General features: G+C 41.1%; 6 protein-coding genes across 16 annotated transcripts; 3 read left to right on the top strand and 3 right to left on the bottom strand.

Moving 5' to 3' along the window:
• The first annotated feature begins 270 nt into the window (after nt 1-270).
• Nucleotides 271-8,117, top strand: LOC133510881 (double-stranded RNA-specific editase B2-like). The gene is made up of 10 exons (XM_061839329.1): nt 271-329; nt 675-1,085; nt 1,335-1,696; nt 2,252-2,348; nt 2,430-2,598; nt 3,221-3,384; nt 4,171-4,330; nt 4,959-5,140; nt 6,902-7,083; nt 7,570-8,117. Exons 2-10 carry the CDS (start codon nt 746-748, stop codon nt 7,756-7,758), a joined length of 1,845 nt encoding a protein of 614 aa, XP_061695313.1. The 5' UTR covers nt 271-329; nt 675-745; the 3' UTR covers nt 7,759-8,117.
• An 852-nt stretch (nt 8,118-8,969) lies between these two features.
• Nucleotides 8,970-33,646, bottom strand: LOC133511137 (WD repeat-containing protein 37-like). Of its 3 annotated transcripts, none has more exons than XM_061839796.1 (14): nt 33,473-33,646; nt 31,929-32,143; nt 27,928-28,024; nt 27,170-27,265; nt 27,036-27,100; nt 16,640-16,775; nt 15,755-15,826; nt 15,628-15,672; nt 15,312-15,388; nt 14,468-14,705; nt 14,218-14,359; nt 13,878-14,012; nt 13,017-13,131; nt 8,970-11,367 (listed from the first exon to the last, which is right to left on the bottom strand). In XM_061839796.1, the coding sequence occupies exons 2-14, from the start codon at nt 32,100-32,102 to the stop codon at nt 11,236-11,238; spliced, it is 1,524 nt and encodes a 507-aa protein (XP_061695780.1). In that variant the 5' UTR covers nt 32,103-32,143; nt 33,473-33,646; the 3' UTR covers nt 8,970-11,235. The 3 variants fall into 3 exon arrangements, with proteins under 3 accessions (XP_061695780.1, XP_061695781.1, XP_061695782.1); XM_061839797.1 differs by having other exon boundaries at nt 14,468-14,702; nt 33,473-33,642; XM_061839798.1 differs by lacking the exon at nt 8,970-11,367 and adding an exon at nt 11,384-12,363 and having other exon boundaries at nt 33,473-33,642.
• A 2,355-nt stretch (nt 33,647-36,001) lies between these two features.
• gtpbp4 (GTP binding protein 4) lies at nt 36,002-50,867 on the bottom strand. The gene is made up of 17 exons (XM_061840122.1): nt 50,716-50,867; nt 49,239-49,409; nt 49,053-49,156; nt 48,845-48,981; nt 48,010-48,110; nt 47,844-47,936; nt 45,316-45,507; nt 45,155-45,220; nt 44,752-44,841; nt 44,021-44,131; nt 43,879-43,956; nt 42,186-42,237; nt 42,006-42,106; nt 38,265-38,462; nt 37,869-37,934; nt 37,581-37,727; nt 36,002-36,532 (listed from the first exon to the last, which is right to left on the bottom strand). The coding sequence occupies exons 1-17, from the start codon at nt 50,761-50,763 to the stop codon at nt 36,380-36,382; spliced, it is 1,908 nt and encodes a 635-aa protein (XP_061696106.1). The 5' UTR covers nt 50,764-50,867; the 3' UTR covers nt 36,002-36,379.
• A 2,346-nt stretch (nt 50,868-53,213) lies between these two features.
• Nucleotides 53,214-102,155, top strand: larp4b (La ribonucleoprotein 4B). Its single transcript, XM_061838932.1, has 17 exons — nt 53,214-53,992; nt 62,458-62,601; nt 73,701-73,854; nt 76,454-76,633; nt 77,940-78,018; nt 78,262-78,398; nt 80,295-80,398; nt 81,346-81,456; nt 85,752-85,805; nt 85,971-86,180; nt 88,824-88,927; nt 89,024-89,281; nt 91,060-91,084; nt 91,169-91,348; nt 93,659-93,852; nt 95,322-95,433; nt 97,150-102,155. Exons 2-17 carry the CDS (start codon nt 62,521-62,523, stop codon nt 97,459-97,461), a joined length of 2,295 nt encoding a protein of 764 aa, XP_061694916.1. The 5' UTR covers nt 53,214-53,992; nt 62,458-62,520; the 3' UTR covers nt 97,462-102,155.
• Nucleotides 102,156-105,386: 3,231 nt separating this feature from the next.
• On the top strand, nt 105,387-193,548 carry dip2cb (disco-interacting protein 2 homolog Cb). 3 transcript variants are annotated; one of them, XM_061840123.1, is made up of 37 exons: nt 105,387-105,556; nt 155,467-155,538; nt 156,661-156,771; nt 157,195-157,320; nt 159,350-159,673; nt 163,567-163,725; nt 165,665-165,784; nt 166,565-166,762; nt 170,517-170,608; nt 171,263-171,373; nt 171,469-171,592; nt 172,529-172,638; nt 173,828-173,930; nt 174,019-174,083; nt 174,472-174,565; nt 175,011-175,130; nt 176,239-176,353; nt 177,090-177,229; nt 178,864-179,000; nt 182,130-182,338; nt 182,772-182,886; nt 182,951-183,152; nt 184,327-184,427; nt 184,527-184,625; nt 184,921-185,044; nt 185,147-185,268; nt 186,034-186,145; nt 186,239-186,348; nt 187,088-187,218; nt 187,600-187,768; nt 187,890-188,060; nt 188,613-188,674; nt 188,756-188,813; nt 189,408-189,482; nt 190,315-190,489; nt 190,749-190,872; nt 191,065-193,548. In XM_061840123.1, exons 1-37 carry the CDS (start codon nt 105,475-105,477, stop codon nt 191,315-191,317), a joined length of 4,815 nt encoding a protein of 1,604 aa, XP_061696107.1. In that variant the 5' UTR covers nt 105,387-105,474; the 3' UTR covers nt 191,318-193,548. The 3 variants fall into 3 exon arrangements, with proteins under 3 accessions (XP_061696107.1, XP_061696108.1, XP_061696109.1); XM_061840124.1 differs by having other exon boundaries at nt 184,545-184,625; XM_061840125.1 differs by lacking the exon at nt 105,387-105,556 and adding an exon at nt 142,624-142,701.
• A 2,989-nt stretch (nt 193,549-196,537) lies between these two features.
• On the bottom strand, nt 196,538-246,405 carry zmynd11 (zinc finger, MYND-type containing 11). 7 transcript variants are annotated; one of them, XM_061840131.1, is made up of 16 exons: nt 246,004-246,405; nt 240,153-240,288; nt 231,604-231,763; nt 227,213-227,236; nt 218,315-218,476; nt 218,158-218,235; nt 217,192-217,284; nt 217,006-217,108; nt 215,613-215,668; nt 215,469-215,546; nt 213,335-213,453; nt 211,814-212,204; nt 208,359-208,430; nt 207,216-207,497; nt 205,805-205,990; nt 196,538-204,400 (listed from the first exon to the last, which is right to left on the bottom strand). In XM_061840131.1, the coding sequence occupies exons 2-16, from the start codon at nt 240,281-240,283 to the stop codon at nt 204,278-204,280; spliced, it is 2,058 nt and encodes a 685-aa protein (XP_061696115.1). In that variant the 5' UTR covers nt 240,284-240,288; nt 246,004-246,405; the 3' UTR covers nt 196,538-204,277. The 7 variants fall into 7 exon arrangements, with proteins under 7 accessions (XP_061696115.1, XP_061696116.1, XP_061696110.1 ...); XM_061840132.1 differs by having other exon boundaries at nt 217,021-217,108; nt 246,004-246,404; XM_061840126.1 differs by having other exon boundaries at nt 218,315-218,527; nt 246,004-246,404.
• Between the last annotated feature and the right edge of the window lie 7,088 nt (nt 246,406-253,493).

The raw sequence follows: 253,493 nt of genomic DNA on the forward strand, positions 1-253,493 counted from the left end.
GACAGTACAGAGGAAACCTTTATTCGGTCCGAGGTCTGAGATCAGGTAGACAGTCCAAACAATTCGTAGTACCAGTACGAATGGGCTTACGAGGGTGGTCAATGAACAGGCGTGGGTCGGTGCACGGAGGTCAGAAGTCGAGAAAGCAGGAGTGCGGGAACGAGGCTTGAAGAGCAATATCTAGCGGAGTATCTGTCGTCCCCCGGGTCCTATATGTACTGGGTCTAATCAAAGGTCATGAGGCGCAGGTGTGCACCTACAGATTAGCTGGCCACGCCCAGCCCTGGCTGGAATCCAGGAGCATGACACCGTCCTTCTTTCCTTCCATTGTAATCTCTTCACTGGTCGTCTTCTTAATGCCTCCCCTCCCTCCTTCCTATTTCCTACAGTCGCTGTCTCCTTCCCTCTCTTCTTCCTTACCATTTACTTCAATTGCTGTCTCCTTCCTATTCTTTCCTTTCCTTTCTTCCCATCTTTTCATCAGGTAATACAGTGATATTTTCTGTCTGTTAATTAACCAAGAAGGCTAGAACAAATTGCTTGGGCAAATGGTAACTCACTTTTTAGCTTGCACGACAAAGCAAAAAAGTTGACCCTGTAAGACTGGATGAAACTGTAAAGTTTGGGCATTCGTTAGACAAGGTAGCCGAGTAACGTAAGAATTGTGTCGTCAGGTTCAAGGAGCATTGGAGTGAAGGACGTTGAGGACCGAGGACTCAGAGTGTCCGAGAGGAAGTACCCACAAATGGGGCACCCGATGTGGAAGAGAGCAGCCTGGTTGCTCTCTCGGAAGAAGAACTCAGTGGTCCGGCTGAATGAGCTGCGACCGGGTCTTCGCTACGACACGGTGTCGCAGACCGGCCCGCCACATGCCCCCGTGTTTGCGGTGGCCGTGGATGTGAACGACCTCCACTTCGAGGGTAGGGGAAACACGAAAAAACAAGCCAAGATGAGGGCGGCTGAGCTGGCTCTCAAGTCCTTCGTCCAGTTCCCCGAAGCAGGCTTGGAGGGTGTCGGGACCGTCGAGGATGATTTCACAAATGATCATCTGGATCAGTCAGAAATGTTCTGCGCAGGGCACACAGGTGGCAAAAGTATATACACCATCATACATCCATGTTATATAAACCACTGCATTCAGTAGTTTTTCATAAAGTATTCCTTCGTTTATCACGAGATGACATTCCAGAAACGCTGCAATCATTTCATAAATCCACCTCCTCTCCAGTCTCTGACCAAAGACATCCCATCACTAGTTTGCACCAGATGCGCACCATTCACAATGGCCAGGGTCAAGGTCTTCTGTCTCTGATTCGTTGCTGTTCCTCGGGCAGAAGGTGAAAAGTGGACATGCGTCTTAAAGAAGGAGCTCTTGTCCTGGAGCCGCAGTCCATGCAGTCCAGGGGGAGCAATCAGCACCTGGCTTTTAAGGAGACTTGGTCCGGTGGGGGTGCTTGGTGAACTGCGACCGGGTCTGCGCTACTTTTGCCTGACTGAGCGACTTCACGGCCGGCCCGATAGGCGTTTCATCGCAGCAGTCCGGGTAGAGGGACGGATATTCGAAGGCTGCGGCCCTAGTAAAAGAGCTGCCGAGGCCCGGGCGGCAGCCGCCGTTCTGAGCTCTCTCTACGACATTGGTGTGGGCCCCGAGAGGAAGGTGATGGCCCTCCAGGGGGACAAACAGCAACTACCTCAGGTGAGATTTACACACATCTTCTGATTGCTCTCAAAGGGAAGATTAGTAGATTGTATGTCAGCACTCGTCCCCTAAAGTGGACCTCAAGTAGGAGTACAATTGTGGGCTTCTTTCCTCCTGCTTTCTTCTCTTTCCGTCTGTTGTTCCATCCTATCTCCTTCCCTTTCAGTCTTCCTCTGAATCTCTCTCCCTTCTTGACTTCCTTCCCTCCCTGCCTCCATCTTTGCTGTAGGCATTAATGTTTGGTATAAAAATGGAGGAAGACCTGAACGATTTTAAAAAAGGAGCTATCAATCAGAAGGTGTGACGTATTAGCGCAAGTCAGCACGAGCGATCATCATAACGAACATTTTAGCAACGGTGGCGGATGGGCAGCCGACCAAGACTGTGAAAACGCCATAATCCCGAAGATAATTGTTCAACACGTTGGTTATGCATGACCTTGTGTCACCGTCACCACCAAAAACTCATTAATTCATTCATTAGTGTAATAATTCACATTAAAAAATATTTTTTTATTTTTGAGGAATTTGCTAACCCTTTGTCTTCATTTAGTTTTTTGCAGAGTCCATCGTCCATCTTGTGAGACAAAAATATGAGCAGTTAATGGACCAAACTCCACACAACATGGCTGCTTTCATCATGACAAGAGGTTGTCGTGATTGAGAAAAAAAATTAAAGGCAGTAAAAGGATATCATAACTTATCACACAACTGAATAATTTTGCTTCTAGGGTTTGAGGCGAACACAGCAGAGGTGGTTTCCATGGCAACGGGGACCAAGTGTTTGGACTGGGACGGCGGTTGTCATGACGACAGTGTGTTGCGTGACTGTCATGCCGAGGTTGTGTGCAGGAGGGCGTTGTTGCGCTTCTTATACACTCAGATGGAGATGCTCCGATGGTAATAAGTCAAACCCAAGAGTTAAATTACAAGTAGGACTAAAGACTTCATCCAAGATTAATAATTAATTCTGCGACCCTTGTGAGGATAATCGGCTCAGAAAATGGATGGATGGATGGATGGATGGATGGACGGACGGACGGACGGACGGTTGGATGGATGGATGTTTCCCCCTAGGCTGGAATTCGGTATTACAACAACAGAAAGCGTCGACAGTCTCTTGTTTCTGGTGACTCTACAACAGCAGCAACGTTAACAATTAACGTCTCACAAAAATAAAATCCAATAACTGTTGCCGAGTGTTTAAAACAATTTGAAGCTGGAGAGATTACTGGAAAAATTTATGGAAGGTACACGAACTGATGATGTGGAGGATTCCCTCAAAAGAAGACGCCAAGACGCATAACAGAAGTAAACCATAACGGAATGTGACTGTGTGTCTATACACAATGTCATATTGTAGATTTCAAGTTTTACTTTAATTAAAAGACGTAAATCAAATGTTTATGGGCCGCCGATGAGACAGACATGAGTGAGAAAGACACACACACACAGTTTCATTTATGATATATGCATAAATGTAAATCCAAGACTAAATCTAATGGTACAAACTTTCTCAAAGTCCTCCAGACGAGACTGTTGCGAGCTCGGAGTCCATCTTTGAACCGGCGACTGGTCGCCGGGGGGTCTTCAGACTGCGAGACCACATTGGATTCCACATGTTTGTCACCTCGTCTCCGTGTGGAGATGCTAGACTCAACTGCCCATACGAAAACTACGCCTCACGTGAGCCCTTCACCTAGGCTTTACTAAATCAAAGACTCAGTCTTAACAAGAACAAATTTCATATTTTGGAGTCGGAGCAGCCTAAGCAAATCTACGACTACAGTAGTCCATATTTAAGAGTAGTTTAGTTCAATTTGAAATGACTGTACCTAATTGATACTAAATCCAATGGAAGGCCAAGAGTAGTGTAAATCTAGGACTTGTCTAGATCTAAGAGGAGACCAAGATTCAGTCAAAAGGTCCATTATTTAAGTCTCGGATTAGTCTAAATCCAAGACTAAATGTGAAAGTAATCTAAATCCACGACTAATCTCAGTCTAGTAGTCTAAATGCAAGACTAAATCTCTACCAGTAAATCTAAAACCAGTCTAATCCCAGTAACACCACTAGTCGAATACCAGTAAAGCCTAAATCCAAGGCTACTTGAGGTCAAAAAAGTAATTTAAGTAAATCTTGGTTTAGTCTAATTCCAACACCAAGTATAAAGTAATTTAAATGCAAGACTAGTCTAATAGTCTGAATCCAAGACTACAGTAAATCTCATAATTATACCAGTAAATCTAAAACTATTTTAAATATCACAGTGGTCTAAATTCAACACTAAAATTTAATCCAAAAATAATTTACAGAAATCTTGGATTTGTCTAAATCCAGGACTAAAACTAAAAAAAGGATTAAAACAAAACTAGTCCAATTATGTAAATGACTAATTCCAAGAGTAATCATGTCTAACGAGCAGTCTAAATCTAAGACGAAGTGATCTTGTGCATGCTTGTGTGTCGTTAGCCCCCATGATGATGCACGAGTTGCGCTGTGGCCTCAGGACCAAGGTGGGGGGCGGACAGGGGTCTTTACCCATCACAGCTCGACCAGCCAATCAGAAGACAGCGGGAGTGTCGTCGAGTAAACCCCAAGTCAGCATGTCCTGCACGGACAAAATAGCAAAGTAAGTCACACGCGCTGGTTGCTCATCAGTGGTTGTTTCAAGTCTTGAATACAATTAGACTAGAAACAAGACTTGGAATTTGACTACGTACAGTAAACCTACACTGACGGTGATTACGCTGTTGTCTCGGATGTAAAATACTCTTAAATTTACTCAAGATGGTCTTAGTCTTGGATTTGGACGAGTCTTGAGATTTACCAATACTATCTGAGACTTTGTCTTGGGCTATTCTTGGACTCTCTGAGACTGAGTCTTTAACTTGGGAGTGAACTGGTCTCGATTTGAACTATTCTTTGATGAATGTTGGATTTGACTACTGTACTCTTAGTCTTGGATTTAAATGAATATTGCAATATACAGGATACTCGTAGACTCAGTTCGACTAGTCTGACTGGTGTAGTCTTTCACTTACAACTACTCTTCATTTGACACTTTCCTGTGATCTTACAGCTTCTTACATTACTTACATAGACTTCATTCAACTACTCGTGAACTTAGTCTTGGACATAGATGAACTAGTCTTAAAGCTACATAGATACCTTAGCCTTAGCCTTTAAAAATCATGCATTTCGTGACAGTGGCCCATTAAAGTTCTTCTTAATCCTCATTAACTGTGTGTGTTCAACAGGTGGTGCGCCGTGGGCCTTCAGGGAGCGCTATTGTCTCACCTGATAGAGCCTGTGTACCTTTACAGCTTGACGGTGGCGACATTGAGCCACACCGGCCACCTCCAACGCGTCCTGACTCGCCGTCTCGCACCCAATAAACGCCACGCCGCACCCTACCGACGAAAGCTGCCACTACTCGCATGTATGCACTTTGACCTATGTGTCTGTCAGTCTGTTGCTCCGTATGAATCTCTGAGTCCGACGTGTGGTATACACCAGCTCCTTCTCATTTTTTGCCGCTTAATGATTGAACAAAAGTCTGCTAACTTACCGGAAGTGGAAATTAGTGTACAGCGTGCCCTTGTCCATTTGCAGTTCATCTTTCGCAAACCCGCATATACGCAAATTTTGCTTTCTGAGTTTTTTTTTTTTTTTTAATTGTCCTATATTTTCACAACAATAGACATAGTAGACATGGACCCTTACAATGTGATTACGTACAGAATGAGTTACAAATGTTGTGTGACGTGTCACGTGTAGCCAGGTCATTACTGACGATGTGGTACACATTCACGGTGTCACATCGAAACTAAAATGATCACACCACACCAAGCAGAATAGCATAACTAGCAAACAATAAAACAAACAAAAGGATGACTCGTGAAAAAATTGACACAAAACATGGACTTTAAATGCTATTTACATGCTCCCAGGATGTTTTGCGGCACTAAGGACCACCTTAATACTACATTTCACTGCACTCATTTTCTTCATTCATCAAGTTCTCAAAGTATTCTTTCCATCCATTTAGCACACTACTGGCACCAGTCAACACATTTCCATCTCTATCCTTAAGCACCCTTACCTGCTGCACATTTTCCCATCTCTATTCCTCTCTCCGGCCAACCTGGAGAGATCCTTTTGTCCTTCTTCCGTATGCAACCTGCTGTGCATGTCGTCATATGCCTCTTCTTTGGCCTTCGCCACCTCTACCTTTGCCCCACGTCGCATCTCAATGTATTCCTTTCGCCTCTCATCAGTCCTCTCTGTGTATGACTTCCTGTATTTCGGGGTTCCGCCTACAAGTCTCCTTCTCCCCTTTCCTACCAAATAACACACCAAGTACTCTCCCGCCCGTCTCTCATAGTGGGCAGAGAGAGAAAATGCAAATTAAGTGTTTAGTATACATATATATATATATATAGGAGGCCCTGTAGCTCAGTGGTTAGAGCACTGGTTTGATAAACCAGGGGTTGTGGGTTCGTATCCCACTGGGGCCTCCACTCCCTGAGAAGGGTTGCGTCAGGAAGGGCATCCGGCGTAAAAATTGTGCCAAACATATGTGCGTTCATCTGAGATGACACGCTGTGGCGACCCCGAAAGGGACAAGCCGAAAGAAACTTACTTACTTACAGTATACAAACATATGGAGAAGTGAAGTTTCACCTCACACGTGACATGAAATTTGGTTGACATGTATAATCACAAGGCGGCACGGTGGCGCAGCTGGTAAAGCGCTGCCCTCACTGTTCTGAGGTCCCGGGTTCAATCCAGGGCCCGCCTGTGTGGAGTTTGCATGTTCTCCCCGTACCTGCGTGGGTTTTCTTCGAGCACTCCAGTTTCCTCCCAACGTGATTGGTTGATTGTAGATTAAATTGCCCCGAGGTGTGATTGTGAGAGAGGCTGTTTGTCCCTATTTGCCCTGCGATTGGCTGGCAATCAGTTCAGGGTGTACCCTGCCTCCTGCCCATTGACAGCTGGGATAGGGTCCAGCACTCCCCGCGACCCTCGGGAGGATAAGCGGCAAAGAAAATGGATGGATGTATATCACAAATAGACTCACAAAATATGTCAGATTGTCATGCTGGAAAACGCAAAAACCAAAAAATTGCTTCCTTTTGTGAAGATTTGCCGAATCCAAAGTTTATGAACTAAGATTCCACAATAAATAAAAATGTTGCAGGTTTAAGCATGAAGGAATGTCACGCTGGTGGGAATCCATCTCGTGTCAGCATAAACTGGAGCAGCGGTGAGAGCGACACAGAGGAGCTCAGCACCTCATCGGGGTTGTGTAGCCCCTGCGGGACTCCGTCCAGACTCAGCGGCCGTCGTTTCTTCGCCCACTGGCAGCGTCTGCACAGGCGGGTGAGTAGAGCGGGTGGTGACATCTTCTTCAGTTCCAAGACAAACAGAAAATAATGCGTGAATTGAGCTTCTACTGTGGTTCTCTGGACCAATAAGAGTGGAACTGGACATTTCCTAGGGCACTCTCCAATTTTTAAGCTTTTGGTCAACTAAGCTGTATCTTGAAAATATCAAAGATGAAATGCAAAGATACCTATTTCTCTTATTTCATCCTTCACCCAATGACAATATAAGAATTGTTACAAAGTAAGGAGGGAGGCTTTAATTTGTTGCAACCGAAGACTGAACTTTATAATCCACCAAATAAAAATTTCCTCTATGATAATAACAGAAGGCAGTAACTGCTCCCTTATCTGCTATGCTCTTTGAGGCCTAAATATGTATTAAAAAAGATAAATAGGACTGAGCTGTACTATTTTGTGCACATTTAGAGGGACCCCTTGCACTCCACTTTAACAATTAATTCCCTAATGCCTTGTCCTTCAGTTCAACGAGTGGATGCCAGAGGATATGCTGAGGACGCACATCGCTTGGAAGCAGGCGGCCGGTCCATACCAAAAGGCCGTGCGGCAGTTCGGCGATACCCTACGGGATGCGGGGCTCGGGGTGTGGCCCAGGAAACTTGCGCAAAGCTCTCATAGCGACGACGGCGGTATAATATGTACATCAATATAAAAACAAGTAAAAGCCTCATTTACTTACAACTGGAAACTTTTGGGTTCAAATCTGGGTACCGGCCTTCGTGTGTGGAGTTTATGTATCAATACAATCTTGATAGGGTTACATTGGATTACATTCATGAAATAAACAAGCCATAATTTATTCAGGAATTTATAAAGTTACATCGTACACCATAGCACCAAACTCACGACCTCCTGCAGATCAAATTACCCCATCCCTATAGGAAACATTAAATACTGTATTTAGCCATCAATACCTCGTCAAAACTCATACATCTGACCAATCTAGATTATGCACCATTTCTGAGGAAAAAAAAAAAAAAATTAACTGCTGTAAGACGCTGGAATAACTTGCCAATATCATTACTGGGAAGAATACCTACACTAAAAATAAAAATCTCATCTCAAACAAACTAAATTAAATGGTAAATGGTTTCAAACATTGGATTCAGCTGTAATAAAAAGCTCCTATCAGCTTCGCCACATATATGTTTGGCACATTTTTTTATGCCAGATGCCCTTCCTGACACAACACTTCTCAAGGAGTGAAGGCCCCAGTGGGATACGAACCCACAACCCCTGGTTTACCAAACCAGTGCTCTAACCACTGAGCTACGAGGCCTCTGGACACAGGTGTAATAAATTTTGTTAAAAAAAAAATATAAAGAAAAATCAAATGTCTATCCACACTTCAGTAAAGCAAATAGGAGGGAGGCCTAAATGCTCCCAACAAACAGCAAACCAATTACAATATCTCATCAAATAGTTCAAATTAGATCTGAAAAGGTGTGTCAGAGCAAGACGACTGATATACTTGACTCAGTTACACTAGTCCTGTCAGGGGGTCAGAAGTTTGTGGAAGGAGACCCAAAACGTTGGACCCAAAATATGCAGTTCAAAGGAAATGCTACTTGATACTAAGGAAATGTATTGAAACTTTTGACCTTGAAGAAAATAATCTATATTGATAATCTAATAATCTCGGAAATTCTCATTATTGTGGCATTTAACAAAATCAAAATTTTGGTGATCCTGACTGACCTGAAACAGGTTTCAGTCTGATTTGACTCCAAGACAGTGAGACAAAATTTTTTGTTTTGTTTCGCAGTCGACGTAAACTTCTGTCTTCAACTGTCTATAGATCAAGAAATGTTTTGTGTTTATTAGTGTCCAGCAGGTGAACACAGAAAAGAAATGACACGTCAGTCAACTTAGTTTTTATTTTGCTTGACGTGTAACGGTTACATCGTTACAATGATGACAAAACTGCACCAGATGGAAACGTTTTTCTCACTTTGTTATGCTCAGATTCACATATAACCAGGGAGATCTTCTTTTTGAAGTAAAAGACTGCTAGAGAGAAAATAAGTCTACAAAGTGACAATTATGACATGAAACAAGATAGTTGCATGTTCCCTAATCTGTGTATTATTACTTATTAATATTGAATAACAGCATATCGATAATAAACCAGAGCATCCAATTTAACCGACCGGTTGACAGTAAACAGCTATTCATTTTTTTGTGTGTGGATTCTTTCAAGTATTGATTAGCAAGGACAAATAGCGATTTGGAATTAAGGTGGCAAATAAACATCCATCCATTCTTTCACTTATCACAAGGGTTGGAGGTGTGGTGGCGCTTATCCCATCTTACTTTGGGAGTGAGGCGGGATATACCCTAAACTGGTCGCAAGCCAATCGCAGAGCACATCGGAACAACCATTGCACCTGTGAGCAATTCACTCATTTTCCAAGACACTTGTCCTCACGAGGGTCATGGAAGTGCTGGAGCCTATTCCAGCTATCAACGGGCAGGAGGTGGGGTACACACTGAACTGGTTGTCAGCCAATCGCAGGGCACATGGAGACTGACAACAGTCGCACTCCAAATCACACCTAAAGGCATTTTACAGTTCCCAATTTTTTTGGGGGGGGATGTGGGAGGAAACCGGAATACCCAGAGAAAACTCACTGTTACGATGAGAACATGCAAACTCCACACAAGTGAGGCTGGATTTGAAACCACAACCTCTGAACTGTGAGGCAGATGTGCACCAGTCGCAATCGCATTGCCGGTGGCTTATGATATTATTATAGATATGGCAAACTAAAAATTGACAAGACAAATTATTAAATTGGGCGGGTCACTGATGGTGTCATGGTGCATTCGCTTGGCTTTAGTCCCAGCATGGGTTCGATTCACACTCAACGAATGGACACGTAAGTGGTTGTTTGTGCCCTGCGAGTGACTGGCGACCAGTTCAGGGTGTCGTTTAACCTTCGACCGAAGTCAGTGGGATTGGCTCCAGCGACCCAGAACCGGCTCAGCAGTGTTGAGAATCCAATAAAATACCATTCCACTTTTATTTAAGGATCTGGTTTCCAATTATTCATGGATTTTTTTTTGACGGGTGAATAAATGAAATCAATAATTAAAATATTAGGAATCGTATTTTCATGAAAAAGTGACACTGAAAATCACTATTTAATTCCAAATATGATAACTTACCACCTAATTATTTGAAGGATTTATTGATGATTTAATTCTGGCACTTTTTAGTCCTCCATGAAAGACGAGTTGCGCTCACTTAAGTAAAACTATGAAAACGTTTTATACACTTCTCGGGAAGTTTGCCTTCACAAGGCAAAAAGTGTGTGATGTCTAAAAAAAAAAAAAAAAAAAAAAAAACAATACCAGTACACAGACAAAATGAATGTTTTCGAAACCAAAGAATATTCAAATCTTGGGCGAAATTCAACGAAATTGTTACTTCTCACCAATAGGGGGTAGCACAACAGCTACTAATAGAAACTTGGCAATGTGAAATATTGTCACGTTTTCTCAGATGTTCCTAATGAAGTGAAGCTCAAGCTGCAATTGGCACCTGGCGAACGTACAGATCTCTGGCCACAACTTTAGTTATGTCTGCTAAAAATAAATACCTAAATGTTGAAGATTTAGTAGGATTTAACTTTTTTTTTCCCGGCAAAGTGACATTATTCTAAGTGTATGTACCTTGGTGAAAATATTTTAGGGGTTCCAAACACAGTCGACATGAAATTTGGCGGGCATGTTCATCATAATAGAACACAAAAAATTATTCTCAGGAACACATACCTGGAAACCATTTCGCATTTAGTGGTGCCCCATGAAAGGAAAAAAAAAGAAATTTATCATATGGTGTTGTTCATAGTGTTGTGAGACTTGTGCATTGGAGTGTGTTGTGCTTGTTTTTTCATCAATGGGGCATTGTTTTGAAGGACAAACATACGTGTGTGTACACACACACACACACACACACACACACCACACACAGACTTCAGTGTAGGTCAGCATCATTTCTCGCTCGTGAAGCTGAGCTGTTGTACGTTTGATAGACATACGAAAACTCCAGTGACGTGTTGGCAACAAAAGCCCTGCGAGACTTGGTGGGTGGTGGTCAGTCGGCCAGAATTGGCGGCGTCGGGGGTCACTTCTCCTGCAGTAGGGCGGGGATGTTGATGTTCCAGCCAATGGCCTGGCGGTCGAAGCCGCACGTAAACAGGTTGCACGATGTGTTGTCCTCACTCCATGCTGAGCAACACACCATACGGCGGTGGCCCTTGAAAACCAACACACACACAAACAGACAGTATAGAAGCAATTCTGAATTTAGGGATTGCGTTCATTCGTAAAACCATATCATACAACAAATGCAGCGCTGCACTTAATGAAAAGCAAAAAGAAGAAGAGACGGTACCCAACTAAGCGCCAGCAAGAGTTCCCACAAAGCAGAGAGCATATATATGGGTATGAGATTGAGGGATATAACACTGACCAGTGACCAGGGTCAGAGATTTGAATCCCACCTCTGACTGTCCACTGTGTTCCTGGGAAAGACACTGAATCCCAAAATTTTTCTTCAGTTTTATGCTCAACTTCAACTAACATTTGTCCGCTTGAAACAGGCATTTTATTTGGAGCGAGGGATTCTTCTTTTCCTTATTGTCAAAGCGATTATATATATTTTAAGAGGTTTCTTTTAATAAATTTATATGGGCTTCAATAATTAGTGTGGTGTAGTTGGTTTTAATGTATTTATGTGTGGGAGACTATACGGGTAATTATTTTTGTGTCATCAGTTTGAGGTTGAAAGCCCATAGGTCCAGTTCATATAAAAAAAATGAAAATAAAATAAAAATACTAATACTGGGCTGTCTCCACTTGGTCATTTTGGGGAATTTTAACCAATTTAAAGTGGCGAGTATAGCTTGAGAACAAATTTATGAATATTTTTAAAACCTCAAAATGTTTAACAAGTGTTATAAAACCACGCCTCTTTGCTCAGTCACGCAGAATAGATATTGCCTATTGTTGGGTTGCAGTCGCGTGATAATCGCCGCCATTTCAACAGACAAGCTAGGCGTTGCAGACGACATCATCGTGGCACCGTCCACAGACCCATGTGTAAGCGGCGAGGGGCGGATGTTTTCTGCATACTTTAATTCACTCGATGATGTCGCCAAAGCTTGATATGTACAGAAGATCAAATTCTGTGAAGATATTGATCCGTATACTCTCCACGACAGCGTACTTTCAAAGGATCTGAAAGACTTCCCTGAAATAGAATATTCGGACAGAAGAAATACACATGGTTAACGCTTACAAAATGATCAGAACAGACTTTCAAATAACCATTTGCCTTGTGTACTCGAGCTTCGTTCAGATCTGCACAGCGTATATTTGCAAGCCACTTTAGTTCTTGTTTTTTTCGATAACTCCATTGTATCTTCTCCTTCATGCAATCTAATCTTTGGAACACGGAAAAAAAATGCTTCCCAATGTCTCTGTTTCTGCAATTTCCACATCCGCAGATGCAACAAAAATCTGGCATGATGACGATGGACAGCTGACTGTCTGCAACAATGGCAGTCAAGAACCCGGGTGAACAAGCGTGACGTCACGTGCAACCCAGCCATAGTGAATATCTGGATGTTATTTAAGACAGAAAAATTTGTGAGGTTAGATACATTTAAGTGGAGTTGTTTTGATAAAATTCTCGCTGTGATGCTTCATTGCAAAAGGAACCTCATGACTCGTTTGCGAGCTGATAAATATTCCCAAAATACATGGAGGGTTAGTCATCTTATTGTTTTATTTATCGCATCACTCATAGCTCCAAGGCCTTTGAAAAAGAGTTACGGAAGAGGAGTTTGCTTCTGAGAACAATTAAAGCCTTTATATATTTTCACAACTGTCAATCGTTCTGACCTGTCGGTTGCTGCGCGGCAGTCTCGCCAAGCGCACGCCGGACATGTCGAACAGTCGCACTTGACGATTGTCGTGAGGGAGAGCGATGATCCTCTGACTCACTGACACGCTGATCCTACACACACCACAACAAATGACATACAGTGGGTGTATCTGGAACAATAACTTTACCAGTTAGATGCAGAGTAAATGTCTTTTGCAGAGCCAATCAACAATGACATTGAACCAGCAAATTATGACATGAAAGCCGAAGTCGCCGATCATTATAAGATACTAATCATCGGCTGATATCACTCAAACCGATCAGATCATATAAAGTCTAATTGTGATACCTTCACCTCTGCTCTGTGGAAGGAAGTTGGCAAAACATTTTGTCTAATAATGCTAATAACTAATCAGGAGACGCTTCATCATGCAATAAGCCTATTAAATTGTCAATTTTGATCATTGTTATTGTGAATAATTCACTAATCGTGGCAGCCCTACATGCTAACACGTTTTAGAATGTGTGTGTGTTTCTTTCGGCTTGTCCCTTTCGGGGTCGCCACAGCGTGTCATCACAGATGAACGCATATATATGTTTGGCACAATTTTTACGCCGGATGCCCTTCCTGACACAACGCTTCTCAGGGAGTGGAGGCCCCAGTGGGATACGAACCCACAACCCCTGGTTTACCAAACCAGTGCTCTAACCACTGAGCTACGGGGCATCTAAATGCTAACACGTTTTTAGAATGTTGGAGGAAAAACCCAGGTAAGCACTGGGAGAACATGATTGATGAGGCAAATGTGTTAGCCACTGGTTCACCATGTTGCCTGCTACATCATCAAAATCATAAGGGAACTTTTGTGAGGTTCTACCTGTTAACAGCTGAGTCCGTACGTATGGTGGCTATGGGTGAGCGCATGTTCTTCAGGTCCCACACTTTGACAGTACGGTCGTCGCTGCCCGACACCACGTTGTCACCCACTGTGAACACGGCCGACGTCACCGTGCTGTAATGAGGAGAGAAGTTGCCGAGTCGTACAAGATCCAAGCAATAAAGTAAATGCTCATTGTCAATGGACCTCATTCGTTAACGATGTATATATATATATATATATATATATATATATATATATATATAACTGTATCATGAAATACACCTTGACAAGGTTTTGCAAAAAACTGGCTTTTGTGTGTGTATGTGTGTGTACTGACTCTGTGTGTCCCTGGAAGACGTTAACTGAGTGGATGGACGGGTCTCGGAAGTCCCACAGCCTGAAGGTTGTGTCTCTGGAAGAGGTGACAACCAGTCGCTGGGTGGGGTGAGTGCAGCAGTGTGTCAGTTCTTGGTCGTGACCTGCGCACAGACATGACTCTAGAATTCATTGACTCAGTTGTTGTCATTTATTAAATTATCATGTCAACCTGTCGATTTCAAACAGATTAAGTGGCCCAACGGTCATACCGGTGAGTGAGTGCACCAGCTCTGACGTCTCAACGTCGTAGAGGTTGGCAGCTCGATCCCAGGATGCCGTCACCACTTGCTTCCCGCCCACCAGCCAGTCGGCAGCGATCACGACCCCCTGGTGGCTGCGTAGCGTGGTACTTGCAATGCGCACAGAGGGGCACTCGTTAGGCCCGTCCAAATCAGTGTCCACGTCGTCCTTGTCGGAGAAGTCCACATCATCCTCACAGGGTGGCTGCTGAAAAATTCATGTTGAGATGAGGTGACGAACTCTGGTTGGTTGTTTGACAGGTTACATCCTTTGAAAACTAGTTGCACTAACAAAGATTTTTTTCACTGGAGATTTGTGTTTTAAGCTTTCTTGCTTCCATTGATTTTTTTTTGTAAAATGAGAAAAACTGCCATTAATTTAATGTTATTTTTTGGAAAAATTGTAAGTTATCTCTCACAGAACGACTTGGGGCATTGTTAAACGTGTTAGAATTTGGGTCATCATGCACACATAAATGAATGTTGTACTCCTTATTAAAAATGCTAATGTTGCTTGTAGTCCAAAATAGCCATCTATGATTGTTTCAACATGAGGAAAAAAAATACTTTGTGAAAAATAAAATTTAAAAAATTGTAAAATATAAACAAATACAGTTTTACATTTTAATTGCATGAAGCAGTATTCTGCTCAATTGTAAATGTTACACAGTACATTGTGAATATTGCATTGAACCTTGAATTGAATAAAATCAGGAGACGAATTGATCAGAAAATATCGGGCCGAAAAATCGCAGTTAGATTGGTTCTAAAATGGTTGAGCCCAAGTGGAAAGCCAAAGGACATTTAGGCTTACAGTGACATCGGCAACGGGCTGCGGCGTGGGCAGTTGCACCAGGAATCTCCACACGTGAGCTGTCTGATCTCCAGAGGCTGAAGAGTTTTCGAAACATCAAATCGATTCATCGTTAGATTAGAGATTAAATGCGCTTTCCTTAAGAATGTCTACTGTCTAAGTCAACTTCAATACACCATGATTACTACTACTACTACTACTACTACTACTGCAAGAGACGTTTATAAACCATATTTCTGCTTTCATGGAAATTTGTGGCTATTTCAAGCATATTGTATGTCTACTTGATGTCATTTACATCAGGAGTAGTGGTTACCAGTTAGCGCCATCTGCTCAGTGGGGTGAAACTTGATGGAGTTGACTGAGGAGAAGCAAAAAAAGAAACAAGTTCATGGGTCATCTCTTCGAAGTCCACATTTGAGGAGAGATGACTAAACTCTTACCTGATCCTTGGTGGCCCAGATACTTGAGCAGACATTTGCCTGTGTCAATGCTCCACAACATGGCCGTGTGGTCTAACGCAAAACAAATGAGATCACCACTTGGATCACATGATTTTGTTTTTTAAAAAAAATACATTCATCTATCTATACATAAAAAAAACAAAGCTGGTCTACTTGGGATATTCCCCTTTCATTACAGTAGAGTGGTGGCTATAGGTACATGTTTAAGTCATCCATCCACCATTTTCTAAGCCGCTTATCCTCACGAGGCTCACGGTAATGTTTAATTCATTCCATGACTATTTTCATAACTCATAACATCTCAAATCCTGTTTGGTATTAATAGTAATACATAGAAACTTTCCACAAAAACAAAAATAGATTAAAAAAAAAAAATAATGAAGAAAAGTAGCACACCATATTGTTGTACTTTATTAAATCAAACAGTAATGACATAACTAAATGTAATGTAAAGAACTAAAAGAAAATTTTATGCTTTTCTTTTTAGCTTCAATTCATTGAACATTGTGGTGCTCCTTTCTGATGTGTGCACCTTGGCCACTGTAGTATAATTCAGATATACAGCTAAAGATGGAGACATCACAGCTCATCAGTAAGATGAGGCCTACATCATTCGTCACAGAAGATAAAGTATATGCCCTTTTGGAGCATTTGGGTTATTATTTTGAATGAGTTTTTGCGGAAATTCTCCTATTTCCCCTTTTGACTAAAGGAAAAAAAAAAAATCAAACTTGGGAAAACAAATCTCTAATTATAGCAGAGCGTCATAAAAACATAGGCATCCTTCAATTTAGATTGTGTCAAAATGAACAAAAAAATGCTGACAAAAGCAATAGAACAAGGTAAAGAGAGGGTGCTCAGGACCTGCAGATGCGGTCCCAAGTACGGTGGGTTGGTTCCGTGTCACACTCAGGTCCCAGATGCCGTCTCGGTGGCCCACATACTCTCTGAGCAGCTGGCATACAGCTCTGGATGTGGTGGCTTTGAAACTGGACACTATCTGGGAGAGAGACAGATAGTTAACTACAAAAAGACAGATAGTTTTGCAGGGTTCCTACACAGTTCCACACACACAATCCTGGACTGCTCGTAACGATTAGACTTAATTTGTCAAATGTAGAACTTTGTCAACGCTGTAATATAGTGGAACCTCAATTTTCGTATGGACTAATTTTTACATAATTTGTTTTTTGACCATTTTGTTTTCTAAATTTTGTTCTGGTTTTATCACATTTTTGGGGTTTTCATTATAAAAAGTGTGACTTGTGAATTTAAACAATTACTTATTAACCTGTACAGGGTTTAATGTCTTATTTTATTATGAGTTATCATTTAAGATTACTTGATCTAACTAAAGGGATTTCTAAATGTGTTTTTGGGCATGCGGGCTCCTATCTTCAACCCCACCCGACTTTGCATGTTCAATGCATGCCTGCGTGGGCTTTTTTCCGGGTACTCCGGTTTCCTCCCACATGTCGTAAAAATGCAATTCAAGACTAAATTGCCCGTAGGTGTGAATCTTGGTATGAATGGTTCTTTTGTTAGCTGAGCTCTGTTGACAAAAGACGACAAAGTTACAAGTGACAGATTCAATAGAACTTGTAGAATCGCTCGCCTCCTCGGTTTCTTCAATATCCCATTCATAGTCTTCAATAAAGGTAAAACTGCTGTTATGGGTTAATTTATCCACTTCATTTCACACTATGGTCTATGTAAAACTATAGTTATCTATAAAAATCAATATTTTATTCATATTTTAAGGTGTCTGCAACAGATTAATTGAATTTATATTATGTCCTATAGGAAATATTGTTTTGCGTAAATTCCATGAAATTGCATTAATTAATTCTCTCTTTTTTGGTTGCGTTTCTAACAGCAATACTGCTTCTAGTAATTAGATGGTAATTACTTTTGTTCTTCCTTTTTGTCCAATCAGATTTCGGCCTCCGTATTTGGTGGGCTCAAGGTCTTCACAATCAGGTACCCAATGTAATGTCAACTCTATTAGCAATTGGACTGTTTTTTTTTTAACCAACCAGATTTCAAATTCGCCTGAGTGTGACATGACTGGTTGGTCAGAAAAAAGCCAGGTTGGACTAGCACGTTTAATAATAAATAATACGAACACACACTGATTGAAATGTCATGTAAAAAGTATTTTTCCTTGGTCCAGATATGTGTCGACTTATGTAGGAAGCCTGTGAGGAGGAAGTGGAAGAGTGGGAGTGAGGATCAGTAATTAGCGGGGAACTTGCAGAATCAAGGCTAAAGAAGCAACAGCGGCAATATTTTCTGCATTAATAATTCCAAGGTTAATAAGAAACCAAATGATGAATGCATATGTGCCTTCAAAAACAACATTTAACATAAAAAACAAAAGATGAACTGAAATGGACTTGAATGAACAAAGCACTTATTGACGCAGCAAGATTACTGAGAGGGCCCAAAAAAAAAAAAAAAAATTAAATTTGAAGTCACACTTGTGTCTTGTCAATTAGCAATCGGTGTCAGGCATGCCAATATTGCATTATTATTATTATTATTATTATTATTATTGACTACTTGAGCTGATTACTTTAAAGGTGGGAATCATACAAACTGGATTCTGGGCTGGTTTTGGACACAGGCCACTAAATAAGTTCCAACTGGAAAAAAGTGTGCAAAGATCATAAACGAACAAATGCACACACACGGAATTACAAGCTCACACTATTACAGATTCTTTTACTCACACATTGACGCACACACATTCACACAATTCATTTGCATATGCACACATGCTCTCACGCATACAAAAACACACATAAATTCACTCAGTCATACACACATAAATGCAGAATCTCACACATGTACACTTACAAACACAAACACACGCAAATGTGCGCGCACACACTCACTAACATACGTGAAGTGTGAGTATGATTGTTGAGTTGTGGCTGCTGGATGGAGGTGAGGTAAACCAATGAACGTGGAGCGACTTGTGTTTCCTTGTCACACGTTAACAATAAGGATGATTATGATGTGTTACGATGTACCAAAGCAGCAAGTTGCTAATGAAAAAAAAGGGATACCCGCACAAACAGTACAATGTGACGTACGAGTATGGTTTTATGGTGTTTGAACTAAAGGCAAGAATGTTTGGTGGAAGACGAAGACATGTGCCTCACTAATATAAACATGGTATTCCTATTGTGTATGTGTAATATGAATTAGATAAAATTCATCAATTTTCAAGTGCATAAGATATCCATGTTACCTAATACCGCCCTCTGTTGTCGACTGAAATTTAAATCTCAGGCGCCCTCACAAATGTCTTGTGAGAAAACCGAATTAGTATTCGGATGTGGTGCTGAAAATCTTATGGATGATTATTTTTGGGGGATACGACAGGGCTTTAGAGTCTGACTAATATAGTTGAATATACTCTCTAATTTCAGGATGGTCTTTTAAAAAAAAAAAAAAAAAAAGGGGGGAGCGGGGTCTACCAGTATCCCCAGGCATTTGAGAAAGAAAGAAAATCTTTGCAATTTTAAAGAAAACCCATAAAACCTATTTGAACTCCAAACCAATCAAAGATAGTAAAGTGCAGTGCGGGACCCTCAGAGGAAGCCCATCCTCTCTCTGATTAGCCGTGTACGTGCCTGTGTGTGTGGTTTTAAAATGTGGCCAATAGCGTACGCAAAGCTAAGTTTGAATTTGATCACGAGCCAGGAGCTGCACAGTGACACAAAATTGACCAGCATAAATTTAAATAATGCCAAAGCCTAATGCCACCACGACTAAGAAGGAACAAATGGTTAGTGCATCTGCCTCACAGTAAATCCCACCCCCACTTGTATGGAGTTTGGCATGTGGAGAACATCATCTGCGTGGAATTTCTCCAGGTACTCCAGTTTCCTCCCACATTACAAATGCTGCCTTGCGAAAGTATTCAGCTCTCTTGAACTTTTCAACCTTCCGCCACATTTGAGGCTTGAAACATAAAATTACATTTTTTTGTCAAGAATCAACAACAAGTGGGACACAATCGTGAAGTGGAACAAAATTTATTGGGTATTTGAAACTTTTTTAACAAATAAAAACCTGAAAAGTGGGACATGCAATATTATTCAGCCCCCTTCCATTAATACTTTGTAGAGCCACCTTTTGCTGCAATTACAGCTGCAAGTCGCTTGGGGTATGTCTCTATCAGTTTTGCATATCGAGAGACTGAAATTCGTGCCCATTCTTCCTTGCAAAACAGCTCAAGCTCAGTGAGATTGACTGGAGAGCGTTTGTGACCAGAAGTCTTCTGCCCACAGATTCTCGATTGGATTCAGGTCTGGACTTTGACTTGGCCATTCTAACATCAGGATACATTTATTTGTGAATGTTGTAGATTTGGCTTTATGTTTTGGATCATTCTCCTGAAATCATGAACTAAATCTAATTCCCAGTCTCAGGTCTTTTGGAGACTCCAACAGGTTTTCTTCCAGAATGGTCCTGTATTTGGCTCTATTCATCTTCTCATCAATTTGAACCATCTTCCCTGTCCCTGCTGAAGAAAAGCAGGCCCAAACCATGAGGCTGCCACCAGCATGTTTGACAGTGGGGATGGTGTCTTCAGGGTGATAAGCTGTGTTGCTTTTACACCAAACAAATCGTTTTACATTGTGGCCAGAAAGTTTGATTATGGTTTCATCTGACCACACCACCTTCTTTCACATGTTTGGTGTGTCTCCCAGGTGGCTTGTGGCAAACTTTAAACGAGACTTTTTATGGATATCTTTGAGAACTGGCTTTCTTTTTGCCACTCTTCCATAAAGGCCAGATTTGTGCAGTGTATGAGTGATTGTTGTCCTGTGGACAGAATCTCCCACCTCAGTTGTAGATCTCTGCAGTTCATCCAGAGTGATCATGGGCCTCTTGCCTGCATCTCTGATCAATCTTGTCCGTGTTCGAGGTGAAAGTTCACAGGGACAGTGGGTCTTGGTAGATTTGGAGTGGTCTGATACTCCTTCCATTTCAATATGATTACTTGCACAGTGCTCCTTGAGATGTTTAAAGCTTGGGAAATCTTTTTGTATTCAAATTCAGCTTTAAACTTCTCCTCAACAGTATCTCAGACCTTCCCGGTGTGTTCCTTGGTCTTCATGATGCTCTCTGCACTTTAAACAGAATCCTGAAACTATCACAGAGCAGGTGCATTTATACAGAGACATGATTACACACAGGTGGATTCTATTTATCATCATCAGGCAACATTGGATCATTCAGAGATCCTCACTGAACTTCTGGAGTGAGTTTGCTGCACTGAAAGTAAAGGGAGCGAATAATATTGCACGCCTCACTTTTCAGCTTTTTATTTGTTAAAAAAGTATAAAATATCCAATAAATTTTGTTCCACTTCACGATTGTTTCCACTCGTTGTTGATTCTTGACAAAAAAAAAATGAAATTTTATATCTTTAGGTTTGAAGCCTGAAATGTGTAAAACTTTTGAAAAGTTCAAGGGGGCCAAATACTTTCACAAGGCACTGTATATGCATGGTAGGTTGAATAAAGTTTCAAAATTGCCCGCAGGTGTGAATGTGAGTCCGAATGGTTGTCTGTTTATGTGTGCCTTGCAATTGGCTGGGGACCAGTTGAGCCCCCGTCTCTCACACGAAAAATAGCTTGAATAGGTTCCAACAGAAGCGCAACCCAAGTGAGAATAAGCGGTACAGAAAATGAATGGATGGATCATTATGAATGTACATTACCTTTAGTAACCGCTTCATGTTTATGAAACACTCTAAACTACAGTGAAGCAAATAACTATTTGAACACCTCTCCATATTTCAAGTTCTTCCACTTGGAAATCATGGGGGGGTCTGAAATTTTCATCGTAGGTGCATGTCCACTGGGAGAGACATAATCTAAAAAGAAAAATCCAGAAATCCCAATATATGATTTTTCAACGATGTATTTGTCTGATACAGCTGCAAATAAGTATATCTCTAGATCAGACAGGTTTCTGGGCTGTCGCTGAGAAACACAACGTTTCAGCTCCCTCCAAAGATTTTATATTGGGTTTAGGTGTGGAGACTGGCTAGGCAACACCAGAACCTTGATATGATTCTTACGGAGCCACTCCTTGATTTGCCTGGCTTTGTGCTTCGGGTCACTGTCATTTTAAAAGACCCAGCCAGGACCCATCTTCAATGGTTTGACTGAGGGAAAGAGGTTGTTCCCCAAAATCTCACAACACGTGGCTGCAGTCATCCTCTCCTTAATACAGTGCAGTCGTCCTGTCCGATGTGTAGCGAAACACCCCCAAAGCATGATGCTACCACCCCCATGCTTCACAGTAGGGATGGTGTTCTTGGGATGGAACTCATCATTCGTCTTCCACCAAACACGGATAGTGGAATTATGACCAAAAAGTTCCATTTTGGTCTCATCTGACCACAAAACTTTCTCCCATGACTCCTCTATATCATCCAAATGGTCATTGGCAAACTTAAGACAGGCCTTGACATGTGCTGGTTTAAGCAGGGGAACCTTCCGTGCCATGCATGATTTAAAACCATGACGGCTTAGTGCTTTACCAACAGTCACCTCGGAAACGGTGGTCCAAGCTCTTTTCAGATCATTGACCAAGTCCTGTCGTGTAGTCTTGGGCTGATTCCTCACCTTTCTAAGGATCATTAAGACCCCACGAGGTGATGCCTTGCATGGGGCTTCACTCCGATTGAGAATGACCGTCAAGTTTAGCTTCTTCCTTTTTCTAATGATTGCTCCAACAGTGGACCTTTTTTCACCAAGCTGCTTGGCAATTTCTTTGTAGCCCTTTCCAGCCATGTGGAGTTGTACAACTCTGTCTCTGGTGTCTTTGGACAGGTCTTTGGTCTTGGCCATGTTACAAGTTTGAGTCTTACTGATTGTATGGGATGGACAGGTGTCTTTATGGAGCTAACGACCTCACACAGGTGCATCTGATTCAGAATAATACATGGAGAGGAGATGGATTTTTAAAGGCGGACTAACAGGTCTTTGAGGGGCAGAATTCAAGCTGATAGACAGGTGTTCAAATATTTATTTGCAGCTGTATCACACAAGTCGTTAAAAAAAAAAAATCATACATCGTGATTTCTGGATTTTTCTTTTTAGAATATCTCTCGCAGTTGACATGCACCTATGATGAAAATTTCAGAATTTCTAACTGGGAGAACTTGCAATATAGTAGGGTGTTCAAATACTCATTTTTTTCACTGTACATATACACTACCGCATATATACAACTACATATATGTACTTTATTGCACCCTTTTCTGGAATGCATGTGTGTATTCTGTTTTCTGTTCTACAATGTGCACTCGCTGTATATCACATTTTAGAATACAATACCAACATGACAAGCAACAACTTAACGTGTTGATTAGTGAAATAAGACCATTAATGATTAATAATAAATATAAATTCAAGTCCTACATTTGAATGACCAAGCCTCTGGGGGAGGGTGAGTGGATCCCCCTGCTGGGCTGTTCATGCATCGCGGGACATGAGGGGTGGGGGGGTGGATTGGTGGGACGGGGTTGTGGGTGTTGGATTTGGGGGAACAAACGGACAAGTTACCCATGAGTCTCCACCCCACAACTCCCAGCCGCTTACACTGAAGTTGCGGGCGCCACCAATGATGGGAGCGTGGCAAGAGTTTGAACGCGGCTTCGAGCAGAGAAAGCCACACAAAAAACAACAACAAAACAGTTGTGCTCTTCAGTGTCACCAATTTTTTCTGACTTAACATGACATTTGGTAGACATACTTCTCTCAACAATTTTTGAAAAATTCAGCCCCCGAATACAGTTTGACTTAACACCATGAAACCTAGTCTATCATAAGTAGACCGACCCACAAAAAAAAAAGTCTCAAGAAACCAGAACTGAAGTCAAGATAAAGGAAGACTGCTGTGGTTCAAATCAGCCATTTTAGCCACCATGTGGTGCCTTGAGATAGTTTGATTAATTCTTTGACCACGTTTGTAACTTAAATCATATGTATCGCAAATTAGTGTTCCCTTGTGAAATGATTGCAAAGTGGTGACAAGTAGTGATGGGTTCCGTAACACCCATGTGCCAAAGCATGCGTCGAGCTCACGGAGCAATCCTTGCGTCGGTGCGCATACTGCTTCATCACAACCACATGACCAATGCATAAACTGCTTCGATTCGACAAAAACATGCAAAATTATGTTTATAAGGAAGTGTATTTGTCAACAGGATGCAACTGCTGAAAAAAAATCTAAATACTGGGAGTTCTCGGGTTGAGAGGGTCTGGACCAAAAACAGTTCGACTTTACAATGCTCCAGTCTTAACCTATGATAACCTTTAACGCCTTCATAAAACTCGTATTCTTCAGCGTCTTCGTGGGACCCTTCAGAATAATGTTCATCCCTCGAATTATCGGAAAATTCCTCGGTGTTCTTACAGTGTATTCCTACGGGATCCATGTTGTTGTCACAACGTCCTAGGTCACACCCCTGATAGGCTGTTTCCGCGACGTTTCCGTCCTTTATCGGCGGATACAGCCTAGTGCGATCATTTGTTGCAGATAATAATAATAAAGATAATCAAAAAATAAAAATGTTGCCTTCATAACGGATTTAAGATTCGTATGATATTAAATATAAAAGGTGCATTGGGGTCCTGACAGACACTTTAATTTAAAAAAAAAAAAAACCTGTGAAGCACTGAAGCCGCAAAAAGTGAAGTGTGAAGTAGTGAGGGAACCCTTTACTGTACACATTGGGAGAGTCGGCTTTCAGAGGATAAAGAATAAATCTTGGAGAATTGATATAGTGTCTGTCGACATGGGTTGCTTCAGTGTCCATCTGTCCATCCATCCATCCATCCATCCATCCATCCTCTATACCACTTATACTCACTAGTGTCACTGCTGAGCTGGAGCCTATCCCAGCCGAATATCGGCGAGAAGTAAAGTACTTATACCCTGAACTGGTCACCAGCAAAGTTCTACTCTAACACAGATAGGCAACCATTCGTACATACATTTACACATACAGGCAATTTAAAAGTCCTCAAATATCATTTGCTTTAAACGTCATAACATAGGTACATGAATACTATTCGTTAGCCTGTCTATAGAGCTCCTGCACCTACGTCATAAAATCATGTGATTCTTGTTTACGTCGCTATACTGCTGGTCAAACAAAGCATTGTTGAAAGTAAATTCCGTTGAGACGAAACGAAAATTTGTCTGATGCCACGACACCCAGAGTTTTGTCCGATACCGTTAAACATTTAGAAGGTGATAATAAATTAAGGTATGTGGAAAATTAAGAGACACTTGGCATAGAGGATCCATATTTAATACCAAAGTCGATGTTTTCGCCGCTAAGAAATTTGACCGTTAATTCGTTTCCTTCTCTTGGACAACTGGATATACACGTGTATCTGGTGAATAAGTCGTCGAGATTTACAAAGAAGATTTTGAAAGCGTATAAGAGTCTGGATGTATACAAATTCTTCCTTGTTGGATCTGTTCTCTTCTTCTTCTTTTTCTTTCGGCATGTCCCGTTAGGGGTCGCCACAGCGTGTCATCTTTTTCCATCTAAGCCTGTCTCGTACACCCTCCTCTCCACTGTCCTCATGTCCTCCCTCACAACATCCATCACCCTTTTCTTTGGTCTTCCTCTCGCTCTTTTGCCTGGCAGCTCCATCCTCAGCACCCTTCTACAATATACTCACTCTCTCGCCTCTGAACATGTCCAAACCATCGAAGTCTGCTCTCTTTCACCTTGTCTCCAAAACATCCAACTTTGGCTGTCCCTCTAATGAGCTCATTTCTAATCCTATCCAACCTGTTCACACCAAGCGAGAATCTCAGCATCTTTATTTCTCCTACCTGCAGTTCTGCTTTCTGTTTCTTCGGAGCCACCGTCTCTAATCAGGAATAAATCCCACAGTGATAGACCCACTCATATTTTTTCAACAGAATTCCCAATATTTAAATCAATGACCGCTGGTTTTACACAAACTCGCATCCATTACCTAAAAAAAATTAAGGCAGGGAATCGTCTCCGCCATACACGGAAGCGTATTGCTGCCACACATTAACCTCCGTAAACCTCTCTGTGACAGACGGTTTATTCCCTCCATCCATCCATTAAATTTTCTTCACCACTTATCCTCACGAGCGTCGCAGGGAGTGCTGGAGCCTATCCCAGCTGCCAACGGGCAGGAGGCGGGGTACACCCTGAACTGGTTGCCAGCCAATCGCAGGGCACATTGAGACAAACAGCCACACTCACAATCACACCGAGGGGCAATTTAGAGTGTCCAGTTAATGTTACATGTTTTTGGAATGTGGGAGGATACCGGAGTGCCCCGGAGAAAACCAACGCAGACACGGGGAGAACATGCAAACTCCACAGAGGCGGGTCCGGGATTGAACCAGGGACGTCAGAACTGCGAGGCCAAACCCTTTACCAGCTGAACCACCGTGCCGCCAGACGATTTGTTACTTTTTTAAATACGCATCGTTCTCAAATGAGTCAACTTGGCATTATAAATACTTCTTGATACTTTGAGATTGAGAATAATTCCTACCTGAAGTGAAATGATCGCTACACAGGCATGTGTATTTCGTTGGGCACCATCCATCTCGTTTAATTGCTGAAGTGCATCAATCTTTTCTGGTCTTTTCAGATGGTATTCTATGGAATGATATCTTTGAAGAACTATCACGTCTCTTGTGACAACCAATAGCACAACAGGTCTCGGGCAATTTGAAATATCTGCTTCAGTTCAACGACTCTCGCACTGCCAAGCAGCTTTGTTTGACCGGCAATATGGCACCGTAAAAACGGTGACGTCACGTGCACGATCTCTGGCGTGTTATCTCATTCTGTGTTAGCATTAAGCTAAAGGTTGTAAAAGCTAAGCATTGTCATTGTTTCAAATGAAAAGCATCCAATTCATTTGTTTTATGTTTACTTTGGGAGTAGACTTCAGATGGAAGTGGCATCAAACAGCTTGAAGCCCATCTAAAAAAAAAGTCATGTCGGGTCACTTGTATCTCAAGACACCACAGCATTTCCCATTTTGTGCGGGTAGAGCATGGCAACAACTGTTGAAGACTCCCATAAAATAGTCATCTCCGCTAAATCCAAACTTAACCAAACATCTTGTGACAATCACTCCTAAGAGAGATTCATCAGTACCACCTACTGGCTTCAAGACTTCTGATGAAAGACACAAAAGTGAAAACAAAACACTACCTTGCTGGTGGAGGCCTTGTAGGTGGTCTTTAGCTTCTGGGACAGCTGACTGGTGCTGTGGCTCGCTGTGTAGACCACATAGCACCATAAAAACAAATCAAACTGTGAAAAATGAAGATTTTGTTGTGACTCACTTTTTGTTTTCAATGCTCCTTTGGTCAAGTCTGCCCCCTCCACTGTCTGTCCATCAGCTGGCAAGCGTTCATTCAATGTGTCAATCTCTCGCCGAACTGTTGATCAAATGACATCCGTTCAACACCTAGTTCAACGTGTTCTGCAATATCAAAAAAATCCTAATAGACCTAAAGAGGCTCGTGATCGCTTACAGATATCACAAGATGGCAGAAAATCATGTTTTTTTTTAATTATACAAGGCTATAGCTTGACTAAATGTAGCTCCTCCAATCACTACAACAAAGTTTGTTGGCATCAAGATCCCGCAAGATCCAAAACAAAACTTTTATTTTAGACATGGGATAGACTACAGCACTCCCGTGACCGTAGTGTGGAAATGCCTATGATTCAGCAAATGTTTTTAACAATAATGGCCAGGTTTCCAAAAGAAAATTGGCAAATTTCACTGGATTGTCAAAACAAAGTGGAGGTTTGTGGGGGGGTTGTTTCTTTGTGTTTTTTAAGAAACCAATCATCAGGAAGAACGACGACATACAAATCATTTGCCATGCGCTCGCAAGCACAATCCAGTTACCAAACAACCCCCCGCCTGCCCCATTAATTTGGGCTTCAGAGGCTTAGTGAGGTACATTCAAATCTTGCGAGCAGTTTTAAAAAAGAAAATTCCCGTTGAGGAGTGAGGTAACAATATGTTATTTGGACACAATATTAAAAAAAAGAGGAGTTATGTTTAATATCATGACTTAATCGTGCTTACGTTCAAGGTTTTCAATGTAAAGGTTCTCAAACTCCCTCTCGATTTGAGTGAACAGATCTACCAGGTTGCTCCTCAGAGACAATGGAAGCTTGGAGTCCTGCAAAATATACACACACACACACGCACATGTACGCACACAAGAACAAGAGATTATATGGACCAAAGAAGCAAAAATATACTGAAGTGTCTTTGGAAATTCAGCTGGCAGCATGGACAAATATACGGACATCATTACATCTGAAATCAGTTTCTGTGAATAGGTATGTGGCCCAACAGTCATTTCGCACATTCAATAACAACAAGCCATGGGTCACTGCTAAACTTGTGCGACTGCGTCAAGCTATAGAGGTTGCATATTGTAGTATGCATAGGGCCCTATATAATTGCACCAGAAACCAGCTGACTAAAGAAATTTAACATTGCAAAGAGGAAGTATGCGGCAAAGCTGGAATTATGAATTCATGTATCATTCATCCTTTCTCTGAAAGACAAATGTCTTCACTATACTTATACAAAGGAATTTACCTTGCTATTCCAATACTTTTGGAGGGGACAGTATTCTCCTTTTTACCAGAAAGTTCTCGATGAGAATGTTCATCTATCAGTCTGTGACCGTAAGCACAAGCATGCTTTTGCAGCAGGACAATAATGCAAAACAAAGCATCAAGTCAACTTTTGAATGGCCTGAAATTCCTCAAAATGTAATGTTTTTTTTCTAAATACATTAAATACGTTTGAAGTGCTGAAAAAATGTGCAGTTTAAGATTCTTTGAGATGTTCCAAAGTTTTCAGATTTTGTGTGTGGGCTAAAAATGATCAAAGCGACATCAAGAGGTTTGGGCATATGCTTCCAGTTCCTCACTATATAAACACCTAGGACCCTTATTCAATGCAGAGGCCATTTGGCAGAATTTCCACTTCTTCATTCATAACAGACCCAGTTCTACCAGTATAGTGTCCAGTTAGCCATCATAGTATGCCCACAACTCAAAACATCCCTTAAGTGCTAACATGTCTCTGCCATCTTGTTACACGTGTTGTGTTGCAAGGCAGCAGCAAACTGCACAGAATCGGCCACCCCACGGCCCAACATCAGTCCAGCAGTGGTCAGAGTACAGAGTGAATGTCCATGATCAACCACTCTCCTTGACAGAGGGACATGTCAGCCAGTTGCATCACGGGCGAGGAGGATGAGGAAGAAGAAAATATACAGTATATGACTGTGGCCACCAAAAGTTGCACTGTGCCATGGATTATCCCCCACCTCATCATCGTCTCGCAAACCGTCGCAGCTGACAAGTCCTTCTGTTTACTAACAGCTCACTGAATTTGGAGAGAAACAAAGAAGCAGATCGACTCTGTGCAGCCTGTAATATATTGTGTGCTGTAGATCACTCCTCTCTCACACCGCATGCAGCCAGAAGGGCAACAAATCTGCAAAACAAGTACTTGATTGACAGCTGAAGGTAAGATTTTCAAAGCACCCCCAAACATACAGTGTCTGGAAATTAAAAAATTTGATATTTGTCAGATATTTTTTTTTTAATCCAGTCATCCATTTCATTACTCTTTTCTGTGGTGTATTGAATTTAAAACACATTTTTGGGTCTGTTTTGGGGAACATTAAAACAGAAAAACACAAAATGAATGTTTGGAGTGGCTGAGTTAAAGTCCAGACTTGAATTCGATTTAAATGGTGTGGCATGACCTCCAAACTGAAGCTTGAAACACTCCAGTAATGCTGAACTAAAAAGAAGAAAGGATTGTGAGTGATGCTGACTCACGGACTGGCTCCAGATGAATGTCTCTGGCTTTGTTACGTGCTACTTGCCAATCAGTCATGAACTTTGTCATCTTTTTCAAAATCATGACACACTTTTTACTACTTAATGCAACATATACTCTCTGTATACGGTACATATACAGTACACACGTAATTAAAGTGTGAGGTTCCAAAACTAAACTTTTTGAATTTACATTTTTCTCAGTCATAAATGACGTGGCAAGCCAAGAGTCTGCTAATCTTTCTTTACCTTCTACCCAAAAGCTCTTCTGAACTCAAATCCTACCTGATACAACGCTCCCTTCTACTAATCTCTGTTCATTATTACATCAATGTAGAAGCTTGAAGCTGGTGAGACCTAACACATCCACCCATTGGAAAACATACTTGACAAATACATTCATTGATGGTTGTAAACTGCTGGATACCAGTTGATGAATTTTAATGTGGAGAGCAGTGAATGAGTTAAAAAAAGTTTCAGAAGGTGAGGAAAAATGAAACTAAATGTACAGGGCACCACCACAGCTATGTTATGCCTAACATACTAGACAGTACTCAAAATACTCATGATAATGATGATAATTATAAAAAGAACAATAGGACTACATTTCTTCACAATAAACTAATTCTACAGGATATCACCACAGCTATAGAGTACTATGCCTAACATAATACTCAAAAGATTCATGATTTTAATAATAACTATTTAATGACATTGGGAATTTAAACTATGTATTCAAACTCACCTCTGTTCTGGCCAAACATTCAAGATTATCACACGACTGGAACCAACAAAGTAAAAAGTCAAGATATGATTGATGAGGTTGACAAAATGACAAGTCAAGACACGATTGATGATCTTAACAAAAATATAAATAAATAAAAGTAAAGAGATGATCGACGAAGCCATGATGTTTGCGTACAAAAAGTCATCTTGAACCTTTTCTTTTGTGTCAGCAGTGCGTCATTTTTTACTGAACAGTCCATACAGCTGCTTGAGTCAGCCAAGTGAACCATGACACTAATATCCATCCATCCACCATTTTCTAAGTCGCTTATCCTCACGAGGGTTGCGGGACTGCTGGAGCCAATCCCAGCTATCATCGGTCAGTAGGCAAGGTACACCGTGAACTGGTTGCCAGCCAATCGGAGGGCACATGGAGACAGACAACAGTCGCACTCACAATCACATCTAGGGGCAATTTGGAGTCTCCAAATTAATGCATGTTTTTGCGATGTGGGAGGAATCAGTAAAACAAAAACAATCATACTAATCACTGACTAAAACAATTGGTGGGTAGATTGTGCCATTACAACATTGATTTAAAAAAAATCTCAAAGATAACTAGGAAAAATGGGGACTTTTTTGTTAAATCCCTGATTTATTATTCCTCAACAGAATCTAAGAAATTGCACAATATTTTCATTTATTGTTTCAGTAAAACAAAAATGTATCACGTTAACTGGACAGTTAAAACAATTTGTGAGTCAATTGTGCCATTACAAAATTCATGAAAATAATATATGTAACGTACGAAGAAAAAGTCTGTTGTTGCTTCGGCTTGCAGGCGCAAGCATTAAAAGTGTATGGTAAATGGCTTACACTCTCTTTAGATGTCTTATGAGCAACACGTCAGTCTTATGACACTGTCATATTTTAACATGTGCATCATATTTGATTTTGAAAAAAGAAAAAAATTAAAAATAGTCTATGAATGCTGAAAACCTGGAATTGATTGAATTGTTGAAAAGTGGTATGAGATTTGTAATGGTTTAAAACGGTCAAGAAATGGAGGAGGAGATCAGTTTTACTTACTTTTTACTATGAACATTTGGAAACTTTAAAGGTGGAAGGAGGAGGTAAATGTGTAGAATGTTCCATAATTTGAGAATTTTACTATGGAAATTTTGGGAACGTGACACCAACATGTCTTGAGCTGAACACTGTGAATAGGTAAAATGTGCCTGAATTTGGGAATTTTCTTCTTCTTGTTCTCCTTTCGGCTTGTCCCGTTAGGCGTCGCCGCATTGTGTCATCTTAGATTGACGCATATTTGCGATTTAGAAAATATTTAAAACAATTTGAGGATTTTATTGGAAATTTTGAGCAATTTTAAGTTGGAAAGAGTGGAATTTTAGGAATGTGGAATATCCCCCAAAATTTATTTGTGACCCATGTTTTTCAAACAAAGGGAAAAAAAGGGAAAAAAGTGTTAACCTGTGTGTCCAGCTGCATGTCTCTCTGCAGGAAGCCGGCTCGTTCCTGTTCTGTGCTGTTGGTCCTACGTATGGACAGACTGTGAGACTTCCTTTTCTGCTTGGCCTGTCGGACCGCACTGGTGCCACCGCCTCCGCTGCCACCAATGCTGCCACTCCCGCTCTCCACAGGCATCTCTCCTACTTCTGGAATAACTTACCGGCACAGTGTGAAACCTTGAAGACAAGACAGAAATGTCCAAAATATTAGCCATTGAGTTGCAGTCAAAGGCGCTCAGAATGCTTCAACAAGCTTGGAGATTTTGGACAGGCAACCCTGAACTGAGCCAAGCACTGAACCCAATGGAACACCTTTGGGTTGATTCCGAGTAGTTGAGCCAGGCCTTCTCATGCAACATCAGTGTGTCACCTCACAAATATATTTCTGGAAGAATGGGCAAAAATTCCCATAAACTACTAAAACTTCTCACCACAAAAGTTGAAACTCTTATGGCTGTAAAAGGTAGACGGGCATCATATTAAACCATATGGATTTAGAATGGAGTATCACCAAAAATCTTATCAGTCAAGTCAGCATGTAGCAAAAAAATTTATAGAGACTGTCATGAGGCAAAGCAATGTGATTGTTTTAAAAAAATATTGTGGCAACCCCGGAAGGGACAAGCCGAAAGAAACAACAACAACATTGGAAAAAAAATAATAAATTCAGCCAAACAATGGCTCATGTTTTCATAAACCTGCAAGCCAAGACGCTCTAATCTCAAGGCACAGCTGTACAGTGAACTCAACATATTCGTGATTCGACCTTCGCAAATTCTCCTACTCATGGATTTTTTTTAAACCTCCACCCAACCATCCTCTGTACTGAACTCATCCATGATGGTTTGGTTTTGGACAAAACCAAATTATTACTCTGGTGCCATCTTGTGGCATCTTCGTGCAAAGCATCCATGCTGAGGTGAGTCCAAGACCGTTACTTGGACAAAAGCAGTGCTTTGTTACCTTCTTGTAACATCAATGCCAAGGAACAATGTTGAAGTGCGTGGATTTATTTATTTATTTAATTTGTAGAAATGTAGTGATTCGTCACTATTCAGTGCCAACTGTAGGTAATCAGATTAATTATATTTTTGGATGGGCTTTTTTTGTACAAATAGCACCGATCACTACCACAATCAGTAAAAAAAAAATAAATAAATAATCCAACTAAAGCAAAATCCGTTTGGTTGAAAATAAATACCATTGATGAGACATTTGTCACGTTTAGTTTTTCCGAAATATGACTTGTCTGTCAAACGAGCTGCTGCTGCCACTTGGCAGGTGAAGCCAACGACACAGAAACACTCGAAACCTGAAGAAGGAATTATGATGTAGTAATACACATAAAAGGAGGATATTGTCAAATTTACGAGACAAATTCGTGACCAAAAAAAGATAATTAAGTACAACGGCTCGAGCAAGCACACCGAACGTTATCCCTAGCTATCCATTATGCTAACAGGCTAACGGTAGCGTGAAGGCGTCCAAACGCGGCTGAGGACTTACCACAAAGACTACAAATGAAGCGACGTACTCCGGACCAACACGGGGAATGACAGCCAAGCCAACATTTTGCCAGGCGAGCGTTTGTTTTGTGCAGGGGGAAAAAAGAAGGTGTCCTGACACTTGACGGACACCTCTACGTGATGGACCAAGAGCCTTTTCCGGTACAAGGGCTTTTCGGAATAAAACACGAGACGTTGTTAAACCATACCGCCTTGAGTAAAACTGGAATTTTAGCCTTTTCTTGTGCACAGACACGCGCTCATAATGTTAATAGTTGATTTAAGTTGTTTTGTATACACATTGAAGTCTTACTTACAAATCGGCGTATTGACAGCCTTCACTTGACGGCAAATTAGAGAGAAAATAGTATTTTTTCCATCAGAAAATCTGAAAGATGAGGTGCCGTGATTCAGCGAAACTGCCGATAACAAAACATGAGACCGTAATGTTAAACAAAACAGTCTTCAAAAAACATGGTATTTTAGTGCTTTTGAGTACAAATGTTGACTTGAGAGATTTCGTAAATGATAATTCGGCGGACTGGAACCCCCCCCCCCCCTTTCCCCCTTTCGGCTTGTCTCGTTAGGGGTCCCCAGAGCGTCTCATTGTTTTTCATGGAAGCCTACCTCCTGTATTCTCCTCTCTTAACACCAACTGCCCTTATGTGTTCCTTCACGACATCCATCAACCTTCTCTTTTGTTTTCCTCTCACTCTTTTTACCTGGCAGCTCCATCCTCATTATTCTTTCACCAATATAGTCAGTTTCTTTCCTCTGGAGGTGTCCAAACCATTAAAGTCTGCTCTCTATCTTTGTCTCCAAAATATCTAACCTTGGCTGTCCTCCTGATGAGCTGTGCTGAGATTAGCCTCGACTCCCCTTTCCAATAACTTCAGCGTGTAGCTCAAAAACTTTATTCCTCTATATTTTCCACTGCTCTTGCACATCTTCTTTTCTTCTTTAATGCCCAACCTGGCATGTATGTTATCATATGCCTCTTGTTTTGCCTTTGCCAACTCGACCTTTAACCTACAATGCATCTCAATGGATTCCTTTCACCTCTCCTTGGTCCTCTGTGTTCTATCTCTCTTTAGCAAACCTTTTTCCTTGGATTTCCTGTGCTGTGAGCTTCCACCACCAAGTCTCCTTCTCTCCTTTCCTCCCAGAAGACACATCAAGTACTCTCCTTCCTGTCTCTTTGATCACCTTCGCTGTTGTAGTCCAGTCTTTCGGGAGCTCCTCCTGTCCACCGAGAGTCTCTCTCACCTCTTTCCGAAAGGCTGCACAACATTCTTCCTTTCTCAGCTTCAACTACATAGTTCTATGCTCCACCTTTGTCTTCTTAATCTTTTTACCCACTACCAGAGTGATCCTACACACCACCATTTTACACTGTCAAATTACACTCTCCTCTACCACTACCTTACTGTTAGTAACCGCCTTCAGATTATTTCATCTGGACAAGATATAATCCACCTGCGTGCTTTAACCTCTGCTCTTGTAGGTCACTATGTTCCTGCCTCTCCTGGAAAGAAAGAGTTCACTACTGCCATTTCCATCCTTTTTGCAAAGTCCACCAAAGTTCCTTTCCTGGACAAATCACATACAGTACTACGTTACACTCTCAATTTCAAATTTCAGCTTCATCACTCGATCTGATACTCTTTTCACCTCCAACACATTCTTAGCCAGCTCTTCCTTTAAAATAACCCCTACTCCATTTCTCTTCCCATCTATTCCATGATAAAACTTAATTGAATTTTTTATAATTAACTAAATGTCTAACCTTACTACATTTCCACATGATCTTCTGGATACACACTATATCAACCAACTCCTGAAATGTTTCCGTCTTAGTCCAAATATACAAAGTCCAATCATTCCATTCTAGGCTCTGAGCTTTCCTCTTCTCTTTCTGCCAGAGAACCCACTTTCCACTTCTCCATCGTCAACCCACAGTAGCCGAATTTCCACAGGCGCCCTCCGTGTTAACGGTGCTAGGGGCAGACGTTGTTGACCAGGGGCACGACCAATCCTGTATGGAATTCTTTAGATGAACACGCGTATTTGTCAAAGGTTTAAGTCAGATGCCCTTAATGACGCATCCTGCTTTCTTTAACTAGTCTTGGGACCAGTCTACCGTTTGCACTGGCTTGTGACCCCCACAAGGGTGGAATACTGGATCATTTTTAAGTATTGCAGCATAAAAATGTAACAAGGTTGTTACTTAACCAAACTACATCAGGGGAAAAAAAGTGCCTCTCAGCACAGACTACCAATTAACAAGACATTTTATTTGATTGCGTATAGTGAAGGCAGAGCCTTTTCCTGTTTTTGTGAGAAGTGTTAAGAGGTGGATTTGGTCAAAAACCCTTGGTCCCAAACTCACCACTGCTGACAATTTGGTATATTGAAAACCCATAATTGATGTAGAATTATAAAGCAAAATACAGAGTAGCATACTCCACTCTATTTAAAAATGTGATGCAAATTTCATTTGTAAATGCTACATGCAAAAAGTAAGACTCAGTGGGAATGACGTGTTTATTTGCAATCATCTTTAGCCAACATGAACAAAACATCCATCCATTTTCTGAGCCACTTGTAGAATATATCCTCACATAAAATCAAAGAATTTGATTGCATGCAGGGACAAAATCTCACAACCCTCCCCATCAACTTTCCTTTTTTTGAGCCGCTTATCCTCACAATGAGTTATTAAAATACTGGACACTAGTGTTCCCGTATTAAAAAAAAAAAAAAAAAAAAAAAAAGGAAATGACCATTTGATGATTTGGGTATTGTGTAGAATAAAAGTACAAAGTGTAGAGGTCCACACAGAAGTCTCCTCCCAAAAAGAAAAGAGGAAGATGTCACAAGAGTCCAGAGAGAGAGTTTCTCTTCCTGTTCATCTTCGGTCGGTGGGTCCTGACTTCCTCTTTCCCGCAAGCAGGTGTTTGGGTTTCAGGTCAAACACGTGTCGGTCCGACTCACCCTTCTTGCCCAGACGGTTCATGCCCTTCTGGGAGTTCTTCATCATCTTCTTGGCCTTCTTCACCATCTGACACACAAAGAAATAGTTGACAAAACGCCAATAGAAAAGCTGATATGGTGAGTTAGGGGGAAGGTTTGAATTGGCCAATGAAACACCATGAATATGTGGGGGTTCACTGTACAGCTAATTTGAGCCTTGCATATATATATATATATATATATATATATATATATATAATGAACTCAAAATTTAGCTTGAAATGTTACTCCTGTATAATCACATTTGGCAGAAATATGATTGAAAATAAACCGTCCTTTAACATTTTTTTAAGTGGTCCCATGTTCAATGTTCCACCACCAAGCTCAAAACTTGGATGAATGGATATGCGATTCATGTGCTCTGGCTTCACTGAAAAACCCAATACACTTTTATAGTGTTATTTTACTACGCAAAATAGTAATCCATATTTTACCAAAAAAAAAAAAAAAAAGAATGTTGAGAATTTAGAAGAGTTTATGCATCATTTAATGCTTCAATTCATTGTGCTGCTCTGTCTGGAGTGGCTGCCTTGGCCACCAGGGGACAGCCTCAGTCATACAGATGAAGTGTCACCAGATCTCTGATTGAAAAAAAGTCCCAAGAAATTGGTGACTTTTCACAGATGATAAAGGATATGTGCCCATGTATATTGTGAACTTCAAACGGGAGTGGTAACAAATAAAACAGCACAAAACATCACCACTAAAAAAAACCCTCAAATCGGTCACTCCTATCTCAAGGAAACCACTGTAAGCTATGTCTATTGAAAAAAATCTATTTAATAGAAAATTGCTTGGGTTAAATATTAGTATTTGTTAAAAGGTAACTGATTAATACTTCTCTAATAAATTAGACTGCGGTTTTATCATCATTTTAGGCACATTTGGTATGTGAAAATTCACTTTATTTTTGTTCACATGTATTATGAAAATGTACATAGATTTTATTTTTTGTACTATAGAAAAAAAATCTGTGTGATTGTGCGATTTTCATTTGTTCACCTTTGTTTTTATAACATTGTTATGATACAGATAGACATCACTTTGGTTATTTTAATTACTATGTGAAATCGTACTTTTGTATCTCGTAATCCTGATTGATCTCGAGGAGGACGAGAGGCGCTCTGGCTGCGCGTCTTGGAAGCTGGTGGCACCACAGAAGCCTCACGCTTTCGTTTCCTGGTGACGCTGCGGGAGCGACGGGCCTGCTCTGCGTAGTGACTCTGTGAGCACGCACACAGAGACAGAGAGAGACAGAGAGACAGATAGAGAGAGAGAGAGACAGAGACAGAGAGAGAGAGAGAGATTATACAAACATTGCCCAGTCATACTCACGTCACCTGTATAAGGATGCTAATACTCACGTTGTTTTTGTCACTCATGTCCAGGCCAAGGTCGCTCATCTCCTTCTCCAATGTCTTCCTTTCAACCTGCGTGCCACAGGCAACATGTAATTACAATGTATTTGTATAATGGGTGTGACAAAAAAACAATTTGAATTGGAAAGTAATTTTTGATTTAAAATAAACTTTGTCCACACATTTTGAGAATTAATATTTGAGAAATATTCCTTTTTTTTTTTTAATCGGTGAAAAATTATTATCCTATGAATGACTAAAAATAAATGCCATTTCAAATACTAATTTCTTAATTAAATTCTGTGGGGTATGTCTTTACTGTTATCGATCAAATTATATGAAAATGACCCATATAATGGGCCCAACTGTACGACGAGCGAATGAAAATTTCCAGATTTGTACCTTGGCAGCAGTCCTGGGCATGCGCGGCCCATGCACGTCTTTCTCTTTGGACTCCAAGATCATGAGGTGTTTCTTCTCGCGGATCTGCTTGGCCATGAGACGGATCTCCTGCATCTCCTCATCTTCACTCTCGTCGTCAGAGTCATATTCGCCGGCACGCTCCTTTAGCTCCTCCTCCCTCTCCAGGTCTTCTAGTTTCTGCAGCACAACACACCCAGACAATGTCAACGTGTACATACTCAAAGTAATTTGCCCAACAAATTTATTAAATCCCATGTTGACAAAAGTCCGTAAGTAATTTGTAAACAGGAGAGGTTTGAATCGTAAATTGTATGTGTGTTGTTCTCCCACAAACGTCTAAAGTATTTACTGTCAAGTCTATCAATTGACTATATACATATAAGAAACAAATGCAAATTCCTTGTGAGTTTTGACATACTTGGCAAATAAAGATAATTGATTCTAACGGGTATTATAAAACTTCACTCATTTGTTTACAATCAAACCTCACCTGGCAGCAAACCGTGCCATGCACACTGTAATCACAATATTACAATTTTAGCCTCCTTGTGCAGTCACACTGGTTAGCGGGGACTTCAAACGCTCCTCTTCTTTACTGACATTACTTGATTGTTCTTAATATTACAATACAAATACTATATTTCCATTTTTATTTACGCTTTATGTTCCATCTTATGACAGCACTTTATTACAGCTGTGATTGGTGTAAAAGTGTGCTACAAAAAAAGATGGCTTGACTTGAGATCCATCTCAAACTAGAGACAAGCTTTCTGTCAGGGAAGAGCTAAGATTTGCCTGGGCTGTAAGTGGAAGGTTGAAGTTTTTGCTGCATATGCGTGTACATGTGCACTTTAGCTCCATTTTTTCATTGGTAAGCCATTTATTTTGAAATCTAATGAAAGATTAATTTGAAATGAAATGAACATAGTGGCACATTTATGCTTTTAAACCATGAATTTAAACAATTCTAAAAATTTTTCGGGGGCATCAGTTTCTCAAATTAAAGCTAAGTTCGTAGCTCCTGTGAATAGTTCACCCCAATTGAAGTCATAAGGCTGATTTAAAGGGGCCCTGTCATGAAATTGATGATTTTTAGTATGTTGTGAAAAAACGGCAGCCGACTTGGACCCATGCATTTTTTCCACACCACAAAACGTGATTTTGATGTATGCAGCTTTTTGTAACTGTCATGAAAATCCTCTCGAGGGATTTGTTTTTGAGAAGAAACAGGAATGATGTAAAGGACAGAAGCGCCCACAAGTGGACTCATTTGTTTCCATTAGTTTTACATCCGGGAAGGTAGCGCGTTGTTCCTTCATGTTAGCCAAAATGCTGGCTCGTTGCATTGCTGGACATTGCTTGAACACTCGGGAGAATGGATTTAGCCTTCATATGTTTGCAAGCGATCTGGTTCGTCGTGAAAAATGGATTGCAGGGGTGCAGAGGACGAGAGCTTCGTGGGTTCCAAATTACAGGTAGGTGTGTATACAGCTACTAAAAAAAATAGTCTCTCATAACGTAACAAAAGACCCGCGTACGAAATGTGTTGATGTGCCCATTGGACGGCGTTGGGCTGCTGCGTGGCTAAGCTAGCGAAGGCTGCGCTTCAGCCTCACGGACGGCGGCGGCTCTGAAGAACGCAGCTGACACTGCCTCACTCAGCCGCGTGCGTGCAGTAAAGCGCCCTGGTTAAATGGTGTTGTTCATCGCGTACTGCGGCGTATATGAACAACCCCCTAAAGCAGCACGGCTCGGCTCCATTATATGCCACCACAGCGCCGAAAATGAGCCACACCTGCTGAGGGGCCACGTTCGCTGGTCAGGGCTTTGGCGAAGGCTGCTCGTCGGGCTTGCGAACAGTGGCTACTCTGAAGAACGCAGCTGACAACGCAGTAAAGCCCGGCTCAACGGTGTTGTTAATTGCGTACTGCGGCGGCAATGAACAACCCCCTAAAGCAGCACGGCTCGGCGATAAATCACCTCAGTGCCGAAAATGAGCCACACCGGCCGGCTGCAATGAGCTGCGATGGTTCATCTCCGCCGCGGAAGTGGATTGGACGGCGAGGCGGTTTGGCCGTGATCGCATATCATCTGAATATAGCTCGAAACAATAGTGTAATATTGCCCCGGTAACGTCACTCGGTTGTGTGGTGTTCTCCTTTTCAAAAAGAGCTTCCGTGTCAGAAAGGGCGTGTTTGTCTCCCATAGTAGGGTGCACCGCATGTTTTCATTGGAGTATGTCCAAGTGACGTGTACAGACAGAGGATGCAGTGACCACTCAGATGTCATAGAATGACACTTCTGCAAGTTTGCGCATGGATGACGCGCTATCCGCTCACATTTATTTTTTTTTCCGTATAGACATTGAAGTAAATGTTATGTATTTTTCATTACAATATCTATTTTAGAATGTTTATAGGGATGACACTTGACCTTTAAGGGCTATATTAGCTATGGATACGCATATTGTATGTCTCCTGTAAGTTTAGGGATCTGCACCAAACTTTGGGAGTATGCAAGAACCAAGGCTAGTACAGTGTACAACTTTTAAAAAAGTATGACTATTTCCACTCATGAGTGACCGACACGCACAGATCTGCACACTAACGGATAAACTGGAATTTGGTGGCTTGGTGATAGAGGGCTGGCTCCATGAGGGGAAATGCTATAAAATCATCATGGGCAGGGATATGGTTAAATTAGCAAGTGGTGGCCCTGGACAGGTAAATATCTCAAATTTCTGGTGGGACTTGTGGGAGTCACAGAGTCTTTGCAAGTCTCCTACTAGCAGACTGCAGATTATATTAGGAACCATTTACACTGTTGGTCGCAATTGACAGGCTCTTGATGATAGCAGCAACAAAGATGATAACTGAACTGCTATCGATGTAACATTCACTCTCTCAGTGTTAGAATAAAAGGCCCATTTCTTTTCACTTAAAGATAAGGCTCTAGTTTACAGGTGTTAAAGTCAAGGCCCGGGGGCCAGGTCTGGCCCGCCACATAATTTTATGTGGCCTACAAAGGCAAATCCTCTGTCTACCTCCATGATTCTTGTTCAAATCTGGACCAAAACTTCAAACTGTCGTATGATAAATGATAACATTGAGATATTGCAAGCATTTTTGTGTTACCAAATATCAAAAGTAGCTGAAAAACCCATTACCGTTGTTTGGTTTTGTGATGAAACAAGAAAAACATCTGAAAGACCTTATCAATTTGCTTGTAATTGGTCAATATGAATTTAGACTACCCAAAATAAAAATTACAAATCTAAAAAAATATATAAAAATGTAAAAAATTCACCCCCCCCAAAAATGAACAGCGAAGTCTACTTTTCCATTTGAAGGTACGATTTGTTGTTGCTTAAAAAAAGAAAATAAAATAAAACAAAATAAAAAATAACGGTAGGGTTGGAAAAGTCTCCAAATATCATGAGCAACAAGGTGGTTAAGTTGTCAAACAGAAAAAGGCCATCATAGGCGAGGGTAGGAACATAAATCACTTCATCACATAGGTCCAAGTTCTGTCTCTGGTCATCAGGGTAATGAAAACGGTACTCTGCATTTGCATGCGACAGAATCTGCCCCCCCCTTAACTCAAGTAATTTTGAGAAGAGACAATTTTTATTTTGCTGTAATTCTTTATACTTTGTGGATTTGGACAGTGAGCTTTTATCCAGACACCTGGGAACTTTACATCGTAATGTTTGCGACAGACCTTCATAATGGCGGGGTCGATGTAGTCGGCGATGTTGTGGCCTTCCCACACCTCAGGGATCTTGTCATGCTTCTCGTTGTCATTCATCAGATCCCAGTATTCTGAGAAAGAGACCAGGTGGTGCTTGTTAGGATGGCCCTGTGACTGATGAGAATAACTCTACGTGATGAACATGCTCACTCTGAAGGTCCAGCACATAGTCGTCTCCCATCTCCATCTCAAGGTCTTTTTCCTGGAAAACAAACTGCTCAGTCAGACAAGAAAAAAATGCCTTTGTATAATTTTCTACAAAAAAAGGTCATTTTTAAAGCGCTAATCATTTTCATGTCAAAGAAAAGCGTTAAGAGTGCCTCCTGAAATTTCCGATGGCGACCTGTCACACAAATTCCACCAGTCCTCATGAATCACTTTTTTCCAGTAGCCAAGTTTTCTGTGGATTGGACTAACCATCTGAGGCTCCTGATGGTTTCACCAATAACAACATTCCCTTGTGCAAACATAAAATACTATGACAGTTTTGGATATAGAAAAGGTGTACCTGAGGTAGTACTCCAAAAATAAAGCATGTTTTGTTTCCATTCATCTATCCATTTTCTTTCACTTAGAGAGTTGGGTTGCGGGGACAGCAGGTAAAGCAGAGAAGCTGAAACTTCCCTCTTTCCAGCCCCTTCTGGGTGAGATCCTGGGACAATCCCAGACAGCCAGGAGATGCAGTCTCTCCAGCATGTCCTGAGTCGTCCTCAGCACAAATTCCCGGCGGGACATGCCAGGAACATTTCATCAGGGAAAGGGTCCGAAGGAATCCCGGATGACCGAGCTTGTTACTCTATCTCACAGGGAGAGACCAGACACCCTGCGGAGCCCGCTAGTTTTGGCCGTTTGTATCCACAATCTTGTTCATTTGGTCTTGACCCAAACCTTGTGATCATCGGTGAAGATGGAACGATCAATAAATTGAGAGTATCGCCTTTTGGCTCAGGTCCAGTACCACCATAGACTGATACAGAGTTTGTGTTGCTGCAGATGTTGCACCAATCTGCCTGTCTATCTCCCGCTCCATTCTTCGGTCACTTGTGACTGTGACCGTGAGATACTTGAACTACCCCAGTCTGTGGAGAAGGTTTTCCATCATTTTCAGCCCAATGGTGCAGGCCCAACCACTTGGTGCTGGCCATAGAGACCCACCACCAGGCTTGGCTCCAAAGGGAGGGGGCACTGGTAACCCACATCTGGGTGAGGGAAAATGGCATGCATTTTTTTGGTGTTGTCTTTGAAGGTCTTTTGAACATGCTTAGCCTTGTCTGTCACTGAGGACCTGCTTGACCCGGGTGACCCTTTCAGGGGTATTAAGGTTCTAACAACTTAGCTACTAGGATCACTGGGAGGCACAAACCTCTCCATCATGATGATCTGATGGTTCAAGGAGGGGATTATTTTGTTTTCCAAAAGTAAGAAATATGACGTTTAAATTTTTTTTAGGCCATTTTCACTCTTTCCTGCGGAGACATAGCAACAAGGCACTTCAAAATGTACATTTTATGAAAATTATGTAAAATACTGCCATTGAATTTAGGTATTTTAGCCTCCAACAATAAAAAGAGGATGAAATCCTGGAGGAAGTGAATTATTTCTGTAGAAGATGGAGTAAAGGTTTTAAGGAAACCATTGCACCAGAGGAAGAACAATTTTATGAAAGACAGAAGCCGTGACAAAATGTCAATCATTTGGATGAGTGAAGTGACACTAAAAACGACAAACGTCAAATTCAATACTCAAAGAAACTTGCTAAAATAAAAATCTGTGGGGTGGAATCATGAATTCTCCAACTACATTCTCCAACTGCATTTTGTGGCAGGCAGTTTAAAGAACCTACCAACTTGCGTTTGGGAGCGTCCACTTCCATGGCTTTTCTGCGCAACAATGCCCGCTCAGGAATGAACGGAGGTCTCTCCTGCAAGAACAAATTTGAGTAGATTGCGCCACAGACTCCACTTTCTGATGGTTAGTTGTTCAACCTTGTCGTCTCTCTTGGCAGGCATGGCCAGATGCAGCCGGTTGAGGACATCGTGGACCTTCTTGCCCCTCATCTTGTTGTCCACACGCTGGGCCAAAAGCCGGTCACAGGCCTGCAATCCACACAACCACCACCACAAACTTAATGGACATGACGAGAGATGGGAATCAAAAACCGGTTCCTGCTGAGAACGAGTTCTCAATTTAATGATTCCTTGGAACCTTTTCTCAAATTACCAATAGGTTCTCATCTACGTTGGAAGGGGAGAATCACGTAATTGCATATGTTTCACAACATATGCAATATAGAAACCATCTAACATTCTTGCAGTACTTGGTCAACATGTGGTATTACTAAGCTCTATCACTGACCATTTTAAGTAAGCAGACCAAAAGGAGGAGAAATTTAAGAAACTAAAAACCAGGGTTGGCACTGGGTAATGAAAACTCCTAGCCAATGTGGCTGAAAAGTTTAAAAGATTCCTAGCCACACATTAGCAACAACTTAACGTGTTTATGTGGCTAAACCATTACCCAAACTTAGCTAGTCCTCGTCACTAGGAACTAAATCCATTAGCTTTTATGGTAGGGGCCCAATTAAAACTACATAGTCATAAATCAGGACGAGGGCTTAACGGTTTGGGAACATACTCTTAATTGCGAGTTTTTTGTGTGTTTCTTTTGAACATTTTTTTTTCTGACAACAAAAAACAATCATCTCACGATTTCTCACCTCATTCTTGACCTGGATGACACCCTCATCAGTGAGTGTGCTGGTCTCGATGACAGGGATGCCGTCTGCAGACAAGTCTGCAAACATTTTCTGAACAAACACATGGGCAGCATTAGTGCCTTACATAAGCTAACTAAAAAATACAAATAAAAATTAAGACCTTTAAACTTCGCTCATTTTAAATTACCGCTCATCTATCAACAGATGACCAGGAGAACAGTGTTGTTAAAGGTGAACCCTCTCTACAAACACTCTCCCTCTCTAAAAACAAAAACTTAAGAAAATAAATTTGAAAAAAAACATCAATTAGGACGCTTTCTGAATTTTCAAGGACCTCAGAAAAAAAAAAAAAAAAAAAATCACAATTTATTGATTAAAATTTAGCATTACCTAATCAACATACCTGATTCTCCTCAGAGAGTTCACTGATCTTCTTTACGTCACATTTGTTGGCCACCACAATCAGTGGCTGTGAATAGGGAGCGTAGAAACGTTAAACCAGGAAGTGGTAACAAATGACAAAACAAAAATTACACATACACACACACACAAAATGGCCTCGACCTTGTTAGCGAACAGCGGACGGATGTTGTTGAAGAGTTCCAGCTGCTGGGGTAGAGTGTGCCCACACTGCTCCGACACATCCATGACGTACAGCACGGCCGCTCGCAGATGGGCCAGAGCCGTGATGGCCTGCATCTCGATGGTGTTGCGTTCTTCCAGAGGGTGGTCCAAGATCCCAGGTGTATCCACCACCTTCGGAACGTGTATGATAATACGAACTTGTAGAAATGATTCTTACCAATAATTAACAGCATGATAAACCCAATGCAGGAAGGGTTCGGCCTGTCACGATAACATATGCTGATATAAACTTAAGTGAATAAATTACAATGGTTGTGTTTTTGACGTATTGTAAATATTTGACAGCCAATAAAGTTAATGGGTAAAAAAACGACAGCACAATGGGAGAGACAAGGCAGCTGAGACAGCACTTAATGCACGGCTCGACTGGTAAATTGAGAGCTTCGCCTTTCGACTTAGCTCCACCCATATCTTTACCACAACGGACCGATACAAAGTCCATATCACTGCAGACGCTGCATGGATCAGTCTGTCGATATTCCGCTCCATTCTTCCCTCACTCGTGAAAAAGACCCCAAGATATGGAGTCCTCCATTTGGGGGAGGATCTCATCCCAAACCCGGAGAGGGCACGCCACCCTTTTCCAACTGAGGACCGTGGTCTCAGATTTGGAGGTGCTGATTCTCATCCCAACCGCTTCACACTCGGCAGTGAACTGCTCCAGTGAGAGCTGGAGATCACGGCTTGAAGAAGCCAACAGAACCACATCATCTGGTTCAGAGATGTGATGCTGAGGCCAACAAACCGGACACACTCTCCACCTCGGCTGCGCCTAGAGATTCTGTCCGTAAAAGTTAAGAACAAAATCGGTCACAAAGGGCAGCCTTGCCAGAGTCCAACTCTCACTGGAAATGGGTCCAACTCATTGCCGGCAATGCGGACCAAACTCTGTCAGCAGTCATACAGGGAGCTTGTTATGGCATACTCCCGAAGAACCCCCCACAAGACACCCCGAGGGAGACGGTCGAATGCTTTCTCCAAGTCCACAAAACAGTTTTAGACTGGTTGGGCGATGCACCCTCAAGGCCCCTGCCGAGGGTGTAGAGCTGGTCCACTGTTCCACGGACAGGACGAAAACCACATTGCTCCTCCTGATTCAGACATTCGACTTCCCGCCGGACTCTCCTCTCCAGCACCCCTTAATATACCTTACCAGAGAGGCTGAGGAGTGTGATCCCACTATACAGTAGTTGGAACCCTCCGGTCCCTCATCCACCCCTGGGCTCTGCCACCAAGGAGCTTTTTAACCACCTTGGTGACCTCAACCCCAGAGACAGAAGAGCCCGCTTCAGAGCACCCAGCCTCAGCTTCCTTGTGGGAAGGCGTGTTGGTGGAATTGAGGAGATCTTTGAAGTATTCTCCTCACACTCTCACAACATCCAGTCATAAATAGATGAACATATAAATGATCTATTGTATATATTTTTTTAACAATTAAGTACAACAGTATGTAGCGTAAATGGGCATTTAAATAGACTCATTGATCCATCTTGTGATCGGCTCGGTTTTCGTTTTTTCAAACTCCCTGATTGATAATTACCCCCAAAAATCCTGATCGTGTAAAGCCTATTTATTTTTTAAATTCCTTGACTACATCATTTGTCAAAATTATCCCATTTCTTAATTAATACAAATAAATAAAATAAAGTATTTTAAGCTATTTTTTCCTTTAGCATTCAACTGCTTTCACTGACGTTTTAGATTTATGTTGTGGTATGATTTTAGGCGGCAGAGTGACTCAGCGGAAAAGCGTTGGCCTCACAGTTCTGAGGTCCCAGGTACAATCCCGGATTCGCCTGTGTGGAGTTTCCATGTTTTCCCCGAGCCTGCGTGGCTTTTCTTCGGGCACTCCGGTTTCCTCCCACATCCCAAAAACACCCAATATTAATTTGACACTCTAAATTGCCCCTAGGTGTGATTGTGAGTGCGGCTCTTTGTCTCTATGTGACCTGTGATTGGCTGGCAACCAGTTCAGGCTGTACCCTGCCTCCTGCCCGTTGACAGCTGGAACTCCCTGCGAACTTTGTGAGGATAAGTGGCAAAGAAAATGGATGGATGGATGGTATAATTTCAATTACATTATCGAGGCAAAGAAGCAAACCTAAATTGTGTGTAAAATGCGTTAACACACACACACACAAATTATATAATACAGCATGATAATACAGGCATCACGTGATTTATTTTTTTTTTAGAAAAAAAGAATGGGCTAATTGCTTTTTTACATTGCTTTTCAAGATTAACTTTATAATTTGAATTAAAAATAAAGAATTGAAGTTTTTTTCCCCCCTTTCATTACATGGCATGAAATTTTAGATTTACTGTATGTTGTGGTATCATTTCAATACCATTATCAAGGTATTTATATTAGGTGGTGTACCCAAAGCAATGGCCAAAGCATGTCGTGTTGTGTTGCATATAACGAAGGTTGTGCTGGTGTCCCTCACCTGCCAGCGCAGGTATCTGTAATCCATGTGACCCACAAACAGCGATTTGGTGGTGAAGGCATAGGGCTGCACGTCAACATCAGCTCGCGTCACCTGAAGATGGAGTCTCAATTTATTATTGTGTCTACATTTTGCTTGGACACAACAAAATGAAGATGAAACTCACCTTGTTGATGAAACTGGACTTGCCCACATTGGGATACCCACACAACAATAGCGTCCTGGTGTTTGGGTCAATGGTGGGCAAACGGGACAGATGTTGACGTACTTTTAAAATGAGACAGGGAAAAAAAATTGTAAAAGGGGGAAGGCATTTGAGTAGGGGAAGGAGAAAAAAAAAAGTGCATGCGCAATAAGATGATGCAAAAAGGGAAGGTCTGGACTGGATCAAAGTCCATTTCACATAAATGACAATTAAATGCATCTTAGTAGTAATAAAATAACAGAAGGGGGGAAAACTATTATTCAACCAATAATCAATGGGATAGTTAATAGTTCCATTTCTAAAAAGACTCAAATGTGACAGCTCTGTCACCGAGCAAGATTTATGACTTAAATGATGACCTGGTTGAAATTTGGTGGGGACTAAACCATTGAACCCCCCTCTCCCCCCCCCCCAATAACTAGGGACTTCCTTGAGACTTGAAGGTTACAATTTAAGACTTGCTTGACACTTGCTCATATGTGACTAACTCCAACCATGACAACATCCTGATACAGTTACGTAGGCAGTGCTGCTTGTCTTCAATAGTAGTTATGATAGTTACTGATAAATACAGTATAACCTATGTAGGGAGTTAAGATGAAGTGGCAAATAATATGACCAAGAGAAGCCTACCTTTGGATCCAAAACATTTAGAAAAGGTACCAGGCTGGAAAATGACTAGAAAATTAAATTTGTTTAAAAAAAAAAAAAAAAAAAAGAAAGAAAGAAAGAAAAAAAACTGACACTCCATTTAATGTCGAGTCACTCAACTCGAAGTTGATTCTCATTGTGCTACCTTGTTCCAGATACTCCAGACTGGACTTCTGACGCTTCAAGATGGTGCACATGCGACCCAGAGCGGCTCGCTTCAGCTGCTTGCATCGATAAAGAGAATCTCCATACTTCATCAGGCGCACATAGTCTTTGGCTACACTAAAAGAAATAGACAAAAATATTTAGCTACAATATTCTTGTTTTAGCAAGTTCTACAACAACAAACATACTTGTCAATCAAATTCTTGGCAATGTTGATCTGACCCAAAGCCAGCTTGTAATGGTCCTTGTCATAAAGTACGTTCATCAGGTCAGCATAGAAGGGATGGATGTCCTGCAGCAAAGAACAAATCCAACTTATTTTCGGCACCTTTTTTTTCCTCTCCATTCTTGTTACCAGCATATGTGTAACTCACATCAAGTTTGGGAAAGTCCGTGAGGATCTGTGTGAGGCGGTCATGGTAGTTTTGCTGCGTGAACTTCACCTTGCGCATATAAAAGTGTCGAATGCGGTGGATCTGATAATGCTTGTGAATCACCGTGGGCGTTTTCCGTTGTGTTTTGGATAAAGTGATGTCAATGAAATCCTGTCAGGAAAGGAAACGGAGAACACAATTTATTACTATACTAATACTATACTATACTATAAGATTTTTCAGTGATCAAAACCCAAGTATTTTTTTTTCTGAATTTTTACTTCTATACCCAATAGATCTGTACTTTGTACTCCTACTTTGTACAAAAAAAGTCATTACCTTGTTGAGATGAGAAATGATGAGAAAGTGAAATGCTTTAAAAAAAATGTAACATTGAAATTTGTATTTGCTGTGGAAAGTTATTAAAACAGTTACCAGTAGGAGTCAAAAATAATTTTTGCTTTGGTAGTCAAGTACACTTCAGTGCCTGTAGTTTTTTTGTACTTTGACAAGAGTTTAATAAGAACTACTTATATCAGTCTTTTTGCAATATCTGTACTTCCACTTGAGTACAGAGCGCGAGTACATTTGTCACATTTCTTAAACTAGGAAACAAAACTAATTTCCTCGCCAATATACATCCTTCCACACCGAAGTGTTAAATTACAAAAAAAAAAAAAAAACCTCACTCCTTGGAATAAAAAAAAATATTTATTACAACCACGTCAACACATTTGGATTTATTGCAACAAATTCAATGGTGGAAAGCAATATTTTGTTAATCTACATAAGCAAACATCGAAGTATTCATGAACAATTATTTATTTTCCTGATTCCGTTTTACTTATGTACATATGGTAACAACTACACTTTCTACTAACGTTCTCCCCTGATGGCAACGGAAAACAGGACAAATAATTTAAGAAAAAAAACGTGAAAATTTTGTTTTTGATTGTACAGTTATGAAATGGATTAGATATGTTTTTGTACTTTTTGTAGTCAAGTACATTTCAGTGCCTGTACTTCAAAAAAAACATACAAATGTACAGGAGCTGTCAATCGCCTCGTCACTGTCACGTTTTAATCACTGTCATCCACAGTAAAGAGCTCAAGACACACATTATTCCTCCGTGAACACCAATTGTATAGCAACAAATTGGATTCAAGAAGCATTCTAATGATTCTGTGCCTGCTTAATAAGCAATAAAAATAGTCATGATTGATTAAAGTCACCAACATCAAAAGTCTTCAAGAACCCAAAATTTCCTATTCGAATGATACAGGAGGTGAAATAGTCTACAAACCTATGTTATTAATTATCATTCACCCGTTATATATTTAACTCGTGTTGAACCTTGACGTGTCTACACGTGTTTGGCACCTTAGGTGCCAATGGGTTATATCTCTCGATCTTCCTGAGTTTAAGCGAGTAAAACGCGAACGGCTCAACATGCTTATATCGTCAGAGGTCATTTACCTTAGCGGTGGGAACCACCATGATCTTCTTGAAATTATACATTGCCATTTTGTCAGGACACGTTGTGGTCCTCAGCCAGCACAGCTGAAAAGGGAAGCAAAGCAACTATGCTAGCTAGCTAGCTAACTAGCTAGTTCCCGTCGAAACCGGAAATGGCGCACGGAATTTAAACCCACGCGTCGCCCCCTGTAGTCAAATGTTCACACTGCATGATTATAACGGCACATAGATGCTTTTCAATTTATGTGTAAAACAGAGGTTTTTCTTTCTGAAGGCCGCAAAAATCATTGGATCTCAGATTTATGTTGGGCTAAATGCGCTTTACATAATTCAGTAAAAAACCTACACGCACAAACAAAACAAATCACTTTTATAGCAATTAGGGAGTAAAGTACTGTACAGAAATACTGAATGATTCTGTTCAAAGTATGTTAATAGTAAGTAACTTTGGTGTCATCTTATAGACTTGCATAAAAGTTTTAATGTATCGGACCTCTGCTGTACTTAAAACTGGAGTTTACTATTTAAAAAAAACAACAAAAAACGCTTTTTGCCAAATAGGTTGAAACTGTCTCCATGACTCGCCAGTAGGATATTATTAAAATGATCTTTTAAAAATGTCTCCGTCCCTGGCCATCATTATGTGTCTCTCATTCATATTAATTAGTGTTTTATAACTTGTCACAAGAACAGCCAATCAGATTTCCGCCAGTGGATTTATGGGTTTCTGACAGGCAGGACACAGCACGTGAGGCCGGGGGTCACCACCTTAACCACACATAAAATTAGCATGGGGGCGTCCCCAAGGAAGCTGGAGTTTTGCTGACAGAAATCAGAAACATCCTTCGCCACAATTGTGCCTCACGATATCCAATCGCCCAATGTCTACGCTTCCTGAGGAACCACGCCCTGGCACAGGAGCTGTTGAGGCAGTTCTGTACAGCAGTCGTTTAATTGGTTCTGTTTATCCATCACAATCTGGTCTGGTTCTGCCACAAAGGAGGACCAAAATAAAACTTCAACAGACAGTTAAGACTGCTGAAAAAAATTTCGGTACCCTCTTAAGGACTTACACACCGCGTGACCAGTCTTTGTCCACAATTTTGCAGGTCAAGATCAGGAGAATAAGCTAAAGTTGATACAGAAAGAGTAATAGTAATAATAATAATCATGTTCATTTCATTTTTTTTCTTCATATACTGTAACCCTAGTCACTTAAAATTAGTTATGTGAGAACATTTCTCCTTAGATCTGGTACGATTACAGCTAAGAACCTGACCCGTACAGAGAAACTCTGAATGTGGTTTCAAAAACATGACACGATGACTAAATACCTGTCAGAATTTGACTTTTTGATGGCCACTTTCTCATTGTTTTGTGGGGATGATCCCAGCCCTAATTCAAGCAACTCTCACCACCTCTGAAGACGAGTTGAAATTAAAATGAGACCGTTTCAGTAAACTGATCCGGAATCACAGAGCGCTTGACTCAGTTGAGCTCAAACAGTGTTAGCATTGCCGAAATTTTGCCTCAAGGGTGTCAAGGTTATCATGCTGGATCTCAGTACAAGCCTACATTTCTGACATGTATGTACATTTAATATAACACAAAGGCAACATTCAATCAATATCCAATGTTAGACATTTATTTTCCAAATCTGTGTTACTAAATAGTATTTCACTAAAGTTAAAAAAAAAATAGAAAGGCGGAAAATGGAGAGACACTGGAGGAAGAGTATGAAAAGTGTTTTCTAACATTGCTAAGCATTAAGGTACCTTCAACAAAGTGTTCAATGCGCTTTTTACTACCAGATTTAGAAATTCAATAACTTTCACTGGAAATGCAAACTAACTGGTGTCTAGCCTTGAGGCTAATGGTAATAATAAAACCAAGGCTCCAAGCCATATTCTTATGTAAATTACCGCCCCCCCCCCCACACACCTTCCTTCAAAAAGGTGGAAAACCTCAATTGCTGTGTTGCTGTTGTTTTTATTGATATGGCAGGTAAACATCTTGAATTTTGAAAACGATCATTTAGACTCGACTTGTTTTCATTAGTGTTTTAGCCTTTGTATTTTTAAATCGCTCTGTGTATCACCCCACACCCCCTTGACATTATGAGCTGGGGGGCGGGGGGCATTACATTGTAGGGGGCCCATAACCGTGTACTACCGCTCTGCTCGCGGCACGAATTTATATTAATGTGTACCGATGAATGAAGATAAATCCTACTCAAAAGTCAGCAATATATTATTTGTTATGATCCGCGGAACGAACGGGCAGCCAATCAGCACGATCAATGATGCAAAGGCCACGCCCGTCGCAGATTGATCACGAGTGGGTCCGCGTGCGCAGCCTGCGAAAGTAACCAATCAGAGTGGACCGCTGAGACCTGCAGCTAATGAGCGCCAGGCAGCTGGAAAGGGGAGGGGCGAGAGCGCGAGCCCTCCGTGACAGCTGCGGGTTCCGGACTGTGTCAGAGAAGAGCGAAAATGGAAGGACACACACTCTTCACTTCCCATTTAACCTAATGTGTGTTGTCGCTAACATTGAGTCAAAAGTTAATCTTATTTCAGCATATCCTTGATAATATATTTATTTTACTTGCTATGAAATTTTGAGTCGGAAAAATGCTATTTTAGCCAGTGGATGACTCGGGCCCTTTTAGTGTAGAGTTGTCATCTTTACGACGTAGACAATCTTTGTATGAAACACGAAAGAGAAAGGAAACGGGTGACTTCTCCATTCCGAAAACCTCTCTCATAGCTTGAATAACGAGCGCCTGGTTAGCCGGAAGCTTTGACACATTTTTTTCCCGATTTTGAAGGATAGCTTTGATCATTCCTCACAACGTAGTAGCTGCTGCCGCCCGTGTGGTGGGGATTTTCTTCGCATAAAATTGTACAGGCCCAAGATATATCGAGCACGGCTGCACTAAGTTGGTTAGCTAGCTAGCCAGCCATCAAGCTCCCCTTTGCTAACTAGCCTGTAGTGCTGGTTGGCAAGACCTCACTTTTTTGGGGGGCGGATAAATCTGCTGGACTTGTTGAGTGGGTTGTTAATACTCGTTTAAAGGATCGAGAAGTCTGCCTGGGGAGCCTCGGTCCACTGTGACGGTTATTTCCAGCTAGCGTGCTGGGTACAGTACCTGCGTCGTATTTAGTCCTGGACGCCGAGGTTAGGCCTCAATCCAAACCCCGACGTCGCCTGCCTACCGTTGCCGGGACTCTTATTTTCTCTTTTTTTTTGTGGATTGCCGGACAGCGAGATTTGACAGGTGGGTGGCAAGCTATTTATTCTCTTTAAGTGAACTGTGAACTAAGGTGAATTTTGGTGGGTTGTCAAAAAAGCTTTGTGGTTGGAAAGTCGGGTGAAGTTAGCTAGATGGGGGTTTAGGGACGCGGAATCACGCCAAAATCACGTCGGAGGTCGCCATCTTCCATTGGAACCGCTCGCTCAACTTTAAAATCCGACGATAGTTAATTTAAATCAGTTGGTGTTTTGTTGAAACGTGGCCCCATGTCCCAGTGACGCGTACCATGGTTTTTCTCATGTGATCAAAACACGTTATGCTCCGTCACGTTATGCTCCCACCTGCAATCCTGATACTGGGAATCTCCGTTTACAGCGAGGAATACGTTCCTCACCCAGACCGGTTTCATTAAAAGCCGGAATCTATAAAGACAAAAAAAAGTTTGACTGTAAAGTTTAACCTTCACTCACTTAAAACTAGGGCCGTTCAAGACCACCTTTGCCAGATTGATACAGTACAAGTATTAAATCGGGAGTACTCTCCTTTGAATAGGTTTACAATGACGTCACCACAGTCCCAAGACTCCATTTGACCAATCGGATAAATTAACGATAGAAAAAAAAACTACACGGTTCACCTATCACCTGTGTTCTGTGACTTCTATGACACACAAGATGGCGTAATTGGAAACTTATCCATACGTACACCAACTACCATACCACCAGTACTCAATATTGCACAAAAATGTCAATTAAAACAATCACAATTTCTAACACTAACACTACTGCAAGGTGGATTTAATGTTAGATTGTTATTAGATTAGGATTTTAGGGGCAGATCTGCAAGTTTAAAAAACAATATCCGTTAACAAGATCAAGCAATGTCTTGCTAAGTAACAGAATCTCATAACACACTAAAACAAAAATGTTACAAAAAGTAGATGCATAGTAATTACTGTAAGTACTTGCCATCTAATAGAATAGGATTTATTGTAGTGTAAGAGAAGCCTGTCACTATGCCTCACTGTCATAAATAGAGGAACAAAGATGATTTCTTGTTGGGAATCAATGAAATAGAAAATGAATACTTTTGAAGATACTCTGTATACATTACACAGAAAACAAGTCATTTAAACAGACACATTACCCCATCTTGTGATTGAATTGGTGATTGGTTATCTTTTTTTTTTTTTTAACTCAATCGCCTGATCTTCCACCAAAATCCTGATTGTGTAAAGCCTATACTGTACACCAGGGTTTTTCAACCACTGTGCTATGGCACACTACTGTGTAGTGTTTGGTGTGCCATGAGAAATCAACAAATTTCACCAAATTGGAGAAAATGAATCCGCAAATAATGTGTAGTCGCCGACTGTCCAATAGTAGGCAAAGTAATCTTGTAATACGCTTATATATTAGTTGGTGGCAACAGTTAGTTTATTAATTTGGTGAGTGATGCGTCAGGTTGTGGTGCTAGTCACATTGTTGCTAGCGAAGCTATACAGTGACAGTCTTAATCTTTTCCGAATCAAGTTTGTGCCGTTTTACTGAAGTTTATAGGTGATTTTTGACCACATTTTGTCAATAAACAGTCTCAAAAAGCAAGTTTCTTCCAACAAACCAAAAAACTAAAACAAAAAAACCCAAATCATTGTTACCTTAAAACTCAGTTAACAAAAAAGTACATTAAACCATTATATTGTACAGTGCCCTGGAAAAAGAATTGGCCTCCTTCTTGAATTCTTGTTTCCCCACTTTGTTTCAGATCAGAATATCCAACCAATATAACCCAAGTAAACTTAAAATTCAGTTTTTAATTGGTTTCAGTTATTAAAGGGGAAAAAAGTATTCAGTTACCAGTACCTGGCCTTGTATGAAAAAGTAATGGCACCTTAAATCTTATAAATGGTTAGGAACATCCTCAGCAGTAACAACTGAAATCAACCCTTTTCTATAACCTTTATTGAGTCATTCACATATCTGTGGAGAGAGATTTTGGCCCACTTTTCCTTGCAGAGTTGTTTGACTTTAGAAAAAGGGGTTTTCATGCCTGAACGGTATTTTCAATCAAATTTCAATCCGGTTGAAGTCTGGACTTTTACCAGTCCAGGAATGGGCAAAATATGACCCACAGGCCACATCACGACGGTCTACCAAAGATTGGTACAGGATCACCCAAAAGATATCAAAATCACGACTACATTCATTTGACCTTGTCCTGTAATCATACAGGAAAATCAGTTGCCAGGAGTTGACGAGACCAGGAAAAAATACTTCCACTGCTTCTGCTGCAAAAAAGTAACGATACTTTTACTCCATTACGATGATCTAAATGTCGCTCAGTACTTTTATTGATTGCATATTTACTGTATCAACTATTTCATGCAAGACTACAATTTCGACTTCCGCATTGGGGATTCTTTGCTCCAATCCAATTGAATTGAGTGTGACGTTTAAATATAGTTGGCCAATCGACACAAGAAAATCACATGACCACACACAACTTCATCTATTGGGCCTCCCGGTCATGGGAATAAAACTAGATATGCCACCCCATCTGATCAACTATTTCATGCGACTCTATGACATTGACTTCTGCATTGGGAGTTGTTTGCCCCAATGTAATTGAATTGCTAGTGACTTTTAAGTCTAGTTCACCAAATGACATAAGAGAATCACATGACCACGCACATCTATTGCGCCTTCCGGGCATGGGTAGTAATACTAGATGAGCCATCCCATCTTCCGTAATTTCCGGCCTCCAGAGTGCACCGGATTATAAACCTGACCCAGTACATTTGTAAAGGAATTACCATTTGGTACATACATACGCTGCACCTGTGTGAAAGCCGCAAGTGCCCACATTGAAACACGAGATATTTACAAAGAAAGACAGTAAACAGAGTTTTCAAAGTTTTAATACCTTACCTTATCTTAACATAGCAACAACACAGCGGCAACAGGGCTGGTTTAAAAAAAAAAAAGAAAAAAAACAGTTGCGGCAGCTACATGGTTGCAACATGGTAGCACAGCATTAACAGAGCTGGTTAAAACAAAAACCAAACATACCTAAATCACAAACGCGGCAGAAACACGCCAGTGTAGCGGTAACGCTAGCGAGGACTAACAGGGCCAGTAAAAAAAACAAATCCCGGTAAAAATCACTGAGACGCAGCAGCAACACGCAAGCACAGCGCTAACAGGGCCGGTTAACAAAAAAAAAAAACATACTGGTAAAAATCACAGACACAGCAGAGACACGCTAGCACAGCGCTAATAGAGCCGGTTTAGGAAAAAAAAAAAGTAAGTCACTTCCTTGGCACATATATTCCAGTGGTCTCACGCTTACCTCTTCCGCTCGAGTGCCCCTTTGGGGCCGTTAGAAAAAAATGCACAAATTAGCCGCATCAGCGCATCGGCCGCAGGATTGAAAGCGTGTGGAAAAAAAGTTGCTGCTTCTAGGCCGGAAATTACAGTAATCATCCTGCCTAAATGACCACCATTTTGGAAAGATCATGGTTACCATGAAGGCAATGGTGTGCTACTCATGTTTACATTCAAGTGGACAAAAACAGCTTTCATGTAATATTTGTGTGGCACTGTCTGCCCAAATATAAATATTTCAGCTCATTAATAACACTGTGGAGTAAATTGTAACTACTGTAACTCATGCATGGATGATATTAATTCATATTTGACTTTTACTGAGACACCATGGAGTCAATACTACAGCCCAAATACTAGAAATAGTTGTTTTGGTAAAATATGGTACCTCAAATTATTTCCTGAATGCCAGAATATTATAATAACTTAGTTCGAAGTAAGATGTGTGCAGAACATACAGTAAGATTGCAATGACTTTAAACAGTTTGGGTTAACCCAGATGATATCACGTATTTGGAAGCTTCTGATAGGATTGACAACATTTTAGTTTATCTGAGATACACCTGTAACACTGCTTCTTTGTGCAACATAATGAGAGCGTCAAAATAAATTAGGAAGAAAATTGGTGACTTGCACAAGTCTGCTTCATACTTTGCTGCAATTTCCACATGACTGAAGGTGCCACATTAACGGAAGACTTTGCCTGAATTTCATATCTTCAATAAACCCTCCAATGTTAAGTAATATTATTATTATTACATATGTTTTGGACATTAATTGAAAATAAATAACATATTTGAAATCCAAGCAAAATCTGGAAAATTTCAGACCCCTCCATGATTTCTAAGTGGGAGAACGTGCAATATAGCAGGGTGTTAAAATATTTATTTTTTTCACTGTGAGTAAATTGATATGTAACACGTCTTCGTCCAAACAAACAACTTCATATCTGTTATCTAGTATCTATGTTATGCAGACATGTTGACCAAGTTCATTCCGATACGCTCCATTTTTTTTTTTTAATTCGTTTTCAAACTCACAACAACGCTGGCATGGTGCCACAGTTGGCATTAGGTTACAAAGAGAACACAAACACCAGTCTTTCGAAACGAGCCTGTCTGGAACATCTCCTAGGTCCATGTTATTTGATTGTTGTGTTCCTCTGTCAGCATCACGCTCCCTCTCCAACAGGTCAAGTTCCACTTGTGTGTATTCTGGCTCAAATGCATAGGCTTCAAGATTATACATTGTTAGTTTTGTTTTGTTTGCTCCATGGTGGGAGTCGTAATAAGACAATGCATCGACTCGGTGTTATTCTCACTTTACTGGCTCTTAGCACACTACACTTCTCGGCTCCTATTTACAACTGTGTGTATTCTGGCTCCAACACATAGGATTGAACATTGTACATTATGCTGTTTTTGTTTTGTGTGTTTGTAATTATTTTTCACAAAAATCGACCACAAAATGCCAGATAGTGGACGTTCTGTGTTTGGTGAAATGTATCCACGAGCAATGTGGGGTCAGAACAGGAAGCACTGCAGGCGTGGCAAATGCTGATTGGCTGTCAGTTTTCCAGCCGGGCTCATTGGAATGTTTGAGCGAGAGAGGAGTTTCGATAATACTTTTCCAATTTAGAGATGTTTCTTGGTGATATTTGTGGCTAACTCTGGCATTAAAAGAAACACTGAACCATCATCTACTGACTTTTAATATGTGCTCCCATTCCTATTAGTCTCGACAAAGTCTTCCTTAAATCATGTTGAAACAATTACAGCCCCTTCCAAAGTATTCGAATGGCAAGGTAAATTCCTTTGTTTTTGTTGTATACTGAAGACGTATACCGGCATTTAATAGAAGACCTATTATTTTGTTCTGTCAGTCACAATGCCTCACTGGCACAAATAGTTGAACAAATACATTTTTGAGAAATATATATTTGTGGAGCAATTACACAAGTATATGCAGTAAATGAACAGGTCATTTAAATAGATGACCAAGGTCCATCTCCTCCAACTTGTGATCTAATCTGTGATCCGCTATAGTTTTTTTTTTTTTTTAGACTCGCTGACCGGTGATAGTCTTGATCATGTAAAGCTTAATATTTTTTAAAGATGACAGAACAACAATCCTAATTATTTCTATATGGTAATGATTTAATTCATGAAGATGCTTTTATGAAATGCTTGACTGTTGAATTTCATTTAAATAAATGTATTGTCTGGTCCATTTTTTTTCCTGAAAAGAATTGTACACATCGTACAAATTCTGCCTTATTAATAGAGCATGAAACTGATTTCTAATTTACTCAATAAAAGTAGGACTGAGAATTTCAAAACAAGTGCAAGTTCATTAAAAATTCCGTGTTCAAATAAATTGCCTAAATTCAGAATAATTCTTTTTAAAAAATTACAAAATATAATTCTCGTTAGCTCACACATAATACTTATTTTACCCACATTTTGATCACGTGGCTAGAGTGCTTTGTAAAAATTTTATATACATACAAGGGTTTTCCAGAATTTTGTGGTCAACTTTGTAATCGCATAATCATAATAATTTACATTTGTGCACATTATACACAAGAAATTACGGTAGTTTATATAAACTTCTGGTTTCAACTGTACACTGTAAATCCCCCCTCCAAAAAAAAAATAAACTCATAACACGTATGAATCAATCGATAAGTATATCAATTATTTGAATCAAAATATTGTAGTATGGGGCAGCTCACTTGATAAGGGCAGATCAATACTGTCCGCCCACACCTCCTCATCTAGGGACCTACTTGCTGACCAACATCTTCCAGGTGTAACGTAGGTCCTATTAACTATGATAGTCCACCTGTTATGTTATGAAGGCTCAGAGCTTGATTTATTTCATTTTATTTTTTTTAAGGCGGACAAGCAGTAGGCTATTACAAAGGCAGGCCGTTTATTTCATAACACACAATTTTTCACATGAGTGGAACGACTGTCTTACTAATGACATATAATGAAAACCAGTCAGGAAGGGCATCCGGTGTAAAACTACCTAACAAATATGCGTGCATCTGAGATGACACACTGTGGCAACCCCTAACGGGACAAGCCGAAAGGAAAAGAAGAAGCTAGTATGAGTATGCTATATGGGAATAAAAATCTTATGGGTTGACGGTATTGCCAGGTTAGCATTGCAAATGGGAATCTCTTCTGTTCTCTTACCTGGTTAAATAAATTACAGGTGCATCAATCAATCATTAAATTAATCCACAGCCGCTGCTCGCACCAACAACAGGAGGGGTCTGACTCGTATAACGACAACGAGAAGGCCACACTCATAGGACAGCACTCATAAAAGTAACTTTTTTTTCCCCACTGCTAACATGCAGTACTGTGTAAAACTAGGTTTGACACCAAGAGTGTCAAACAAATTTTTGTCATGGGCCACATTGCAGTTACGGTTTCCCTCAGAGGGCCATTATGACTGTGAAACCATAGAAATCTTAATTCTCCTCATTGTATTCACACACAATTTATGAACTAATTTTGGAATCAGAAATCAAGTGTAATGTTTTTTTTTTCCAACCATTGTTCATGTTTGGTAACAAAAATGCTTATCTCAATGTTATGTTATTCGACAGTTTGATATTTTGGCACAGATTTTCACATGAATCATCTTTGCCATTGTAATGAGTGTATCTGGTGATGTTTGATTTGACAAGGTAAAGCCCAGTTTTGTAAAAGACTGGAGTTCAGGGTGTAGTCCACCTTTCGCCTAAAGTTAGCTTGTATATGCTTCGTTACACCCGCGACCCTTGTGAGGATAAGCGGCCTGGAAAATGCATGGATGTATTAATAGGATCTGGCGGAATTTATTGAAGTGAACTCATAGTTCAATCATCATAGTACAAATTTTGTTTTGTGGTCCATCTGAGGCACTGCAAAAAATTCCCACACCACCAAAGTTTCTTTTCACTGATAGCCCCCCAAACCCCCCCCCCCCACAAAAAAAAAAATTACGATTTCCTACATTTCAGAACTAGGGTTGGTTGGTAGTTTTTTACAAAATGTTTTTACTGTGTGTCCAGCACATGGTGCCACCATTTTTTTGTCAGTGGTCATTAATTCAGGCTCTCTTTCGCATCGGAATTAAAATTCATGATACCGTCTTGCATTGCGAAACACCGGATTATTAGCTGATGATAAATAAACTTGATTTTGCCACAAATGAGGCAGACGTTGGACCCAAATGTAGGAAACCGAGACATAAGCGTGGCTTTTACGAAGGTTTATTGCCGGGCAGAGGTCATACACAGGAAGGCAGTCCAACAGGTTGACGCTATAAAAATCACAAGGCAAAATTGACTTTGTCCCAAAAAAAATGTGAAACAATGTCAAAAATCGAACATGGCAAAACATGAAAACGTAACTTTACTTGATATGGCTCAGTCATGTTATGACATGGGACGAGGCAGACACTTGTGAACACATGCTTATACACACAATGATCTGGGAACAAGTTGCATGAAAAACAAGACTTAAATACACAATGTAATCAGGGCGCTTCCTCGTGCAGCAGCGATAAGCCGATATGCAAAAATTCTAATCATCGGTTCGGTGTGAAGTCTAGTTTCTGCCCCAAAAACTCACCACAGAGAAGTAACCTGTTCTTAACTGTTTAAATAATAGTAAAGACACTACATAAGAACCAATTATTGAAACGTATCATGAATATACTGGGCTGGTTCAGGCCCACCACTCAGGCTAGTTGGTAATGATTGTGCTCGTTTAAGTATTAGCTGCCTGTAGAGGTCAACTGTCGTGTATGTCGATTGGTTGAAATGTTTGATTGATTGATAAGATAATTGTCTTATCTGTTTTGGACAGCTGGAATCCCACCAAACGGTCACTGTGCTTCTTTTCACGTACTCATTGAAATCAATGTGAGCACAAAGCCATATTGACTCACAGGGGATGTATCAATTGTGCAGTGATCTTTATTTTTACAGATTTTGTTTTCGTATCACCAAGCGATGACCAATCTTTGCCTTGATTTATTTATTTATTTTTAATTTTATTTTATTTTATTTTTTTTTTTAATATATTGTTTTTATTTCTGTTGCAGTGTGCCATAGCATCATCGGTGCCACACACACTTCTCCCTGAGGAGCCAAGAAGCAGACGGCTCATGACTTCTGATCAGGACACGAAGGTTGTCGCTGAACCACAGGTGCAGCAAGTACAAGAGGCCAAGGACAACGCTCATTTGGTATGTCCTAGTTTGTCAGCCGTCAGTTCACATTAGAGGTGAAATATAGTCATCCCTCACCATATCGCGGTTCACTTATTATGAATTTTTTAGATTTTACTTATATATTTTATCATCATAGATTTTGTGGCGGTCATTTTTGCATTAGACTTACTGAAACTGACAGGGCAATAAGGGTGAGCTAGATGAAACTGCAAAAGATGGAGACTATCAAAAGTTTGATCATTTCACACTTAGTTCATATGCAACTTGGTGACAGAACTGCACCCCGTGGTCAAGTAAACAGCATTAACTAATTTACTACTCCTATTTGGAACTAATTGTAATCCCTCCACAGGTGGTCAAGGATTGGCACGTCCATGCACAGTCAATCGTATTATTGAAGGAAAAAAAAAAAAGTTTAACAAGCACTTTCATATGCTAGCTGCAGCGGCTACATCTAATGATCACTCAAAGGCCTCACCTTTTTAACCCACACATTCAAAGTCACAGGTACAAGTGTAGAACAAAAGGATGGGAAGCCCAAGTGGATAATAATACCTGCGCCTCACATGCATGCATTTTGGTATTATATGAATGGAGCTTTAAAATATACCGTAATTTCCGGCCCGTAAGTCGCAACTTTTTTTACACGCTTTCAACGCTGCGGCTTATGCGGTGATGTGGCTAATTTCTGCATTTTTTCTAATGGCCGTAAGGGGGCACTCGAGCGGAAAAGGTAAGCGTGAAATCGGTGGAATATATGTGCCGAGGAAAGGACTTTTACCGGCCGTGTTAGCGCTGCACTAGCCTGTTGCTACTGTGTTACTGCCGTGTCTTGGTGATTTTTACCAGTATGCATTTTTTTTCAACTGGCGCTGTTAGTGCTGTTCTACCATGTTGCTACTGTGTAACTGCCGTGGCTGTTTTTTTTTTTTTTTTTTTTTTTTTTTTTTAACAGCCCAGTTTGTGCTACAGTGTTGTTGCTATGTTCAGCTAAGCTAGGGTATTAAAACTTTGAAAACTCTTTCTGTGTACCGTCTTTCTATGTAAATATCTCGTGTTTCAACGTGGGTTTCAATGTGGGCATTTGCAGCTTTTACACAAGTGCGGCTTATGTATGGACAAATTGATGTTTCCTATCCAAATGCACTGGGTGAGCCTTATAATCAGGTGCGCTCTGTTGGCCGGAAATTACAGTATATAAATTTAAAATCAGTGTTCTTGTTTTGCCATATATGATTCCAACACTTTTACTGCTGTTTTAGACTTTTTCCATGGTATTGTTTCAGTATGGACTAGGGGGGCACATTTATCAGTATGATGTTGTGGGGAGAAGATTACATAACACTGCTTGGTCTGGGGTTGACCTCTCCGTGTCTGGTAGCTTACTCTGCACCAATTATCTTTAAATTAACTTTAACATGAATGATCGCTCATTCTTGTAAATAAGTTTCTTTCGGCTTGTCCCTTTCGGGGTCATCAGCATGTCATCGCAGATGAACGCACATATATGTTTGGCACAATTTTTACGACGGATGGATGCCCTTCCTTACGCAACCCTTCTCAGAGAGTGGAGGCCCCAGTGGGATACGAACCCACAACCCCTGGTTTGCCAATCTTGTGTTGTTTAAAAAAATGATTTGAATGCTCGTATGATTTGAATATCATTGTACAGTCACTGTGATTTGATGGGTGCTATCGCACTCGCAAATCTACACAGTCCAGCATGAAAAATCATGCTTGTAAAATTTACGAGTAGAAATACGTAGGCATTCTCAGCACACATGAGAACCAATCCAGCCACTGAACCTCAGCCTGACTCTTATTTTATATTTCACTTTTTTATTATTTATTTTAATTATTATTATTTTTTTAACACGGAAGCACACGGTCTCATGCTAGTTTACCTGACTTCTCCCCCCTTCGGCTCTTAAAGGGGTACACTCATAATTACAAACACTGTCCACCCACTCATTCTGGGCAACGTAGAGCAAAGAGAGTTAGATATGCAGGCTTGTGTTTACTCTCGATAATATTGGTAAAAGTAAAAACACAAGTGAAAAGAAGTGCTGTTGCTTTAATGAATGTCGGGGTATGTGAGTAATAGAAGAAAAAGTGGTGAAACTGGACAAGATTTTCTCTTTTTTTTTTTTAAGTAAAAAGTAGAAAGTACAGGATGAAATGGTGTATAATGTTAAAATTCCACCTTGGCACAGCCTGATTGAGGCTGTAAGCACAGATAATACAGTGCACAAAAAGCTAATTCTGTATTTTAAATATAGGAGGCAACATAACATTAACATTAAAACTGTTTGGGAGCATCATTCAGGTTTTAACATGCATTGCTAAAGATATTCTCCAAGCAATAATTCAGTTTTACACCAAGAAAAACAGACAGGGATATCATTGTGGGTTAAAAAAAATTAAAGTTGCATGCAACCCTTCAAATTTATACTTTATAGTTGGCTTGGTTTAGTTAGCAGTGTATTTTTTTGTTTGTTGACATTTTCATTGTGAGTTTGCAAAAACACAAAATTGTTCTTTGAAATTTTCTGATGGGAATGTAAATGCTGCAATCTGAATCTTTGAATGAGCCATGTAACCTCAATGGATGACACTGATCTGACCACAGTGCATATGTCTGTTGCTCACAGTGGTCAATCTGAGTCGCTCGTGGGCTTAGTGTGTTTGCTCAGATGCGTAAAAAAAAAAATTAGAGGGAACATTGGTCTTGACATTAATTCACATGTTTATTTCATAAACGTTAACTAAACAAGCCTGCTCCTAAACAATCAGTATTCACCCGGAAACAGGAAATGCAAGTTAACTGTACTGAGCATGTTCGGAAATGATGCCAAAAGCACATGTTCCAAGCTGCTTCACGTACTGCAAGCGCATTTACATCAAAAGTCATTGACATCATGAGCCATGTCAAAGGAATATAAATTACACTGAAAACATTTCTGGGATATAACACAGGTAAGGTTTCAGTATCTAACTATAATATGAGATTTAGATTTACTTTGACTTGATCTAAATTCTTACATTAGACTAGTCTGTCCATATATCTAAATGCGAACGGTCATTTTCTCCCATGGTACCGCGCTATCTTGAAGTTGAAAACGTTTCCCCTCTCCATGCTTTAGGAAGCTATAGATCGTTTCCTGCTCGCTTTCATCAATGGATTGACAATAGATAACGTCGTAAATTACGCTAGATTATAACAATACATCAAAATGAAATAAAATTATTTGATATGAATACTTAGTTTTGAAATTGAATGTCTAGTGACCTCTTAAAAAATTTCTGTCTCAGTACAATGTCAATAAATTATGATTATGGTATTAGGTAACAACTCCATATTTGGGTATAACAACTCAGTCAGTTATTGGGGATGACTGACCGCATTCGTATATTTTTCAAATGTGAGTGACTGTTGGTATATTTATTGCACAAAAACTAGGTACACCGTTTCCCCTAGATTGAAAATGTACTTATGGTAGAACAGGGTGGCGCCATGGTGTTGGATAAGCGCATTCCAATTCTATTCAAACAAAGGTTTATGAACAATGCTCATGTATTGCACATTATTTTCCTTTCTGCTTGTTCCGTTTGGGGTCGTTGCAGCGCGTCATCTTTTTCGATGTAGACCTATCTCCTGGATCTTTCGCTCAAACACCAACTGCACTCATGTCTTCCCTAACAACATCCGTCAACCTTCTCTTTGGTCTTCCTCTCACTCTTTTCCCTGGCAGGCCCATCCTCAACAGCGTTCTACTAACGTGGTCATTCTTTTGCTTCTGGACATGTTCAAACCATTGAAGTCTGCTCTCTCGAACCTTGTCTCCAAAAATTTATCTTTGGCTGTCCTTCTAATGAGCTCATTTCTAAACCTATCCAACCTGCTCACTCAGCGAGAGAACCTCGACAACTTTGTTTCTGCCACCTCCAGCTCTGCTTCCTGTTCTTTCTTCAGTGCTAGAGTATTGAATCCAAACATCATGGCTGGCCTCACCACTGTTTTCTAAACTTTACCCTTCATCCTAGCAAAAACTCTTCTGTCTCATAACAAACCAGACACCGTCCACCAGATGTTCCGACCTGCTTGGACCAGTTTCTTAACTTCCTTACCACACTCACCAATGCTCTGGATTGTTGACCCCAAGTATTTTACTTGTCCACCCTCTCTATCTTTTCTCCCTGGAACCTCACTCTTCCCTCTCCTGCACTCTCATTCACACACATACATTGTTTTACTTTGTCTAATCTTCACTCCTCTCTTTACTCGTGCATGCCTCCATCTTTCAAATTTATTTTTTCCTCATACAGCTATACAATTTCTAGTTATCTATTCAATACAAAGTTGACAATTTCTGTCAGAGCAATGGATCTTTCTCTTCTTTGAAAAAACAAATCTCTGAGGCCTTTCTATTTAGAAAGGAATGATTCAGGGGCAGGTCCATCTATACTAATCGTCATATATGCAGCAAGGTGCTCTTCTTGAAGTCTGTTTTTCAGGTCAGTTTTGATCTGAATGAGGAAAAAAAACGTAAGATTCTAGGTGTAAAATACCACAAGAAAATTAAGTGACATTATTCTCACTGGGGTCTCTACTCCCCAAGATGGGTTGCGTCAAGAAGGCCATCTGGCGTAAAAACTGTGCCAAATAAATATGAGCGTTAATCTCAGATGGCACGCTGTGGCGACCCCTAACGGGACGAGCCGAAAGAAACATACTATTCACATTGTGCTCTTTTAAAATATGGTGTGAATTTTTTAGTCTGTCTGTACAATACTGCAAAGTCTTGCTCACAATTTACACTTGACACTTGGATACTCAGGGGTGCAGCATCCAGTTGAACCAGGCTGGGCTAGATGTCTGTCCACTAACTATATTCACTGGCCAAGTTTTCTATCATTGCTCCCGGGCTGACCAGGATTGATTTGAAGTTGACAGAATTTAAAAAAAAAAAAACATCATGAAATCTTGATTTACAGAGAAATTCTCCCTGGAAATTTCGAGATTTGTGTGATTTGGAAAAAATGAATACAACACAAAAAAAAACCCTCAAATACTTTATGTAAAAGAATTGAGTAGAACCTTGAGTGCTTCTGAGGACACATTCCATGAATGACATCCACTCTTGGACAACTTTGGCATCCTGTCCTGGGTGAAATTTACTTGTGAGCGTCGGCAGTGAGCAACGTTTCGGCAGCATCCAACGTTGGTTTCTCAGAGCTTCCCAATGTTAAATAAGATCCAGATTTTGTTCCAGAAATCACGAAATGTTGGCTTTTTAAGGCCGAAACACAAGTTGTTCCGAATATTGGGGGAGGATGATCCAGCATTTGATATTACCAGGACGTCTACATTGAAGAGGTGCCTGGTGCAAGCTATTATATAATGCCTAATTGATTTAATCAATGATTTCCAAGTTTCCCAGATCAGTCCCGACATTTTGTTGGGGATATCAAAGATTCCTCCATGTAATGTGTCTTATCAATGACAACTCTCTGACAGAACACCTTGGCATCTACCAATAGGCTTGCATCTTGTGACGGCTGCGTTGCCTCCCGTAATTACCACTGTCAACATACTTGGTTGCTGTTGTCAAAAATGTATTTAAAGGCACAAACTAATGAAGCTTCAGACCTTGTCAAACTCATGGCTCACGGGCCAAATGTGGCCTGGCATTCTGTTTTATGTGGCCTGCATGGGCTTGAAATGTCTTAATAGGAATCCTGCCAAGTATGTCAAAAACAAGGAATTTGTGTCGGTAGTTGGAGCTACTCTAGTCTGACAGCAAACACTCAGTTGAAAGAGAATACTTTTGAGACATAAGGACATTGCAAGAATAGTCACGGGGTAATAAAAGATTGTTAGTAATATGGTAATGCCAGTACCCCCCCCCTTTTTTTTTTTTTTTTTTGACATTGATGCAAAAAGATCCAGAGTTCTCTAGCAATTAGAGCAGTTTGAATGCCTAAGAGAGCAATAGCCCAGTGCAGTGACCATTGTGCAAAGGGCCCCAAGACTTTAAGAAATGCATTCAGTTGAAGCTTATGGTCTTTTGTTTTCGGGGGTGACCGCCAGGGGTCGTCGTTTTGGCGTGGTGGATGTTTGCACTTGCATTGTGGAACGGGTTGTTGAGTTTTTCCTCTTTCAGTCATCGGTGCTTGTGTTTGGTTTTGGGGACTGGAGTTGCCGCTGGGGACTGCCGGTGTAGGGGTGTGCCTGGCCATTTACCGTGTAGCTTGTCTTGGTGTGGGCATGGATGTGTTGGGTGGTTTTGAGACCCAGGTTCAGTCCCAGCTCTCCCTGTGTGGAGTTTGCGTGTTCTCCCCATACCTACATGGGTTTTCTCCGGGCACTCCGGGTTCCTCCCACATCCCAAAAAAATGCGACATTAATTGGACACTCTAAATTGCCCCTAGGTACGATTGTGAGTGCGGTTGTTTGTCTCAACATGTCCTGCGATTGGCTGGCAACCAGTTCAGGTTGTACCTTGGCTCCAGCCTGTTGACAGCTGGGATAGGCTTTAGCACTCCCCTAGACTCTTGTGAGGATAAGCGGCTAAGAAAATGGATGAATAAGGCGCACCGTGTTTTTTGGGTGCAGGTATGGTAGCTCTCACGAGAGACAGTGGTGCAATTGTCCCCTTATTTTTGTAAGCAGAAGGACAAGCTTGTACTTTTTTTCCCCACTACAAGCAAGTCACCAGTCAACACGCCATCCTCATTCACAGTGTCACACCAAACCAAAATTATTACACCACAGCAAACAGCACGGTACATGGTACCCTATTTAGAAAGGCACCGGGAGCAAAACTGAGTTCGGTTGTACTTTCATGCATTATTGAAGTATCTAACAATGTAAACAGTGAGTTCAGTTGTACTTTGACGTATTTAACAATGTACGTACATTTTTGTTTTGATTAGTCTTCATCCACAAATCCATCAAAGTCCTTATCTTCTGTATCCAAAATGAATAGCTGGGCAAGTTCTCCGTCAAACACGCCAGGTTCTTTCTCGTCATTGTCATTTACGTTGCCGTGCGGCTCCTCAGATATGATCCGGCTTTTCAAACAACAGTGGAAGCAGGCACATTGAGCCCAAGCATCCACAACCCTTTAACAAATTGTGGCATATCTTGCCCGGCGCTGCCCCTCAGTCTTAATAAAGCTGTATTTGCCATTTGTCATCCGCCACTCTCAACTTCACTTTGTACACCCTGTTTACACCAATGTCCAGCGAATGAAGTTGCTTTGTCAAGCCTCCCAGAATAATAGCAAGCTCCAAGTTCATTTACTGTGCTTCTTTTATCAAAGCAGGTGTTTGTTCTTTGTTTTTTGATCATTAATTGACCCCTCCATAGAAATTGCGTCATCCGCGTCGCTGACCAATCAGAGGCCAGAGATCTGCATAGGTAACACGAAAATAGGAAACTGTCAATGACGAATTCGTCTTTGGGTTATAATATATTATGTGGCTTCTCGGTCTTCCTCTGACTCCGGAAATATCTCGCGCTAATATTGATGGTTTCTCCATCGATATGCATGGAAACACCATTGAAATACCCCTCGCTGAAATACTTGAAGCCCTGCTGTCTGCTCTTCAACGATATTTCACTGTTAGCTAAGAATGCGAGTGAAAAATCAGCTGGTAAATCGGACAATTTCGCTCTCGTATTTTCTTCCTGCGAGGCCATTTTTGCTTATTGTTTGTCTGAGGTTAGCAAGCGTGGGGTGACGTAACTTCAGGAGGCGTGGTTAAGTGCCTCTACGGAGGGGTCAATTCATTGCTCGAGTTGCTCTTCCAACTCGGGCCACCTTGCCTTGTTTCTGCTGAAACTCAGCTTTGTCTGGACTTGGTAAAGCTCAATTTCCTGCTTCCTCAATTTTAGCACCATGGATTCGTTGATCTTGAATTCTATTGCTGCTGCTGCATTCTCATGCTTCTCCGCATTTTAAACTGTGCTTCGCAAGCGTGTCTCTTCATTCGTCCTTACCCAAAACAATGTTGTTTAGCACAAAACACATACTGGCGTTATATACATATCTCAGTCACTCACATTTGACGAGTGCCATAACGCCTGCGCATGTGGCCAATATGTCGAGCGCATGCACAAAAAGGTATGTTCTAGCAAGCTGGCCTCCTATTTACAGCAGTCGCGGCGATGCGCACTTGCACCTAGGAGGAATCGCTTACTTCCACATTATCAGGCAAGAAACATATGTGAATTTTTGTTTTATTTATTTATTTCACGTATTCACCGTTATGCCTCTGATATTATCAGCTGGAAAACTTGTGGGACAACTACCACCCACCCATCTATTCCATGTCTGTACAAGTCACATAGAACAGTAACACAGGAATAAGGAGGAAGAACATTGATTTTTGACCAGTCACTCACATTTGACGCGCCCACGCCTCCGTGCTCGCAAATCTGCACAGTCGAGCACGAAAAATCACGCGCGTAAAATTTATGAGTAGAAGAAAATAGATATTGAAAGACGTCGCTTATTTTGTGTAGTCTTTAGGGTTAGGGTATTATTATTATTAATTTACGTGTTCATTTCATAAACGTTAACTAAAGAAGCCAGCTCCAAAACAACCAATATTTACAGGGAAACAGGAAATGCAAGCTCAGTACAGAAGTTAGGCCGAAAGTGCATGTTCAGAGCTGCTTCACGTACTGCGAGCGCATTTATGTTGAAAGTCATCAACATTATGATGAGCCATGTCAAAGGAAACTCCGTTACACCAGGGGTGCTCATTGCGTTGATCGCGACACAGTGTGGGCGTGCTGGAGCCCATCCCAGCTGTCAATGGGCAGGAGCTAGGGTACACCCTTAACTGGTTTCCAGACAATTGCAGGGCACATGGAGACAAACAGCCGAACTCACAATCACACCTAGGGGCAATTCAGAGTGTCCAATTAATGTTGCATGTTTTTGGGATGTGGGCGGAAACCGGATGTCCCCGGAGTAAACCCACGCAGGCATGGGGAGAAAATGTAAAATCCATAAAGGTGGGTCAGGGATTGAACTCAGGACCTCAGAACTGTGAGGCCAACGCTTTACCACCTGCTCCTCCGTGCCACCTTTTTTAAAATTAAGTTAATTATTTCACGTACAACACTCCATATTGGTAGAGGGGAAAAAATTTTAAAAAGAAAAACATCATAGACCTATAACAGGGATGAGAATTTTTCGCGGAATTCCGAGTTTTTTCAGCTGAAAATGTCATTGTTGTGAAACGTGTAGATTCGTTGTGAAAATGGGGGGTAATGGCATGACGCGGGGGGAGGCTGTGATCAAGACCAGCCAGCAGCATCTATTGGCAACGCTCGTTGTGAAATTAGTCACAGCTGTGATAGTGGAAAACGGCATAGCTACCTGTGTTATGGCATTGCTATCTGTATTAAATTTGGTGTTTCTAATAACGCCAACATTACGATTTCCATTTTGGCGGTATTTCATCTGTATTTTCACTCTGATGTTAACATTTCTGAGAGAAGCATTCTGTTTACTACGGCATACATATAACTTATAGACGTACATACACATATGTTATCAAGCGGTCTGCACGTTTTCCAGTATGGCGAAAGTCTTGGAGCGAAAAGATGAAGATCATGCCCCCGGATCCCCTGAGTTCTCGCATTTGTATTTTCAGGAATTTTCACCAAAGTCCACTTTCATCTCTATTCATAAGTGTAAGAATATATCTCCGCTCAATTGACAAAACTCCAGTTTGATTACTGTGAAAACTGGTTGACAGCACAGGACATTGTTCATTTCTTGACCAATTCCAGTTTCAAGTTTCATATCCCACATTTTGGTTCCGCAAAATTTTTGTATAATTTTTCTATATTCACATTCAATTTCCATAGAAATTCTCGTTCTTGGGTTACAATTTGATGTCATAGCCTGAACCATTTTGAAATATCATGGTTTACATTTTAACTATTTTATCGTAGCTCACAGGTGTGCAAATGGACCCCAATCCCAAAGCACATGTTTTGTTTACTTCCCTTGAAGAGCATTCAATGCCACTAAAGTGAGTACTCTAATATTGTCACAAGATCACAGCCTCCCATCGGATGACAATAAGTCATCCAGACCCTCGGTGAGCATGCACCCATCTCTTCCGAAAATGCGCCTGTTTATGCCTCCCATTTTGTTAAAGGTCAAGCAGCGTCAACAGTGTGCTGCCTGGCCATTGTTTCCGCGGCAGCCGGCTGGGATGGGACAGTGTTACAGTTTCAAGATTTATCATTTAAATGCTCATTTGCTTTTCACTTGTCAAATCTACTTGACTGCTTTAATTGGAGACCAAACAATGTGTCGCAGTGACTACTTGTCCCCCAAGCAATAACCGCCATGAATGGTCCGCTTTCTGTTTGTGTAGGTATGCGACTGAGTGTATTAGTTTCAGACAGTTTCATTTTATGGCTGTCAAGCTGAAAATAACGTGACAAGATTTCCCCAAAATTATAATCTGTCAAAATTCAAAGTCTGGTTGGAATGGCCACTTCAATCTGCGTATGCAATGCAGCAAAAATCTTGAAAAATATGTTTGGGTTCCTGAGAAATTGAGCTTTTCATTTTGCAGTATTTTCCATGATTTTGCAGCATCTTGCGACAAAAATTCACACTTTTATCATTGGCCGTGCTGAATTTATTTTTATGAAGCTAAATTTAAGTCTCTCTGCATGCTGTTTGGCTAATGTTTGGCCAGTTCACAATCAGATCCTGAGTCAGCAACAACAAACCCTATCTTTCTCTGACCCCACCCCCAACCCCCCCATATCACTCACAATGGCCAGCCACGTCTATCAAAGACACAGATGCTACTGTTGAAGACTTCCCGAAGCAAATAAAAATATCAGCACCTCACATATTTTGTATTGGCATGATGCAAAAACATTATGCAATTACTTGAATAATCCACAGGATGATCACTATTATAGTTCCAAATATAAAATGCACGATTGCCCCAACCTTAAAAGCATCTACAAGCTTTGTTTTGCTCTCTGTTTGTGTGTATGTATGTTTTCTTTTATATCCAATAGCCATGGCACAGCTTCTGAGTCTCATTTTGTATTCCACTCACAGGAATCCGCAAAGGTTTCGGACCTCAACCCCAATGCGAAAGCATGGGCCAATCACATGTTTAGCCTGGACCCTAGTGGTGGTGCTGACAACTGCACTGCAGCCCTGCAGCCATGGAAGGATGGCTGTGAGACCTCAGCCCAGCATGGCCCACAAGGTTGGCATACCGTTACCTTGGGTTATGCTATTATTTTTTACTTATTTTTTCATTGTGATGCAACATTGTTATCCCTTACATACTGTTTTTAGGCAAATCAAAAGCCTTTAATGTCATCATGTGACTGTGTATACAATGAAATAATGAGCGCTTTCCATAAGGTGCTTGTGAGAATGAAATAGAATAAAAATAGAACATCTTAGCTATGAGGTAAAATGACAAATAAAATATGTACGAGCAATACACATTTTATGTGAAAAGAACTTAAAAATAGATAGATAAATGCATATGGTGTATTTTACAGTCTTATACTCCTTGTCCAGGCCTTGGTAAGATTATTAAAACCAAGAAAAACAAACAAAAGTGCAGTTGCATAATTTTACATTACTGTTTAGTGGTTTTAAGTTCAAGGAGTTGAAAAAGCTGTTTTTGAGTCTGCTTTTCTGTGTTTTGTGAGATCTGTAATGCCTGCCAGAGGGCAGCAGGTTAAACAGGTGGTGACCAGGATGGGAAGAGTCCTAAACCAAGTTTGTAGCTCCCGTGTAATAGCGGGTGTTGGCAATGTCCTCTAGGGAGGGCAGAGAGCAGCCAGACATCTTCTGAGCACTGTTGATCATTCTTTGCAGAAGTTTCCTTTCCGCTGTTGTACATCCAGCATACCACACTGTGGTGCAGTATGTGAGGATGCTCTCCATGGTGGTTCTCTAGAAAGCCAGAAGCAGCTTAGCTTCCAGGTTGTTATTCCTGAACACTCTCAGTAATTGACCTCTCCGTACAGGGCACTTAACCACGCCTCCTGAAGTTACGTCACCCCACGCTTGCTAACCTCAGACAAACAATTAACAAAAATGGTGGCGCAGGAAGAAAAGACGAGAGCGAAATTGTCCGATTTACCAGCTGATTTTTCACTCGCATTCTTACCGAATGGTGAAATATTGTTGAAGAGCAGACAGCAGGGCTTCAAGTATTTCAGCGAGGGGTATTTCAATGGTATTTCCATGCATATCGATGGAGAAACCATCGATATTAGCGCGAGATCTTTCCGGAGTCAGAGGAAGACCGAGAAGCCACATAATATATTATAACCCAAAGACGAATTCGTCATTGACAGTTTCCTATTTTCGTGTTACCTATAACACTTGTGTGCAGAATCTGTATGTGTATCTGTATAGCAGTTTGTGAACCGCCGCATGAAGGAAAAGAAGAAGGTGAGGCTTGATTTATGAGTTGTTTCTCTCATTTTCTTTGTGTAACGTCACACGCTCCCCTTAATAATTATTCTTGAATTAGTGCCGAACCTCCGTAAGTCCCGACTGAGTACGACAATCACTACTTTAGTGTCCTCAAACATCCTTCCTTCAGTCTTGGTGTCTCGGTGCATGTCGAAGGCTTTTAGGACTCGGTAGTCCGGTTTAGCTTAGCTTGCTAGCCGGCAACAAAGAGACACGTTTGTGCAGTCAGGTCCTTGCAAAGTATCACTCAACACAGATCAAGTGTCTCAATCATTCACACGTAGCTATGTTATGCAAGCGAAGAACTGCTAATTCATTTATAGGAGACATGTATTGAAAATCAAATATAGGGCATACCTTCGTGCAAACATATCTGTTCCGGTTGATTTTAGATGGATTCAATTGATCATGCGATCTTCCACAAAGTTTGAGCCATCGAAGACATTTTTCGTACTCGGTCTTCCAGGTGGCTCAGTGCAGTGTGGAGAGCTATGGCGATAGCATCCTTGGTGGACCGATTTCCTCTGTAGGAAAACTGGTAGGGGCCAAAAGAGGGAGGGAGCGAACCCCTTATGTGATGTGTAACTAACCTCTCAAAACACATCATGATCACTGGTGTGAGTTCAACAGGCCTGTAATCATTTTGACTGTCAATAGCTGTTTTTGGGAGGATGGGAATGATTGTTGCAGATTTCAGGCAATAAAGAATGGTTCAGAATGTGTTCAGCAAATAAAATACCCTAAATGTCAATATCTCACCAAGTTTCAGGTCTTCTGCAAAAGTGTGCCTGTAGAATGATAAATAAAAAATTTAAAATAATCTTTTTATCCATCTACTAAATTTGTGTATGCTGAATCTGTTCCGGTTAAAATTTGATCTGTGACTATAAGTGCGACCCATGAGTTAGTTGTAAGTCGTGTCAACTGGTGAAAAGGGAAAAAATGGCTTTTTTTTTTTTTATATTCGACTGAAAAGGGATAAAAGAATACATACTACGACAAGATGCTGGCAGTTGTATTTTGATGTATTGTCCATGCACAGTTGGACAGTAGCTTACTTACCGTAAATCACGGATACATGTTGCCATCGCCCCCAAGACGATAATCACTGTGGAATGAGGCATTTGAAATGCAAAGACCTGCCTAACCCGAATATACTGCTGAGAATAAATTAAAAAGACACTTGTATAAGAGAAGCAGCACAGACTATGCAAATAACGTTGTCCTTGGGCACTTTTTTCCCCCCAATGTCTTCATGTAGTCCTTTAAAGAAACATCGCCCCCCCTTTTTTTTTTTTTTTTTGCCCAAATTGTTCAGACTTAATTTTACTTCTTTAGATTGTTGACCAACTTTTTTTGCATTTGAGGCTATGAAGCCAGTCAAGAGGACAAGCCTTTCAAGGAGCCTCTACTAACTGACCCCGATGAGCCTCCACCACTCCCAGTAATGTTGGCCCAGTCTCCCGCCTCTGCCACGCCTGTCGAACTGGAGCACTCGGAGCCAGCCTACCCAGAATTTCCAGAGCCGGGGCCGCCTCCTCCAACAGGTAGGGGAGTGATTCAAAAAATGAGAAATTGACAATAATATGAAACCTTACCATTTAAAATGAAAAAAATTGAGGTATGAACAAGCTTCACATATGCCACGGTGAAACAAAATTGTGCAGTTTAGGTGTTGTAAATGCTATGGCGTTGGCAAAGAGAGCCACAAGTGCCATTCCATTTTCTACAATTAATTGAAAGGGACAGGCATTCAAACACGTACAAAATTAGATCACTCGCAAGCATCTACTTTAGGCCACAACTTGGGTAGCCCAACAATCGTTACACTGCTTTGTTACACTGAACTGTCGCTCGCTACTTTTATCAATCATAGCTTGACTATTTCATGTGCAAGACTATGACTTTGATTTCCGCAACAGACGGTGCTGAGTGATGTCTTTTCTGGACAGAATCTCTAGGCGCAGCCAAAATGTAGAGTGTGTCCAGTTTAGTGGCCTCAGCATCGCATCTCTGCTCTTTGCAGATGATGTGGTTCTGTTGGCTTCATCAAGGAGTGATCTCCAACGCTCACTGGAGCAGTTCACAGCCGAGTGTGAAGCAGCCTCATCACCTCCAAATCTGAGACCATGGTTCTCGGTCGGAAAAGGGTGGCGTGCCCTCTCCAGGTCAGGGATGAGATCGTACCCAAAGTGGACGAGTTCAAGTATTTTGGGGTCTTGTTCACGAGTGAGGGAAGAATGGAGCGAGAAATCGGCAGGCGGATCTGTGCAGCGTCTGCAGTGATGCGGACTTTGTATCGGCCATTGTGGTAAAGAGGGAGCTAAGTCGAAAGGCGAAGTTCTCAATTTACCAGTCGATCTATGTTCCTACCATCACCTATGGACACGAGCTGTGGATCGTGACCGAAACAACAAGATCCCGGATACAAGCGGCCGAAATGCGCGAAATCCGCGGTGTGAGATAGGGTGAGAAGCTCTGTCATCCAGGAGGGGCTCAATGTCGAGCCATTGCTCCTCCGCATTGAGAGGAGCTCGATGAAGTGGCTGGGACATCTGATCAGGATGCCTCGCAAACACCTCCCTGGTGAGGTGTTCTGGGCATGTCCCACCAGAAAGAGACCTTGGGGACAATCCAGGACACACTGGAGAGACTATGTCTCACAGCTGGCCTGGGAATGCCTCAGGATCCCTCCGTAAAACCTGGAAGAAGTGGCTGGGGAAAGGGAAGCCCGGTAATCCTTGCTGAACCTACTTCCCTCGCGACCCGATCCGGAGAAGCGGTAGAAAATGAATGGATGGAAGATGGAAAAGGGACCAATAGCCAGGAATAACTGTTATTTTTCTGTCACAGTCAGTGATCCCCAACCTGAGTCTCCACAGGAAAGTTTGAGGGAGAACCTGAAGAAAACCCTTGAATTCTATCTTTCCCGGTAAGTCTTTCTGATGCATTTTCTACCAAATTTTTCTCGTGTACATTTTCTTTCTAATTTGCATCAGTCTTCATTTGTGACTCATTTTGCAATATAATTCCTCATACTACTCGTACTAGTTCATTTTCTCAACTAATTTTGGACAATTTGGACTTTCACCACCAGATGTCATTCTTGTCCATCACTGTTCATCCCTTACCACAAAGTGTGACCTAGCATGTGGGCCTTCTCTTTATCCCTCAGGGAGAACCTGGCCAGTGACATTTACCTCATCTCCCAAATGGACAGTGACCAGTATGTGCCAATCGCTACGGTGGCCAACTTGGATCACATCAAAAAGCTCAGCACAGACATGGAGCTCATCGTGGACATTTTACGCTGTGAGTGTAATGCATATACAGTATGCCGTAAAAGAGATCAGAATCTGCTTTGTTGGTCAAGTGTGTAAAAACACAAGTAATTTTTCTCCGGCAGTCGGTATGACAAAAGGTATGACAATAGCATACCAATTTATTAACATAAATATTGCATAAAGTAACTGGTGTGCATGCCATCAGGGCCAGTGTGGGTCATGGAATGAGATATTCCCTTGCAGTTACAGTGCCTTGTGAACGTTTTCGGACCCCCTGAACTTTTCAACCTTTTGCCACATTTCAGACTTTAAACATAAAGATATAAAATTTTTATTTTTTGTCAATCAACAACAAGTGGGACGCAATTGTGAAGTGGAACAAAATATATTGTATATTTTTTGCTTTTTTTAACAAATGAAAAGCTGAAAAGTGGGGCATGCAATATTATTTAGACCCTTTACTTTCAGTCCAGCAAACTCACTCCAGAGATTCAGTGAGGATCTCTGAATGATCCAGTGTTGACTGATGATAAATAGAATCCACCTGTATGTAATCAAGTCTTTGTGTAAATGCACCTGCTCTGGGATAGTCTCGGGGTTCTGTATAAAGTGCAGAGAGCATCAAGAAGACCAAGGAACACACCAGGCAGGTCAGAGATACTGTTGTGGAGAATTTTCAAGCCGGATTTGGATACAAAAAGATTTCCCAAGCTTTAAACATCTCAAGGAGTACTGTGCAAGTCATATTGAAATGGAAGGAGTATCAGACCACTCCAAATCTACCAAGACCCACTGTCCCTGTGAACTTTCACCTCGAACACGGACAAGATTGATCAGAGATGCAGGCAAGAGGCCCATGATCACTCTGGATGAACTGCAGAGATCTTCAGCTGAGGTGGGAGAGTCTGTCCATAAATCAGTCGTACATTGCACAAATCTGGCCTTTATGGAAGAGTGGCAAGAAGAAAGCCAGTTCTCAAAGATATCCATAAAAAGTCTTGTTTAAAGTTTGCCACCTGGGAGACGCACCAACCGTGGAAGAAGGTGCTCTGGTCAGATGAAACCAAAATCCAACTTTTTGGCCACAATGCAAAACGATATGTTTGGTGTAAAAGCAACACAGCTCATCACCCTGAACACACCATCCCCACTGTCAAACACAATTGTGTCAGTCTCATAGTTTGGGCCTGCTATTCTTCAGCAGGGACAGGGAAGATGGTTCAAATTGATGGGAAGAAGAATGGAGCCAAATACAGGACCATTGTGGAAGAAAACCTGTTGGAGTCTGCAAAAGACCTGAGACTGGGACGGGGATTTATCTTCCAACAGGACAATGATCCAAAAAATAAATCCAAATCTACAATGGAATGGTTCACAAATAAAAGTATCCAGGTGTTAGAATGGCCAAGTCAAAGTCCAGACCTGAATCCAATTGAGAATCTGTGGGCAGAGCTGAAGACTGCTGTTCACAAACGCTCTCCATCCAACCTCACTGAGCTCGAGCTGTTTTGCGAGGAAGAATGAATGCCCTGAAATGTGGCAAAAGGTCTAAAAGTTCAAGGGGGCCGAATACTTTCACAAAACACTGTAGTTGTTGCCAAAGGTTTTGCAAAAAAAAAAAAAAAAATGCTAATATCATGTTGGGGGTTACTCTCGCTTTAGTTTTCGGTGTAGATTTTTTAAAACTTCCCATTTATTTAAAAAAAAAAAAAAAAAAAAAAAGCAAATTGTGATCACTTGGAATTGGACAATATGGGGGGGGAAAAAAAAAAAAAAAATATATATATATATATATATATATATATATTTTTTTTTTTGCCAGATAACCCAGCCCTACCTCAGTCACACATCTACGCATGTATATCCACACACCTGCTTCAATTTGACATCATATCATACATTTGTTTCTTCCCCTTTCTTCCAGCTCTGCCTTTGGTCCAGGTAGATGAGAAAGGGGAGAAGGTGCGACCCAATCAGAACCGCTGCATTGTGATCCTCAGAGAGGTTCCCGAGAGCACCCCCATTGATGTGAGTTGACCTGCATGTAGTTTTTCCAGACAGAATTCCTGTTTATCAACCAATTATGCTGCTCGTCAGTACTACTTCAGGATATTAACATGTACTGTGCACAATGTTTTACATCCCTGATCACCTTGCCTCCCAGCGTTTTTCTTTTTTAGTATCAATGTCTGAAAATAGTGTTAGTGTAACTCTCATATGAAATCAAACTTGTGCTTTTAAGATTTTATGATGAGAGAAAATCTGGGTGGCCAGACTTGTTTACCACAAGATCTACATTTCAAGCATCCAGCCTTTCGTGATGTACCGACAGGGGGAGGGGTGCATCGTCGCAACTGCCGTGGAGAAAAAAAGAGACCGTAAATAGGGGGCCAGTACACATCAACATATTTCGTACGAGGATCTTTTGTTACATTATGAGAGACCGATTACGTGGTCCACCCCAAACTATTATTTTTTTTTAGTAACTGTATAAACACCTACGTGTTATTTGGAACCCACGAAGCTCTCGTCCTCTGCAACCGTGTAATCCATTTTTCACAACGAACTGGCTCTCTTGCAAACTTATGAAGGCTAAATCCATTCTCCCGAATGTTCAAGCAATGTCCAGCAATGCAATGAGCCCGGCATTTTGGCTAACGCGAAGGAACAACGTGCTACCTACCCGGAGGTAAAACTAATGGAAACAAATGAGTCAACTTGGGGGCACCGCTCTCCTTTACGTCACTTCCTGCTTCTTCTTGAAAGCCAGAGGATTTTCATGCCGGGAGTTACAAAAAGCTGTATACGTCAAAATCATGTTTTGTGGTGAAAAAACGCATGGGCCCATATTGGCTGTTATTTCATTAATAACATACTAAAAATCATCAATTTCATGACAGGAGCCCTTTAACGAGGACATTTTTGTTGCAAATGTAAGCAAAACTGTGAAACCAAAAATCTTTTTTATTCCACAGGAGGTGGAGGCCCTTTTTAGAGGAGACAGCCTACCCAAGTTCATCAACTGTGAATTTGCCTACAACGACAACTGGTTCATCACATTTGAGTCAGAAGCAGATGCACAACAGGTAGAACAATGTTGTGTTTATTGATGACCATTTTCTGAAGAGTTCCTTAACCTGATCGTTTACACAATTGTTTTTTAATGCAATGATTGTTTCTCAATGCAGTGCTGCCAGAGGGCTGGAAGGTCACAAATATTCAGTGTTGGTTTTCGGCCATTTACCTTTCTTGCCACTGACCTGCGGAGATACTCTGAATCTTTTGACGATATTATGGACCGTAGATGATGAAATCCCTAGATTCCTTTAATTGTATATTGAGAAATTTTGTTCTTAAACCAGACCTGCCAAATGTTACGGAACATCTGTATTTTTTTCAGAAATCACTAAATTTGGACTCATTATGGCTTTATCACTGATTTGTCCGGATGTTGTGGGTGGGGCTTGGCGTGGGTTGCTACTCTGCCTCCATGGTAGCAAATGAGCTACACTTGATACCTTGTTAACAAGTTTCACGAGGAGAGAACAAGCAGTGAATAAGAGAAGGCATCAAAGGCATGGTAATTGCTAAGGAATCTAAATACAAACAGTGATTTGGTGATAGAGTACACTTGTCACATAGATCATGCTACGTAGTTTTCCCAGAGTAACTTTGAACAACAAAGTTACAGGCTTAACAGGGGAACCATGTATTTTAAGAGAGAGAAATACAAAAAGAAACTACATCACAAACTATATTGATTTTTTTTCAGTTCATTGAGGGAAATACTCTGACTCCCTGTCAAACCCTTACTTAGCACCCTTTGTCGGCAAGTACACAGGTAGTACTTGGTGTAGAACCCCTTGTTGGCCATTATAGAGGTCAGATGTTTCTTGTTTGCACATATATCAAGAGGAATTTTGTGCCACTCCTCTTTGTAAATCCTCTCCAAAACTTTTAAGTTTCAGAGGCTGTCCCTTGGCAACTTGAGGCAACTGTTGCAACCTCCTTCCTTAGATTTTATTTGGGATTTTCCCACAACACAATTTAAGTTTCTGTCTGATAGGAGTGACTTGTCACCCGGCATTTCGGAGTACAAGACCCCATCCATATTTCCTTTGAAGGGGTCAAGTTGCCCTGTTCTCCCTGGAGAGAAATGCTATGAAACCATCATGCTTCACGTCCATGCTTGATGGTGGGTACGGTATTCCTGAAGTCTGAACTCATTTTCTACAAAATCTGAAAGTTATTCCAAACAGGTCGATTTTGGTCTCATCCGACCACATCACCTTCTCCAAATCATTCTCAGAATCAGTCACGTGTTCAATTGCCAAATTTAAGACAATCCCGTACATGTGCCCTCTTGTGCAGGGGTACCTCAGAGGCGTTTTGGGATTGTAATCCATTACAATGGCGTGGGTTACTAATGTTTTTCATGGTGACTGTGGGCCCAGCTCCCTTGAAATCATTAACGACCTTCTCTGTAGTTCTGGGCTGATGCCTCATTCTTCTTGTGATCATTGATACACCAAGCGGTGAAATCCCAAGAGGAGCTCCAGACCGAGGGAAATTGACAGTCGTTTTACGTTTCTTCCATTTTCCAGTTATCAAACCAACAGTTTTCTCCTTGCTATTGGCGATGGCGTTTCCCTAATGTCTTTAGAAATTTCCTTGTTCTTTCCATGATGGAGAGGTTCGTGTCCGATTGATTTTGTGGACAGGCGTCTTCATAAAAACAACAAGTTAACAGGTGTTTCATACAGCTATTGAGTTTAGATTACGAGTAATTTCTCATTGTGACGACTAGTCTGTGGGAGAATTCTTTCTTGTTGGTAGGGTATCAGATATTGATCTTATAAATTATTTTTGCGATTTTCAATTCAACATTTTCTCTTTTGGTCGAAAAATATGCTAACCATTACAATTATCTTCATTTCTTTATCAATAGGTTCATTTCTTTGTCAGTAGGTTAACTTTCAGAGTTATCAAGTAATTTCCTCAACTGGACCCGTTTTGAGTTCCCCCCCCATTACTTGCATATCTTCCCAGACAAAGATATCAGCAAAATGTTTCTGTATCTGTCCAACGCACAACTGTGGTGCATGCATAGGACTTGCAAGCAGTAGATTGTGTGCACCGGATATCTTGTGCTGGAAAGTCTACAACTCATTGGAAATTACTATGTCCACACAAAAATGTTACAACTGTGCATCATCCATCACACGGCATTTTTAATAACTTCAGGATTTATTTGGTAGACGAAGGATTAAATGAGTTTCTTGAAGGCTTCTTTGTATTTTACATGTGAAAAATCTTTTCATTCCTCTCCCCTTTTACCCTGGAATAGAAATCATAAGGTATATGAATACTGAAATCTATTCTCAATTTATTCACAAATGTACTTTACTCTGTGAAATCTGGGCTTGCTTAGTTGCACACAAAGCTGAGGAAAGGAGCTACTTTGTAACTATTGAAAATGCTCCATCTCAACAAATGGCAATGACCTATGGGGTCCCTCAAGGGTCCGTACTTGGACCCTTGCTGTTCAGCCTGTATTTGCTACCGTTGGGTAAAATTTTTCAAAACTTTAATTTTGACTATGATAGCTATGCAGATGACAGTTCTATTTCGCAGTGTCTCCAGATGAGTGCAGTTCAATTGAGGTGTTCTGCCACTGTCTGAAGTAGTAAATAACTGGATGAGCCAAAATTTTCTTCAACTAAACCACGACAAACCTGAGACAATTGTTTTTGGCAATAAAGAAAAGAGAATTGCCGTTAGTAAACCCCTGGACTCATTATCTTTTAAAACCAAAGACCAAGATCGAAACCTTGTTGTTTTGATCGATTCCAACCTGACTTTCAACAGGCATATCAAATTAATCACAAAAACTGCCTTTTACCATCTGAACATATCTAGACTGAAGGCTTGTATGTCTGAAGCAGACCAGGAAAACTCATCCATGCTGTTACTGTATCTCAAATAGACTTGACTATTGTAATGATCTTCTGACTGGCCTCGCCAAAAAGCAAAAAACAGCTACAGCTCATTCAGAATGCTGTAGCTCGGCTTTTGATCAAAACAAAAAGGTCAGAGCGTATAACTCCAATTCTACAGTCCTTGCACTGGCTTCCATTCAGCTTTAGAATAGATTTTAAAGTTCTGCTACTGGTCTATACATCACTAAATGGTTTAGGTCCTTAATACATGAAAAAATGCTTACGGAATACAAATCAGTAGATCTCTGAGATCGACTGACTCCGGTCAAATAGTGAAGTGCAGAGTCCAAGGCAAACATGGTGAAGCAGCTTTTAGCTGTTATGCTGCACACAAATGGAATAAGTTGCCAACAGAGGTGACATTAGCCCCAAGTGTGGAAGTTTTTAAATCCAGGTTGAAAAGTTTTTTTCCATCATGCTTTTTAGACTATTCCCAATTGTAATATTTTTTGCATTGTACGCTTTTTATTTTTATTTTTTTAATAATCTCATTTTTATTTTTTCCTGTTTTAAATGTTTTATTTTGTATTCAAATCATTGAATCGTGTACGGCACATTGAGTTACCTTGTATCCAATTTGCACAAAATAAATTTGCTTTGCTTTGCTTTAATATACTGTATTTGCAAAGAGCCAACATATTGTTGTATAATTAGCTATGCTGGTTTATTGTACTTTTGCCATCTACCGGAAGAGCGTTTCATTCTTATTCCTGTCACTAAATATAACAAGGGATGGGTCAGCAAAGATATATTTCTGATTAGTAAAAATGATTTAAATAATTAAAAGTAAAGATGACTTTCTTAACAGTCGAATAATACCGGATTGAAATCCGTCACTACCAAACAGCTATAAACCGAACCAAGTATTTTGTGAGCAATTCCAACCCTAGTCTGAAGTGCCTAGTAGTGCCTTGTGACAGAAGTCAGCCAATATGTTTTTCGAAATTTGAGGTGTTAGATGTTTTGTTTTATTTTTCCCTTTGCCTCGAGAGCAAAAATATAACATATGAGCATTCTATGGTGACAGCAAACTCAACTCTGCACTTCACAAATAGCCACTGGTTAAGATTAAAATTTTGCCCAACGCAGGGACACAGGGAGACAGAATGGATTGAAGTGAAGGATCATCATGATGCACACACTGTTGAATTCTTTACCTTCAATTTAATGTTATTTAAACAAATAAATTAAATAAAATGTTATGGAGTACTATCTTTCTAATTAAACATTTAAACGTGGAAGGGCTTAGTGGCATTTCCATTCATATCATTGGGAAAAGATGATTTAAGATGTTTTGAGTTCCCAGCATAGCCACAAAATGCGTTCATCTTGTAACACAGAACTGTGAATTTAAAATGACAAAACCATTTTTTTTGTTGAAGGCATATCAGTACCTCCGTGAAGAGGTGAAAACCTTTCAAGGGAAGCCTATCAAAGTAAGTTATGTTAAGCATATATTCACTGTATATTCTTCAGCTCTAAAATCAAGATTCCTTTAAAAAAAACAACGTAAATTATAAATGTAAATATGTCAACAATTACACCTATATCTGTACATATAAATGGTACTAGATTGTGATGGTGTGTTTGTTGTTGCGCAGGCAAGAATAAAGGCGAAGGCAATCGCTCTGAACACTTTCATGCCAAAGAATGGTTACCGGCCAATGGAGGTGAATCCGTACGCCCAGCAACGCTATACAACGTCCTACTACATCCCGCCTGTGTACAGCCCGCAGCAGCAGTTCCCTCTGTACAGCCTCATTACGCCCCAGGCCTGGTCGGCCACACACAGCTTCATTGACCCCGCACTGGTAAGAAAGCACCGCAGTGTGGAGACAGCATTTGATTTGAACAAGATTGGAAAAATATCTTGAGCTCATTTGTGTCGCTGTTTGCGTTAAGAGCATCGAATCATCCCCTTGAAGCCTTTCAACAAGTCAGTATTTGTACTACTTCGCACTTAACTTTTTGCGGCTTCAGTGACCCCCCTCCCTCTCGCAAAAAAAAAAAAAAAGCGTGAAAAAATACAGCCATATTGGTGTATTGTGGGAAGACTCATTGATACAAGGTGCATGATTGGTCCACGGTGCAACATCGTGTGTGGATTTATCCCGTGAGCTGATTGGGTGTGCATCATCGAAGCCTCACCCAGCAACTTCCGTTCTACCCTCTCTTTTGTCCTTCCCTTTTGACCTTTTTGTCTACGCTGTTGACTGTGTGACAACCTCGCGTGTTCACAATGGTGCCGAAGCACTGTGCTGATGCGAAAGGTTCCCCCGAAGCACCCAAAAGGAAGAGGAAGACGATGATAATCAGCAAAAAAGTAAAACTTTTGGATATGATCAACGACTGCAGAAATTACACTTTCTGTGGCGCGCCATAGTGCGCTACATAAAGAAGGATGTGGCATCCGTAAAACCACTTCAATAACTTTTAATAAGGTAGTGAAACATGCGGCTGTGGAATAAGAGGATTGTTGGAATGGAAGGTGCGTTAGCTTCATGGATAGCGGATTGCAGAAAAAAGGCGGTAAGTTTGGACATCAACATGATCAGGACAAAGATGATTTATGATCAAATCCTGCCCACTGACGATGATGAAAAGGCTGAAGAAAGTGCTGACTAACCTCAAGCCAACACTAGTTCTGGAAGGAGAAATTTACCCCCTCAAGGACGAAGGTTGGTTTGAAAAATTTCAAAAGCTTACGGCCTCTGTATAGTAAGGTTTCCTCCGCCAACGACAATGATCCTCGCCGTTATGTAGAGGAAGAATTTGCTCAAGACATTGACGACATTATGGTACGAGCTGTCAAGGTTAGCAATTGTGTTGGCAGGGTTATGTCCTGGTACAGGGGAATTTTAAAGCAGAAGGGGAAAAAAATAACTCACCATATTTTTCTCAAAGATAAAAACCTCAATTACACCGTCAGCACCTCCAGCAGAGGATTCTCCAAGTGAGGATTACATACATACTGCAATAAAAATGTTACTGTGCAGCACAAGGTTTTCAGAAATGAAGATTTAACGAGACATTTGTACAGTTGAAAATTGTTGTCTCAAATATGCAAAGTATAAATATATACTGTACTGTTGACATATTTAAAACATTTTGGTACCCAGATACACACACACAAAAAAAAATCTAATCTCAAATTTTAAAAACTCAGCTATGTACACCGCCAGCGCCTCCAGCAGAAGATTGAGTTAGGAATGTGAATTACGTACTGCAATAAAAATGCTACTGTGGAGCACAAGGTTTTATAGACTAGACACTTGCACTGTTGTCATTTTTTTCTCAAGTATGCAAGGTATAAATACTGTACTGTTGACATATTTTAAACATTCTGGTACCTACATACGACTACCAGTGGCTCCAGCAGAAATTCTCGGAGTGATGAATGGTAACTATATAATACAATATGTTCTAGAATTTATATTTGTTATAAATTTATAATACTGTATATATTTATAAGGTTTTATAACCAGACACCTCTTTTGTCTCAAATATGCCAATTACAAATACCGTTTGCATATTTTAAACGTTCTGGTACCCACATAAATTTACATGCCCCCCTTCTTTGTGGTTTTTCACTTTTTGTGCATGATTTTGGTCCCAATTAACCGCGAAAAACAAGGGATTACTGTATCACTGTTCCAAGCAGCTGATCTAGTGAAGTTTTCTTGATGCTGAGTTCCAGTGAGTTTGATCTTTGTGTGGTTTGTCAAGAACAGAGTCGCTTTCGAGAAACTCGCCATGCTTGGCATCAATTATATAATGCATATCATTGTGACAGCCATAAGGCGCTTCTCAAACTGGCACAGAACTGCCGTCGAGTACAGAAAAACTGCTTTTTAGGCGGCAATTTGCAACACTGCTTCAGTGTCATATGCTGAGCCAAGGGTCAATGTCTTCTATTCAAAACACCAATGGATGCAATTTTTCTGTTGCAACAAGTCTGCACTGAATCGCTGCCTATAAATTGTTAGTTGGTGTCGAGTTCATTTACATTCAGTGTTCGTGTGTGCATTTGAGTTAAGCATGTTAGTGTGTGCGTTCGTTTGCGTGTCATTTTAAGATTGTGTACGTGTTTGTATGTGTGTGTAATCATGTTAGTGTGTGTTTGCATGATTGCATGTATTTGTGTTGCATGCGTGTTAGTGTATGGGTGTGTGTGTACAGTACAGATTGCATGTGCTAGAAATGGTGTGTGTGAGTTTGTTAGAATGTATGTATTTGTGTGAGCGCATTTGCGTGTGTTGGAGTTAGAGTATGTACATTAAGTATACGCTGTGTGTGTGTTGTGTGTGTGTGTGTGTGTTGTGTGTGTGTGTGTGTGTGTGTGTGTGTGTCCATTAGAGAGTGTGTATCTTTGAGGTTGTTGTCTGCATACATTAGTGTCCATGGGTACGGACTGTCTGGGTTTAAGTTACTGATGATTATCTTTGTTTTATCAGGTTGCTCCATTTCACAACAACCAGTTCATTAATGGATTCACATCGGCCAGTTTTAAACCAACGACCACCCCCCTTAATGTCAGACACCACTCACCCAGGACCAGGTTGGTGCTTCACCACTTTGACATTACCCACCAACTCACTGTAAAACAGACAAAGTGATGTGGAAGAAAGAAACCTGAACTGTTTGTCACCTGCAGGGGTCACAGCAAGCTCCACTTGAGGGCGACCTTACCGGCCGGAGACCGCTCTGGGCTTCTGGACAGCCCCGGTCTCTTCCCCAGTGACAGAATGAACGGCGTCCGCAGCAGTCCTCCCACGCGCTTTCCTGTCAGCCAGCCCAGAACCAGGTTACCCTCTGCCGCTCCCGCCTTTCCCCGCCGGGAGACAGTGGGCACAGGCCGAGTGACCGACTTCACCGCCACAGACTATTCTTCCCTGGGAATGGGCAGAGGAAGGTACAAGACTGTCATTTACTTATGTAGGCTACTACATTTTGATCTTAATAAGAAACGTTATTCTCTTCATCTGTACCGCCAGAGCATATTCAATGGCAAAAAATAAATTTCAAAGTAATTTCATACTTTAGAGCCATAACTGCAATACCGTGATACAATGAAGACTGCAATAGATTTTGTCATGGTTATAATTAGGCCAGTATAAAACTCTGAAAATCTGAATAATTTTGAGTAACTCATCTGAATCTGTGAATTTAACCCCATTATCTTTGTTCTTATTGAAGTTGGTTGGCAGGAGCTGTAAGAAAACCATATTAATAATCTAAATAGCTAAATTATCAATTCCCATATGTAATTGTCAGCAATTGAAACTTTGTGTACAATTTTAACAAACTGTAATTAAATTAGGGAGAATGCTAAAAAAAAAAAAAATTGGGATTGATTTAATTAAAATGTATCTGAATGTACCCGAATAATACTGAACTGTACTTAGGCAATAATTCTCTCACTTACCACTAAGGGGAGCCACCATACTGTTTTCAAGTGCTGCTATGGGTTGTTTTCACTGACGTCATATTTTTTGCCGAATTACCCCTACACCACTGCGCGCCGTCATTTAACCTCTCTACCTAACGCGTCCCATTGTGGAAGTCTCCGGAATGCTCTCCGTTACTCTTTGTGTTTTGTGTTTCACGGGCGTCTCGGGACTCAAGTACATAAGAGAGGACTTGCTAACATCAGAGAGCCTTCTTCTGGCTTTTTTTCGACAACTCTCGCCAATTCGCTGAAGCGTTTTCTCCTCAAAGCCTCACGATCCAGTACACAATTCCGGCTGCGTAAGCAGGGACATCGTCTAATGCTTCCGACAAAAGACTTTGGACGTTCTGCGGCTCTGTGCTTCATGGAGACTTGGCTTTGTGGACGATTGCCTGATGCTGCTTTCACGGTGCCTGGTCTCAACCTTCATTGTGCTCATGTGTCGCCGAGCTAACAAGTTTAATCGATACGCTTTTCAGAAGGCCAACATTACAATTAAGATCCGTTTTTGTTAGTCACTTGAAAGATTCGAGAATTTTGTGAAATACTGGATTTGTTTATTCTTTTGTCTTTCTGCCATTGTCATTAAATTTTATACAAACATTTCGCTTTGCTTGTGGTAAACTAATATACAGCTATTACTTTTTGGAAAAAAAAAAAAAAGAAATACATGGAGTTTGCCTCAATATTAAAAAAATTAATATTCCACCGCTTTCATTTTCCGTGATAGCATACAGGTAAGTGCCCATATATATATTTTTATATTTTTTATATTTATTATAGTTGGGTTGTTGTAGCTAACGAAAATTGCTTCAGTGTGTGCTGAGCTTTGTTACATCCGTGCACCGTTCCTCGTTGACATAAAAGCATTGCCTTTCATTTTCAGTGTTAGCATACAGGTAAGTGCTCCTCCTTCGTGATTTCTGTCACATAGAGTAAAAGATCAAGGGCACAATACTGCGCTTTTGTGACACAGTCCTGAGTCCCATGATGTGTGTATGCCAGGTAGCCTAGTAGTCAGTCTGGACTTGATGTGCTAGCGGTCGCATCTTCAATAAATGCAGTTAGAAACATAATGTCGTCCCCCTTCCGTATATATGAGTAACGGACCTCAGGGATCGAAAATAGCTGCCTGTTCGAGGTAGCACAACGGGTGACGTCACGTGAAAACAACCCATTGACCATTTAAACTTGTAAAAATACAAGTGTTCCTTTTCTGAAATGAAAAATATTTCTTCCAGGAAAAAGAGGGATGAAAAGTTTACAGTAAGTCCTTTTCAATTTTTTTGAGCTATGTTTTATAATTGGATTGACTATCTTCAATACCAAGTGACTTGTGTGTGTCATAAGCGCGTGACACCTCAATCGCCTCCGCCACCTCCTCCACCCAAACCTCCGTCTCCGAGCTTCGAGTTGGGCCTGTCCAGCTTTCCTCCTTTACCCGGAGCTACCGGGCATCTGAAGACAGAGGACACCTTTGACACCCGGCTGGCCAGCGGTGTCATCGCATCGCCGCCTGTGAAGGAAAGAGTATGCCTCACTCAACCTGCCCTGACTTTTCTTATGCAAATATGATTTATTATCAGTTGTGCTATTTTGACAAGTGCTGCAATGCTGTGAATCAACGTAACATTATTTTTCTTCTTCTGCTCTTTTGACTGACTGCCCATGCACAGTAGTACAGTCGGCACTTGCTGATCTATGGCTCACAGAGCCCCTGAGATGATAATCTCCGCGGAACAAAGTGTGCAATGAGGAGGAACTACATGGATATAAATGACGGACTGCGATATTAACTCGCTGGTTTAGTTGAAGCATATGTTGCCAGCCAGTATGGATGCGATGCATTTTAAGGCATCAAGACTGACTTAAAACAGACCAGGGCTATGATGCGTTGAGAACTCCTGGTTAAAGGAAGCCCTTTTTAACTAAAGAAGCGTTTTGCAAAAAAAAAAAAAAAAAACACTTTATCCAGGGGGATAAAGTAATTGTTAAAACGCGCAACGTTTCTGGTGATGAGAAATATGTGCCACCAAAAATGTCCACCAGGACTTAATCAAAGGGCTATAGAAAGTTTTGAGATAATTAATTGGGTTTTTCCATTTGTGAAACAGTGGATTGTCTTTATTTCTGATTCAGTGCTTTGTGACTATTCAGTCCCGTTGAGCATTTCAACCTTTTGCCAGATTTCAGGCTTCAAACAAAGATATACAATTCAAATTTTTTATAAAAAATCAACAAGTGGGACACAATCGTGAAGTGGAATGAAATTTATCAGATATTTTATACTTTTTTAAAAAAAATTAAAAGTGGGGAGTGCAATATTATTCAGCCCCTTTATTTTCAGTGCAGCAAACTCACCCCAGAGGTTCAGTGAGGATCTCTGAATGATCCAATGTTGACTGATGATGAATAGAGTCCACCTGTGTGTAATCAAGTTTAAAGTGCAGAGAGCATCAAGAAGACCAAGGAACACCAGGCGGGTCAGAGATACTGTTGTGGAGAAGTTTAAAGCCGGATTTGGACACAAAAACATTTCCCAAGCTTTAAACATCTCAAGGAGCACTAAGCAAGCAATCATTGAAATGGAAGGAGTATCAAATCACTGCAAATCTACCAAGACCTGGGCATCCCTGTGAACTTACACCTCGAACAAGAAGACTGATCAGAGAAGCAGCCAAGAGGCCCATGTTCACTCTGTATGAACTGCAGAGCTCTGCAGCTGAGATGGGAGAGTCTGTCCATAGGACAAAAATCGGTCGTACACTGCACAAGTTTGGCCTTTATGGAAGAATGCCAAGAAGAAAGCCGTTTCTCAAAAGATATCCATAAAAAGTCTCATTTAAAGTTTGCCACAAGCCACCTGGGAGACACACCAAACATGTGGGAGAAGGTGCTCTGGTTCAGACGAAACCAAAATTGAGCATTTTGGCCACAACGCAAAAGGATATGTTTGGCATAAAAGCAACGCAGCTCATCACCCAGAACACATCATCCCCACTGTCAAACATGGTGGTGGCAGCCTCGTGGTTTGGGGCTGCTTTTCTTCAGCAGGGACAGGGTAGATGGTTCAAATGGTTGGGAAGATGAATGGAAGAAAACCTCTTGGAGTCTGCCAAAGACCCGAGACTGGGACGGAGATTTATCTTTCAACAGGACAATGATCCAAAACATAAAGTAAAATCTACAATGGAATGGTTCCCAAATAAACGTATCCAGGTGTTAGAATAGCCAAGTCAAAGTCCAGACCTGAATCCAATCGAAAATCTGTGGGCAAAGCTGAAGGCTGCTGTTCACAAACAATGCATCCAACCTCACTAAACTCGAGCTGTTTTGCAAAGAAGGGGCAAGAATTTCAGTCTCTTGATGTGCAAAACTGATAGAGACATACCCCAAGCGACTTACAGCTGTAATTGCAGCAAAAGGTGGCGCTACAAAGTATTAATGCAAGGGGGCCGATTAATACTGCACACTCCACTTTTCAGGTTTTTATTTGTTAAAAAGTTGAAAATATCCAATAAATTTCGTACCACTTCACGTTTGTGTCCCACTTTTGATTCTTGATGAAAACATTTCAATTTATCTTTGTTTGAAGCCTCAAATGTGGCAAAAGGTTAAAGTTCAAGGGGGCCGAATACAGTCACAAAGCACTGTAAGGACAAGGAGTACTTATTCAATTGCATTTCGCTACTCATTCATTACTATCCATGTGATAGCGATTGCAAATTTAGATGGCGAGTCCCAGCTCTCTAACCAGTCACTCTAGGAATTTGTGGACTTTTGTAGTGTGATTGTTGCAGCCCAAGAGCTGTAATAATTTTATGTGAATGTATTGCACAGAATGTGACTGTCGACTCCAGTCCTGGAGGAGCCCACTCCTCGATTGGATCCAAAGAGCATCTTCGGACTCCCTCTTCCTCCTCCTCGTCCTCCTCTCTGATGCCCATGAGCCTCATAACTTCATCTACCCCTGCCCCAGCCTCCACCTGGAGCCCCACAGTGTGCCCGCCACTACCTCCCTCAATTCCAGCAGCGTAAGAACCATAACTTGCTCTTCCTTAAAGGAGAAATCCAGTGCTTTGCATAAACGGTGTATCCCATAGGTCATGTAATATGTACCTTATTTTGACAATGTGATGCTAAATCCTCTCTCATTTAATAGTGTTTGGAGACGATTTTTGTCGACAATTACAAATTTTCAGCGGCGCGGCCATTTTAGCAAGTCACATGATGTACGTGGGCGTATGTGACGTGTACTGTGCTGTTCCAAACACTCGATTACATGGGACACCATTATTCCTAGTGCCGATTTATCCTCATTTGATGAAGAAATAGCAGTATCTGTTGATCGGGAAGACTGAGGAATACTTTCATTTGGATTTGAACCTGTGGCTGTAATGTTGAATATTTGGATGGTTCTTCGGCCGCCTGGAAGATCGGCTCGTGGCCAGTCGCCACCCGCTTCATTAGCTCCGAAACTCTGCTTGCAGCCGCAGCTCTCAGACTCCGCGTCATTCCCGTCCAAAGAACCATCCACGGCTGCCGGCCCGGAGCTCCTGGGAGCCTTTGTTTACACATTTATGTCACGCGTAGGCCTCAGAGTAGTCAGACTCAGCGTCATTCTGCCCGAAGAACTATCTGTATATTCAACATTAATTACAGCCACAGGTTCAAATCTGTATGGAAGTATTCCTCCGTCTTCCCGATCAACCGATACTCCCATTTCTTCATCAGGTGAGGATAAATCCGAGAAATCAGCGCTGGACATAATGATGTCCCATGTAATCCAGCGTTTGGATCGGCACGGTACATGTCGCATACGCCCACGTAGATCATGTGACTCGCGAAAATGGCAGTGCCTCTGAAAATTCATAATTGTTGATAAAAATCTTCTCAAAACACTATTAAATGAGAGAGGATTTAACATCACGTTGTCAAAATAGGGTACATATTATATGACCAATTGGATACACTGTTAATGCACTGGATTTCCCCTTTAAAAATGTACTTTCATGATGCTCATTAGCAGTGGTGGCAAGTAAGAATTTACAAATATTTCCTTCCACTGCTTAAGCGTGTTAAGTTTATCAATGTACTAACATTGCAAAGTTAATAAGAGGAAAGTAGTTTATTATTATTATTATTATTATATATATATATATATATATATTATAAGTCATCTCGTAGGTTTTCTGTTTTCTGTCAGGAAGTTGTCATGGCTCTGTGCAAGCCAGACTCAATCATTCATGTCTTTTTGACCCCTGATTTGTGCATTGGTGCACAGTAAAGTTGTAACAAGAAGGTGCGATCCTCAAACCTTTCCCATAAAGTTGTAAGCAGTGAATTCTCCAAAATTCCCTGCATAATTACTACTTTGACAGGGTTGAGTGGTCTTAAAAATTTTAAGAAATTGTAGCGTGTTACAACCCAGTTCTAGTCATTTATTGTGATGGATGTTATTCATCTCATTTGTGTAAGATAATTTCCTGGTGCTTCATTATAGCGAAGCCCGGGTGTTGGAGGTGAAGCCCAAGGAGGTGCAGCTATGTGTGGAGCGAGTTCCCGGTACTCTGTCAACCGCCAGCAAGTCAGTGCAAGTCAACGGCGCTGCAACGGTGAGTGTACATTTGAGAGTATAGTGCCACCTCGAAATATTAGTTTAATTTGTTCAGGGCCTATGCTCTCAACTCAAAACACTATATCCAATCATCTTTCATCAATGACATGAAAAGCCATTAATCTGTTCCAGCCTCCTCGTCCTATCCATTTTCTGTGCCGCTTTTCCTTACCCATGGTCACAGGTGTCCTATAGCCTATCCTGCCTCTCTTTGGGTGAACTGATCGCCAGCCAATCACAGGACATATATAAACAACCATTTACACTCATTCCCACTGGCAAGAAATTTAGTGTCTCCAATTAACCTACCATTCCTTTTTTTGTTGGATCTGAGAGGAAACTACCCAGACAAAACCTACACTGGCACTGGGGAAACATGCAATCCCCACTCAGGCAAGGATGGATTTTTAAACCTGGGTCTTTAGAATTTTGAGGCAGAGGTGCTAACCAGTCACCCACTGTGTCAAGCAGCATTTGTTTTTTTAAGTAAGGAAAGATGGCACTCTCTAATAGTTTATTACAACTGTAATTAAATAAATAAAATGTTAAGAATTAAACATAGAGATGGGTATCTTCCACATTTGAACCAATTCTGGGTACCTGGGAATTGATGCCGTTAACATTTTTCTGTACTTTTGTGTTTTTGGAAACAAATAATTTGTTCAATAATAAATTCTCAAAAATGTTACATTTGCTTAACGATATGAGTAAAACAAAAAACACCCAAAGTTTAGAATAAATGAGCATAAGAGGATCAGTACAAATAAATCTATTTTACAAATAAGAGTTCATTGTATAATTCTTATAAATACAGAATCCAAAATGCAAAGCAAACTTGGTTGAAATTAGTTTTATCAAAATTCCAACTTTTATTTCATAGTATTTAGAGATTTAGTGCTGTGAAAAAATATTTGCCCCCTTCCTTTTCTTTTTTTTTTTTTTTGCACATCTATTACACACAGGTTTCAAATCATGAAACAAATTCTAATATCACTCAGAGACACTCCAAGGAAATACAAAATGCATTTTTCAAATGACATTTCAATTACATTTTCACAGGTCAGGGCTGAATTTTTTTTCTTTTTTTTGTGCCTTAATGAATTGAATATTTATTTGAAAACTGCATTTTTTATTTCCTTGGTTTGTCTCTGCATGGTATTAAAGTTGGTATGATGATTTGAAACATAAATGATTTGTGATTTGAAAAATAAATCAAATACTACATATGGTGGTGGTATTTGACAACTCGTGATGAGCACAAGGTCCAGTAACAGATCACCACTCAGGTTCTGATCGTGGGTGCCGTTTTTCCCCAATCACGCCCTTCTAGGGCTTACTGTCACTGCCCAAGTGAGCCATGAAGTCCCCCAGCAGAACTATGGAGTCTTCAGCAGGAGTGCTCTTCAGTACTCCCGCTGAGGACTCAATAAGGTTACGGCTCAAGGAAGGGAAAGTCTGTTAATTGCCAGCAGGTATTGGTTCTCTTGAATCTTTTTTTTTTTTCTTCGAAACAATTGTTCACGAATTTTATCTGCCAAATTGCTGCTCACAGGTCAGAGGGGGGAAAAAAAAAAATCACCCTGACAGCTCGGATCTCAAACTTGAAAGTCCGGTTACGCTTACTTCAAGGCATCTTTCTAGCTTCTGTGGTCCACACAAAAGTAAACACTTCGAGTGAATGAAATTTAAAAAAAAATGTCTTGTCTGTGTTCAGGAGCAGAGGAAGCCTTCCTATGCCGAGATCTGCCAGCGGGTGAAGGAGACCCCTACACCGACACAGACAGCAGCCCTCAAGGAAGCCAAGGCTGCAGGTGCTGCCTCCGCAGTTGAGGAAAGGAAGTGCCTCGACAACTCAGGCCCGGGCGGCGAGGCGACCAAGAACAGAGAGACATGCCTCCCGTCCACCAAACTGGCCCCTGGAAGACCACCGCGGGACAACCGGAGGCTAGCTGGACGGTGGGCCTCCCCGCCGCCACACCAGGGGAAGAAGGATGCCCACCACACCCCGCCTAAGTCCCCCCTGTAGGGACACTCCTTGAGCCCTTCTCTTTTCACGCTACTCCATTGATGCGTAAACAAAACAAAATGGAAAAAAAACACATCAGGGCTACTCAATTCTTATTCTCTCTCCACATGTTCAACACGAGCAAAGAGGACGCCTTCTTTTCTTGATCAGGGCTTGCAGACAAAAAGCACTTTACTGTGCATGTAAAGCACTGTCTCATTTGTCTTAGTCTATTTATTTGATTTTCCCCAAACACTCTTCTTTTTTTAAATGATCACTTTTAGTAGTACTTTTGCTTTGTTTTGGCACAGTAGAGTTGCAAAGGCATAGAAATTTTCAGGTAAATATCCACAGGAATTTGGGAAATATACCAAATTGGAAACATTCTATGGGAATTCACTGGGAATTGAGGGTAATTTTATGGAAATATCTCATAAAAGCATAAACAAATTAGTTTTGCCATAAGTAGACAGCTATGTAAATTTCGATTTAGTCTCTTGCTTGTGACTCCAATTTGGCTCGCAACGATAGACAAAAACAAATACTAGGGTAAGTAAAAACAGGTGAATTGAGGTACTGACTGGTAAGTCTTAAGTTGGGTTGAAGTTTGCCCGTTTTCTGCAGGATAATACCTAAATCTATTTTCCCATATTAAGTTCCCTTTTAAAAGTCAACCTAGAATTTTGTCAGTTCCCAGGTTCATTCCCATTTATTTTCTTTCATTCCCATGAGAAGTTTGCAACTTAACAAATTTCTTGAATTTTGCAACTCTGCACAAGCAACACTGTCCGAGCAGTAGAAAAGCGGTGGTGATGTTTTGTGGGCATCTGGAGTGGGAACCCTCTCCTTTTTATACGCCTTCAACCCTCCGCATGCAATGTGGAATAGAGTAATATGGCCAACGCTTCGTTCTGCGGCATTATTTCGGAGCATTGCACTCTAGGATCTCCACTGGTTTGCGTGGTTAACTTGAAGTGGGCTCAACTGGAACACAAAACAGGATAGCGCCTTGGAAAATGTCATCTGGTTCAGTCAGTGTAAACTCAAAATGATCCGTTTCTGGAGGCTAGGAAGTGTGCTAGCACCATTTGGGGATGTTTGACTTCTACACTTTGACACACCAGGATAGATGGTAAGATTTTGGATAACAGTAGAGGAAGTGAGGATCATACTCAGCTGACGGCATGAACATTTTTTTGAGGGGGTGGGGGGCATGCACAATTTAGCAAGTCTCACAGCCGTGTCTTATATCACGTGAGCAGTTAGTGGCATATAAAACCATTGTGCCGATATGTATATCATTTGTGTTTTTTGTACTCTGCGACTTAAGTTGCACCCATTACAAATCTTGCTTGTGCAAGTAATGTTTAAAGCGCATGTGCGACTTACTAAATTTCATATGTGATACACCAAAGGCAACTGACTTACTATGTTCTTGGCTTTATGAAAAGCAAGGCTATAAATTAGTACATTTGTCTTGCATGAATTGAAAAGTGAGAGTGACTTACTAAGATGCATTTGCAAGATACAAAAGGCAGGTTTGTGGCTTAGTAAGTTGCACACGGGACATACAAGACGCAGGTGTGACTGGCAAGTTGTTCTTACCTTTACGAAATGAAAAATTTGGAAAGTAAGTTTGTCAGCGCGAGTGTGATTTAGTAAGCTTTGCTTGCAAAATACAAAAGGGACGTTTGCAATTTAGTAATTAGTATTTGCGAGATATGGAAGATGGAGAGGAAAGTGACACTTCACTCAAAATACAGAAGGTGTGTTTGCAACCTAACAAGTTGCTCTCAAGATGAAGAAGGCGGGTGTAATTTACAAAAATGCTCTTGTGCTACATGAAAGGTGCAGGTACAGTTTACGGAGTTGTGCTTGTCAGAGATGAAAAGCACACGCATTTGTGAGATGTGGATGTAGGTGTGGCTAACAAAATTTTATTGGCTTTATCAAAGCCACCAGTTTGATGTGTCATTGGAGGTTACAGGGGGGAAAAAAGTACCAAAGTTGCAAGCGCGATTTACTCAGTTGTGCTTGAGTTATGAAAGGCTCGCGTTACACTACCAAGTTGTACTTTTACATAATTCATTTACTAAGTGGCGCTCGTGAACTATAGAAGAAATTGTTGCGACTTCTAAGTTGCATTCGTGCTTTACAAACTGTGCAACTTACTAAGCTGCTCTGTTTTGGAAGAGCTACAAAAACAACTTATTACACAACTTAAGTTTGCTTTTGTGACTTACAAAGTGACTGTCTAGCTATGGAAGACTGACTTAAGTTATGCTGCCACATTACGAAGCGCACGGGCGCTCGAATTTTACAAAAGAGCGCTGAAGGATAAAGGGAAGACATTGTGACATACTAAGTTGTGGTTGTGCTTTACAAAAGCTGCGAGGATCACTAAGTCACATGATTTACGGAGCATGGGTGCGACTTACCAAGTTGTGCACGATTTATGAAAGGCGTGGGTGCGATTCGAATCTGGCAGGACTTAACAAGTATTGCTTGTGATTTGCGAATTTTCCGCAAGGAGATATGTGAAGATGTGGGTGCAAGCTACGAAGGACACGGATGTGACTTACGAATGTTGTGCTAGTAGTTTACGGGAGGGATGGAAAGAGAATGGAAGACATGGGCTCCACCTACCAAGTTGCACTTGCCAGATGCGATAGGCATGTGCGACAAACAAAAAAAAAACATTCATGTCGTCTCTTGGGTTCTTGAGGATCATGTGACATTTTTACGCTTTGAGACTCACATTGGCCAAGCTTTTCTGCTATGATGACCATGTTTAGTTGTTAATGTGGTGGTTGGCTGCCTGCTGTGCTTGTGAGCTAAAGTAGATGGTGCTAGATGACTTTTTTTTTTTTTTTTTTTTGATGGAAGTAGCAAAGACGTGGAGCTGAGCCGAGTCCCCACCCAATGCTTCTGGTGAGAGGAAATTGAGCGCCCTGTAGCAGCCATTTTGGCCTTGCACATGCGCTGCATGTTTGCTTCAAATGTACATAATAAGCAAGGGTGTCCAAGTCCAAACACCACAAACATTTCTTCCTTCTGCCTGAAGCATTCTGGGTAATCCCAGCAAGAGAAGGAAATGTGATTTTCCTAGCAAGAGAGGGAAATGTGATTTATCCCCACCCCTCTTTTAAAGGACTGAGATGCACTCGGATGGTTGAATTTTTTTTTTTTCTTTTTTTGTGGTTGACGACAGAAGATGCTTATTTATGAAGCTGTGCTGTTTAGTCCTTGTTTTCTTGGTTGTTTTTAAGCAAGCGAAAGCAGTAGCAGCAGGCTTCGTCTCCACGCAAAAACACGCAAAAGATTTCCATCCAGTGTTAGAGAAACTTGAATTTTATTTGAACTTGAAAAGTGACTTTGCCTTAACTTTTATACCAGACAAGCGTAGTGTATTTGTCCCTCCCCTAATGGCGAATAAAGAGAATATTTACTGACGTAAGGCAGAGTGCAAATCTATCGTCTTTTTTTTTCCGTTTGCCCTTTTTTCTATCTTACAAAAAAGAATAGTTTGCATTCAGGTTCTTTTGGCTGGGTGAAAGTGAAACCGTGTAAATGCAAACAGAGTTGATACTGTATTAAATATGCACTTTGAGGTGTGTGCTATGCTTGTACAATTGTAAATAAATTGAGAAAAAAAACATATATAAGAGGTACCTAAAAAAAAAAATCTATTAATGTTGCTAACGAGCTGGATGTAGGATTTAAACAAAGAGTTGTGCTTTTCAGAACTTTTTTCTTTCTAATTTTATGTGTGTGGAGTTTGATGAACTCTTTGTACATTTTTTTTTTTTTTGTCTTTTGTTCCATTTGGTTTCATTCCATCAACACTTGGGTGGCTTTTTTGTCTTGTTTACATGTTGATGACGCCACTAAAAAATGAGAGAAAACACTCATCAGTGCAAAAGATTACAAATTTCCTCTGTTTCATTTAGGTCTTCTTTCTGGTAAACAAAGTTTTGTGCGTGACAGGACACCTACCAAACTTGTGGATGTACTTGGCCTGGTTTAGTTTAGCGTAAAGACGGAAGTAAAAATGGTGTTAAATGTGCTTTGACAAACACTGACAATTTATTTTCCTGAGCATTGTCTCGCTAACACATTGACAAATGCAAACCCAAAAATGTTGAAGCTAAGCACATCTTCAGTACTGCACAGGTTCTGCATTCTTTACTACTGTAATCACCCCCCCCCCCCCCTTTTTTTTTTTTTTTTTTTTGTGCATCTGATGTGTACGCTGGTGAAGTTGTGACGCGTAATGCACATTTGAAGCACAGCTTAACTGGTGGATCCTTCATGTTAGCTGCCCGCTATTTGTTCATGGCTATGTTTGACTCCTGAAATGTTGATCCTGCCTCATTATTTGTTCATGTACGAACATATAAAGTTATTTTTGCTCTGGTTTTTACCGTTTCACGCGAGTCATCTTGGCGCAAGATTCTTGAAAAAAAAAACTGACCACAAAAGAGCCTAGTATGTAAATAGCCCTCCATTTCCCTGTCTCTCATCATCGCTGGGGCTGACTTCTGTCGGACTCTGAACAGGTGCACGCGTGCAAACGAACACAGCTTCCTCTGCCACAAAGATGGCCAGCAACGCTGCATTTGACTCCTCTGCCATTCATACTGCTCGCCCTCCCTGTTTGGCTCGTTTTGGGAGTGCCATTATCCAATGGTGGTTGCAACTGAGAATTTTGTTTTTCTTTTTTGTGTAAAACCTGAGGAATGCACAAGATTCAAATTGTATCTACTCACTGTGGTTACACTCATTAGCCCTAACCTACTGGCTACGCTAACGGCTGTGGACAATCGTGGACTCTGCGCCAGGGCTCGCCTAAAGACACCTTTAACCATCATTTTGTTTGTCATTTGTGCTTGTTTTTTGGTTACAAATTGACTTTTTTTTTTCTTTAGCGTGAGACTGGAATCAAACGCGTGGTTGGTTTAGAGATAATTTAAGTTACTCTTGTCTGGATGTTCAACTTGTCTCATTTGGAGGAAATAAATGTAGCTTACTGAAAATAAATATTTAGGCACTGTTGAGATGGCGTTTTTGTCTATTTACATTTATAAACTACAATTGGTATTTGTCTTAAAACATCCATGACAAGGCATTTCATTTTAGATTTTAAACAAAATGGCACCTGATTGACACATCAGTGATTTGAAAGCATTGATTCAAACATTTTGTGGTTTTGGTGTTTTTTCCCCAAAAGAGATTGAGTATAGTAAAATTAAATAAAAAAAAAAATAGACTGGGTCAGGGTTTGAGCATTACATTTGATTTCTAAAATATATGCAAAAGTTCATCTATAGATGTAAACAAGTTAGCATAAATTTATGTAGAAATAAAGTTGGTTTCAATTAAATTAAATTAATCTAATGGTTAAAATGTTATCCATATTTAAGGTTAGTTTGCTATTATAAAATTACAATATAGCAACCTATTAGAGATATTGGTGCAAAAGTTCATAAGTTGTTAAATAAAGGCCTATCAAATACAGTGGACTATCCTGCTCTGATTTTTTTTTTTTTTTATGATCTTTATTATTAAGGCATAAAAGGAATCCCAAACTACATGGCTTTTTGTGAAAAAGTAATTGCCCCAAAAATGTAGTAACTGGTTGGGGCCCCCTTAGCAGCAATAAAGCATTTGATTGTTTTTGACCATGAGCAGCCCTTTTTAGGTCATGCCACAGCATCTCAATAGGATTCAAGTTAGGACTTTTGAGTAGGCCAAGAAGTAGTCTTCATTTTGTTTTTCTTGAGCCATTCAGGGGTCGACTTATGGTGTTTTTTGGATCATTGTCCTGCTGTAGAACTCATGCTCGTTTCAGTTTGACGTCATAAAGAGATGGTCTGACATTATTCTATCAGCAGAAATTGTAGTTCTATTTATCACAGCAAGTCTTCCAGGTCCTGAAGTGGCAAAACAGCCCCAACCCATCACAGTACCGCCACCATATTTTAGTTTTTATGATGTTCTTTTTTTCCTGAAATGCAATGTTTTACACCAATTATGTTTTCCATATTTTGCTGTTTGAGATTTATTCTGTATCTGTTTTAAGTTTAAAAAAAAAAAACTATATAAAATACGATGTAAGGACAGAGTAAAAACATTTTCAGACAGTTGTGCAAATTTATTGAAAATGCAAACATTTAAACATAATAGGTACGTAAGTACTCTCACCTTTGTTGAAGTACCTCTTAGCAACAATCACAGCCTCAAGTCTTGAGTATGTCTGTATGAGCTTGGCACACCTCTTTTGGGCATTTCTCCTTTTCCCTTCTGCAGATCCTCTCAAGGTCATTGAGTTTGGATGTGCAGCATCGGAGAACCGCGATATTTAGTTCTTTCCAGAGAAGTCCTAGTTTCATCAGACCAGATAATATGGTTTCTGCTGGTCTGAGAATCCTTAATGTGCCTTTTCACAAGCTTCAAGTGGCATCCCATGCGCCTTTTAGTGTGAAGTTATTTCTGTCTGGCCACTCTATCATAAAGGCCTGATCGGTGGAGAACGTTTAATGGTTGACTTTCAGCATAGTTCTATCTCCGCAAGAGCACACTGGAGCTCTGTCTTAGTTGCTTTAGGGTTCTTGTTCACGTCTCTCCCCAAGGCAATTCTTCCCTGGTTACTCAGCTTGATCAGACACCCACATCTAGTCAGAGCTGTGGTGTCTTAGTAATGGGCAAATGATCCAGAAGCTTTGAGCTTCCTCAAGTGATTTGATACACTGTCTGAGCTTATATCAAAATACTGGTGTCACACCAAAAGTCTGATAGCAAAATGTAGAAAATGTGAAGGGGTGTGATTAGTTTTTGTTGGCACTGTACATTTAGGGGTTCCGGGAGTGCTGGAGCCTTTCCCTGCTATCATCTGGCAGGAGGCGGTACGCCCTGAAAAGGTTGCCAGCCAATCGCAGGGCACATGGAGACAGACAACAGTCATACTCATAATCACACCGAGGGGCAATTTCGAGTCTCCAATTAATGCATGTTTTTGGGATGTGGGGGGGAAACTGAAGTGCCCGGAGAAAATCCATGCAGGGACGGGGTGAACATTAAAACTCCAGACAGGCGGGGGATGGCGTTTGAACCCCAGTCCTTGGGACTGTGAGGCAGAATGATGCAACGAAAAGAAGAAAATGTGAAGTGAAGAAAAAGTCCTAATGTAAATCCCAACCATTAAAGGATGACGGGGTTAACATAAACTCACTCAGATCAAATTGGGCCCGTTTCAAGGATGGGAGCGGATAGTATGTAGCCTGCTTGCTGTATTTCTGCCACATATGGATTTGTCACTGCCACATATTCCTTTCTTCACCACCAGGTGGAGGCAGAGACTATAGATACTCTATTTCCATTAGGGCCATTTTTCCAACCGCAACCAATGAGTATTTGAATAAAATATTTAACTTTTCAGATACTTGAGTGAATCTTATTTGTTACCTAATAAATTACAATCACATTAAACTATTTTATTTTCCCTCTCTAATTGTATTGTGTTTCGTTTTTGATGTATTTGAGTGTCATTTAAATACAGTGGAGTAGATAGATTTACACTAAAGCATTTAGGGGCAAAAAAAAAAAATCCTTTTTTTGGTTTTTTAAAAAAACTGACGTGTAAGGCTAGTGGTAGTTAGCAGAGAGAATCCCGGAGAACGCAGGAGCTACCTTTCAAAATAAAATTACTCTTTTCATTTAACCTCACGTCCGGAGTCGTCGCTTTAGTGTTGGGAAAACTTTTGTTACTTTGACAGGTAGACCAACCGGAAGCACCTTGGTCACATATGATTGACTTTGACCGCTCCAAGAGCGAGAGAAGAGCAAAACCCATACCGACGGCAAGATCCAGATTCGGATCTGTTTCTTTTCTTTTCCTTTTTTTTTTTTTTTTTTTTTTTTTGGGGGGGTGGGTGGGGCGGGGGTGTCTTTTCGAGAGGATTTGACGTGGATAGGGAAAGGAAAAGGAAGAAGACGCGGAGAAAAAGGAGATTCAAGGCGGCTGACGACGGCGGAATGGCGGACAGGGACCCGTTGGTTCCGATACCCGTGGAGGTTCGGGCCAAACTGGCTGAGCTGGAGTTGGAGTTATCCGAAGGTGAGTGGCACGATTTGCGGGGTGCGATTAGGCTAACTGCTCGGCTCGGTTCTCTGTGTGGTGCGACACTTTGTGCTCAGGTGGTCCTGTCCGGAGTTGAAAGCTGTGAAAAGTTGGAAGTTGTGAGAAAGTTTTTCATTTGATAATTATTTTTATTATTATTTTGATGAAGATGTTCTCGTGCGTAGAATGCAACAACGGCAATGTCAGGACGCAGTGCTTGAATGGAGCGAAGAAAATAACTGCAAAACATCGATTGGTCTTCAAAGAAGCTTTCAAAGTCTTTCCCTCCCCATATCACGTTTCACATTTCGGCTTGATTTTAAAAATGGTACATATCAAATGGTGTTTTTCGTGGTTTTTAACTATAATCTCTGCCCCACAGAGGAAATGGAGAGAATGTCCAAAATGTCCAAAAGTTTAGGATGATTTCACACTTGAAAGAAGAAAAATGCAAAGTGCTCTGTGATGCCTGTAAAACAGTCCTGGTTTACATATTTGCATTCCTACAGTAAACATTGTCAGCTAATTTCATTAGCAAATTTTAATCCCTCCACAGGTGACAATCACATTTATTTATACACTAGCTGCATGGCCAGACAAGCAAACAATTAACAACCAGCTGCTTAAGGAACAAAACAAAACAGCCAGCTGCTTTTCTGAGCCAATGACAATGAACTCCACATTCTCATTCCATGATCTACAAGCCACTTACCAGGCTAGCCCCCACCTTTTTAAGCCATGACCATTCACAGATACTACATTTGAGAACACAGTCTGGTGACCTTGCGCAGACAAAAATAATACCTGCGCCTCACTTGCATGCTGTGAGGGGTGTCGTAATCCAATGTTTTTGATCATAATTTGGTATAATAAAACAAACTAACAAGGGGTAAGATCAGACTGGGGTCTAAATTTTCAATTTCTCACATCGATATAAAAGCAGTCCGTTTCATGTGCCGGTCCGGCACTTTTATCCATCATCACCTGGACAGCATACTGCAGCCACATGATCACAATGACAGGTGCTAATGTGTTACCAAGGAGTAACAATGAATGTTGCTGACTTAATGTCGTTTATTGACATTCCAATTGAGGTTCACTGTAAAATTAAACAGACATAACCAAATAATTTTGCCGATTGAATGTTCAAATACATCCCAGACATAGTTGCTTTATTCATTTTTGTCCACAAAAATCCCTCGCTCAGAACTAACACACAATGAATGAAAAACACCATTGATGACCTAACAAAAATTAGCATTGAACTGGTTTTACTGCTATCAATAATATAAATATGTGGTTGCTATTTTACGGAGTCTATCTGAGGGGGTTTTGGAATATAATCCCTGCGAAAAATGAGTCTACAATATTTTATTATGGCCAACATCAGCTGGCAACATCAACGTGTTTTGTTATGTTGTCAACTTAGGCCCGCTGCACACAGGAGCGAGGCAAAACGTGACTGGACAGGATAGTGGGGAAAAAATTGCAATCGCCGACTCGCACTCGATTGACCCTAGCACCTGGGCTGCCACGATTAGTCAATTACTAACGATTGCTTCGACAATCAAAATATTTGACAAACTAATAGTAATTTTTTAAGCTTTATTTTAACGTCAAAGATGGCTGAATCCTCCCACTGCTTATCTCTTCTACTGTCTGGCCATGATGCCATGTGGTGATTCGGGTCTTTCTGATGAGGCACAGTAGCGGAAATAAAGGTGGATCGTTGCATACCTGAAAGGAGTGTGGGATTCTCGCATTAGCAATGGAGCCCTGAAGTTCCAAAATATGAAGTAGGAATATAATGGAAATCCTGATCCTGACAGATCTTGCCTTTCAATGCAGCATGACTGCGGTACACGAGCGTCTATCAAGGGAGTACGTTGTGGTTAATTCAGTTTCTGACAAAGAGGAATTTTCTTCTTGGTAAACAAGCAGCTAATATTAGGGTCAAAAGCGGTAAGTTACTTAAAGGTGTAAATGTAAAGAATGAGTTCAATGATGATGATTATATTAGCTTTAGTGTACAGGTTGTATGTTTCATGTAATCATTATCATCTCTATTTTCCAAGTATGTTAAAAACACATGAGAATTTTGTCTCTGGTATTGAGCCCTTCTAGTATGACAACAGACAGCCATTTGATAGAAAATAATTTTGAGGCATAAAAACATAAAAAACCTACAGAGTGTCGCTGAGCAATGAAAGGTTACCGGTAATGTGGAAATGATGATGATCGATTTTTTACATTTTTTTTTTGTTTGTTTTTTTGCCAATTGCGCAAATGGCACAGAGACTCCAAGAAATGTAAGTAGTTTAAAGTGACTAGTAGTGGTTTAATAAGCATTAATTTTGCGTTGGTGCAGATACTTCTCAAGCACATGAGTGGCCAGTATTAGTCAACAACACATTTGCATGGAGTAGGAATGATTAGTAAGGAGGACATTAGGAAGTCAAAGTGATAAAAAATTGAAAGGGACTTGGTCCTGATGAGATCCTTTTGGAGATATGGTAGCATCAAGGAGAGGTTGTTGTGGAATTTCTGACCTTGTTGTTTAGCAAAATTCTAGTGGGTGAGCAGATGCCCGAGGAATTGAGGTAGAGTGTGCTGGTGCCCATTTTTAAGAACGAGGGTGATTTGGAGACCCGTGTGAACTATACAGGCATTAAGTTGATGAGCCACACAATGAAGTTATGGGAAACAGCACTGGAGAGTAGACTCGGGACCAAAAGTGAATATTTGTGAGCACCAGAATGGTTTCATGCTTTATTTACCATGAGTGTGTTGATGGAAAAGTATATAAAAAGGTCAGAAGGAGCTACTTTGTGTCTTTGTAAGGAAAGCCTATGACAGTACACAAAGTGGAACTGCTACTCCATGCGGAAGTCTTGAGTGGCGGTAGTATGTTAGAATAGGAAAGGACATATGAGAGTAGCATAATAGTGGTGAAGTGTGCAGTAGGTGTGACAGATGAATTTAAGGTGGAGGTGGGACTGCATTAGGGATCAGCCAGAGCTCCTTCCTATTTGCTGTGGTAATGGATAGGCTGACAGATGAGGTTAGACTGGAATCGCTTGGACCATGATATTCGCACATGACATAGTGATCTGGAGTGAAAGCAGGGAGCAGGCGGAGGAAAAAAAAAACCCTTGGTTTTGTGATATGAGTGTCCAGAAAAAAATCCTCTGACAGCTTCACCTGTTTGACCTAGTTTTGTATATTTGTATGTTTTTGTGCTTTGTCCATATTTGGCTAAGACCTCCCCCTTTCCATTGATTGGTTACCTCTGTGTAGAAGACCTACTTGTGCCAGCAGTGTTTATGTTGGGAGCGCTGGCTCATGAGCGGAGAGGTAGGTGCAGATCGTCGTGGGTGAAGTAGATAACCTTGAGAAGTTCAAGCGACCTGTTTTTAGGCTGCTGGGCAGAAAATTGTTGAAATGTGTGGATGTGTGGAAGTCACATTTTTTATTTACTCAGTTGTTTCATGTTTACTGAGGCATGGACCGCTGCATTATTTACTGGCTGAGCTTTCCCACTTTGATTTTTGACCTTATTTTGACATTTCCACACATCACAGCAGGAGAATGAGTTGCTTCTACGTGGCCTTCTAGGTCAATGCATGGGTTACTCCACATCGTAGTCCACTTCATTTTTTTATCTGTTGTTGTTGTCATTACAATATCACACACACACTCTCACAGATACACAAACATACATCGACAAACAGACAGACACAAGCACACTACTAAACATGAACACACAAGCACACTAATGCATGTACACAGAGAATAACATGGTCACACACAGGCAAAATATAGTGGCATCATTTTGTGACCAATCACCTCTATGACAACCTGCCTGCCATTTTGCCTGCTGTGTATCTTTTGTCCAAAAGGTGATGTCATCTTTGGAGCAAGCAGGAAGCACCAGTTGAAGTGTGCGTGTGTGTGTGTGTGTGTGTGTGTGTCTCATATTGTGAAAACATTATGGTGTGCGTGGGAGTATATGTGTGTTGTGTCTGTACCTGTGAGTGTTTGTATGCATATGCACGCGTGAGTGCATTAGTGAAAGTGTATGTTAGTGTTCGGGTGTGTGAGTGAGTCTTTTTGCGCATGTTTGCAGGTATGTGCATGAGTGCGAGCATGTGTGTGTTAAAACTGCCTGATATCGGGAAAAAAAATTACAAGTTGGGTACTGGAAATAATACAGAATAATATACTCATAACGTGAAAACTATCACACTTTTTTCTTTTTCTCTCTATGTATTTTTTTCCATTTTTTTTTTTTTTTAATAATAGCTTCGGTCGATAATATATTATGCTCAACAGAGCAGAAGAGGAATACTGCGATAGAGTGTTTGTGTAAAGTCTGTCTCGATTTAAAGGTCGCAGATTTTGCCAAACCCACATTTGGGATGTAATGCACTATTGGCTCGATGGGGCCTCAGTAAAGTGAGTGAAATATGAATTGAAATTGTCCACACGTTGCAGCGTTCCAGACGTTTTGCTGCCGAGAGACCTGAAATCATGTGATGTAGTCAACATACTGCTGTATACAGTACACCATGTGCCTGTATCAGACTCCAACAAAATTTATTAGACTCTCTATTTGCCCAATTTGCTATCATGGTTAATTCTCAGATCAGGCCCAGGATATTTAGTCAGGAACAACAAAACTACTTTTAGTGTGACATAATCCACTACCAATGACTTGGGCTATCATGCCAAAATAAACTAGTATATTAGAATTTTTTTTTTTTTTCCATGTGGTGTAGGGCTGCAGCTACCGAATGTTTTTACTGTTCAAGTATAGTGATACCTCTATACTTACGTACATAATGAAAAATTAAGGTTACAAAACACCTCCTTGGAAAAATATTGTATCTGGTTCTGAAGGAAAATTCAGGATACGAAATGAAAAAAAATAGGCGCTGGATTCGCAGCCCCTCATTTCCACCGAACGTAAAACATCCTATATCTTAGTGTGTGTAGCGTGATAGACCTGCTCTCCCAATGGGTATCCCTGTAGCATCTTCTAGGCATCACATTGAGTAGGAGGGACGACAATCTTTACCCAGGATGCTTTTTACTTCCCTTGGACTCTCAAGTGTCACCGAATCACATACTAGCACTTTCGGACGCTGTCCCAAGCTACTGAAAACAACCAAAATAATCCAGCCAGCCACGGGAAAGCTGGAGCCTAACCCAGCTATCTTTGAGTGAAAGGCGGACTACACCCTAAAGTGATCGCCAGTCAGTCGAAAGGCAGATATCGACACCATCGCTGAGCGGGAATTGATCCCACGCTGCCCATACAAAAGTCAGGTGTGTGTACCACTACACCGTCAGTAACTCTTTCAACCCAAATAATTTTGGGTAAAAAAAAAAAAAATTACCCAAACCTTTTGGGTAAAGAAAAAAAAAGTGTAAAAAAAAAAACCAAACAATAAGGTAAAATAATAATAAAAAAAACACCTAAAACAATTTGGTTGAATGAGTTTTTGCAGTGCTTGGAAGTGTCTGCGCCAATGTGAATCATGTGATGTTAAGAACAACCCATCAACAGCAACTTGACAGCTTCATTGTGCATTATACACGTATACTTACTTCGTTTATGTATACGTTCTCAACTGTGTTGTGTCAGCACGGGATTTGGTCGTCACCCTTGAAGCGTTTTACTGCTTCCGGCAGTTGGCCAGGCGAGAAAGATGACGAGGCGCTATGAGCTGATCAACTCCATGTGTGTATCTTCATCCCTGGAACCTTGCCTCATGCTTGGAGGCGGCACAGGAACTTTGCAAGCGTTCATGTGACATCTGGCTTATGTTTGTTGAGCTGGACACTAGAGAGTGATGGCTGTGGATTGGTGAGCTCAACAAATACAGAAGAAACATGTCACTTACGATGCATGAGGCTATGACAAGTTGGAGGAAAAAAATAAAAAGACAGAGGGAAATTAAGTTTTTAAACTTGTTGGGTGAAACAAACCTCTTAGAAATAAACAAATAAATACGTCTGTGTAAAAACATACTTTTGGGTAAAAAAATAAAGTGGGGAAAATACAGTTGGTGAAAAAAGATAACATAATTTGTGTTCAAAAATTACGTAACTAAAAAAACTAAAGTTTGGGTAAAAAGAAAACATCAAATACATTTGGGGTAAAATATGTGACAATTAGGGAAAAGGTTTGGGTTAAAAAAAAAAAAAAGTTTGAAAAAAATCACCCCAATCCATATGGTAGGAAAAACGCTTAGACATGTGTAAGACATCCTTCCATCCCTCCATTTTCTGTCCTGCTTATCGTCACGAGGATCGCGGGAGTGCTGCAGCCTATCCCAGCTGTCATCAGGCAGGAGGGAGGGTACACTCTGAACTGGTTGCCAGCCAATCGCAGGGGACATGGAGACAGACAACAGTCGTAATCACAATGACACCTAGGCACAATTAAGAGTCTCCAATTAATGTTGCATGTTTTTGGGGGAAGAAATCGGAGTGCCCGGAGAAAACCCACGCAGGCACGGAGAGAACATGCCAAGTCCACACAGGCAGAGCCGGGATTTGAACCCCAATCCTCAGAACTGTGAGCCCAACGCTCTAACTAGTTGCACCACCTTGCCTTGTGTAAGACCTAATTTGGGTTAAAATTGTTTTAAAAACAAAACAAAACAAAATAAATCTCAGGTAAGAAATGTACAAAGCAAAACATTTGCATAGGAATTGTAAATTATTTGGGTAATAATAATAATTTAGGTACAAATACAAAAAGTATGGGTAAACACAATTTTGGTTAAAATACAACAGCTGAAATAATTTGATGACAAAAATATGGGTAAGAAAAAAAGCCCCAAAAAATATTTTCCGAAATAAAGTTGGGTCAAAAACCAAATGACTTCAATGAGAGGACTGTGACACGAACCAATTGTGGAAAAAAAAAAAAAAGGTGGTTGAATATGCTTTGAGAACAACGGAAATTAGTGTATAGATGTCAGAGAACTCTACACACGCATCCAGAATTTGGAGTCACTTTGATTAGGCGGTAAGTCATTCTACCTGCCGTGCAAGTTTACATCATTTATTCTCCCTAGTGTTTAGCCTCTCCCCACCCCTCCAGGCTAACGCAAACACTGCACTGCAGACGCTGGGTGATCAAGTAAACGAACTTGGAAACGAAGGACCCAGATCCAACCCTGGTTATTCTTGGCAACTTTAACAAACAAAACTCATCCACAAACTCCTTAAATACAAGCACCACATTCACTGTACCACCTATGGAAAATAACATTTCAGATCACTGGTACACCACGCTGAAGGACTCATACCGTGATATTCCTTGTGCAGTGTTGGGCTCATCTGATCACTGTTTACTTCACCTCATACCAGAGATGTGGACAAAGGAGTCACATGATTTTAACTCAAGCTACAATTAAGTCATGAATTTGAGGAGTTTAGACATCCATCTATTTTCTCTCGCTTATCTGAGGTCGGGTCGCGGAGGCAGTAGCTTTAGCAGGGAAACCCAGATTTCCCATTCCACAGCTATTTCCTCTTGCGCTTTCAGCGGATCCTGAGGCATTCCGAGGCCAGCATGTCCTGGGTCTCATTCCGGTGAGACATGGCCGGAACACATCACAGGGGGTATTCCAGGAGGCATCCGAATCAGATGCCCCAGCCATCTCATCTGGCTCCTCTCAATGCGGAGGAACAGCGGCTCAACTGTGAGCTCCTCCCGAATGACCGAGCGTCTCACCCTATCTGTAAGGGAGAGCCCGGATGCCCTGCGAAGGAAACTTTTCGGCTGTGGGGATGGGCTCAATCCCGCCCGCCGCCCTTGTGAGGATAAGCGGTATGGAAAATGAATGAATGAATGAATGAATGAAGGAATGACTGAATGGTTCTGGTTCGTGTAGGAGCGATCCCGTAGAGATCATATAGTTTAGATTAAGAAAATTTTTGTCATGGGGCACATCTTAGTTATGGCTTCTCTCGAAGAGCTGTTATGAATGTGAACCTATATAAAGTCTTCTTCTTCTTCTTCTTTTCCTTTCGGCTTGTCCCGTTAGGGGTCGCCACAGCGTGTCATCTTTTGCCATCTTAGCCTATCTCCTGCATCTTCCTCTCGAACCCCAACTGCCCTCATGTCTTCCCTCACCACATCCATAAACCTTCTCTTTGGTCTTCCTCTCGCCCTTTTGCCTGGGAGCTCCATCCTCAGCATCCTTCTACCAATATACTCACTCTCTCGCCTCTGAACATGTCCAAACCATCGAAGTCTGCTCTCTCGAATCTTGTCTCAAAACATCCAGCTTTGGCTGTCCCTCTAATGAGCTCATTTCTAATCCTATCCAACCTGGTCACTCCGAGCGAGAACCTCAACATCTTCATTTCTGCCACCTCCAGTTCAGCTTCCTGTTGTTTCTTCAGTGCCACCGTCTCTAATCCGTACATCATGGCCGGCCTCACCACTGTTTTGTAAACTTTGCCCTTCATCCTAGCAGACACTCTTCTGTCACATAACACACCAGACACCTTTCGCCAGCTGTTCCAACCTGCTTGGACCCGTTTCTTCACTTCCTGACCACACTCTCCATTGCTCTGTATTGTTGACCCCAAGTATTTGAAGTCGTCCACCCTCGCTATCTCTTCTCCCTGTAGCCTCACTCTTCCCCCTCTACTTTTCTCATTCACGCACATATATTCTGTTTTACTTCGGCTAATCTTCATTCCTCTCCTTTCCAGTGCATGTCTCCATCTTTCCAATTGTTCCTCTGCGTGCTCCCTCTTTCACTGCATATGACAATATCATCTGCGAACATCATGGTCCAAGGGTATTCCAGTCTAACCTCATCTGTCAGCCTATCCATTACCACTGCAAACAGGAAGGGGCTCAGAGCTGATCCCTGATGCAGTCCCACCTCCACCTTAAATTCCTCTGTCACACCTAAGGCACACCTCACCATTGTTCTGCTGCCATCATACATGTCCTGTACTATTTTAACATACTTCTCTGCCACACCAGACTTACGCTTGCAGTACCACAGTTCCTCTCTTGGTACTCTGTCATAGGCTTTCTCTAGATCCACAAAGACACAATGTAGCTCCTTCTGACCTTCTCTGTACTTTTCCACGAGCATCCTCAAGGCAAATAATGCATCTGTGGTACTCTTTCTAGGCATGAAACCATACTGTTGCTCGCAGATACTTACTTCTGTCCTGAGTCTAGCCTCCACTACTCTTTCCCATAACTTCATTGTGTGGCTCATCAACTTTATTCCTCTATAGTTCCCACACCTCTGAACATCCCCTTTGTTCTTAAAAATGGGAACTAGAACACTTTTCCTCCATTCTTCAGGCATCTTTTCGCCCGCTAGTATTCTGTTGAATAAGTTGGTCAAAAACTCCACAGCCATCTCTCCAAATTGCTTCCATACCTCTACCGGTATGTCATCAGGACCAACTGCCTTTCCATTTTTCATCCTTTGTAGTGCCTTTCTGACTTCCCCCTTAGTAATCATTTCCACTTCCTGGTCCTTCACTCTTGCCTCTTCAACTCTTCCTTCTCTCTCATTTTCTTCATTCATCAACTTCTCAAAGTATTCTTTCCATCTATTTAGTACACTACCGGCACCAGTCAACACATTTCCATCTCTATCCTTAATCACCCTTACCTGCTGCACATCCTTCCCATCTCTATCCCTCTGTCTGGCCAACCTGTAGAGATCCTTTTCTCCTTCTTTCGTGTCCAACCTGGTGTACATGTCTTCATATGCCTCTTGTTTAGCCTTTGCCACCTCTACCTTTGCCCTACGTCGCATCTCGATGTACTCCTTTCGCCTCTCCTCAGTCCTCTCAGTATCCCACTTCTTCTTCGCTAATCTCTTTCCTTGTATGACTCCCTGTATTTTGGGGTTCCACCACCAAGTCTCCTTCTCCCCTTTCCTACCAGATGACACACCAAGTACTCTCCTGCCTGTCTCTCTGATCACCTTGGCTGTCGTCGTCCAGTCTTCCGGGAGCTTCGGTTGTCCATCGAGAGCCTGTCTCACCTCTTTCCGGAAGGCCGCACGACATTCTTCCTTTCTCAGCTTCCACCACATGGTTCTCTGCTCTACCTTTGTCTTCTTAATCTTCCTACCCACCACCAGAATCATCCTACATACTACCATCCTATGCTGTCGAGCTACACTCTCCCCTACCACTACTTTACAGTCAGTAACCTCCTTCAGATTACATCGTCTGCACAAAATATAATCTACCTGCGTGGTTCTACCTCCGCTCTTGTAGGTCACTATATGTTCCTCCCTCTTCTGGAAATAAGTGTTCACTACAGCCATCTCCATCCTTTTTGCAAAGTCCACCACCATCTGCCCTTCAAAGTTCCTTTCCTGGATGCCGTACTTACCCATCACTTCTTCATCGCCCCTGTTTCCTTTACCAATATGTCCATTACAATCTGCACCAATCACAACTCTCTCGCTGTCTGGGATGCTCAGAACTACTTCATCTAGTTCCTTCCAGAATTTCTCTTTCAACTCTAGGTCACATCCTACCTGTGGTGCATAGCCGCTAACCACATTATACATAACACCCTCAATTTCAAATTTTAGTCTCATCACTCGATCTGATACTCTTTTTACCTCCAAGACATTCTTAGCCAGCTCTTCCTTTAAAATAACCCCTACTCCATTTCTCTTCCCATCTACTCCGTGGTAGAATAATTTAAACCCTGCTCCCAAACTTCTAGCCTTACTACCTTTCCACCTGCTCTCTTGGATGCACAGAATATCAACCTTTCTCCTAATCATCATGTCAACCAACTCCTGTGCTTTTCCTGTCATAGTCCCAACATTCAAAGTCCCTACACTCAGTTGTAGGCTCTGTGCATTCCTCTTTTTCTTCTGACGCTGGATCCGGTTTCCTCCTCTTCTTTGAACCTATATAAAGTAATTATCACATAATTAATTATATGAGAAATTGATGTATAAATTGATGTATTTAAAACCAGCAGCCTAAAAAACATTTTTCATTTTCTTTACCAGGGTGGTTTGTGACAAAAAAGTGCTTGCAATATCAATGTTATAACAATACAATCACAATTACCAATTTTGATTTTGCTTTTATGGGCCACATAAAATGATGTTGTTGGGCAGATCTAGCCCACAGGCCACCAGTTTGACGTCAAGATGCTTGGGGATATTTTGGAAAAACAGGCCACAGTATTGTCATTGAACAATTTAAAGAAAATATTAAATTGGTTAATCAGGTTTTCTGCATGCAGGAGTTACATTATTTATAATCATATAAAAATTATAATTATTTGAATACATTATCTACCGCATATATTGACATCTACCATGACTGTTTAACACAGCTTGGGGAGGCTCTTGCACACATGCAGCCATAGTGAGGGTACAGAAAATGAATGAATGAATGAATAACAAGCAGTTGTTCAGTGGCCAATTTTGCCAGACTAAAGACGGTGCATTTTGGAGTGAGGAAAGAGGTCTGTAGAGACAGGAAAGAAACCAGCTGACAAAGGAAATAAACATCGCTAAGTGACATTTTGCAGAAAAGCTGGAAAACCAGCTGCCAAAGACTGTGTCAGTCTGGTGTCTATTCCAGTTAATAACCAACTACAAGCCACATCCCATCCAAGCAGAGAAGAATAAAGGACTGGCTGACGACTGGAACACCTTCTTAAGTAGGTCGAAAAAGGACACTTTCACACCCTACACCAAACCAGCTGCACTACTGACCACCATCACAGCTCTCTGATTTCTGCGGTGACCATCCACAAACAGGATGTGAGACGTATCTTCAAACAGCAAAAAAAATAAATAAATAAAGCGACAGGCTCAAACCTTGTGTCCCCCATCCAAGTCTGTGCGGAGCAGCTCCTTCCAGTCATCACACATGTCTTCAATAAATCACTGGAACTGTGTGAAGTACCATCCTGTTTTAAATGCTCCACCATCATTCCAGTCCCCAAGAAACCTGCAATCTCGGGTCTGAATGAATACAGGCCTGTCACCCTTAACAATTGTAGTCATCAAATGCTTTGAGTGCCTTGTGCTGGACTGCCTTAAGAGCGTCACAGGACCCCTGCTTGACAACATTCTGTTTGTTTGCTGAGCAAACAGGGTTGTTGATGACGCAACCAAAAAAGGACTGCATTTGATCTTACAGCACTTCAACAGTGCAGGAACCTAAGTGAAGATCGTGCATGCAGACTGCAGCTCTGTGTGAAACACCATTATTACTCTCCTTCAACCTTCTCCAGCTCAACATTTTGCCTGGCATCTGCCGGTGGATTTATATCTTCCTAACGGGCAGGACATCGCAGGTGAGGCTGTGATAAGCCACCTCATCCACATGTACCATCAGCACTAGGGCACCTCAAGAATCTACAATGTCTTTGCTACTCTTTTCTACACGAATGGCTCCACCTCAACACATCTGGCTGTCAATCTCCTGAAGATTTCTGCTTACACGATAGTCATTAACTTCTGTGACCAGTCTGTGCATCGACAGGGAATTGAGTGGAGCTTTGGTGTGGCCAACATAACCCGAAGTAGACGCTGAAGTAGAGATGATCATGGAAGGAAACATCCTTCACCCGAACTGCTTCTCACTCTGTCCAAATGCCCTGTGTCAACCATGAATATCATCAAGAGAATCAGTTTCTTAGGATCTGAAGTGCGAGACCAACATCAACTCCACCTAAAAAAGGTTCAGCGTCCTATGACTTCTGAGGAAGCACTGCTTGCAGTTCTAGCTGTTGAGGCAGTTCTATACAGTTGTCATTGACTCAGTCCTACATTCATCCAATACAGTCTGATTTGGTGCTACTAAAAAGATGTGAATGCCATTTATGCTAAAAAAAATGAGCATAAACTAAAATCAATGTGTCTGACAACAGAATGCTATAGATGTTGTTTCACATGGTGTTGGAAATCCACTGCATGCATTTTTTTGAAAATACTGTGTTAGAGTCCAACCCCCGCCCTCCCAAAAAGTGCTGTGACCAGCCATTTGAGGAAGAAAAAAACCCCACAATTCGAAAGCGAAAACATGAAATCCATATAATCTCTAAGCCAATTAGAGATAGTGAAAGGCTGTCCCTCTGATTGGTCATGTGGGCACAAATTAGGGCACAGGCTCCATCAATGCTAGGTTTTCTGGTAGTGTTCTGGTAGCTGCACTGTTAACACCAACAATTAACAAGTTGAGGCGTCTAAATGGAATTAGTTCCAAAGCCAAATGTCACCGCGATGATCAGGGAAACAATTAAGATTCAAACCAGATGAACACAGCCATCTTGCCAACACTAATGAGATGTGTTTAATTTCTACTAACTTGCAAACAAAGACAATACAACTTAAAACCTCAGTGACAATCCAGTCCAAATACAACCATCCATCTCTCCAGCGTTTCCTGGGTCGTCCCCGGGGTCTCTGTCTGGTGGGGTGTGCCAGGAACACCTCACCAAGAAAATTCACAGGAAGCATCGAAATCAGATGCCCCAGCCACCTCATCTGGATCCTCTCAATAAGGAGGACCAGCAGCTCTACTCTGAGCCCCTCCTGGGTGACCGAGCTTCTCATCCTCTCTCTCAGGGAGAGCCCGGACTGAAACTTTATTCAGCCGCTTGAATCCGGGAACTTGTTCTTTTGGTCATGACCCACAGCTCGATACCATAGGTGAGGGTAGGAACGTAAATCGACCGGCGAATTAAGAGCTTCCCCTTTCGACATAGCTCCTTTTTACCACAACGAACCGATACAAAGTCCGCATATCACTGCGGATGCTGCACTGATCCACATTTTGATCTTCTGCTCTATTCTTCCCTCACTCGTGAACTAGGGCCCAAGATAGTTGAACTTCTCCACTTCGGGCAGGATCTCATCCCCAACCTGGAGAGGGCACACCCCCCTTTTCTGACTGAGGACCATGGTCTCAGATCTGGAGGTGCTGATTCTCATCCAAGCCCCTTCACACTGCTGCGAACTGCTCCAATCAGAGTTGGAGATCACGGCTTGATAAAGCCAACAGGATCACATCATCTGCAAAAAGTAGAGATGCAATACTGAGGCCACCAAACCGGCCCGTGTCTATTTTGTCCATAAAAGTTATGAACAGAATCTGTGACAAAGCCTTGGCGGAGTCCAACTCTCACCGGAAAGAAGTCTGATTTACTGTCTGCAATGCTGACACCAGTTCGGGCTCCTTCCCTACCAGAGAGGTGACATTCCATTTCCCTAGAGCCAGGTTGTGTAGCAGGTGATTGGATTGCAAGGCTTTTGGCCACCGCCTAGCTCACACTGCCGTTACCATTTCGGGCTTTGCCCTGCCGAGCGTCATGGGTGCAAAATTGATTGGAAGTATATTGCCTGTATATTGCATTGTGTATAATCTGATCTGTGCCAAATGTTTTTACAAGAGTGGGTGTTCTCTCCATAGCTTTCATTTATCTAATATTTATGTTGTTCTATATTAAAATGCCAATATTCAATATATTCCTCTAGTGATATTGGCGTAATTGCATTATTATGCTGTAATATATCTATCAGTTGCATAAATAGATCTCAACATTGTTTGCCATGATATTTTTGGGGAAAACATATCCCCTATATTGACGTTAAAAAAAATTGCGAGAGCAACGGCTAACAAAAATATTGTACAAACTATAAAAAAAAATTGTTACAAATGTAAAAAAACAAAATCAGCAATATAGCAGGCCAGCAAAGCAAAGTGATTTAGTGTAACATTACTGTATTCTTTGTTCGGAAGTTGCAGGGTTTGCTTTGTTTCCAGACTTGTGTATCCTCACATAACTTCCAATGTAAAATGGTCTGTGACAATAAAATAGTTAAAAAAAAAAAAAAAGGAAAAAATTGTGAGAAAAAAGTGGGACAAAAGTTGGATCAAAAAGCAAAGCCAATTGGGGGTAAAAATCTGGACAAAAACATTTGGTTAAGAAGCAGAAATCCTTTCAGTAAAAATATGAATAAAAAAACCATTTGGTTAGAAAATGATTAAACAATGTAAATGAAACGAACTTAAAAAAAAATAGTAAAAATCGTGGGTAAAAGAACAGAAAATAACAAAGTTGCAGCTTCCCCCATCTTCCAGGTATTGGGCCGGTTGAGCGAAAAATCTTTTTTAATACCACATAAACAGAATCTGGATGTGCAAGATTGGACCTGGTGGGAAGCGGAGTGCTCGTGTGCATTAACACCACACTTTTGTCGGGACACCTGTCGGTTTACTTGGCAAACCCATAGACCAGCCTGGACCTCCCAAAGGAGGGGCTGGCCACATCCTGACGTTCACAAGTGTTGTGAAAAACCGTTGAGCTTCTGGAGTGCTACCAAACGCACTTTTGTTTCCATATGCAAACAATACTGATGACAGGTGTGCCTAGAGGAGAGTAGTTCAGGTGTCTTTGCACCCTGTTGTCTTCAGTGACATGCACACAAAAGCACTCGCGCGCACACACATTTGTGCAATCACGCATCCGCACAGGCATAAACACACACATGCACGTACCAACATAAACCAGCATGTGCGCAATCACACGCACATGCACACTTTGAACTAATGTCAGTACAAGCAGTTACAGCAATCATGCACTCTTGAGTTGCAGCAGAGATACAGTGCTCTCCATAATTATTGGCACCCCCGGTTAAGATGTGTTAAAAGCCTTAAAATAAATTCATTGTTTATTGCAGAAGAATACTGTCACACTGAAAATTTTAGGAAAATGTAACCTTCAACTCAAATGAATTGTAAGAAAATAAAAAAATCCCTGACTAAAAAATTATTTTTCATTAAATCAGCAGTTCCACAATTATTGGCACCCTTAACAATTCCCAGGAAATAAATATAATTGAAGCATTTCTCTCATTTCTACAGTAGTTTACAAAGTTTAACAGAGTATGTAGGAACATTTAATTAGTAATTCAGCATTTCCTGTTTCCCTGAAGTATAAATATGACATGACACAGAGGCCATTTCTCTTATCCACTCTTAAACATGGGAAAGACAAAGGAACACAGCATACAAGTGAGGCAGATGTGCGTCGATCTTCACTGGTCAGGCAGAGGCTACAAGAAGATTGCCACTCAACTGCAGCTGCCCATATCCACTGTAAGAGGAATAATTAAGAAATTCAAAACAACTGCAACAATGGTAAACAAGCCTGGATGAGGACCCAATTTTATTTTGCCACCATGCCAACAAGCTGTTTGGGAGGCATGCACGGAGAAAACCTTTCCTCACTCACAATCATAAACGCAAATATCTGGAGTTCACCAAGCGGTATTGGGGCTTCAACTGGGACTGTGTGCTTTGGTCAGATGAGACCAAGATTGAACTTTTTGGCAACAAACACTAAGTGGGTCTGGCGTGCCACGAAAGATGCGCATGCTGAAAAGCACCTCATACTCACTGTGAAGTATGGAGGTGGGTCAGTGATGCTGTGGGGCTGTTTCACTTCCAAAGGCCCTGGGAACCTTGTTAGGATGCATGGCATCATGAATGCTTTGAAATACGAGGACATTTTAAATCAAAATCTGTTGCCCTTTGCCCGAAAGCTGAAGATAGGTCGTCACTGGGTCTTTCAGCAAGCATATGGCTGAATCTACACAGAAATGGTTCACCAGACACAAAATCAAGCTCCTTCCATGGCCATCTCAGTCCCCAGACCTCAACCCATTGAAAACCTGTGGGGTGAGGTGAAAAGGAGAAGGACCAGGTCTCCGGATGATTTAGAGAGATTCTGCAAAGAGGAATGGCTGAAGATCTCTCTTTCTGTCTTTTCCCATCTTGTGAAACATTATAGGAGAAGATTAGGTGCTGTTTTGTTGGCAAAAGGGGGTTGTACAAAGTATTAACACCAGGGGTGCTAAAAATTATGACACACATTATTTGATATGAAATAATTATTTCTTTATGTGGGATTTTTTTCCCCACTGAATAAATGCACTTGTATTGAATGTTGGATTTTTCTTTTTTTCATGAAGGTCCCATATTATTTAGAAAAAAAATATGAGAAGCTAAAAAACACATCTCCACCAGAGGTGCCAATAATTATGGAAGGCACTTGTAGTTGTAGTTTAAGCATTTTTTTCCTGCGTTTTTGCACACATTCTACGTGGAACATCCATCGTCCACTTGCAATACAGCAGGTCTGAACTGCTTGCGGATTTGCACCATCTATTCACTTAGCAAAGGGGAAATGGGCTTTTTTTCTGCCAGAGATCCACGGATTTGCTAAGCGCTGTCCTTCACCATCCCTGTGATGACGGGGTATTAACAACGGCGCAATTGAAAACAAAGGTGGGACTAGAGAGTTGGTGGAATAACTGGGAAATATACTAACACCTTTGAATCAGCTTTTCCAAGTTTCTTCCTTGCCAACTTAACAACAGGATGCTTGAGCTCTGACTTTCAATTACCACTCACTGGTTGGATTACGGTGTAATAATGATAATGGAGGACTTGGCTTGATTGTTTCATTCCAGGACATTCCAAATTGTTCTATTGGCTCCGTCCAATGTTTGTACAATAGCTCTGATTGACTTTCCTTCTTCGCTCAGCTTCAAAATGGTTTGATTTTCTTCTATAAACAGCTCTCTGGTCTTAATGTTTGCTTGACAGGACATGCAGTTTTCACAGATGAAACCCAAAGCCAGAAACAAGCACAAACGAATGTTTAGGCAGTCAGTCAAAAAGGCAACACCTGAGCAACAAAAGACAACCAAATGGAATGTCAAGAAACGACTTTAATCAACATACACACTTACTCATTGCTACTAAGTTATCATGTTTGCAACCCTTAAGTTGTGCTCATGTGCATCATCTGTATGCTGTCCGGGTGGAGCAGAAGCGCTCGAACAGAGGATGGAATGGACTGTTTGTATAGGCGTGGTGAAATTGGGAGATTTTAAATCAGATCAGATTAGGACACCCCTATTTATATTATAGGGTATACATATTTATACTTTTATTCAATAAAGGAGTGGGTTTAGTGCCGTTATCTTTACCAGAGATGTTTTTTGCACAAGTGTCAGTACTGTTGACACCTCTGCTCTTGGAAAGCCTGGACTGATTCCAACAAAAGTTATGCCATTGGTTTTATCTCCATAATCAGGTTGGCATATCCATTGAAAAGCCATGCTTAGATGTCCCAGAGAACGGAAGCTTTGAAATAGATGCGCAATCTAATAGAGTGGGACCTCTACTTATGAAATTAATCCATCAACGAATTCTAGGACGAAGATACGGGATGTGCGTCACTGGGAAAGATTGACATCCCTCCTCGCCAATGAAGGGATGTGATGCCAAGAAGAGCCTACGTGATAGCCAATGGCCGAGTAGCTCTACCGCACCACACAAGCCAAGAGACAGGAAGTGCATCATGGCTAAAGATTGACATCCCTCCTAGCCTATGTGATGCCAGGAGATACTTCGGCGGTAGCCAATGGGAGAGCAGCTCTATCGCGCCGCTTTCAAGCCAAGATACAGTACAGGATGTTTACGTTCAGTGGAATCCAGTGTAATTTTTTTACTTTTGTATCCTGAATTTCCTCTGTAACTAGAGACACATTTTTTCCGGGGAGGCTTTTTGTAACCTGAACTTTTCGTTAGCAGAGACTTCGTACGTAGAGGTATGACAGCATCAATAGGAAGAATCCATGGCATTGAACAATCAATACGCTAGAGGCTAGCTAACCAAAGGGCCTAAATGGCGACTACATTTGGGAGGGTGTGGTTCACATAGAAGGCACAGAGAATACACTGACGACTTTGACCACCCTACATTCGCGTCACCATCGCCAAGAAGCTCATGTCTTCTGGGTCAAAGCAATTTTCAGGTAAAGAATGATGTTCATATTTTACTTCCCGTTTTCCATTTATCATTTTACAGTTGTCAAACTAGAACTGGGAGTTGAGTTGTTTCCTGTTTTTTTATTTTTTGGTGTACTTAAGAACAAAAGATGAAAAATATGGCTTAGGAAAAATTAATGGCCGCAAAATACACCAATCCACAGTAGCTAATGTGACACTTTTTGGGACCCTGATTGAATTTGTGCAGGACTTTTATTTATTTTAGAAGTTTTTTTTGGTCTTCTAAAAAGTTCTTAACAGTATACCAAAGCAACTGATTTGCATCACTCTTATTTTTACATTGTTTGTGGAGAATGTCCCCATATGTAGAAGAGCTCTTGGAATGAGGGAAAAGAAGAGCTCGAAAAAGATGAACAAAATGAGGAGGGATGGTGATGATTTTGTTGTGAAGATCGATGGAACGTTCACTTCCTGTTTATTCTTCCACCTTTTTTTCTCCTTTTCTTTTTATCTCTCATCCCTTCTTTTTTTCTCACTCTTGTCACACCTGTTTCTCCTCCCGTAAGATGGGGAAGAGAGAAATTCCCCCACTCTTATTTTTCTCTCCCTTCTTTTTCTCCCTCTAACACACTTCCTCCTGCTTCCTGTCCCGCTCTCCTTTTTCTTTCCTCTTTGCCTCCTTTTTCACACCCTCTCCTTTCTCATCCCTTCTCTTCCACTCCCCATCCTCTCTTTTTCTCCCTCCTCTTCCTTCACCTTTTCTTCTCCCTCTTCCCCCTCTTGTTTTTCTTTTTGTGTGCCTCACATTCTCCCCCATCCCTCCATTCACATGATCCTTTGTGCTGAATCTAGTGAAGGGGTGTCAAACTCCCTTTGGTCTGCGGGCCGAATACAGCTTAATTTGAGATCAAGCGGGCCGGACCAGTAAACTCACTGCAAAATTACATAGAACTAACAATAAGCCCACTTTTTTCCTTTGTATTAGTCACTAATGCTAATAATTAGTGCAAAGAATGAGTAAATTATCAAAATGTTTCTTAACAGAATTTTCCTTTTACATTATGAACAATATATTATGAACAAGAGAATAACACAAGAACATAAATAAAGTATGTGCAATTTTAACAACACTTTTACACAGTTAAACATATATTTAAGTGTGTTGTACATAAAACTAATCACAGAAATAGTAACAATGTTCCAAAAACATTTAGTACCAGCCTTGTGGAACTTAAAAACACTGTTTTTCAACATCTGGAAAGCAATTTGAACAAATGAATAACTTTCCCAGCAATTATTCGTCTTGCTTGGAATTTGCCCTTGAAACTTGACATCGTTTATCCTGCACAAGTGCATCAATATGAGGCATCATGTCCTCAGAAGCAGCCAATTTCAGAATCTCATTCAAATGCTTATGTGTGAGCTTTGAGCGCAGCTTTGTTTTATTAATATTCATTAGTGAGAAAACTTGCTCACAAAGGTAGGTTCTCCCAAACATGGACAATGTTTTAGCAGCTAGTGCTGTCAATGCGGGATAGCCTGGTAGGAGGTACTTGTAAAATGTGTCCAAGCTTACAGAGGCAAATCTGTCCTTCAGTTCTACATCACACTGCAAATCAATGATTTCAAGTTGCTTGGCAACGGGCAAATCAAAAGCTTTGACTGTGAATGGTGAGCGAAAAATTGCAAAATCTGTTTCGAGTTCGCTAAAAACCTGAAATCTTTTCTCAAACTCCATCAACAGCCCTGAAATCTTCTCTTTGTACCATTTCACATCAGAATTAAAACTTGCTTGCTGCGCAGATATCTTTTAAATAGGGAAAATAAGCAGGGTCACCGCTTGCCACCTGCGTCTCCCATAACCCGAGCTTTAAGTTGAATGCACGTATGCTGTCATAATATTGTGTTACGATTTTTTTGCGTTCCTGCAACATTTTGTTAAGAATATTCAAGTGCTCAGTGATGTCAACCATAAACGCAAGGTCCTTCAGCCACAGATGGCACTGTAATTCCTTAACAGGTTTACCCTTTTTCTCCATGAATTGTCCGATTTCATCACGTAAATCAAAGAAGCGCTTTAGCACAGCACCTGTGCTTAACCATCGTACATTCGTGTGATAAGGCACACCATGGATAATGTTACAGTCACTGAGAAAGCTGTCAAATTGACGATGATTGAGACCTCTGGCTCGGATGAAATTAACAGTTCGGACAACCACCTCCATGACGTGATCCATTCTTAGTGATTTGCTTCATAATGCCTCCCGATGCAAAATGCAATGAAATGTCCAAAAATTACCTCCCCCATTTGCGGCTTGTACTTTATCTCTGAACTTTGTCACAACACCTGCCTTTTTACCGATCATTGACGGCGCACCATCAGTAGCCAGGCTTATGGCGCGTGACCAGTCCGCTCCGACTCTGTCCAGCGCTCCAATGACGGAGCTGAAAATGTCCTCAGCTGTTGTGGTGTCGATCATCGGCACCAGCTCGAGAAACTCCTCTGTGACATTCAAAGTCTTGTCAACTCCACGAATGAATATGGCCAGTTGAGCGACGTCCGTGATATCAGTACTCTCATCAATCGCAACAGAAAATGCCACAAATGACCCCACTTTGGTTGCAGTAGAACAGAATGTAACATTGTTGGATGTTTGAATGCTTTGTGCACTCACCGTAAGAATAATCTCACAATTGAAGATGAGTAGGGATCATTTTTCATTGTTACATGTGTGAGATATAATGATGTACTGTAAATTATAATGTGAGATAAAATACTTGTAATCTATTAAGGGATAAGACACTTTAATTTCTTATTTTGTGGAGTTAGCTCTGTTACTATAGATTAATGTACCATCACAGTAGTTGCTTGCACAAATAAAATAAAATAGAAGAACATCTTAAATATGAGGTGAAGTAACTCATAAAAAAATAAAATCAAGGAACAGTTATTGCTTAAAGAACTTTAAAAAAATAGTGTATTTTTTAGTCTTATTCCCCATGTCTAGGCATTGGTAAGGTTATTACCTATATCTATTCCCCTGTTCCTGAGAAAACTAAGAAAAGCAAACAAAAAAGTGCATTTGCATAATTTTACATTACAGGTTTTAACTTCAAGGTGTTGATTGCTCTAGGAAAAAAGCTGTCTTTGAGTCTGCTTGTCTGTGTTTTGTGGGCTCTATAACGAATGCCAGAGGGCAGCAGGTTAAACAGGCGGTGACCAGAATTTAACGGAGTTAATAGCTCTGCTGTGATAGCGGGAGTTGGCAATGTCCTCAAGGCGGGGCAGAGAGCAGCTATTGATCTTCTGGGCCTCTTTGATCACTCTTTGCAGAGCTTTCCTGTCCACTGTACATCCAGCATACCACACTGTGATGCAGTATGTGAGGATGCTCTCCACGGTGGTTCTGTTGAAAGCCAGGAGCAGCTTAGCTTCCAGATTGTTATTCCTGAACACTCTCAGGAAGTGGAGTCACTGCTGGGCCTTTTTCACCACCGCCTTGGTATTTACAGTCCAGATTAATTTGCATGTGATGTAGACTCCCATACATCTGAAGGAGTGGGTCCTCTTGACACACTCCCCATTGATGAACAGTGGGACCAGGTGCATGCCGCATTTCCAGAAGTCCAGGATGATTTCCTTCGTCTTTGTGGTGTTCAGTGTGAGGTTGTTTGGAGAAAACCACTTTTTTACAACCTCGTCTCTAGGTAGACCTATTCTCCTTTTGAGATGAGCTAAATCACGGTGGTATCATCACTAAACATGATGACGTAGTTGCTGGAATGGGCTGGTATGCAGTCATATGTGTACAAAGAGTATAGGAAAGGACTCAGTACACAACCTTGAGGGGACCTGCTGCTGAGGTTGATTGAGGAAGAGGGGTATGGGCCAAGTCTGATAGACTGTGGGCGATTTGTGAGGAAGTCTTTAATCCAGCAGCAGATGGAAGGAGATAGTCCAAGGAGGTTTGTCAACCAAAATATCTTGGATGATCGTATTAAAGGCTGGGCTAAAGTCTATGAAAAACATCCTCACCAAACATTTTTCTCCAGTCGGCCCGGTGCCTATCCCCCATTTAGAGGAGGGTCCACTGTATAAAGTTTCTTTCGGCTTGTCCCTTTCGGGGTCGCCACAGCGTGTCATCTCAGATGAACGCACATATGTTTGGCACAATTTTTACGCCAGATGCCCTTCCTGACGCAACCCTTCTCAGGGAGTGGAGGCCCCAGTGGGATACGAACCCACAACCCCTGGTTTTCCAAACCAGTGCTCGAACCACCGGATATGGAGCTGTGTATATCTTTACCATTATGCAAGAAGTGTATATCATTTATATTTTTATCATCACCACCACCAATTTGTCTTTAAAAAGGATTGCATGTACTCCGAATGCCTAAAATTTTAAATCATCAATTACTTTTTAAAAATGACTTTAAGCATCCCTTTTACAGTATGGGAGATGCTAACCCATATAAAACCAAGCCGGCTTGAAAAAAAATTAGAATTTAAAAAAAAAAGTGTATTTACTATTATTGATCCGTCTACTTCTTCTTCTTCTTCTTTTCCTTTCGACTTGTCCCGTTAGGGGTCGCCACAGCGTGTCATCTTTTGCCATCTTAGCCTATCTCCTGCATCTTCCTCTCTAACCCCAACTGCCCTCATGTCTTCCCTCACCACATCCATAAACCTTCTCTTTGGTCTTCCTCTCGCCCTTTTGCCTGGGAGCTCCATCCTCAGCATCCTTCTACCAATATACTCACTCTCTCGCCTCTGAACATGTCCAAACCATCGAAGTCTGCTCTCTCGAATCTTGTCTCCAAAACATCCAGCTTTGGCTGTCCCTCTAATGAGCTCATTTCTAATCCTATCCAACCTGGTCACTCCGAGCGAGAACCTCAACATCTTCATTTCTCCCACCTCCAGTTCAGCTTCCTGTTGTTTCTTCAGTGCCACTGTCTCTAATCCGTACATCATGGCCGGCCTCACCACTGTTTTGTAAACTTTGCCCTTCATCCTAGCAGACACTCTTCTGTCACATAACACACCAGACACCTTTCGCCAGCTGTTCCAACCTGCTTGGACCCGTTTCTTCACTTCCTGACCACACTCTCCATTGCTCTGTATTGTTGACCCCAAGTATTTGAAGTCGTCGACCCTCGCTATCTCTTCTCCCTGTAGCCTCACTCTTCCCCCTCCACTTTTCTCATTCACGCACATATATTCTGTTTTACTTCGGCTAATCTTCATTCCTCTCCTTTCCAGTGCATGTCTCCATCTTTCCAATTGTTCCTCTGCATGCTCCCTGCTTTCACTGCATATGACAATATCATCTGCGAACATCATGGTCCAAGGGGATTCCAGTCTAACCTCATCTGTCAGCCTATCCATTACCACTGCAAAAAGGAAGGGGCTCAGAGCTGATCCCTGATGCAGTCCCACCTCCACCTTAAATTCCTCTGTCACACCTAAGGCACACCTCACCATGACCTTCTCTGTACTTTTCCACGAGCATCCTCAAGGCAAATAATGCATCTGTGGTACTCTTTCTAGGCATGAAACCATACTGTTGCTCGCAGATACTTACTTCTGTCCTGAGTCTAGCCTCCACTACTCTTTCCCATAACTTCATTGTGTGGCTCATCAACTTTATTCCTCTATAGTTCCCACAGCTCTGAACATCCCCTTTGTTCTTAAAAATGGGAACTAGAACACTTTTCCTCCATTCTTCAGGCATCTTTTCGCCCGCTAGTATTCTGTTGAATAAGTTGGTCAAAAACTCCACAGCCATCTCTCCAAATTGCTTCCATACCTCTACCGGTATGTCATCAGGACCAACTGCCTTTCCATTTTTCATCCTTTGTAGTGCCTTTCTGACTTCCCCCTTAGTAATCATTTCCACTTCCTGGTCCTTCACTCTTGCCTCTTCAACTCTTCCTTCTCTCTCATTTTCTTCATTCATCAACTTCTCAAAGTATTCTTTCCATCTATTTAGTACACTACCGCACCAGTCAACACATTTCCATCTCTATCCTTAATCACCCTGACCTGCTGCACATCCTTCCCATCTCTATCCCTCTGTCTGGCCAACCTGTAGAGATCCTTTTCTCCTTCTTTCGTGTCCAACCTGGTGTACATGTCTTCATATGCCTCTTGTTTAGCCTTTGCCACCTCTACCTTTGCCCTACGTCGCATCTCGATGTACTCCTTTCGCCTCTCCTCAGTCCTCTCAGTATCCCACTTCTTCTTCGCTAATCTCTTTCCTTGTATGACTCCCTGTATTTTGGGGTTCCACCACCAAGTCTCCTTCTCCCCTTTCCTACCAGATGACACACCAAGTACTCTCCTGCCTGTCTCTCTGATCACCTTGGCTGTCGTCGTCCAGTCTTCCGGGAGCTTCGGTTGTCCATCGAGAGGCTGTCTCACCTCTTTCCGGAAGGCTGCACAACATTCTTCCTTTTTCAGCTACCACCACATGGTTCTCTGCTCTACCTTTGTCTTCTTAATCTTCCTACCCACCACCAGAATCATCCTACATACTACCATCCTATGCTGTCAAGCTACACTCTCCCCTACCACTACTTTACAGTCAGTAACCTCCTTCAGATTACATCGTCTGCACAAAATATAATCTACCTGCGTGGTTCTACCTCCGCTCTTGTAGGTCACTATATGTTCCTCCCTCTTCTGGAAATAAGTGTTCACTACAGCCATCTCCATCCTTTTTGCAAAGTCCACCACCATCTGTCCCTCAAAGTTCCTTTCCTGGATGCCGTACTTACCCATCACTTCTTCATCGCCCCTGTTTCCTTTACCAACATGTCCATTACAATCTGCACCAATCACAACTCTCTCGCTGTCTGGGATGCTCAGAACTACTTCATCTAGTTCCTTCCAGAATTTCTCTTTCAACTCTAGGTCACATCCTACCTGTGGTGCATAGCCGCTAACCACATTATACATAACACCCTCAATTTCAAATTTTAGTCTCATCACTCGATCTGATACTCTTTTCACCTCCAAGACTTTCTTAGCCAGCTCTTCCTTTAAAATAACCCCTACTCCATTTCTCTTCCCATCTACTCCGTGGTAGAATAATTTAAACCCTGCTCCCAAAATTCTAGCCTTACTACCTTTCCACCTGCTCTCTTGGATGCACAGAATATCAACCTTTCTCCTAATCATCATGTCAACCAACTCCTGTGCTTTTCCTGTCATAGTCCCAACATTCAAAGTCCCTACACTCAGTTGTAGGCTCTGTGCATTCCTCTTTTTCTTCTGACGCTGGATCCGGTTTCCTCCTCTTCTTTGTCTTCGACCCACAGTAGCTGAATTTCCACCGACGCCCTGCAGGTTAGCAGTGCCGGGGGCGGGCGTTGTTAACCCGGGCCACGACCGATCCGGTATGGGATTCTTTAGATGAACGCTCATATTTGTTTGGCACAGTTTTTACGCCGGATGCCCTTCCTGACGCAACCCTCTGCATTTATCCGGGCTTGGGACCGGCCTACAGATTGCACTGGTTTGTGCCCCCATAGGGCTGCATTATTGATCCGTCTACAGTATATGAAAATAACTCACAAAGTGCAATGTATAACACAACAGCGTGTCACTGGTGTCAAATGTACACCCTGCATGGGCACGATTGGCCCATCAGGGGATCCAATTCGGCCAACGGGTATGCAGTTTTTAATTTAGTCATACAATACATACAGACTAGGGATGGATGATCTGTTTTTCTTCTTCAAACCAATAGTGATAACTCTGCTTTTGAAGACCAATAAACAAAAACTGTCATGAGCCATTGGTCCAGGGGAGGACACAAATGCATGCCTCCAAGACAAAGGCATAATGTCCACTGGGTTTTATTTCAGAAGCAGTGTCCGCACTGGGTGCAAACTCAATGAACTGGCAAATGCCCGTGACAAAAACTCCAAAGACGAATAATGACATGTCAATTAACATCCCAAATGTGCAATAGCTGTGATGAGTGCCAGAGTTGGCACCGCCCAGAGTGGGTGACCAGGCCACGCCCCTCCTGGCAGCGCTCCAGCCCTGCTCATGAAAATAACATATTCATTTTGTTTTTTAACTGTTACCTTTTTTCACACCTGGATGAAAGGAATACTCAAAAGATTTGTCCCAAATATGACATCAATATTGATACAAATTTCAAAACACAACTCATTCTAGAATCGCACTTCTTTTTTTATAGTTTGTTTTCAGTGGCTCATCAAATGGAAAATTTAGCCATAGCTACGCGCATAATAAAATTTTAATATCAAAAGGAGCGTGCATACAAATGAACACACAATCGACATAGACCTATGACTGAACATTCAGCTGTGTGAAATTGACATCAGCATTGATCACCTAGATGTACCACTGCATGGTCAGACTAAGCAGGTTTACAGGGCTAGTATCACATGTCCATGAATCAGTCTCTAACCTTATTTCCTTTTTTCCGTCTGCCACGATATGCAAGAGTGCGGCAATCACGTCGTATTTTGCTTGCAAACAAAAGCCAGTGTTCTCAACGATGATAAAGTGTTCGTAGTCAAGTGCCATCATTTTCATTGCTCGAGTGCCTGCAGTTAGCTGGGATAGGCTCCAGCATACCTGCAGCCCTATTATAAATAAGAGGTGTACAAATAGTTTTTTCGTCATCCTTGTTGAATGTTTGGAGAACATTTGCAGCAAATAAATAGCAAGTGAATTTTCTTCCTTTGAAATGGTTAAGAAATCCCACGTTAGATGTTCACTGCACCAATTGCCTCTTGGCTTAATGCACATTTATTATTGGCTCTATTTAAAAAAAAAAATAAAATAAAATAAAAAAATAAAAATGCTTGATTTCTTCATCCTGACATACTGACAGTAAAGTATGGATCTCACATCACTGGATTTTCATTTTCATTCTTGGATTTTTTTCAGAGCTATATTTAATTCGTGTTTTTGTTAAATATGATTATAATAATTCTTCAAATCAGCCCAGATAATTACTGTGCATCCCGAGTACAGTAAAGACTCTTGTTTCGAAACTCATGCTTTTGTTTTGACGTAAGCTCCGTAGAAATGGCAGTGCTGTGACTGGTGTGACGTGTCTTACGCTGGGGTAACTAAAGCATTCTGATACAAATATAATTTTTCCTTGTTATCAGTTTTTAAATTTAACCCATTCATGGGCAGGGTGGCAATTTTTTGCCTTATTGAGATAAAAGTCTCCTAACAGGCCACAATCAAGGATAGAACACTTCTTTTTCGTTTATGGTTAAGTTACATGATAACCGTAAAAAATCCCAAAAATGGGACGCTGCCCGCGAGAGGGTTCTTGTTTTTTCTTAGTAGATCGTCCTAAAAACCAGTATCAGAATCAGATTAAAACACTTAGATATAAGATATAATGCATGAAAATCATGATGTCCCAAAAATGGGACACTGCCCACGAATGGGTTAAGTACCACAGAACACATTTGCTCCCATTTACAGTGTGTCCTTGATGGGACCTCGCATACACCTGCAGCTGCACATAAACATGAATGGCGGGCGCACTGAATGGGTTGTAAAATAAAGCGTTGTTTTTTTTACCCTGACTTATGAAAGCTTGTGTATGGTTGTGTTTATCCTGGTGTGTTCTCAATAACGTTCATCAGGCAGTAATGAATTAAGTTCCGTTCATGTTAGCCCAAAACTATGAAGGTCCTTAGTGCCGCACCAGCATGATGTAAACTGACATATTGTTTTATTATTTGCTAGTTATGCTATTATGTTTGCTGTGGTGTGATCATTTTAGTTTCGATGTGACACCATGAACTTGTACAACATCGTCACTAATGACCTCCCTACACAAGCAATGTGTGGAGCAATAGCATCATAGGTTCTTCTGCTTACAGATGTGAAATGCAATTGTTCCTCGTGAGTGCCATCACGTGGTAGCTTACACACATGCTAAAACACGAGTTTGCATGTATGCTGACAGTGTAACCAGTGTGTATTAATACTGCATCCGTTACTTGTGGATTTTTATTTGCGCAGGTGTAAGGAACGTAACCCCTGTGAATAAAAGGGGAAGACTTTAATTGATTTAATGAAAAAAAACTTCCCCTCAAAAAATATGACTAATGGCTATCAGGTTAAATAAGACACAGTGAGGGGGGGGGGGGTGCACAGATATGTGAGGGTTCCACCCTACCCAATTCCAAAAATATTTGTTAGCTGCACTCCAAATAAATTTACATTGCCTTCCACTGGGCTCCTTTCCTGTCATACACAAACCGTTTATTGGAAGTGATTCTTAGTGAGAACTGCAGTAGGTAGTCGCTTATTAGAAAAATAGTCACTAGAGTGCTCCGAAATGTTTCTAAGTATGGGGAGTACATGGCTAAGTTGTCAACACTGACTGCTCTTTTGTAAAGTAGTTCCTTTCTGTTGGTATCCATGTCAGTGTTAGCAGTGCACATCAGCGAGGACAAGCTTTCAACGTCTGAAGCCACTAAAAAAAACAGACCCAAAAATTAGAATCAATTGATGAACTCACCCTTCTCCTGCCAAAATAAAAGCTTCCAAATGCTTCTTAGCCGCGTTAGTGTATGTACATCAAGAGGCTCATGTTAAGTTTGGAATTATTATTTATTATGATATAACTCTTTGATCCTCTCTGAAATAAATCTCTTCAAAAATCCTCTATAGCTTTAGTTTTGGCTCATGGGTCAAATGAGATTTATTTGGGAATTCTCTTGCATTTATGCGTGTGTGTCTGTCTGTGTGTGTGTGTGTGTTTGGACAAAAGTCATGGAACACTTATAGGAAGTGACAAAGTGTAGAAAATGTATCTCTGGACAATGTATTGGGACACACGAGAAGTGAAGAAAATGTAATTTAGGAGTGAACTGTGTGGATGAAAATGTGGATTAAAAAAAAAAAAAAACAATGTAGTCTTGGACAAAAGTATTGGGACAATCCAGAAATGACAAAAACATTGCTACACACAGGGAATGAAAATGTAATTTTAGATAAATGCATTGTGACACACAAAGCGAAAATGTGGTTTCAGGACAAAATACTTTCTACACTTGCAAGCAATGAGACAAGTCGTGGAACACACAAATGAGAAAGTGAAGAAAATGTAGGATGGGGACCAAGTCTTGGGATGTCAGTGTTTCCCAGAGGACCATTGTGGTAGCTCGCCACAAATAAATGTATCTGTGGAAAAACCTGGACCACAAATTCCAAACGAGGTGAAAAATGTGAGGAAAATGCAGTTTGCACAAAGGTATTGGGACATCAACAATACACAGCGGGGGGAAAATGTGGGGGGGGGGTTTAGTTTTGGACAAAAGTACTGGGAAATGTTCAGGAAATGACAAAGGTTTCACGGGAAACAGGAAGTGAACAAAGTGAAGATGGAATTTAGGAGCAAAAGGTATGTATGTAGTATGTTTTGTTTACTTAGCATATACAGTTGGAAGGGGTTAATTTTTCCTGCTAAACAGCTTAGTTGTCAATCCTTTGACAAAACAACAACACTCACCTGTGTCAATCCTCGTTATTGTTTGTGACGAGTTTGTTTATAGCATCAAGTTATTAGCATCATTACCATCAAGCAAGTGGATATAAAAGTCCTTCACGTTTTGTTTTGTTTTTGTTTTTTATTTTAGCAGGGTGGTTCATTTTTAGACTTGTATAACAACTTTAATGTTAAAATTAAAGATTGACACATACCCTTGCAATTACGTGCCTCCACACCACATATAGCAGTGCTGCAAGGTTATGTACATTCCACAGTGAGTTTTATTTCAGCCTTTCATTACAGACACTAACCCTAAATAATTGTGATGCATCACTCTTTCACGGTGCTAAATAGTCAAAAACAGTTCAGCAATGGGAAAAAGGGTTAAAAAAAAAGCACACAAAGTCTATTAAGGGATAACTAATCCTATTGGGGACTAATTTACACTAAGAACATAGCATTCTTACAACACCGCGTGGCATGCTGCACCATTCCCTCAATAGTAAGTTTCTTTCGGCTTGTCCCTTTCGGGGTCGCCACAGCATATCATCTCAGATGAACGCACATATATGTTTGGCACAATTTTTACGCCGGATGCCCTTCCTGACGCAACCCTTCTCAGGGAGTGGAGGCCCCAGTGGGATAGGAACCCGCAACCCCTGGTTTACCAAACCAGTGCTCTAACCACTGAGCTACGGGGCCTCCATCACCATTCCCTCAATGCTACAACATAATTCATGTTATTTTTTTTTTTAAGTTGCTGAAACAAAACGTAAGCCTAAATTGAAGATACATTTCTCCATCAAGCCTTTTCCACCCTGTGTCCCAAGATTTTTTTTTCCGGTGAGCGATCACACATGTGATTTACTGGCTAGCTAGGCTACTAATGCTAGCTCAACGAACCACAATAGGAGAGCGGAACACAGGAAGAAAACATGGCCAAAGTCAAAGATGGATGGACATTCCGTGCCACACAATGGTACATGTCTGTAACTGAACTATTTATCATGAAGAATTGGAGAATAGTGGATCCAGTCCTCCAGACAAGACGTGCCACATTGCAGAAATACAGCAAACTGGCTGTGGAAGGGTGGAGCAAGTGGACATCCTCGCTCCTCAGAACAAGACAAATCATTGTTAATGATGTGAAAGTGGTTGGACTTGGTTTTCTTCCTCGAGAAGTAGACTATTCCTCGCCAACTTCAGTAAGATACAGTATCTTTTTTTTTTTTTTTTTGCAAAACAAACTCCATCCATTGCTGCGCCTTTTTATATATGTCACGTTATGTACTTCCTTTTGGATCCAAAATCAGTGACAAAAACACAAAACATTTTTACGTTTTACTTTTGTTGTTCAATTTCTTTACCTGAATATTAATATATTCATAATTTATGGCAAGGACAGTTTCCTCAACTTATATCCCCACAGCGTAGTTTGTTTCTGAGTATATTTTTGAAACAGTAGCTATTTTGTTGGACAAAAGTGTGGTTTTTGTTTTTTTTGTTTTTAATTTTAGTTTCTGGGTTACACCACAGACCGCAAGTCTGTAATGGGGCTGGTCAATCGTGGGTGTATCCCTAGTTAAAATGCTGCTTCAAACGTATAAATGTACACAACTATTCCCCACTCTCTACAACACTGAATGTGAAGTGCCACCAAGGAAGCTGACAGTTGTTGCGTTTTGATAACAGGCAGGTTGAGAAGAGGGCTTTATTTTGGCGAGCAGTAGGCCAGTAGCCATTTTGGTAACTTCTCCTTCAGTGACTATTTTTCCAAAAAGCGAAAAACAAAACATCATAAGACTTGTCAAGTTTATGAGCGTGTTTTTCTGAAACAACACGTGATTTTTTTTTTCTTTTTTTTCACAGTTTGTCCTGATCAGACGCAGGAAGTGTTTTGTTGGTATGAAATATATGACGAGGAGACCCGGCGTTGAAAATTGTTAACAAAGAGCACACTGATCGCAAAAGTTCTCACGTGGTGTCTCGGTGGTTTCCCACAGCAACTGACGGTTGCCAAGAATATCCACTGTTTACTTGGGTGTTGCATAGTAATCATCATCATTATCATCAATGGAGGCAACTTGAGAATAAATCCAAAGAAGCTTGAAGTTTTTATCAGCAGCCATCTTGTTCCAGTACAACGTGGCATGATGCGGTTGTGGTTCAGTTCTGTTCCGGTTGCGGTCCAATTGGGCGAATGGTCTAGATCATCAGACCGAGCTGGGGTCTCTTAGCTTTAGGACATTTAATCTGCTGGACAGACTCCAAGCCAAATGGCAAACTAACCGTGTCAACGGGTCCACGACTGATTCCAGCCCACCAGTGTTGCCACAGTTACATTTTTCTAAAAAGTAATTTGATTGCCTGTTTAAAAAGTAATTTGGGTATGTGTCAATCTTTAATTTTAACATTAAAGTTGTTATACAAGTCTAAAAATGAACCACCCTGCTAAAAAAAACAAAACAAAACAAAACGTGAAGGACTTTTATATCCACTTGCTTGATGGTAATGATGCTAATAACTTGATGCTATAAACAAACTCGTCACAAACAATAACGAGGATGCATACAGGCGAGTGAACTAGTCCATTTGGTGTCATAATGACAAATTTTGTCTCTGAAAGGAGATAAAACTAAAGACTAATTGACTCAAGCAAAGCTAATTTGTGTAGTTAGCAGAGCTCATTAACAACAAGACTGTTCGTAAGATGCAGATTGTCACATGACCAAACCATGAAAACTGGTTAGTGGGCTTCACGTATGTACTATGGGTTGAAGATTTGTTTTAAACCTAAATATAACAAGAGAAATAATTTTTAAAAAAAAAGTTAAATAGACCATTTATTTATACAAATACATTAGGTTGGAATGGTGGATCAACTGGTAAAGCATTGGCCTCACAGTTTTGAGGAGCCGGGTTCAATCCCGGCCCCGCCTGTGTGGAGTTTGCATGTTCTCCCCATGCCTGTGTGAGTTTTCTCCGGGCACTCTGGTTTCCTCCCACATCCCCAAAACATGCAACATTAATTGGACACTCTAAATTGCCCCTAGGTGTGATTGTGACTGTGGCTGATTGTCTCGACGTACCCTGCGATTGGCTGGCAACCAGTTCAGGGTATACCCCGCCTCCTGCCCGTTGACAACTGGGATGGACTCCAGCACTCGTCGCGACCCTCGTGAGGATAACCGGTGAAGAATATGGATGGATGGATGATATACAGTATATGCAAACATGAACAAAGCCTAAAAATCGCCGATTGTCATCTTTGGTTACTCTTGTGACATGTTTAAAAAAAAAAAAAAAAGACATCATAGAAGTACAAAGTTCCTGTGGGGATTTGTACAGGTCCCTTACGCCAGCCAGCTCAGCTGGGAGGAAGTGTTTCGACTGGTTTTGCCAAATTTGAAAGTGCAATTGTGCAAATAACATTGAAATTGCATCAGCTTCAAATGATTGGGCATTCAGAGTTCCGACATCCTCTCCTGTTTCCATAACGTTTGGTGTATTACCAAAAACGTCAAACGCCGCAACAGATGAACTCAAGTGCACCACTGGATACCAGAGATCCAAATCAGATTCTTTTGCTCGCAAAAACAGTTGTTAAAAAAATATATTCCTTACCAAAGTAAACCGAATGTGGATTATTGCTAGCAACATGTTAAGAAAAGTATGAAAATAAAAGTAACATTTCCCTTCTGTGGGATACTTTGATTACCAACACAGAGCGTCACACGCGTGTCACATGAAAGCGCAACTTGCGTTTGTCTGCTTTTTGTCGGTTAACAGACGACAGCCGCATGACCTCCTCGGGCCTGATGAGCCGCCGTCATGTGATTGGCGCTCGCTTGAAACAGACACTTTTTGATTAGCAACAAAGGACGCTTCATTAGACACACACGCACACATATTTGCTTACACACACGCACATACACAAGTGTACGCACTCACACACAGTAACAACAAGTGGAGTTCAGGCTACAGTAAGGAAAATGGCGGCTTTCTGTTTTAGTAGGAAAGCCAAAGAATGTGTGTGTGTGTGTGTGTGTGTTGGTGTGCGGGTAGAAGTGCAAAGGCATGATTTTGTGTATTTTTGTTCTTACATTGTGTGTTTGTCGAGCAGGAATGTGCTCGCTGACGACCAGCGACAGATGCTTCACTTCAGAGCCCGCCAACATTTGTGTGTGTGTGTGGTGTGTGTGTGTGTGTGTGTGTGTGTGTGTGTGTGTGAATGCCTATGTGCACACAAGGAGTTGCAGGACATTGTGCTTAAAAGTGTATGTGTGTCCATGCGGGCACCCGCAATAAATTATGGGATGCGTGTGTATTTAAATATCTTGAGTTTGTATCTGTGTGTATGATTTTTAAATACGATTGTGTCCATGTTTGTGAATGTACACGCAAGGAATTGCAGACCCTGTTTGTGTTTAAATGTGTGCGCGCGCGCGTGTGTGTTTACAAACGTGTGTGTTTAAATGTGTGTGATTAGCAATACGTTAGCCAGGGCAATAAAAATGAGGATGATGGGTCCCTTCTTAGGTGGAAAGAAAACCAATGGGTGAAGGAAGGAGATTTTTCAGGGTGAAACGTTTCCCCGTCTTGGCAATGTATGAATGAGCAATCAACAGCACGGGTCGGGAGTGGTTATATCACGTCTCCCTCTCAGTTCTAATGCTTAGGGTTCAAATACTCCCGAGTTTTTGTGTTTCTGACCAGCCTGTGATTTGGCACTATACACCCTCACTTTATCTGTCAACCAGTCCGGGGTGTATAAAGTTCAGCACCAGATAAACCTACCTGAGCACCTTGTCGTTGGCCCTCTGGTGATTTCACACAGCAAGAATAGGAAGTAGCGTTCACTTATTCACAGGTTGTTGACACTGGAAAAGTCCCACAATGCAACACCTCGCTCATTCTTTGGACCAGTCTCTTTTTCTCTTGTTCCACAGACACGCAAGTATCCAAAAACAGAAATAAAAGACATGACATCACACAGTGCACTCCAATTTTGTGTGTGTGTCAGAGCGGAATACGGCTTTCTTTGTGCTTGTCCCACTGTTGGTGTGTACGTGTTAGTATCTATGACAACCTCCAGCATACTTGCATTACGCGTACACACAGTAGCTATTGTATGTCAGATTAAACACCAAGCGCACACACACTCCCCCATGCACAGATTTCCAAACCGGCATGTCCAATGGAGATTCTAAACTCAAACCTTTTATTCTAATTTCATCCGAACAAACTCCTAATATAAAAACTTACCACAAGACATGTGTGAGTATACTTTTTACACACACAAAACATGGTGTGTGTCTGTGCTGGATTTTCAATGTATTTCTATTTAATCTGTTTGTTAGACCCGTTTAGTCAAATTCATGAGAACCTATTGTGTGTGCGTGTGAATGCCTGACCTTTAGGCACAGTCGAGGGTCTGACAAGTGTGAGTGTCCTCAGCAGGAATGCACGACTAAATAGTAACACACACGCACACAGGTCTTGGTGTGACAGCAGTGTTGTCATGTCAATATTGAGTCACAAATTTAATGTAATAAGATATCATAATCGAATTACAAAATGTATAATTGTAATCCATTACATGACTGAGAGAAATACTTGTAAGAAATTGGTAATCAGCCCAGTTGACGGGAAAGAGGTGGGGGTTACACCCCGGAATGGTTGCTAGTCAACTGCAGATCACCTGTCGACCAACATCGCAAACATTCACAGCTAAGGACGATAGCGAGTTTTGGATTGAGCCAAAGAAGCACCTGTAGGAAATGACAATACTATGCAAACTTCTTATAGGAAGGCCGATATTCGAACACCGAACCTCACAACTGTGAAGGAGATGTGCTGACCGCTAGTGCGCCGTCCTGCTGCCAATAATGGGGCGAGTCAAGTGGAAATAATTCCGCCCCTCCTCATACACACAGGATGGCGTGTGACTCTATGAATAGAAGTGCGATGGTGTCACATTAATCTCTGTGACTGTCACGTCACATATTTCATAGTTTATCATAATAAATCATGTGTTGCAATGTTTTTATTGACACAGACTCCTATTCTGAATTTTAGACACTTAACACTGAGATTATGATTTTGTGTTGTGTGAACAGATTGTAGTAGGTAGTAGAAAGTCACTAAACCTTCCTCACAGGACTTTTCGTAGTTATGTATACGTATATCCTTTGGTCTGTTCAGTGCTTACATTACTACAGAACACAATATTGTTGTCCCAAACATGGAAAAAGGAGTAGGACCCAAATGCAGGACTTTGTGGCAGTGACATGATTTCGAGGGTGGTTTTATTCCAGGCAAAGGTCATACACGGTTAAGCAGTCCAAAAAAGCAGAAGCACAAAAACACGTGGCAAAAGGCAAGGTCCTAATACATGAAAACCAGGTCAAAAGAAGACTTGGCTATAGTGGCACAGGATCGCTGTGACGTGGTAACGAGGCAAATACTCACGAGAAGCTCGTAACTCACGCTAGTCTTATACAATAAACTGGCCAACTAAGACATGACATGATTATCCTCCTTGAAGTGCAAGTGAGTAACTGCTTCTGGGGCCAGTTGTGCACACGGCGGTGGCCTGGCCCCGCCCCTGGCGATTCTGTGGGTCTTGAAAGATCAATCAAAATGCTCCAAAAGAGACTGCAATCTGGGAAACTTTACTTTGAAAAGGGGTGGAACGAATGGGTTAAAAGCAAAAAGAGGCAAAGAAGGCCCCCAACTAAGCCCCCCTAACAGTCCTTTACTAAAAGCAGAGAATATATGCCTGTGAGTATTATCAGTTGATGTTTTTGTGTACCTTCACCTTTTTGCATTAAAGTAGTGGTTGTTTAAAGGTTTAAAATAATATAGAAAGTAAAATATATGCTAAATTCTTTTGGCCCGTCTATGGCGTTTCACATTAATTAAGCCAAGAGATTTTTATTAGAGAAGATTGTGTTTGTTTTAATTAAGAGTATCTGCAGGTGTTCATTTAACACACCACATTGCTCTTTTTCTTCATCAAAACACATAAGACAATTTTGAAACAATGTTGACCATTGATGCATACAGAGTGTTCGTTATCTTTGGACGGGTGCAATGATGCCTTGTGTTGCCAAATGAGCTCACAAAGCCCCTTTTCTCCCCAAAGCCACTTTACAGTTTGCTTGACACTGCACTCAGCGAAATATGCACTCACAAATAAACAAACAGCCTCACTTGATTTAATGTGATCAGAAATGGATGTAGTGTCATTTTGGCAGGGGTGAATTCATTGAAATAAAATGCTGAGTGTTGCTGTTTTTTTTAATATTTATATACACACACACACACACACACACACACACACATATATATATGTGTGTGTTCCCTTTTTTTTTTACTTCCTCCTGGAGGTGTTCCGATATTTTCATCACATTTCTCCCACATCCTGTAAGTATCTCAATTCTTTCATCCACATCTCTACCATTTTTCACTTTCTCTGGGTGAGCCAATTCTTTTGTTCAACTCCATTATTTCTCCACTTTATGTGGGTGTGTGTCTTTTACCAGAGTTGTCCCACACTTTTGTTTAAATTTTCTCTACTTTTCACACCCTAAAGGTGGCCCAATACGTCCAAACGTTTTCATCACAGTGTTTTCTTTGCTTGCTTTATCTCAACGCTTTACTCCACATTTATTCCATGTTTCACTTCAAATAAGTGTACCAGTACTTTTGTCACTTGTCTTAACCAATGGTTTTGTCCAAATTCCACTTTTTCTTTGTGTCACTGTCCCAATATTTTTGTCCACATTTTTGTTGTTGGTGTGTCCAAAAAAGGAAATCATGAGGAGGAGAATGGAAGGATGAAAAGAGAATTAGGAAAAGACAAAAATAGGGGTGAGGACTGCCAAAGAAAACAAGAACCAAGAAGAGTTGGGAATTTAGCTCTCACCAAATCAAAACACAGGAAACTCAAAACAAAATTAAACATTTTTTATTTCACCTAACTAAAATATAATCTCATACACATGAGAACTATATATACATATAAACATTCACTTTATAGACTAAAATCCAAAGGTAAACAAACTTTATATAGACGTTAATATACAGTATACTGAAACATATTTTATACAGGCTAAAAGATATACTTTAAGTTTCATACACGTTATGTAGTGTGCATATAAACAGGAACTTTACAGAACTAAATACAGAGAATATGCCATATGTTGTTAGACAAACAGAAGATTGGATATCGGTATCACTTAAAGTGCCACTGTCATGAAATGCATGATTTTTTTAGTATGTACAAAGGCAGCCGCACAACATGATTTTGACATACAATGGCTTTTTGTCACTCCCGTCATGAAAGTCCTCTCGAGGAATTTGTTTTCAAGAAGAAACAGGAAGTGACATTCGTAGCAGACGTGCACTCAAGCGGTCTCGTATGTTTCTACTAGTTTTACCTGCTTAAGGTTAGCTCGTTGTTTCTTCGTGTTAGCCAAAATGCCGGCTCGTTGTATTGCTGGATATTGTTCGAACACTCGGAAGGATGAATTCATTCTTCATACTTTTCAAAAAGACCCGGTTTGTTGTGAAAAATGGATTGCACGGGTGCAAAGGAAGAGAGCTTTGTGGGTTCCGAATGACAGGTTAGGTGTGTATACAGCTACTAAAAAAATACAATAGATGGGGACGTGTGGGGGGGGTTGTAATCCTTTCAGAATATAACAAAAAAATCCGCGCATGTAAATCAGGGGTGCTGAATGTGTCGATGTACCTGTTGGCGATGAGCACGGCTTCGGACAACCCCCTGCCGAAGCCGTGCCTCGTCTGCTGCGATCACGGCTTTGGTGCCGAGCTGGGGTTGCTTGTTGCGGGTTTACGGCATTGTCGTCGCTCATGGCTGAGTATGCTACTTACTGTCATACATACTGTCTGGGAGTCTGTTAGTTAGAAGTGATCTGCGTATCATCTAAATATGGCTTGAAACGATAGGGTAATATTGCCCCAGTCACTTCACTCGATTGTGAGATGTTCTCTTCTTTGAAAAGATCTTCCGTGTCCCATAGTAGGTGGCACAGCGTGTTTTCAATGGGAAATGTCGCGGTGTGGCTACCACATGGATGTCGAACGAGACTTCCGTAACGTTGCGCATGGATGATGCGCTCTCCGCTCATATTTATTTTTTCATATAGACATTGAAGTGAATAATTTTATATGTATTTTTCATTACAATATTTGTTTTAGAATGAATATAGGCATGACACTTGACTGTTAAAAACCCATATAAAAACTGGTGTGATACCATTTTTCACGATCTACAGTACTTTATTCCTTTAACATGTCATCATATTGTGTGCATGCATGTTGTGAAATTGACATATTTGCAGTAAAATAGGGGTCTGGTCCAGTCACTGTAAGTGTGTCACACTTAAATAATTCAACATACAGTATCTTCTTTGTAGACGTGAACTATGAACATTTATGGAGGCTCAGCAACACACTGGCGACACTTTTTGGGAACCTTAAACAGCACTAGTAATCTTTTTTTACAAACATGCGAAATACCTTGCATAGCCTTTAATTCGTTTCGTGAACCTTATTTGTATCACAATCAACACAATTTTCACCATTGAAATTGAGTGAAATGCCATTAATCCATTCCAACCCACCGCAGAATAAAAACAGTAAATATTGTATAAAAAAATAATAGAATCTAATGATAAGATGTATTTACTGTACATACTCAAGTATTCGTGTATTGGATATGTGCCCGTAAGTGAGGTCGCCGAGTGAGTGACACCAGGAGCTGGCTGACCCCAGTTCGGCTGCATCTGAGCATCTGGACATGAGATGTGTGAGTGTTCTCATTTTGTATTTGTTTGACAACAGACATTACACAACTATAGATGGGGTGAAATAAGGTGAAAAGGCTAAGTTGATGTGTCAGACGTGAGTTGTGAGAGACGTCTCCAAAGTGTGTTGTGTGTTTTTGCGTTAGTGTGTGGTGCCTCACTCACATTGGTTGGCATGTTGGAGACCACATTAAAGTTTGTGTGTGTGTGTGTGTTGGATGACATGTCGCCCCCACCTCTTGACTACCTGCTGTCACTACCCCAACTTCCTCTTCCTCCAGTGGAGGATCTTAACTCATTCATGCATGCGTCCCAATGCTTTTGTCCACATTTTCTTCGTGGTGGACATACGACCTGAGGTGTGTGCATAGAAACAGGAAGGTGTCAAAAGGGCAGCGAGGGTCAGGTCGCACACATCCTGCAACACACATAATATACACAAAGGCGGACACACACTAACACAAAAGATGATGACACAGACAGTATAACGGTAGCACCCCCCCCCACACACACACAATCGCATATACACACACCGATTCGCACAAATACGCACATGGACATACACACTTACACATGAACATTTACACATGAATACACACATTAATCCATCCATTTTCTGACCACAAGGGTCGCAGGAGTGCCAGCTTTCTTCGAGCAGGTGGCGGGGTACACCTGAACTGGGTGCTAGCCAATTGCAGGCCACATCTTAAAAGACGGGAGTTGCACTGGCAACCACACCTGGGGGCAATTTAGAATCTCCAAATGATGGATGTTTTTTGGATGTAGGAGGTGGGGCCAGGATTTGAACTATGGTCCTCAAAATTTGAGGCCAATGATCTAACCAGATGCTTCTCATTGAGCCCGAACTTTATCGTGGTGCAGGCGTTTGTGTGTCCCAATGATCCTAGGAGCTAAGTTCTCTGGGGCTTTACGTCCCTGCCACAGTCACCCATGGCAAATGGGTCCTAGGTGAGGGAGCAGACGAGCCAGGCCTGGAAGTGAGGCTCGAAGGTTATGTGTGGTGGCTGGGCCTGCGCCTATAGTGCTCAGCTGAGCACAGCCCGAAAGGGCAATGTGGGTCCCCCTTCCCATGGGCTCACCATTTGTGAGAAGGGCCATAGGGGTCAGGTGCAATGTGAGCTGGGAGGTGGCCGAAGGCGGGGACCTCGGTGATCCGATCCCCTGCTACAGAAACTGGCTTTAGGGATGTGGAATGTCACCTCTCTGGCAGGGAAGGAGCCCAAGCTTGTTGTGTGAGGTCGAAAAGTTCCGACTAGTTGTAGTCGGGCTCTCCTCCACACACCGCTTGCTCTCTGGTACCAGGCCTCTTCAGAGGGGTTGGAGTCTGTTCCACTCTTGAGTAGCCCACAGTAAAATTTCATTTTTGATGGGATCTTATCGGTTCTTCTGTTCCTGTATCTGCTTGCTACATTTTTTTTTTTTTTTGGTGGTGGTGATGGTGGTGGTGGTGGTGGGTGGGGGGGCAATGGAGGAGTAAACCCCTGCTGGCCCACCTCATCCGGATTCCACTTTCTTGACATAAGAAAAAAAATAAAATAAAACAAAAAGTCGACATGCAGTGGAGCTCTGAGCATCTATTTTTGGGCTTTGTATTACACACTGCAGGCTTCGGGGAGAAAGAAATCCCCACAAGACCCCCTGGGACAAATCCAGTTTGGGGAAATGCGCACACACACAGACGGGGATTTTACTCTTGTTGAGTATGTCATGAAACCTGAGCCATGTATGCCTACGATTCCTCTTTCCCTCCTCCTACTCCTCATGCTTCTCCTATTCCCTTTTTTCCTTCTACTCCTACTTTCTCTGCTTTCTTCTCATTAAGAAGTAGAAGTAGGTAAGTCATTTAGAAAAACACTTTATTTCCAAAAGAAAATTAATAAATAGCAGGAGGAGACAAAGAAAGAGGAGAAACAGGAGGAAAAGAGGAATGGAGAAGGAAAGGTGAAGAAGGAAGACAGAAGGAAGAGAATAAAAGGGGGAGTAGACCATAGAAAGTGGAGATTTACAAAAACCTTTACTAAGTTAAGGTAGAGGAGGAAAAGGAGGAGGAGAGAGAGGGATGGAAAGAAGAGAAGGAGGACTAGAATGATTGTGGAACCAGGAAGATGAAGTGAGAAAGAGGAGGAGGTAAACATTGGGGGGGTATGAGCGTGGATTGTGATAAGTGAGTTGTGAAAGGAAGGAGAAGGAATAGAAGGATGTGGATGAGGAGGAAGGAAAAGAAACGGAAGGAGGAAAATGAGAATGTGGAGATGGGGAAAATTTAACATTTTTAGGAAAAACTTTATGTGCAATTGAAAATGATAAAAGAGGGAAGAAGGAGTGAAGAAGGAAGATGAGGAGGAATGAAGAGAGCGGCTGATGTCACAAATGAGATGAAGTCAGATCGCTGTTGTCAGACGGAATCGTCGCATCTCCAAAAGCATCATGTTTGGGTACACCGTAAAGAAACGCCACCTCAAATGAGCCATGAGAAAACATTCAATTATCAGGGAGAGCACGTTTCAATATGCAAATGAGCGGCGGGCTTCAAGTGACGTCAGGGCTGAGCATCACTGCTAACATGTTACAGTTCCACTTTTTCACTTCAAATGTCAACTTGTTTCAATCGTTTCAATGTTTACTTGGCCACTTGGACAAATTGTCTGGTTAGTCTTGCTTTCAAATGACCTGAAAAACAACATCATCCAAATGCCACAACCATAATGTTTAGACACATTAGTTTCTCTCTTTCTCACTCTCTCTCTTCTCTCTCTCTCTTTCTCAGTCACTCCTGCACACATTCATACACATGTAGTGGAAACTCAATCTGTACCATCAGTTATTCAAGCAGCAGCTGTTGTGTGTGTGTATGAGTGTGCGCAGGAATTCCGGACTACATGTTTTTGTCCTGCTTTTGAGGGACGTTTCAGTGACCCAATGACTCTCTCAGTCAGTCTTGAATTAATAAGACAAAAAGTAAATTTCTTTCGGCTTGTCCCGTTAGGCGTCGCCACACCATGACATCTCAGATGAACGCTCATATTTGTTTGGCACAGTTTTTACGCCGGATGCCCTTCCTGACGCAACCCCTCTTGGGGATGAGAGGCCCCCAATAAGTTACGAACTCAGAACCCCTGGTTTACCAAAGCAATGCTCGAACAACTGAGCTATTGGGCCCTCACAAGGGTTGCGGGGAGTGCTGGAGCCTATCCCAGCTGTCAACGGGCTGGAGGCGGGGTACACCCTGAACTGGTTGACAGCCAATCGCAGGGCACATCGAAACAGAGAGCCACACTCACAATCACACCTACGCGCAATTTAGAGTCTAATTAATGTTGCATGTTTTCTGGATGTGGGAGGAAACCGGAGTGCCCGGAGAAAACCCACACAGGCATAGGGAGAACATGCAAACGCCACACAGGCGGGCCGGGATCGAACCCGGGTCCTCAGAACTGTGAGGCCAATGCTTTTACCAGTTGAACCACCGTGCTGCCTCAAGTGATGTCATAATAGCAAAATAATAACAGACCTTTGATATGTATGACTTGATGTGCTTTGTGGCAAATATATATATATATATATATCTCTCATTTTTTTTTTAACCTTATTCCTGGTTCAACTTGACCTGATGATCAAAGATGGTGCTATGTTAAAAAAAATAAAAGCATGTTTGGCAGCTGCTTTCTGAATGTACCGTCATGCCACCTGCAGAAGCAGAGTGGAATACTGTGATTATTGGGGCAACTTCTGTGCCTTCCGGAGATCAGAACATTGTGACAACAAAGCCTGACATTGTTCTCTGACATTGACTGGCAACCACTACAATGGTTGTCCTTCCCGTATGTGTCTTTGAAATTATACGTCATGTTTCACTTGCTACTAGCAGTAGCTGACATCTTCTCCCCTCTTTCCATGAACTTCTCATACAGTCAACTTGGAATTCCTATGTATAATGCTGACAATTTTGAATCAAGATTGTAGTCACATCTTTGTCGGGCAAATATTTATTACTCGTGCCACTCTACTATTTGCATATCTGTTGGTGACAAATACTGGCAACTCATGTACTTCAGAAGTGGCTGCACCATTTCCACAATTGACATTGGTATAGAGCGTTGGTTTGGTAAACCAGGTGTCGTGGGTTCATATCTCACTGGGGCCTCCACTCCCCAAGAGGGGTTGTGTCAGGAAAGCCATCCGGTGTAAAAACTGTGCCAAACAAATATTGACCGTCATCTCAGATGTCACACTGTGGCGACCCCTAACGGGACATGCCGAAAGAAACTTCTTCTGGTCACTTTAAACTGCATACATTTCTTGACGTCTCTGTGAAATTTGCACAATATTCACTCCACCATTTCATAATGCTCTAAATTGCTAGAGGACACTGCATCATTTGCACAATTGTCAAAAAATTATTGGCATTACCTCATTAGTGGTAAACTTTTATTGCTCAGTGACTGTTTTTTTTTGTCTCAAAATATTCATGGTCAATTGTTGTACTCAAGCAGCTCTAACTACCACAGAGATATTCCTTGTGTGTTTCTGACAGATTTGGCAAATAAAGACGATTCCATTTCTTTACTTGAATGCTGATAATTGCTCATATGGATCGTTCATCACCAAGGTTACCAAGCTAACCACTGCATACGTGAGACAAGTGGCCCCAGTCAATGTCAAGCCAATTAAAGCTTATATATTTTTCCATGAAGAAAAAAAAAAAGACAACCTGGTTGTCTGACTTCCTCAGTGGAGGGAAGAAAAACAAATTGGTGTGATCGATCAAAGAAAGCCAGACCTTTTATGTTCTATATTTTTTTTTAGCCGTTGTCTGTCAGCTGAGTGACGGTTAAACGGTTCCCTTGAAAAACACCTGGCGGCGTTTTGACTTGCTGACTCAGTGTTTGGATGTTGCAAACGGTTGCTGCCTTGCAGTGTGTGTGTGCGTGTGTGTGTGTGTGTGTGTGTGTGTGCGCTTGTGTACATTTGGATAGTGTATAGCAGGAATGGGTAATTGGCGGCCCACAGCCAAACTCTTGAGTGGCTTTTTAATTAATTAAAAACATACAAATGTTTCCTCTCCAATACTTTTAAGTTGAGTAGCACTGTTCGTCAGTGAACAAAGCAGAGTGAACTGCCCCATACTACAAAGTGAGCACACCGAAGAGTTTGTGGATTTTCAATGACCCGCAGGACAAAATGTTACAATTTTGATCAAGTTGATTTTTGAGGGAAAAGTAAAAAAGATGCACAAAATGAGTTCTTGGAGTTAATGTGACTGAATAGTAATTATGTAAGAGTACATACATACAGTACCTGTTTGTGGTTATTTTTCGATTGCATCAAACCCGTTGTTGTCAAAGAGTGGCACTTTTATGCCTGAATTTGAGCATGAAATATATTAAGATTCTGTTTTGTATACCGGTTACAAAAAAACCTGATATGCACATATTTTGACAATATTCAAAGTGACATTTTACGTTACGTTATGCATCCATTAGATGGAGCTGCATAAAGGCTCAATATTGATTCATATATATATATAAGGTGCAACATCATCTTTTGAGAAAATTAAAGGCTTTATGTGCGCCTTATAGTGCGGAAAATATGGCATATTAATTAGGATACACAAAATGTTTTTAAAAACCATAACATTTCAAAAGACTTGAGTGTTGAATATTTTTAAGTGCTCACAAACATTTGATAAAATATACATAAATCAACTTTTTAAGTACAGTCCTTGTCGTTTATGAACTGTCATTCTTAAAATACATGAATATGCTAAGAAAAATAGATCGCACCAGCATTTTCCACGATGTCTTCAACCTTAAAAAAAATCTCCAATCCATGAAAGATTTTCAAATAAATAAAACAATATATGTGACTTCACCGGTGGCTGTGTCGATCCTTGCGCACTTGTAAGGGGGGATTACAGTTGGTTCTAAGTGGGGGTGGTCAGCTTTATTCAATGTTTTCTTTTGCTTTAGATGCCAGTTGTACTAAGCCTGTAAGCTAGATCTACTTTGCAGTTGACGTGTTACACGTTGTCTTTTTTTTTTAAGTCTGAAATCATCCCAAAGTTTTGACATTCTCTTTCTACTGCATTCTTTCCTCCTTTCTCGCGGTTATTGCTATGTGAGTCATTCTGCGGTAAAAAAAAATCACTGAAAAATACACAACATAAAATCAAATGTGGACAATCAAAAAATCCGCCATAATGTGACAGATGTATAGTATTGTTTTTGACGCTAAGGTTCCCTGGTCCTTTTTTTTTTAGCTCCAGTACTCCATGCAAGCCTCTGTCATCTCCTCTCTTCATTTCTTTTGCCCACTTGATTCCTTCTCTTTTCACTTCTCCTCTTTCACTTCTCCTTTCTTCTATCCTCCTCCTCTCCGGGAATGTGAATCTTTTTTTTTTAACCTTCATCTTTCCATTCTGTGATGATTCCCCAGTTCTTCCGTCTCTGGCTTCCTGTCAGCATACAAACAAGAAAATCAGCTGTTTCTATTTCACCAGACGGATAGAGACATTACTCCTCCTCCTTCTCTTCTTCATCCTTCTCTTTTTTTCCTCCTCACCACGCCTTCTTTCCTTCTTGATTTTCTTGCTCTCTTTCCCATGTCTCCAGCAGCCTGACCGAATGGCTGACTCTATATGGTCATGCAAGGCTCAAAATGCACGTGCACGCATGCACACACACGCACACACACAGTGATGCAGTATTGCTCAAGTGGGTTATGTGAAAAGTGACAAATGTTTTTTGTGGTGGCCCCCCCTAGTGGACTTGTTTTTGCCATACTCCACAGGCTTGACCTCCAACGAGTTGATGATTTATAATATTTGACATCCACTAAAATATAAAAGCCTTTTGTTTGTGCCCATTTTTTGACTTTGTTGTAGAAGATGTAGAAGAACTTTTCACCTAGTTAGGCACAATTTGCAGACATCATCTAACACACTAAAACACATTTTGCATTTTGAACATAAGATTTCAAAAAGAGGGATAAGCGCCAGCAGGTTGTCCAAGACATGGTAACAGTTCAGGTGTAACTTCTAACCATCATGTCATCAACACACTCCAAAATTACAGCATACAGCACACTTAGAATCCCACCATATGGCAACCGCCATATAGGGAGAAATTATTTTATCTGAGCTATTCTAGACAATTTTGTTCAGCAGCTGATGATTGTTTGATTCTGGGCGGTTGTGTTGTAATCATGTGCGTCTCTTTTAAGACTAAAATATTTTTGGAGAAGCAGCATCCAATCAGTCCATTGAGGTCACTTACTGTGCATCTCAATGACCAACTTTCATTGTTTTCATTAAAGGTCAAGTGTCGTCAAACGGATGATTTTTTTGTATATTATTAATGAAAAACCCACAGCCAATATGGTCCCGTGTTTTTTTTTACCACAAAACATGATTTTGACGTATACAGCTTTTTGTAACTCCCACCATGAAAATCCTCTCAGGGATTTGTTTTCGAGAAGAATCAGGAAGTGACGTAAAGGACAGCGGTTTGGCCGTGATCGGATATCATCTGAATATGGCTTGAAACAAGAGTGTAATATTGCCCTGAGGGCTCGAAACAATAGTGTAATATTGCCCCGGTAACTTCACTCGGTTGTGTGGTGGTGTCCTTTTCGAAAAGAGCTTTGGTGTCAGAAGGTGCGTCGGAAAAATGCGTATATCTGTTGTTCAGCTTCCATAGTAGCAGGCACTGCCCGTTTTCAACGGCGGAAGTGACGATGACGTCAAGGACAGATGGCGCAACTTATATGGGACCACTTGGATGTCGAGGGACACTCAGTTCCGCAACTTTGTGGATAGATGACGCGCTCTCCACTCACTTTTTTTCTTCCGTAGACATTGAAGTGAATAGTGTTATGTATTTCTCATTACAATATCTATTTTAGAATGTTTATAGGATATCAGTCCCACTTTAAATTCCAATGACGGTGCCATCACAGGTCAGCGCAGACACTCAAACGTACACTCATGCAGACACTTGTGCACAGTCTGCGACTAGTTGTCATTTTCCTGATCCGAGTGCTGCTCGTCCGCCTTATGTTGGATTTGTCAAGTGGTCCATGGAAACATCTTTTTTTTTTCTCCTGCCTCGTACAAATCCTCTGAGGTTTTAAAGAATCTCTGCTTCCGCATTTTTCTATTTTATGACTCATCGACTCATTTTAATATATGTAACAAACTCATTAGATTTAGATTTATTTTCAGACTGTCGTTCTTTTTGGGATTATTGGGAAGAAATTAGGATTCTTTGCCAGTTACTACTAGAATTGCCCATGTGCAGGCTTGACCAAGCTAATTTGGTCGCCAGTCAATCTGGATTTGGTAAATTAACAGAAATTGGTCCCCAATCTATTTTTTTGCCAGACAACCTGGACTTAATTTATAAATCCGGATAGTTGCCTGTCCTATTGATCCCTGGCCAATCTGGGTAGGTGGCTAAAAAATTTGGCTTGGCCACATGTCAACCTTGACTGGTGAGCCAGTCAATCTGGATCTGGATTACAATAGTGTTGGTGTACCTAATAAAGTGGTCGGTGACTGTATATCTTTTTGATTTTGTCTCTCTTTTCCAACATGATAAATTAGTATGGCGGGAAGCCCCACCCGGGAAAAAAAGAACGCCGCTTGATTGAGTTCAGATGGAAATTGTGCTGACTCGAGCCAGCCAACGGACAACCGCTCTCTACGTCATGAGTCAGCAGCTTTTCAGGCACAGACATGTGCATACACATGACTCAGCGTTATGAATCTGTGAAATGTAATGTTTAAGATGTGCGGTTGCTCTGAAAGAATTTTAGTTTGTGTTTGGTGGTGAACTCATTTAGTGGTCTTGGAAATCCCTGCCTACCCACTTTGTGTTTTAGTTAGATCAGCAGTTAACTCCATGCCGTCGATATAAGCCCAGTTAATTTTGTTCAGATGTGTGCGTACAACAAAAACCACCAAACTACTACAAATACTTTTGGTGTCATCTTTATGTTGTCTCCTAATTGTTGCACCTGAAGAGTTTTACACGTTTTTTTTTAAGGGGGCTACTTCTGGAAGCTTTGTCTTTCAGAATAAGAGCATACTCCAGGAAGTGCTACATTGAAAGAAAAATGTTAATGTCCATCCCATTTGTTTTGGATTGATGAGAGGGGTCATTTTGTTTGATTCAACCAAATATTTGAATTAGTGTAATTGTGAAAATCTAGTTTTAATTCAGTTCATGTTTTTGTTGGGCATGGTGGCGCAACTGGCGAGTATTAGGCTCGCAGTTCTGAGGACTGGGGTTCAAATCCCACCCTCACCTGTGTGACGTTTACATGTTCTCCCCATGCCTGTATGGGTTTTCTCCGGGTGCTCCGGTTTCCTCCCAAATACCCAAAACATGCAACATTAATTGGACACTCTAAATTGCCCTTAGGTGTGATTGTGAGTGCGACTGTTGTCTGTCTCCATGTGCCCGGCAATTAGCTGGCAACCAGTTCAGGGTGTACCCTGCCTCCTGCCCGTTGTCAGCTGGGACAGGCTCCAGCACTCCCGCGACCCTTGTGAGGATGAGTGGCTCCAAAAATAGATGGATGACTGGATGGATGTTTTTGTTGTTTTGAAATAAAAAGACATTTTGTTTTGAATATGACAGTACTATTATTACAGTTGATGAATAAACTCTCTTTATTCCTCTCCTCTCAGGTGACATCACACAAAAAGGTTACGAGAAAAAAAGATCCAAGTTGATTGGCGCATTTTTCCCACAAGGCCCAGGTAAGCAGTTTTACCCCTCACACACACTTTTTTAACTCATTAAAACACACGTAAACACATTAAAAGATAGTGTTTGAAGTATCCTTTCATGACTGTCCTCAGTCACACAGTTGACAGCATACTCCAAATAAGAAGCAAAGACACTATTTATGCCGAGCGCTGATTTCTCAGATTTATCCTCATCTGATGAAGAAATAGCAGTATCGGGTGATCGGGAAGACGGAGGAATACTTCCAAACAGATTAGAATCTGTGGCTGAAAAATAATGCTGCCGAGCGGTGAAGCCGTGAGCTGAGCTCCGCCGCTTGGCTGTAAATGACGTTGAATATTCGGATAGTTCTTCGTGTGGAATGACGCAGAGCCGTGAGCTCACTCCCTGGCCGAGCGAGCTCCTGGCTCAGCGGGGAGAGAGCTCACGGCTTGGCCGCTCGGCAGAGTGAGCTCCCGAACGAGCGAGCTCACGGCTCCGCCGCTCTGTATGGCAGTATTCGTCTGTCTTCCCTATTAACCAATACTGCTATTTCTTCATCAGATGAGGATAAATTCAAGAAATCAGCGCTGGGCATAATGATGTCCCATGTAATCGAGCGTTTGGAACGGCAAGTAACACGTCACATATGCCCATGTAGCTCATGTGCCTCGCAAAAATGGCAGCGCCCTGAAAATTCATAATTGTTGATAAAAATCTTCTCAAAACACTGTTAAATGAGAGAGGATTAACATCACATTGTCAAGATAGAGTACATATTACATGACCGATTGGATACATTGTTAATGCAAACCGCTGGATTTCCCCTTTAAGAACGGCAACATTTTCAGGTAAACCATTACTCTCATAGTTTACTAAAATAAAACAATGTAAAACGCCATAGTTGGGCTCTTGGAAATGCACATAGATGTGATGGTAGTTATGAACCTTCAAACAGCTGCTACTTTAACATACAAACAGAACATGCAACAATCCTCAGGCCCTTCATAGCACGACAATGTAAATTCAGATTTAAATAGATGAAAAGTTGGTCACGTAAAAATCTGCAATATCGCAGCGTCACGAACGATGAACCACTATATCGCGAAGGAACCCCGTAAAAATGACAAATGTGTGGTAAATTTTCTATGCAGCTCCAGACGTGTCGGGTGCTCAGGACAGGAGACCGCAGGCCACGCCGTCCTCAGCCTCCCGATATCACCGCAGACGCTTGTCTGGCTCCCGGGACGAGCGCTACCGCTCAGGTGAGGATATGACAGGACACTGACAGGGTCTTGAAATTGAACAGTTTTAAAAATTGTTTGAATTAGTCTCTGGGGAATCTGTATTGGTTGTCAATCTAGATTGATCATAAACCAATCTGGATTAGTTTAATTAACATGAATGGGCCACCAATTTACACTGATTAGTCTTCAGATGATTAGTGTTGGTCCCTGGGTTATCTGGATCGGTCAACCAGGATTGGTCACCAACATGGATTTCTTGCCAGTCAACTTGTACAGTTTTGGTCACTCGGCAATCTGGATCGTTTTTTTTTTTTTGTCACCCGTCCATCTGGATTGCAATCAATTTAGCCAGACAGTCTGTATTGGTCACTGGGTAATCTAGATTCTGATTTCAGTCAATTAACGGCTCAATTAGGGTGTGTGATGTTTTTGTGTTGTCAGACATACACAGTGAAGCGGTGCATGCAGCGTTGGCCAAACATCGCGAGAGGAAGATGGCCGTGCCCATGCCGTCCAAGCGGCGTTCCCTTGTGGTGCAGAACTCCATGGAGGCGTACACACCCCCGGGTACCAACTTTACATCGCACGAAACAGACAAAAACACACACGTTCTTTTTATGACTATTCAATCCATACCATGGGCAATATACTTATCTCCTTTGATATTATCAAGAAGTTACTTTAACAGTGTGTAAGCAAACAAAAACCTTTAGGTATTGCCACCTCGGATTGATGCTCCCTCGTACTGTCGATGTTTTTATGTTTTTCCTTCGACACTGGACTCACATACACAAGGGAAGACTTGCTAACATCACGGAGTCTACCCCGGACTTCTTCCCAACAACTTCTGCAAATCCAGTGAGTTTTTCCCCCCGAGTTACTCCCCGGAGTAACGACTGTGACAGCAGTCTGGGGTCTTTGGCATATTGAAGCAGAGGCGACATCACAGAAGGAAGTGCGCCAGGATCCAAGTGAGGCTTTGCAAAAGAGGACACAGATTGGCATTCCCGTCGATTCATGTCACGAGTCAACGCTCACTTCCCAACAAAATGGACAAGCTTTATCTTCTGATAAAGACCTGCAAAGACTTGGGACATTCTCCCGCCGTGTCCTTCACCAAGACGTGACTGTGCGAACACATTCCCAATGGAGCTGTTATGCTCCTTGGCTATGAATGGTCGTGAAATTGTCTGGCAAAACAAAAGGTGGTGGGATATGGTTCTATAATATCAATGATAAATGGTGCACGGACGTAACACAACAACGCAGACACTGCAGTCCACTTTTGGAGTGTCTTTTCTTGAACTGTAGGCCATTCTCCTCGCTGCATGACTTTGCCTCTTTCATCCTTGTAATTGTTTGTAATTCTGCCTCAACCTAGCAAGAATGGAGCATTGCTAACGCTTGCCGAACAAGTAAACGAAATTGAGAAAAAACAGACTTACCCTAAACCTAACAAGGCTAAACTCAACCACAGACTTTCCTAAATACAAGCAGCACATAGACTGTCCGACTAGGGAAATTAACGCTTTAGACCACTACTATACCACAGTAAAAAAACACATCCTGCTACTTCGCATACTTTCCTTGGGTCCTCTGATCATTGCTTAATCTAGTTAATACCTACATACAGGCAAGTACTTACTGTAAATGCGTGAAGCCTTCAGTAAAATCAGTGAATGGACCAACGAGGGAAAAATAGAACTTCAAAGCCATTCTGACCAACACTTGCACAATCGACATTGTCCAAGATTACTGCACGACTAGTCACTTTAAACTGCATACATTCCTTGAAGTCTTGACACACTGGACTATTGCTTTGTTAGGCACTCTAACTCCTCTAAATGCGAGAAGACTCTCTGCATCCTTTGCACAATTCTTATCCCCACAAGGGTCGTGGGAGTGCTGGAGCCTCTCCCAGCTATCATCGGACAGGAGGCGGGGTACACCCTGAACTGGTTGCTAACCAACTCCAGGGCACATAGAGTCACACTCACACCTCGGGGCAATTTAGAGTCTCCCAATCATGCTTGTTTTTTTGGGAAACCAGAGTGGCTGGCAAAAACCCACACAGACATGGGGAGAACAACCAAACTCCACACAGGAGTGGCCAGGATTGGAACCCCGGTCCTCAGAATTGTGAGGCCAATCTTTTACAGCTGTTCAACCGTGACGTATATACTGTGTGAGTGTGTGTGTGTGTGTGTGTGTGTGTGTGTGTGTGTGTGTGTGTGTATATATATATATATATATATATATGTTACATGCCTAAACCTGTCTGACTTCCAATGTGGTGAGATTTAGTCTCCCACATAATTGACTTCACAAAATGAGATTCACCATCCAATCTTAATCTAATCTCTAATCTCAAATCTAGGTGCAACACCACCGTCTACTGGCATCTATTTCTCATCACAGTTATGTCGGATCTTGAATATGACGAAACACTGTGTGAACTTTTTCAACTCGTTAGCCATTGAAAAACATACGTGACTAATATATTTGTCATGTTAATACACACATTCAACCATTTCTGGTTATCACCTACCTAAAATTGTTGACCGTGTTAACGATGAAAATTTGCATTCCTCCTCAGATACCTCCTCAAGTTCTGAGGGTGAGGAGAAGGATTACGAGGGAGATGGAGGTGAAGAAGAGGATGGAGGAGGAAACAATGGCGAAGGAGGAGGAGAAACGTCATCAAGCCTTGAGGGCAGCATGAACATGGAGCACTGGATCAGCCGTGCCATTCACGCCACCTCGTCTGCTACCAACACCAACTCCTCCACCGCCTCTTCGTCCTCGTCCTCTGGCAGTGGTGCAATAGCCCGTGGGCGGCTGGCTGAGGTTTTGGCTCAACACGTCCACATCTCAGCGCACCAGCACCATCTGCGCCTACATCAGCAGCACCACAAGACCGGTAAGAAGATAGTAACTGAAAATGTACTAATCTGCCTACTCCGTACGGTGCCGCACCCCAATTTGTGTCCACCCCAAAAAATTTAAACATAGTCGTTTTAACGCATCGCTAGACTGCTTCCCCAGTATCTAACTGCAGATTCTTGTGGGTATAAGTGGCATGGTTTAGATCCTATCTGGTGGACTTTTGTGGAGTTCCACAAGGGTCAATTTTAGGGCTGGTGGTTTTCTCTTTGTATTTGCCGCCCCAGCTTCCATTTTGAAAAAACACACAATTTCTTTTCATTGCCTTGCTGATGACACTCAGAATTATATACCATTCAAGCAGAAAGATGCCTTCTCCTTACACTTTTTATTATGTCTTGAAGACGTTAAACCGTGGATATTCTTTCGTTTCTTAAATTTGAATGAGTGAAGTGATGGTACTTGGTCAGAGTGTCTTTAGTAGAGTCCTCTGTGTTGACCCTTTATGAAGCCAGTTGTCTCAAATTTGTTTATCAAGCCGCACATAATTTTATTCACTTCAGGCACCTGGCCAAAGTGAAGGCTTTTTTGAACAGCACTGCTTTGAAAGAGTAACGCAAGATTTTATCACACCTCGGCTGTGCTATTGTAATACATACTTCTCACCTTGGAGTCAGCCAGTCGTTCCCAAATTTCACCTATTAGTACAAAAAGGAACTTTTAACTGTAACATAAGAGAGGGAGCTCATAACTCCTGTTCTACTCTTCTCCACTGGTAGCTTGTGCAGCAATTAATCGACAACTAATCAACAATCAAATTAATTGATAATGTGTCACAGATAAATCATTTTGATAATGAATCGTTTAGTGTAGATTTTCTCCGGGCACTCCGCTTCCCTCCCACATCCCAAAATATGAATTAATTAGAGACTCTAAATTGCCCCTAGATGTGATTGTGAGTGTGATTGTTGTCTGTCTCTATGTGCCCTGTGATTGGCTGGCAAACAGTTCAGGGTGCACCCCGCCTCCTGCCCGAGGACAGCTGGGATAGGCTCCAGCACTCCCGTGACCCTTGCATGGATAAGCAGATCAGAAAATGGAACTGTGAGGCAGACACTCTCACCAGTTTTCCACTGTGCAGCCACACAACCCCACATACTGTGTAAAGCAGTAATAATTATTTGCCAGATTTAAGTTAAATTGAATAATGTCCCGTGGCATTCTTGATGATATCTCACGGAACACTGGAGTGCAACCAGTTCAGCATAATAGTACAGTACAGTGTTTATTTCATGTCGCAGATTAGCCTTTTGCAAACTTCATGAGGTATGCAGCCCCTTACTGACCCTGCCGCAGTTGGCATTCCCCAAAGTAAAATAAATGTCTACATGAGTAAAAGTCAAATTTAATGTGTGGCTTTTAAGCTCTTGAGGGAAAATGTTAGGGTGCATGCATGCATGCTGTTCTCTTAAGGTTGTGTTCTGTTTTTTATCTATTGATGCGTACGATTGTGTCAGATGTCGGAATGTGGGCTGATGCCGTCTTCATCTTCTTGTTCTGCTTTCTTCTTCTCTCCTGCCACTTTCTCGCAATCTGGTGTCCGATCATAAACAGCGCCTAGAAGAATGTCTGCTGGTTGTGTTTGTCAAGGTTAAACATCACGTTGGTGCCTGGCTGTAGTGGTGCAGAGGAGTCTTTGTTTTAGTCCTTCAGAGTTTTCCCTGCATAGAAAACGTCGAGGCTGCTGCAGATTTTTGAGCAACCTCCAGCGCTAAAATTTCTGGCAATCATAAAAACTGTTTTTATGTGCCCAGTCTCACCAGAGTTGCTATTTTCTGTGATTTTGATTGCTCCGCCCCAGAAAAGTTCTGTAATTGATTGTGCCTTTAGAAATGAGAAGAATTCGTTTGATCATGGTTGTAACTCAAAACACTCATATCTCAAAAGTCTTTACATGTTGAAATGAATGGAAATGGCAATATGATTCAACCTCCCCTGCGCCCCTAAAAAACAGCAAATATTTTTGTAGCGTTTTTTTTTTAAATCAAAAAATAAAGCTGCCTATAATATTGTATTTTATTAAAAAATAGAGCAATGACATCGATAAGTACAATGTAAAGAGTTATGATTCTGAGGCTGGTTAAAACAGTTTGAGTATCATGAATTTTTGCTTTTTTTTCCACAGATAATGAATGCCTCTGAGTGTTGCGATACTGTCTGTGCCAAGTAGCCATGACTTTTAAGTATCTAACTAGAGAACCTAACCGTTACCTTTTCACTGATGTTTTCTATTGTTTGTTTGCATTAAGCTAAACTGACGTTTTTAAAAGCTAATTTGTGTGGTGGTCACACCACCTCCAATTCCATTTGTTTGCTGTTTATTTGGCAATAAACACCTTGACACCTCTCAAAGAGAATACCTCAATTGTTCAATATCTGGCAAACTGCTGTTCATAGTGAAGTCAGTTGAATTTGCTGCTGCTATACAGCGCGTGTCTCAACTTTGCCTTTGCAAGTTAAAGGAAAAAAAATAAAAAATTAGCCCGTATCTCAAAATACAAGTTTGGTCACTCAGATCTTTTGTTTGTGGTACAAGATAGCTGCGGATGACTATTTTTTTGTTTGAATGAAACTCCTTGACTCACTTGAACATAGTGCTCCCAACAATTTTGTGGATTTTCACATGACAAAATAGTGGCTGGAATGAGTGTTTTTCGTTTGTGATTTTCTGAGATTTCCAAAAAAATAAGGATGTATTTTTCAAGGCAAAGCTGTGTGTTTTAAGAAAAACAATATTTTTTTTATGCTAGAGGAGAGCACACAATCAGCATCTGTGCGAATGATCAGATTCCGTTCTGTTGCATTCCGTCCACTAGCAGCATGGCGGTTGAAACACTTTGATCGGTCATTTTGGAAGGCTTATTTGGAAAAAGTTAATGTGAGCGTCCACGGTCATCATTTGGCAATTTGGTGACCTTGTGGAAGTTTCTATTGCCATCATGATGTCATTGATGGATGAATCAGCTCGTTGGAATCGAATGGCGGAACATCTGCCGTCATGCCGGAGGCCGCGTCGTGCGTGTGAATTGGGAACGGACTCCCAACGAATCAGATGAAGGCCAGACCATTTGTCATGTGTCCTCATGCCAGGACTTGCTGCCTGGGTGAACTTTTGTGCTCATGGAGGGGCCACGTTTTCATTTTTAAAACTGACAGATGGGCTGCCTCGTTTCTAGATCTGATGATGTGATATAGAGATGTGGATGTAAAATACACTGGAGGTTGTTTTAATGAAAAATAAACATTCATTTATATTATTTATATTTAAAAAAAAATACTCATAATTTTGGATTTTATTATAGGACATCAGACCGTTCACAATTCAATGAGAATATGCACTCTATTTTCATCATAAATACATTTAATGTTTGTATTACTTAAAATCATCACAATGTTACATTTTCCAAAGATGTATTTGTAAACCTATTCAGTTTATGATTTCTCCATTTATGTTTCATTCAATTTTATATAAATGAACAAAATACTTGTTACTGTACAAGAAAAAAACAAGGTTTCTTTATTTATGAATAAATGAATTAATTGACCAAATATTTCATAAAATGAAAAATGTTAAATTATATATAAAATTAAGTGTACAAATGTATTCATGTTATTTCCAATTAAAAAAAAATTCATGAATAAAATATTGATTCATTGATTTTATGTACCACTTACACTCACCGTTCACCGGAATCCCCAGCCTGTTGCACAACTGGTTTACCAAATTTGCCATGCGCTTGCATGAAAACTAAGCTACTGTAGCATTTGCTGCAGATGCTTTTTCTTACAAAATCGTGCTCTTGGTGCACAATTTTTGCAGTTCGCTTCCTCACTCCTCCTCAAACTCGCCGTTTTCTTCACTTTTCCCAGAGATCTCCTCAGCTCCTCCAGACGTGACGGGTTACACCAACAACGCTGCAGTTGCCGATCGGATCCAGGCAGAGAAAACTCCAGGGGGAGATGGTGGCAGCCCGGGCCTGAGACAAACTCCCAAGTATGGCAACGCCGAGTTGATGGAGACTGGAGACGGTGAGCCACGAATGAGAAATCCTCATTTAAACCCTTGAAGTGAAAATAAATGTCTTTATTATGCTTTTATTATCTTTTTTCTTTAGTTTTTTTCTGTTCGAGCCATATATACATTTATTGTTGCTTTATCCATCTATTCAAGAATATTTTAGGGGTAAAAAAAAACCAATACTTTTTTTAATCCATTCCTCCATTTACTGCTACCTATCTGAGGTCAGGTTGTGGGGGCAGCACCTGAAGTTGGGGAAGACCAGACTTCCCTCTCACCAGGCACTTTGTGCAGCTCTTTCAGGGGAATCCTGAGACATTCCCAGGCCAGCCGGAAAACATAGTCTCACCAGAGTGTCCTGGGTTGAACCTGGGGGCTCCTCCACGTGGGAGGGATCCTAACTGGATGCTCGAGCCACCTCATCTTGCTTCTCTCTGTGCGAAGGGGCAGCGGCTCAAATCTGATTCCTCCCAGCTGACCAAGCTTTTCACCTCATCACTAAGGGAGAGCCCGGACATCCTGCTGAGTAAACACAATTCAGCTGCTTGTATCTGTGATCGTCTTACATCGTCCTACAGCTTCTCACCACAAGTGAGGGTATCAACGTAGATCAACCAGTAAAGGGAGAGCTTTACGTTTCAGCTCAGCTCCTTCTATACCACGACAGAGCCTGCATCACTTCTGGAGCCTGTCAATCTCCTGCCCCATTCTTCCCTCACTCATGAAGACCCCAAGATATTTGAAGTCTTCTACTTGGATCAGGATCCCTTCCTCGACCCGAAGAACATACTTCACCCTTACTATGCTTCTTACAAGTTTCACAAGGGGAGGATGAAGAGTGAATAGGCGATGTCAAATGTCAAAACAATGTCAAAGCTCATTTCTGAGCTTTCGTTACAAGCAGTCGCAAAACATTGAAATAAGATATGAAGAGTTTGTTTTCAAAACGAGACGCAGGCATTTTTTTCAGATTTACGAAACTCGCGCCAAAATTATCCAGCTCCGAATGGATAATTTTGGCGCGAGTTTCGTAAATCTAAAAAAATGCCTATGTCTCGTTTTGAAAACAAACTCTTCATATGATAAAACAATACATTTGGACTGGAACTGCGTTTTTGCGGCGAGTAATTAACTTTGAACAAAGTAAAATTTGAAAATCTGGACATTTAGATAAATTTGGACATGATTGGCTGGCAACCAGCTCGTCGATAGCGAGGATTGGCTCCTGTGCTCCCGCAACCCTTTTGGAGATAAGCAGCTCAAAAGATGAATGGATGTTCTGGAAGTGAATTTTTATTGGCTAGCAGCTTTGGGAAACAGAAACCCCTCCAGGTAATGATAAGGTGAAAGCTCCTTTTTTTTTTTTTTTTTGCATTTTTTTGTTTTTTCCAATGCATTTATCCATCCATCCATTTTCTTAGCCGCTTTTCCTCACAAGGGTCACGGGTGTGCTCGTGCCTATCCCACCCATTACCGAGCAGTTGGCAGTTTGCACTCTGAACAGGTTGCTAGCCATTCACAGGGCACATAGAGACAGACAACAGTCGGACTCACAATCACACATAGGGGCGATTTAGAGTGTCCAATTAATGTTGCATGTTTTTGGGATGTGGGAGGAAACCGGAGCGCTGGAGAAAACCCACACAGGCACAGCGAGAACGTGTAAACTCCACACCCCGGACCCCAGAACTGTGAGTCCATTACACTAACCAGTTGCACCACCATGCCACCCATGTTTTTGGGAATGATCTCTAAATATCTAATGTTTGATGTAGAAGGAAATCTCTGAATTTAGTTTACAGAGTCGTTTAGGTCCCATGACCCTTGTGAGGATAAGCATTTCAGATGATGGATGGATGGAGTCTTTCAGTATTTATAATATCCTTTAACGATCCCCAGAGGGGTGTTCCAAGAGACGGGTCACTAAATGTTGCTGGTTTTTGTCGTCAGGCGTTCCGGTCAACAACAGAGTTTCAGCCAAGATCCAGCAGCTGGTCAACACGCTGAAGAGACCCAAAAGACCTCCGCTCCGAGAGTTTTTTGTGGACGACTTTGAAGAGCTGCTGGAGGGTAAGAACATCTTTTGAGAGATTTTGCTTGAAAGCAGACTTAGAATGGAAAACATCAGATTTGCGTTCTACGACTACTAAGCAAGCTCAGATTTCACAGAGGAAAGCGCATACATACTGTTTGTGACTAAACTAGACAAGATTTCAGTATTCAAATCTTTTATTTTATTTGGGTGCGTAACCATGAGATTTTTCAAATATAGAATACAGTAGTAACATTGAACAAGATGTGATTGCTGCAGACTTTCATACTTCAATTTTAATTTTAGGCCATTTACATCCAATACAATCAGGTAAACATTTTGAAATGACAACAATTTGTTGTACATACCTCCCACGTACATATTTAAAGGCTAGCTCACTACATGCTAGCATCGCTTATCCTCAGTTGAAGCAAAGTTTCTGTGTTAATCAAGATACCTAAGTCAGTTGCGTATATTTTACCACTTGGGTGGTACTTCTTGTAGAAGCTTGTCGGTTGGACCCCCTCTGGTGGGAGGATTTTGGGTCATTGACCTGACAACTAGGAGTAGGATAGGACGTCTCCGAATTGCGCGACCTGGCCGAGTAACCAGAGCTCTGGCGCTGGAGAGAGAATGATCCGGAAGGTTTAGTTGAAAAAGGCTTTCATTCACTCATTGTCAAAGGAACTTTTTTAAAATTTAAGTCCAGTCAAGAAAGTGAGCAGACCCAGACCCGGTGGGGGCGCCATCTTCCTGGCAACACCACCAAAACGTTTGTCAATGACTTGTTGTTTGGTGTTTGTTTTTGATTCCACCAGTCCAGCAGCCGGACCCCAACCTCCCCAAAGCCGAGGGGGCCCAAATGGTTCCCGCGCAGGGTGAGGACCTGGGCGTGGTCACCAACTGGCCACCCTGTCTGGAGGCGGCCCTGCAGCGGTGGGGCACCATTTCCCCCAAGGCCCCCTGCCTCACCACCATGGACACCAACGGGAAGCCGCTCAGCCAGCTCACCTACGGTGGGTAACATCAACGTCATTAAAAAAATAAATAAAAATGAGTACAGTGGTACCCCGATTTATGAGTGACCCCACTTTTTGGGTTCTCCAGTTAGGAACTGTCACTTTGTTGTTCTTGTATTTTTGTTACAAGCCAGCTTGTGATCGTAAAGTAAAGTAAAGGAAGAAAAAAAATGGTGTAATTAAGGTACTGTGATGCCATGGCAGGTGGGCAAGGAGCGCCACGTTTGCATTGTCAGCCGTTTACTGAACAGAACCAGCACTCAAATGCAAAATGAAAATAGTCCCAAGGAGCATGGCAACGATTCTCCCACGAAACCCGACTCCAGCTCCTCACGTCACTCACTAGGCCAGACCCCTTTCATGCACGCTTGAATATTAAAATATGTACAGTAGTTATTTACATAGCGGTCATAGTTAAATATATAATCAGTTTATGTACATTTTCTGTTTCATTGTTTTTATACTATAAGTGTTTTGAGTGCTGGAAGAGTTTTAACGGGTTTTCAGTTCATTTCAATGGAAACATTCATTTGATATAAGAGTATGAAATTGACTTTTGAGCCTGGTCACAGAAGGAATTCAACTTAAAAGTGTTTCTATCTTAACTTTTCCCGTTTGTCTACCTGTTTTTCTCGTTTTCATGTATTTGAATCTTCTTTTTCATTTCGACTTGTCCCGTAAGGGTTTGCCACAGCGTGTCATCTTTTTCCATCTAAGCCAAGGGTCAGGAACCTTTTAGGCCGAGTGAGGCATAAATGCCAAAATGTAATTTCAAAAGAGCCATGCAATATTTTAAAAACTAAATACAAGTGTATTTGAGCATTTATGTAGAACCAACACTTTTAGAGTAAAATAAGTCTGAGTTCTTTGAAATAAAATTGTTATGATGTTGCTAACCAATGATGACAAAAGCACTTCTTTCCATTAATGTGACTTCTGGTCTTGCTGATGGCTTTATAGTCTTTCATACGCTGTTAGATGAAGCTTCATGCAGGCATTGAGACTTCCATTCGTTTATCGTGAACGCAATTCAATATGATTTGCCATCATGATGGCACGAAAACCTAATGTTAAAGTCAGTTCTTGCCAACAATAGCACGTTTACCTTGTCTCTATGCGAAAACATCAGGCACAAATGTTTTGGCATACTCCTCCATCTGTGAATGGCTGCTCGAAAACTGTACAACTCCCTATCTTTTTTTTCTTGAGCAATCGTTTGCACAATTAGTTGTCGCTACCTGCTCTGCGTTGGACCCCTTTGCGCCTGTGCACATAGTCTGCTGCGGTGAACTACGGCAAGTCCACGAGGACAAACTACCTCTGCATCATTTGCTTTGCCCGCATGACAGAAATCCCATGTACGCTATGTCATTATCAGGGCTCTGCGAGCCATATGCAACCATCAAAAGAGCCATGTATGGCTCGTGAGCCATAGGTTCCCGACCCCTGATCTAAGCCTATCTCGTGCATCTTCTTCTCTAACACCCGCTGTCCTCGTGTCGTCCCTCACAACATCCATCAACCTTTTCTTTGGTCTTCCTCTCGTTCTTTTGGCTGGCAGCTCCATCCTCAGTACCCTTCTACCAATATACTCACTCTCTTGCCTCTGGACATGTCCTAACCATTTTAATGTGTCCTAATAATTTTTTTGCCACCCCATCCCTTTTTTTTCCCCCACTTTCTTGTACGCGTCTCCATACTTTGGTCATACTTTCCTATTGGTTGAATTGTGTCCGTGTCAAAAGTGTTTTTATCTTCTCTCAAAGAATTTGAACAAAAATTTTCGATTTTAAAGTTTTGAATTAAAATTGACATAGTGCTTTTTAAGGCACCCAACGACGCTTTACAATTGAACACTTCATGTATTCACTCCACCTTATTAGTGCTAAGCCTGTTGTGTAGCCACAGCTCCCTTGGAAGCGAGGCTGCCATTCTATGCCTGTGGCCCCTCCGATGACCAGCAAGCATCCAATCACATTTATTCGTACATGATGTGAGTTAAGTGTCTTGCCCAGGGATTACAACAACGACGGGCGCTTGCACAGGATACAAACCAGCAGCCCTCAGTTTCCCGATGTACAATTACCTTTTGCACCAATGTGATTTTATAACTCGATTTCCTGAAAAACACACACACACACATGCACTCACACACACGCACATGGGGCCCCGCAAATGATGAGGTGATTTGAGCTTACCAGTCTGTCATGTTTTCTAGCAGCACTCAGGAGAAGTCGATAACATGGTGAGGTGTGTGCATGCGCTTGTATATGTGTGTGCGTGTGTGCAGTGGTGAGTCTAAAGCCCCATCTTTGTATCTTTTCATCATTCCTGAATGTCAGCCGCCAAGGAGAAATGAGTTTGGTTATTTTCTGGCTCTAACTCCATATAGTTAAATTCTCCTACTTTCCCTGAACTCAACGATCTCTTCTATCCAAAATCCATCCAAAATCAATATAAATACTACTATAAAACTAGCTTTTAGATTAAGATATACTGTGCACAATGGCAACGCAGTGTCTTTCTCAGTCATTGATGGGCTCGGCAAATTATGGAAGCTCAAAACCTCCACTGTGGCATGAAGGGGCTACAGATTCTCGATCCTGCTCGATCTCACAGCCGAACAGGACACACAAAAAAAAGAAAAAAAAAGCATTGGCGAGTCCTGACATCTAAACCGATCAGCAAAAAAAATTCAAATTATTGATTGGGTGATCCGATCAGCCCGATCAAATCAGCGCAGTCTATTAAAAAAGCACTGCATGCTAAAAATGATTTATTTATTTGACTCCAAAAATTCAAGTCAAGTCAGAAAGGCAGGAAAACACAATTGAGGAAAGTGAAGTGCTCTGCTAACCTTGCTCAAGGGCTTGCCTTCATATAGACGCTACAAGCACAATAGCTCATTATTTCATGCCGAGACAAGGCCACAATGATATTGAGGCACTTTTAATTTCACGATAACGTGAATACTCCATTGTGAAATGCGTTCATACTACAATCATTTTTTTTCATACACTTACCAGAGCAGGAATGTTATGAAATGAATGGAATGAATCACTAGCGTGCCCGTGACTATTTTAAACTCAGGAATAGGTAACCTTCCAGGCCTAGACTTAATTGATTATTTGGACTTGGCTGTATGGTTTGTATTTGAGAAGGACCAAGCCCGACTGAGAGTAACGAAAATCTGCAAATAATTGATGCTATGAAATTAATAATAATAAGTGGGGCATCCTGTCAAATAAGTGTAAATAAGTGGGAATAGATTCGCCCCCAAAAAATCTACACATGCAGAACCACGATTACGTGTGGGTCCACTCTGCAGCGACAAACTCCACCTGTTTTACTGACTCACTGTTTTCTACTTTACAAATGAGTTATTTCTACACATTTACAAAAAACACTCCCATACCGCATTGTGATGGCTAAAAGGGCTAATTAAATGCTTCCGACAAAAAGTTGCATACAGCAAAATACCACAAATAATGGAACAAAGGCGGAGCCCGTTAGTTTTCTTGACTTAAGTGTGTTACTTATTTTCACCCCTCAAATGATAAAATGTTGCTCTCTTCTTAATTAACAGACACATGGACGCACAAAAACTCCCACTCTATCTGATTCCGCTTTTTTCTTTTCTTTTCTTGTGTTGTGTGCAGATACCGACACACATAGCGCGCTTTTAAATGATGACAGTTTGTGTGTGTGTGTGTGTGTTGTGTGTGTGTTTCTGTGTCTGTTGTGTTTGTAGGTAAACTGTGGTCCCGCAGTGTTAAAGTGGCCTACAACCTGTCGCACAAGCTAGGGATCAAACAAGAACCTCTCATCAGACCTGGAGACAGAGTCAGTGAGCATGAATGATTAATGATGATTAACTCATTCACTGCCATTTCTAATCTGTAAACAATGTATGGATGGATAGTATCCAACCATTCACTCCCGTGGACGTATGAATGCGTCAAGTACGTTTTATATGTAATGTCTCGCCTAGTTTGTCCATGAGCATTGCGTTAGTAAGCCACTGTCATGACTAACACCTCCCTGTAGGTGGCAGGATTCCATCACTTTGGATTTGAGATGAGCACAGCTTTTGAGTTGAAGATAGAGATCGGGTGGTGACTTTTAGGTTGTCAAGTCTTTTACGAGGGAGAAAAGTGCGAACATTTTGGAAGTTGTACAAGATGACAGAAGTCAGTGATCCTCAATTCGGCCCCTGCAGAGAGTCAGCATTGCTTACAGCGCATTTCTTAGTTGTAGTTCTGAACTAAACAATTATTTTGCCATCAAACGCCCTTTCTCTGTCTTGTTTTTGTTGTTTTATAGACTAAGGTGTCACAAAAGAAAAAAATAATAGGATCAAAGAGACCGATGGGAGTCTATCTGACTGTGTAAAGTTTGAACGAGGATATCTCATGTGGATTTTTTTTTTCAACCGTCAAATTGCTAACACTTGACTTATTTTTTTATTTATTTTAACCATTTTTCTCTTTCCCAAAGGTAGCACTTGTGTTCCCTAACAATGACCCCGGCTCGTTCATGACAGCGTTCTACGGCTGCCTGCTAGCTGATGTGGTGCCCGTGCCTATCGAAGTGCCTTTGAGCAGGAAGGTAAATCTTGAAGATTTAGATCTTTTCTTTCTGTCCTCGGGTATGACGCTAACATCACGTGGATGCTAACTCAACTAGCGTGGTTTCCCACACAGGATGCGGGGAGTCAACAGATTGGCTTTTTGTTGGGCAGCTGCGGCATCAGCGTGGCTCTGACCAGCGACCTCTGCCACAAAGGACTTCCCAAGAGTCCCACGGGGGAGATACCACAGTTTAAAGGTTTCTTCACTACAGTACATAAATGATGCACACTAAGACTTGACTCTTCAGGATTTTTAGAGGCCCATCCCTGTGTTTGGTACAAAAAACAAACAAAAAACCCAACAGATAATTTAGCATTTACTAGACAAATAATTACCATTTTTGAGGGGTGTTAAAACACTGGTAACAACAAAGATATGAATTACAGGCAGAACATCTGACTATTGTTTAATATATTGTCCTTAAGTATTTAAGTTTACAATAGAGGAATTTTCAAAGTACCAAAACATGCAAAAAAGTATCACGTGAATTATTTATCTTTTGTTTAATCCATAAATGTGCGCAGTATATAAAGAACATAATCGTGACGTTACTGGCAAGATTTGTTTTTTATTCGCGATGCCCTTTCATGTTAAATCATGTTTCTTCTCCTCCATTATTTTCTTTGCCATGAAATGTGACTTCAAAATAATATTATAGGCCTCTTTCTCAGATATCAAAACGGGTCATCTTTGATGGAGCTGCACTTTAAATATAGGACGTACAGAAACACTTAAACACCTGTATCTTGTATCAATTTTTCCCCATTTGAATGAGTGCAAGTACCATGAACTCCTCCCCCCCCAAAAAGCCACAATAATTTTGGCAATGTGTATTTAAAACAGGAACTTAGAACTTTATACAGTTGTACTTCATCAAAGCATCCAATAACGATTACATTAACAATTAAACAGAAGGAAAAACAATTAAGCAGTTTTTCTCACAGTTTTACTTCAGTACACATTGTGCTCCTCCTTCTGGTGTTCATGCCTTGGCCACCTGGGGGGAGTTTATGACACACATCATAAACATTGCACACTTTTCTTTTTTGGATATCCAAAATATTTAATTCCAAACATTGTGTGTGCGTCTGTATGTTTCGGGTGTGTTTGATTTTCATGGGCGCACATCCAGGCTGGCCCAAGCTGTTGTGGATCGTCACTGAGTCCAAATACTTGTCCAAGCCCCCCCGAGACTGGTTCCCCCACATCAGGGATGCAGGACACGAAACCGCCTACATCGAGGTAACTCGCATAAACACACTTTTGAGTTTTGTGTATATTTCATTTACAAGCTTCAAATACCGCTCAAGTGAAGTCTGTGTGTATGTGTGTGTGTGTGTGTGGGGGGGCTCAAGATTTTACGGTCAGTAAATCCTTGTTTACCATGCGGTTTGGGGTAAGGACCACTCCTGCAATAGGTGCAATATGGGAAGTAGCAACCACACATTGTTTTTTTTTTTTTTTTTTAAAGCTGTATCAACCACCCCAGGGCCATAATATTCCCCACACTACTATCAATCTTTACCATACACTTCTAAGCATATTTTATACTCTTAAACACCTTTTAAACTCTGGACATACAATAATACATAATAGAACTGTACACTATGTGCATTTTGTTCCTTGTAATACGTGTATAAATGATTTTTTTTTCCTCATATCTTTTTTCTCCTTTTCTTTTTTATTTTGGTCGAGGAAGTGTTTATTTTCTCCCAAATACTTACAGCATACCCTCAAAATCCCACAGTATGGGGAATAAAAAAAAGCCACATTGTAAAAAAATTTTAAAAAATCATCATAACAAGTGCATGCATGCACCTTTGTGTCCTATAACTTGTACCACACACACGTGTACATGTGTGCGTGTGTCGGTTTGTGTGGAGATGTGTATATATACACACTATAATTTCCAGCCTATAAACTGCAACTTTTTTCACACACTTTCAACCCTGCGGTTTATGTGGTGATGTGGCTAATTTGTGCAGTTTTTGTAACCCCCTCAAGGGGGCACTCTAGCGAAAAAGTGAAGAATGAGACCGGTGGGATATATGTGCCGAGGAAGTGACTTTTACCGGTCCAGCCCTGTTAGCGCTGCGCTAGCATGTTACTGCCGTGTCGCAGTGAATTTTAACAGGATGTTTTTTTTTTAACCAGCTCCGTTAGCGCGACGCTAGCGTTAGCGTTAAACTCCCTGTACCGTTTTTCTTTGTAAATGTCTCGTGTTTTAATGTGGGTTTCAATGTGGGCACTTGCGACTTTTACACACCTGTGGCATATGTATGTAACAAATGGTATTTTCTTTACAAATGTACTGGGTGAGGCTTATAACCAGGTGCACTCTGTAGGCTGGGAATTACAAAATATATATCTATATATGTGTGTGGTCGTGTGTGTTTTTGTGTGTCCTTACATGTGTTTGCATGTGTGTCAGTACAAGACGTGCAAAGATGGCGGCGTCCTGGGCGTGACGGTGACGCGCGCTGCCATGTTGACTCACTGTCAGGCCATCACCCAGGCCTGTGGATACACTGAAGGTAACATCATCGTCATCATTATCATCCTCCAGGTGGCATTCAAATATTTTTTGTGTATATTTCTGTGCGCCTGTGTGTCTGTACCCAGCTGAAACCATGGTCAACGTTTTGGATTTCAAGAAGGACATTGGACTCTGGCATGGTGTTCTTACTGTGAGAGACGTGCACAAACATCAACACGCTTAGAGTTGCTATCACAAGTTTAAACACCCCTGTTTAAAAAAAAAATAAAATAAAATGAGGCCAAAATAACTAATTTTCAAACTCTATCCACAATTGTGGCCTATAATCTGTCCAACTCAGACAGGGGGAAAAAATTCAACAGGTGGAATAAAAATAAACAACTGAGATAATATAGTGGCAAAAGTGTGTACACCCACGTAAGTCATTTCTTCGTTCTCGAATCAGGCAACTTTTATACGCACCATTATGTTTAAAAATAGTTGGGATTATGATGTGGTCCTTGGAATGAAAAAGACAACACTGACAATCTGCGCTAACATCACACAAATGTGTGTGCTTGTGTGTATCCGTGTGTTAGAGCGTGATGAACATGATGCACGTGGTGAGCGTCCCGTACGCCCTCATGAAGGTCAACCCGCTGTCGTGGATCCAGAAAGTGTGTCAATTCAAAGGTAACTCAAAAGTGACAAGTGCTGTGTAATGCAATCGCTGACGTGACAAGTAACGTTAAAACATCCCGCACGCCGAGTGACGCGGGCGAATGTGACTCAAGTCGACCAATGCGGGATAAAAAACAGACAGACTTTTTTTGCCAAACAGCCACCAATTGACTGCATATCGATTGGTGTGAGGCGCCACATACACTACAGAGCACTATAATATTTTAAGTAAACCTCACAATCGTGCAATTGTCAAGGAGGAAACGGATGAGAATAAAGAAAGAGAGGGGAGTTTCAGATGCTGTCATCAATGACCGACTGCCCCACTTCCCTCTCCACGATTTCAAGCCACAGGGACATGTAAAGTGTTGTTTTCCATGACATGTGATGAGAAATATGATACAGTTTGGAACGTAACATGTAGCATGTGAGCTAATGCGTGTTGTGGTTTATTCAGCCAAGGTAGCGTGTGTGAAGTCCCGCGACATGCATTGGGCACTGGTGGCGCACCGCGACCAGCGCGATGTCAACTTGGCGTCTTTGAGGATGCTGTTGGTGGCCGACGGCGCCAACCCTTGTAAGTCTTGCCCCGCGGCCTGCACCCCGTTGCCATTTAAGTGTACACACTACTCAAATACTCTCACGTCCTGGATTGATTTTGTCGTTGTTGTTCACACATCCTGCAGAAACATTCTTGTACTCGACAAAGACTTTGTTTTCCTCACACTTCTGAAATGCTCATACATGCTATAAAGCGCTCTCACACACAGAACTTAAATGGTCTTGTACACGCTACTGAAATGCTCGCACACACAGACCTCAAACGCTCGCATACGTATTACTGAAACAGTCTTCCACAACTCAAAACACTCTCTTGCATTCTACTGAAACAGTCACACACACAACACTGAAACATACAAACTGCTCAAAAGGCATTGCTTGATTTAAAAAAAAAAAAAAAAAAAAAAAAAAAAAAAAAACACACAAAGGTGAAATCCTATACTGAATACTGAATTTACTTAATATCTTTATTCACATGCTGCTCTTACACACAATGATATGATCTCACACATTACACAAAATCCCTCACATAGAAGAATATTGAATTGCTCCCATAAATAATGAAAGATTCTCACACTACTCATACGCAGTACTGTATGCTACTCATCTACATGACTGAAGCGTTTTCACAGCCGAATGAAATACAAACTCACACACTACCAAAACGCTCTCAGATATTAGCAAAATTTGCTCACACAGACTATTGCTGTCACTCACACTACTGATTTATTTTGCTCAAATACCATACTGCAAAAACACTACTGAAATGGATATTTCAATATATTCTTGGAGCATATTTCATTCTGATGTGAGAGGCTTTAAATTGCACCTGTGAGAAGTAATCCAGAATTATGTCCTCTCATACTTCTCTAAAGTTTCTTTCGGCTTGTCCAATTAGGGGTCGCCACAGCGTAACACCTCAGATGAACATGCATATTTGTTTGGCACAGTTTTTATGCCGGATGCCTTTCCTGCCGCAAACCCTCTTGGAGAGTAGTTGAGGCCCCAATGAGATACGAATTCACGACCCCTGGTTTACCAAACCAATGTTCTAACCACTGACCTATGGGGCCTCTCATACTTCTGTAAAATAGATAAATAAATAAATGATTCCTCTCTCATAGGGTCCATCTCGTCATGTGATGCCTTCCTCAACGTTTTCCACACCAAAGGGTTGAAGTCTGACGTCATTTGTCCATGTGCTGGCTCACCCGAGGCGCTGACTGTCGCCATCAGGAGGCAAGTACACACACACACACACACACACACACACACACGCACGTAAGCACACACAACTTTGCACTTAATATAACACTGCGTGTGTGTGCATGTGTCAGCAATAAAATCACTTTATTTTCTCATAAAACAGCTTTTAAGATCATAAACAGCGTAAAACACCGGTGCACACACACACTCACTTAAGTAAAACCGTTAAAGCACTTAGGGCAAGTCATAAAGTTTATTATTGGAAGGGAATTCTCCTAACAATGAATCAAGTAGAATTATTTTTTATCATTTCCTGTAAGATTTAATATTTTATTTAATGTAACAAGGAATTAGCCGTTAAAATTAGATATGGAAACATTCAGCACCAACATAAAATGAATGAACTAGCACATGCATTCATAAAAACATTAATAGCATTACTGTTTGACGTGAAATATATCACATTTTAATAATGCAATGAAAAAAGTTAGATTATTTAAAAATTGTGATCTTTTTTTGGGGGGTGGATTACTGGTATTTCAATTCATTTCAAATCGGAAAATGGATTTGATGTACAAGTAAAGTGATTCACGATCTTGATCAATGCATGAATTAAATTTGTAAGGTTAGGTAGAACTGGATTGAAAATATAGTGGTGCCAGTTGATTAGGCACACTATAAAATGGGTAATAAAGTATACTGTGTGTGTGTTAATATGCACATTAACAATGAGATGCCACATGTGATTGGTTGTGTGTTGTGTCGTCAGGCCTGTGGAGGAGGGGACCGCGACGCCACCTCGCGGAGTTTTGTCCATGTACAGTTTGAGTCACGGAGTTGTAAGACTCGACTCGGAGGAGAAACTCTCGGTGCTCACCGTGCAGGACGTCGGATACGTCATGCCCGGAGGTGACGAGAAACACGCGCATACACACAAACGCAGGCACACACACACACACACCACACACACACACACACGGCATTTTGGAAAAAGTATTGAGACAAAAACACTAAATGAAAAAATATGTGAGAAATAGACGGAAATATTGCAAAGTCTGATAAATGAAAACTGTATTAGGATGACTAGTAAATGGGGAAAAAAATATTCCCAAAAGTATTGGGACATGTTTAACCCATTCATGGGCAGGGTGACAATTTTTTGCCTTATTGAGATAAGTCTCCTAACAGGCCACAATCAAGGAAATAACACTTCTTTTTCATTTGTGCTTAAGTTATATGATAACTTTACTAATTTATAATCTCATCCCAAAAATGGGATTGTGCCCGTGAGAGCGTAGTTGGGTTTTCTTAGTAAATCGTCCCAAAAACCAGGATCACAATCAGATTAAAACACTTAAATATTTTGATATACTGAAGGATATGATGCGTGAAAATCATGATGTCCCAAAAATGGGATGCTGCCCACGAATGGGTTTTAAGAAAGGAAAAGTGTGTTCCAACAAACTATAAACCAATATAAAATATTACATGTTTTAACCAGTTTTGTTTTAAAACTACTTTTTATATGACGACAGTTCTTTTAATATTTCTGAAAAGTCTGGTTTCAGGATAAACCACAGCACCGAGACTGCCCTTGTTAAGATTTCAGTGATTTTAAAGGTATTCATGATTGCATTTAAAAAAGAAAAAAGGTGTTGGTTCTGTCAGATTCAACTTTTTTTTTTTCAATGTTTTTTTGTTTTGTTGTTTTTGACAAGAGTAGATCACACCTTTCTTTTAAATAAAATATCTGATCAGCCAATAATGCCACATACAAGTGATTTTTGTCATACCTCACACAGAGCTTTTATGGCTGGCTTAGATATATGCCCATTGAAAGTCTATGAAATAATGTTGTGTGCCGCAGGGTTCAATTTTAGGCCCTTTATTATTCAGTTTGTACACGCTCCCTCTTGACAGTGTCATTAGGAGGCACAGAGTGAACTTCTATAGTAATGCTGACGATACATATATCGCTGTATATCTCCTGATGACGTCATTCCAAAAGATTCTCAATACAAGTGTTTCGTCACGGGGATCCCTCTGCACTGGGAGTTGTGATGAGCCTTGGTCATGGTCCTTCCTCTTGGGGCCCCTAGTAACCTTAATGCAGGCTCTCGTTTTGCGGCTGCACCGGGGAGACCATCCTGCTGGACTGGGGCCTGGCCAATGATCCGGTTCTGGTGCAGATGGCTCCCTGAGATGGTCTTTCTTCACCTTGATGCTCTGTACTCAGGCTCAGGTTATTAGGTCATAACAGTGTTATTTTTAATACGTATGTGTGTGCGTGTCTTTGTCCTTGTTGATAAGTGGTAGACGGGTTGGATTTATTTTTGCATTCTATTGATTATACAGAACTTTGTGTTGCATATTTTTTTATGAATAGGGGTTACAAATGAAGTCAGATTGAATGATTGAATAGTATTATGTTAGTATCATATTAAAGCAACACAACACAGGGGACACAATCAAATGGAAAAGATGAATGTGTTTTCCATGTTCACGTTTTGTTTGATAAACATCGTCTGCCATGTTGTCCTCAGCCATGATGTGCGTAGTGAAGATGGACGGCATCCCTCAACTGTGTAAAACAGACGAGGTTGGCGAGTTGTGTGTGTGCACGGTCGCCACGGGGACGTCCTACTATGGCCTCAGCGGAATGACCAAGAATACCTTTGAGGTTTGAAAACTGTTCTTCTTTATCTACTTTGCCTAATGTATATGTAATTTTTGTATAGTGAACCTACAGTGCTGTTAAAAATGATTTGCTGCCCTCCTGATTTCAATATTTTTATTTTTTTTACATTTATCACGCAAGGTTTTAAACCATCAAACCAACCTTTGTTAGACTCCTTATATGTGAACACACCGTAAGAGGTAGGAATAAACACAATCAGTAACTCTTAATGGCACGTTTTCCATTTCTGCATTTAGACTTTGTGTGAATTACTATGCAATTATTCAGTATATTTATTACACCTTTAAACGTTGCCTTTTACCTCTGATAAGAATAATGAAATGAAATCCACATATTGTAATTTTCTTTCAACTTATATTACTATTGAGCCTTCCAGACTACGTATGACGTTTACAAAAGTGCACTATCGCCCTCAAGTGGGTGAAAAAAAACGCTCAAATGCAAAATTTTGCAGCATGTTATAAATCTTGTAAACCCAACAAAAGCTACATTTACATGATAAAAATACAATATTAACCTTGTTCCCTCATCAACCAGTTCCTAAAGAACCATCAGAGTTGGAAAATGAATAGCTTAATCTCCGTTTTTGAATTTGGAGTACTTTCCCGTGTATACTGGATGTTGTGCAACAGTCGCTTCTGATTCACGTCAACTTGTCTAAACCTTCAAAATAAAAGCCTCTGCAATATTATTCATATGACTGTTGAAGGCGGCACGGTGGTACAGCTGGAAAGCATTGGCCTCACAGTTCTGAGGACCCGGGTTCAATCCCAGCCCTCCTAGTGTGGAGTTTCCATGTTCTCCCCGTGCATGCGTGGGTTCCCTCCGGGCACTTCGGTTTCCTCCCACATCCCAAAAACATGCAACATTAATCGGACACTTTAAATTGCCCCTCTGTGTGATTGTGAGTGCGACTGTTATCTGTCTCTTCGTGCCCTGTGATTGGTTGGCAACCAGTTCAGGGTGTACTCCACCTCCTGCCTGTTGGCAGCTGGGATAGGCTGCAGCACTCCGCGACCCTTGTGAGAATAAGCGGCGAAGAAAATGGATGGATGGATGACTGTTTAAACATGCGAAGCAAATTCAAAGGAAAACAATGTTCGTCATTTACTCTTACTCCTAAATCGCTATACGTTGGTGCCTTGAGATAGACGTTAGTCGACTTAGCAGTTTTTCAAGATACAAGCTGTCAGGTGGATGATTTTATTGATTTGACTTGTGGGCGAAATCTGATATTGGAATATGGTGTATTTGAACTGAACTCGGTGGCACAGTGACCCACTGGTTGCTGCGTGTGCTTGACAGTTTTGAGGACCGGAGTTTAAATCCCGCCCCGCCTGTGTGGTGTTTGCATATTCTTTCCGTGCCTGCGTGGGTTTTCTCCGGCCACTCTGCTTTCCCCCCACATCTCAAAAACATGCATTCATTGGAAAGTCTAAATTGCCCCTAGGTGTCTATGTGGCCTGTGATTGGCTGGCGACCAGTTCACGGTGAACCCCACCTCTTGCCCTATGACAGGCTGTTTTGTTGAAAAGAACAAATCTTTTCAGCGAACGTAATGAACTGCATCAATTTATGAAATCATTGGTTCTTTTGTCTTGGCTGCCATTGGCAAGTCGGCTGGCAGCAGAAAAGGCATCCTTCCAGAGTTCTATGCAGTTTTGTCAATTGAGATGCACAGCTGTTGCGGCAGGGAAAAACCCATCAATTAAGAAAGGGGGGGGGGGGGGCGTTCGACACACAAAACGCAATGCATCGAAAATGGTACGATATAACATGCCCATTTTCCAAGCTGCTTAATCCCCTCAATGGTCGCGGGAGTGCCAGAGCCTATCCCAGCTAACATAAGAAAAGGCAGACTACACCCTGAACTGGTCGCCAGTCAGTCGCAGGGCAGATATCGACACCATCACCGAGCAAGAATCAATCACACGCTGCCTGCACCAAAGTCAGCCGTGTGTACCACTACACCATCAGTGACTCTGATATTATATAATTATAAATAAATAAGTAATTATTTCTATGCAGCCCTGTAACAGATGCCTCATGGACCAGTACTGGTCTGAGGAGTGGGGGTTGGGGGCCACTGCTTTAGGCAACAGATTTTGGAGCACAAATGGTAAAGCAACACATGTATCAAGCTATATATATTCTTTATCCTCTGCTGATTATTATGGTTTATTGAGAAATGAGGAGTCTTGTTTATCTGCATGACTGCAGAAAATTCTCCCTGGTGGCCAAAGCGCACAGACCAGATGGAACAGCACAATGTCTCTTGACTTGAAGTAAAATCTGGAACAAAACTGTTTAACTCTTCACATTCTATTTAATATTGTACCTTTTGTGCATTTTTCAAAGTACAGTTTTGTACAATGCTTCTGCCCTCATCAAAGTGCACATTTACCTTTTTGTTTTCCTTTTTTGGGGTAAGGCTGGAACGTGTTCCTGGTGTTTCAATGGGAAAAGATGATTTGAGATGCAAGTGTTTCAAGTTACGGGCACGGTCACCAAACCAATTAAACCTATCTCAAAACACCGCTGTATTGGGATATAGTTGAGTCATCAGTGAAATAAAAATTGGGACAACGTACACTCACTACACATTCCTACAGCAATACACAACTGCCAACTTACTCTACTGTGGTGCCTTGAGATACAAAAGAATTCCATGATGATGCTCCTAACTTATTAAGGTACTGTTATATTGTTAATGTTATATATCGGCTAAAGAATATACACCTCTGTTAAATTATCTCTCTATATGTTTTGCTCCACCATGTGTTTTGCAGTATCTGTTGCTTGAAGGATTGTAAAACCGAAACCATCACTTCTAACGTTTAGCAAATCAACTGCATTTGCATTATGTTACCATGAAACTCGCGGGTGGTTCTTAAGGTGCCTTGTCTGAAGTATTGTTCACTAATTCTGTTTACATAACTGCTGTTTTTTTTTTTTTTTTTTTGAAGCTTTAAGTTCACTGCCAACATACACCGCTTGCATGTCAAAGTGAAAAGTCAACCACACGACTCTTGTATGTCAAGGCAGCCCTATAGAACTTGTTTGTCATCATCGTCTTCTCGGTAGAATGACAAGTCAGCGCATTGTCTGCAGGTTGTTCCCGTTGACAGTGAGGGTGCCGCCGTCAGTGAATTTCCATTCACCAGGACCGGGCTGCTGGGCTTCGTCAGTGTATCGGGTCTGGTTTACGTGGCGGGCAAGATGGATGGGCTGATGGCCGTGGGCGGGCGGCACCACAATGCTGACGATATCGTAGCCACGGCGCTCGCGGTAGAGCCCATGAAGTTTGTCTACAGGGGGCGGTGAGAATCATTGCTTTGAGAACACGGGATCCCACTTATGCCATCACACACACTATTTTTGATGGATCGACTTTGTGCATAATATCAATGCAAAGTATGCATGTAAAGGGGAGCTGGTATTTTATTAAATTATATAATACAATGTAATTAATACAAACCAATATTTTTTATAGGGTTAAAAAAAAAGTGAAGCGCTATAAATTCCAGATTGTGATTGGTGCAACTGTGTTCAAACACCTTAACTAATTATGTTCAGTGTTTTTTTTTAAATATTCTATGATATATTAATATGCTTTTAATGTAATATTGTCTTACATTCATATGTCTTGCAGCCTGCTCCCCTTTGGGAACCACTGGTTTAAGCCTTGGTGGAGGTCTCTGTGTGCTTCGTAAAATTTGTACTTCTACTTAAAAATCTGTGTGTGTGTGACAGGATAGCAGTGTTCTCCATCGAGGTCCTTCATGATGAGAGGATTGTGGTGGTCGCTGAGCAGCGTCCCGACTCAACAGAGGAGGACAGCTTCCAGTGGATGAGCCGTGTATTGCAGGTACAGATAAACGCGCATAAATATACACACGCACACACAGAAATCCATTGTTTCCCATCCCCAGGCTATAGATGGTATCCACCAGGTTGGTGTGTACTGTTTGGTTCTGGTTCCCTCCAACACACTTCCCAAGACTCCCCTTGGAGGCATTCACCTGTGTGAGACCAAGCAGCTCTTCCTGGAGGGGGCGCTGCATCCTTGTAACGTCCTCATGTGCCCGCACACCTGCGTCACCAACCTGCCCAAACCCAGGCAGAAACAGCCAGGTGTGACCCACTTTTTGACACACTTGCGGACCATGTGCTGGAACAATTAATCAAATACTTCCCAAACAATACCAAGGGAATTTTATGTTGTGGATCATATAGTTGATTGGCTAAGCATAATATTAAGATTCACCACCACTCAATCGTGATTTTTAATTTGTGGGACATGTAGTTTACTCGGCGGCTAAAACAGTTAATTAAATATTCCGTCCCCACTATATAGGTATTTTTATTTTGTGAACTGTATAGTTCTCTATTGGTATGAAATGATTCATGGAATACTCCTGTAATTTCTTGTATAATGCAGATTTTTTCCCAAAATAATTGGCAAAAGGCAATATTTTGCATTATGTATAGGGACAAGGGAAAATGACATTTTCACTTTTTATAAATATATGCTGCCATCTAGAGGTTAAAAAAATGCTGTACTTTTATCCCAAATGCAACCACTACATAAAGCAATAGCTTTCAAACTGGGAAAGCTGCAGGTCAAGACATGAGTGTTTGTGGGTTGTTTCAGCCGCCTGCTTGATGATTTGTTTTAGCACCTCCCACCCCTAGTTTCCAATTTTCAACTCTTATCTCCTGCCCTGGCTTTTACAATTTTCAGTGCTTGTATTGTGTGTACCATGTGGAGAAACTAGGATGATTTCCTTGGCAAGCAGACCGAACGCACCTCCCAATATGGAGGCTCCCATGAGGAGCCATTGGAGTTAAACCTCAAAACATAAAAGAGTACACGAATCATCAATCACTATCATAGGATTTTTCAAACACACAGTAGGTTGTGGACTAATTAGGGCTGAAACGGTTAACCTAATATTTGCTCATCACTATATTGGGATTTTAATATGATGGACTATATAGTTCACTAAAAACCTAAATGGATTTTTGGAAACCTACTTCAGTGCATTTGGTAAGCTTTTTGAGCATTTTTTCCACATCAGTTTAAGCTCCATCTACTAGTATCCTCTTTCTCCTGAGTGTCTTATTAGTTCTTGCCACTTTTTTCTGACTGGTTCGCAATACAGTAGTACACTCGTAGAACTAACTACCGGTAATAGGCACGTGTAAAACACGAGAACCCTCCTTATCAAGAATATAGCGTAAAACTCTTACATGACTTTCCATACATTATCATCTTCATTGTGATCCTGTTCTTCCTTCTCTGTAGAGATTGGGCCTGCCTCTGTGATGGTGGGAAATCTGGTTTCTGGGAAGAGGATCGCTCAGGCGAGCGGAAGAGATCTCACTCAGGTCGAAGACAATGACCAGGTAAGGGCACTGAGCACTGTGTGCATGTTTGGGGGTGGGGGCGGCGTTTGTATGCTGGTATCCGAGGGAGAGCTGTACATGTTCCAATTTTGTCCAAAGGGTCTTTGTGCATTTCAGTTCCTGTTCCTGTCTGAAGTGTTACAGTGGCGAGCACAGAGCACACCTGAACATGTACTCTACACACTACTCAACTCCCGGGTTAGTAAACAAACACAGCCAATGCGCACACACACACACACACACACTAAACACACGCACACACACACACATATAGAAACACTTAACACTTGTACACTTTCACATATGCACACATGTACTCATATAGAACATTTTAAATGCATATACAGTATGTTATGTTGTGCTTTGCATTTTGCCCAATTGCGACGTGACACGCTAGCACGGTCGCAGCTGTTGTTTTACCCTGGAAAATGTGACATGACATCAGATGATGGGATCTGTCAATCATGCCTTGTGTGCGTGCGACCTCCCCCAGGGTACGACAGCCAGCTCGGTGACGTGCTTGCAGCTCCACAAGAGAGCCGAGAAGGTGGCCGCCATGTTGGCTGAACGGAGCCACCTCCAGGACGGCGATCACGTCGCGCTGCTATACCCTCCGGGTACGTGCACGCCCTCACAGCTCAACACATGAACGCACACAAGCGCACACCTTGGACACATGCCTGAGTGGACAGTTATTGTGACATCTCTTCCTGTTTCAGGCATGGAGTTGATCGTGTCATTTTATGGGTGTTTGTACGCTGGCTGCGTTCCTGTCACCGTGCGGCCGCCTCACCCGCACAATATCTCTACAACGCTGCCCACTGTCAACATGATTGTTGAGGTAATTGTCCACCTGCCACACAGGTGCTAATTTTGATCATGCTAAGCACTAGTGAATGTGTAAACTACTCCCAAACATCCAAAGTGATTTTCAACATGCTAATTATTGATAAACATGCTAACTACTTTTATCCATCCCAAATCATTTTATAGATGTCAAGTACTGCTAAACATGCTTACTTTGAACTGTGAACATGCAACTACTGTTAAACATAACTGCTAATTGTAAACATGCTATGTTCTGGTAAATGTGTTGAATACTGTGAAACATGGTAGCTTATTTTTAACATGCTAAGTACTGATTAACATTACTTTGACACATGCTAAATAATGCTGAACACGCTAAATACCTTTGATAATGGACTGCTAAACATTTTATCACGTTTAACTCATATGCTATCAGTTAAACATGATCAATACTGTTTCACAGACTGGCTCATTTTCAGCATGCTCAATGTAAAGAACTTGTAAATATGCATAGGAGAAAGAACGATTTACTGTACATGTGTTTGGATTGTATTCATGTTTCTACTACCTACAGGCCATTTTGGGCATGTTACAAGTTTGTCATTGCATTGTTTAGCTCTATTGTTACACGTCGTACTACATATGTGCAGTTTTCACATGCTTACCTTATATCACTGTACATTTGCAGTTGTTAAAGTGGAACTGTGGTGTTAGCTCTTATGTTATTAATATTGGTACATGTTTAGTATGTTGTATTACATGGGAGTGCTCCATGTGTATAATGTGTTGTATGATGCAGGTGAGTCGCTCTGTATGCGTGCTGACAACGCAGGTCATCTCCAAGCTGCTCAAGTCCAAAGAAGCGTTGGCCACTGTGGACATGCGCACGTGGCCACCCGTCCTGGACACGGGTACGTGCTGATGCGCAACATAATACATGTATTATGATTAAAAAAAAAAAAACAACAACAACATAACGACACTTTGTGAAATGTGTGTTTTAGACGATTTGCCAAAGAGGAAAGCGCCTGTGCTGTACAAACCCTCCAATCCTGACACGCTAGCGTACTTGGACTTTAGCGTGTCCACCACCGGCATGCTCGCTGGAGTCAAAGTAAACACACACACACACGTACACTCACGAAGACACACACTTACATTCAGAGCATGTTGCCAAAAGGGGAATAACACAAATGGTAATAACGCAAATTGTAAACAGACCTCTACCTCAAATTGCATGTTATAAACATGATGTGTCCATGCCAACATGTTGAAATCCATCCATCCATTTTCTTAGCCGCTTATCCTCACAAGGATCATGAGACGTTGAAATGTTATCACTCAAATCTGTGGATATGTGCAAACAGAAAATGGAGGGATGGATGCAACAAATGTGACCAACGTGCGTTAACTTGATAACACACAAAATGTAAAGACAGTAACAGGTCACCACAAATATGAGGAAACACAGGCAACACTTTAACCCTGGTATACAGTAAATACTTTGAACATTTGAACATACAAACAGGCCCTCAAATGCATTTTCATATGCATTCACACTCACATACAGTTTCACTTGCAGTCACAAATACAGACAGAAACACACTCAACTCACACAGACACACAAGGATACATACACACAAGAAATACTTATTCTTGCACATGCACAAACACGAGTCACATGCACAACAACCCAAATTATGTGCACGCCAACCTGTGAAGACTCCAACCTTCAAATGCGCTAGCTAAACTTCTAACTACTTATATGTACACTTGTCATAAACATGCACGTTAAAAGCCCATCTTGAATGTTCCCCTGGCATCATGCTAGTAACATGCACGCGTGTGTTCAGATGTCTCACGCGGCCACCAGTGCCTTGTGTCGCTCCGTGAAACTTCAGTGCGAACTGTACCCATCCCGAGAGGTCGCCATCTGCCTCGACCCGTACTGCGGCCTGGGCTTCGTCCTCTGGTGCCTTTGCAGGTCTGTTCATGTGTTGTGGTATAATTGTACACGTGTTTCTGTGCATTGAGTGTGTTTGTGTGTGTTTCTTTGTGTGTTGTGTGTGTTTCTTTGTGTTGTATTTGTATGTTTTCCGTGTCTTGTGTTGTGTGTGTTGTACGTATGTGCATTTTATGTATTTATGTGTTTTGTATGTTTCTTTGTGTTTCATGTGTGTTCATGTGTGGGTGTTGTGTTACTGTGTTTTGAATGTGCTGCAGACGTGGGTTTTTGTGCATTGAATGTGTATTCATGTGTTTAATCGCGTGTGTGTATGCAAAATTTTTTGTTTGTGTAAGTGCTTGTGTGTGTGTGTTGTAGCGAGCGCGCGTGTGCTAACATGTGGCGTGTGCATGTGCTTAGCGTGTACTCGGGCCACCAGTCCATCCTGATCCCTCCGTGCGAGCTGGAGGCCAACGCATCATTGTGGCTTTGGGCCGTCAGCCACCACAAAGTGCGAGACACGTTCTGTTCATACAGCGTCATGGAGATCAGCACCAAAGGGGTCGGACTGCAGATGGACACGCTTAAGGTGACCGGCGGAACCTGCTTCACATGTTCATGCGACCGCTGCCATCTTTGCCTAAAAGTGCCGTGACTTGCCATTGGCTGTCCTGCAAGCATGTGACCTTGCGGCATGTGTTGTCCGCCAGAGTCGCGGCGTGGATTTGTCCCGCGTGCGGACGTGTGTGGTGGTGGCCGAGGAGCGACCCCGGACATCTCTGACGCAGTCCTTCTCCAAGCTCTTCAGGGATCTCGGCCTTCACTCGCGAGCAGTTAGCACCGCCTTTGGATGCCGCGTCAACATGGCCGTTTGCCTCCAGGTGAGCGCGCAGCTCCGCGACTTTGTCTACGTCACCTTCTGTAACCATGACGACCTGCGTCATCATCTGTAACCACAGGAACAAAAGCCTTATATCTTATTGCTCCTTGTTTGTATCTGTAACCATGCCAACCAAATATACTTATATCTGCCGCTCTTGCAACAATTATTCATGGCAACAAAATCCAGTTGCATCCTTCATCCGCCCGTTTCATCTGTAACCATATCAACCAAATACAGTCATATCTGCCTCCATCATGGTCGGTAACCACAGCAACAAAATTACAACCTTCCATCTCCCTTGTCATGTGTAACCATGACAACAATGACACTTTTCCAGCCTCCTTCATTATTGGTAACCATGGCAATGAAATCCACTTGTCTCTAACTCTTTTTCTTCATCTGTTCTTCATCTTGTCTGTAGCCATGACAACACATCACTTGTCTCCACATCCATCAGTCAATACCTCGTCCTTGTCTCCCCCCCCCCTTCCATATGTAACTATGACAACAGCATTGTTTTGTGTTAAATGTGTGTGCACGTGTTCCGTAGGGAACGTCCAGTCCCGACCCGACGACAGTCTTCGTGGACATGAGGGCGCTCCGACACGACAGGTGCATGAACACATACAAGCTCACACTAACATGCTAATAGAAAAAAATTTGTTTTGAAATGTTTGTTTGCTGTTGTTTCAGGGTGAGGCTAGTCGAGAGGGGATCACCTCACAGTTTGCCCCTGATGGAGTCTGGGAAGGTCAGTGTTCAATCTCAGCGAATGGCAAAGTTGTATGGGCTCCCTCAAAGGTCAGTTCTTGGACCCCTCCTGTATATGGATGTGCTACCCTTTGGTCAAATTCTTCAGAACTTGAACACACTGTTATCCCTAGCAGTGTCTTCAGATGACTTTAGTTCAATTGAAGTGTTATGTCACTATCGTAAAGTGATAACTGGATCAGCCAAAATGTTCTTCACTAACTTTTTTTTTCTGGAGATAAAAATCAAAACCCCAAAATGTTTCGTCTTAAAAAAAAATCATCTTTATTGTCCTAATAATTGACTTTATTCTCATAAAATGAAGAATTATTTTAAAATACAAAAAAAATTAACAAATTCACTTTTCTGGAAACTGATTTGCATTGATTTAATTAAATGCTGTGGGGAAAATAGTTTCCAAGTTTATTTGCCATTAGGAGAAACACAAGGGCCAAATTTGATGTGAATAATGTCATTGTCACTTGTTTGTCTGGTCAACGTAGGGGAAAAAAATGTGTTTTAATGTGAAATTGGATTTTTGCTCAGCTAAATGGGACAGGATGTCGACATGGCATATTTTGCGTTCCTTGCTCAGATCCTTCCTGGCGTTCGAATCATCATTGCCAACCCGGAGACCAAAGGACCAATGGGAGAGTCTCACCTGGGAGAGGTACTTTTTCACTTCTTTAATGGGCCCAAAAGCATTGAAGGAAGGGAGTCATTTATCATTCCCAACTCCAAATATATTTTAGTGGAAACCCCACCCGCCTTCAAAAAAAAAAAAAAAACACTTTCACTGTGTTATACTTTTTTACCTTTTTTCATTTTTTTAACTTACAATCATCTGTGACTTAAATTTTATGAAACTAATGTTTCACCTTTTACATATTTTTTGCTACTTTTTAAAAAATAAAGTCCCCACATTTTTCACTTGGAAAAAAAAAAAACTTTTTTCAAAACGCACTTTTTTTCACAATGCTTTTCAGCTGCTGCATTTTGAATCGTTCACTCTTTCCTTACTCTCTAATGACTAGATATTTGTTTCAGTGGACATTTTAGGAACTAAGTCCACTACATAAAAATGCCAATGTGATTTCGGAGTTTGGAATGATGATCGATGCCAAGTTTTGTGTCATTGGCTGGCAACCAGGTCAAGGTGTACCACAACTCGCTCAATGTCAGCTGGGATAGGTTCCAGCTCGCCTGTGTACCTAGTGAGGATAAGCGGTTTGGAAAATAGGTGGATGGATGGATGCAACGATACCAAATAACGCAATCGCTCCCTTTCCGAATCATTCACTTCTCTCTCACTCTTTAATCACTGCAAAGAGATTTTTCAAGTCAACATTTTTGGAACTATGTCCATCCAGCGATACAAAAAGTATTCTAACAAGTGAAAAACAGCTGAAATGTTGACGTTTCCATTGGTTGTGTTGGGAATGATTCCCTCATTGTCCCTAATGATGACTGGGGGGGCGGTTGTTTTTTCTTTTTTTGTGCAGATTTGGGTTCAGTGCGGTCACAACTCGAGCGGATACCTAAGCGTGTACGGGGACGAGGCTCTGCGCTCCGATCATTTCACGTCCAGACTCAGTTTCGGAGACACGCACAGTGTCTGGGCCCGGACGGGCTACCTGGGCTTTCTGCGCAGGACGCAACTCACTGATGCCAATGGAGGTCAGCACCTGTCGATTGTCCATATGCGCTCTGACAATGGCTGGCGACCTGTCAGTCGCTTGTCTGGATATGTCCTGACATTGACTGGCAACCAGTTCATTGTGTCCCGTGAGTGACTGGTGAACAGTCCGGGGGTATCCTCGCCTACAACTGGGACAGACTTCAGCGTAACAAGGATGAGCACTCTTATATGTCAAGCTGACGAGGCGACCACCCAAGCCATATATTTGACTTGTGATTGTTGTGCGTGCGTCTGCAGAGCGTCACGACGCGCTTTACATAGTGGGCGCCTTGGAGGAGGCCATGGAATTGCGGGGCATGCGGTACCACCCCGTCGACATTGAGACGTCCGTCATCAGGACACACAAGAGCATCACAGAGTGGTCAGGAAAAACAAAAACAGATGCCCGCACACACAAAATATTCTCAGTAAATGTAAAAAAAAAAATATATATATATATATTTTGGATGAATTTTTTTTTTTTATGTACAAATACCATCCATTGATTTTCCATAGTACTTATCCACTTTGCAGCTATCTTCAGGTGTGATGTTTTGTGCGTTTTTCCCTCTAGCGCGGTGTTCACATGGAGCAACCTGCTGGTGGCAGTCGTGGAGCTCGCGGCGTCGGAGCGGGAAGCTTTGGACGTGGTGCCGCTGGTGACCAACGCTGTGTTGGAGGAGCACTACCTGATCGTGGGCGTGGTGGTGGTCACCGACGCCGGCGTCATCCCCATCAACTCGCGTGGGCAGAAGCAACGCATGCACCTCCGGGACGGATTTCTGGCTGACCAGCTCGACCCAGTCTACGTGGCCTACAACATGTAGACAGACCCACAACCGGAAAACCCCAGTGAAAATCTACCCTATAGAGAGGATCATATAATTTTTCATATAGATTGACCCCCACCACACACTTTGAACACAGACAAAAAAAACACACATTTGGCAAAAGAAAATTTTCCATAGAAAATGTTCGCATGCTGTGGCTGTCAAAAGATGTCAAGTAACATCACTTGGAGAACAGGAAAAGAAGGTCGGCCTGTCCACTTAGCTCACTTGCTTCAAGCTGTTCATTTGTAGGTAAAGAAAGAAGGATGTCCATTTTTTATTTGCACAGAGAGGATTCACAACATGCTTCACGTAGTTCAAATACACGAAACAATGGACCCCCGCGTATTTGACGTCAGGCATTTGTGGATTCACCTATTTGTAGAATTTCGGGTTTGTGCTTATTTACCTTTTCTTTTTTTTTTTAAACCAGATTTTAAGGGGGGGGGGTAAACAGGATAGTGGAAAAACACTGTGAAAAAGAGGTTGCTCAAAAGAACTCTAAATATAATGATGGTTTGGTTTACATTGCTTTTGACATCACATAGTAAGGTACAGCTTTCAAAAATCCTTTCCAGATTTACATATTTTTACAAAACATTACTTCAAAATTGGTTTCCATCATTGAGTAGTGATGTCTAAGGGGGATATGCCAAGTTTCACTGATGTTTTTAGCATTATTAGTTCACAAAGCTCCAGAGAGGGAGTCGTTGCTTCACAAATTTTTTGTTAAACAGCCTGCATTCCAACGTGCTGGATTTGAAAAACCTGTGGCCAAGGAAGTGATTGGAACACTTGATTCTATTCTGATACTATTCACAGTCCCCTCCAAAACTATTGGAACAGCAAGTTCCTTTGTTTTTGTTATATACTTAAGATGATTGGGTTTCAGATCAAAAGATGAATGAGGCAAACGTTCAGAATTCCAGATTTTAGTTCATGGTATTTACATTTAGATGTGTTGAGTTAAGAGCACCATTTCTTTGAAGCCAGCCACTTTTCAAGAGAGCAAAAAGTATTGGAATATATATTTGAGCTGGTTATCCTCACATGTCGCGTGCTGAAGCGTATCTTAGTGATCTTTGTGGTCAATTTTTACCCCAAAAAACATTGAAACATTTTCTTCTTTGAATTATTGAAACTCTTCCCATGAAAAAAAAAATATTTTTACCCCCCCCCGAAAAAAAAATCTATTAAGTGTGGGATTGCCCCCCCAAAAAAAACTTACTGCTAACAAGCAGGGTTCCCCCCCCCCCTTTTGTTTTGCAGGAAAAAAATTCTCCCAAATTTACATTTTGAATTATTATTGTGATGAAAACCTGCAAATAAGCAGTGATCAGGTAGAGACAAAAAAAAAAAATTACATAAATTTGTAAGATGATCACCACTGGATGTTTATCTCCCCAGAAAATAAAGACAATCCCCTTCCCCAAAACTCCCCCCTTTTAAATTTTTCCCCCTGCAAGTAGTTGAAGCTCATAATTGCTATAGACCCCCTCCCCCCTTCTACCCTCCCAAAAGAGCAGGGGACTGGGGGGAAAAAAAAACACTCCAAATAATTGATAGTTTGAGGAAACTTGAAAATCTGAAATCAGCTGAAGCCGTGACTACCTAACCGTGAATATGTGGGGGTCGACCTCATTTCCAAATGACAAAAACAATTTGGAATTAAAAAAAAAAAAATCAACTGATCTATCAAACTCGAAAACTGAACTGATCTAAAAACATTTAGTCTTGCCATTCCCATTTAAAATTTGACTGTAAAACTGACACAGCCAATTAAACATTTATAAATTTAAACACCACACAAAGTCGCTAACATATAATGGGAAATGCCGAAGGCGGACTTGCATAAATTAGCATCGACGTTGCGTTACTTGTAAAACTTGGTCCTTTTAACACAAAGACAAGAACTACGAACAAACAGAGTTTATAGCTAAACACACACGACTAAACAGTATATTCGCTCTCTCTTTGCCGTCGGAACTATTGCTGGCGCTGAGTTGGGGACCTTAACGATGGTCGATGTGTTAGGTTCACTTTGGGCGATCGAGCAGGTGAACGCCATCAACAAACGGCGATGACCGGAAGCCCCAAATGAAGGGATTCTTACCTCCCCTAGAAAAAGAACAGCAGCGCAGCCTCGTGGACAACCATTGGAAGTGTTCATGCACCAATGTTCACTGTGTTTTTGTCATTACAGCTTTATCTTTTTTTTTTTTTTTTTTTACAACACATGGCAAAAACATTTTCTAATCCTTTTGATACAATTCTTTCCAAGTTGGATTTTCAGTTTTTTTTTTTACTCGACCAGCTGTAGCCTTGAAACCGTATCAAAAATATGTAATTATGTACAAAAAAGTGATTTAATTTATTTTGTCTCTCTTTGCAGTCAGACAATGAGCACGACGCCTCCTTTGAGAATTCAAATATTTGCTGATAAGGCTTTTTATTTCTATTGCCTTACAATTGTAGAAATGTCTGACAAGTTTACTTCCACTCTGTCCTTGTCAAATACAAATGTTGGAAATGTGCCACAGATTTTTCAAAATGTTATCCAGTGAGCAGTTTTTGTTTCATGCAAAACAAGTTTTTTTTTGGGAGAGGGGGCACTTTACTTACAAGTTTTGTTTGTTTGACCTGTTTTTTAAAGGTTATATTTGAGTTTTGTCAATAAATATTTCAAGTGTTGCCTAAAATGTTATGCACGCATTTGTGGCAGGAAAAACATTATTTTGGTCTGATCTGGCAGATGGAAACCTATTGTCTGGCAGTCCCTTGTAAAAAGGAGCGTCACCATTCAACTCCAACAGAACGTCACCCGCATTCCGAGTCTGCGTCTCCGTTGTCTAGGCAGTTGTGGCCGTGGGATTGTTTGGTGCCTGTCGTGGCAGCAATCCCGGAACCTGTTCGTGGACACCAGCGGTAACGGATGCCCAACCTGAAGAAGGAGTCCCAATAGGTCTTTTTGGCCTGTGGGACTCCGCAGGCAGCTGATGAGTACCGGCTGGCCAAGCCAAACGCAACTTCGGCCAGTTGCTGAGGCAAGAACTTGGGCACGGGTGGAGTTCAGTGAGGCCATGGAAAATGACAGCTTGGAGGAAATTCTGGGTCACCATCTGGCGTCTTAGAAGTGGAAAGCAGTGCACTATTAATTCTGTGTATTGTGGTGCCGACCCCAACCTGGGACCCAGTCAGTGGTCTGAATCCTGGGATGACCTCAATTACACCAACTCGCGTTCCCATGAGGAAGCACAGCTTGGAGACTGAGGTGGATTCTTCTCTCTCTCTCCAGTTGGGGTCACTAAGGTCACGAAAAAGGACCTTTTTAACTCATTTTAACCACGTCAGGGTGGATGACTCACCCAGAGTTCCTGAAGGTTCTGGATGTTGTGGGGGCTGTGCTGATTTTTGTTTTTTGTGTGTCCGGTTCAGCTGTTCAAGCAGAATCTTAAATCTAGACCCCCTTTCTGCTGGAATAGTTTTCTTGCACCACAGTGGAGTTTTTGAGCTTCCTCTGTGATTTCTTCAGATGTTTTGTGAACTTGGAGTTGGCGTTCAATCGTGTGCCTCGGGGAGTCATGTGGGTGACGCTCTTACCGTTATTGACAGAATTTCCAAGCGAAGCGGGTTCTTGATTGGGTCTAGTTTGATGACATAGGTATCATGCCGCTGCTTTTTGCAGATGATGGGGTTCTGATGGCGTCGTCGAGTCATTATTTCCAACTTTTACTGGACTGGTTCGCAGCAGTATGAAGATCAGCACCTCTAAATCCGAGACCATGATAATCAGTCAGAAAAGGTTAACGGAAGGGAAAAGGAAACATTACGTTGTGAACTTTCATAATTGTAAATGCAATCTGTCTGATATGGACTTTATTTATGGTCTTAACTCAGATGACAAAAATGGACTTAACCCAATCCAGTGCTGAGTGGCTTCATTAACTATATAGTGAAGAAAATAAGTATTTGATTTCTAAGTGGGAGAACTTGCAATATAGCAGGGTGTTCAAATGCTTATTTTCTTCACTGTAACTACAATGTGAAATTTCAAAAATACAACTTCATCCTGGGCTGCACAGTGGCCGACTGGTTCGCACATTGGGCTAAGTGGAATTTGCAAGTTCTCCCCGTGTCTGGGTAGGTCTTCTCTGTGTACTCAGGTTTCCTTACACATTCCAAAAAACATGCATGGTAAGTCGTAGGCTGAGGACTAAATTTCCCACAGGTGCGAATGACTGTTTTTCTATCTGTGCCCTGCGATTTGTTGGCGACCAGTTCAGGGTGTAGCCTGTCTCTCCACAAGTCATAGGATAAGCAATACAAAGAATGGATAGATGGACGGCTTCATTTTTAGATATTTTTTTTCTTAGAAAAAGAGTACTTTTATTTCCCATGGACAAAATATGAGTATTCTTCCAAGATTTCGACCAATTTTTTCTCTGAAACAAACCCTTCTTTTTGTTTTGGACATTTTTCACTTGTCTTGAAGAAATCACACTTTGCTGAAAATTGAGATTTTATTCTGTTCAGACTTTTAAAATGTTATTCTCAACTAAATTTTCTCTTGGAGAAATACAATTTATCTAGGGAAAAGAAACTCATGTCCCCAAAACACAGTTTTATTCCAAGAGGTAATTTAAGAAAATATTGGAAAATATCCATCCATCCATCCATCCATCCATCTATTTTCTGAGCTGCTTATCCGCACACGGGTCGGAGGGCAATTAAGAGTCTCCAATGAATGCATGTTTTTGGGAGATGGGAGGGAGTAAGAGTGCCCGAGAAAACCCACCCAGGCATGGGAAGAACATGCAAACTCCACACAGGGCGGGATTCGAACCCTGATCTTCAGAACTATGAGGCCAATGCTCTAATCAGTTGTGTCACTGTGCTGCCCTGAAAAATAAAAATTAAATCATAAAAAAAAAAAAAAACTTTCCTCTCAGACGACAATTACAATTTTTAAGATTTTCCTCCTATTAATGGAACAGTTTGTCTTGAAAAAAAAATACATTTGAAACATTTGTTTTGTTCCCCAAAATATAATTAACACAGAACTAAAATTTTGTAAATTTTTAGGAAAAAAAATTGCAAAACAATTTTTAAATGCAAAATAAAACAGTAAAAAAAAAAAAAATCCATAATTTCCCCAGAGAAAATCAACTTCATTCTGAAAATGTTTTATTCTTCCCCTCAAACAAGAGACAAAGAATGGAACTTTTTAATACATTTATTTCCTCCATGTTAGCACATAGAATAGATTTATGTACATATTGCTAGCTAGAGCATAAAAAAAAAATCAACAATGAAAAAGTAATTTTGTAGCATGAAGACGTGGGCATACGTACAGAAAGTGATGATGCGCTTTGCAACATTTTGTATAGAGTTTTATGTGGCACTTTGTTTTTTTCTCAAAAGGGGTGGTGGGGGGGGCAGTCCAACTGGTTTGTGAAAATGATTAAAATGACTTCCAAAAGGATTGCATAAGCGTTGACAATCATCTTCAGCCAAACAAATAAGAAATGCACATACACACTGGAATGACACGTGGAGGAAGGAGTAGAAGATTCGAGTTCTCAAACTTTAGGGGACCACGAGGAGATGCTGGGCTAAGTCCATTTGTGCCATTTGGACACAAGTGATTTCAAATTTTAACATTGCAAATGAAATATGAGTGACTTATGTCAACGCTTACTTGTTTGGAAATGTTTTTTTTTTGTTACATAAATTGTGCTTTTTCTCTGTTAATGGTATTGGACCAAGTAAACTGTTTAATATAATACGCATCCACTATATTGCCCAAAGTATTCCCCTACCTGCCTTGACTCATGAATTGAAGTGACATCCCATTCCTAATCAAATACAGCCTTATACCATCTAAAGAACTCATCCAGAATGAAGGCTTGCATTTGCCAAATAGACCAGGAGAAAGCTCATCCATGCTTTATCTCAAGTAGACTTGACTATTGTAATGGTCTTCTGACTGGACTCCACCTAAGAGAGTATTAAACAGCTGCCGCTCATTCACAATGCTGCAGCTTGGGTTCTGACTAGAATATATTAATCCAATTCTAAAGTATCTACAATGGCTCCCTGTCATCTTAAGAAGACACATTTCTGCTACAGGTCTGGGATCTACAGACTCAGGTCAAATACATCTTAGAATCCAAAGCAAGAATGGTGAAGCAGGTTTTAGCTGCTGTACTGCCCACAAATGGAAAAAGTTGCTGAGAGAAGTCAGCACCAAGTGTCAATGTGTATAAATACAGGTCAAAAACTCAAGAGAATTTAGACTTTTAAAAGAACTTTCTTGCACTGTACTAATGTGTTTGTGTGTACCGATATCAACCTGATTGGTATCAGATGATAATTAGCATTTTATGCTGATCAGCTGATTGCCCTTTGTCATAATTCGCCAGTCTGATCAATGATGTCATTGATCGGCTCTGTAAAAGACATTTACTTGGCGTCACCAACGTACACGGTATATTTGAATCCAAATGTAAGTTTATTTTTTAGCTTTGTAATGTGTCTTTTCACATGGTACAGTAAATATCTGATGGCCAACTTGTAATGCCCGGATCAGACTACAAGACAAATTTGCTCCTTCACAATTGCACCATGTCAGACTACCGCAGTAAAACATTGTACATTACACCCTTGCCCATTGGCGGTCCTGCATATTTGCCGAGCTCACGTTTTCCTTTCATAATGTAATTTAAAGGAACTAAATGCATTTTGGAAAAAAAAAACTGTAGCCATGACTACAAAAGCTTATCACCTGTTGAAATTCATCATGATGCTGTCAAAAAGGCAGTGAAACTGGCAGTTAATGGGGGGTGAGGGTTGATGTACCGTAATTTCTCATATATAATGCGCAAAATATTTCCAAAATATTTTCAAAAAGTCAAGAGACAGTATTTAGGTATGGATTAAAAATATATTTTTTAGACAGTTGTATAGTCGTATCCAGGTACATAGGGTGGTTAAAAAAAAAGGTATAAATTTACATTTCTTACATTTATGATATTCAATGTCTAATTTTCCATATTTATATGTATTATGGTAACGTGTGCCGCCAACCTGGGCTCCCTGACCTGCTCGCCGGAGTTTCCCAATTTCCAATCGGTTATGTAGCATATTGCGACTGCACCAAACAGACTAAAACAGATGGCTGTGATTTTAACTTAAACTAAGACAAAAAAAACTAAAATGGCGAGTTACACTGTGTGGCTTTTAAAACAAAAGTCATCGCTGCTGCCGAAAAAGTGGGCAACCGCGAAACAGCGCGGCTGAATTGAACGTAAGTTTGTGGAGAAAGACGAAGGACAAAATATTCCATCAAAAAAAAAAAAAAAAAAAAAAAAACATGGAAGAGGTTTTGGATGCGGGAAAGTTGCACAGTTCCTAGAGATGGAGGAAGAGCTGCTTAAGATTGTAGCTGAAAGGAGAGCAAGAGGATTAGCACCGTGGAGCTTTGCCTCGAAATGCTGAAAAGAATAAGGACTAAAGAGAACCAAGACTTCAGGGCATCTGCGAACTGGTGCTACTCATTTATGAGGAGGCACAACCTCCCTGTTAGCCACAGAACAACAATTTCACGTTTTGTAGCCGACGGGGATAAAATGACAAAATACCAGTAGTTCATCATACGCCTGAGCAAGCAGCTTGAGTATGAAATTGGGTGCATAGCAAATGCTGATCAAACAGCCCTCACTTTCCATTTGCGAGGCACTCATACAATTGATCAAAAAGGTGGAAAAACAGTGAGGATAAAGTCGACTGGGAACGAAAAAAGACACTTTACTGTAATGCTGGGAGCATCTGGCGATGGGACTAAGATGGAGCCATACATCATACTAAGACGAAAAACTCTTCCCAAGAACTGCGAGTGGCCAAAAAAACAACATAGTGAGATGCCACCCGGATGGATGGATGGATGGATGGATGAGGCCCTCACGAAGGACTGGATTAGGTCAGTCTGGTGTAACCACAAGCAACTCTGTCGCAAAATGCTGGTGCTGGATGCCTTTAAATGCCATCCATCACTTGCCAGCTATTAAACAAATCCCAAATGAAAAAAAAACTGACTTGGTGATCATCCCTGGTGCCGTGACTGCACAGTTGCAGGTAACAGATGTATCGTGCAATCGCCCTTTAAAAAAGCGCATCCGGAAGAAATGGAATGAGTGGATAACTTCAGGGACAAATACATTCCCTGCAAGTGACAATGTAAGAAAACCTGAACCGCTGCAAATAAGAGAATGGATAAAAGATGCACGGGAAGCGGTCTCATCTGTCATAATTTCATTACAATAAGTCACTGAATTCTTTTAAATAACATTGTTATAATGCCGCTAACCAATGATGACAAAAGTACTTTTACTTTACAATTAATGCGACTTGTGTTGCTTAATACACGCGTTGAGAGTTGCATCCGTCCATCATGAACGTAATTCACTTTGATTTGCCATCATGATGGTGCGATGATGAACGGTTCTTGCCGACAAAGGCATATCTTTTATTCATTTGATTATCTTGTCTTTATGCGAAGCTGTCAAAATGTTTATTGGCAACAATGAGGACAAATGCTTTGGGATACGCTCCATCTGTGAATTTAGACACAGCAGAAGCCTCCTTCTCCACAAAGGCTGTCCATTCTTGTTGAAAACTTTGGTACTCATTTTTTTTTCTTTGAGCAACCTTTGTCAAAAGCTTTTCCATAATTTGTTGTTTTAACACAATCGGCGTTCGGCCCTGCACTTTTGGACATCGACAGCCACACTAAACTACAGCAACCTGAGGACAAACTGTCTCTGCGTCATTTGCATTGCTTGCCACAACAAACCACAGGAACCCCACTAGGACAAACCTTCTCTGTGTCATTTGCGTTGCCCGCATGACAGAAATCACATGCACAGTATGTCGTTATGAGGGCTCCGCAGGCCATATGCAACCACCAAAAGAGCCAGGTATGGCTCGCGAGCCATAGGTTCCCGATCCCTGCTCTAAAGTTTCAGTGTGAGTGAAGTAATTTATTATTACAATAACTCAGCACCCATCGTCCCTGTCACGCTGTAATGCTGATTTGACCTGACTGAATATATGACCTAACTAGAGCCAACCTTTATGAAGCCATGGATCATTTCTGCATCTTAATATGAAATCATTTGTTCATTCTGTCAATATGCCTCACTGCCATAAATAGAGTAACAAAGATTTATTTATTGTAAAAGATTTTTTTAGCAATTAAGTACACAAGTATATACAGTAAATGAACAGGTCATTTAAATAGACGGATTGCTCAATCTTATGATCAAATCGGTCTCGCAAACAGGTAATAAAAAAATGTTCAATAGAAGAACGTGTGTCCCCAATTATTGAGCAACTCCCCCCCCCGCTTTGAGGAGACTCATGAGTCGGTGATAAGATACAGTTGTTAAAATCAGTCAATGGTTGGAACTGGACCAAGACGACATCACAGAACTTGTGGATTCCCAAGAAGAAGAGCTATGACCAAAGAACCTGATTGAATTGGATAAGCAGATGATGCCAGAAGACGAATCTCCAGAATCCACTGAAGAAAGGAAATCCACAACCAAGGGCATAGCTGATCCTTCTTCACTGCTGGAACATGCCATGGCACAATTTGAGACACAGGATTCCAATGTGGAACGATTTTCAAAAGTTTCAAGGGGAGTGATGGACAGTGTACGGTGCTACTGTGAGATTTGGGCTTTCCTACCAGACAGACACTAGGAAATACTTCGAGGTGGAGAGGACAGTACAAACTGCACATGCTACCTCACCAAAAGCTCTCAGGGCCTCCTCTTCTTCTTCTCCGTCCACTTCTCAGCAGGAATAGTAAGTAGAGCATCTAATTTTTTTATTTCAATGCACTTGTTTTTTCATACAAACCATTTTTATGTAAATTCTGACTTTAATGGTGGAATTCCACTGACAATGAAATTTGAGTTACATCACCAGTATAGGAACGGAACTCTGTTGCAGCGCAAGGACTCTGTGTATAAAATTCATATTCCTTCCACATCCCAAAAACATGCATTAATTGGATACTCTAAATTGCCAGCCTAAATGGCCTAAAGAGCGCGAGGATGGGCTCCAGGACGCTTGTGAGGATAAGCAGCTCAGAGAATGGATGTGTGCGTGCGTGTGCGTACACAAACACACAAACAACATAATTTCTTGTATATAATGGAACGTGACCTTGATTTGGATGAGAGTTCATCTGATGAATATGGAAATTATTTATGCACTTATAAGTGGGAAAAAAGGAGTTCACCCATTTTTGTTCTGAGTGACTCAATTAAACCCCCAAAACACCAACACAATCAAATGATTTTCAAAAATCAAATTTTAATCTGTGCTCCACAGTGCCAGACTGGTTTGAACATCTTCCTCACAGTTGTGAAGATCCGGGTTCAAATCCAGCCTTGCATGTGTGGAGAGTTTGCATGTTCTTCCCGTGTCTGTGTGGGTTTTCTTTAGGTACACCATTTTCCACACACATTCAAAATACATGTATGGTAGCTTAATTGAGAACACTAAATTGTCGACGCAGGCGTGAATGTGAGTGCGAATGATTGTTTGTTTAGTATTTGCCCTGCAAGTGGCTGGCGACTGAGGATAAACAGTACAGAAAATAAATTAACATCAATGTGGTTATATTCCGGTTTTAATTCGAGAGGTATGCCTTACTCTCTACAATATAGTATATAGTAGCAAAAAAAGAAAAAGTAATGTTATGATAAATTCTTTTTAAAAAATGTGTAATCTTATGACAATAAAGTAAGCCGTAATTAAGCATGGGCAGTTTGAATTTTTTTAGGCATACTGCAGGTTTTAAAAAAAAAAAATAGTTTGAAAACAGATCAAATGTTCCATTGGTGGTATAAGATGTTTTTTTTCAATTCCGTGACACCGCAATATTTTGGCTCCCAGTTATCAAACCACCTGAACACATACCTACCCATCTCTATTCAGAATTAATATCAAAGTTGAACGAGAGAAGAAAGTATACTTTATTCTGGTAAAATTATTGACAGTGATTACAGTCAAAGCTTAAGGGGGGGGGGTCCTACTTTAACAAATTAATTTCAAAGAGAGGACTTCTTGTAATAATGTATTTTGCTCTTATAGGTCCCCCATCTTAATTGGAATGATGCCCAATTTCTGTGATAATACATCATAGCCACATCACAGCTTTAAAATGGCCGAAATATACAGTGAAGAAAATAAGTATTTGAACACCCTGCTATATTGCAAGTTCTCCCACTTCGCAATCATGGAAGGGGTCTGAAATTTTCAAAATAGGTGCATGTCCACTGTGAGAGTGATAATCCAGAAATCACAATGCGTGACTTTTTAACCATTTATTTGTGTGATACACCTGCAAATGAGTATTTGAACACCAAATCTTTGGAAGGAGCTGAAACCCCATGTTTCTCAGCGACAGCCCAGAAACCTGTTTGATCTAGAGAAGATCTGTGTGGAGGAGTGGGCCAAAATCCCTCCTGCAGGGTGTGCAAACCTGGTGAACAACTACAGGAAACGTTTGACCTCTGCAATTGCAAACAAAGGCTACTGTACCCAATATTAACATTGGTTTTCTAAAGGTATTCAAATACTTATTTGGAGCTGTATCACACAAATAAAATCGTTAAAAAAAATCATTAATTGTGATTTCTGGATTTTTCTTTTGAGATTATCTCTCTCACAGTGGACATGCAAATTCGATGAAAATTTCAGACCCCTCCATGATTTCCAAGTGGGAGAACTTGCACTATAGAAGGGTACTCAAAGACTTATTTTCTTCACCGTTAATAAGGAAGTAGTCATTGCTTTAGTATGCAAATGATCCAACATCATTGATTGCTCGTGGACTTTCGTGGGTCCTGGTACCCCCAAGGTTTGGGAACGCCAGCAAGAGAAAAGTTAAAAGCAAGAGGAAGAAAAAGAGGAGAAGCACCTTGTGCACTCACCATGATGATAAAAGGTCATCGAGGTTGTTAAATACATCGTACATGACGCGGGGTGTGAGAACACATTTTTTACATGTAGTGCAGCAGCCGGCAAGAAGGGATTGTGTATTTGAGAATTTAGGCTAACAAATGTTCCATATGAATACAAATAAAACTATAACAAAAGAAAAAAAATATATATTTTCAATCCGCTCAGTCCGTCTTCATCACAGAGAGAAAAACAATCTCATTTGCATAATATTTGATATCGTCCATCTTCCATTAACATTTTTTTTATTCCATCCTTGATGTTTCTTTAATTCAAACCGTGGCCAAAATGCATGACACTTGGCAATACTTGTTTCTTTTGTACAAATCCTAGCCGTGTTACAATTAAAAAATATACATTTATGACTCAATTTAGTGTTGAACAGCAAATTTTAAAACTCAACTGTGCAGAATAATTCAAAACAAGGGAAGATTTGTTAAGTCAGCATTGATGCTGCGACCCTGTACCCAATAAGTAATTTTTTTTTTGGGTGGTAGGGGGAAGGAGGGGGGAGGGGGGGGTTTAGGTAGGAAGGGTTGATTGCTTAAAAGGTGTCTGCCAGCCTCTTGTCCACTAGTTGTCTTTTCAACCACCATGTCTTTTCTCTCAATGAAAACAACGTCATGTGTGCCATGTTTAAAAAAAAAAAAAAGAAAGATTATATGCTCGTGAATACCGCACACACTTAAATAACATTTTGTGACAAGAAACAAAGACAAATCACGGCCACTAAATAAAAAGCGTTAAATAATAAAAAATTAAAAAAAAAATTTGAAAAATGTCAGACCTGCAAAGGAAGGCAAGATGTGTGTGTGTGTGTTGCAGACTGACTGATGACAGAAGTTCGAGGAAGGGCTGAGAGCCAATGGCGTGTGAGGGGGAGAGGGGTGGGTCCCTGGATCTTGGGGGAAGGGTGCGTCCGGTTCATCTCTTCCTGCGGCAGGTGCGCTTGTGGTCGGCGTGCCAGTGCTCCTGTTGACACTTGATGGAGCAGTATGATGTGTTCCAGCAGCAGTGGTACATGGCCTCCTCCTCACAGTTGTAACACTGACATGGGGGCCAGGACACAAACACAAAAACAATGAAAACAGTGGTCGGGTCGCTATCGCACCACTTTTGGCAGCTTTCAAGTGTTACTCCACTACAAAGTATACATTTTCCAAGTGGTTGTATTTTTATGGGTTATCGCTACAGCATTTTTAATTTTGGTGAATCACTACTCTGAAATTATGAATAATAAGACTATACCTCGCGCTGCAGAACTGTGTGGGCGTGTCCACTGAAGGCAATTGGAACTCTTTCTTGGAAGTGATTTTTGCCCAGTCTCTTCCTCGTTGTGTCATGAAGACTGACCTTAACTAATTAACTAACTTAAGGGAGGCCTTGAATTTTTTAGAAGTTATCCCTGAGTTACTCTGTACCCTCCTGGATGATTCATTACTGTTCTCATGGTGTAATCTTTTAAGGACAGCCACTACTAGGAAGGTTCACCCCTGTTTGATGCTTTCTCCATGTGAGGATCAAGGCTCTCCCTATGATTTCCTGGAATCCAAAGCTTTAGATATGGCTTTTGTAACCCTTTCCAGACTGATAGATGTCAAATACAGTGGTATCACGATTTACAAAATTAATCCCTTCCGGAAGTCATTTCATAAGAGGAATTTTTTGTAAGTAGAAGCGCATTTTACATGTAAATAGCATAGAGCACCGGTGACAAGTAAGATTGAGCATAGAGAATCGAGCGAAATTGGGACTAATGTTCCAGTTTTCTTGAAAAATTTCGGTGGCCAGTTTTGATGCCTCCAGCTGTAAAGAAGTAGTGATGAAAAACGAAGTGGCGTAAACCAACAAAGAACAACGCACACAATGATGTGCCTGGGGCCAACGGCAGCGAGTAAAAGTGTCTTAACTTTGTTAAAATTAGTGACCAGTTGGTTCAGTGCAACACTTGGAATAAGATTGCTGATATAATAATAAGAGCACTGTGCAAAGGAAGCTTTGATGAGGTGTAGAGTGCGACCCGCTCAGAAAAAAAGACCAGTATCGTAAAAGACAGGATGCAGTTGTATCAAAATACATGTCTGAACTAGATATGGCAAGATTTGATGTCAATAGTCTGACATAGTGCAATCTTGAAAGACCAAATTTGTCTTGTCTCTGATCCAGCCATAAGTGATTTCTTGATTAAGAGGTCGGGAGGTAATCGATCTTGGGTGGGACGAGTGAAAATAGCCAGATTAGCCATACTTCATGATTTAACCAATGTGTAGTTATTTTTTCCACATAGGTCAAGGTAACTGAATAATTTTTTCACCATTTAAAAACAGTTCACTTGAGTTATATTTGTCTGATGATCCTAAACATTACAGTGGGGGAAACTATAGAAAAATGGAAAAAAATTGAGGTGGCCAATACTTTTTTCCTGGCAAACAATGTCAGAAAAGCTCTTACCCACTGTTTCTTCTTGGTCTGCGAGATTAGTTGTTTGTGTTGTGCCACCAGCTTCTTGACCTCCTCCACCAGCTCTTCTTTGCACTTGTCCTTCACCTGCTTGCACTTCCTGTCCATCTCTGCCTGAGCACCGCCAACTGCCTTGCTCACCGCCTCATGCTTCTCCTCCTCCATCTCGCCACGTAGCTGACAATGAAGTATAAAAAAAAAGCACTTGCCTTTCATCGCAAACTGTTTGTAGTTCTCATTTTTAGATGGAGAAGATAGTCACCTATAATTTCCACTGAAAATCCCTTTGTAGTGATAAGGGAGCAGGGAATGAGTGAATGATTCCAAACAATAATTAATCATTCCCTACTCCCTAATCACTATAGGCCATAATCTCCCATTTCTGTAAATCAGAAAAGGCACACAATTGCGTGCTTTTCTGGCTGTGAGCAATCTCCAATCCCGTCATTTAAACATTCTCATGCCAGTTATGCACCCTGGGTGGAGCAACACAGAAGTGTGGGGGTTCTGTGTCAAATCTGGCCTGACACACTGGTACTTTTCTGTGGCACTTTTCCTCTACCGCACGCCAGAGGCTGTATTAAGCGTAGCGCCCAGTGCAGGTCAAAAATCATATTGCATGTTTTGATTCTGTTAACTGCCGGCGCTGCAGACTAGTGCTGACTGTATGGGACACACTTGCTCGATATCGCTGACCTACGCTTACTGTTTTCCTGTCAACCATAATCATCGCTACGAGATTATGTTGACAGCCAAAAGTCCACATTTTATATTAACGGACGAAAAATATCGGTGGTAACAGGACTTTTTTCAGCTGTAGGGAGCTGTTCTCTCCAGGTCATCAAAGAAGTTTGGCACCTACCCTTTTTTTAATTGATGGACCCTGTCCATGGTTTCAGCTAAGAGCACAGTATTTTAATTTGATTAACACAGAACCAAAAAATAAACACTTTTGCTCCCATTTTTCGTGAGCTAAACTCCAAGATATAAAACTTTTTCTACATACACAAAAGCCCAGTTCTCTCAAATATTGTTTGAATCTCTTAGTTAGCATTTCTCCTTTGTTGAGATAATCCTTCACAGCACACAGGTGTGGCATATCAAGATGCCGCTTAAACAGCACAATTATTACACAGGTGTGCAATAGGGTGGCCACAATAAAAAGCCATTAGCAAATGTGAAATGTCACATTTTTTCTTCAACATAAAGCGCATAAAGTTAGGATTGTGCCAAAATGTATTTTCATCAATATTATTTAATTTCCCTATTAAGAGACAATCTTCAGTTTTGTAAATTTTTGGTTAATTCCTTTTAATTCCCTTGGAAAGTTTCCCACTTTTAAAATTTTACACGGTTACAAGCACCGCAGAGCGGTGGAATGAGGCTGTAGTCGGCAGCTGACCTTCTCTAGAGCTTCTCGGACCACGCGCTCCGTCTCGCGTTTGTTGTCGGCTTTCATCATCTCCTTGACATCATTGAAGACCTTAGTGTACTTCTCGTGACACATGTTCTGACAAGCGGAGCCGTCTGAGGTGGTTTGTGTCCCACGGTGGAGGGTGCGAGGTGAACCACCATTCGCCTTCTTGGTCTGTGTTGACACAGACTGCTTCTCGGGTGGTGGCGGGGCAGATGACACCGGGATCTCTTGGCTTGAGCTCACTGCCTCCATCTCGGGCTCGGGGTCCTTGGGTAGAAAAAAGGGTGGACAAATTTTGAGTCAAGTTTAAACTTCTACTACACAATAGACTGGTCAGCAATCAATGTCAGGGCATATACAGCAAGGGCCATTATATCAAATTTGCGCAAATTGCTGTCACACAATAAAACTATTATATTATTACCAACAAAACAAGAATTCAATCCTTCGATATTTACTAAGGCCATCCATAAAAATATTTAGGTTTCCGGTAACCCGACCGACCGAAAATATTCAAAAGCAAATAAAATTGCCAAAGTCTGCATTTTTTTTTTTTAACACAAAGGGAACGTAAGTCTGGACAAGAGAAGTAACTGTTTGTGTCTGTCAACAATAACGATGTGAGACAGCTTTGAATGTTCAGTAGTGCTTGTATTCAGTCAAATTTGATTGGCCTTTACTAGTTATGTACCATAGAAATATAGTACCAAAATGTAGAGACATGAATTTTTGGGGAGGGGGAAAAAAAACTTTTGAAAATGTGTTTCAAGTGTTGGCCTCGCAGTTCTGAGGACCAGGGTTCAATCCTGGCCCCATCTGTGTGGAGTTTTTATGTTCTCCCCATGGTTATGTGGGTTTTCTCCAGGCACTCTGTTTTTTTACCCCACATCCCAAAAACATGCATTATTTGGACACTCTAAATTGCCCCTAGGTGGGATTGTAAGTGGGACTGTTGTCTGTTTCCATGTGCCCAGCATTCAGTTGGCAACCAGTCAAAGGTGTACCCTGCTTCCTGCCTGTTGACAGCTGGGATATACTTCAGCACTTCCACGCCCCTTGTGAGGATAAGCGTCTCAGAAAATGGATGGATGTTTATTGTTGTTGACACTATGAATAAAACATACATACACTGGCTTCTTCTTTGGGCTCCACTTGAGTCCGCCGGCTTTTCTTGGCTTTTGGCTCGTGGCTGCCTTTCATCTGCATAGACAGACAATGCTGAATATTTCCACAAAGAACACATGAAAAAAGAGAAACGTAAAACTGCTCACTAACAGTGATTGAATAATTAGCATTGCTTCTAACGCTCACTGAACAAGTAAACCAGACTGAAAAAAACTCAGGAGTGACCTAAACATACTCCTCATCATGGTTGGGGACATTAACAAAGCAAAGCTCAACCACAAACTCCCTAAATGCAAGTAACACATTGACTGGCCTAGCAGAAAAAATAACATTTTAGACCACTGCCATACTATGCTAAATAACCCATACTGTGCTATTCCACGTGCAGCTCTGGCCTTTTATGATCACTGCTTAATTCACTTAATACCAACATACAGGGGCCAGCATGGCCTCACACTTCTGAGGACTGGGGTTCAAATCCCAACCGCACCTGTATGGCATTTGCATGTTCTCCCTGTGCCTGCTTGAGTTTTCTCCGGACACTGGCTTCCTCACACATCCCAAAAACATGCATTAATTGGAGACTCTAAATTGCCCCTAGATGGAATTGTGAGTGTGAACGGTTGTTGCGATGTGCTCTGTGGTTGGCTGGCAACCAGTTAAGCATGTACCCTGCCTTTTGCCAGAAGATGGTTGGGATAGGCTCCAGCTTCAGTGACCTTTGCGAGTAAGCAGTGAAAGAAAATGGATAGCTTGACCAACATACAGGCAACAACTTAAATGCTCGAGGCCTCCACTAAAAATAGTGAACAAGTGGATGAAATGAAACAAAGTTATCACTTCAACGCTGTTTAGACTACACAGACTGCAGCGTCACTGAAAATTCAACTGGCAGCCTGGATGAATATACGACGACTGTTACACCCTGTAGCAGTTTCTGTGAAGAGGTGTGTGTACTAACAAAGTCATTTCACATGTTCAATTGCAACAAGCTGTGGTTCACTGCCGAATTTAACCATCTTCACCAGGCTAAAGAGGACATATATCGCAGTGGAGGTTGTTTACTTTTAGCAGTGTCCCATGTCTTCTTATATGGTACTGTAAATATCTGACTCCCAATAAAATTATTTTTAAAAAAACATGCTATAGGACAGACAACACTAATCTGAGACACACATTTAATGCCTGGATCAGACAAGACAAATTTGGACTTTCACATTCCATGATGTAGGACTACTGACATAAAATCTTGTATTCCAATACCACTGCGTCTTGTCTTTTACAATCACTGGTCTTTATCTTGTTGACTCCAATGTAACAGGATACACGCGAAACTGTGGTAACAACAAAAACAAAGGATCGAGTCATGTATTGTAAAAAATAAATGGGGAAAAACGTTTGGTGGTGTTCACCGGTAGTCGGGAAAGCTCTTTCATTCAAGGATTGAGATATGTTCATGTACTTTTAATATTATATGCCTTGCAAGCAGGCAACAAAATGTTACATAGGTTAGTAAGCTGATGCTAGCACGAACAGTTTTACATAAACATGCCTGTGTTCTGTAAAATCATTCACGTTTCGGTATGTATGAATCAATTTAATTGCAATATAGTAATTGCAGTAAGTTAGCACCCATAATTTCTGTCATGTTATAATGTCGGTTTGACCTGACTGATTAGAATACATGACCTGAAAATAGAATATAGGGTTCCCTTGCTACTTCATGCTTCACTTTTGGCAGCTTCAGCGCTTCGCGGTAACACCCCCCCCCCCCCCCAAAAAAAAAAATTGGAAAAATACAGCCGTATTGGCATATTGTAGGAAGACGCATTGATAGAAGGTACAGGATCGAAGCGTGACCTAGCAACTTCCATCCCACCCTCTCCTTTGTCCTTACTTTCTGCCATTTTCTATGCTGTTGACTGTTCGATAACCTCTCATGTTCACAATGCCACCGGAGCGCTGTGCTGATACGGAAGCTTCCTTTGAAGCTCCCAAGAGGAAGATGATAATGATGATCAGCAAACCAGTCTCAAATTCATATTTTGATCTGAAACTCAAAATGTATACTACAAAAACAAATAAATTTATTTTGGTAATTCCAATACTTTAGGAGTGCACTCTAAATGAGTCTCACGTCGCACATCGAGGAACAATGTGTGATATTACAGTTCTTACTTCGTGGTCCTGCCATATTGCAGATTCTTATTACAGATATAAATTTTCATACTGTTTTTACAATATTTTTGTTATCCATTGCATTCTCTCAATACACGTTTAGTTTGTAACTTTAATTTGTCAGGATGGTATATTTTCCAAAATTATCATGACAAACAATAGCATTGCTGTTTTTTTGTATGCCAGTAATATTATTTATATATATATATATATATATTTTTTTTAGAGCATCATAATTCAAGTACATCAATTTTATGAAACGTTACCTCAAAGAATATATTAAAAATTGGCATTGTAATGTACAGGTGTGAAGTTTAATGTGTCTAATGTCTGAGAGACATGAATAAACAGGGACACAACGTAAGATCAATGTGTGTCCGAGGATGCAATGCCGGATTTCCAGCATCTTGACGGAATACTTTAATCCATAGGATTACATCCTTGGATGCAGATTGATTCTATTCTGTAGCCCAGTTAATTTTTTCGCATCGCAAACTTTGGATTGTGTCAGGAGTCCAGGCAAGAGATGTGAATACCCACCACTCATCCTATTATTATTGATACCAGGTCCACAATTGGCAACCATTGTCCCTGAACCGTGATCATGCCTGGAGGGGTGTCATGCATTTAAACTGGGAAGACTGATGGGGATGAGGCGAAACGGACACGGGACAGTTATGACTTGCATCCTGTCAATCCCAGCCAGAACAACAACACTCTCCAAAGATGTGTGAATGTATGTGAAGCATTAAAAATCAGCAGGGGAAAGGCATGAAGGTTCATGGAAAAGATTGGAGTGTAGGAACACCTGGCACAGTTTCCTCCCCAGACAGAAATTGGCCCCCACACTAATGGAAGGATGACAAATTAAAACTGAAATAGAAATATCTGGCCCGGCGTCTGCCCCATCATGCCTTAGGCCACCAGCCCAGGGCACCCTGAATGAAATATGGACGTTGCCAAATTGTAATTCTCAGTCTTACAGTATGTTGTAACATGTTAAAACAAAAAAGAGCCACAAATTGTCAGATTTTGTCTTATTTGACAAGGGCTGATATCTGCTGACAAAATTGACCTGTCGATTAATCGTCAGGCTGTACTAATTGTACTAATCTTCAAATAAAATGAAGCGCTCGTCTAAATACATCTTCCAATACAATACATCCCAACTTTGTTGGGTTAAGAGACCAAATTTGACCTGTTGTAGCTGTCCCCTCAGCTCAATTAATAGGCAAAGTTTGACAATAACTTTGGTAAAGCTATGAGTATGTCACACCCACCAGTCGGACTTGCTCATTGCTGGTGGATGAGATGCTCGACTCAGCTTCTTCACTCCTGTCCGCTCTCTCAGTCCTCTTTGATCCCTGCATTCTCTCCAACAGGTCCGGGATCTGCGTCTTTTCAGTCTTCACCGTCCTCGGCGTCCTATCCATCTGCTGGTTGCCGTCTTTCTGTGACTTCCTCGGGCTCTGACTCTGTCCACCGCCGCCTCCACCTCCTTCATCACAGCCTCCTTCCTCAAGCTTTGTTTTCCATAATCTTCCCTCCTTAAGGAAACGCTGGTAGACTTCCAGTTCGTCGCAGGCTTTCTTCCAGCCGTTACTGCGCTTCACCTGTAACTGCTGCACGCTCACCTTGATGTCCTGGATGTTGTCTGAGGGAATCCACGCCCTGAGGATGACCGCACACACACAACTCGGTCATGAAGATGCTTTGTTAACAGAATTGAGAATGCTCTTTTCTACCGGAAGGCCTAAAGATGATGTTTACATAATACGATTGCAGTCCATTTTTTACCGGCCCGGGACATCTGTTAAAATAAACATTTGACAAGCCTGCAAAGGATGAAAAGGTTGGGCCATATGACAAATAACTGAGGGCCAGGGATAGGAGTCGCCACACTAAAATCCACCAATGTGACCAACTTGATAACAAGGGGTGGGCGACTGATAGAAATTCCATCACAATTTCGATTTTGGCCTCTCATGACCATAAAAACCTTATAATTTAAAAAAAAAAAAAAAAAAAAAAAGATTAATGTGCCATGGCACGTATGGAAGCTTTGGCATTGTAAACGAAACCAGAAAACGGCCTGTGTTAATCGTAGAAAGCGTGTGATGGGTAGAAAAACAAATTTGACATTTCCTTCAAATGTTTTTAAGATTACTGAAAATATGCAGCTCCATGCATGTATTGCAACAAATTTCCCCCAAGAGGGCAAGGGGTCAGCGCAAGAAGGCCAGACAGAGTCATGGCTTTATATGAAAAGAGAAACGCTTTTCCCCTCTGACTGTTGAAATTAGACTTTTGTGACTTTTACATTTTTATTTTAGGTCATTTAGGATTAGTGCACCAACATTATTTCTATTTGCTGAGAGCCATGTTGACAGAAAGATTTTTTTTTTTTTTTGGAGACAAAAAAAATAATAATAGCCAATCAAGTCATTTCAGGCTTGCCAATGTTTTTAGGCATGGTTGTATTTTTTTTTTTTTTACTTCTGTTTTTTAACTCACATACTGAGCTTGTTGTCACAATACCCATAACAACCACAATAAACTCAAGCAAAGCATGCACGTAATAATATTGTAATAAATGCAAGCAACGCTCACTCGCAACTACCATAATGACTCAAGCAGAGCACACACAAACAGCTTCGAAATAGTTTCGTGCCTTCACGAGAGCCGTACAAAAGGAGTCAAAGAGCCGCATGTGGCTTGAGAGCCGAGGGTTGGCCACCCATCTAGATTCTTGAGGTTCTACCGCACAAACATTTGACATCTGGCATCAAGGATGCAGAAACCTTTGATGTTGGTGGCCGAAGAACCGCACGTCCACCTGGTTGTCTTCTTTCTGCAGCACTTTTGCTGGCCAGTAGCCAAAACCTTTCATCTTGGCCCACACTAGGTCGTGACTTGGACTCTGGAGACAAAACAAGCACAAAGTTATTAGAGAGGTACAGTTGTCTCTCATAATATTGGAGTTAAAAAAAAATAAAAAAAAATATTGCAGAACCACTTTCAATTAATTGTATTGTTATTCAAAATGCTTGTAATTCCTCTCATTAACACATGGCAGTTAGCACCATCAAGGCTACCGCGTCCTTCATCTCTGTTCCTCTTAGCTTCATTTTCTCCGTACCGAATCTAGTCACTCCTTTCCATATTGTCCCAGTTTGGACGAGACACCACAGTGAGTGTGTATGTGTGTTGTTTTTTGTTTGGTGGATAGCAAGAATGTTTCAGGCTCACATTTGTACTACAAAGAGCAGGCTTCTGTCATTTATTTAGCTCTCCATGTAATAACGCATTAATAAAAGATGCCAATGATGATTTATTGTGGAGGTGGAACTTCAATCAAGAACAGATTTCCCCCTTATGCTTGAGGATATAAACAGTGCGCCTCCCTTCAGTTCATGTGGCCATTTTGGTCGAGTTTCTGCTAATTTTTCCCTCCTTTTTGTGCAGGTGTTTGGCCAAATTACTTTTTTTTTAACCATGGGTCTTAAAATATAAGTGCTAATGTGAGGCAGCGAACAAAGCCTAACCCCTAACCCTAAGCCAGTCAATTAAAAATTAAATTGTAGAAAAGTAGGAGGGAGAGTCGTGAAAAAAATTGCATAATTTTGTGTCAGCTGTAAAGTGAAGATTTATTTCTAAATAAACCATACATCTTTGAAGATATTAGCTGAAAATCTGCCAAGACTGAAAACAATGTCAGACAAAATTTGTTGCGACATAGCAATACTCAGTTTTTCACCATTTTAGTTTTAATTATTTGGGGTATGGCTAAATTGGTGCCCACTGACCCACCTTGGCATTGGGCATGAGTACCTCCCCCTCCACCACCTAACAACTTGAGTGCCTTTGTTTGAATCAGTGATTATACCTTTGCAAGTGCGACTTGCAGTTAGCTAGGTAGCTACGCCTACGTCCCAAAAATACATCTTCCCTTCAGACAGTCAGCTTCGGTGGCCGCTTGAGAGTGTCTTGTCGTCGGCCATGAGTGTGCACATGGCAGAAAGAGAAGGTGATGGAAATGTTCTTTTTTTACTCTTCTGTGGTGTGCCACATTTGTGACAAGTGTGACAAGACTTTCACTTTACAGGGACTTGAACGAAAGTCTGCCAGCTTCATGCTGACTCATGCCAAATACCATAGATGGGCTAACAAATAAGCACAGGTGTTACAGTAACCCAAACCTTTAAAAAAAAAGATTTTTCAGGTGGCTGGAGTTCATTATTGGTATTTCCATTCAATTCAATGGTAAAATTTTGAGATACAAGTAATTTGAATTAGGGATGTGGTAGGTGGTAACAGAATGAAATAAACCAGGAAGTAAAGGGATCACTGTATTATTATAATAGTGCCTTGAGCTCCAACTTTAATTTGTTCATGGAAGACACGCGTTACTCAAAACAATCATATCCTCTTCCATCAAAAATGAATTGCTCATAAATTCTATTTGCCAAACTGCTGCTCGTTGTGATGTGAGTTTAGTCTGTGCCATATGTGTAGTTTGTACTTGTAGCTCAGAGCACAAATAAATAATGAATGACACCTTGTACCTCAAAAACAGCCCAGTCACTCGTATCTCAACACACCACTGTATTCATAGGAAAAAATACCACAAAAGAAATTACAAATTACAAAAAGACAGTTTGTCCATAAAAAAAATTGGAAAAACCTGCAAATGGAACTGAATTGATTTAAGATTCTTAAAAAGAGATTTTGTATTTTAAAACAAGTACATGTATTTTTTTTATCTCGCGTAAACTTTTGAAAAAAGTCAAAACTGTCCAGTAAGATTTTCTTTGTTTGGGCAGAAGTTTGGCTCCAGCTATTGTACCACATGTCATTGGATGGCATCCCTGATGAAGCAGGCTGAAATGATTGGCATTCATGCTGTGATAGTGCGGTGGCTTGGGTTCTACTCACACAAGGGTAACAGAACCAGTTGTCAGGACGCGCGTTGGAAAGGTAGAAACAGTTCTTGCACAGCAACAATTCATTCAGCTGCAAAACAAGACCGTCAATGAGGGTAGACCTTTACATGAATGAATTAAATGAGTAGATGCTTACCTCATGACAGGTGTCACTGAAGAGGAGGCGAGCAATCTCTGCCTGGTCACTGTGAACTACAGACAGCAGAAATATGATCAAACCATTTGAATGTATTCCAACGGTCTATTCTCTTTACTTCATGGCATTTCTCTTAGCTGCTGTGCTTCCTGGATAAGTACATAGATGTAGAAATGTTTTTTTTTTTAAGATTGCAGCCTTTGTTTTGTCCAACTAATCTGTCCATGGTCTTCGAAATTTTGTTGAACAATGGAGTTTGAACTCTTAGTATAACGGTGGTACCCTGAGTGGTGGGGGTAGGTGGGTGAGACACAAATAAGCAGGAGATTCTGCGAAAAACAGGCAGCACTGGCAACCCCAGTCATCACATTCACTGAATATTTTTGGAGGGATGGCAACCATCTCGTCAGTTAATGCTTTCAAACAAAAAAATGCAACATCTGTCATCAAAGGTCCGACACAGTGATTTGTCAAACTTCCAGAACCTCATGTCAGAGCTGGAGATGCAAAGGAAGTCACGTGTGCTGCTTGACAGTGGACGCTACACAAAGTAGAGTCATAGCATGACTGACAATCATTTGGAAGTGTGGTTGAGGCTAGCTATCAGCAGGTATTGTGTGGACTATGCATCCCTGGCTGATTCACTTAACTGCAAGTCATTGGCGTAAACTCAGGAAATGACAAAAAAATAAAATACATTATGTTGTGTAAGACCGAGTCATGTGGTGATGCAAGGTACATCAACATACACTAGTGTTGAGCTGAGAATTTTAGTTCACTGGTAGTTCTCTCCACTCTCAAATCAGAGACATAGTTTCAACCCCAACGCCCCAAAAAAGAGAAAAAGTAGCTCGAGGGAGGTTGGCTGTTTGAAAAGTAGATCTTGGTGCAAAAGCGTTTGGGCACACCGGTACCTGTGTGTGGGTGCGCATTTTTGTGTGAGTGAGAGAGCAAGAGAGACTTTTTGACATTATTGTACTGATGTGGAAAGTTGCTTTTAAAAAGTGTACTTGGGGGAATTGAGACAGATTCATTGTATTTCTAATTGGAAAATATTTTGGAGATAAGCACATGTCAGGGAATGAACTCATATCTTAAGGCACTGTTTTTAACACAAATCACATAATTTAACATATTTATGGAAAGAATCAAAACATTTCAAGTCAGTCAATTTTGTTTTAACATGGTACGCGTCTATTAATGTAGAAAATATTCCGTAGGTTGTTTGAAAATAAAATAACTTGTGTTCAACAAGAAAATATGGTTATCTTTCCAAATATTTTAAAATAATAAATTTTACAACTATAATGGCAATACTGCAAAACAGCGGTAACTATAATATTTTTGTTCAATGTTACCATATTGTCAGAATCCGATTCCAGCTTTCCCATACCTAAAAGAGACCCACCTCCATACAAGATAGCCGTGTTGTGAACAATAAGCTGGGCGTCAGCTTTGAAGTCCTCAAAGTTCTTGTACTTTCCCTCAGTGAGATTCTGCAGGCCGAAAGAGAGATGTTAACCTTTGGGATGGACAAAATCATGACGCTGTTGGCTTCAGGTGGACGCGTGTCCATCACCTCCTGGATGTTGGAGATGTCAAGCGCAGTGTGGATAAGTCGTCTGTACATAGGATGCTTGGTGTCTTTGCTTTTTTTGTTCAGGTCCACCGCCTGTCAGGAGGAGAACCCACGTCAAAATAAGGTGTTCCCCCTGTCATTTGAAACAAGTGATTTTCTTTTTTTTTTTTCTTTTAATGTATCGTCGTTCCTTGGTATATCATGGATTACTTTCTGCAGGTTCAGTGCAATGCAAATCATTTCATTGCATAGTGAACCCCTGCTATTCGTGGGAACTAGGGACCCGCCCAAAATTTGAACACTAAAAATCTGTAAATTGCTGCTTATTGTATTTGCATTGACATTTTTTTTCGTTAACCAGAAACTCTTAAATAACTGTGGAAATAACATCAATAAGTGTTTTCCAATAAATACGGGGGTTGCCCCCCCACTGAATTTATTTATTTTTTTTAAAACACTTGAAAAAGTATTTTGTAATATCTGCAAATATGTGAAACCATGGGTGCTGAACAAAAAATCTGCGGGGGTTCATTGTAGTTTTAGGTTAGTGGCTCCATTGCGGGATTCTGCTGGAATTTTCCCGCACAGAAAAAACGCGTAGCAAAAAGTGAGAGCCCGGAGAAAATTGCGTAAAACACAGAAAATGTCAAAATTGGAATCACTTTACAATATTGAAATAAAATGAAGTAAAATGTGACTATTATGGAGTCCAACTGACTTCAAATTATTCAACTGCATAATTCAACCCAAAACCATGACTGGTAGGTTAATTGAAGACTCTAAATTGTCCATAAATGTGAATATGAGTGTCAAAGGTTGTTTGTTTAGAGGTGCCCTGCGATTGGCTGTGCAGAGTTCACCCTTTAGAAGTATTGTATATTTAGCAAAAAAAATAGTAATCTGCTAAATACTGGTTTCAGCCGCTCTATATACGGCAGATATGTATATGTGGTCCTCGTCACTCACCCTCTCCTTCATCCGCTGGACAATGAAGCGCAAATATTTGCACATCTCCTGTTTGCTCAGGTTCTTCTTTTTACTCCCCTGTGGACACACAACAAAACGCTTGAGATGTACAAAAGGACCGACAGGTACACAGTGACAGACGGTCGAGGGAACCCACCCTGCAGAAAACGCACTGCCAGTGAGAGCCGGCATCTCGGGGACGGCCCTCTTCCGACAGACACTTGAGGTGGAAGACGCGGAAACAGTTGTCACAGGGCAGCACGTCGCCCGGCAGATGGCACTGGAAACAGTACCAGTCGTGGCTCTCGGCCTCCCACTCCTGAGGAGGACATGCGGGAGAGCACATGTTGGCGTCACCCAGCTCCCCCTCCTGGCCGCCACACGCAGCGGGGAGGAAGGAAGGCACAAAACGAAATTAATCACGTGTACAGTAACGCTTTCACAGACATTCTACATTAAATTAAAAAGTCAAGGATATTGGACTTTGGGTGAGATTTCTGGATGAACCTACAAGCTTTACAAGTCTACTTTTAAAATAAAAACCATCCAGTCTGAAGAAGAACAATCAAAGATAGGTGTAAAACACCTGTGGGCAGACCTATGGCAAGCCACTTGATCTTTTAGTACATGAACTGCGCTCAATTGTTTGTGTGCTCGATTTGTCCGCTCTAGTAGAACGACTGTCTATCTAGAAACTTTTTTTTTTTTTTAAATACTGGGACATTTCTGCAGTGGTAAAATGACTAGGTCACAATTGTAGATTTCTTATGGTGTACTTGTAGTACAACTCATTACCAGTGACATTTTCCCCTATACTGTAAGACATTTCTGGGCATTATAAGAACAAATGCAACAAATAAGACACTTGCTGATCTTCTTTCTTTCGGCTTGTCCCGTTAAGGGTTGCCACAGCGTGTCATCTAGATCTGATGACCAAAAATATTGCTTAAACGTAAGAGTACTAGTAGAGGATGTCTGCTCCAGATGGGGGTAGAGTAGCCAAACATACTGAAGTACAAGTATGTACTTGACAATAATCTGACTCAAGTAAAAGTAAAAAGTAACCCTCCCAAAAATTACTTGTGTAAAAAGTACAATGAATACTCAAGTACTGAGTAAATAGTAATTTCAGATTTTTTTTAACCACAGGATGAACATCAGTAAATAAATAAATAAATGAATAAAAAAGGTGTAAGTTCTGATTTTGTTATTGTTTTGCACGTGTGTATGTGTGTGCAGACACACAGTCAAAACAAGAACACACGATCATCAGCTGGGCTGTCTAATATAGTGTTAATAGATACTTTTCAGTGACGCCACGCCGAACAGGTGTGTTTTGTTTACAACGCCATCTTGGACGGCAAGATTGTGTCTACTTATGATGGCGGATTCTCATCGTCGGACCTAAACTCGACAGCTGTATCAGATATTGTATTACAGTTGGGCAGTTATCACAAACAAACCCACATGTGAAACTCGAGAGCAAATATCGTCTCGTTATTATTAGAATGATCTATAGTACTTCTCGTATATAGCAAGTGTGGTGTGATTGTGATTGTGTTGACGTCAGGGGGGCGCGACGAGACGGGACGATAAGGAAGTGAGCAAGAGAGGTTGGCAGGGGGAAAAGTGAAATAAATATCATCCATTTTAAAAAGTACAGTTGGACTCACGTCTACATTATTCAATAACACTACAGCAAGATCATAACATGGTGTCAGAGTGCCAGTTGTATAACTACAGACGCATTGGAAAAAGAAAAAAAGAAACAAAGATGACGAGGAATTGACCATGATGAAGGCGTTCGGTACGTGTTCCAACCAAGACGATGGACTGGGACTCATCCAATTTACCAGATGCATGGCAGAGATTCAAGCAACACGCCGAACTCATGTTCAAGGGGCCGCTTAAAAACAGACCTGCAGAGGAAAAGTGCAGTTTTCTTCTGCTGTGGATCGGCGATAAAGGACAGGATGTCAGCAATACATGGATACTGACCGGAGACAAATATATTGTAAGTTGCTAAAAACGTGTTACGAAAAATTCTCTGATTACCTCACTCCGAAAGCAAACCCCATATTTGCTAGACATAAGTTTCACGAGAACCCGCAAAGTAACTTTGAGTCATTTGAGCACGGTGTGACATAACTCCAACTGTTGGTTAAAGACTGTCACTACAAATAGCAATGAGATGGTCAGAGACCGCATAGTTTTTGCTACCAACTCACGAGTGTGCGTGAAAAGGTACTCAGCCAGGGGCCGGAGCTCACGCTCGAAAAAGCGCTCGACATCCCACTCCCACGAGTTAGCAAAAGTGCAGCTAAAGGCTATGGCTAGCGATAGCCATGAGGTTCACGTTATCCACCGCAAAGCAGAAAGCAAAGTTTCACTGCGGGTGCTAGTAGGCATATTGACAGCCCAAAGACCTCTGTAAAGATATGTAACAAGTATGTAACTTATTAACAGCAGAAGCTGCTGAAGTGTTTTTTTGCTGGTCTCGTAACCTCCTGCGACTTATCCAAAGCACAGGTGGAACCTGGCCAATGTGCTTGCATATTACATATTAGTCTGCTGTGGAGTATAATAGTCACAATTACATCTGTGTGTGGATGCTGGAATTGTAGAAATGATATATCTGCCTGTGTTCAAACAGTATGAAACAGCCTAGGATGACAGCAATGGCGACCCCGCCTTCTTCCAGGAAAAAGTCATTAGAACTGATTCCTGAGGCACACCATGTTACTTCACAAACTTTAGAGATGCATATATCCAAACTTACCATAAATGTTATTTCAGTGAGGTAGGACAAAAAATGTGTACAGCACCAGAGAGCCAAGCCACAGATTTAAGTCTATTTGAAATAATGGTATCAAAAGCACAATTAGTTTCTGATTGTAAAATTATTTAAATCTTGACAAGGGCTGTCTCGGTTCTGTGGTCCCCCCCCCCCCCCAAAAAAAATACAAAATCAAAATTTCTCAAATTCTAAAATTTGCACCAAAAAAACAAAAAAAAAAACGTGTTGAACATGTTTTTCTAAACTTTTGCCCAAGAAAGGCAAGTATGGGATTTTATGGGTAAGTATTTTTTTTTTTACAAAGTATGGTCAACAATTGTTAAGATTGTTAAATTCTAAATGCCCTTCCAACTGCAGGCTTGAAGGCTTCAGGTCAGGTGCCCATCTGAAGAGAGCAATTTATAACCTTTAAAAGCTCTTGAAACTATCAAAACATTTTTAAAGTGATGGTCAAGACATAGTGGGCCTCAATGTGGTGAGGACTTTCCCAAGGATCTCAGCATTGACCAGGTCAAAACTGTCCAGTGATTCCTGAGGCTAAGACAAACAGATATACAGTGTTGGCTCATTTATCGTGGGGGTTGTGCTCCAAAAAATACCCGCGGTAAGTTAAATCTGTGTAGCAGAAGTAGATTTTTTTTGGCCTTAATTTTTGTTTTTTCATTCATTATTTTTTTTACATCAACAGTAATTTTTTTTTGTTTACAGTATATTTCATTTATAGTATATATTTTGCTTACTTTTTCTTTTCTTATATATGTTTTAAGCTTATTAAACCCATAACCACACGTTTTACAATTTTTTTTCTTGGGCATTAACATTTTCTCACATTTCTCTCATTTCAACGCTCTCTAAGATCAAACCTTTGTAGATCCAAAAAAAAAAAAAAGTTAACTATTCAAGAATGAAACCAAAGATCAAAACCTGTTTTGGGCCAAAACATTTTTGTTTTGTTGTTTTAAAAATAGCTTTATATTTCTTGATTATTTTAAATGGCATGACTAATGGGAAGGGGGGGGGAGACGCAACTAAGAATAAATTTGCGCAGCCGGGTCACTGTAAGGACAAGCAGTTCGCAGCTGGATCAAATTCACCTGCAGACAGGAAGCAGGTTTACCATGTGCACAAATTGACATAAGCATGGGAATAGTATTACAAGAAGTGCAAGATGTTAACGACTGTATTGGAAATGTCACTTATAGGACTAGCAGTACACAGTTGTCAAGTGCACAGTTTCCTCTCACTGGTTACATGTAGTTATCAGTGTCGTACAATACGGGGAAAAATGTCACTAGCAAGACAGATGTAGCATTACATTCTAAACATTCTACTAGTGCTGCAAGAAAGTGGGAAAAACTTCTCATGTGAGAGAGTGGTTCTACTTTTGTGGCCTAGTCGTTCCTCTACTGCGCTGCATTGCATTAATAGTTGAGGGCAAAATATGTATTAGTACATGGACAATTTAAGCACACGAATAGAATATTGAACAAACGCTCAAATGTCTTTTTGAATTGACCTGCATTAAGTTACAGTGATCACACAAACACGTTCATGCAGTAGCTGCCTGGTCAGTGACAACTCGACATGAAGAGGGAGAAAAACACAAACGCTCAGACAGAGACAGAGAGAGAGAGACAGAGAGAGAGAGACAGAGAGAGAGAGACAGAGAGAGAGAGAGACAGAGAGAGAGACAGAGACAGAGACAGAGAGAGAGAGAGAGAGAGAGAGAGAGAGAGAAGAGAGAGAGAGAGACAGAGAGAGAGAGAGAGACGAGAGAGAGAGAGAGAGAGAGAGAGACAGAGAGAGAGAGAGACAGACAGACAGACAGACAGACAGACACACAGACAGAGACAGACAGACAGACACACACACACACACACACACACACACACACACACACACACCACCACCGCTGTCCTCTAAATTTTAACAGGTAAACAAGAGGAAGAGGAAAGTAGCATGCAGACAAGTGAAAAAACACAAGCAGAACAAAGTTCTTAAGAGGATTATGAGATGCTACCGAGGCACAGACGTGGCTACGCTTGTCAAGTGTCACATTTAAGCCCTGTTTCCACCAAGTATATGTTACAATTAGAGGTGCTATACTTAATAGACTGAACTGAAAAATAATCCAATAAATCAATAATTTATTTTGTTTTATTTGTCCATGTAATAGATTAATTGTTGAGACCATTTTTTAACTTAGACATCCAAATCCTTGAAATCTCACTCTCAACAGTAAATACTGTTTTCGCTGATTTGTGTAGTGCTACATGAAAGCAGATTGATAATCTTTGTCAATTTGAAAAAAAAATGTTTGAAAAAGGGATAGAATTTTTTTTAACTGATTCAAAATCAACTAAATCAATTATTAAAATAGTTCTCTGCAGCCCTACCAAGATTGAAAATTAAAGGTTAACATCGGCAAAGTCCAACCATAAATTATTTTGGTATTTATATACAGTGTGCCCTTGCCCATTCACAGTTCACCATTTGCAGCCCCGCATATTCGCGGGTTTTGGTCTCCCAAGTTTTTTTTTGTTTGTTTTTTTTTAAATACACTATATTTTGAAGATTGTACAGGTCTTAAATTCTCTTCTAAACAAAGGAGGCGCCACATTAAACATGGCGCTTTACAATGTGGTACAATGAGTTCCAACATTTACAAATGTGGTGTGACTTGTCCAACAAAGTACAGTATTCTTAAACACACCGGTTACACTGTTAACTGAGTGCATAAATGCGAGCACATATTTTGTGTATGTCAGACATGTGATTTGACTGAATGAAAAAATAGTCAGGGGTCTCGGGGCTGCAAGCATGATCAATGGATGATCACCGGTTTCAACGTGCAAGTTTTATAAATTGTATTCTGAATGAAATATATATAGTACATCTATAAATAAATGCTATTCTGTTTTCAAAATGTACACAATATGATCGTTCATTATTTAGGCGCATACCTTGACCCCCAAAAATTACAAATTAAACTAAGTAAACTACTAGAAGTGAAACCAAACTGAATTTAGATTTCCATCATGGCATGAAAGCGTGCTTTCATAGCGTGTATATTGGATCCATTCAAAAAAAAATTTAATTTCTTGTTTTAGTAAATGATTGAAACGCATGAATTTGACAATTATTAACGTCATGTGTCGTCAGTAAAAAGACATTTTTACAAGTAATTGCTTCTGAACTCTAAGTTGGTTATTGATTACACTGTCGGAAACTGGGGTTGGTTGTTGGCCTTGGGTTGACATCTTAATGTACCAGCTATGGAAAAATTTGTTTTCGTTGCTTCCAGTTGTTGACCTGTTTTTGTCGTTTTGCATGAACTTCCAATGCCTTGAAACCTCTTGATTTGTACTCAATAGTATTTTGACACCATTTGCACAATACTTTACCAGGGCGATCGATTTTACGAATGAAGTCGCTTAACAGAGTGGTAACTTCCTTCTTTCCAACTGTAGTGATCTCTCGTTCCATCCAATCCCATTTGAACTTATTTTTGACATATCTATCAATTTTTTTCACTCGAGAGGCGTCTTTCCTCTCGAGCACCGCCATCGTGTTGACTTCAAAATGGCCCCATGAACCGCCTCATATACCATTTTGACCATTTTCATTGGTCAGGAGGAACACATTTGATCAATCAACAGACGTGTATCTAATCTTCCACCTCGCTTGCAAAAGTCGGACCGGAATTTGAATGAGTGTGGATTCTGGCACGGGTTACGGTCGGAATATTGCAGAAAAACGGGGAATATATATTTTTTTAACAATGAAATTTAAAAAGACACAATTCCGCCTATAAACGGAAAAATCATGTCTGGTATGTAAGCTACCACTTAAGGGTGTTCACGAACGAGGCAGTGAGGACCAATTGCATTTCAGATCTGTAAGCAGAAGAAGCTTACTTTGCCCCACACACTGCCTGTGTAGACAGGTCATTACTGACGATGTACACCCACACGGTGCCACATCAAAACTAAAATGATCACACCATAGCAAACAATAGTATAATTACCAAATAATGAAACAAAAGAATGACTCGAGAAATAATTGACACAAAACGCTATTTACATGCTTCCAGCATGCTTTGTGGCACTAAGGAGGTCTTCAGTGCCATGTGAGCGCCATCATATGGGACCTTACATATACACTAAACATGCTAGTAATGTAACCCATGTGTTCCAAGTGTACTTCATTGGACAAGTCACACAACAAGTGTGCACAGAAGGTATGCTGTCCATCTTGGATAAAATGTACGGCTTTTCAGTGCTTTTTATGTCTGCAAAAAATATGGTGTGTATCACACATAGGTACGGTGGTACCTCTACTTACAAAATTCTCTAGTAACGAAAGATTCAGTTCACAAAAAGCCTCCCTGGCAAATTTTTGTCTCTAGTTATGAAAGAAATTCTGGATATGAGAGGGAAAAAATGGTGCTGGATTCCACCGAACGTAATCATCCTGTACTGTATCTTGGTTTGAAAGCTGCTCTCCCATTGGCCACCGGCGGAGCATTTTCCTACCATCACATTGGCTCGGAGAGATGTCAATCTTTAGCCATGACACACATCCTGTCTCTGGTTTGTGTGGCGCAATAGAGCAGTTCCACCTATTGGCGATCATGTACTATTTCCCTGGCATCACATCCGTGAATTTGCGGGACGGGGGGGTCAATCTTTACCTATGATGAACTTACAGTATCTTCATCAGCAAATCCATTGTCATATGCTCGCACACACTTGTACTGTACAACTTCTTTGCGGATTTATTCATCTTTTTTCACCATGGACTCTAAGAAATTGATGGCCAGTGCCAGTGAGAAGAAGATAAGAGTTGTTTTGTCCATCCAAACAAAACAAATTGTGGGGAAATATGAAAGAGACATGCATGCATGTGGCTTCATGCTGCTGCTCCTGCTCCTCCACAGGAATTTGAGGGGTCCGAAGTGGAGGTTGAACGTGAAGTTGAGGAAAATGTTTAGCTGGGAAAGGCTAAGGACATTAACAAGATGGTTCAGGAGCATCACGTCGGAAAGGAGCCGGAGGCGATGCAACAAAGGACAATGCATGAGCCATTTGCGGTGTAGAGGAGGCAGCCACTATTCCGTCAGCTAGAATAAAAGTGTTAACAAAATTCCATGACATTTCCGATTGCCTCCTACTCCTCCGTCCCCCATGATGCCTCGCCACGCAACCTTCTCTTCGCATCATTGCTGCACGCCAAAGGTAAATGAATATTTTTTATTATTCTTTACATTATGTACACTTTGAATGCTTATTTTTGGCGGGGCTCGGGGCACGTCTGTGCATAAGTAGCGAGTCAGTATTTCAAGGAGATCCTGCTCACTTCTGTGAGAAACCTTGGTTTGGACATGGCGAGATCACAGACATTACAAAAAAAAGTTACCTTGGCTTTCCTGTCATTTTTATGTGATTGGCTACCAATGTAGATATGTTTGTTTAAATTGTAATCATACATGTAAAACTGTTCATTTTACCAATATTTAGTTCCGAAACCAATTCATTTCTTTAATGAGGTATAACAACTGAAACTGAATTAATAAATACTATAATTAAACAATTCTTTCATAAAATAACTATTTAATATTTTTTGCATAAATCAGTATTAGGTCTGTCCTGTGCAACTTATTGTTACGGATTATTGAGCAAGCGAAAGTGCTCAAAATAGCTGGAAAGTAAAGAAAAGCTGTATAACTCCGCTCCTTCCCTCATTCTGTGGGAGCTATACAGCATTATGCTGCCTCAAGATTGAAACTCTTGGTGTTTCTTTAGCTAATAAGTGAAAATCGTTGGATAGTTAGTAAATTGAATTTGTTTCATTAAAAATTATTTAGATTTTTGATTACATTTGAGTAACCCCATTTGATTAACATTTGATTAACCGCGTTTCATTAAAAAAAAAGATAGCTGTAATGCTTCGGTGCATAAGGAACAGGTCACTCATGACAGTAAGTTTGCGTGCATATTAATTTCCACCTATTTAACTGCTTACTCAGCTCATTGTTTGGGGGAAGGTGGTGTAACCAGTCATTTGATAGGCTTTTTCTTTTTAGTTTCTTCGTGGTTTGAAAAGTTTGAGGACTACTGTTATAGTCTATGTAGTCCACATCCCCAAAAACCTGTGACTATGCTGCACGCAATACACTGTGCTTTGGTGTTAGTGGAGATAGAGAGAGAGAGAGAGAGAGGTAATGGAACGGTGAAAGAATAAAGATGCAGCACATACCTTGCTTCCCTCCCCTTGAGGCTCCTGTGATGACAATGATTCAGAGAGCAAGGGTTTTAAAAGTGATGCCGGCAAAGTGGCGTGGCATGGTGCGGCGTGGCGTGATGCGGCACGGCGCCCACACGCATAAACACGCACATAAGCACAGTCAACACAAGACTATTTATGAAAAGTTTGGAACATTCTACTTTCAGGTGAAATTTTAGGGTCGAACTAAAATGTAGTACAGTGAATAAGCTCAGGGGAGTACATTCCATACCCAACCGCAATGAGTGAAAATCTGTGATCTAAAGTGATCAGATGTCCACATTTAGGGATGTTTGATAACCCCCCACCACCAATAACAGAACGAGTATTAACACAACTATTCACCGATACAGAGTATCAATACCACTCACACTTATGACATACAAAATACAAACGACAACTGTGAACAAAGAGCTTTCCTTTTTGACACTTCAATGTGTCAAAACCCTCGGAGTCTGCCGACTAATGGCAAGGAGAACCTATTCTATGTCAGTTTTTGTTTTTTTTTTGCCTCAAGTATTGCTGGCTTGTATCGGCAGCCTTCACAAGTACTCGATACCTTGAAATATGTGCGATATTGCAGTCACTCACATTTGAAAAATGTACAGGTGTGGTCAGTCATTCTCGCAGTTAAAGTTGCGTGTGTGATTAGGGATGGAATTTCAAGACCTTAAAATAACTTACTGGATTAATATAACATAACTAAATAAAAAAAAAATAAACAAATCCATAACTAAAATAGAAAACAAAAATTTCAAACTCAGAAATGATCATTTCCAATTTCAACTGATATTAGTAGAACATGATAGAAAACGGTATTTAAAATTTTTCATCAAAAGAAATGATCTAACAAACTATCTGAAGATAAGTTAAATTCACTAGCCTGTCAAGGAATAAACATGAACGGTCTATACCCCCAATGTTTTGAAAATACTGAAAGTTTAGTTCAACATAATCGGCGTTAGTGGCAACAAGCTAGCGATACATTGTAACAAACATTCCTGTCGGCAATCCTGATGTATTGTTATAATCTAGCGTAATTTACGGCGGTATCTCTTGTCAATCCACTGATGAAAGCTAGCAGTAAATGTAGAGGGGAAAAGTTTTCACCTTCAAGATAACACGGTACCACGGGGGTAAATGATCGTTTGCATTTAGATACAGTATATGGACAGACTAGTCTAACGTTAGAACATAGATCAAGTCAAAGTAAATCACAATCTCATACTTATAGTTAGATACTGAAACATTACCTGTGTTATATCCCACAAATGTTTTCAATGTAACTTAGGGGTACCCAGATCCCCCCCCCCCCCCAAAAAAAATCTACTTTTCAAGCAGCCTTGTGATCGACCAGCGGGGCGGTGGCGGCAAGGGGGAATGGGTGCACGCCGCATCGCCAAGACTGCCATAAATAAGAGGCTGGCTTGCTAGAACGCGCCTTTATGTACGTGCGCTCAACGTATTGGCCACACCTGAATCAAGCAACGAAGTGGATGATAGTCTAACGTCTTTTTTTTGGGGGGGCACACCATCACAAGATCAACCAAAACTGCCTCGCGATCAACGTATTGAGCATCCTTGGTGTAACTGAATTTCCTTTGACATGGCTCATTATGTTGACTTTCAACATAAATGCGCTTGCAGTACGTAAATTAGCTCTGAACATGTGCTTTTGGCATCACTTCCAAACATGCTCAGTACAATTAACTTGCATTTCCTGTTTTCGGGTGAATACCGATTGTTTATGAGCAGGCTTGTTTAGTTAACAACGTTTATGAAATAAAAACGTAAATTAATGTTAAGACCACACAAAATAAGCGACATCTTTCAATATCTATTTTTTCTACTCGTAACAAATTTTACACGCGCAATTTTTCGTGCTCGACTGTGTAGATTTACGCTCATCAAATCACAGTGACGGGTATTGGCCTGATACCGATAGCTGGTATCCTGAGGCAAATTGAAGAAATTTAGGAACACTCCTTCGCAAAATGTGATAAGTATGAAATGTATAGACAGTTGGTAATATGTAATTTACATACATAAACTAAAATATTAAGAATGCAGACTACTTGAGTTTTTTTAACAAATATATATATGTTTGTGGCAATTTTAGAATAATGGGCAATTTAAAGTAATTTTTAAAGTTATTAATTCAGAATAATTTTTCATTCCATACTCCCTATTCAAGAGCTTTTTAGTGCACATAGTAAAAGCTGAAACTATTTTTTTGTTCCCACAGTAATTTCAGTGACTTTCAAGAACAAGACAAATTCATGAGTTGTGGTTCGAACAATATCTCAGGTAGGGGACAAACCTCTACTCCTCTTCTTCTTCTTTTCCTTTTGGCTTGTCCCGTTAGGGGTCGCCACAGCGTGTCATCTTTTTCCATCTAAGCCTATCTTCTGCATCTTCCTCTCTAACCCCAACTGCCCTCATGGCTTCCCTCATCACATCCATAAGCCTTCTTTTTGGTCTTCCTCTCGCTCTTTTGCCTGGCAGCTCCATCCTCAGCACCCTTCCACAAATATACTCACTCTCTCGCCTCTGAACATCTCCAAACCATCGAAGTCTGCTCTCTCGAATCTTATCTCCAAAACATCCAACTTTGGCTGTCCCTCTAACGAGCTCATTTCTAATTTTATCCAACCTGCTCACTCCGAGCAAGAACCTCAACATCTTCATTTCTGCTACCTCCAGTTCTGCTTCCTGTTGTTTCTTCAGTGCCACCGTCTCTAATCCGTACAACATGGCCGGCCTCACCACTGTTTTGTAAACTTTGCCCTTCGTCCTAGCGGAGACTCTTCTGTCACATACCACACCAGACACCTTCCGCTAGCTGTTCCAACCTGCTTGGACCCGTTTCTTCACTTCCTTACCACACTCACTATTGCTCTGGATTGTTGACCCTAAATATTTGAAGTCCTCAACCCTCGCTATCTCTTCTCCCTGTAGCCTCACTCTTCCCCCTCCACCTCTCTCATTCACGCACATATATTCTGTTTTACTTCGGCTAATCTTCATTCCTCTTCTTTCCTGTGCATGTCTCCATCTTTCTAATTGTTCCTCTGCATGCTCCCTGCTTTCACCGCATATCACAATATCATCTGCGAACATCATGGTCCCAGGGGATTCCAGTCTAACCTCATCTGTCAGCCTACCACTGCAAACAGGAAGGGGCTCAGAGCTGATCCCTGATGCAGTCCTACCTCCACCTTAAATTCTTCTGTCACACCTAAGGCACACCTCACCATTGTTCTGCTGCCATCATACATGTCCTGTACTATTTTAACATACTTCTCTGCCACACCAGACTTCCGCATGCAGTACCACAGTTCCTCTCTTGGTACTCTGTCACTCCAAATTCTGGAAATTCGAGCACTTTACACCTTCTCCAAAAAGTTAAAAACTTCCCGTCCATGTCACCAGATGGCAGCAAAGCACTACTTTTGTGTAAATGAAACTCCTCAATTAACGTCAATATAGTTTCTTGCCAGAAGGCTACCACAAGATGTTGCTGAAGTAATACTTTTATTGATATAACCTGAGCAAAAAAATCTGAGAATGTCAGATGGTGAATAAAGTGGTCCCTCGCTATATCTTGGTGCACCTATTACTGATTCAATGCACTGCAGAATTTTTAAATTTTCATATCACATAATAAACCATATTACGGGTTTTTGACTGGTAAAATAAATGCATCCAAGCCTACAACAAAACTATATAAAAATTGTTACAACACATTACTAGAATAAAATATACAGAGTGTACAGTATTCTGTGTATTACCGTCGCTTATAGAAAGTGTTCATAAGAGTATGGTTGCAGTTAATAGGAGGGTGGGGAAGCATAGAAGTCTGGGGGGGTTCACAAGGCTTTGTACATAGAGAAAATTTAAAAATGTCACTACATTTTGGATTTCACCGATTCCAGGGGTGTTCTGAAAACTTACCCTGGTGATTGACGAGTGATTATTGCAAGCGCAGGTTAACTTTACAGTGGAGGCCTACTTATTTCAGGTTTGGCATCCATGGATTCATCTCTTTGCAGAAAGTTTTCTTTTTTCTTAATGGGGTGAAACCATCTTTTGTGGAAACCACTTAAAAAACAGAAAACGTTATATTTTTGTATTTTGTTAGAAAAGCGTGAATTATTTGCTGAATTTGTGGCATTCCCTATTCCCCACAAAATGCTGTATAATTTATCCCCATTAAAATGCCAGCTGTTCAGTTCTATTTATCTTTGGACTACAGAGTGATTGCCCTTATAGCCCGTGTTTTAAAACTTATCAGATACAATGGGACATTGATTTGGATGACGATTATTAGGGGTCGAGCTTGTGTGACAGGTTTGCAGACTCACCATCTCGTCTCCAGGTAGCCAGTACCCTTCCTGCTCGATGCCCGCCTTGGACCCCTTACAGCCCACCGTGAGTGTCTCCACCACCAGGCCGTCCTTCACAGCTAGGCTCAGCTGTCGGGCTGTCTCCTTTGGATGCATGCCGAAAACGCGGCTCAGGTACCTGGTGGAGGGGAAAAAAGGAAAAAAATCCACCACCATTTTAATTCAATAACAATAGCCAAAGTAAATGTCTTGACTCTTCAGAATAAATGAGACATTATCTCTATAAAATGTTCTAAATATACACTGAACCCTCTTTTAAAGAAGGCCATATAATCCAGTCCCACCTGTAATAATAGAAAATATTTAAACAACAAAACTCCCTTAGATTAACCGTAACATACACAGCCGTGCCTTGAGATGAGTTCAATTTCTTCCATGAGCATGGTCTATTTAATTATTTATTTATTTTTAGAATATCAAATGTACTTTCCCTCTTGAAATGACCGGAAATGTCATTAATCAATTTCAGCCTAGCACCTATAAAAACAAACATTTTTTTTCATGTTTTAACAAGTAAAATACCACTTTATGTTATTGTCCTTCCACCATACACTTTACGCTGCTTATCCAAGGTCACGTCGCAGTGGTAGCAGCCACAGCAGGGAAGCCTAGACTTCCTTCTTGCCAGCCACTTACTCCAGCTCTTCCGAGGAGTTCTCAAGGCGTTCCCAGGCCATCTGAGAGATAGTCTCTCCAACGTGCCCTGGGTCGTCCCAAGGGTCTCCTCCCGGTGTAGCGTGCCTGGAACACCTCACCAGGGAGGCATCGTGAATAGATGCCTGAGCCATATCATCTGGCTTCTTTCAATGCGAAGGATCACTGGCTTGACCATGAGCCCCACCCAGATGAGAATCCGAATCATCTTTATTTTGTTAAGTATGTCAAAAACACACAAGGGATTTGACTACGGTAGTTGGAACCTGTCTAGTACGACAACAGACAGTCAATCGACAGATTACTTTGGAGACAAAGACATTGCAAGAACAGTCAAGAGACCAATAAAAGGTAACTTATCTGGTAATGAATAGACTTTTTTGGATAATTGTGCAAAAAGATGCAGAGTCCTCTAATAATTACAGCAGTTTGATATAATGAAATAAAAACTGGCCACTCTGACTCAATCAATTACATTTGTTTTTTTATTTGACCTGTTTTGCTTGCTACTGCTTGTTGCGGACAAACTTCTTCTTCACAGTAACATATTTTTCAAATATCATACCTTGAGTCACCATTAATCTTTACTTCATATGAAAAACGATGGTATGCCATAATCATGTTGAACAGCCTCCAAAAAAATTATGCAACCAAATCACGTGTCTGTGCAACCAACTGAAAATGTTGGACACCCAACTGCTACTAGCACAAATGTTAGTGTAGAATACAGTGTTATCTCTATAAAATTAATCCGTTCTGAAAGTCACTTGTAACTTGAAAAAGTTTCATGAGTAGAACTGCATAGGAAGTGCATCATGGATAAAGATTGATGTCCCTCCTAGCCAATGTGATGCCAAGAAAATGCTATGGCGATAGCCAATGGGAGAGCAGCTCTATTGCACCACTTTCAAACCAAGATACGGTACAGGCTTGCGTTTAGTGGAATCTAATGCCATTTTTTCCCTTTTGTATCCTGAATTTCCTTCATAACTAGAGACAAAATTTTTCTGAGGAGAGTTTTCATAACCTGAATTTTTCCATTAGTAGAGACATTCATAAGTACGGGTATGACTGTACTGAGTGGGCTCAGGGACCACCGGCGGACTGGCACTATTGCCGGTGTTGACTCCGTCCAACACTCTCCAGCCTTGTTCCATGTGCAGCACGTAGAGTCAGAAAACAAAAACAGGACCTAAATCATTAAGTGATTTATAGATCAGTAGCAGAACTCTAAAAGCTATTTTAAAACTGACTGAATGCCAGGGTAAAGACAAGAATTGGAGTTACATGCTCCGACCTCTTTACTCTTCGGTCGGAACCCGTACTACAGCATTCTGAATGAGCTGCAGCTGTTTAATATTCTTTTTGGGGAGCCCAGTCAGAAGACTATTAAAATGGCCAAGTCTACTTGAGATAGCACCTCTTTATTCTTTATTCCAGTCTCGGAGGGATACATACCACAGAGTAAGGAAAAACTATTTAGCAGAGAAAAAAGAAAGGAAATTATTATAACAATAAAATGAAAAACAAAAATGATTTTAAAGTAAAAAAAATAAATACAATAATAATAACTATAAGGGCAGGTCTTATATTTCATGATTTCATAGACATTATAAAAATCATTTAAGATTATAAGTTTGGGGGAAATATATTGTTAGGGTTAGGCATCGCGAGCCATTTGGAACATGGACCAACGTTTTGCTTCTCCTGGAATAGTTCCATTTCGGTCCCCAATTTCAATGCCTCGCCCTACAGCCCAAATAAGAAAGAGAGAAAAGCAACGATGTGGCGTAAACCAACGAAGAAGAACGCACATGAAGTCAACCCTGCCGGCGGTGGCTCCAGTGGGGGAAAAAAAAAAAGAAAGTGTCTTAACTTTGTTAAAATTAATGACGAGTTGGCTCAGTGCGACAATTGAAATAAGATTATATTCTGCATATGATGCTTTCACGACGTGTAGCATGTGACGTTTTCCCTCCTGCTCTGGCCTCAGACTACACCACGCAGTAATTCTGTGAAGTCGACTTTCAGTCAAATGTGTGAGTAAAGCACTAAAATACATCTATGCCAATATTGAGACAGCTACCAAGGTAAACGGTTCGGTGCCCTTTTGCACCAATTGTTGGTCTTCAAAGCACGTAAACGCCGATGACAGAAAAAACTTAATGTTGCTTCACAAAGCTAAAACTTCTTCCAAAGCAAATTTACATCACAATGAATTGGGACAAAATTCACAAATGTTGTCTCACAGTATCACATACACTGACCTTTTGCGTCAAAAAAATTGGGAAAGGAATCAGGGTTTCATAGCACTTAGTTCCATCCAATAAAACACCGGTGCCATGTGAAGTTACTTTTCATCTCAAAATGCTGAGTTTCGGTGCATACCCTTCAAAATAGAAGGCTATAATCTTAAAACATGAATTTAAAACCTGCACATATAAACCATTTGACGTGATGAAACAGTCCCAAATAAATATTTTTAGAATGTTAGATTTAACTTTTACCTGAAACCCTAATTCATGACTATTAAGTCAATTCGGTTAATTCCATACACATTGCCTCTTAGTTTATAGGTCTGATATTGATTCTCATTATAAAAGACCCCCAATGTTCATTTTAGTCTATGCTGCGGGCTGAGAAGAAAATGGATGTTTATAATTTGGACACCTATTATTTAAGTCATGCATACTTCTTTGACACAGCCCCAAAAAGAATCAAAATCGAAAATTGCCTGAAACCGGAATTGAAATAAGGAACCGGAACTTCTTAAATTCAAATTACACCCACCCTTTATATCATGCTAGAAAAAATTGTGACAACCCTACCACTACTCTCAGTGTTGTAGTAACATCCAATTACTGTATATTTTTAAATTTTTGTAGAAGATAAAATATATTTACCTGAGTATTTCTACACTGTCTACATATTGTGCACATTAGTGACCAATTATTCATTGGTATTGGGGTTATAGCGGCACAACAACGACATAAGCACGCTAAGGGAAATCTCTATAATCACTCCCTAAATGCCAAACCAATAGTTGGGATGGTTCACATGGCACGTTGGCAAGAGCCAATGTTCATCTCATGCCAAGTAAGTGCTCGCATCGAGCAGTCAGTGTTGTCACAGAAACAACAAGCAAGCAGTGCATTGCCACATATATTCCTGCCACCGACAACAGCCCACCAGCCCCGTCTCACTTAATTACAGCAGACGGACAGCCTTTGTGGTGGAGACGTGGGCGAGGAAGCATGACAAACCATTCAGACAACTTAAACCTGATCTAGAATCCAATAATCCACAAGGTTTTCTTGGAACTTTCCTCATATTTTGAGTATTTTAAGAGTACAAATTGTTTGAATGAAAAAAAAAAAAAAAAAAACAAGTGTGAAATGGCCTCTGGGTTAATGCTATTTGCTAGTCTGCGTTGAAAAATGATAACCAACAAATCAGATGATCTTCTTTTACTTTTGGCATGTCCCATTAGGGGTCGCCACAGCATGTCATCTTTTTCCATCTTAGCCTATCCCCTGCATCTTCCTCCCTAACCACAACTGCTCTCATGTCTTCCTTCACAACATCCATCAATCTTCTCTTTGGTCTTCCTCACGCTCTTTTGCCTGGCAGCTCCATCCTCAGCACCCTTCCACCAATATACTCACTCTCTCGCCTCTGCACATGTCCAAACCATCGAAGTCTGCTCTCTCGAACCTTGTCTCCAATACATCAAACTTTGGCTGTCTGAGCTAATTTCTAATCCTAGCCAACCTGCTCACTCCTAGAGAGAACGTCAACATCTTCATTTCTGCCACTTCCTGTTCTGCTTCCTGTTGTTTCTTCAGTGCCACAGTCTCTAATCTGTACATCTTGGCTTGCCTCACCACTGTTTTATAAACTTTTCCCTTCATCCTAGCAGAGACTCTTCTGTCACATAATACACCAGACACCTTCCGCCAGCTGTTCCAACCTGCTTGGACCTGTTTCTTCACTTCCATACCACATTTACCATTGCTCTGGATTGTTGACCCTAAGTATTTGAGGTCTTCGACCCTTGCTATTTCTTATCGCTGGAGACTCACTCTTCCCCCTCCATCCCTCTCTTTTACGCATTTATTCTGTTTTTCCTCTCCTTTCCAGTGCATGCCTCCAACTTTCTAATTGTTCCTCCACCTGCTCCCTGCTTTCACTGCATGTCACGATATCATCTGCAGGCATCATGGTCCAAGGGGATTCCAGTCTAACCTCATCTGCCAGCCTATCCATTACCACAGCAAATAGGAAGAGGCTCGAGCTGATCCCTGATGCAGTCCCACCTCCGCCTTACATTCTTCTGTCACACCTACGGCACCCCTCACCATTGTTCTGCTGCAGTCATAAATGTCCTGTACTATTCCAACATATTTCTCCACAACACCAGACTTACGCATGTAGAACCAAACTTCCTCTCTTGGTACTCTGTGATTGGCTTTCTCTAGATCCACAAAGACACAGAGTAGCTCCTTCTGCCCTTCTCTGTACTTTTTCACTAGTATCCTCAAGGCAAATACTGCATCTGTGGTACTCTTTCTAGGCATGTTCCTCGCAGATACTTACTTCTTTCCCGAGTCTAGCCTCCACTACTCTTTCCCATAACTTCATTGTGTGGCTCATCAACTTTATTCCTCTATAGATCCCACAGCTCTGAATATCACCTTTGTTCTTAAAAATGGGAACAAGCACACTTTTACTCCATTCTTCAGGCATCTTCTCGCCCACTGGTATTCTGTTAAATAAGTTGGTCAAAAACTTCCCTTCCACCTCTCCAAATTGCTTCCATCCCTCCACAGGTATGTCATCAAGACCAACTGCCTTTCTATTTTTCATCCTTTGTAGTGCCTTTATAACTTCCCCCTTACTAATCATTGCTACTTCTTGGTCCTTCAAACTTGCCTATTCTATTCTTCATTCTGTCTCATTTTTTTAATTACAGGGATGAGAATGCCAAATGAGAAAAGTCGGAAAAGTAGCCGGGGGTCTGGGGCCCGCAGGCCCTCAGCGGGGTGCAGTTGCAGCGCCCCGTTGGGGGCCCAGCGGGGGATGCCCCTGGAAGCTAAGCGATTTTAGCAATTTGTTAGCCCCAAAACCATTAATTTTAACACTGAATTTAACTGTATTTGTGGAAAAAATGTCCCTTGTTTAGTGCTCTACCAGTACAGCAAAAATTTAAATAGTTTCATTTCTTAAATGCTTGAATTATTGTACTTATTTGAAGCACATTACATAAGAGTTTCACCATTTGCCAAACTTCAGAATGAATTTTCAATCTCTTTCACTGTTTAATATGGATACCACCATTATATTTTCTTTTTGATATGCAGTCAGTTATTCATAGAATTAGTATAATGTAGAGATGAAGCACAAGTTTTTAGAACAATATGAATAAAAATGACCTTACCACTTGCTTGATCTTCATCCTTTTTTTCCTAACACTTTCGCCATCGTAAAACTTTGAACACACCGTCGCTCAGTTCGCGCTATGTAAGTCCCACGTGCCATTACTTGGCTAACTAACAAGTTACACTGCGATTTCTGAGAACCAAGAACACATGTACATGTCAATGATGAAACTTGATTAACCACTAACACGATTGGATCATTATACTGTATAACTCTGTTGTCCAATCGAGTAATCTGCCGCAAACAAGTTTTAATGTTTATGTCGCAAAATGCAAATATTTACACTACCGAGCAAGTTAGAACGGCATATGATAGTCGTGCTTGTGCTAGCACTAAGCTGAACTTGCAGCTCGGAGCCCACCACCGAGAGGCAGGCGCACAATACCCTGCCCCTACCCCCCCTTGAAATTTTCTCAACGGATTTGCGTTTATTACGAGAATTGTCATTTTGGTATGAAAAAGTCAGAAATCCGCCGTTCGGCGGAAAATTCTCATCAATGTCATTAAATTCTTGAAGTATTCTTTCCATCTATTAAGCACACTACTCGCACCAGTCAACACATTTCCGTCTCTATCCTTAATCACCCTTACCCGCTGCACATTCTCCCCATCCCTGTTGAGCCTTCGCCACCTCTACCTTTGCCCTACGTTGCATCTCAATGTATTCCTTTCGTCTCGCTTATGTTCTCTCAGTGTCCCACTTCTTCTTCGCTAATCTCTTCCCTTGTACCAATAGATCAGATGACATACCATTAAAAAAAGGGAAAAAAGATAAAATGAGATGTCGATCCAATGTCCAAGAGGCAGGTACATCCTGACCTGTTCATCAGCTAATTGTAGGGCCCACATAAGCAACCACCCCCACTAATGTTCCCAACAACAGCCAATTTTTAGTCTTCAATTAACGTACTGTGTATGTTTTTCAGATGTGGGACGAAACCGGAATACCAAGAAGAAAAAAAAAAACACAAGCAACGGGAGAACATGCAAACTCTTCACAGATGAGACCGGATTTGAACCTCAGAACAGTGAGACACGTGTACTAACCCAGTCATACATCGTGCCGCCAAAATTATATATCTATGATTTAAAAATCCATGATACAATCCGACTAGGTCTGGGCGATTCAGGAAAAAAAAAATCCTAATAATAAATAATGAACAATTAGTCATTGATTTCAAAACTCCCATAACTATTTAACTACCATAATTCAACTTGAAATGCAGTATAATTTAAAATAACAGCCACAAAATAAAGAAAGAAATTTGTAAAATAATATCAAAATAACAACAATAACAAAAACAGTACCACGAAATAAAATTAAATACCTGTTGTTCCCACAATGTGCACGCCTTAACCTCTTAGCAGCAGTATATTCCATGCAAGATGCTACACACAACAAAGACTAGAAAAGTTGGGACTGCATTTTATTAAATTAATATAATGTAACTGCTGTTTTTTTTTTTTTTTTTTACAGATTTGAATATATTACCATGAGAAATGTTATATTAAATGTCTGTGCTCCTACAGAGTTTGTGTATGAATATTTGTAATAAGTTAAATCCCTCTTATGCTCATTTTTGGTAGACTGTCAAGAGGGTTTTCCATTGAGTATTAACGTTGAGATGCAGATGTTTCTAAAATGGACTGTGTTCTATTTGTATAAACAATTTCTGTAATAATTTTTGCTGTTTATTTTTATACTAAACGCCAACAAGGCTATCATTGAACAACTCAAAGCACGGTCAGGGAATGCACAATGATATACATCACACACTTCTTGCAAGCAACAGGTGGATTCAGGGTGCTTTCACAACACAGGACCTTGCACACACAGCGTTTAAGGGTTTTTCCTTATTTATAATATTTTCATGATCGTGTGAAGCCAAAATCAAAATCATGATTAATTTTCACCCAGCCCTAAAACGAGACTCTAAAAAGTGAACCGGGATAAAGTGAGGGATTACTGTATTCAGTCCTTTTTGGCAGTTTTGAAGGCTTCATTGCCTGATTTGTGAGACTTGCCACATATTACACAAAGCAGGATTGGTGTGGCAATCATGTCAAGATAAACCTCTACTTGAAGTAGGACATTTGATATTGTCTGTAAAATGTGGCTGTATCTTCAACGTCTTGGGCTTTTCTTCTTTGGTCTCACCATTTGGCTTTCTCCCCCTTTCCAAAGAAGCTCTAAAGACATTTGTTCATTATTCCTTTTCGCTCAACTGTAGGCTTTTTACTACCATCTCAAGTGACAGCCAAGAGATCTGATGTGTTTGAACAAATACAGAGGGAGAGGCACGTCTTTTTTAAAATAAATGTTGTTTGAGGTTCAATCAGTTATTTTTTCCTCAGTCTCTGTGTAGGGCCCGTTACCAAATAAAGATCAATACTATAGCAGAAGTGGCACTTACTTGGAGATACGGTCCATGTTGGCAATTTGCTTCTGGTTGCGGATAACCTCGATTGCAGCCCACACGTACTGGACCACTTTGGGATCCGCCAACCTCTTTTTCTCCACACGAGACATCACTTCCTTATTCATCTCAACTGTAACAGAACACAAGAAACATGAGAAATTGACCTGTTAGCGCAGTAAAACCTTTAAAGTTATCACTAAAGTTGTAAAATTTGTAAACTTTATATACTTGAACACAATCTGCATGTAAAACAGCTCTGAAACCTCTGATGTCACGAAAACTGTTATCAGAGTAGTGAGGTGTCATTATCTGCAATTAGATTGTACCTAGAATGCACTTAAAACCATCGAAGAAGTCTCTCAGCTCACAAGACAGACCAACATCCTCATTCCCCATTCCCACAGTTTTATTAACCACTTCATTCACAAAGTTTGCACAACTTTACATCAATCAATTCTCTGCTTGAAATGACTGAGACATTCTCCAACCAATACTAAAACTCACCTCATCTATCCCAATTGTCACAGTTTAAAAAGTTAATGTGGATTAGTACTAGTGATGTGTCAGCAACATCAGTACATCAGTGCACGCGTCGAGCTCACTAAGCCAACCAAAAGTCATGGTAGCGCTGAAGTGCCAAAATTTGTTTCTCAGGAAGGGACATCTGCATTAGTGCCGAATTGATCCATAGTTTCACTTTGTGTCGTTTTGTAGATGGAATCGCGCTGTTAAGAAGAAGAAGAAGAGGAAGGTTTCTGCAGTCTTTATCACAGGTACCGATCTTTGAAAATGATTATTTGTCAGACGCAAGCTTAAACTACTCTGATGTGGAAGCACGACAATCTTTTGTCATCCTGCGGTCTTTCCCTTGCGAGCAGCAGCTCCGCCCACTTGCAACATGCACATATCATCGGAGTCAATATTCTATCCATTCATTTTCAAAGCCGCTTATCCTCTAGTTGTTTTCACGCTTTCGGAGACTGTGGTGTGGTGGAATACAGTTGTGTTGTAGTGGTGACAGATTTCTCTCTCTGGTGTCTTTCTTACTAGAGTAACCAAAATGGCTGAACAGTCTTCAGCTACAATTTTTTATTTAAGATCTCTCTCGACACAAACAGATCGCTCTTATCTCATGTGCTCATTAACATGCACCGTACCAAAAATATTTAAATAGGGTAGAAAGTAAATGTAAGAAAATGAATAAATAAAACTCCACTTGAGTTAAAAATTAGCATTGAACATTTGGCAAGCACTGTATCTCTCAAATAATGGATATTGGTACACAAACAGTGTAAACATTTCCAAAAAGGCAATATAACAATACATGTACTCTAGCATTTATTTTTCAAACACTGTGAAAAGCGAGTCATAATACTTGATTGTGACTTTTAATTTAATACCCAAGTATGTAGCTCAGAGGCCCCTCAGTGGTTAGAGCACTGGTTTGGTAAACCAGGGTTTGTGGGTTCGTATCCCACTGGGGTCTCCACTCCCTGAGAAGGGTGGCGTCAGGAAGGGCATCCGGCGTAAAAGTTGTGCCTTACATATATGTGCGTTCATCTGAGATGACACGCTGTGGCGACCCTGAAAGGGACAAGCCGAAAGAAGAACAACATCAACCCAAGTATGTAGCTCATTGTGTGTTCCACAGCGCCCCTAGAGGTCGAGACATGCATGGCACTTTATGTAATCCATTGGTTAATAATAAATGGGTCAGTTTTCCTCATACCTACATGTTGCTGATTATTGTTCTGTTTGAGTACTATCACTTGATCAAGCCTTTTCTAACATGCCAGCATTCTGAATGGGTTTGGGCTCAACCTTGGACATTCTTTCTTTGAAAAAAAAGTGTTTGTGTTTGTACTCAGCTGCACAAGCTTGAACTTCAATCGAAAAACTAATCCAATTTCATTTGGTCCTACCCAGCAGCAAGCGAGTGTGAAGGGGAAAAAAAAGCAGCCAGCAGCCGAATAGAGCTTGGAGCATTTTTACACAAGGAGAAGATCCTCTGATCTAAACCAATGAAACTGAACTGACCCAGTCAAATACAGAGAAAACTCTGAAAGAGGCTCTTTGTGGGAAATTTAGGAAAATTTAACTGAGTGACAATTGTGTAGAAAGAGGCAACCCCAAAAATGTAATTTTCACATTTTGGTTTGTGCTAGTCTGTTCTCGGCGGATTTATCCATAGATCCATCCATCCATCCGTCAAATTCTTCCATTTATCCTTGGTTGGGGTCACAGGGGTGAGCATATTAAGCAGGGACGCCCAACTTACCTCTCCTTAGCCCGTCACATAAAACACCACTTGGGTTCTGGTCTGGCATGGCTTTTCCTCGCAATCAACCCTTTCCAGGTAAAAATCAGGAGCGGGTAGTGGATGGTGACAGGAATGTATTGGTGTCCCAGGATGAGGCCCTTTTCGTCACTGGTTGTCCTGCCTGATGTGCCCAACCAGCAGAGGACATACCTCTTAAATCACTAACTTAGTACACTCACTGTATATATTTTTCCTCACTTGTCGGTGACTCGTGTGGGGGCACTTCGGGGGGTGGGGCAATGTCTGCAAGTCGGTGAACGGGCAGTCAGAGGGAGAAGGGTTCTTACATAGCTTCATCGTAGTACTCCTGGGGCCAAGTGACTGCTTGGCATTGGGGGCTCACATCTCATGAACTGCGGCTGCTTCCCGAGATACCCCCCACGCCCCTCCACCCCACTATCGTTGCCCCTATCCAACAACAAAAGTATACCCTCCCCATCCTTGCTGTGGGCGAGGGCTGGCTGGCTGCATTATGCGACCTGCAAGTTGGGGGAGCATCTCGGGGGTGGCATTGGGTTCCCGTTCCTGTTGTCAGGACACCTCTGTGCGGTCAACGGACTGCCCTGGGTTCTTAGGTGTGGGATGTGTCCTGCTCACCAGAGTGCTCTGGAGTGAAAGCCTGGGCCCAATCCCTGCCCACGATTGATTGTGTGGTGTCCTCAGCCTCCACAGTGCAGGCAGAGCAATTACAAGACACAACTGTCAGTCTTTGTGCATGGAAAACTGTAAACTCACCTGTATGTGTACGCAGGCCCACACCTCTGGAACTCTTTCGCTGTGTGTGGGGCCACTCACTTATTGCAACAAATAACTCGTGAATATAGAAATTGCTTGGGTATCCCCTCAGTCACACTCTCATCCTCGAGATTTCTATAATTACATATTCAACCCCACAACACTTCAGTTGTGTAGCCAGGTTTACAACACTTGTCCTGCATGGTTTTTCTCCTGTCCTTGACCTGTTCTATCTTGTCATGTCCTTCCCTCATAGGGTGCAGCACTAAATCCCCATACAACACACATATTCTTTATTGTTATAGATTTTTAATGATTTACCCCTAATTTTGTCTTCAATTAGTGCTTTGTCTTTTGACTGTTGGAAGAAGACAGAGAGAAGAAATATACAGGCTGTACAACAAGGTGCAAACCACTCATTAGCTAAAAGAATCAGAGGTCCAGATTGGATTTTGCCAAGAAACACAGAGATGAGTTGCAATTTTTTTTTTTAAATTTTGTGGACTGACAGATAAACCTCCACTAAAGAGATGGAAAGGCCAAAGTATGGGAAAAGAAAGGATCTTCTTATGATCCAAAACACACAAACTCATCTGTGAAGCATGGTGAAGGTAAATGTCATGGCTTAGGTTTGCATGGATGCTTCTGGAACAGGCTCACTCGTCCTTATTGATGACGTAACTCATCAGTAGCAGAATGAATTCTGAAAACTACAAAAACATTTTGTCTTGCTATGTATAGAAAAATTGATCCAAGGGAGAAGCTTCATCATGCAACAAAACAATGATAAAAAAAAAACATCGCAAACAACAAAAGGACTTCATTGGGGGGAAAAAAGTGGAAGATCTAAAGGCCTCTTTATGCTCGCGCAGCATTACATGAACAATGCATTGAGCCGCAATCGCATCATCTCATGCGATTGGTTGCTTGAGATATTTTTTTTTTAACCTAAAATGATAATAATCACTATCTTGTTGTCTCAAATGTTGCACAGTTTAAACCATTAGTTCAATACCAGCAAATAGAGTTTAAGGATAGAAGTCCAGTCCTCATAAATGAGAATAAAAGGCATGTTTGTAGAACAAAAACTTTTGAAAAATATCTTACATTTTTACTCAACACTCGATAATTTGTTCTAAAAAGATTCAATAGTGACAGCCCTCATCTATTCAATCTCCAGAAGCAAAACAAAAGTCACCGTTCTACTCGATGTTTTTTTTTTTTTTCCACCAAAGACTTGTTTACTCTGCTTTTTGGACAAAAACGTGTTTTTTTTCTGAAACCGACCCATGTTGTACCACTGATTACTATCGAATGCAGAGAGGTTTGTGCTTATATCATCAAAGAACACAATATTCTGGGGTCTTCAAAAAAAGTGTTAAAATGTTTGAAAACAGCTGGAAGTGAATGAGTACAGCACATGATGAGGCTCCTAAGATCCAGCAATAGCCGTTGCTCCCACAAAGCAGAGAGGGAATATGCAGGATGCTCTGTTTGTACTGTAATTGGTGCTGTATCGTTTATATTCATGTCCGCTCGTCCATATACAGCCTTTCACATTATGTGTTAGCATAAAGCTATTGGACTTGATTTTTTAAATAACTTTAAAAGTTAGTGGACTTTATGAAACAAACCTATACAGTTTGGTTGAAAATTCTTGTGTTCAAATAGGTAATAGTTCCTTCAACATCATTGACTCCAAAAAACAACAAAAAACGCAAGATTACTTATTGCTTGCCACTTATTTGGAAAATAGAGCCAGCTAGGGAATGACAACAGACACTCACGAACCCATTAAAAGTCAATTGAATTCAGTGTGCACTTAATGCTGAAATTATGGGAACTTCATCTATATTTAGTCACAATTTAATCCTTTAGTGAGAAATGCGAACATGAAGGACAAAACAATTGTTCTGTTGTATGAATGGCAACAGGTGGCAACAGAGGTTAATTAGGTTAACGTGAATAAATGTATTACAACATTACTCTATAACCCTTTTATGACATTTTGGTTTCGTAGTGAAATCCCATGAGATTATTTTGTAATGTAAAAATGTCTTGTGCGCAATAAAGCTTGCCAAACAAAATGTAGTAATATTTATGCTGTGTTGTCAATCAATCACTGATGCTGACACCAACCACGCACTCTGCTTCTCACCAGTTGAACATTGTATGTCATCAAATAGTTATGTTGTGTTATATTATACGAAAATTGTGATTTAAAAAAATTGCTGGATTTTGTCCACAAAGAGACAACCTTGGCAGGCAGGCCACGAACGCTGCATCCACACAAACACACGCGCGAGAGAGACTGCGGCTAGCCGCTAGCAAGCAACGAGACGTTTTTTTTTTTAAAGAGCCAATAAACATGTATACTAATCTTTTCTATGGCTAACATGCCATAAAGGGGAACATTAAGCTCGGCGTGTGGCTGGTCACGAATAAAACAATAAGATAAGGTTGTTTAGTTTGCAATGCTAAAATGTAGTGACGTTGCTACGGTGGGCTAGCCAGCTAGAAAAGCGATTAAAAAGAAACACCCCTTCTCCGCTTTTGATTTGAGTTTGTGTATTTCAGGAAAAGGTCGACCACTGACGAAATGTGTTACAAAACCCGATTGTGCTCAGTCACCTATTGGTTTGTTTTGGAAGGCGCCATGTTGACGGAACCATGGCGGGGGGAACTCGTAGTTAGCAGTCTAGCAGCTTACGTCTCCAGCCACCCGAGCCGAGCCCAGTCGCGGCACCGTCTGCTTATCTGTCAACAGACTTCGATTTTGACGCCACTCACCTATGGTCACAGCGTCGCCAATTCCACGAGGGTGCAGTTTTTACACCCGTAGGGACCGCACCGGGGAAGGCAAAGCGAGGAGAGGCGAGGCTGCGGGGCGGCGGTGCGTGTCCAGCCGGCCACTGTGGAGCAGCGCGCGGTTGAGAGGTAAACAGAGCACCAGGGGAGGGGAGCTCTATAGGCGGAGTGGGGTATTGCAGTACTACTCGCAGTTTCGAACAGCTAGTGTTGTATCGTTCAAAAGTACGAATCTTTTTGGTGACCGTATTGACCTGAATCCATTTCTGAAATGTTCGATACTTGAACTTGGCCACCATAAGCGAGTTGGCTGGGAGCGGAAAAGGAACTGCTGCAACCTTCAGTCACTCACCTGCGTATCTTTGGGGACTGACCAATGGGTAGCCAACAGGCCTGTGGGGGGCGGTACTTCACTAAACGACTGCCGTGTTATTCGCGATTCGCCAGCGTCACGCCCTTCAGCGGATGACCAATGAGCAGTCAACGTCAGGCAGAACCGTACAAGTGAGGGAGGGACTGAACTGAACTGAATGTACTGAACTGAATGTACAAGACTGTCAGCCACAGTGATTGGGTACGTATTAGTAACATATGAAGTGGCTTGTTCTGCCATGACTGACTCATGCGGAGGTTCATTGCAAACAAGTAGATTAGTTCGTCCAAGGAACATGAACACACTCATGAGGGATTTTAACAGTTCATACTGGTGTCCTAACGGGGCAGCTTTCGCTGCCGTCCGTTTCTTAAAGCTAACAGCTAATGTTGAGTCAGTCAAGCACACGAAAAACAAGGACACATGGGCTCTAGATCAAAAAGAGGAACTCCAAGTCTCATTCTCGTTGTGACAGCCAATAAGCATTGAGAATGGTCTGCATCTAACACACACTGTCCTTGTAGAGTACAGGAAAATGGAGAAGGTGATTGTTGCAGTCTTTGGGCATTCTCAGTTGTATGACACAATAGATGATTAATAGCGGGATCGAGCCAGAAAGGAGCAGGCTTGGAAAGCTGTGAAGGTTGCTAAGATCGTCACATGGATGGTCATGAGTTAACCCAGACTGCACCCGGGTGTTCTCGACCTTGGTGAGAGAGAGAGAGAGAGAGACAGAGAGAGAGAGAGAGAGAGAGATAGTTAGACAATAACTAAGTTTTCGTTTTCTTTTCATTCCCCCCGCCTTTCCGAGTTCCCGATACTTAACAACAACACCAACGCATTGTTGTTGGGTGAACATGGACCTCTGGGAATCATGAACTAAATAGGAAGTACTTGCATGATTCTGTGAAAAAGAACTGAACAATACAGTAAATTAATTTTAGAATGAATCTTTTTCACAATCTGATTCTTGTGATAGCAGCACAGTGGCTCAGCTGGTAAAGCGTTGGCCTTAAAGTTCTGAGGTTCTTGGTTCAATCCAAGACCCGCCTGTGTGGAGTTTGCATGTTCTACCCATGCCTGAATGTTTTTTTCTCCGGGCACTACGGTGTCCTCTCACATCCCAAAAACGTGCCACATTAATTGGACACTATAAATTGCCCCTAGGTGTGATTGTAATTGCGACTGTTTGTCTCGATGTGCCATATGATTGATTGGCAACCAGTTCAGGGTGTACCCCGCCTCCTGCCCGTTGACAGCTGACTAGGCTCCAGCACTCCCTGCGACCCTTGTAAGGATAAGCAGCTAAGACAATGGATGAATGGATGATTCTCGTGATCCAGTGCACTCAAAAGAACTGCTGCCTCCACCAAAACTAACCAAGGTCAATAAAATCTAGCCTCTAGCTGTATTGCGATTCACTTTTTGCTGCCTGTCGTGAATTTTGGTGCTATTTTTATGATAAAATATGCATTTTCATAGAATACAATATTTAAAATGAGTAAAAAAATGGAATTTAAAAAAAAGTAATTAATTATATAAAGTAGTTGGTTATGCTGAAGAGTTCCTTTCACTAAAGCTCACTGACTAATATTTTGGACATTTCCAACGTTGTGGGAACAGTTTGGAGATGACCCACCCCCCCACCTTCATGTTTCAAAATCAACTGTGAATGAATGCATAAATCAAGGTTCATCCAAACATGGATGAGAGAGTTTAATGGGGATGAACTTTAGTTGCTTGCACAATCCTGATCTCAACCTTACAGAGCACCTGTTGATGAATTTGAGCAGAGACTGAGAGCCAGTTGAATTCTCATTCAACATCAGTGTGTAAGCTCACAAATAAGCTTTTGGAAAAATGGTAAGAAATGACCATAAACACACCTATACCATGAGAAAATGTTTCCTAGAAGGGTTCAAGATGTTATAATTGCAGAGGGTGGAGCGATATCATATTAAAGCCCATGGATTATGACTGAGGCCAATGTTTGAGTCAATGCACCTGAGCAAATCAACTTGGGAGGGCCAGGGGTAGCAGTACTGAGGTACAGAGGGTTCCCCGAGGATTAATTAGTTTCTCCTGTCCTCTTTTCTACCAGGGAGGCTTTGCTGACAAGCGCTGATTGGTTGGCACAAACATCTGTCATTAGCACAGTCATTCCCAATTTTTTTTTGGGCGCCCTCCCTTTTAGAGCAGAAATTTTCAGCACCCCTACTTCCCAGCTTGAAATTTTTCCAGCCGAGGGGGGTGAAGTGCTGAAAACACACACACACTTGCAAACATTGTTCCTTGGGAATCACAAAAACATGAACCCAGTCCCCCAGTTAGACCACTGCATTAGCACCACATCTTTGTTTATGTTTCACAGAGCAATCATGCAGTCTTATAGCAATGCTCCAAATAAGTGGTTTTGAAACACAAATTGAGTCAAAATTCACATTTTGTGACTCATAAAAGCACATTTAAAAAGCAAAACTTAAAATCACAGATTTCTAAGTTGTTGTGATGAGCTCCGTGTGTTTTATTACTTCCATTGTCCAATACTGTAGTGGTGCAGTATTGGACAATGGAGTGAATGTGGCCTGTGAACGACAATCAGTTTGATAGCCCAGCTCTAGAGAAACATGTGACTTTGCCATAAGATCAACTGCCATTTGGGGGGAGAAAAGCTCCATCAGTGCATAATGTTGATTGCCAACATTCACTGAGCCATGGTACCCACTTTACATGTCATTGCGCAGCACCAAACCAAAAAGTCACAATCAATACTGAAATAAACATCTTGATGGTTTAGTGAAACACAAAGCTGCTACACTCGTCTGTCTGTAACCACAAATGGCTGGCGTAGATGGAGGAGTTTGGGACAAGGGTGAGGATTTGTAACCCTTGTGGAATTTGCTTTACTTCTCCAGATTCCAAATAAGCTTTTGAAACCGTTTTCTCACAACGCTGCCCCCAGTATTAACTTGCATCTATTTCCACAGAAATCATATTACCCCAAAAAAGGATGTTTTCAGAAAATAAGTGCTTCCTTTTGTTAGGACACGAGTTTTATTGTGGGCAACCAATGACACGCCTGTGCAATAATCATTGCTATGACTGACTCGTGAGGTGGATGGATTACTTGGACAAAGGAGAAGTGCTCACCAATTTTTAATATTTCAGAAAAATGTGCTTCATCTGTACTTTGTACATAAAAGTCTTGTGTCTTTGAGTTACATTTATAAATTAAATGGGAGCAAAAACAAAAGCATTGTAGTGCTTTATTTTTCTTCAATGTATGTTAAATATGTGCACAAGCTCTAGTTAGGATAATCCAAATAAAATATTTTAGTACAGTCATCCCTTAACTTATCAAGGTCCACTTTTTTGAAGACGTGTCACTCAGCTGATTTTTAATCATACATGCTGAAATTGAAGTTTTCATTTTTTTCACTATACCGTGTGATTTTATCATGTATTTTTAAATAAGATATCCAGCCAACTCGACACTCATTCACTGATGCTCACATCACTCACCAGGCCAGGCCCTGCTTAAAAAACATGCACATTGAAATTCATACTGGAGAAAATAATGTGCAAATAATACAATAAAAATATGGTCAGGCCTTTGATTATTTCCATGTACTGTGGGGATTTAGGAACTGGATGAATACCACAGTAATTTTAGGATATCCACCAGGTCACCCTAAGGTGACTCGCCTACGCCCCCTTGCTACAACATCATACAGCACTGTGCTTTCCCATGGGGCAAGCCCTCCCCAAAAGTCTAAACCTAGGATGGCTCCTGATGGATTTATCAATTTCCATTTTCCACTTATCATCATGTCAATTTCTTTATGTTGCAAAAGTGATCCCGTGATCGCTTGCCCTAATCACCAGTCATCCTCCTTTTACGTGGCCGTAATTGGCGAGGTTTCGTCTGCGCTTCTCTCACTTGTCTGACACAAATGGTCTTTGTCCGTGTGAACATACGTGAACACGCAGTGTGTCCTTTCCTCCACTTTGGGCTCGGTCTGGAAACCGTGGGAAGACAATGGGCACTCGTCCGTTCCCACCAGAGACTGCTGAACCCGTGAACTCCATGACAGCCAATGAGCAGCTTGTAGCTGCGTGGAGCAACGTGAAGAGGCACACAATCGAGCCCTCTGTCCAATCATATATTAGGACTGGAGGGAATATACAATATACTCTCCGTTCTGTTTTGGTACAGTGAACCTCAGTTTATCATGGAGGATAAGTTACGGAACCATCCGTAATTGGTGAAAAGCCACACTATAGAGAGGCCATATCAAAACCTTGAAAAGATTAATTTGTATTTTATTTATTGTTTTGCAGTCAATTCCTCTGTCAGCATTTGTCAACTATTTTTCCACGGTGAGGATGATAGTCTCAAGTGTCTTAACCGACGGTGGTTGAGGCCTAGTGACGATGGATTTTTGCCTTAGCGCACTCAAGTCACTTTTAGCAAACCCCATGATGATCTCAAAGCTCAAGTGAGCACCATGACCAACATATACACCATTATAAGTCCTCAACAGCACATAGAGTATAAAATAAACAATGGACTGGTCACCAGTAAGTGTGATGATTTTGGAGGGGTCGATTAGCTCTTTATCAGCGAAGGCCGCTCCCTTTTTCTTTGTGGTCTTCCAGCAGATCGGCCCAGGTCGGATTGCTTTTTTTTTGGCGTTCCAAAAGAAAATCATACATGGTTTGGGGGTAGCTACAACTTGAAACATAAATAGTTGAGTTTTTCATCATCAACTCAGGCTAGTGTGTCCTAACAACTGATGAAGCCTGCTCAGACGACAGAAAAAAATGTCTTCCAATCTAAGATATCACAACAGTCCAGTTGCAATCAACTCAATGACCCTATGAATTGAATTGAGCTTGTGTTATTTATTTATTCATTTATTTATTGCCGATTCCATATACCTCATACAAATTAATCAAATTCTCACTGGTGTTCATGCTGAATAATTCATAAAAAAGTGAAAGTATGGCTCATCAGTCCTCCTTTGAAAGTTTTTTTTTTCCTTCTGTTTGACAACCAAAGCATCATGAAAAATTGTCACACATAGCTGTATACCCGTTAACACCTACTATGAAAAATGAAGAAACCTCCCAAAAACATTCAAATTTTGTTTTGGAGGTGGACTTCAAAATTGTGTTGTCTTTTGCATTATACATATTGATGTGGAAGGCATTGTCACATTGCTGCTCCATGTGTGTTAAAGTATCGGTTGTTTATAAATTTATGCTGTATACTTTATGGTATACTGTATTATGTAACAGCAATGATAATTTCCATTAACTAAATTATAACATTTTGATTTACAGTATGCCAAATTTTATAGTCTGATGAAACACTGATGTTTAATTGTCTTGTTTTGTTAGCTCTAAACAATTTTAAAGGGTTATATAGTAATTATTTAACATCAATGCCAGTTTGATCCAAGTCTTCTGGTTTTTGCATTATTTGGTAGCATTTAACAGCAAGAGAAGAAGAAAGGCGCTAATGAATACATTTGAATAGTGTCTTTTTATAAGGCTAAGTGTGTTTTAACAAGTTCAAAGTCACGTTTTGAAATTATACAGATATGCCAGCGAGTGATAGATGGACACAGATACAAAAGCACAGTTTGAACTTTTATAATATGACCGACATTCATTGTATTAGCACACTTTAAACACTTATTTACACCTTACATCATATAAACACTTTTTGACACTCTTTCACTCTTATTTACACTTGCATACTGTACATTTACAGTATGGTGAAATATTGTTTGTTGCATGAATCAATTGACATTTTTTTTTAACAATGATTTAAAAAAGGGGTGTCCAGGCAATATGGCAGTTCTGTCACTCAGTGCAAAAAGGAGAATTCCAGAGCACCACTAGAAGTGTCTGTGTGCACGTCCCCGTTAATTACGGCAAAAAATGGAACATATTGTGGAACTTTGATGAACTGGGGAACAACTAAAAAAAAAATCTGGGTGGAATATTTATGCTGATTAAAACTAAAATTGGCATGCAGATTCCAAAATTTCAGCCAGTTCTTTTTATAGCACATATATGTTTTTTCTCCACAGCTGACACACCAGATGAGCAAAATTCCACCGATTAGCTGTAGTGAGACTTGCCAGCTGCTGATAATTGGACTCATCTACAGCAACATGGCAACTTGTTTGTCCAGTCAATATTGTGACTTGAGAGGTGTGTGCAGCACCCAATGGATGGGTTTCCAATTACACCATCTTGTGTGTCATAGAGGTCATAGAACACAGGTGATAGGTGAAGCGTGAAGTTTTTTTTCTATTGTTAATTTATCCGGTTGGTCTAAAGGTGGTGGTGACACACAAGATGGCGTAATTGGAAATCCGCCCATAGGTCAGTAGTAGCAACGTCTGCAAATAGAAAGCTAGCATTGTAGGAAGTAAGTGGATTTGGTCCATCTCCTTTGTAAAACGAAATAGTGTTCAATAAATATTGCAGTCTGTTTCTTTCATATTTCAGTGTATCTCAATACTAATAAGTTTTATAAAACAAGTACATATCTGTGAAGTACAGTACTGTATTCATCATATATATATATATATATACATATTTTTTTTTAAATTTTTTTTTTTAAGAGAACTCTATATCTACAATCTATAGATTAAAAAAATTACGTGATGAGGGAAAAGTGAGATCAGTTTTGGATTCCACACCCAAAAATTTCTTAAAAACAGCTGTCAGACCGAACTCAACTAAACTTGTCTTCCCCAGTATGCCCCGGATTTATGAGTAGAGTATTTGCACTCAATATAAATTGAATAAATGGTAGCATGTCCGATACGGTGAAGCAATTGGTAAAGCGTTGGCCTCACAGTTCTGAGTTCCCGGGTTCAATCCCAGACCTGATGTGTGGAGTTTGCATGTTCTCCCCATGCCTGCGTGGGTTTCCTCCAGGCTTTCCCAAAAAAATGCAACATTAATTGGACACTCTAAATTGCCCCTAGGTGTGATTGTGAGCGCGGGTGTTTGTCTCTATGTGCCCTGTGATTGGCTGGCAACCAGTTTAGCGTGTACCTTGCACCCTGCCCGTTGA

This window comes from Syngnathoides biaculeatus, chromosome 13 (assembly GCF_019802595.1).
Source record: "Syngnathoides biaculeatus isolate LvHL_M chromosome 13, ASM1980259v1, whole genome shotgun sequence".
NCBI classification, from domain to species: domain Eukaryota; kingdom Metazoa; phylum Chordata; class Actinopteri; order Syngnathiformes; family Syngnathidae; genus Syngnathoides; species Syngnathoides biaculeatus.

What these genes read in the sequence shown, in the direction of transcription:
- LOC133510881 (XM_061839329.1), top strand. Translation starts at nt 746, where the DNA reads ATGGGGCACCCGATGTGGAAGAGAGCAGCCTGGTTGCTCTCTCGGAAG. An exon ending in CAGATGGAGATGCTCCGATG is followed by an intron (nt 2,599 to 3,220) that starts GTAATAAGTCAA and finishes ACTTTCTCAAAG; the next exon opens with TCCTCCAGACGAGACTGTTG. An exon ending in TGCACGGACAAAATAGCAAA is followed by an intron (nt 4,331 to 4,958) that starts GTAAGTCACACG and finishes TGTGTTCAACAG; the next exon opens with GTGGTGCGCCGTGGGCCTTC.
- LOC133511137 (XM_061839796.1), bottom strand. Translation starts at nt 32,102, where the DNA reads ATGCCTGTGGAGAGCGGGAGTGGCAGCATTGGTGGCAGCGGAGGCGGT. An exon ending in AGGAGCATTGAAAACAAAAA is followed by an intron (nt 27,101 to 27,169) that starts GTGAGTCACAAC and finishes TGGTCTACACAG; the next exon opens with CGAGCCACAGCACCAGTCAG. An exon ending in ACAAGGCCTCCACCAGCAAG is followed by an intron (nt 16,776 to 27,035) that starts GTAGTGTTTTGT and finishes TCTCTCTCCCAG; the next exon opens with ATAGTGTCCAGTTTCAAAGC.
- gtpbp4 (XM_061840122.1), bottom strand. Translation starts at nt 50,763, where the DNA reads ATGGCAATGTATAATTTCAAGAAGATCATGGTGGTTCCCACCGCTAAG. An exon ending in TCTGGAGTATCTGGAACAAG is followed by an intron (nt 48,111 to 48,844) that starts GTAGCACAATGA and finishes TCATTTTAAAAG; the next exon opens with TACGTCAACATCTGTCCCGT. An exon ending in CTGCCAAGAGAGACGACAAG is followed by an intron (nt 43,957 to 44,020) that starts GTTGAACAACTA and finishes TTGTTCTTGCAG; the next exon opens with GAGAGACCTCCGTTCATTCC.
- larp4b (XM_061838932.1), top strand. Translation starts at nt 62,521, where the DNA reads ATGACTTCTGATCAGGACACGAAGGTTGTCGCTGAACCACAGGTGCAG. An exon ending in AGCCCAGCATGGCCCACAAG is followed by an intron (nt 73,855 to 76,453) that starts GTTGGCATACCG and finishes TTTGCATTTGAG; the next exon opens with GCTATGAAGCCAGTCAAGAG. An exon ending in CGCCGCCTGTGAAGGAAAGA is followed by an intron (nt 91,349 to 93,658) that starts GTATGCCTCACT and finishes TGTATTGCACAG; the next exon opens with AATGTGACTGTCGACTCCAG.
- dip2cb (XM_061840123.1), top strand. Translation starts at nt 105,475, where the DNA reads ATGGCGGACAGGGACCCGTTGGTTCCGATACCCGTGGAGGTTCGGGCC. An exon ending in TCATCAGACCTGGAGACAGA is followed by an intron (nt 170,609 to 171,262) that starts GTCAGTGAGCAT and finishes TCTTTCCCAAAG; the next exon opens with GTAGCACTTGTGTTCCCTAA. An exon ending in GAGAGTCTCACCTGGGAGAG is followed by an intron (nt 189,483 to 190,314) that starts GTACTTTTTCAC and finishes TTTTTTGTGCAG; the next exon opens with ATTTGGGTTCAGTGCGGTCA.
- zmynd11 (XM_061840126.1), bottom strand. Translation starts at nt 240,283, where the DNA reads ATGAATAAGGAAGTGATGTCTCGTGTGGAGAAAAAGAGGTTGGCGGAT. An exon ending in AACATGGACCGTATCTCCAA is followed by an intron (nt 231,764 to 240,152) that starts GTAAGTGCCACT and finishes CCCCTCCACCAG; the next exon opens with GTACCTGAGCCGCGTTTTCG. An exon ending in GCAATGAGCAAGTCCGACTG is followed by an intron (nt 208,431 to 211,813) that starts GTGGGTGTGACA and finishes CTGTCTATGCAG; the next exon opens with ATGAAAGGCAGCCACGAGCC.